At 42.3% G+C, this 243,793-nt stretch overlaps 5 protein-coding genes across 23 annotated transcripts in view; 4 read left to right on the top strand and 1 right to left on the bottom strand.

Moving 5' to 3' along the window:
- TACC1 (transforming acidic coiled-coil containing protein 1) overlaps positions 1-3,259 on the top strand; it is a 106,452-nt gene extending 103,193 nt beyond the window's left edge. For 15 of the 16 annotated variants that reach the window (XM_080660900.1, XM_080660905.1, XM_080660901.1 and 12 more), the window contains 2 exons: positions 721-841; positions 1,929-2,338. In XM_080660900.1, the coding sequence (XP_080517026.1) occupies positions 721-841; positions 1,929-1,997 (190 nt within the window). In that variant the 3' untranslated portion in view covers positions 1,998-2,338. Of the gene's footprint in view, positions 1-720; positions 842-1,928 lie in introns of all 16 variants that reach the window. The other variant, XM_080660896.1, reaches the window with a different exon arrangement.
- A 48,644-nt stretch (positions 3,260-51,903) lies between these two features.
- Positions 51,904-109,927, top strand: PLEKHA2 (pleckstrin homology domain containing A2). Of its 4 annotated transcripts, none has more exons than XM_080658619.1 (12): positions 51,904-52,041; positions 63,511-63,674; positions 76,498-76,554; positions 82,294-82,342; positions 83,984-84,081; positions 89,460-89,600; positions 90,120-90,266; positions 90,545-90,613; positions 91,022-91,092; positions 95,472-95,535; positions 105,725-105,802; positions 106,216-109,927. In XM_080658619.1, the coding sequence occupies exons 2-12, from the start codon at positions 63,534-63,536 to the stop codon at positions 106,576-106,578; spliced, it is 1,278 nt and encodes a 425-aa protein (XP_080514745.1). In that variant the 5' UTR covers positions 51,904-52,041; positions 63,511-63,533; the 3' UTR covers positions 106,579-109,927. The 4 variants fall into 4 exon arrangements, with proteins under 4 accessions (XP_080514745.1, XP_080514747.1, XP_080514746.1 ...); XM_080658620.1 differs by having other exon boundaries at positions 52,005-52,041; positions 63,490-63,674; XM_080658621.1 differs by lacking the exon at positions 105,725-105,802 and having other exon boundaries at positions 106,216-109,921.
- A 346-nt stretch (positions 109,928-110,273) lies between these two features.
- HTRA4 (HtrA serine peptidase 4) lies at positions 110,274-121,943 on the top strand (the record flags this gene model as incomplete). The annotated part of the gene is made up of 9 exons (XM_080661476.1): positions 110,274-110,754; positions 111,195-111,294; positions 112,194-112,398; positions 113,552-113,746; positions 114,194-114,226; positions 116,267-116,381; positions 116,763-116,820; positions 117,696-117,791; positions 121,014-121,943. 9 exons carry the CDS (start codon positions 110,274-110,276, stop codon positions 121,177-121,179), a joined length of 1,449 nt encoding a protein of 482 aa, XP_080517602.1. The 3' UTR covers positions 121,180-121,943.
- Positions 121,607-129,015, bottom strand: TM2D2 (TM2 domain containing 2). The gene is made up of 4 exons (XM_080661477.1): positions 128,680-129,015; positions 127,753-127,840; positions 126,073-126,188; positions 121,607-124,835 (listed from the first exon to the last, which is right to left on the bottom strand). Exons 1-4 carry the CDS (start codon positions 128,904-128,906, stop codon positions 124,622-124,624), a joined length of 645 nt encoding a protein of 214 aa, XP_080517603.1. The 5' UTR covers positions 128,907-129,015; the 3' UTR covers positions 121,607-124,621.
- Positions 129,016-129,244: 229 nt separating this feature from the next.
- Positions 129,245-243,529, top strand: ADAM9 (ADAM metallopeptidase domain 9). The gene is made up of 22 exons (XM_080660923.1): positions 129,245-129,604; positions 145,601-145,698; positions 147,927-147,985; positions 150,702-150,780; positions 159,240-159,316; positions 160,504-160,699; positions 162,637-162,702; positions 164,750-164,821; positions 174,402-174,571; positions 178,255-178,336; positions 179,053-179,186; positions 190,386-190,557; positions 197,251-197,343; positions 199,827-200,022; positions 201,413-201,518; positions 202,732-202,915; positions 224,635-224,715; positions 224,971-225,076; positions 232,257-232,398; positions 233,900-233,987; positions 239,779-239,846; positions 242,127-243,529. The coding sequence occupies exons 1-22, from the start codon at positions 129,508-129,510 to the stop codon at positions 242,218-242,220; spliced, it is 2,460 nt and encodes an 819-aa protein (XP_080517049.1). The 5' UTR covers positions 129,245-129,507; the 3' UTR covers positions 242,221-243,529.
- Positions 243,530-243,793: the final 264 nt, after the last annotated feature.

Here is a 243,793-nt window from a genome sequence, read left to right on the forward strand (position 1 = left end):
TTTTTTTTAAAATATATATTTTATTGCTTTTTTACAGAGAGGAAGGGAAAGGGATAGAGAGTTAGAAACATCGATGAGAGAGAAACATCAATCAGCTGCCTCCTGCACACCTCCTACTGGGGATGTGCCCACAACAAGGTACATGCCCTTGACCAGAATCGAACCTGGGACCTTTCAGTCTGCAAGCCGATGCTCTTATCCACTGAGCCAAACCGGTTAGAGCAGCCAAACCGGTTAGAGCCATTTATATTTTTTTAAAAGTTTCCTTTGCCCAGCAATAGTAAAGTCATTTTTAGGACTGTGTCGTAAATGAGATGGTTAGTATCCTGCCTCTTTAGCTGCGATGATCCCGAGGATGATCCTACCTGCTATTGTACTGGGTTAAAAACCCCACAAAACTAATTTGATTGCTGTAGAAACTGTCATGTGATTTCATTTTCCAGTGACATGAATTTTGAAGGACACCGTGGCCTTTGAGATTAACTCTACCATTGGTTTGCACCATGCAAATTTGCTTAGCAGCTGTGTGTAAATTGAGTGTTTATAAGTTAAAATTGAATTATTTAGGTCATCGATTCCTTTTGTTTTTCTCTTGTCATGAAGTCAGTTCATTTAGGTTGTTTCAGAGATGTCAGTGGTTACTGTCCTGACGCTTTTGCAGTGACTGATGACTAACCATGTGCTTTTTGTCCCTTTATTCTACAAACAAAACATAAACAGAGCCAATGAAGAGATTGCTCAGGTTCGAACAAAAGCGAAGGCTGAGAGTGCAGCTCTCCACGCAGGACTCCGGAAAGAGCAGATGAAGGTGGAGTCCCTGGAAAGGGCCCTTCAGCAGAAGGTACGAAGAGGGGTGTGACCACAGGGACCTAGGTTTCTGTCCTCTGCAGTGGCTGGCTTGCGGTGCATCTGGATGAAAGAGGCCTCGCCTTTTTGCCCAGACACTTCAATCCAGTTCCTTTTGAGCCAGTTCAGGGGGGAAACAAACAAGGCAAACCAGGAAATTTCCAGGCACATTGGTGGGAACTGTCCACAGGCAGGGTGCAGAGAGGAAGTGGCATTAACTGAACTTCAGGGTCCAAACGCTGTTTAGTTGGGGCTTAGGCTTCCTTTTTAAAAAAAGTTCTCTCTGTGTGTGTGGTCTTATTTTTTTTTAATGTAGTATAAAAGCTGTCTTCCCTTGATTATAATTTTACTGTGCAGGGCACATTTGGCAACACCTAGAGATATATTTGGTTGTTATGACTAGGAGAAGCTACCAGCATCTAGTGGGGAGAGGCCAGAAATGCAGCCAAACATCCTACAGTGCACAGAACAGCCCCACAAGGAAGACTGACCCAGCCCCAAATAACAGTGGAGGGTGGTGGAGCAGCTGCTGTAGGTGAATAGTGGTAACAGTGGTCCCTATTGCTCGCTGCTCGGCGATCCTCGGACTTGGGTTTTTGTCTGCCTCTAGTGTTTTCCTTCCTATGTCTCCAGTTGTGTACGCATGCCTGTGGCCTCCATTACGTTAGGACAGGGTTCTTACCATGGCTTCTGAAAAAAGATCAGACAGAGTTCCTGGGATACGAGGACTCAAGAATCCAGATCCCTGGAGATGCTAATGGATTGAGTGAGGCCCAGATACTTGTATTTTTAACAGGAACCCTGGGTAATTCCTATGATAGCAAGAAAATTTGAGAAGTAAGGGGTTCGTGGACAAGCTGCAGAGGGCCAGTAACTAACCTCACCCCCTACTCAGTTTAAGCATAACTTTTTGCACATGAGCATTTTCCGGGGGGAAGGTATAGTGCTCTCCTTTCTTTCAAGGAGAAAAGATGTGGAAAGAGCCACGGAGTTAGAGTAGAGCCAGTCTGGGAACTGTTGGTTATAATTTCCTTTATCTCAGTACACGGATGACCTGCATAGTCGTATCATTTGTCTTTCAGAACCAAGAAATCGAAGAACTGACGAAAATCTGCGACGAGCTGATTGCAAAGCTGGGAAAGACTGACTGAGTTTCCCCTGTTCGCTCAGTGGATCTGCATTTGGCTGCTTCTGTTGTGACCGCAGTTATCTTGCCTTATCCAGGAATTGTTGCCCCTTTGCAGAGAAAAAAAACTTTGAAAAAGCACATGCCCGCTGCTGCCTGTCCTGCTTTGCTGCCGGCGCACAGCCCTGGAAGAACCCTGGAGTGTTGCCCCGTCGCCGAAGGAGTGGCATCAGGCCGTCCTGGAGTCCTCACAGCGCCACCCATGGTCCAGTAGACAGGCTGCTAAGTTGGGTTTGTGATTTCTCTGTCTTAATTCATTTTTTTTTACAACTATGTACTTTATTAATATTTTTTCAACCACACCGTAACATGAACAGCATATTCTCCCATACTTCAAAGATTCCCATCGCCACATATAATTCACTTCAGAGGCATATAGGTTCTGAAAAATAATGTTCTCAGTAATTGCGAAGAGCAGCGTTTTAGGAACTCTTCCTGCTTTACCATTTAAAAGAGACTCATGGCTGAGGAAGCACCCACACCTTTTGCTCCCTGGAGAACTCTGAGCTAAACTTAATTCTTTCAGTTCTATGTCGCATACATATAAGCAGTTAGGAACTTTGCACATGAGCAGGAATCAGTCAGATGCAGAAGTGGAATTTCTAGGACCATTCATATATCGGGGCAGAAGCACCACTGGGATTCCCATGACGATGAATGTGTGCTTGGTGCCTTCTGTTGCACATGCCAAAGGTCGTACTGGAGAAAGCGGAGCATGCCATAAATGAGCTAGACAAGTCCCTTGGCCTCTTTGTACCTTAGTTTCCTTATAACTTGTGTAAAAGCTGCATTCCATGCCAGGCCTGAAATGTTCCAAAGCTCACTTTTGTTGTTAAATTGCAAATAAGATTTATATATTGCAAAAAAGGAGTGCTGCAAACGCATTCCTTTCAATAAATTCTATTTTATTGCAGGATAAATCTAAATACTGGAGGGAAAGCAGGCCTTCAAATAAACCCTCAAATAATTCTCTCAAATTATTTCCACTGAGATTTACCAGCATCATCTCCTCCACCCATCCCCCACAACCATTCAGGCGGGAGGGAGGCCTGCTGCAGCCCCTGGGTCCAACCCCACTCCCGCACCCCTTTTAAGTGCTCCACCTCCTTCCTCTTCGCCCTAACATGGCGCCACCACAGCCTGTCTTAATTCATTTTGAAGTCCACTTTGCTACATTTGTGATTTTATGGCTACTGTTTGGGATCATCTCCTGTTCACCATGTCTCTGATTTTTTGTGTGTGACATATTTATTTTATCTTTTAAATTTAATTTTCAGTATTGGTGGTTTTATTTGAGGAGGTAATTTGGCTTTTGTTACTTCTAATTTGTAAACAAGAAGGGGCTCTGAGTACCCATTTACATACATATACAAACACTGACATATATTTACATATGCTGCTGTTTTCCCCTGAGTATAGTCAAATAAGAACCTACAGAAGAGCCTATTTCCATAAATGTAAAAATTTATTTTGGAATAGAGTCCTGGCTCAGAATGCCAGCTTCAGGATTTTGGGGGATTGAACATGTGGAAACTCCTGACCCCTGTCATGACTCATGACCCTGTCTCAGGTTTCACGTCCAGGGAAGACTTCACCATAACATTTGTTGCCTGGTGCTGGATACTCCTCAGCCTTGGCGAGTGTGAGCGCGGCCCCTCTGGGTGGGTCTGCAGGCTGACGGTGGCTGCTTCCTGCAGGAACAGCAGAGTGGGGCTCCCTTGGAACTGGGTCTAGGAACTGGGTATGGCTAGGCCGTCCTAGAGCCACTTCTTTTCTGCTTCACTTGTTGCTGCAAAACCAACATTTCCTCTTGATTATTTGAAATATGCTGAGAAAATCTACTTGTAAAAGGTTTAGATGATCTTATAATTAAAAGGTAACCGTAACTCCATCAGCAAGTAAAGGGGAAGAAACAGTTGTTTTTTCACAAATGGGATGTCTTGTTCTCCAGATTTTTTCTTTTGAGGCAAAAAAAAGTTTTTTCAAACTTAAGACAGAATTTTTAACAAAATGGGCAGTAAAAATCATGTGAACCACTCTGAAAACCAGCGCATTTTGAGTGTTTTTAAACAGGCCATTTGACTAGTGGAGGAGGGGAGTGCAGGGATCAGGCCCGCACACACAGAACCCACTTCCTCAAGCTCTTCCTGGGCTTACTTCAGAGGGGAGAGGCCGTTAATCCCCAACAGGAAAATTCCTCAGCATTTGATAGGCAAAACCAAACCCTGCATGTGTTTTAAAGCACTCTTGTCTTAACCTTAACACCTGAAGATCTTCATGGTCACATGCACTATGTTCACTACCTGTAAGTTTTCGTGCTTTTCCTGTAAAACTATTGCATGATCCCCCTTCAGCAATGAATTGTGCCAGGTGGAGAGCCTCTGTAGATCTTCAAATATGAATTTCCCTTTAGAAGTGTACTATTCACAGGTGTGCAATCTTTAGCCCCAATGAGGTCAATAATGCCTTTTAAAGCCAGAGTCACATTTTATCAATATGCATTTACACAATTGGTGCTTAGGCTGTATTTTAAAGCCTATGGTCTTACCACTTTGTACAAAAAAGAACAACAGAAGTGATGTGTGGTTGGAGAGGTGATGGGACAATCATTTGGGCTTTGAAAACAGTCCCTGGATTCATGTGAGTGCTGTGCTGTTGTTCAGCTCAGTGGAGCAAGGTGTCTCCAGGTGGCATTGCTGATTTCCTCCTTTAGTCCTCTCCTGTCAAGAAAAGCAACTGTATTTGCAGAAAGAAACATTGCTAAACCGTTTTGCTGCTGTATTTTGGTGACATGTCCATGTTTACTTGCTTTCTGTTTTTTGGTCTGTTTTAAGCATGGAAGGCTTATGGATGGTCTCCATCGTAAATCCTAGTCCTCTTTTTAGGTTTCTTGTGTATATAAAAAAGGTAGCTATGTGTTAAAACAGGTGATGACAATCCTTCCCCAGCACACTGGTAAAAGAGATTCCTTAAAAACTAGACCCTAGAGCAGCCATGGGTAAACTACGGCCTGTGGGCCGGATCTGGCCCGTTCGGCTGTTCTATCCGGCCCACGGAGCCGAAAGAGCGGAAGGTTCTCTTGCTCTCCCCTCCGCTCCTTTACTTTGAATTTATATTAGTTCACACAAACACTCCATCCATGCTTTTGTTCTGGCCCTCCGGTCCAGTTTAAGAACCCATTGTGGCCCTCCAGTCAAAAAGTTTGCCCACCCCTGCCCTAGAGTGAAGTTGCTGCACAAGGAATATGAGAGGACCCCGGTTAAGTAGTATTTGCCTCTGGCCTCTCAGCCATGACTGTTACAAGAATATGTTCTTCCTTCTAATGTAATAGGTGGATATTCTCCAACGAGAATAAAAATGTAGCTTGTGCAGCTTGCAAATCAAGAGACTATTCTGGAGAGAATAAAGTATGTTTGTTTATTTTTCTTAAAAAATAAGCAACAACAACAAAAAACCCACAAAACAAACAAATCAACTCCAAACTTTTAGAACTCTGGAGTAAGAGGACAGACAGCCTAGAGTTGGCCCCTAGAGAGCCAGATTCCTTGTTAGGCCATAGCAGTGGTCGGCAAATGGCGGCTCGCCGCTCTGTTGACTAATGAGTTTGCCGACCACTGACCTAGACTCTTGATTCCAATAATTACAGGCTGTTGTTGTTCCTTGTGATAAAGCCTCTATCCTAGTGGTTGGCAAACTCATTAGTCAACAGAGCGGCAAACGGCGGCTCGCGAGCCGCAGTTTGCCAACCACTGGGCCATAGTAAACCCTGTTACAAAAGTGGAAAGACATGAATGCAAGTTGCTGGCCGAGATTGTAGTTGGAAGTATTCGGTGATCTTGTTGAGACTCTGGATCTGGATCCAGACTCTGGATCCAGAGACATTGCTTATGTTTTTTACTTTTCCATTGTGTAGCTAGGTAGATAGTCTTTATCTTAAAGTATTTTAGTTGGAGACTGAACAGTTTGATGCTTGGTTGGCCAGTTGGTTACAGTCAGACCTCCTGAGACAATCTATATTGGGAGAAGCTCCTGAAGGCCTGCCCATACCTTTTGTTCTGTAAAACTGTCCTAGAAATATTGAGAAGCCCGGTTTTCTCACGTGGTTTCTAGCTTCTTCAGACCCAGCCCAAATTAGGAAAGGCAGAAACACATCTGAGGATCTGGCTGCCTTCCAGTATGATATGGAATCTAAGGAAAGATTTATGTTTGGTTTTGAGGGATGGCTCAAGTTCAATTTTCTTTCCAGCCAGTTACCCTTTCCACTTGCCCTGTGCTTTGTGCAACTCTAACACCAATACCTAGATCTTTGTTGGACAGCCCTGAGTTAGTACTATTTGTGAACAGGAGGATAAACTGCCCCCAATGTTCCTGGGCTGTCTGTCTAAAATCAGCCAGTGGGAAGCGCTCACTTTAAATAAAAGTAACCGAGGGCTTGCTGGAGGCTTTGAAGCTCACAATGGAATTTTTAATGAACAAGCATCGGTAAACTTGTGTGCACTAGTTGGAAATGATCCAGCACATCCTTTTCTAGTGGTCTAAAAGCCCCAAAGCTCCCTCTTTATTTCCTTTCGGTTTTTCACTACAATTAGCAGTCGTCTTGCTGAACTGTCTTTTCATTGTGGTTTTGTGACCATGTGAGCTTGCTCTTGGACTTGGTTTCTTACTTTATCCTCTTATTGGAAATAGAGAAACTAGGTGTTGAAAGATGAAATGATTCAGGCAAAGGATTTTAAAGTAAAGATGTATATATTCCGAAGAATTTTAAAGATAGCAGATTATTATTTGCTTATTAAAGAACAAATATAGTCTGGGAATCCCAGAATGTCAGGCCAAAGGTCTAAGAAGTCATTTTCTTCAGAGATGTTAATAGAAATATTTTGAGGAGACTTCTGTCCAAAAAGGTTTGACTGGCCTCCAGATTCCAGTGATTTTTAGAAAGCAATTTATCACTCAAACCTTGAGTCTCCCATTTAGTAAAGCTAAAGAAATTGGATACTTCTCTCTAAGGATCTCCTCTGGAAGATAATATAAACAGCAGCATTTCTAGGGAAGACTCTCCCTGGTGCCAAGCTAGCATTCTGGAGACTAAAGATTGCACTTTTCGTAGTTCTTTGTCCAAATGCAATCCCATTTCTGTGCCTCTTAGCATGCAGTTAGATTTGGACAAACAAGATTCCTAAGGAATGACTTTATTAACTATAATATGGTTACAGCTATTACATATATATACATATGTGTATATATATATATATATATATATATATTCAGATTATAGTTCTAATATAAAGATGTTGTGTGCGATGCCGACAGTCTTAACTCATTTGGAGGAGGCCAGACGTGGAGCTGAGGTGTGGCTTGAACCTTCCCTGTATCGATTCTTTAGGACTATAAAGATGCCACTTTCTCCCCCTCTGCCTTTCAGTGGTGTCTGAAATACACTCCAAAACGTATTTCCAAGTCACATGGTTAACCGATATTCTATATTAATAATTTCCAAATGGACCTATGAAAATCTGAACTCGGAAACCACCCCCCGTCCAGATACAGGGCAGGTGTCACCATACCTGCAGCCTCAGTCCTGGTCCTTCCTACCCAATGGGACTTGGCCTAGGCATTTCTTTAAATCTCAGAGGTGGCAGTAAACTTTCCAGTGTCACTGTTAGCAAGTGTGTTTGCCAGTAGATACCCATGTGTACTAATGTGCCAACAAGTAAAAGTTAATTGCACATCTGCTTCCACTGTGTCCCCACGGGTGCCATTTAGTGTGTGAGAGCCTCATCTCGAGGAATGGACGCTGCATTGACTACTGCTATCAGGATTGTGCTGTGTGGAGTAATCATCTACATAAATTTTATATGCACAGTAATTTCCCTTTTATATGTCAGGTAAATATTTGTAAAAGTTATACTCACACAAATGAAATTATTATAATGATTACTAATATATTTTTTCCATGTTTCATTGCCTGAATAAAAACTGTTTACCACTGTTACATTTGGGTGTGTGTATGCCTTTTTTCCTGGTTATAGTGGTTTTTGTCCCCAAGTGAAAATTTACGACAGCCTCACTTTTATGAGCTCCATATTTCAGTTTAAAAATAGAAAAGATGACATTTTTCACTGCACTCATTTTGTGGGCTTTTATGCATTCGGTTGGGTCTGTAATTAAAAACAAAATGAACAAACTTTGGAATTCAGGCCTTACCACATATAAATTTCCACGCTTTTGCATCTGTGCAAACAAAGTAATTGGGTGCTTGTTGGTTTTGCTTCCAGACTGCTTGTCTGCCCTGGCATTTCTCAAGTCGTAAGAACCTAAGTCATCCCAAGAAGCAGCGCTGTGTAAACATTGCAGAATGGCCCACAGAAAATAGTTGACGTTTTATGTCTCTTCTAGGTTAATACCAGGAAAATCTTTTTCAGTACCAGTTAGGCCAACTCTCTGCTTAAAGGGCTGGGGGACTAGGCAGGGCATTGTATACGTTATATTGCAGGAAAAGAGAAGAGGCTCCATTTTACAACCTAGGTAGGGATCCACTGTCACTTGCTGACCATTGGCTGCACTGTAAGACCTTACAGCCTATAAAATTCCGAAAAATGTTTTTCACAAGTGTGCTCCTGAACCACCAGGAGGGGACTCCTTAAAGTGACTGGAGGAGGTGGCGCTGCCATTTACCAAATGCTAAAGACAGTAGAAATTGCATCATTTTCTAAGAATTTAGGGGAAGAATAAGATGAAAATTACCTTTCTGCCCTCTTACAGAACTTTATTGTTAGACTAGAGGCCCGGTGCACGAAATTCGTGCACTGGTGTGTGTGTGTGTGTGTGTGTGTGTGTGTGTGTGTGTGTGTGTGGGTCCCTCAGCCCAGCCTGCGCCCTCTCACAATCCAGGACCCCTTGGGGGATGTTCAGGATGCCTTGCTCCTTACCGCCCACATGCTCACTGCTCCTTGCCGCTCGGCTCACTGCTCCTTAGCGCTGCCACGGAGGCAAGAGAGGCTCCTGCCACCACTGCTGCACTTGCCAGCCATGAGCCCGGCTTCTGGCTAAGCGGCGCTCCCCCTGTGGGAGCACACTGACCACCAGGAGGCAGCTCCTGCATTGAGCATCTACCCCCTGGTGGTCAGTGTGCATCATAGCAATCAGTCGTTCTGGTCATTCCGCCATAATGGTAGCTTAGACTTATCTTATATAGACTAGAGGCCTGGTGCACGAAATTCGTGCACAGGGGAAGGGTGTCCCTCAGCCCAGCCTGCACCCTCTCCAATCTGGGACCCCTCGAGGGATGTCCGACTGCCCATTTAGGCCTGATCCAGGTGGGATTGGGCCTAAACGGGCAGTTGGACATCCCTCTCACAATCCAGGACCGCTGGCTCCCAACCACTCGCCTGCCTGCCTGCCTGATTGTCCCTAACTGCTTCTGCCTGCCAGCCTGATCACCCCTAACCACTCCCCTGCCAGTCTGATCGACACCTAAATGCTCCCCTGCTGGCCTGATTGCCCCTAACTGCCCTCCCCTGCCAGCCTGGTCACCCCCAACTGCCCTGCCATGCCGGTATGGTCACCCACAACTGGCCTCCCCTGCTGGTACGGTCTCCCACAACTGCCCTTCCCTGCAGGCCCAGTCGCCCCTAACTGCCCTCCACTGTCGCCCCTAACTGCTCTCCCCTGCAGGCCTGGTCCCCCCCAACTGCCCTCCGAAGACCTGGTCCCCCCACAACTGCCCTCCCCTGCAGGCCTAGTCACCCCCAACTGCTCTCCCCTGGAGGCCTGGTCCCCCGCAACTGCCCTCTGAAGACCTGGTCCCCCCCAACTGCCCTCCCCTGTAGGCCTGGTTCCCCCCAACTGCCCTCCCCTGCAGGCCTGATCGTCTCCAAACTGCTCTCCCCTGCAGGCCTGGTCCCCCCCAACTGCACTCCCCTGCAGGCCTGGTCCCCCCCAACTGCCCTCCCCTGCAGGCCTGGTTGCCCCCTTCACTCCTCTGTCGGCCTGGTCACCCTTAACTGCCCTCCCCTGCAGGTTTGATTGCCCCTAACTGCCCTCCCCTGCAGGTCTGATTGCCCCTAACTGCCGTCCCTTGCAGGACTGGTCCCTCCCAACTGCCCTCCCCTGCAGGCCTGATTGTCCCCAACTGCCTTCCCTTGCAGGCCTGGTCACCCCCAACTGCCCTCCCCTGCAGGCCTGGTCGCCCCCAACTTACCTCCTCTGCCGGCCCGGTCACCCCTAACTGGCCTCTCCTGCAGGCCTGATAGCCCCTAACTGCCCTCCCTTGCAGGCCTGGTCCCTCCCAACTGCCCTCCTCTGCTGGCCTGATTGCCCACAACTGCCATCCCCTGACGGCCATCTTGTGTCCACATGGGGGCAGCCATCTTTGACCACATGGGGACGGCCATCTTGTGTGTTGGAGTGATGGTCAATTTGCATATTGCTCTTTTATTAGATAGGATAATATGAAACCACTTAGTGTTTTTCACATTTTTACAAACAGGGACTCGTGGGATCATCTTAGTGCATGGCCATCCGTATTTTAATAAGAGAAAATATGATAGATATCAAAATGCATGGCACAAGTTAAGAATAAGTTACTGCTCCATGAAATTTGTTTCAGATATAAATATGTATGTACTAGGTCATGATGAACATTAATTTCCTGCTATGGCCAGTGGCCAAAGTATGAAAAAAACTTGATCTACTAACGTTATTCATTCTACAATTGAGAAGAAGGCTCAGAGAGAGAGAGGCTACAGAGCCAAGAATCTGTAGTTTGTATATAAGCGGACAGTATCACCCTCACTCAAAATGAGCAACAAAATTAATTGCCACTTAGCCTTTTTCACGGCCTTTAAATCCATTTCTCCCAGATTTATATAGTATTATATTTATATTATTTTTTAAGTTTGTAGGCATTTAAGGACCAAAGCCAAATATCTTTTTTTCCTACATTTATTCATTTACCAAATATTTAGTGCATTTGCAGAGTTTAAAAGTGGGCCATGGAAAGTTTCTGAAGCTAGTTAGCTAAAGAGAAATTGTTTTCAAGTTTGAAACATCATTGAAATATGAATGATATGTCAACTAATACTATTTTTCTTCCAGAAGAAAGCCCTCCCTATTCTAGGTTTCTTAACCCAGTTGTAGGATATCTATTTTATCTAAATTATGTACTTGAGGATTACCATTTAATTGAGATAAATCTAACCCCCAAACAGGACAAGATGGCATGGAATTGTTAAGTCATGTGACACAGACTACATGCTGAAGGAGTCTAGGAAGAGGGACAAGTATAATAGGGAAGTTACACACAAATGGGTAGAGCAGCAGGCCGCGTAGAATGACACACTCTGGGCTCAGCCAGGCTTCAGATCCCAGCCACAGCTATTTCACCTGCTTGGCTTCAGTTTTCCAGCCTGGTGATAACAGTTCCCACCTCCTGAGGTGGTCCTGAGGACTCACCAATAATGCAGAAATAGTGCCTCGCCCTTGGGGCCTTAATAAATGACAGCCATAATCATCTCCTAAAACCTCGTTTATGAAATTTTCAAGTTTTCTAGGACTCCCCCTTATAAACAAATTAGAAGCCCGGTGCATGAAATTCGTGCTCTGGAGGGGGAGGGTCCCTCAGCTCGGCCTGCACCCTCTTGCAGTTCGGGAGTCCTCGGGGGATGTCCGACTGACTCAGAGGTGGGAGAGGTTCCCGCCACGGCCGCTGCATTCGCCAGCCGTGAAGCCCGGCTTCTGGCTGAGCGGCGCTCCCCCTGTGGGAGCACACTGACCACCAGGGGGCAGCTCCTGCATTGAGCGTCTGCCCCCTGGTGGTCAGTACACATCATAGCAACCAGTCATTCCGCTGTTCGGTTGATTAGCATATTAGCTTTTTATTATATAGGATGATTTTGTTAGTTTTATTAGACATCTAATCATAACAAAGCTTTAGAAACAGGAGTTACCTAACTTTATTCTTTTATTTGAGATTGGTAGGAGGTGGAGTGGAGGATTAGCTGAAGATGGATCCCCATGTTGGGGTGATTGAGCTAGTAAGTAGGGAATGGAAGTCCGTGTGTTCCAGACAACTCTGAGACTCCCCAGACCTGTACCAGCCACAAAAGGTTTCTGTGATTTAGTTTTCCTTTGCCAAAATGTGTACCTCCTTCAAAGTTTGGTTCCCATGGTAATACATATGCAAGAACAGATTGAAGACATAACTCAGTTAACAGAAATTCATTATCTAGCCAATTTAAAGCAAAGGATAATTGACATTTGAGTTTCCTATGTTCCAGTTGCCTTTACAAATATGTGAAATTAGCAATTCCATGTAGATGGAATTGGTGTTTGTTTGTTTACCAGTGTGTGTGTGTGTGTGTGTGTGTGTGTGTGTGTGTGAGTGTGTGAGAGAGGGGGGGAAGGAATGAAGCTAAAAAAACACAAAACATCCATCCAGCTACAAAGGGGGAGCTGGCGTGTGAACCCAGGTCTCACTGGTCTCAAATCCAGTTCTCTTAAGGCCACTCCATGTTGGGCAAACTTTGGAATATACACTGAGTGGCCAGATTATTATGATCTCTGAATGCATAATAATCTGGCCACTCATTATATATCCTATACAATAAAAGGCTAATATGCAAATTGTCCCCTCAACCAGGAGTTTGACCAGCAGGCAGGCCGGCCAACCAACCCATGTCCCCTCCCCCTGGCCAGGCTGGCCGGACCCCACCCATGCACAAATTCATGCACCGGGCCACACACACACATTGAGTGGCCCGATTATTATGCGTTCAGAGATCATAATAATCTGGCCACTTAGTGTATTCTTCAACAGAGTAAGGAGGACTTAGTATTCACCAAATGAATTTTCTTGCTCCTTTTTTTTTTTTTTATCTCAAGTGGGAATATTTCAATGGATATCAGAGAAAACTCTGCAGAATCATGTCATCAAAGTTCAACAGTATGAGAACATGAAACCTAGGAAATATGCATAATTTTCTTACTATATTGGAAAGGCGCTGTTAAAGGAAAACAAAACTTCTATCCTCCTTCCTATTTAGCAGGAAGAGCTTTGGTCTGGAAAACTCAGATGGCTTCTAGTCTTAGTTTTTGTCAACCATGTTGGACAGGCCTTTAACGCCCTTATGTGGTATGAGAATGCTAGGAGGTCCCTTCCTGTGATTTTGTGATTTTAAGTCTTCCTAAAGTGCCAATTATAAGGCAAAAGGTTCCTCAGTTTCCCTGTCAAAATCATTCTGAAAATACATCTTGTGATTACAGCACTTAGAGGGGTGAACAGCCCACATCACACAGGACGGGAAAAGGCCTGGGCTCCTCTCAACAATAAAGATAAAAAAAGAATAAGATTGTACTTAGAACTACGTCTATTAAAATCCACCTTATTTACATTCTAATTCTGATTAATTGCTTTTATGCACTCATGGATAATACATTCAAGCTATTACTGACCAATCTTCTAATAACATTTTTACAACATAGTTGTTTTGGAAACGTTTTTTTTCCAAATGGAATAAATATCAACTCTATTTGTGAAAAAAAATAAAAGGAAGAAGAAGAAAAAGAAAGAAAAGGCCTAGTCTCAAGTCCCAAACCAACATCCAAGTCTGTGCTCTCATTTTCTCGGGCCAGCAGCTCCAATGTGGACCTCAGTTTTGTCCGCGGGATGAAGAAGTTGAGTTATATCCTCTATGGCCTCTCCCATGAGTGAGTGTCATTACAGCCACTGTACCCACACTCCTGTGACACAAGCTGGCACACACCAGTATGCTCGCAGATTCATTCAGTTCATGCCCAGCAAGGATGGCCCCTGTATCATCTGAATTTCTGAAAATGAATTAAATTGACAAAATGTGTTGAGTTCTTAAGATGTGCAAACTCGTAATCACAATGATTTAACGGTAAACTCAGAAAGGCATTTTTGTTGTAGACATCAAAAATGACAGACAGAACACTTAGCTAATTTGGTGCATTCAGGCATAATTACAATATTTCACTAAAATCTTAAGAGTCCAGACAGACCAGTCCAGACCTCAGGGTGATGTGCAATAATAAATGTGCCTTCTGTTTCACCAAAAGGCTGCCACTTACTGTAATTTGTCTCTTATAAGGTCCTGATTTTTCCAGACACATTTGTTTTCGTTCTCCCTTTCAGTTAATCTTTGTAACATCACCAATTTTTGGCAAAAATAAGATGTCTAAAATATGATTTTATTTTCTGCATCAGTTTCCAGTGCCAATGTGTGTGAATGGCCACTGGGGGGCTCCACTCCCAAAGACTTATAGTCTTGAGAACCATGTTTTTCAACCTGCCGGTCAAAACCCATTTTAGAGAATATGAATCAGAAGAATATAGGAAAGAAGAGGGTTTTCTGTAAGAATAAATAGTGAAGGTAAGTACTGTTTTGAGAAACTTCTATTTCACTTGCATGTTTATATACGTATTGGGTTGCAATTTGAAATGTTGGAAGCCTGAAAATTTGAAAAAAAAAAAAAAGTTTTGAAAGTTTGAAAGCCACTCACTTTAGTTATGGGGAATTGATAAATCAGTCAAGAGTTTTATGGGGATAAAAAATAATTTATGATTGCAACCCCCATTTTATAAAAGTAAGCTACAGAGTTAGAACACTTAGTGACCACCGCAGTTCATAGTGGCTTAAAGAAAATCAAAACTTTAGTACAGGAACATGAAGCTGCATTCAGAAAGTAGGATGTAAAAATTTCTTCCTAATGCTCATTTGAGAGGGAAGAAGAGAAGAAGAAGTCAGGAGGAGAGCATATAAAGAATAAAAGCCTGTGAAACTAAAACTGCTCTAAAAATAATCTATTAAAAAAAAGGAAGAAGAGAGTCATCAGAGGAGAAACCAAGATGGCGGCATAGGTAAACACCTAAACTCCTGCCTCGCACAACAATTTCAAAACTACAACTAAAAGACAAAACGGACATCATCCAGAACCACAGGAAGGCTGGCTGAGTGGAAATTCTACAACTAGAAGGGAAGAGAAAAGCACACTGAGACTCAGAGGAGCTGCAGAAGTAAAGGCAGAGGTATGGATGCGTGCGCCCGGAGAGGGCTGGCAAATGAGTACACGGCTGGCTTTCTCAATCGGGAGGGAAACAAAAGCTCCTGACTGTTCTGAACTCCAGTTCCAGGTGAGACTCTGGGAACCCAGACTCATTTGGGGAGAAAATGGACTGTCTGGCAGTGGGTGAAACTCGAGGGCGGCTTTCTCTCAGAGGTGCTTGCAGTGCTTACTGCGGGACACTGAGACACAGGGGCCTTTTAGGGCAGGGCTGACAGGAAGCCATCGATGTTTGCTCTGCCCTGAGACTCCGCCCCATCCAAGCTGAGCACAGAGGCTTTTGCAAGTCTTGTCTCATAAGGGTGTCTCCAGCACAGAAGTCCTCCCAGCATAGACACAGCTGATCCTCACAGCCAATTGGCATGGAGGTCAATTCCTCCCAGTGATACCAACAACAATCAAGGCTTAACTACAACAAGACTGTGCACACAGCCCACAAAGGGGTGCACCAAGAGTGTCCACCTCAGGTAACTGGGGAGGCTGAGCCACTGTGCCCTAGAGGACACCTAGCACACAAAGCCACTCTGCCAACTCAGGGAAGCAACCAAAATGCGGAGACAAAGAAACAGGTTACAAATGAAAGAAATGGAGGAAAGCAAATGACTGGATATAGAGTTCAAAACCACGGTTATAAGGTTTTTTAAGAACTTCTTAGAAAAGGCCGATAAATTTAGCGAGACCCTCGAGGATATGAAAAAGGACCAACTAGAAATTAAACATACACTGACTGAAATAAAAAATAATATACAGAGATCCAACAGCAGACTAGAGGACCGCAAGAATCAAGTCAAAGAATTGAAATACAAAGAAACAAAAAACACCCAACCGGAAAAGCAAAAAGAAAAAGGAATCCAAAAATTTGAAGATAGTGTAAGGAGCCTCTGGGACAACTTCAAGCATACCAATATCAGAATTATGGGGGTGCCAGAAGCAGAGAGAGAGCAAGATACTGAAAACCTATTTGAAGAAATAATGACTGAAAACTTCCCCCACCTGGTGAAAGAAATAGACTTACAAGTCCAGGAAGCGCACAGAACCCCAAACAAGAGGAATCCAAAGAGGACCACACCAAGACACATCATAATTAAAATGCCAAGAGCAAAAGACAAAGAGAGAATATTAAAAGCAGCAAGAGAAAAAACAGTTAGTTACCTACAAGGGAGCACCCATACGATTGTCAGCTGATTTCCCAACAGAAACTATGCAGGCCAGACGGGAGTGGCAAGAAATATTCAAAGTGATGAATAGCAAGAACCTACAACCAAGATTACCCAGCAAAGAATTGAAGGTCAGATAAAGAGCTTCACAGGTAAGAAAAAGCTAAAGGAGTTCATCACCACCAAACCAGTATTATATGAAATGCTGAAAGGTATTCTTTAAGAAGAGGAAGAAGAAGAAAAAGGTAAAGAGAAAAATTATGAACAACAAATACATATCTATCAACAAGTGAATCTAAAAATCAAGTGAATAAAAAATCTGATGAACAGAATAAACTGGTGAATATAATAGAATCAGGGGCATAGAAAGGGAGTGGACTGACAATTCTCGGGGGGAAAGAGATGTGGGGGGTGCAGGAAGAGACTGGACAAAAATCTTACACCTATGGATGAGGACAGTGGGGGGGAGGTAAGAGCAGAGGGTGGGGTGGGAACCAGTTGGAGGGGAGCTATGGGGAGAAAAAAGAGAAACAATTGTAATAATCTGAACAATAAAGATTTATTTTAAAAAATAAAAATAAAATAAAAATTTTTTAAAAAGGAAGAACCATGGCCTTTGTGTCTCAGTGGTTAGAGCGTCGGCCTGTGCACCAAATGGCCTCAGGCATGTACCCGGGCTGCAGGTTTGATGCTCAGCCCTGGTTGGGGTAGGTGCGGGAGGCAACCAATTGATGTTTCTCTCTCCCCCCTCTCCCTTCCACTCTCTAAAAATCATTGGAAAAAATATCCTCGGGTGAGGATTAACAAAAAAAGAATAAGAAAGCAAAATTCTCCTTTCCTTCCCCCAAACACTTTTTCTCCCTGTGGCAGCGGAGAGTGGTCTACTTAGGTTCGATGCCCCGTTTTTGTGTTGCCACCACAGCTAACAACTAACCTGACTCACGTTTGAAAAAATGAAACCTCTGCTAGAAGCAAGAATTCTCCTTGATGGTAGTTCAATTCTAAATTGTAAATGTTGGGATACGCAGTAAATGAGATCTCTTATTTAAATCTTATCTATAGATTTGGGTGATTTTCTGTTATCCCCAATGTCGGTCTTCCATTGAGTAGCCCCGAGCAATTAACACACGAGGGTTACGTGAGTAAGGGACTAAGTCAGGAGGCGTCCACTGTTTTTGAGAAGTGTGATAAAACTGGCAGTTGAATCCGAGGGGTTGGGTTAAGGAAAGAAACGTAAGGAGAAAACCAGGAGATTCCCACATGGCACACAAATAGAAACCAGAGAATTCCCGAGGTCTTGGTAAAATAATTGGTTACTTGGAATATTCCAATAGTTGAAATAACCACTAGCTTCTGCTCAACATTTTAAAGTTATTTTGGAACCATTTTAGACTTACAGGAAAGTTGCAAGGATTCTCTCAACTTTCTTCCTTAGTGGTTAGCTCTCTACTTCTGCCCTTCGCTGTATCTTATCCCACAGTGACGGTGCTCCAAGTGGCTTTGAGTGTTTATTGAGCATTTACCACGTGCTGGACCTGGGTAGGTGCTGATGGGAGAAAGCTACCTTTACCATATCTCTCCCCTGCGATCTCCCTATTCTTCCAAGTATTATCGTACTTCTGTAGTCTGTGCACAGGGACAGGGAGGGACTCAGCCCTTCACCTCCACCCTAAGCACCAGCATTATTGTGGTTACAGCTAAGTGGTGGTATCGTGGGCAATGTCTTTTCCAATGAAGAATATTACCTTGATATTTTTTAAAACTACAAGTTGATATGTGATAATTCACCTGTGTCTTCTAGGCTAAGAGCCTGAGTCAAGTTCAGAAGAGAACTGTCTTCGAGACCTCATCTACACAGGGGCTCTGGGAGACACTATGTTACTGGGAACCTCTTCCCTTACGCACAAAACACCAGAAGTTTGGACTCTAAGACCCCATGTTCTTTCTAAAACTACATGTGTTCAGGCATTCGAACATTTTACATAGAAAATGTAAATTTTCATTTTTACATAGAAAATGTGAGCTCTTTTTCAACTTCTGTTCAGATTTCCTTCTCATTCCAGATATGTTGCCCCTGACAGAGCTGTTTTCCTACTTCATTTGGTTATAATCCTGCACCGAGAAATGCCACTAGTTACAGAATTCCTGTTGGAAAGGCTGCCATCCAAACGCACCTTGGCCTGAGCCCCAAATGAAATCAAGATCACAGGCACACATAAAAGAAATTAGGAAGCCCTAAGCAAAAATATAGCCGTACCTGTGTGTGTGTAGCTTCTGTAACTTAGTTCAGCTGGGACATGTGACCTTCAGGGAGGGGAGGGTTCTCCTGGCTGAAGGCAAAGGCTTTTGTTCTGCCTGGGAGACAATTGGAGTGAGGGGGAGGGAGGCGTGGACACCGGGAGGCAAAGCAGGCAGCATCTGCCGATTCCAGCTGGGCCCAACTCAGTTCTGTAGGTGGATCCAATTCTGGGCCTCTCTGTGCTTTTGGACACTGATCTGCCTTTTTCCTAATTCTCAACATTCCCGATTCTGGTCTATGAAATTGACCAATACCAATATCGCATAGTCTGACGGTTTATCTTCTCTGGAGAGGGTATCTTGTAATGTGATCTGGTCACCATTTTTGATCAGCAGATATTATGTAGACTTATTTATAATTCCATTTGCTCTAAAATGATGTAAGGCCGCTTACAAGCAGGGTACAAGGCCATCAGTGTCGCTTCAGATTTCATTTAGGAGTGATTATGACAAAGGACATGGCTGATGCAGTTGGGTCCAGTCACAGCCACCCCACCCACATGATGGGGGAGGCCAAGCCAGCTGTCATCCTGTCATCACTACAAATTCAGTCTTTCTGAAACCGTTTAGCTAGTTTCTCTCCCTAAATCTCTCCCTTTTGCCTTTATTCATTTGTTACTTAATTCAACAAACATTATTTGAACATATATTACACGAGAAGAACTTCATTTTAATCTTCACCAAAGTAATAATACAGAGATCCTGGGGGTATAGAACTATTGCAGAACAAGTTAACGTCACAGCAATGCAATAACTTCCACTTGAATATTAGACATGCCTAGTAATAGCTAGTACTTTGTGAGTGCTTATGTGACAGGTACTACCTATCTCTATATATAAAAGGCTGATATGCAAAGTGTCCCCTTAGGAGTTCTATGGGGAGACCAGGAGTTCGATTGCTCACTATGATGTGCGCTGGCCACCAGGAGGTGGCACAGAACGAAGGAAGGCCCCGGCTGGTAGCCAGCAGCCCAGTAAGGGAGGCCCTGGCCGGCAGCCTGAAGGCCCCGATTGGCCCTGATCATCGGCCAGGCCTTGGGACCCTACCTGTGTATGAATTTCATGCACTGGGCCTCTAGTATATTTATATACACAGTAAACTTGTCTGAAAGACATATATGGGGCCCAAAGTTTTCATTCCCCCAAAATGCAGGATTTCATATTGTGAGGTTAATGAAGTGACTGGGTGAGCTTGTGCACCCTACTGGCCAGGCATTCCAGAGGCTCAGCTGTGCTATCTGATTCCATGCTATGGTTTGGCAGCATCCACCCTGCGGTGACTGGGCACTTGGGCTTAAATGTTGACAGGGTCAGTCTCCCTTCCTATGGTTAGTTGGACTGGCAGGACGGGAGCAGCAGTTTCAGGAACCTCCTAGGTAGATGGCGCCAGGGAGATGGGCTGGAAGAACACTGGGGGTGCCAGTGTTACCTCTCCCTCCACATTCTCTTCTCCTCCAGCCCAGCATGACACTGTGAATGTACTTGTATTATTCTGTATGCTACAGAAGTATACACTTAAAAATGATTAAAATAATAAATTTGATGTTATGTATATTTTACCACATTAAAAAAACAAAACCTTAGCACAGCACTGGTTGAGAATGGGAGTTGGATAGAGGGTGGAAGCCAGGCACCATTTCTCTTACATCTAATTGCTTTATTGCAAGGGGCATCAGGGCGGGTTTTTCAGACGTGAACCTGGATAACTCATTTCAGCCACAGTGCCCAGACCACGCTACCATTCCATTTCTTGGTTTGCTTATTTACAACAACCAACAAAAAAATGCATTCCATCCTCTATATTATGCAGAACAATTCAATAATTCCTCCACTAGATCTGTCTTTTCAGGCTCTGTCCCATCTTTTAAAACCTAAATGTGTCTTCATGGTATTTTCCAAAACAAATCAATCTCATCCTGCAGAGGGATTCCAGCAAAGAACTTAACAAAAAAATCTCAATATTGAAAGATGACCTTGAATTCACTAAGATTTATGTTTTCAAAACAATCGCTTCCAAACTTTAGTGCCCTCAATAGTACTAAGTTACTTGCAATATACTCCCCGGTGATTGAGAAGCACTGCTCTCGTTTTCTGATTTGGCACATGTGTTAGATTACAAATCAATTTCAAGGTTCAGGAGTAGTGTTTCCACACTTGTGTCCTCACAGCCGGAGCTCCTGACAAAGGCTGGCCGGATGCAGCCAATGAAAAAGAGACTTCTCCCCCCACCTCTTTCCTGGGATGTGATATGGCAGGACTGCTCTGGGATTGGTCAAGTAAGTGTTTCTCCACTGTCCTCCACGGCAAAGGGTATGACCTTTGCCAGAAAATGTTGGCCAAGTTGTGATTTGATAGGGAACAAGACCCAGGAGGAGCCGTGATTCAACCCCCACAGCTCAAAACTTAGAATGGAATGCTTTGTCTCCTACGCTTCCCAAGTTATCTGGTCAACCTTCTTGCCCTCCCCCCCCCCCCCCTTTATTTTAATTGTTTCTTTGCAAAAGTGAGACCCTGAAGGGGCACAGCTGCTGTGTGACCTCAAGTGACCACACAGTTAATTCCCCAAAGGAGTGCCTCTGTTTTTAATGGTGCACAAAAGACTCCAGTTCAGAAAAGCAAGGAAGGGGATTGGCACAGCGAGTCTGCATTCACTGGACTTCAAGATCCATAGTGTAGCCGTGAGCTGAAGTCAGAACCAGGCTGAGGCACTAAAAATGTGGGAGTGGCGATGGAAGAAAATGGCTAATCAAAAACTCCCCATCAGGTAGCTTATTGATCAAAGAAACGTCACTTTCTGCTGCTTACTAAACATGGTTGCCAGAGATGGTGGAGTCCCCACTCCTTATTTTACGGATGAGAGATGTGACAGCACGGTGACCTGTCCCAGGCCACATAGTAACTTTATGACTGTGGTAGGTCCTACGTGGGTATTCTTTCCACTCAACCATTTTACCCTTCTTAACCTGCAAAAGCAAAATAAAAGATGCCCTTAAATTCTAAAGAGGAGAAGTGGCTTGTTATTGGGATGATTATATTGTAGTCTATGTGAATGGTGATCCCTAGAATCGTGACCAGCCCATGTAAACTGATAAAGGGACATGTTTTGAAATGGAGAGATCATCTGTTTATAAGGAAGATTGCACCGGATTGGACCAAGCTTTCAATGGCAAAGTTAGAAGAAAAGGCACGAGGTAGTTACAAAGAGCTACTGAGTTCCTGGCTAAAGAAGAAGACGTAATTTGCCTGCCTCCCTGTTTGTGACCTCAGGCCTCCCGGGGGTGTCATAGTTAGAAAGCTGCCCCCCCCACCGCCCTTTGCCTGGCCTTGCTGGTCCTCGCCTCACACTGAGCCTATCTTGTCCCCTCCTCAATCCCCTCCTGAGGCAGCTCTGGCCTCCCACTGACCGTGCCTGCGTGGAGCAATGATGACTCACCCTTCTTGACCCCCACTGGCTTCATTCATCTTCGTGGGCCAAACACTGGCTGCAGCCCAGGGGCGATAACCTCCCCAAATTGGAAATCCCAGAAAGTTGGGGAAATATTTTAACCAACGATAGAATCAGTTTGAATTTGAGTTGTTGAGAAATGGGGAAGTTGGTGAGTGAGAGTCGAGTCAAGTTGGGGGTAGTGAAGGGAACACAGTAGGAATCAGTCTGACTGGTCATTTGAAATAAGTTTCCTTAAAAAATGTGAAAATAATTTGCAGAGGAATGTTTACACAAAAGCTAATCTAAAGAAAAAACAACTTACACACTGGAATCAAAATGTCACTCGATTCCCAGAGGGAATGAGCTCATGAGTTAAAAGGAGAGGGATCCTCTCCAACTATTAAACATGGTTTGTTGGAGGCTCCTTTGGGCTTAAATTGGTTCCAGGAAGAACACAGGCTCTTTTCCCCAGAGAGGTGTCTGTGCAGATGCTAATAGAAGGGCCCAGAAGCTCAGTGTTGGGAATGGGAGCGGTGGGTGCGGAGGGCAGGGGGGTCAGCCAGAAATGTTCTGTCAGTGGTGGTTTCGGCCGATAAATTCAGCCAGATTTTGAGATCAAACATTTGGAACTCGAGAAACTCCCTCTGGGGTTGCTTTTGTTTATCATACTTTCCCGGCCATTGGAGTTCACAGAGTCATATCACTGAGAGAACTGAGCGAGGCGGTCCAAGTTTTCTAAGGCGCAATCTTAGGAATGGAAAACAGCTATGCAGCCGGTTTGAAAGGCTCATAAATAAAGCTTAGTGGGCAGTCTTGGTAAGCACTGCCTGAGCAGGGAAGGAAGTTGGAACTACAGCTGCCCGACTGCAAGCAGCTAGCTGGTCGCTGGAGGAGAGGGGGGAACCAGGTTCCCGATTCCCCGTCTAGTTCTTTTGTTATAAACATTCTTCCAGAATGTAAGTCAACCTGGCAAGGATAAGAAGAGCTTCAAAGACGAAGTTGATTTATATACTAAGTGCAGAACGAGAAGCCTCATGTCCCCAGGTGCCAACAGAATCCAGACCAGGAAGCAACTTGTCACCATCAAATCAGAGGGGAATGAGAGAGATGCCGCCACCCCGGTGGGAGAAGGGAAGCTAGGGGAGCGTGGGGAGGTGTGAGCGAAGGGCCTGGCAGGGAGGTGCAGTAATTTCAGGAGGTTCCTACTTCCCCTTTTGCAAAGCCTCCGACTTCCTGCCCCCGTCATGGGCCAGCGCCTAAAGTTCTCCCGCTGCAGCTTCACTTGTTTGCTTCGGGACACACCTCTGTCATTGTGCAAAGGCCGGAGGAATTCATTTTACTGCAGGTGACTTACAGGGAATACTGGTCATTCTACCCACCTCTCATTTCATTCCCTCCCCTCATCTTTCCCTGCAAATCCTACCCCCTCCTTATTTTGTTGCGTGTTTTTTTTTTCTTAATCCATTATTTTGTGTCAAAAAGTCTCCAAAGTAATTCCTGACAGTATGTGATCTGCTACCGCTGAGTCTTCAGCAGTTTCCATTCCTTCAACGAACCTTCATCAAGCTCCTTCTGCAATCCAGGCTGTCTGCCAAGTATTAGGGATTCAAGAGGCCAGTCCTGGTCCCTCCATAGCCTGGTGGGCGAGTCAGAGAGTCAAGCACTACGGACAACAGCTCTGGTGGTGAGGGGGTGTCCAGGGGGCGGTGCCTATGCAGGAGGGGGGCCGGTGGGAGGCTTTGCTTGGTGATCTGGCACACGGGATAGCCCTGTGGGGAGGAGGCAGGTGACAGGGGACCAGAAAGGACACGCTAAGCCGAGGGAAAGGCTTGTGCAGAGGAATGGGATGGGAGAGACCATTTCCGGGAATCGTGGTGGCTGGGGAATGAAGGCCACCAACTTGAAGGGATGTAGGTGTTTGATTTCAGAGTTGCTTAGGTGGGTGAGGCCAATTATTGAAGCAGTTAACCAAACACTTAAAAATCTATTCACTGTATTATATGCATATTTAAGGGGGGGAATGCCTGCCTTGGCTACCTTACAGAGATCTTGGAAGATGGAGTGAGAATTTAAGCAAATGTGAAATGCCATGTAAATTTGAATTGTTGCCATTTGATAGGAAAAAACAAACATAGACTGGGCTATGTTCAGGCGTCTGGAAGCCGAGTGCAGGTCCCAGGATGTGAACCCAGGCTGCAGCCCAAGGATGGAGAGGACAGGACTGAGAGCCGCCCGCTTTGAGCCTCAGGCCAGGGCTACTGCTGGCCCACGCGCTGTCTTTGTGAGAATCAGAGAAACAAGCCACTTCCTAAGCAGGCCTTGTCACTTCCAGAGCCCGCCTCCAGCTTTCTTCAGAGGGCCTTCATTCTCAGTCCTTCCCCAAAGTCCTGTTTTTCTCTCTTTTTTCTTAATCCAGATGGTGGAAATTCCGTTCTACAAGACAAAGTCAGGTCCCCTTTCATCTTTGTTCTCTCTAATTCGAACAGCAATTTCCCAGCATGCTTTTCAAAGGCCCCCAAAAGATGGTCAGTCCTACCAGACCCCAAATTCAGCCAGAAAAAGTCAAAGTTTCCCCAAAATTTGATTTGCACCCCGCCTCCCACCCCCCGCCCCCCACCGCCCTGCTCCCCATCCACCCAGACCCTTGAGTCGAGTGTCCCCAGGCAGGAGCATCTGGCTGCAGCTCTGGGCTCTGAGGAAGTTGTAATGTTCAGTGGTCAACCCTCCCTAGGAAGTCAGGCCTCCTTGGATTTGTCCCATGAGCTGGGGGAAGCAGTCCTTTGGTGCCTGACTCCCAGAACCCTAGCCTTTACCTCTGGGGCCCTGGGCCTCCATCACCTATTTCCCAGGGGGAATTTTTGAGGATATGGCTACCGCTGCATTAACAGACAACCCTAGGAAGGAAAGGAAAAGGCCTGCTCTATAAATAGCCACTCCACTCCTGGATGATGCACTGCCGCCTCCCCACTCCCAGCCCAGGCACCCTTGTGACTCTCGGAGCAGAGCAGCCTCCAGCCAAGGGATTAGTGCAATCACAAGGTCACAATAGATACCCTGATCCATAAATACTCCTGGAGAGCTTTAGTCACTGAACAGGAGCCAGCAGGGGGAAGAAGGAAGAGGGAGGAGGGAGAGAGCACTGGGAGTCTGCTAGGGCTGGCTTGATGATCTACAGTAAAAAAAAAAAAAAAAAAAAAAAAAGACTGACTTTCCTTCAGAATGTGGAAAATCTATAGAGGAGTGGAGAAGGAAGGGGATGAGGGCAATTCCCACAAAAGCACTGTTGCTTTTAGGGTGGTTAGCCTGAACCTTGGAACACGGATCTGGCCCCTAAATGTAAAAAGAAATCTGGGAGCCGAAACCAGTTTGGCTCAGTGGATAGAGCATCGGCCTGCGGACTGAAAGGTCCCGGGTTCGATTCCGATCAAGGGCATGTACCTTGATTGCGGGCACATCCCCAGTGGGAGGTGTGCGGGAGGCAGCTGATCGATGTTTCTCTCTCATCGATGTTTCTAGCTCTCTATCCCTCTCCCTTCTTCTCTGTAAAAAATCAATAATATATATATATATATATATATACAAAGAAATCTGGGAGCTGGTACCACCAGAAGTTTCAGAATTTCTGTTATACTAGTCAGCATCAGAATTACTGAAAGTTCAAAGACAACATTTTGGCACCTATGTGGTGGAGAATGACCGAGAAGCAGGCAGAGAGAGCAGGGCTCCTGCTCCGATAAAGCTGTGAAATGGGTTAGTGTCTAGCCTCCTTGGACATGCAGACCACAGAGCAAGGAGATCACTCATTGAGGGGCCTGTTCTGTGGGTTCTGAGGACCCTGGGGGCCTTGGGGGCCTCACCCTCTTTTAGGGCACACACACTTCGGGTGCTGATGGAAACCATGAGGAATGTGATCAGGAGGTGAAAAGCTCCGTGTGGAAGCAAGTTGCCTCAGAGCATCGTCCCTAAATAAAGAAGCCACAGTGCACTGGCAACAGTGCCGCAGAGCTGATATTCTGCGTTTTCACCAGACAGAGCGGCGGGCAGAGGGTGGATCAGCTTCACTGTCACCAGCAGAAGAGACAACTTCCAGAGCAGCTTGGATGAGTCATCTTGTGCGCGCCCATGCGCGCGCGCGCGCACACACACACACACACACACCACACGTACAAACACACACACACGCACAAAAAATATTTAAATATGGAAGATGGGGATAGGGAGATGCCAACTCACAAAAACTGGATTTGGGGTACATAATTTTTGGACCTGGTGAGTTTAATTCTGTCTTCAATTATTGAATCTTTGGTTTCTTTTAATTGCAACCTTGAGTGACTTACCTGAAGGCTGCTATTAAGCTGATGTTAGAAGGCAAAGACCTAAGTTACTGAAGGTGATGTGGCCAATGTAAGCAGCTAATCGAAACAGAAATTCGCTAATTGGGACATGGTCACACATGTTAGTAACATCAAGTGCTATTAACATCTTTGTTTTACTTTCAAAGCCACCGTTTAGGTTCTTTGCTCCAGAGTGAGTTCACGTTTACAGCTGATATTCCAAGGAGAGTTTTGCAACACCACCTGCCTGCCCCTCCCATACCTCACCCAGAGCCTGTGCTGGAGATGGGGCATTGTGTTGGGCACACAACAGATTTGACAGTTGTACCAGTTCTTATCACAGAGAAGAGCTGTAGAATTAAATTCCTCCTTCGTCTTTGAGGACACGGGTTCAACTCTGCAGAAAACAGGACTGAAAAAGATTCTGAACAAGCAAATGGAACTATAAGAAACTCTCTGTCTTAAGAGGTTTAGAGGTCAAACACTAGCTAAAAATAGCTGCAAAGGACTTTCCGTGTGCAATTGGAGCTATGTGAATATGGACTCTGTATTGGGTGGTATTTAATCAATATGAAATGTCTTGCTGTGACCTAAAAAGCCAAAACTCAACATGTCAGTCCAGCAACAGATATTTTATTTAGTACAAGTTTATTATGTGCAGTGAACTGCATGGGCCCCTGCTTAGAGCATGTCATGTCCTATATAGCAAATTAGATTTAGTGAGCCAAGAAATAAATGCATGGAAAGCTGAAAAACACACAAACAAAAAGAGCGCCAACAGCAATTTTGTAACATTAAGTGAGGAGATACACTGCCTTAAACTTCACTGAGAAGCCCCATGTGCTTGCTGCTTGAGGCCCAATGAAATCACCACAATTAGGATTTATGGGAGGATACGCCATCATCATTTGTGGTTGGATTTAAAGTTTTCGAATCTTTCTTCAGAAATTGGTAACGATGACATCTCCTTGGAGCTCCAGCCAGCTGCCCTCCCCTCCGTGCTGCTCCGTGTGATGCCGGCCCAGGCAATGAGGTCTTCTTGGCGGAGCCTCTGGATGAACTGCTGCAGCTGCCAGCTGTTTGGGGAACAGGAAAATTTACTGCTGCTGGTCTTCTTCATGTGGAGCACATGTGCCCCGGGTGTCCCACTGACTTCTTCTCGGTGAGAACTCATCAAAAAGCAATCAGTGGCAACAGTCCTCCTGACCCAGACAGCAGAGCCCATGTCCCAGGGCTCAGCAATCTTTGCCACTTTCTCGCTAGTCCAGGTCAAGTTAGTCTGTTCTTTTTCTGAGATGCAGCTGTGGAGAAGGAAGGACCGGTGTAGCTTCCACGTGCATTTCTCAGTCAATGGCAAGCCCTTTGAATCAGCAGTAGAGAAACAACACACTTGGCAGAGTCACTGCCTGATTCTCTTCCAGGTCAACCTCACCTGTGGCCCAGCCCATGGAAGCAGACGCAAGCTGGTGGAAGCCACACGGTGACCTTCAACATCAAGGGGAAGAGACCAGGAAAAGTCTACAGCATTTACAGCCTGCAACACCCCAGCCACTTGATTTCATAGTCCTAGGTTAGTTCCCACTTATGTCCCGCGTATCATCGTGTGAATTGACAAACATCAATTAGTGTCTTGTGTGGACATAGTCATGATCGCCCTCACTCCAGACAGAAAATGAGCTATTTACTTCTGGATTCATCCCAGCCTCCACTCCACAGTGCTGAGCACTTCGCAGGAAACGATAAAGGGACGGGTTCCGTCTCCAGCAGGCCTGCATCAAGCAGCTGGTGTACCTCCTGTACATCTGTTCCTGAGCACTCCCTGCTGAGATGCTGGATGAGGGGGACAGTGCAGATGCTGGGAGGTGCTTGACAAGTCAATAGATTTCAAAACAACACACCCCACCTCCCCAGGGATACTTTTATCTGCTCAAACTCTTCCCCAATTCCATCCTTACCAACGGGGATCAACGAGCTGGGGCAGCGAATGGTGGGGATACTAATAGCTCAAAGACAGGTGGATCTGCTGTAAGTCTTACCTGACATTTTCATTATAATTCTTACTGAGTTTCAAGCATCTGGGCTCCTTTGGCAGAATGATCATGTGTAATCCAAATATGCGAAATGGAGGCAAACTCATTCACTTTATACAACAAAGCACCCCAAGATCTATGCTAAGGGAAAGGGAATACATGTGAGCCAGAAAGGGTCATGCGTGAACAGGGAAAGATGCATGTAAACTGGGAAGTGCCATGAGGTGTTAAAGGGCTTATGCCAGAAGTTCATCCACTACACACCGGGGCACAAAGCAGGGGATGGTCCGTTCTGCTTGGGAGCAGCGATTAGGCAAGATGACACAGATGAAGTGACATTTCATCTTTTTTTCTCGAAGGATGAGTCGATTTCTGTTCGACAATGGGGTAGGGAACATGGGGCTCAGAAGAGACAAATCCTGAGCAAGGACACAGCAGTGAAATAGAATCCATCAGGGGATCTGGAAGTCACTTGACTCGGCCAAAGCAAAGAGGATAAGGAGGCACAGGGAGAAATAGCAATGGAGAGAAATGTGGGGCAAGGTCACGAAGGGCCCTGTAGGCCAACCTAAGAAGTTTGGATGCTGTTCTGGGGGCAAATGGGAGCCATAGAAAAGTTTTTATTTTATTTATTTATTTTTTTATTTTTAAATATATATTTTATTGATATTTTACAGAGAGGAAGGGAGAAGGATAGAGAGTTAGAAACATCGATGAGAGAGAAACATCAATCAGCTGCTTCCTGCACTCCCCATACTGGGGATGTGCCCGCAACCAAGGCACGTGCCCTTGACTGGAATCGAACCTGGGACCCTTGAGTCCGCAGGCCGATGCTCTATCCACTGAGCCAAACCAGCTAGGGCTAGAAAAGTTTTTAAAACCACAAAGACACATAATCAGATTTTTGTTATAGAAAGATTAACCTGGAAGCAATATTGAAGAAGGATTGGAGGGGTAGACACAAGAAGACATTTCACTCTGCTGCTTAAAATCTTCCAAGAGATTAAAATAAAGTCCACACTTCTCTTCACTGCCCAGAAGGGCCCCTCCTGCTTCTCTGTGCCATCTTGTGCCACTGCCTTATCAGGGGAATACTCACAAAGCCACAGGGCCCTTTGCCAGCTTCGCAAACATGGCAAGTTTTTCTACCTCAGGACCTTTGCACCTGCTGTTTTTCTTGCTTAGCGTGCTTGTCCCTGGCTCTCCCTGTGACTCTTCCTTCCCAACGAGGAAGTCTCAGTTTTAATCTCACCTCCTTCAAAGGGACACCATGTCCCTCCTATCTCTTTAATGTATTGTAAACATGTGATTCTTTCGTTTGTTTCATTATTGTCATTTGTCCCCTCAAATATCCTTCTTGAGGGAAGAGGGCATCCTTGTCTTTTTCACCAACATGTCCCTAGATTCTAAATGAATGAATGAATGATACATCAAACAAGAGATGATAAGGGCCTGAACTAAAGCTGAGAATGAGGAGGAGGGAGTGGAATAAAGAGATATGTAGCAGCGAGACTCGATCTGGCTTGATGAGCAAATGGATGTGGGTGGTGAGAGAGAGGGAGGAGTAAAAGTGACATTTAGGTTTCTGGCTTGGGCAACCGAGTGGATGATTACCCTTTATAGAGACAGAGAAAGCGGGAGAGATTTGTGAGGCATAATCAATGAGGTCAGTTGCAGAGAGGTGGGAGACCAGGAAGCAATTAGCTATGGGAATCTAGAGTTAAGGAGAAAGGCCCAAGTCACAGACACATATTTAGGCGTTGTCAACACATGTGGTAGTTGAAATCAAAGGAAAGACATCAGTTAACTTAGGGAAGGAGAGGGTATGGGTGTGAATGGGAGAAACCAGAGTCGAGCATCAGTTCTGTCTAAGGACATGTCTCCCCGTGCATAGAAGGGATATCAGTCAGTACTGTGCAGGCTTTCCTAGAAGGCTTCATGGGATGGGTGTCCCCATTGCTGGCCACACAGGTGCCCATGGTGCCAGAACTCAAGAAAGGGTTTCCAGGGGCCACGTGGCAGATCCCTCCCCGTGCCTGGCCTCTCCGAGAAAAGAACCAAGGGTTTCAGTCATCCAGAAGGCCAACCACGGCATGAAGTTCAGCATGGCCTTCCACCTGCTGCTTTGAACATTTGGGCAGGAGTCTTATCAATGTAGTACGTGCACTTGAGACTAAGAACTACATCCTCAGTCTAACTCTGCTCAGTGGGAGTACATTCCGTCAGCGTGGGCAGACCTATTTCTATCATTCTCTCTCACCTGTTTATTTGAATAAGGTAAATTTCAAATAACAATCGCTTAAAATCATCAACAAAGAAAGGAGACTATAAATGATAATTTTCTAAAAAGAATACTACAATTGGCTTTTCGTCCTTCTAGGTTATTTTTCTCCATAGGCTTTTCTGTTTTTTTTTCCTGCCTGAGGGCTTCATTCTCTCAGAGCAACTTTCTCCACCAGCCATACATTGACTCACACCCAACTTTGATACCCACAAGAGGATCTGGGTTTATCTTCCCAGCTCTACTTTGAAATATCCCCAAAATAAGTTGACTAATTGGCCAGACATGGGTCACAGACTCATCCCTGGACCAACCCACTGAGTCAGGTGGGTGGGACACTGTGATGGGTTCAAATTAGAGCAAGTATCCACTGGGGACTAATTGACTGTACCAGGAAGGTAGAGTTTTAGGAAAAACGTGGCTACTTCCCTCTGGAACCGGAGTTGAGGAGGGAGAAAGAGTATTTCTCAGGAGGGTAGTGATGGGGGGAGGGAGCCTTCTCCAAAGACGAGGTGTGTACAAGTGTACTGGGCAGACTACATGCCAAAACCAGTCCTCCATAACCCGTAATTATACAACTGCTTTCCAGATTCCCCTTCCTCCCACCTCAACCCCTCCCAGCCCTCACACCAAATGCTCCCTGGCTTTTCCCCAGTGAAAAGCAGTGACTCTGAGGGAAATAACATCGTTACTATTTTCTGGAATTATTAAGCTTTGTGCAAACTGTGCAGGCAAATGGCACCTTCTTACCAAAGTCACCTGAAGTGAAATGGGCGGAGGCGCTCTTTTCTTCATGAATTATTCCACCTGCCCTTTACTCGTCCATTATTTTATTTCCCCTTTCACATCTGTTGCTGGCTTGGCCCTCTACCACCTGCTGCTCACTGTTATTCCTCCTCTCCTCCATAGTAACAACCCCATTACCATTGAGGCCACTCTCTTTCCTCAGGGCAGCATGGGGCCCCCAGCAGCCCTGCCAGTGTGTCCACTTGTTTGTGAACAGTCGTGACTCCTATAATCATAGCACCAGCAGGGCCTCGAGCAATCAGCTGGTCTAATCCTTTTATTTTAGGGGGAGGGGGGAAGAAAATAAGGCTCAACGCTCCTGCCTGAGTTTGTTTAGGTCCCCCCCCCCCGCCCCGCCCCCCAGTATGTGAATGGCAGAGTACAGCTAAAGTCTTGGTGTTTTCTGATTCCCAGCCCAGGGATGGCTCCAGGAACTGGACAGAGTAACTAACAAAAAAGAGAAACAGATGGTACAGAGAACCACTCAAGCAGTTCCTCAGGCCTCTGACAAAAATACCCACTGTCATCCTGTTCTAATTATTCTTTTAAAATAAATATGTCCCCTCAGGGACACATGCACGGCAGGATCTCACTGTGGGACAGGCCTCCCCTGCTTGCTCAGCTGATAGTTATCAAGCCACGACCAGCCTCGGTGGGGAATGCAAGAAAACAAAACAAACAAAACCAACCAACCAATGAACCAAACAACCAACCAAAACGCACATTCGTTATGGTCCCTACCCTCAGAAGAGTTTTAAACCAGTTTGGGGAGAAAGGCCAAGAATATTTGATCAGGGTTAGGGTACAAGGACTGTCAGAGAGCAGAGCATGATGTTAGAAAGCAAACAGGGGGTAGGTAGGTAGAGACCAAGCTTCCGCACCCTTAGCATCTTATCATCATCTTATATAAAAGAAAAACGTAAAAAAAAAAACACCAAAAAACTTCCCCAAGCTCCATAAAGATGCCCCCAAGTCTCCTTCAGTTTACTCTAGTCGTTGAGTAAATATTATAATTATTGTGGGAAAGGGAGAGACATCTAGTGCCAGGAGTTCTGAGAAGGAGAAGACTCTACCTACTGGGCTCTGACTAGCCTCCACCTCCGGAAAAGGGGAACTGGGCGTCACTGGCCCTTCACGTGACATGCAATGAACTGAGATCCTTTCCACGGGAAGGAACGAACTAGGACCAGAGCTCAGAATGTCTGTTTTGTTTATTTTCAAATAAGCAACGGATGCACACAGTTTAAAAAGGCAGTTAATACTATAAGGCTTGTAAGAAAAAATACAGCTCCATTTCTTTAATTGCTGCCCTCACCCCAGATACACTCACTTTAAACTCAGCTGTGTCTTATGCTTTTTATGCTGCTAGCTTTTGATTTTTCCTTCTACAGACATCTTATTATGGAATATGAGATTTTAGCTGTCTTCCTACTCTACCTTCCAGTTGCATAAACACTTTTTATAAAGTCAATGTTTAATGTTTACATCAGCATTTATGTAAACATTGTTCAGAGGAGAGTCATGTAGCCGGTCGTGATCCCTTTTTCTTTCCTACATAATTTTGTTTTTCCTGGAATTAATAACTGCCTCTTTATTGTTATTGTTTAATTGGTTTTCTATGTATCTGTCATTAATTCATCTTCCAACTTTATAAGTTATAAAATTATAGTTTAAGATGTATAAAACTCTTAATTTTATAATTAAGACTCTAATTTGATTAATAAGAATTAAGAATTACTCTAAAATTCTCCCAACGTTCACACACATCAGGTGATCTCCCAGTTTATTTTTTTCTTTGGAGAGCTCCAAGTTCCAGCAATCTTGAATTTCTCTGTCCTCCAGCTCTGATGAGACTGTCTTTTCCCTAGGTTGGATATACAACTATTATGTTGAAACTTCATCTTCATCCTGGGAATCCCTTCCACTTCCCTCCTGTATTAGGCCTACATTTTCCAGGGACCTTCTTAGTTTGTCTACTCCCTTGTTTTAGAGGAACACATCTTCCAGTAGCTTCTTGAGAATGGGTGAATTTTTTTAACTTTATTTTTATTGTTGACACTATTGTCTCCATTTCCCACCCCATCCCCACTTTGCCCACTTCCACCTAGCCCCCTTCCCTGCTGGAGAAGTGAATTTTTTGAGACAATGTGTGCCTGAAGAGTACCTTTATTCTTTCTTCGTGATTGATTTATGCTTTGGTTGGGTATATAAGGGTAGGCTATAAAACATTTTTCTTTTTTGAGGTTGTTTGAATGCCTTGCCCTCTTTGTCCTTTAATTCCAGTATTGATGTCTAGAAGGCTAATATTCTGGTTCCTTGACATCTCTGAATATGACCTGCTTTTCTCTCTGGAAGAAAACAAAAAGGTCTCTCTGAGACCTCTTCTTATCTCTGAAGTTCTGAAATTTTACAGTGATGTGTCTTGATGTGGGTCCGTTTTTCATTCATTGTGCTGGGCACTCATTGGCCCTTTTAATTTGGAAACTGATGTAGTTAAGTCCTAGGATTCTATCTTTAATTAGTTGCTCTGTTTTCTCTTTTTGCAACTTTTATTTAGCAGATATTGAGTCTCCTGGGTTTGTATCTAGTTGTTTTCCACTTTCCCACTTTCTAATTTTTTGTTTTTCAATTTCACTTTCTGGTAGATTCCACAACTTTGTATTTTCAACCCTCCTGTTGAAAAAAAAAATTTTTTTTTTTTTTTTTTGTCAACAGATTTGTAATCTACACGAGTTCGTTCTTCTCTTAATGTTTTCTCTCTCTTTAAAGAGCATCTTGGTTGGAGGTTTTTGGTTTGTTGTTTTAATGATGATTATTTAAAAAATGAACATAGTATCTTCTTTTACCTCAATATGAAAGTAATTTCTTTTTCTCTCCCTGGATTGTCTCTGTTTCTTCCCAGTTTCCCCATATTGCCATATTTGTTTTTCTTGACCTTTCCTTTATGTTGGAGGATTCCCCCAAATAGTTGGTGGCACTTGATGCATGGTTCCAGAACCTCGATCCAGGACCCAGGTTGAGAAAGGGCAAAGACTCCACTCTTGACCAGCAAGGGAGATGGGGCCAGGTTGAGGATGGGATTAGGTATTAATTAAATGATGAATTAATTAAAATTTATGTACTGAGTGTTCACTATGTTCCAGCCATTGTGGTAGGTAAAGGGGGTATAAAAATGAGTAAAATGTTCAGAATCCATCAAGGAAGAAAAACAGGAAAACAAATACAACATAATGTAATAAGCATACTTTACATTCAACAAACATTCATTTAATCTCTACTGTATGCCAGGAAGTAGGCACTTCCATTTCATTTATTCCTTACAATAACATTGTGTGTTAGGCATGATGATTCCTATTTTAATATAAGAAAACTGTCAAAACTAGAGTAATATACAGGTACTATTAAAACTGAGAGGTGAGACCGCTTTTTGGTGCCTCTTTGGCCAGGCACCTGGGGCACTGAATGCAGAGGCTCAGCCTGGCACTGAAATTCCTGGCTCTCATCCTTGGGCATCCCCCTTTTACCTTCTCCCTCCCAACTCCAGGTCTGAGGAAGCGGCCCAGGTAGGGTCAGAGGGGGGAAAGGAGTTCCACAGGTAATCCGCAGTGTTTGGGGGCACTGTCTTCAGCATGGAAAACGAGGGGAAGACAAGTCATGAAAACCTTGAACTAAAGGTGTCCCAACCACAGGAAACTCTCAGATGTGCAGTCCTTTGTCTTTCTCGTTTTTATTTTCCTTTCCTTTTTCTTGTCAGTAACAGAATTTTACCAGAGTATTGAGACAGTGGCTAGGGAATGTTCACGAGGGTGAAGGAACAGGGCTGGGGGATGAGGGGAGTAAATCTAGAGGTTTTTTTTAAAGGTAGACCAGCTGTCCCCCAGAGGGAGATCAAAGGATCACGTGGGTGAATTGGAGAGAGGGAAACACACATGCACACACCCTTTCTAAACGTAATCAGTTTTTAAAACTCTGTCTCTAAAACCGGAACTTGCCTTGGGTGTCCTGAACCGAAGAGCACAGAACTTGCCTTCCTCGTCTTCACAGTCATCTTGTCCTTTGAAGCAGGGAACCCTGTTCTTCCACAGCCAGGGCAAGGTAAGTGGAGGCTGCAGGCTCACAGGGGCACGCTGGGGGCGCCTTTCACTTTTGTTAACTACGGATTAGGTTGAGAAGGCTCTTGGGAAGGTGGTGGGAGCCCGAACTCCCCATGTATTAAGAAAAGGAGGTGGGGACAGGGTGCAGCCAGAGATTTTGCCAGATTACAGATGGAGCCAGCTAGATCCAGAACAATCCCCAGAGGAGGCCACAGGAAGGCCAAAAAAAGGCTTGAAATTCAAATTATTTTTGGTGCCTGGGAGATGGAGGGGAGCAAGTGAGGGCAGAGTTAGTACCCAGGACCGGAAGAGGGAAGAAAACACGAAAGGCTTGGCCAGTATCTTTCTTGAGGAGCAGCTCCGGAGAGCACCGAATATTATCCAGAATGTAGCTGGCCTTGAATAGTATTTTTTTATGATGTGTCCACAGGGTAGACTGAGAAAGAGAAAACTCCCAAATATTACGTCAGTTTGGTTCTGACCTGAAAGAAGCAGCTGCTGCCTCTCTCCCCGTCTATCCACCTCTGAGCCTGAGGTGACAGGACAGAGCGCTGTGCCCACATGTTCCTCTCACACCCGCTTCCCTGCCCTGCCCTGCTTTCCTCCCACAGCTGACCTTCTCCATGAATGTTGTCCACCCATTTCTTGAACGTTGTTTCTGCACACACATTTGCTTTTTGGGTAGGAAGGATGGGGAAAATGTAGGGGGAGAGATAGGATGGACAACACCAGGATGAGAGATGGGAAAGCAGAAAGTCCATCTGAGAATGAGGTAGAGGGAGAAGCAAAAGGCTCTGCTCCCTATTCAGGTACCTCAGCCTTCTTAGGTCTCATTTTCCTCATTTCTTAAAGTGAAGGATGTGGTACTGGGCACCAGGTAAAGTTGAATTTTAGGTAAACAGCAAATAAATTTACTCTGACATACAATTCTGTGTATTTAGGTAGTTTTTAAATCATCTCACTGCAGTGATGTTTATGGCTTTTTGTTGTTGTTATTGTTGTTATTGTTAATCCTCATCCAAGGATATTTTCCCATTGATTTTTGGAGAGAGGCAAAGACAGAAAGAAACATCGATGTGAGAGAAACACATCGATTGGTTGCCTCCTGCACGTGCCTGGACCAGGGCCCAGCCCAGGCTGGGGAGGAGCCTGCAACCAAAGTATGTGCCCTTGACCAGAATCAAACCCGGGACCCTTTGGTCCACAGGCCAATGCTCTATCCACTGAGCCAAACTGGCTGTGGCACTGCAGAGATGTTCAAATGGCAGGTACCCACAGGGTAGGGACCTGCCTGAGATGGAGTGAGAGGTCATCCCTGCTCCCACCTGGCCTTTCACAGAGTCCTCTCTCCCTTGTAAAAGAAGGGAAAAAAGGCATTGCCCTTGGCTTTAAAAAAACATCCAGGGCCAAGGCAAGGGACAATTAGAAATATTTGTGTTTGCGTGGAGAAAGCAAAAGCCTTTTTAAACAGATACATATCATTTCACCAGTGAGGTAATTTCCAATTCATGGCTTTCCATACAACTTGGAGAAAAGCCTAATTGAGTTACCACTGATGGATCAGCACAATAATTTTTATAAACAGACTTCATTATTTTTTTAAAGCAGTTTCAGGTTCACAGCAAAACTGAGCAGAAAGCACGGAGAGTTCCCATAAGCAACCTGCTCCCTCCCGTGCACAACCTTCCCATAGGATAGTTGTTGAAGGAAGAGCCAGCTCTAAGTGACATTGACCTATGGCTCAAAGGAGTTCAAAGAATGGAATGACATTGCCAAATTCAGCCCCGCTGAAAAACAAATTTAAAGTTTCCTGGCAAAGGTGACTGGCTAGAAATCTTCACATCGGGTTTGAATTCATAGGCAGTGAAGTCATTCCAGGCTCCCCTCTGAAGCCATACGTCCAGAAATATGTTCTAATTTTCCTCCTTTCTCATCAGCCCTGGACATTGTCATAACGAAACGCCTACAGCCCCATCTACTTAGCAATGTGAACAAGGTTTCTCAGCATCTACACTCATAAAAATGAGAAATAAGGATGATATTGATGGTAAATGTGCTCATTCTTGCAAAGAGTAATATTAATGGATGGATATTTAAACTATTACATGTATGTGTAAATATATAGAAAGACATTATATTTAAAAGTCCATCCTCATCCATCTCATTAAAAGAATGATTTCCAATAGTTTACTGTCTTATGTTTAATGATCAATAAAATATATGTTTATTTTGTTACTAATAGTTGTAATGATGAATTAGTTTCAAAGACTGTTTTAGCACTGGGAGGCTTATGGTCACAAGATGTTTTTTAAATTGTAAAATCGATTCACATATGCATTTTTGTTTCAGAACATATGACAGGGTATCAAAAGATTATTAAATAATAAAGATGTCATAAAAATATATGACATTTGGATACAATTTTTAGGGGAAGTGGAATATAAATATAGTTCAGGGAAAGGAATGATTTAATATTCCGACAAATAACTGCTTGTTTATTTTGAAAAAGGGATGATGGTGTCCAATGATGGTGGTACTTAGATCCTATTGGATACATTTAAAAAGAGTGATATAGCCGTTTTATTTTAAAACACTGCTTGCTAACAATCTGCAGAATACATTCTTTTCAACCACTCAAACTTATGATTGAAAGTTATAAAGGTCAACTTAAAAAAATGTGTAAAGGGTTAGCTTCTTTCGCAGCATTTCTTAAGGGGTGGAGTGAAGAAAAGTTTGGAGACCACTGGTTTATATCATCCTCTTACTGACATTTCTGCTCATAACACAGTACTTATATTTGTAGATCCTTTGCAACTTTGAACAGTTAAAATTGTAGGCATCATCCTACCTATCATGTCAGAGGCCTCCTCTTCCCAAGTTCTTTGTCCCTCACCCTGCTGCCCATCTACTCTAAACTGGGTGGTAGCTACAGAGTCACGGTACAAGGGCTTAAATTAAAGAAACTAGAAATAAATCAGCCCCTAGACCTCACAGTCGAACTATTTCAAGAATATGCAGTTACATTTCAGTGGCCGTGATTTGACTCATGGTGTAGTCAGTAACATATAATTACGAGACGCATTCCAACGGACTTCTACTGCAATGTTTGTTTGTCACCTTCTGACTACCCAGGAGGCACAGCAGGGTTTTACGTAACTAATTCGAATGATCTAACCAAGTCTGATGTGCACCCTGTCATAGGAAAGTGACTTTTTTGCATACCAGCTGAGGCGCAGGGGGAGTTTCTCCAAGTATTACACTTTCCTTTGTGTTTTTTTTTTAAATTTAATAAATCTTTATTGTTCAGATTATTACAATTGTTCCTCTTTTTTCCCCCCATAGCTCCCCTCCAACCGGTTCCCACCCCACCCTCTGCCCTTACCTCCCCCCCACTGTCCTCATCCATAGGTGTAAGATTTTTGTCCAGTCTCTTCCCACACCCCCAACACCCCTTTCCCCCTGAGAATTATCAGTCCACTCCCTTTCTATGCCCCTGATTCTGTTATATTCACCAGTTTATTCTGTTCATCAGATTTTTTATTCACTTGATTTTTAGATTCACTTGTTGATAGATATGTATTTGTTGTTCATAATTTTTATCTTTACCTTTTTCTTCTTCTTCCTCTTCTTAAAGAATACCTTTCAGCATTTCATATAATCCTGGTTTGGTGGTGATGAACTCCTTTAGCTTTTTCTTATCTGTGAAGCTCTTTATCTGACCTTCAATTCTGAATGATAGCTTTGCTGGGTAGAGTAATCTTGGTTGTAGGTTCTTGCTATTCATCACTTTGAATATTTCTTGCCACTCCCATCTGGCCTGCATAGTTTCTGTTGAGAAATCAGCTGACAATCGTATGGGTGCACCCTTGTAGGTAATTAACTGTTTTTCTCTTGCTGCTTTTAATATTCTCTCTTTGTCTTTTGCTCTTGGCATTTTAATTATGATGTGTCTTGGTGTGGTCCCCTTTGGACTCTTTTTGTTTGGGGTTCTGTGTGCTTCCTGGACTTGTAAGTCTATTTCTTTCACCAAGTGGGGGAAGTTTTCAGTCATTATTTCTTCTAATAGGTTTTCAGTATCTTGTTCTCTCTCTGTTTCTGGCACCCCCATAATTCTGATATTGGTATGCTTGAAGTTGTCCCAGAGGCTCCTTACACTATCTTCAAATTTTTGGATTCCTTTTTTTTTTTTGCTTTTCCGGTTGGGTGTTTTTTGTTTCTTTGTATTTCAAATCTTTGACTTGATTCTTGCGGTCCTCTAGTCTGCTGTTAGGTCTCTGTATAATATTTTTTATTTCAGTCAGTGTATGTTTAATTTCTAGTTGGTCCTTTTTCATATCCTGGAGCGTCTCACTAAATTTATCAGCCTTTTCTAAGAAATTCTTGAAAAACCTTATAACCATGGTTTTGAACTCTATATCCAGTCATTAGTTTTCCTTCATTTCTTTCATTTGTGATATGTTTCTTTGTCTCTGCATTTTCACTGCTTCCCTCAGTTGGTAGAGTAGCTTTGTGTGGTAGGTGTCCTCTAGGGCCCAGTGGCTCAGCCTCCCCAGTTACCTGAGGTGGACACTCTTGGAGCACCCCTTTCTGGACTGTGTGCATAGCCTTGTTGTAGTTAAGTCTTGATTGTTGTTGGTATCACTGGGAGGAATTGACCTTCAGGCCAATTGGCTGTGAGGATCAGCTGTGTCTACGCTGGGAGAACTTCTGTGCTGGAGACACCCTTATGAGACAAGACCTGCAAAATTGCAAAAGCCTCTGTGCTCAGCTTGGATGGGGCGGAGTCTCAGGGAGGAGCAGACAGCCTTGGCTTCCCATCAGCCCTGCCCTATGAGACCCCTGGGTCTCAGTGTCCCGTGGTAATCGCTGCAAGCACCTCTGAGAGAAAGCCGCCCTCAAGTTTTGCCCGCTGCCAGACAGTCCAGTTTCTCCCCAAATGAGTCTGGGTTCCCAGATTCTCGCCCGGAACTGGAGTTCAGCACAGTTGGGAGTTTCTGTCTCCCTCCCGCTTGAGAAAGCCAGTGGCACACTCAGCAGTCAGTCCTCTCCGCTCGCGCTCGCGCACATGCCTCTGGATCTCTGCCTTTCACAGCAGCTCTGAGCCTCCGTTTTTCTCTTTTCCTAACAGTCCAGATTTCCCCCGTATGAGTCTGGGTCCCCAGGGTCTTGCCTGGAACTGGGGTTCAGTGCAGTCGGGAGCTTCCGTCTCCCTCCCGCTTGAGAAAGCCAGCCAGGCCCTCAGCCGCCTGTCCTCTCCGAGCGTGTGTCTCCGTACCTCAGCCTTTTGCAGCTCCTCTGAGTCTCCGTGTGCTTTTCTCTTTCCTTCTAGTTGTAGAATTTCCACTCAGCCAGCCTTCCTGTGGTTCTGGATGATGTCCGTTTTGTCTTTTAGTTGTAGTTTTGAAATTGTTGTGCGAGGCAGCAGTTTAGGTGTTTACCTATGCCGCCATCTTGGTTTCTCTCTACGCTTTCCTTTTTAAGGAAGGCAGGAAAATGGATGGAAGCAACCCTATGCCCGAATGGCAGAGGAAATGGCCAAGGGGGAAACTGTGATATGGACTGTAGCAATTGAGGTAAGAGAGCAATAAAGCACTGCTCTTCATATCAGAACTAAAAACCGAATGTCAGTTCACCACAATTTCAATACAGCCTCAGGGTGTGAAACTGCTTTGCCAGTGTGTGGAGTTTGTAAGTGGCGATGCCTTGGTTCATCTAGGGTCGAGAGGGTTCTGTCTCACCACAGGTGATTTCTGAAACTAGATAACATCTATTTAAGCACGAAGCTCTGCCAGTGTTTGTTAGCTTTAACTTTTTTCTTTAATTAAGCCTTTTATTTTGAGATCATTGTAGATTCCCATGCAGTTGTAAGAAATAATCCGGAGAGATCTTGTGTATCCTTTACCCAGTTTCCCCCAAGGGTGACCTCTTGTAAGAGGTGACCTCTTGTAACCATAGTACAACATCACAATCAGGAAAGTGAGTCTTTTGCAGCCAAGAGACAACATTTCCATCAGCAGGAGGGTCCCTGTGTCACCCTTGTATAGCTACACACATGTCCCTCTTACCCCACACCCTTCTTAACTCTTGGCAATCACTCATCTGCTCTCTGTTGCTATAATTCTGTCATTTTAAGAATGTCATGTGAATGGAACCAATCATAAAATATGAAACCTTTTGGGGCTGTCCTTTTTCCACTTAGCATAATTCTCTAAATATCCATTCTGGCTCTTGTCTGTATCTCTAGTTTCTTCCTTTTTATTGCTGAATAGCATTCCATGGTATGGATTTACCGCAGTTTGTTTAACTGTTCACCAGTTGAAGGACATCTGGGTTGTATCCAGTTTTGGCTATACAAGCATTCATGTATAGTTTGTGTGTGTGTGTGTGTGTGTGTGTGTGTGTGTGTGTGTGTGAATTTAAGTTTTTATTTCTCTGGGATAAAAGCCCAGAAGTGTAATTGTTGGGTCTTAAGATAGTTGCATGTTTAGTGTTTTTAGATACTGCCAAGCTGTTTTTCAGAGAGGCTGTACTATATTACATTCCCACCAGCAATGAACCATCATCCATTTCTCTTCATCCTCATCTGCATATGACATGGTCACTATTTTTTATTTTAGCCATTCTGATAGGTATTTAGTGAAATCTCATTGTGGTACAATTTTTTTTTGGTATCTTTTGAATTTTCTCCACTTTTATTGTGATATAATTGACATAATATTGTATTCGTTTAAGGTGTACAACATAATGATTTGATATATGTATGTACTGCAAAATGATCACAACAATAAGTTCAGTTAACATCCATCACCTCATATAGTTACAAATGTTTTCTTTTCTGTAATGAGGACTTTTAAGATCTATTCTCTTAGTAACTTTCAAATATACAATACAGTATTGTTAACCATAGTCACCATACTGTTCATTATATTCCCAGAACTTATTTATATTATATTTGTTCCTTTTGACAACTTTCACTTATTTATCCACTCCCAGGTTCCTTCCATGTTGTCACAAATGGTAGGATTATCTTATTTTTCATGTCTGAATAATACTATATATTTAATGTTATTATATATCACATTTTCTCATCTATTTATCCATCAATGGACACTTAGGTTGTTTCCATGTCTTGCTTATTGTGAATAACGCTGTGATGAACATAGAGATACAGATATTCTCTTTGAGATAGTGATTTATTTCCTTTTGAAATATACCCAGAAGTGGAATTGCTGGATCATATGGTAGTTCTATTTTTAATTTTTTGAAGAACCTCTATACTGTTTTCCATAGTGGAAATGCATCAATTTACATTCCCACCAACAGTGCACAAAGGTTCCCTTTTCTCAGCCTCCTTGACAACACTTGTTATCCCTTGTCTTTTTTATAACAGTCATTCTAACAGGTGTGAGGTAATATTTCACTGTGGTTTTCATTTGTATTTCTCTGATGATTAGGGATGCTGAGCATCTTTTCATATACCTGTTGGCCACTCATATGTCTTCTTCAATTCCTCTGCCCATTTTTAAATCAGATTTTTTTTTGTTTTGTTATTGAGTTATATGAATTCCATATATATTTTGGATATTAACCTCCTCATCAGATATATTATTTGCAATTATTTTCTCCCATTCTGTAGGCTGACTTTTTATTTTTCTGTTTCCTCTGTGCAAAAACTTTTTTGTTTGATGTAGTCCCACTTGTTTATTTTTGCTCTTGTTGCTTTTGCTCTTGGTGTCAAATCCAAAAAATAAATAAATAAATAATTGCCAAGACCAATGTCAAGGAGCTTACCCACTACATTTACTTCTAAGAGTTTACTAATTTCAGGTCTTTAATATTTTTAATTTAAACAAGTTTCTTTTCACAGATTTTTTTTGTAAAGTCATTTAAAATAATTTAAAAAATTTAAATTATGAAGCATAAGATGCATAACACACAGTATTACATTTTAAAAGCATAAGAGAGTGTGAGTGAAACCTAAGTCTCCTCTTACCACCTCAGAGGTGAACTTCCCTCAGAGGTCACTGTTCCTACCAGCAAAACCACATGAAACTTTCCACCTAAAATAAAGGCCCTGATCACTGTTCAGCCACCTTTTCTTACCCCAGTGCCATCAACAGGAATGATGAAGGTTGGCTGGAGCACAAATGACCTCTGAGAATACAGTCAACTTTTCTTTCCTGTCCTTTGTTGTCAGCTAATCCATTTAGGAACATAGGAATGAATTGAAGAAGGTCATTTCCCCCTCTGTCTCTTCCCTTCTCCCATCTCCAATAGCTTTTCCATTCTGCTGTTGTTTCTAATCTGCTGAGGGCTAGGAAACCACATAATTGGACCTTTGGAAATTAGATATTCAATCAGAACTCCTAAGCAAGCCTAAGAAAAGCTCTTCTTATTAGTAATGCAGGGATTTTGTCTACTCAGAGGCCCTTCCCCACTCAGCTTCTAAATTCAGAGTTCTGTTCCAGAAATTGAAATTGCCAGAGGGCAACCTCTAGTCAAGGTTGTATTCCTGCGTATGTCTCTTCAGCACGCCAGGACTGTGACATCTGACATCAGATACTGGAGGGTGCATTTGGCTACTTATCCAATTAGAACATTCAGAGCATCATTAAGTTTTAGGTGTAAGGATACATTTAGCTTGTTATTGTTTAATTACTAAATGAAGGAGGTAAGCTGGACTGGGCTTAATTCTCCAGCCTTGTGTTACACTTAATTTTAATATAGTTTGATAGACATGTGGAGTCATTATACAAATTATGATGAAATTTGAAAGAAGATTACTGAGTAAAGTACCTGTCTCCAGTGGCTCACACTGAATTTCACTAGGACCCAGGATTTAAGCTATTAATCAGGTTTTATATATTTTTTCCAGTGGCAGGAGTTTTCATGTGAATGGCTATAAAATTGGCTAAAATTTTTTTGAAAAATGTGTCCACAGACTGACAAGTATTTTTAAGTTGAGAATAAAGTTAGTTCTGTGGTATTTTGTTTTTTAATCACAAAGCAGCTATGAGATCTCTGAGGTACTTTTAAATTAAAAACTATTTACTTGTAAAACTAACATTTTTTTCTCTGATCATAAAATAATACATGCTTACTGAAGAATACTTGGAAAATTCAGAAATAAAAACACTTCTAAAGCTCACCTATAAATCTAACAATCAGATAATTACATTTTAAGTTATATCCTTGCAAATTGAAAATTTTTATTATTAAACACACACATACACACAAATTGATTACCTCTGCGGAAGAAAACAGTGTTTGGAAGACATGAGTGGAAGAAATATTTGTGCGTTCTTACTATTTGTACCACTTGAACTCCGTACAGTGTGCATGTTCTTCCTATTAACAAAATAGTGGAAAGACATACATCTATCTGTCCAAATATCCCTTTTGCTTTTCTTTGTTTTGTAATAATCAGCTCGTATTGAGAACCACTGATGTAAAAGTCCACCCACTTAACAGACTGCCATAGGAATCTCTTGGAAAACTGGACCGAGTTTATTCTAGTTAACAACTTTGATTATATTCGTCCATAAGTATTTGCTAATAGTAGCCCACATGTAGGCTCAGCACTGAGGAAAAGGAATCATGTGAGTAGCTTAAGCAAAAATAAAGTTAAATATACTGCTAAAATGTGGTCATGGATTCAAAGCTAAGGTATTTATTCCTCCTCTCGCTCGGAATCCACAGGCCCAGTTCTCCCCACATAATCACAGGGCATTGCTGGGGATGCAGAATCCTAGCAGTGCACTGCGCTTATTCAAACTGACGGAAAAACAATGCCATCGGCACGATTGATAGGGACGGTGCATTTAGCAGGCAGCCTGTTATTTCTGGGGACAGGATGCACACTCAGTTTTGAGGTTTATGTTAGTGTCAGATTTAGCAGGATAGCAAGGTTTTCTAAACTTTGTTACTAGGACATAATGTTGGCACGTGCATGTAATGCATGTATATATGGATGTGTGTGTATGTGTATAAAAAATACTATAGAATGTGTGGCTTAAACAACAGAAATGTATTTTCTCACAGTTCTGGAGGCTGGAAGTCCAGATCTAGTTAGGTTTGGGGGAGACTTCCCTTTTTGCTGTGTGTTCACATGGCCTTTCCTTGGTGCCTTGGAGAGAGGGGAGATTTTTTTTCTTCTTCTTATACGGTCACCAGTTCTATTGGATTAGAACCCTCACCCTTACAACCTCATTTAACCTTAATGACCTCCTAAAAGCTCCTTCTTCAAAAGCAATCTCATTTCCAGTTAAGTCTTTAACTTATGATCTTGGAAGTGAGGGGCATAATTCAGCACATATATACTTATATTTTATAAGTTTTATTTTATACACAAATTACCAGGTGTTCCATCAAATTTTTATATTGTTTATTTTACTTTATTACTGTCCTGTACTGCTGTTTCCCTTATCCTATGAATGGAAATTGCTAAAGTTTCTTCCACTTTCCATTTTTCCCATTTTCAAGGCTCTGAGAATTTGAGCTAAGAGATATAAACCCTGATGTTGAACAGAGATCACTGAACTGGGATTCAGAACTCATGGATTCAACTCATAACTGGCTGTAATTCTGAGATTATACCACTCCTGAAAACCTACACGGTCCCATCTGTAAAATGAGATTAATAATCTACAATCCTGTGAAAGTGGAAAGAAAGGATAGTTAATAATTTATCACATAATGCTAGCTCTCTATAATAAGTTTCAAAATGAGATGCAAAGATTTTAGTCCAATGGTAGACTGATTTTTTAAAATGTAACAGAAATTCTCTATATTTACCATGTGTCCTAAAAACATTAACCCACTCAATCTCAACAACAATAGCTTGAGAGAAGTTATCTGTTATCACCACCTTTCCCCTTTTATAGAAACACAGAGAAAGAAGTAAAGTTACCGGTCCATGGCTATCCAGCTAATTAGTGACAGAGTCAGGCGTCAAACCCCGGCAGCTTGGCACTCGACTCCAGTTACTGTGCAATCACTGTGAAATTGCTTCTTCACTTCTAATTGTGTCACTTCCGTGCGCAAAGGCCTTCAGTGGCGCTTGATGTCTAAAGTAATAAGCACAACTTATTAGCTTAGCAATAAAGACCCTCCAGCCACCTTTCTTGTGTGTTTGGTTCCCCATGAAAATCCTTCATCAGTCCTTTCGTGCTCCAGCTGAACTGGACCAGTCACCCTTCCCTGAATGGGTCCCATGCATTCCTGCCTCTCTGCTTTGCCTTTGATAATCCCTTGGTCTGGAATCCACCTAGTCTCACCAACCCCTCTCCACCTTCTACATCTTATCTTTCCTTCAAGATCTTTCTACAATGCCCTTCATACATTTTCTCCTGCACCTTTCAACCCCAGCTGGTTCTGATTTCCCACAGAATTTTATCTCTTCCCTCCTCTCTGTATCAGTTTCAGGCTTTTACCATAGTTATTTCTGTACGTGTTATATTCCCTCCCTAATAAATGATGGGCTCCTTGAGGGCTGCAGTATGTTTTCTCATAGAGCATTTTAAATTTTTTATTAAAAATTTAAATCATTATCATTCTTTCCTCAGAACCAAATGCATGCATACTTATCGCAAAAAATTAAACATTACAGAAATCCATCTCCTAGAAAGTGAGATCCACCATTATAGCTCCTCGGTCTCTGCCCTAAGAAAACTGGGATTAACAGGTTGGAATGCAGTCTTCTAGATTTGTTTCATGTAATAGGCATGTATAATTTTTATTTACAGAAATGGGGTCATACTATAAAGACAGCTTTGTACTTTCTTTCCACTTAAAATATTTAGAATTTTTTTATATAGAGATGTAGCTCATTTTTTTAACAGCTGCATAGAATAAGATTGTATGAATGTACCAATGTTTACCTGTTAAATCCCTTGTTAACGATCATGAAAGTGATTTCCAGTGTTCACCATTATAAACAATGCTTCAGTGAGTATGTGTGTATATAGTCCATACACATATACTGTACACATTCCATATATACACATATATGGAATATGTACCACATATATCTTCAGATGCTTTTATTCCATATGTACCACATATATCTTCAGATGCTTTTCTGTAGGACATATCCTTGGGCATGAAATTGCTAGGTAAAATGGAATAGAGATTCTAAATAATAAGTACCAAGAAATGTGGAGGGGAAAGAGTTTTGGTTTATACCTTTCTGTATCCTTCATAAACTTAGCGGCTAAGAGGCAGGCTCTGGCACCAGGCTGCGCAGGTTTGTATCTAGGCTGGGTCTCTGTGCCTCAGTCGCCTCATATAAAATGGGGTAATAAGAATAACTTGCTCCCAGTGTTGTAAGACTTAAATGAGATAATACATGTAAAGCAATTAGCATTTAGTAAGTATTTGGCAAATAAGTAAATGCAAGCTATACGGGAGGAAACATGGTAAAAGGTTCAGATAATTGTTTGTTAAATGGATAGGACTGAATAGAACAATAGCAGGTTGAGTAATCTTTCTGGAAATGGATGGTGTTTTGCTACTGAAACCAGTAGTAACTATTGATAAAATGACCAGCTAGCAGTAGAGGTGCAATGTGTGGCCTTGGAGCAGTTTATCTTTGTGTAAAATTAACTGGCCTGAACCAGGATCAAACAATGTCTTTGACCTCTTCAGTCCCACACTTTCCCCAACAGAACTAACTGGCCCCAGCGGCAGCCTGGCACCTTATAAAATGGGTATCTCTGAGGACAGAGAACAATGCAGTTCCCTGAGGGTGACTTGGCTCACCACTGAAGGTTAGGTTATCCAGTCACCCAACCATTAACATGGAAAAGTAATAGAAATGCGTAAGTAAATGGCCAGAGTAGACTAAAAGGCTTCTGGTTAGATTCTTAGGTTCTGGGCCAGAAGTCTCCATCTTCTTGGAAAAGTTTCTATACCGGTACTAGAAGATTGTGAGGATAGTCAACCATGGCTTCTAGATCCAGCTCTGCCACTAACTAGCTGCAAAAATGTGAGCAAATTGTTGAACCTCATCCTGCATTGATACAGTCAGAGGACTTAAACCGCTGATGTGGAAGGCCCTTTTTTGGACACTCTTTTCCCCATAGGCAATCACATTTTCTGACATCAGTGCTATTTATTGTACTGAAAAAAATGAATGCATGAAATCAGGCAGTGGAAATACTTTCAAAATGTGTCAGTCATGAGTCGGAAAAGGGTGACAGCAAGGTGCAGAATCAATGGACACCTGCTCTGTGGTGCCCACTACAGGAGGAGGTGGGGGGTCCTCTGAGGAAACGCCAGGAAATCCAGGGGGAAGGGAATGGAATCAGGGCAGCCATTGTAGTCTAACAGGGGGCAGGTCCTGGCCAGGGTCAAATGCAGCAGAAAATGAGGCCCCCGTAAGAATGAGCATCACCCAAAGTGCCCTGATGACTCGCCCCCGCAACCTTACTTTACATGTTCTTGCCCCCCACCACTGGAGTCAAATTGTACTCCATCTTTTTCTTCTTCTTCTTAATCTTTATTGTTGAAAGTATTACATATGTCCCCCTTTTCCCCTATTGACCTCCCCCAGCCCGTCCCCACCCCCGCCCCAGGCCTTCACCACTGTATTGTCTGCGTCCATGTGTTATGCATATATACATATAAGTTCATTGGTTGATCGCTTCCCAGCCACCCTCCCGTCTTCCCTCTGAGGTTTGACAGTATGTTTGATGCTCTGGATCTATTTTTGTTCATCAGTTTATGTTGTTCATTGGATTCCACATATGAGTGAGATCATGTGATACTTATCTTTCTCTGACTGGCTTATTTCACTTAGCATAATGCTCTGCATGCTGTTGCAAATGGTAAGAGGTCCTTCTTTTTTACCGCAGCGTAGTATTCCATTGTGTAGATGTACCACAGTTTTCTAATCCACTAATCTGCTGATGGGCACTTAGGCTGTTCATACTCCATCTTCTTAAGCCCATTTCTTTTTTTTTTTTTAAATATATTTTATTGATATTTTACAGAGAGGGATAGAGAGTTAGAAACATCGATGAGAGAGAAACATCGATCAGCTGCCTCCTGCACACCTCCCACTGGGGATGTGCCTGCAACCCAGGTACATGCCCTTGACAGGAATCGAACCCGGGACCCTTCAGTCCGCAGGCCGACGCTCTATCCACTGAGCCAAACCGGTTTCGGCCTTAAGCCCATTTCAAAGCCCACCTCCTTCTTGAGAACCCAACTCCACTGCCCTTCCCCCCCCCCCCCCCCCCACACACACACACAGACATCTTTCTCCTCTATGGGCTGACAGTATTCACTCTCTGTGCCATTTTATTCCCAGGGCACTTCTGAGAGGGACACCTGCCTAGGAGGGGTTTTGGGAAGAAGAAATGGGGATAAAGCTGGAGCCCGTATTCCAGCTCAGCCCCCACCTTTCAGGATAGATACCCTTCTACTGACACTGTATCCTCTCCACAGCACCCAAGGCCTTGGGCTCCTCTAGGCCTCCCAGGCATCCAGAACAGTAGTGCTCGGGAAATATTTGTGGCTCTGTGATTGAGTGACTCAGGCAGGCCCAACGGGGAGTCGAGTTTTATGGGTTTTAATATGAACCATACCATGAAATCTGAGCTTTTACCTCATTGCTCACACTGGGAACCATCGGTTCCCGTCAGATTTGTTTGGGGCTGGGTGGAATTTTGTTTCTTTTCACTCTGAAAACCATAATCTAATTTTTAAATTAAAAAAAACACTTACACAGCATCTACTTCATTTTCGACAGGAATCTAAACACTACAAATGTTAACTCACTTACTCTCCATAACGACCCAGATGTAGAAACTGAGGCACCTGATGGTTAAGCCATTTGCCCAGGGATCAAAGCTAATAAGTGGCAGCGCTGGGATTCAAACCCAGGCCATCTGGTTCCAGGGAACATACTCTTCAACATGCTATGCTGCCTGAAATTGATGAGTGGCAAAAATCTCATGAGCAGCAACAGAAGAAACGGACGTTGATGTATTTATTTAAAAGGAAATGCGTTTTTTCTTTCTTTCTCTTTTGTGTTCCCCTTTCCTTCCTCATTCAGAGCAAAATGTTCTAAAGCGAACAGCCTTTTTTCACACCTGAGAGAGCCGGGTGGCTCATTTTTGCTTTGGCAATCAAAATGGAGGAGGAAGCGCGTGTGGTTTCATCACTGTGCTTTCGGGGTGTGTGCTGTGCCTCGTCCGGTCTCCCTCCTGGCTCACCTGGCTCGGCCCCTGGCCCCAGGCTTTGCTGCCTCAGGTCCCGGAGACTCTGGAAGTGCCTGCCTTTCCCCTGCAATCCTGGGATGTGGGCCAGCCTTCGTGACTCCCGCAGACCCAGCCCTGGCCCTGGAGCCTCAGGGATCTCCTTTTGCCCTCCTCTCCCGCAAAGCCAGGTAGGGCTCCGACTTGACTGACTACATTTGCATCGGAATTCCGAGAAACCGCATCTCCCGAGCCACCATCCTAGGGTGAATCCACGACATCTCTGTTTGGGACGTGGATCGCCTGACTTTGTGTGTCTTTAAAGGTCTGCTCCTCACGTGGGAGGCCGGCGTCGGAACCTGACGGACCTGCCATTGATTAGCTGTGGGACCCGGGGCGCATTACTTCACGCCGCCGAGTCTCGGTTTCCTCATCGTGATCGGGATGGCTACCCATCGGGCTGCTGTGTGTTTCAATGAGATAACGCAGAGGCTGCTGCGGCCCCCGGTGCTTCCAGGAGGCTCCCCTTGGCTCGTCTGTTTCCCGTGTCCCCCCAGCGCACCCTCCCGCTCCGAGGGCAGGAAGGGTGTCTTTGCGCCACACTCTGAACAGGTCCCTGCATCTCCCGTTAGGACGGCAGGCCCCACCGGGCAATTCGGGCAATTTCATGACAACCCGGGGGAACCTCCGCTTCGTCTTTCGATCCTAACCCTACACCTAACCCCGCGGCCCCAGAAAGGCAAGGGACACCGGGCTGAAGTCGCTGGGTGGGGCCTCGGGAATTAGAAATGGAGATAAAGGGGGAGCCCGCCTCCTTCCTTCGAGGATGCCCTCGCTCCAGGCCCCCTTTCCCGCTCCGGACACCTGCTGCCCGGGGCCGAGCGCGCGAGGCAGGGCCTCCCTCCGCGGCCTGGCCAACCTGCGCGGCCGCAGACGCCGGCGAGGTGGTCAGGCCGCCTCCAGGGCGCCCGCCCCGCCTCCTCCGCGCAGCCCGCCGCGCCCGGCCGCGCCCCCTCCCACCCCGCGGCGCCCCGGCACCCCTCTCCTCCCCCAGCGGGCTCGGCGGAGCATTGTACTCACATCCGGGGCTGGGTTTTGCTTTAATGCGAAACGTAATTAACCCGGAAAAAAGAGCCGAGAGACAAGAGAGAAGGAGGGGGCGGGGTGGGGGGACAAGAGCGAGAGGAGCGAGAGGCACCGGGAGTTTGGCCGCGAGATAAAGAAATCCTCCGAGAGCGCCGGCCCCGCGGGCCGGAGGGGCGCGTCGCACCCCGATGTAACCCACGCACCCTGCCCGAGCCCGGCCCCTGCGCGGCGGGGTAAGTTGGGTGCTCCGCGGGCCGGGCCGGGAGCGGAGAGGCGCAGAGGGGCGCGCGGGGGCGGCGCGGGCTGGGGGAGCGGGGTCGCGCCGGCCCTGTGGCCGTCGGCCAAGGGGGAGGTCGCCGCAGCCCCGGTCGCCTCTCCTAGCCCCGGGAGAGCCTGGAGGCAGCCCCTCCTCCAGTCCTCCGGAGCGTCCGGGGTGGCCGAGGTCGCCGCCGTCAGGGGTCGGGCTGCGGGGGTGGGGCCGCGAGGAGGGTGGGGGCGGGCGTTCTGCTGAGCTGCATTTTCTCACGTTTGCAGCGGCGGAACTTCGTTGCGGGTTCTGGCTCTGGGGCAGCGGACCCGCAACTACTGCCCGAGCTGCGGGTAGGGCAGGAGAGCAGAGACCGTCCAGGCAAGTCCCTTGGGCACGTATTGGGCCGTGGAGACTCGTCTCTCTCTTTCCCTATCACCTTATTACAGGACAGGCCTAGTGTGCTTCCGTGGGGAGATCCCTTCCTTTCCCCTGGGTCCAGCCCGGCTCCGGCCTTTTGGAACTCCAGGCTACGGGGTGACTTGAAGAAAAACTGTCCTCAAATGCAGATTCGGTGCCAGGTTGGGAAAGCGCTTTGAGGGGATCTCTCTCTCTCTCTCTCTCTCTCTCTCTCTCTCTCTCTCTCTCTCTCTCTCAACTTCTTCCTCACCTTACGCGCTTCCCTTTTCTGCTGCAGCTCTCCAGTTCTGAAGACTGTTATTTCATCAAATTGGAAAAAAAAAAAAAGAGGCCTTGTAGGAAGGAAAAGTGTCCAGGCATGTCCTCCACTTTAGTCTTACACTTCTCCTCCCCTAGGCCAGCCCAGCCCAGCCCCCCACCTCCCAGCCTTTGGGCTTAAAGTTTCCTCCCTTCTTGGTGAGTGTGGGTTCAAGCTGTGTCTTCCCCTTTTAATTCCTCCCGCCCCTCCTCCTTTCTTTCTTTCGGACTCCAAATGGGGCTTTCTGAGGAGGGTAAACGGCAGAGAAGAGGGTGGGGGAACGCATTCTACCAGGACGCCAGCTGTGGCTCTTGGAGGCACCTCAGCCCACTGAGTGGTGGTTGCACTTGGGCTGAAGTTCCAGAATTGTACTCGTGTTGTTCTTAATATATCTGACTAAGTCAGTCTCCTTTCTGAAGCTTCATCATTTTTCTTTGTTTGGTGGCAAAGCCTTCAGAAACAGTAAAGCCGAAGAGGTTGAAAGAATAGAAATGTTTGTTTTCTATTTTATTTGGATTCAGTTGACATATATTGGATAACAAGGACATGAAAGGCAGTGACGAACAAAAAGCAGCCTCTGGCTTTTAGGGAGCTTCCAGTCTAGGAAGCTAAACAGATTCCTAGAACACAAAGCTGTGTGCTCAAATAGAGATCCAGCATGCTTTGAGAAACCAGAGGAGGCTTTTAAAAAGCATTGTCATCATTTCAGAGATTAACCTCCTTCACTTGAAGGCAGGTGACTCCTGTCATAGTGAAAGTCTAGCTTGTAGTCTAGACTCTGTGGCCAGCACAGGGTATGACATCGACTAGGTACTGAGTAAATGTTTGTAGAATGAATGAACGAATGAATGAATGACTGCAAGCACATGGGTTATTTGCATCTGTCCAAATGGAAGGAAAAAGAGCAGTGTGGCGGTGTTTCCAGCCTGGGAAATTCAGTCCATCAAGCTGGTTTACTCTGGATGTTGCCTTTACACTTAAGTAGTCTTCTGCTCTCTTTGTAATCCCCACTTTTTATAAAGTGTGACACACCTCCTGGAGTTCTAGTTGGCTGATGATGGGAGCCTTGCTCACTTCAGAGACGGGTAATCACTTAGATATTGACTTGGAAACCACCTACTCTTTGGTGGAGAGTTTGCAAAACCTTCTTTTCCTTTGTTGGTGTTTTCTTCTGTCTTCTGTATAAGGAAGTAGGGCCTACAAATCCCATCATGTCATCATAGTAAGTTGAGCCATATTTAGCTCAGTATTTCACCAAGTTTAAAATAAATCCTGAAGACAGGCAGGTTTTGGTTGGTGCCTACCTCTGGAGACATTCTGCAAAAGTGGGAAGGGAGATGCGTCAGCCCTACTTGCCAGATCCTCCCGAGCAGCCCCCTGCAGGCTTGCAGGGTGTTGTTGAGGTGCTGGAGCTCTAGAAGATCCAAGCAGCAGGGGCAGGGTCTTTTTTGTGCACATCCAGTTGTCCCTTCATTGATTTCCTGTCTTCTTCCTGGGGCAGGTGGACCGTTGGGCGATGCCCCTGTTAAAAGGCTGGAGCGCCTCAAATTAGATCTTGCTGTGGGCCACAGTGCAGTAAATATTTTCTGACTCACTGAAACTACTGGAGCACTATTTATTCTGGCTGATCTAGTCCTAGAGCTTGGAAAAGAGGATCTGGGTGCTGGAACATAGGGTTGCTCTGTCTTTTCCCACCATGAGCGGTTTGGGTTGCCTTACTTTCAGTTTTCCATCTGTCTTAGTGAGCTGGAGGGGACTCCAGCAATCTAATCTGTTAGGCTTTGGAAGGGAAGGAAGCAGAGCAAATATTATGGTTTGACAGCCTATGGGGAGAGAAGAATCCTAACCCTGCCCAATATAAGCCCATCATTAAGCCTGGGAATTGGACAGGGAGGGGAGATAGGGCAGCTGAGAGGTGGGAGGGATGGGGTCCCTTCCTTCCTGTTCTGAGGGGGCCTGTGCTTAGTGTAGTGGGACTTGTAATTGACCTTTATTCCAAATCTCGTGCTACTCTGTTCTCCCCTCCTCTGGCCCCTGCTGTTTGTTAAGCACAGCCAAACTTTTGGGCTTTATAACTTACCTTCTTTCTGGAAGCCCCTTCTCTGCCCTGACCTCCAGCGATTAAAGTGACTTGCAGAGGATTAAAGACTGGATTGGGCTCTCTCACCATGGAGGTCCCAGCTCTGCTGGTGCAGGAGCTCCTGACACTGACATTTCAGCTTTGGGCCTGTGGTGTGCTTTTCTGCCCATAGAGGTTGGCCAGCTGAGATAAAGGGGGTGGGAAGCCAAGCCTGCTTGTCCATTAGCTCCTGGGAAACACTGCCGGTAAAGTGCAAAGGCTAGTACTTGCTGTGCTATCAGCGAGGACTCATATTTGGCCATCCACTTGCAAAGTGGCTGTCTGCTATTGTGATCCTCCCTTGGGCGGAGCAGGAGGCAGCTTCAGCACCCCTTCCCTGGAGCCCGATAGGCTCAGCTGGGTTCTGCTAACTTTCAGGGAAAGCTGGCCAAGATGGAGTCTTTGGCTCTCTTGGATTTTTTTTCTAACCTCTTGGAGAATTTTGGAGAGGTAAAATATGGTTCTTGGAGTAGAGGCCAGAGGAAGGAAAACGTATGCCTTTCTTTGTGAGGGATAGCAGTGTCATGGCCTTTCCGTTGATATTTGCCTATTGATATTCGAGGGGCAGAGGTGGCCCTGCAGCCCTGGCCCTGCATTGGGCAGCTTTGTGGGAGTCACGGTAATCATATACTACTTGTTAGGCACTCCTCAGACATCTTAACAACAACTTTTGCCCAGTGCTTACTCTTTACCAGACGTCCTGGTCAGCACTTTTCACACATTATTTATTTCATTTAATTCCCCACAAGCAACCTTTGAAGTAGGTACAGTGATGCTCTCCATCTTGCAAACGAGGAAATAGGCCCAGAAAGCTCATCAGAGTCTGACTCTGAAACGCAGCCTCTTTCACTTCACTCTACCACATCAATGGGCAACTGAAATCAGCACACCCTTTTTCACGGTCACCTTCTTGCAAGAGTTTCATCAAACCCACTCATGCTGATCCGTCACCTGCACATCCTCCTTGTCACACCCAGCCCCTCCCTAAATTCAGGGTTGTGAGCACATACATGACTTTAGACAGATGCACTTACAGTTTCCTCTGGCACTCTCCAAAGGCTGGTAGAGAGGAGAAACAACCATGTTTTCTTTTCTTTTTCCTACGGCCCACATTGTAGTGGCTCACACTGTCAAGCTTTAAGTGAAGATTGTAACTCTGGGACTCCTGTGTGGTTATATAAGGCTAGGAAGGCCTACCGTGAAACTGAATTCATTGAGTCTTCTAAGTGGGGGACTTGGACCATTTTGCAGATTGGAGATCTCAGTTTTTACAGGCTCTTTATTTTAAAAAATATTTTTATTGATTTCAGAGAGGAAAGGAGAGGGAGAAAGAGATAGAAATATCAATGATGAGAATCATTGGTAGGCTGCCTCCTGCACGCCCCCTACTGGGGATTGAGCTGGCAACCTGGCATGTACCTTGATCAGAATCATACCCGGGACCCTTCAGTCTGTATGCCGGCGCTCTAACCACTGAGCAAACCGGCTAGGGCTTTACAGGCTATTTAGAAAACCGATGTGGCTGGCAGCTCGCCTACATGGTGACCTCTGGTGGAGGTGCTCTCTGGAGCCTTGAGCCGTGGCAGGCCTTTGTTTCCTGCTGGCTCCAGCAACCACATTTTCTCTGATCATAGATGAGGTCGCTGTTAAGCGAGGTCACGAGTGTTTAAAATATTTTGTTGTTTTTAGCATCTTTCTTGCAGTGGCATCAGTGGTCAGTTACTCCTGCCATGTCCCCCACGGTTTTTCCCTTAAACGTTTCTTGAGTGTCTCTTGCCCTCCATTCGAAGTTCTTGGGTCGAGTGGGGATTGAGCTGCTGTCTGTGTCGGGGAGCTTCTTTGCTGAACTTCCCCATTCCTGTAGATGTTTGCATTCCTCACCCTGAACTTCCGCTGGGAACATGTTCCCAGTACATTCCCTTCTCTCTCACATTACTCTCCTGCCTTAGACTGTTTGGAGTTCGCTCCGATGACATTTTCAAAATGCAGCGAGATTGTAACAGTAGGAGATAGATGCTCCCACACTTCCCAAGTTATCATCTTTGGCCCATTCTCAGGGATGTGTTCTGAAATAGCTAAGCCTGTGTTTCGCTGTTGTTCTGTGGTTTTTACTGCGCCCTTGGCATTGTTGAGGTTCCACAATACACGCCCATGGGTGCTGCAGTTTAATATAGGTAAGCGCTCTGCTCACATGGCCCCGCATCTCCCAGCAGTAGCTGAGTGCCCGCTCTTAACCTCCACACCCCAGTTCCTGTCTGCTGCATTACAGTCCTCGCTGAGACCACTGATGTCATTTCCCGATAAACTTTCTCCTGTAGAAATTTAGCAATTTCCTGTTGGTATCCCTGTTGCTCACCGACGCTGGCGCTCCCACCCTCTTTCTCCCACCATCAGTGGGCAATACGACAGGGATGTGCTTACTGCATGGCAAAAACCGCCTTCCTGACTGTTTTCTGGACTAAAATTGCTGAAATTCCCTGTCCTGCCAACACCGAGGAACATGAAAGAAAAAAATCTCCAAATTTAAAAAACAAATAAATTTTTAAAAAATTTTGGAACTTTTTATAAACTGGAGGTTAGATTATATCATAATGGGGCAATGCCATTTAAGACTTTATCTCTGTTATCCCTTTCTTTTTTTAAATATATTTTATTAATTTTTTACAGAGAGGAAGGGAGAGGGATAGAGAGTTAGAAACATCGATCAGCTGCCTCCTGCACACTCCCCACTGGGGATGTGCCCGCAACCAAGGTACATGCTCTTGACCGGAATCGCACCTGGGACCCTTCAGTCCGCAGGCCGACGCTCTATCCACTGAGCCAAACCGGTTAGGGCTGTTATCCCTTTCTCATATTTTTATACACCCCAACAGTGTCAGAATGGTCAGGCAGAGCCCTCTCCCTCACTGTATTCTTTCCCTTATCTCCAAACTACATTACTGATCTTAAAAATCAAGATGTACAATACAGCAAACGATTGCTTGCATGACTTAGTAGCTCTATACTTTTTAAAAAAAAAAATCTGTTCACCATCTCTTTATCTAGCCATTTATTTAAAAAATGTCAACCCTCTCTCTCAAATCTCAAGAAGGAAAATTCCAATGGGGGTCCTTGTTCGGTTCCCTTTTCTTTGGCGGGAGTGCTGGGCTTGTGTGGCTCAAGTCCTGTAGCAACAGAGGTCTAGAGGCATCGACTTGGGCATGAATATAGCCGGCTCCAAGGACAGGGGCTCCTCTTAGGAAGACCAGAGAGTAGGAACCAAACCTGTTGGGAAAGAATGAGCCTCTCTGAGAGGATGTTGAAATAGGAAGTAAGACACGCAGCTAGAATGGAGGGTGCCAACGCTCTCTGAGTAGGTACCTGGCTCTTGGGCAGTTGTGATGGGTGGGATATTGCTTTTAAAAGTCCCAAGAGAGCTCTCATGGAGGCAAGGTTTTACTTGTTTATAACTCTGGAGACTGGAGAAATGTGTTGTCAGCTTCAAAACATCTATGCTGGGGAAGAGGGTTTGTGTGGAGTTAAATAGTGTTCCTTCCTACTAAATAAAATAACACACATTCCCTGTAGAAAATTGGGGAAATACGGAAAATACACAAAAGTAAATAAAATTCACCCATAAGCCATAGATACTAACTGCTGATATCTTGGTGTCTGTATGTCAGTCTTTTTCTATCCAAATATAGAAATACAAAAATAATATTTAGAGGGTTGAGATCATATTATAAATCACATTATATCTTCAAAAATCTTATCGGGATATGGCTCTCCCTAATTCATTAGAAATGACTTAAAAACAGTTTTTAAATGATTGTGTAACATTTCCTTATGTGGATGTCTCATAATTTATTTAATTTTTCCTTAATCATTGGAGACATTCAGAGCATTTCCAACTTTTTGTTATTACAAAATCTATTGCAGTTGCTATCTTTTTATTTTAATCTTTATTTGCATCTTTGTTCATTTCGTTGGATAGAATCCTAGAAGTAGATTTACTGGGTCAACAGCTGTGAACATTTTTAGCTCTCTTGTTATATATTGCCAAACTGCTTCCCAGAAAGGTTCCGACTCCTGTCCCCGGTGTATAAGGATCTTAGGGGAATTTTTCAAGTAGATAACGTTTGTTTCAAGCAGCAGCCTTCTCTTTACTCTTTCACTTCTCCTGTTGTCTCTCTCTTCCATCGGGGTATGTTCTATTTCTTAGGGTCTTGGTCCCAGATATCACTTACATATTATGAGCCTGATAAAGATGCCAATTGCCTCAATTCCTAGGAGACAATTTTATTCTTGGCTTGAATCTCCTCCAGTGATGAAACGGAGGCACTGAGATGGGCAATTGAGGGGATATTTTGAAAAGAGAAACCTCCCACTGCCCCTGATCTCTGTAAGGTAGGCAGCCATTGACTCTTTCTTCATGAGCTTTGTCGGCTCAGCTAGCACATGTTGGCCAGGAATCTTGGTTTAATTGACATTTAACCCATTTTCTGCTGCTGATCAATGGGTAACTTCATGCAAATTCATTTTTTTTTTCCTCCAAAGTTTCATTGTCACTATAAATTAAATATTTAATATATTTTCATTTGCAGTACATACCTAGGAACTTATATACTGGGAAAATCTGGATCATAGAAAACTTTCCTTTTTTCTAATTTACTTTTCTTTAAAATACATTATTTAGTTATCTGCATTATGCGAGGCCATGTTTTGGTTTGGTTTGGGGTACGTGTGTGAGAGAGAGACAGAGACAGAGACAGAAAGAGATTGATTGGTATTGATTGGGGGCACATAGCAATTTGATTCGCATTTCACAAAGTCCACGAAGGAAGATGAAGCAGGAAATGGTCTCAAGAATTGTAAAAAAAATCATAAGCTATGAATTAGTCATATTGTTGCTTGGAATTTATGTTGTTTCGTTGTAAAAGAAGAAACAAAGCATGAAAATATGAATTTCAGCATCATTTATTGAATGTAATCTAACTGTAATGTTGAATGTAATCGAACTGAAAAATTGAATGTAATCGGTGTAATCACAGAGAAATGGTTAAGTAAATTACAGTAAATACAGTCCAGTAATATTATGCAACCATTAAAAACAACGATTACAAAGACTATGTAGCAACATGGAACATGTTTATGATACAATTTAAATTTTTAAAAAGGCCGATTATGTAGACAGTGGCATGAAAAAGCATGCAGAAGTGAAAATGGCTGGCTAGAGTGATCTTTTGGAAATGACGACATTGTATTGTGGTCTTTGCACTAAGCACGGAAAACACTAGGGAGGTTTGGCATGCTTTGGAAAGATAGGGAGGGTGCTGAGTGGGGTGGACCAAGGTCCCTTCCTGCACAGATGTCTGTTCTCTTTGTCTTCCATGTATTGTGAAGGCTAAGAAGCTACTTGCTGGGTGGTTTCATTGTGGTGTTAGAGCTAAGGTGAAGAGGCTAGGCTGAGAGAGGGGTATCTGGTGCTTTACGCCAGCAAGGAGAACACTTTGCATATTGCCCCAGGAGATGGGGAGAAAGTCAGTGTCAGTATCTGGGGCCTAGGGCATGCTGGGATTGGGGCAACTCCTGGGTCCCACTACCCAATGTCACCCTCTACCCAATATTTTTCACACTGGGGAATTGAAGTTAAAAATGAAATTTAAGGTAACAAGTGATTTTAGAGTCAGAAAACAGGCTAAAACTATATAACTGGAGGAAAGTTCTGAGTTAGGAAGAACATTTCAAAGCCTTGTCTTGGTCTTGATAGGGGAATTTTGGGGTGACAGTATGTGTGTGTGCATACTATAGTACCAGTTGCTAGCTCTTTCCTTTCTCCCTTCACTGCCCAGTTGTTTGGGCCAAACCTGGAGTGGCAGAGTGAATTGTATTAGAGGGACCCCTCTGGGAAAAAGAGGAGCAACAGCAGAGACTTGGAAGATGATGGTGACAGCTCTGAGGCAGGGAGGGGGCAGCAGGCTCTCTGTACCAAATCTTAGCAGCTGTGGTGACAAGGACGGTACAAATGGGGTCTGAATGAGCTGGCAGAGGGTTGGGGGTAGGACCTCAGGTTTGTGTTCTGTGTCTGGCTTTGAGCATGTCACTTCTGTGTGGGCCGGCTGGTTGCAACCACGTGTCCCTGGGATGCTGGTTCTCCTGCCGCTGATCCTTCCCCCACCTCCCACACTCTCGACGCGCTCTGTGACTCAGCGGCTTCTCAGGACATCTGAGCAGCTTCTTTTTTTTTCTGGGGCTAGAACCACAGTCAGGAGATGTTGTCACCAGAACGCTTCCTTTCATTACCTTTCCTTTTGGTACATGCCGGTCTTCTCCCCTCCAGGGATCCACGCAGATGGGAAGCCCTCTGCACCACAGTGGGCTGTTGGAGGACTGTGGAAAGAGTGCCTCCTCTAGCCGCTGACTTGAGAAAAAGACGGGCACTGACTAATCCTGGTGGCTGAAAAGGGGGCATGTGAAAGCCAGCATGAAGTTGGGTGCTGTGCATGAAGTTAGGCCCAGAGGCAGCCGGCTTTGTTATCCCACTGCATTTTTATGCTTTCTCTTAGAAATGCCCCTGGAGTGGCAAGTCCTGAAACCCCTGGAAATGCTGTCTGTGGCTGCTTCAAGGGACTTGCCTCGTTTTCTTGAGGGATGGGTGTGCTCCCATCTCCTGTGCACTCTCAGTGGGAGCTGGCCCAGCCTTTCTGCAGGGGACTCCTGCTTTTCCCTATTCCTGGGGGGAAGCTGTATCCTCTCTCAGGGACATGCTCCCTCCCCAACCATCGCCAGGCCTCTCGCCTTCCCATCTTTGACCCAGTGTCTGCAAGAAGACTTCACGTTCCTCCCATGGCGTTTGTTCCTAACTCTTGGCTTGTCTCCATGTCTCTCCCTTTCCTGTGCTCACACTTGCTCAGCTGTGGAACGGGAGCTGGGAGGAAGCTTGGCTCGGGAAGGCACGGAGAAGCAGGGCCCCTGGCTGCAGGTATCTGTGCCAGACAGGATGCTCCTTAGTGCAGGGCTGTTTCTCCCCTCAACCCCACCCTGCCATTGCCCCACACTTCTTCCTTCTCCGCTGCCATCTTTTTAATCCTCCTCTTTCCACTTCTTATTCTTTCTCACCTCCTCTTTTATTACTCCTTTTATGTCCTTTGCCCTGTTTCCCTGCCTGCTTTATTCTTTTGTCCCCCTTCATTGACCCGGCAAGTAGCCGTGGGATCTCCTTTCTGACTGAGTCATCTGTCCCCATTGGGGTTCTGGCCCGATCTTACCTAGAATCAAGAGATTCACTGTTCGTTGGTATCCTTGTGTGTGGGGGGGCATATTTTTCCTTGAGGCAGCCTTTTGACACTGCCAGGCCCCTTGTGGGGGTGGGAGAGAACAGACTGTCTTACCAGTCACCACCCTTAGAATTCTCTGCTCTCCTAGGAATGGGTCTTCTTGCTAGTGGACCTGCTCCCTGGGTCTGGGAGACTATAGGTGTGGCGTCTCGGTAGCTTGCTTGCTGATCAATGTTGTAGTGCAGGGCATGGCCTTAGGTGGGCCTTCTTACGACTTTGCTTAGTTGTAGACTAAAAACCATGGTGGCCTTGGTTGTCAGTGCATTTTGTTTGTTGCAGCCAAGCAGGACCAGGGGTGAGCGGTGTCTGTCCCTGAAAGTCTAAATGGTGTTTTCTAATCCTTGTGGGACCCTGTGCATCAGGTTGGGTGCTTGTGGGAAGTTGTTCCCATTCCTTTGAAAGGAGAACAGAGCTCCTGGCCTTTCCGACGGCTCTTCAGAGAGACGGCAGGAAACCACAAGGAGAGGGGAGTCCGGCCTGAGGGTGTGGCATGTCCCACGACACTGAGACCTTCTTCTGGAGTCAGCCACAGTGTGCAGGGGTTGGGGCTCTCTTCCGACCCCTCCTTCTTTCAGTTACAAGTGGCCCCGGGGTCACAGCAAAGTGAAGTGAGTGTGGCAGGAACCCTCAGGTTAACTCTTTGGTATCTTCATGGATCCGGAGGGACTGCTGTTTATGATTGAACTCCTGGCAAAGTTTTATCCAGGCATTTGAACTGGAGCTTAAATCCTTTCTGAGGTAGTTTCCTTATGTATAAAACTGGGTTATAACCTACTTTCTAAGGCTTTTGTGAAGAGTAATAATACTCAGTGTTTATGAAGAACTTAATATGCACCAAGCAGTTAATTTTCACCAAAATTGAAATATGAGGTACAGGTACTGTTATTATCCCCATTTTATAGTTGCAGAAACTGAGGTGCACAAAGATTACATAGTTTGTGGTCACACAGTAAGTGGCCAGAACTGGAATTGGAACCCCAGCCTTTGACCCAAAATCTAGGCGTGTATCCTCTATGCATGTAAAGTTGCCTAACACTCTGCTCGCTTCATAAGAGAGCCTCAGGAAAGTTAGGTGATACATGTCAGTGGGTTTTGATGACTGCTTACGAATGGAATTGGTAAAAGGTTTCCAGGGTCTGGTTGGGGAAAACATTTGGTGCCCTGGGGAAAGAAGTCAATGCAAGAAATTGCCAGTCCAGCTTCTCACAGAGGTGAGTCAAGCCAGAGGGAGGTTCCCGCAGGCCCTGAGGCAGGGCCCACTTTACCCTCCTTCTCAACCAGCACCTCCCTCCTGCCATGCAGGGTGATGTGAGCAGAGCCCAGGAATGCCTTATGTGGATCGGCAGAACCGAATCTGTGGGTTTCTGGACATCGAGGAGAATGAGAACAGTGGCAAGTTTCTGCGGAGGTACTTCATTCTGGACACCCAGGCCAACTACCTTCTCTGGTACATGGACAACCCCCAGGTGAGAGACTACGGGGGAAGGAGAAGGGTGGCTGGCTGCCTATCACTGCCTGGGAGGAATGCACATGGGATTAGCCTCAGGGCTTCATCTTTCATGAGTAGCACCAACCTGCAGGTCAGTAAGGAGGGGAACCGCCCCCCCGCCCCTCACACACACACACACACATGCATGCACATACAGGAAATCATCCCCGATTTTAGCTCTAGAAAAAACGCATCTCTCCTGACCCAGGGGATCTGGTGTCTTTTCTCACACTCAGGAATGTAATACTTACAAAGTCAGGCAGGGGCCAGCCAGGCTGGATCCAGGCTCTGAAGCCTGGGTTGCTCCCTCTCACCTCTCTGGTTAGGGCTGTGGCCTTGTGGCCTCTCCTGCTCTTCCAGTCTGGGGCCCTCCCCAGCAGGGAATGTGACCTGGTTCCCGAGCTGGACAAAAGTCGGACTTCTCTGGTCTCCTGCATCGAGTCAGGAGACCCAATACTGGGTTGGAGGTGACCCTGGAAGTCACCTAGTTTTGCTTCCTTGCACTAGAGATGAAAAAAGCTGAGTCTCAGACATTGGAATCAGCAGGGGCCTCCTGAGTTTTATTGCCATGCCTGGGAGTCCCTGGAGTCGTCCCCGGTCTGGGAAGAAGTTGCTCTTGCCCTGATGTGGGATCTCAAGTCTTTTTTTCTGGTGCTGGGAGTGCTTTGGCTCTTTACTTCGCACTGCCCTAGAGCAGTTTGGTGCAATGAGGCTCCAAAGACTGGCGTGGCCCTTGAACGGCAAAATCATATGGCCATGTTGGAGTGGGGTGGGGTGTGGGCCTGAGATTTGGCTCCGGTTCAGAGACTTGGAAAGAGGAAAGTCTGAGTGTTGGGGGATGAATTCAGTCTTAAAGATGTGAAGTGGGAAAAGAGTCCTGTGAGTCCCTAGGTCATTATCCGGGGACTAGCCCTCTAGAGACCTTTGGCATTTGTCCTCTGAATTTGATGGCTGGGAGAAAACACTGTGGATAACAGAAAACATACTCAGAGACCAGCTGCTGTGAATCAGCCTCTCCAGGAAAGACTTTAATCCTAAATAGAACTGTGCCCCCTGTTTTACCCCACATTCCTGTTAAACCTTCTGTTGGTTACTCTTATTTAAAATGCTGAGCATGCAGGATAAAACGTACGTACGGACGCTTACGGCCTTGACTTAGCCTGGAATGCTTGCCTCTTACAATGTTTTGTTTTTGGGTTTGCCTTCAGGCTCTGCTGTATCATTTTCCCTGCTTTTGCTCTGTAGAGGTGCCCACAGCTAAGTCAACAGATCTACTGTGAAAGAAGTAGCATCTTAGGTGCCACTTCCCCACCGTTGGAGGAACTCAAAATCAAGTCTTGTGGCCAGTAGATGTGATTTCGGGCATGCCAGGGTTGAGCCCAGTGACTTATCGGAGTCTGATCATTTCTTTTCCCTTTTTCTTCCTTTGCATACCTTCTCCCATGTACCTGCCATGTTAGTTCAGGTAACTCAAATGTATTTCTATCCTGATTCAGCTGCTTAGTGCTATGCTTTCTACTAGGACTGTTCTTAATGCAAATTCACTTGCGTGGGGAATTCTGCCTAGCTGTTGCCAGCTACCTCCCCTGAGAGTTGGACCCTCCTTCATACTCTGGGCCACAGACTGAGTCCTTTATTTATTTACTTATGTAAAAGTATATTTTTATTGATTTCAGAGAGGAAGTGAGAGATAGAAACATCAACAATGAGAATCATTGATCTGCCTCCTGCACGCCCCCTACTGGGGATCAAGCCCGCAACCCAGGCATGTGCCCTTGACCGGAATCAAACCTGGGACCCTTCAGTCCGCAGGCCAGTGCTCTATCCACTGAGTCAAACTGGCTAGGGCACACAGACTGAGTCTTGCTGTCAGTGACATGTTACCCAAGACCACAGTGTCACCATTTCCAATCTCAAATGTTGCCAGTTGTCAAGATTTCTCTTGCTCTTTCCTGCCTTCTAGTATGACTGTTCCTTGGTTCCAGAACCTGCAGTAACCTTGGATGCTGGGCCTTGGGCTTCTTCCTGGGGTGTCTGGGGTCAGCCTCTGTGCAGGTCGCACCCTGCCCAGGGCAGCCTCCTGTGCTTCCCTGCCATTGGAGCTCTCAGGATGCTCTTTGTGCTAGAGCCTTCTTTGAGCTTGAGTTACCAAATAAAAGCCCCTGTTGGAGATTCTTTACATTTTCCCTGGAGGCAGAAATTTCAGCTGGCTTGGCACATGCCTAAAAAAGGAGAGTCTAGCTGTGACACAGCAATATTTCAGAACATTTTACTTCTTTAGTTGTTGGCTTAGCTCTTTGTTGTGTTAATGGCCAAACAGCCATTCTAGACTTGAGAGTGGATATTTTTGTAAGTTGAAGAATAGTGTTAGTGAATAGTTACTACTATGTGCCAAGCACTGTTCTAAAGACTTCATTGGGTTTTCATTTCATTCTGACAAGAGTCTAATTGGTAGGTATTACTGTCCCCATTCTTAAGGGGAGGTGGGTGAGGCAGAGAGGGGAAGAGATTTGCCCATGGTTACATAATAAGAAAGAGGCAGGGCCAGGATTCTAACCTGGCAGTCTGACTCCAGTTCCCCTGCTGTCAGTGCTGATAGTGAGGCAGTCATCTTATTCTTACCTGGGAGGAAGGAGAGCTTTCAGAAGTAGTCTCTGATTAAGAGATAGAAGCCAGAGAGGACTCTTGGGGCTGGGAGCTCCTAGATGGCAGGGGGCTCATCTGGCTTAGCTTTTGATCCATAGTGTCCAGCATTTGATGAATGTGTGCTCATTGAATGAATGGATGAATGAACTAAAGAGGGCCAGGTAAAGGGGGTCAGAGGGAGGCCTTTATGAAATGCAGAGTGCCCCACACCATTCTCCTGTGGTTGGGACATGGCCTACACCAAGTGGAAGTTCTGTAGAGTGTCGGGAGTCAGGAGAAGAGGGACTGGAGCTGGTCTCAAGAGCAAACTGGAGGGTTTTGTTCTGTCCCTGTGAAGAGAGACATTGGGAACTCCCTTCAGTCATTGACCATCTTACTTGTATAGGGAAAAGGAAACACCTGATATAATATCTTAGTTATTTAATAAACATTAATAAGTGGGCGGTTTTCCGAACCCAGGTCTCTGATCTTTGCCTGTTTAAGCCACGTGGTGTTTATGGAGCCAGTTTTTACTACCACTGTTCCTACTGTTATTACTCACTGAAGGTTATACTTACTGAGTCTTGGTTACATACGTTGCATGTATCATGTCATCAAGTCCTCACAATAATCCTGGGACTCAGGGACTATCAACACTCTGACAGTATTCTGCAAGGTGCAGAAAAGTCTGGCGACTGCTGAAAGTTGCACAGGTGGTAGGTGCAAAGTCAGGTCTGTCTGACTCGAGTGTCTGCACTCTTCACCCTTGTCTGCTTCCTTCCTCCTGCTGATGTTTGTGCTCAGCCTGGGCAAGGTCCTGTAGACGAGGTGGTTGGGAGCTCAGTGAGGTATTTGCCACAGAGAAGCTTCAGGTTCAGTTGGGGAGATGAAGACAATATACATAAAACTAAAGTGCGGAAAAGCTGAGTCCATTTTTATAATAGGACTAGAGGCCCAGTGCATGAAATTCGTGCACAGATAAGGTTCCTAGGCCTGGCTGGCGATCAGGGCCAATCAGGGCCTTCTGGCTGCCAGCCGGCCGGCTGGGGCCTTCCTTCCCCAGCTGCCAGCTGCCAGCCAGGGCCTTCCTTTGTTCCGCACCACCCCCTGGTGGTCAGCGCAGGTCATAGGGAGTGATCGAACTCCCAAGGGGATGCTTTGCGTATTAGCCTTTTATATATAGAGATAGCATATCATGAAGTTGAAGCACCCAGATGCCAGTATTTTGGTTGAAGGAGAAGGGGGTTGCAGTATTCCCTGCTGCCCATCTGGGCAAGAGGAGGACCTGGAGGTGGAGTCTTAGATGGACTGTTTTCAGGCCTGGGAGGTAAGAGATCAATGATCAAATCCTGGCTCAGCCACTAAGCTATTTTGTACTTACGCAAGTCATTTATCCTCCCTGGACCAAGGGCCCTCAATATGGTCCTTAACATGGCTTTTGGCCCTTTATGTCCTGGAGGGCTGAGAATAGAGTAAGATCCTTGAGTTCAGTAACACCATTTAGCACGTAGTTGCTACATGTTCCCTGTGTGCCAGACACCATCAAATGCTGAGGCCTCAGCAGGGAACAGGACAGAGTCTTCGCCTTCATGGATCTTACACTGTAGCTGGGGAGCTAGATGACTAAATGAAAATGTGGCAGGGAGAGAGCTGCAGGGCATCCCTGTATGGAAGGGTAGCACTAAATCCAAGTCTGAAAGTGATTGCTACAAGTGATTCACATTCGTAGAGCACTTTACAGGTTTTGGGGTATTTGCATTTACAATTTGGTGGTTATGCACCCGGAAGGGATGGGTAGAGGAGGATGTTCTCAGTTTGGGGCAGAGGCAGCACCAAGGAGGGAGGGTGAGCCCGCCTGGTTCGAGGGTGTTTAAAGTCTGGTTCCCTAGATGTGGGTTTGTGGCAGGTTCTTTATTAAGGAGACAGACTGAGACTGTCAAGTGTGCTGGGAGCAGGACACGGAAGGGGAGGAAGCCAGACGAAGGCGTGAGCTCAGGAGAAGTCCGCAGAGGGTGGGGGAGGCCTTAGCCTAGTGCTGCAGGAGGGCTGATAGTGAGGCCTAAGGGTTGTCCCAAGAGCACTGAGCTTCCGTATGCCCCGCTGGACCGTCGCTGGTTCTGGCTCTACAAATGTGGGCGAACGGCTCCCATGGCCCAACGGCAGCCTTCCGAAGTAGAGCTGCAGGTGCCGGCCATTGCAAGCACAGCAACACATGGAAACAGGAGACCAGCGACAGTGTCTGCTCCAGGGAGGAGTCATGCATGTTAGGGGGCAGCCTGTGTGGTCCATGTAGATCCTTGTACGCCGGCCAGAATTTAGTTTTGATGTAGTAAGGCAAGGAAGCGAGGTTTTTTAATACAGGCACTGATGACACCGGACTGATCTAGGATGAAACCCATTAGCTAAAAAGGAAAGTTTCCATTAGCTATAAATGGAAAGTTTCAATATTATTGATTAAGGCCACTGATTTGGCTAATGCATTTAAAAATCAATATGCTGACAATATCAGGCACGCAAATGATTCTTGAATAGAAACAAACAGCTGGATTTTCCTTAAAGCATTTCTATAATATGATGGCAACAGCACTTAATTTTAATTTAATGTTGGTCCCTATCATGCCAGAGGGGATGACATTCCTTAATAAGGCTTTTCTCCTTTATTACCATGACCTACAGAGTAACTAAGCATGTTTTAGTTGCACAGCAACGCTTACGTTCCAAAGTCTAATGCCCGCTTGGCTAAGTAATTGCACGACTAAATTATACAGCCCTGAACAAAGGAGAAACAGGAGCATGAAAACAGTATTGCACTAGATTGTTGTTCTTGTCAAATTTACTCTGTAAAATGTCTTTTCTCTCTTTGACCAAAAAATGCTCAGATGCTTTTACTTTTCAAAATACCTGTAATATCCAAAAAGATTGCATCTCTGAATTTCTCCTGGTATCTATAAGGCCTCAATAAAACCCTTTATTTTATTTTATTTTATTTATTTTATTTTATTTTATTTTATTTTATTTTATTTTATTTTATATAAGCTGAAAGCAGTTTTTCCATTGAAAGGGGCAAAGAGCTTTAGCTGTGAATATTTGGCTGCATTTTGGTAGAAAGCATATGGAGGAGCGGTAGGAAATTATCTTAATATGTAATGTATAATGGACAATAGTTTTTGTCTTAAAGTCTAGGCAAAAATAGTGTGTGTGCATTTTAAAAATTGCACAAGGTTTTCTATATCAGAAACCTTCTTGAGCAAAATTTGGCTGAAATCCAATAACATTTAAAAGATTTTTGTCTAATATGCTTCACCTGTCAAAATGCCAAGAACCAGTGAGATAACTTTTTTAAAAACTGGCCAATCGATGCACATGGCACCAAATCTGAAATGTGGCAACGCTGACACAGTGACGGCTTCCTTCCTCCCACTCCTGTTCCCCAGGTGCTAGTTCCTCTGGCCAGAGGCAGTATTACCACTTCCATGTGTGTCTGTCCACAGATACTCGCTGCATATATAAGCATTGTGCTAACTCTCAGATCTTCAACAAGTGTATGGGCAAAGTGTTTTTAATTCATGGATTTTGTGTAATTGGTATATTAGCTATCTATGTGACACATGATTTCAAGGGTTAAGTAGAATTTCTGGCATGCTTTTGTCTATTATTTTGTTAGAGTAAGAACACAGAATTCCTTGGGGAAAAAAAATAATCCCAAAAGAAGATTTCAAGCGACAGATCTGTACTTTGGCTAAAATGCAAATGAAAATAAATAAATTAAATAAATAAATAAATAAATGCAAATCTGCTCAGGGTGAATTATTATTAAATTAACATTTTAAGAATTAAAATTATGTGTGGACTTTTTGAGAGTTAACATAAAATACTGTACGTGTAATTTTGTTTTATGTGTTTTCTATGGTAATCTTATTTTTAAAACAATTCTTGTCATTTAAAATTTTTTTTGACTTTTAGAGAGAGAGGAAAGGAAAGGGAGAGAGAGAGAAACATCGATGTGAACATGAAAACAGCAAACACATCAATTGGCTGCTTTCTACTCACTCCCTATAGGGGATCCAGCTCATAACTTGAGCATGTGCCCTGACCAGGAATCAAACCAGCAACCTTTTGGTGCATGGGACGATGTCCAACCAACTGAGTCCCACTGGCCAGGGCAAAATAATTCTGTCTTTATAACAAGGTGTACTTTGCCTAAAGTAAAAAGAAGTACAAACTAAATTAAAAAGAAGTATAAACTAAAAAGCACTTTTGGGCAATCACGTTACTAGTTAGCACTACTTAGTATTGGAGTCCAAGCAGCTAAAGAGATAGACGCTATGAAAGTTAGCAGAGGTTTTATTAATGCAAAACAACAGTGATGACTATTATAAGTTTTCTTAAAATTCATCTATGGTTATTTGTTACATTTTGCTTTAGATTTTAACCTTCTGCATTTGTTTTTACTATATCTTTTTATACATCTATTTTAAAATATTTTAGGTATCTATTTATATACAAGAATGCCATGTCTTTAAGTCACTGTCACCAGGATTGGAAGAGGAAATAAAAGAGCTAGGAATATAGTGGCTGAGAGACTTTGCACATCATGAAGTCCATCCTGGCTAGAGCCGGTACTGGGTGCATGTCAACAAGAAAGAGACGTCCAGATGATAGAATGGGAGCATTACACCAACACAACAGTTTATGACAAAGAATTGACTTCCCTTGAAGAGAAATATTAAATACATCTTTTGAACTGGAGAATGGAGAGAGTAGCCATGGACATGTTGCCTTTCTTCCAATTAGTATCAGGAAATGGAGCTACAGGGTAGAGGGGAGATGTGTTTGATACCGGAGTGGCAGGTGAAGCCACTACACGGCCCACTTCATGCCTGGGGACAGCTCGCTTAGTTTCCTTTGGTGAGGACTGTGGATTGTGGGGCAGTGGGAATTGTGCCCTCCCCTCCATTCCCATCATGCTGCTCTTCTTAGGCAAGTCCTTTTCTGAGAGTCAGTGTCTGGCCTCATCTTTTGGTGGTTTGAGTTGTGGTTTCAGCCCATGGGCAGTCATGCTGGCTCATGCCTCAGCTGTGGGGTTTCCACATGTATTCTCTTCCCCCTTTTCCCACTAGTTGACTAACAAGCTAGTGTGACTGCCTGCTGTGTTCCTTGCTGTCTGCTAGGAACCCTGGAGGGACAGAAGAGAAGGTAAGAGGGCACAGGCAACTCTCCTCCCCCTTTCCACATTCTGAATTCCTAGTCTTCTAGAGTTTGGCACCTAAGAGCCAGTTTGACTAGTTCCTGCCCTGCCCAGCTTGGGCAACTCTACAGAGTCTCTTTTGGTGTAACCCTGCTGGTCCTGCTCTTGTATTTACCTTTCATTGATAATCAACTCTTAGATAATGAGCAGGTCCTTGTACATTTGAAGGATTGTCTCATGGGAGGTGGCGTGGTAAAAGGAAAGTGCATGGGATTTGAGAATCAGGAAGGGTTGAGTTCCATCACTGGCCTGACTACTCAGGACCTCTGTCACCTTGGGCAAGTTGCTTCACCTGCTCAATCCTTAGTTTCCTCATCTGTAAAATGGGATTGTTGGGGTTAAGTGACAACGTGCAAAAGTACGTACCAGCAGGCCTGGTGCATAATATACTCTAAATATAAATCTGTCCCTTTCCTCCTTTCTCAAGCTGTGCATTGTCAAAGCAGCAAGCAGATTGGTGTTGGGAGCAACGAGCTCTGTCTTCTCTCTGCTCCTTGAGGAAGTCTCACGTGGTGAATGATGAGGCATCAACAGAACCTTCTAGTGCTGACATTCTGTGAATTTATGAATGTATAGTTAGATCTAATGGTCATTTCTGTGCTTCTTGTTACTTTCACTAGAAGAAGGGACAATTTTTCTATTTCAACAAGAAATAATGTTGCGTCTAGAAAAAAGGCTTACCCTGGGAGGTATGTCATGGGAGGTGTGGGCCCTTCAGCTCCTTGCTCAGTGATGGAAAAGAAACAACCCTATGCTTTCCACTCATGGAGAGTTGGAGTTCCTCTGAGGTCCTTGGTGACAGAACATTTGAGCAAAAAGCAAGACAGCAGTGTCTTCATAAAGCCTTCATTTAACAGGAACCTGCCTTGTGCCCTACATTGTTCCAGAAAACTTACAAGTCCCAGAGGTGTATAGGTTGCTCCTGACACAGTTGCTGCCAGCTGTGCATACAGCTGGAATCCCTTTTCTCTTCCTGCTCACTGCCCTGCCTTGCTCTTCCATGTCCCTGTTTATTGCTGCTGCTGCAGCCAGAGCCACTCTGTGGGCTGTGGCTGGGCGTGGCCCTTCCTCTCACCTACTGCTGTGTCTCCAGTGCAGAGCCAGCAGGACCAACTGTTGTCTGCACCAGTGGTCCTCAAGCCTCGTGGCACAGAGGAATCCCCCGGGATTTAAAAACATACAGGTGCCCGGGCCCTACCCCAGACCAGTTAAAACCCTGGGGATGAAGCTTGAATGTTAGTTTGTTTAAAAATCTGCCCAAGTGACTCACATAACAGCCCTCCCTCCAGCCTCTGTCTCCACTCCTCATCTGCTCAGGTGCTCTCATCTTAGATGCTTCCTGCCCCTCTTCCTGGCCCATTCCTCGCCTCCTCTTCCTAAGTCCTTGACCCCTTTTTAGTTGGGACTCAGACCTTCATGTCTCCCTCTACTCAGTTCCTGTCCCACAAGAGACCTGCTCCAGGTCATGGGAACTGCAAAGTCACGTGATACCCAAGTTCTAAACATGAGCAAATCTTCCCAAAGAAACATTGTTTGCCCATGGCAGTAGAAGCAGCGTCGTCTTCCAGTCCTCCATGAGGGCAGCGGGCGTTTGTGGACTGGTTTGGGAACTAAACCACCACACAGATAGCGTTTTCATTTAAAAATCGACGAGTCAGCTGTGTAGAGGAATAAGATTGTACTTATGTTCTCACTTGCTTGAAATCTAATAAGAAGAGACAAACTCACAGAAAAATATCCTCCAATACAGAATTCAGGACTAGATTATGTTATGTGAGTGTCCCCCCCACGTCCCGTGTGGTTCAGGGTTCAGGTTCAGGGTTCGGGCTCTGGAGGAGGCCGCACACAAATGAAAGAGACTAGAAAATATTAATTTGGAAATATTGGGGGCCAGGCGGGAGCCCAGCTCAAGAGGAATGACTCCACCCAGCTTTGGCCTTGCTATCCCTTTTATTCAGATTGTGGGATACACCCATAGCCCTTAGGCAGGCAATTCCAATGATAGCCCATCAGCAAGGATTTACATAGAAGTAAAAGGTGGAAGTTGCTTTAGCTACCATTGCCTCAACTAGACAGTGGGTGCTTGGCTCTGACCTTTCAGAGCTTCAAGGTTGACCAGCCTTCCGGGTTCCTTGTCCACACCTCTCTGCTAGTGAAGGCAATGGGCGGCTTCCAACAATGTCATGTAGACTAGTTGTTCTCAAACTTGGGCCTATTAAGGGATCACTTGGGAGCATTAAAAAAAAATGTGCGTGTTCTGCCCACATTCTGCTTGCTTCTGATTCAGTGTTTTTTGGGTGAGGCTGGAGCCTGGGCCTTTTCAAATAAGCTCCCCCAGAGGTTCTGATGTGCAGCAAAGTTGGAGAAGGGTTGGTGTACGTGAACTCAGTGAGAGGTGAGGCCAGGGCAGGCTGTGGTCAGCGGAGCAGGCTTCAAGAAGATGCTGTTTCCCTAGAGCAGACGGGGCTGTAGCCGGGAGGGGCAGCTTGCTGGTCCCCGACACCCTGCCCTTCCCCAGGTGCTGTTTCCTGCTGGTCCTACCCTGACATCTGGCTGCTGAGGCCCTCACAACTTGGCATGTTGGCACAATCTTCCCTGAGCAAGAAGTGTCTGCCTGGGGCTGCCGCACTGGCAGCGCACTGTCACCATTGATCTCCTAGGTCCAGTAATTAGAGTGGACACTGAGCTGTCGCTCTGGATCAAGCCTGTGATCCTGGGGCTGTTTTCTCCTGTCACTCATTTCCCTCTGGGAGGCGAGGGCAGTGGGGGGAAACTGCTTTTGCAGACGTTTGTCATGTTTTCCTGGCTTCTCCTGGTGGAGAGGAGGTACACGTGAGCCTTCTGCAGACAGTAGGTGGGCTGTGGGTGAAGGGGGTGAGGACACCCCAGGGTAACTGGGCCTGGAGAACTGCTGTCTCTTTCTCTCTGGAGCACAGGACTGAGGGTGGAGCAACTGTGGAGGGTGGAGAGGATGAAGTAGTTGCAATCTGATCGGCTCCTATCTGTCATTACGCTTGGGTTAGTGTCCGAATGGTTCTCCCAAACCTACTTCATCACTCATAATTCAAGATAGGGCCCTGGAGGCCTTTGGGTTGTGGTGTGGAGCCAGAAGACTGAGTTGTGCAAGACCAGCCCTGAGACTTGGCATCTGCATCTTGTAATTAGCATGCGGGTCAGAGATAGGAACCACCATGGCTCAGCTCTCTATGTATTTTCACGTCACTCTCCCAACAAGCTATGCAGCCGGGCTTATTATTGCATACAGTCCCGTGCACTAATGTCCTAAAGCTAGGATTCCAACAGCTCAGGCTTTTTAAAATTATAGTGTTGCTTCTATAAGGGCATCGGGGTGAAGTCAGGAGACCTGCACTGTGGTTCAGGCTGTGCCACCAATTATGTTGCCTTGGACAAAGCCCTTCCCTCACGAGTCACTTTTCTCAGGAACAAGATGTGGGGCTGGGGGTGGAGGAGGTGCTCAGCGTCCAGCAGAGGCCTGTGGCTCCATGTGGCTCTGGAGGCCATGCAGACCTGGGCTTGCTTTTGGACACCTCACTCCCCAGGGAGCTGAGTGTCTGCCTGGAGTGGTTTATGTTCCCCTCTGGGGTAGTCAGCTGGGTGCTGGGGTTCCGTTTGGACTCTGATTTAGGGGCTGTAAGGCCTCTCTCTTTCCTAAAAAATAAAACAAAATGCAGTCACTGTATAATTGAAAATAATGAGTCAATCAGATCACCCATAGTTGAAATGCTATTTTGGTTACTGAAAGGCAGCTTTGAGACTTACGGTCTTATTTACAAAAGGGAGTGGGGGAAGAAATTCTTTTTAGATTTCTTACTCTAAAATCCTAAGGCTCTAAGGATCCTTTTAGCATGGTGTGATTCCCTCCATTTTCTCGTAATAGGATATTTCACATTACAATTGCTTCAAATGATGTTTGTTAATTTAGATAATTGGGCCTAGAAGGACTCTTCCCTCTTATCTAAGGGCCTATTTCTTAAGGGCCATCTCCCGGAATGACAGGTCATTTCACTGTTAACCCTTTAGGAAATTACTAAATTCCCATTATCCAAGAGCCACCTGTGTTTATTACTTTGCCATGACCCAGGTAATGGGGGCTTCAAGGTTATTCTTTGAGGTTTATGGAAACGGTTTAAGAGGTTATGGACAGGTTCTCAGGCTCATGGGGGAGGGCATTTTCCAAGTTACAGATTAGGAACTCCACAAGTGTGAAGTCTTAGCCGTCTCTTTGCTACACTGCCATCCCTGTATCATTGCTTCATTTCTGACAATGGAGAAATTAGAAAGCCAAAGCAATTGCCAAGTTAAATATTGCCACACAAGGTGCCTGTGAATTTCTTGCTGTTTGAATAGTCTGTTGACTTCGTGTTTTATAGTGTGTGGACATTAACGGCCCTGTGAAATAGACTGACCAGCTGTACTTTTTATTTCTGTATTGTGTGAATCTGTACCCGACTTATTACGAGAAGACTTTGAAGTGGCATAAAACAGGATCAAGCCAACAAGGGGATCAGATTAGTCAGGGCAGAAAAATATAGTAGCTATAGGCCAAGTGCTCTTAAGTTTACTTACTCAGTCTTACAACTGCCTTGTGAGGTAAGCACTGTTATCAGAAGGGAAAACTGAAGATTAGTGGAACTTCCTCGTGGTCAAATGGTGGAGCCCACACTTTTACCACCTCTCTGTAATACGTTAGCTCTGGGTAACATTAATGCACACATATAGTGGCAAGAATGACCACTGTTTTGCAGGGGAGGAAAGGGAGCCTCAGAATGGGTAAGTGACTTGCTCAAGGTTGCAAAGCCAGTAAGTGGCATAAACAGAACTGGAAGCGTGGTCTCCTGCCTCTTAGTGCTGTTTCCATGGCCGCACGTAGCATCCTTCTTAAAATGAAAAACATATTTTGTTTCAGAACCTGGCAATTGGGGCAGGAGCTGTTGGATCTTTGCAGCTGACCTACATCTCGAAGGTAATGTTGGCCTGGAGCTCTGGGAATTCATATTCTGTAAGTAGGTTTAGTATCTAAACAAGAGGCAGTGTCCTATCCTTCGGGTGTTAACATTTGGGGGTGTTGCATGGGCAGCTCCCCCTTCACCAGCACTGCCTGTGGAAGCCCTGCTGCTGACCGGGAGTGGGCGGAGTGTGGTCAGCAGCTTCTTGGAGGGGGGCCTTGCAGCCCCTTCCTCCTGGGACACATCAGTCCGCGCTGCACTCAGCTCCAGCAAAGGAGGTATCGGTGGTGGGGGTAGGAGTGGGACATGACCCTTTTTGTAATTGGGACAAGGAGGAACACAAAAACAACAACAAAACCCCCAGTGACTGTAAAGGATCCTCCCAGAGGGTGTAACTAAGCAGGAGCAGCTCAGAAAGAGTGGGGACTGCACTGGACTTTTATCAATCACCTGGACAGGATACCTCAGAGGGAAAGCTAAGATACCCGGAGAAGGAACTCAGGGGTACCGGGAAGCCATGTAGCCGCCAGGTAACTGCTGTAGAGTCTGGCAGGTGGGCTGACAGGCCACCCCTGGTCTAGTTTGTGCAGAGAGGGTGAAGCAGCCCCTCTTTGGTGCTGAGACACGTGGAAGGGCTTGGCGGAGGGAGCTGGTTGATGATGCCCATATGTAGCTGCTGAATTCAGCTTCTTTTAGCGGCCCCTCCCTGGAGAAGGCCCCAAGGCTGACCCATGAAGCAGCAGTGATAAAAAAGGTCAGGGATTTAGAGCCTCACCAGAAAGAGGAACTCTTTGTCCAGTGAGGAGAGCCAGGTGGCACCCAGCCAGTACTAAGGCCCCGGAAGTCCTGCTCTCCCCACGCACTCCTCACTTCAGGCCTCTGGGGACCTCTGCTTCCTTGTCCAGGTTCTCCCACCCTCAGGGGGTTGAGATGGGGTGAGGGGGCCATAATCTGAACGGCTCCTGGCTCCTTTTTGTCACAAGCTTTGGGAGCCCTTGGGTTCAGCCCTCCCTCTCAGCCTGTGGGGAGGTGAGTGGCGGCTGCCGGGGCTGCAGGAGAGTCTGGCAGAAACAGCTGGGGGCAGAGGCCGAGTCTGCATTGCAGAGTCTGAGCCTTGAGAGAGAGGAGATAATGACCTGGGGGCAGAGGGAAGGGCCTGTGAAAGCTCAGCTTTGTGCATGTCTGTGGTAAGAAATGCGGCTGCCTCTGGACAGGCAGGACAGCAGCTTGGGCCACCCCTCTCTTGTCCAGACTTGCTAGATGTTGCTCTAGGCGTTTCAGAGAAAGAGAGTTCAGTATTCATGAAACCCCAAAACCTGCCTGTTTGAGAGGGTTTGGGAAGATTTTTTATGGGAGAGGAGTGACTACAGTCTCTTGCTGAATCATAATTTATAAATGTGGCTCAGATGAGGGTTTTTAGAATTCTCAGCTTTGGAGGTGGCCTCATTTAGAAAGGATGGATCTGCCTTTTAGCCCTTCCTGGGAGAGACAGGGCTGCTTGGGCCTTTTACAAAACCCACAGCTGCCCTGGGTCAGGTTACACAGAGCTGAGGGCCTTTAACTCCTGCCTGATCCCGTGCCAGAATGCAGGAGTTTCCCCGAAAAACCTTAAGGCGAGGTACCAGCATCACATTCAGCCTTCCAGGTTATTTTGTATTAACCCCTAGGTATTCCCTCCCAGAGTGGAGGGTTTTTTGTTTTTGTTTTAATATATTTTTATTGATTTCAGAGAGTAAGGGAGAGGGCGAGAGAGATAGAAACATCAATGATGAGAGAGAATCATTGACGGCTGCTTCCTGCACACCCCCTACTGGGGATGGAGCCCACAACCCGGGCATGTGCCCTTGACTGGAATTGAACCTGGGACCTTCAGTCTGTAGGCTGACACTCTATCCACTGAGCCATACCAGCCAGGGCCAGAGTGGAGGGTTTATCCACAGTGTCAGCCTGCCTTGTGGTGTATGTGTAGCTGCTGTTCAGGGATGCTCTTCAGTATTTCTTTCTTGAGGGCCAGTGTTGGGAAAATGGGGTCCTTCAGAGAGGCCAACAGAGATGAAAGTTCTTGACTTGATGTCATTCAGGGCATCAGTGGCAGCAGAACCAGTTCTTGGGCAAACAAGAAAATAATTGATGCTGGCCTTTGGCCCTTCTACACAGCCAGCCCCACTGCCCTGGCCCCAGCTTGTGTCCTGTTTTGTCAGGGCCTTGCCCTCAGTAACTATAAGGAAGACCTTTCTAGAATAGTGGTTCCTGTCAACAAAAATTCCCCAAAAGAATATTAGAAAATGGAGAGACTTCATTCAGGTGAATGGTCTGCAAGCTGGGGAGATGCAGCTTCTGGCAGAAACTAAGTGTGCCATCTTGTATAGAGAAAGTTCCCCACCAGGTTCCCAATTAGATCTGTTTTATGTAAATGAGGCATCCAAATTGTATGTTTTTGATTGGTGCAAATCATGCGGTCTCAATTCATAGGCATTAGGTAGTATCCTGATTGGTTGTTACGGAGCAGTTATGATTGGTCATTTTAAATGCAAATGAGGGTATAATTGTATAGTTTGGATTGGATGGGGCAGGTCTCAGTCTGTTGGTCCAAAGACAAAACCAGGAACTCTCTTATAATATTTGCCTCAGATAGCTTAAGTAAGCAGGGCAAAGAGCAGGAAGCCAAGAGCTCAGTCTGGGGTTCTTCCCTGAATAAAGACTACTGTCAGCAGATGGCCGCTGGACTCTTATTATTTATAAAATTTGGGCCCTCATTGGACCATGGGGAATCCATTTCAGCATAGAGAAAGTTCATATTCCTTAACATCATATGAATCTTTCTTCATGGGGTCCTCATTCCTAACTTTTGGGTGGGTCGTGGATCCTTTGGAGAGTCTGATGTGAAAAGTGTGGACTCATTTTCCAGGTAAAGTATGTATGGGTGTACACACCAAAATTTTGCCTGTAATTTCAGGGCTCATTGAACCCCTGACTGGTTCAGAGATCCCATCTTAGAGCCCCTCCAATCATTCTGTGTAGGTGGCTGCTTCTTCCCTTCCCCTACTCCTGGAGCCACCTTGTAGGGCAGGGTTACCCTGGGCCCTGGGGCAGAGCTGCACCGGAGCTCCAAGACCTTGTTCTGCAGCTGCTGCTGTGCCTGAGGGGCCCCAGCTCCACTTCCGGCCAAGGACAGGCAGGGTGCGGCTGGCTAGCAGAGCGCTGCCGCCGATGAGCTGGCTGATCCTGTGGTCTGTGTTTAATCTGATAAGAACAAGTTCCCGAGAGTCTGTGTCACTGTGGAGCAGGCTCATCTGCGTCACTCTCCTGGTGACCTGTGCTCATGCCCCCCTCACATCCCTGACTCCTCTCACTGCTTGCATAACCCAGGATCCCACCAGTCAACCACAGTTGTGCAGGTACTCAATTGAGGCCATTTGGGCCATGCAGAAGGTTGCACTTGGCTGCCTTCTCTAGTCAGCCTGTCAACCACACTTCTTCAGGATCTTCGGCTCCTTCACCATGTCTGAGAGATGCTGCACAGCCCGGCCTGATCACCAACATCTGGGGGTGTGGGGAACGGAGATATATTCCCAGGGACCATGGATTCTGCTTCCACAGTCACCAGAATGTCAGGGGGAGGCCTGTCCATAGTAAATGAGACCCTCCCATCTTGGCCCTTCTCTCTGAGGGGCACAGTACAGGTAGATATAATTTCATTTTCCTCGTTTTGCCATCCTGTGACCATAAGAAGGGGACCACTAATTTCACTCTGGTTTTGCTAATCAGGAAGATGATCAGAGACATTGAGGTTCTTACCCTTGCTTAACAGCCCATCAGGCAGAACTAGAACTGATGACTTGTTAATGCAGCAAGGAGCTGCTTTACCAAATAACCCTGTGGTAAGCCATGAGGCATGACGCAAATTATAGATGTGCGTGCATACCCCTGACTGAACACTGGAGAACATACTAGTATAAAAACAAACAAATGAAAGCATCAGTTCCCATAATGAGCACATGGGTAGCACTTTCCCAGTATAGGTTGGCAATAAATTGTGGTCGAAGTGGACCATTTGTCATTCAGGCAGGGTGAAAAGTGTCCATTAGTGATGCTCTGTCTAGTCAATGACAAATGGCAGTTTCTGGGAGCAGGAGTCTCTGAATAAGCTGGAGACTCCTGCCATCACAAAGCCGAAAGTAGAAGGGATGCCGTGAGATGATGGGTTCTTCCAGTTGGGATAGCCAAGGCAGTTCTACGGGGGTCAGGGTTACACAGGAACCACGGGTAGGACACAAAGGCGCTTATGGGCACGAGGACCCTCAGGAGCACAGATGCTGAGGGACAGAGCAAGAAAATGAGTCACTGACAGATTTCTGTGTAGGTGGCTGCTTCTTCCTTCCCCTGCTCCTGGAGCCACTTTGTAGGGCAGGGTTACCCTGGGCCCTGGGGCAGAGCTGCACCGGAGCTCCACGACCTTGTTCTGCAGCTGAGATTTGAGCCGTGGTCCTCTGGCACCAGAGCTGAGGCTGTACTGCCTGTCTTTCCTTTGATAGGCTGCTACCTCACTTCCCATATTAAGTATTGGGGGCAGGGTTAATTTTGGTTGTTAAGGAATCTGGGCAGGTTTATAGAAAGAACTTAGAGCCAACAGAGAGAATCCAGACAGAGGGGTGGGTCAGTCATTATCTGACCCTTAGCAACTGTGAGACCTTAATTTTGACTTGAGATTTTTCCTTAGCTTCTGGCTTCATACCTTCTGTTAAAGCAAGAACCACTCCTGGAGCCCCTCTGTGCGAACAAATAGGAGAATGTCCTTGCTGGAAAGGGGATGAAGGAATGGTGTCCACAGGTGGATTATGACAACATGGGAATAGTTCCTGGGGGAAGGTGGCTGGCCCCTTGGAAAACGCAGGTACAGGATGGAGGCCTGCTTCAGGGAGGTCCATCCTCCATCAAGGGTAGTCACCTAATCTTTGTGGGCATTGGATGGAATATGAGCTGCTTTCCTTTATTCGTTCAGTGTATTTGAAGCTCAGTGAGGTGGGTTCATATAGACACAAACGCAGGAACATACATGCCAGGGGTAGGATTGCAAAAGCAAGATGAAATCAAACAACAAGAGGTATAGAAATATTTCTGCTTTCTTATGCCCTTTTCTTAAATACATAGTTATTCTCTTTGATTCCATTGGCCCCTCTTGGGACATGTAGAAGTGTGTGCTTTCATGGTTAAGCAGTTGGGGTAGATAGAGAGGAAATCTATTAGTGTGTCCAGATGCAGTGAGTGACCAGCTGCCTCATCTTTCTGGGAGCGCTAATTGAAATCCATGTGTTTGTGGCAATACCACCTTCAATTTGGAGAACTGTTTAGGCAGGGGGCATGGTGGTTGAGAGAGGAGTAGCATCTTGCTAGTGTGAGTGGGGCCAGTATAGGTTTTGTGGTCCAAAGAGAATTTTGTCAGGAGTCAATGGCTATTAAGAGTGTTTTTGCAAAAATAAAGATGAACACAGACATCAAGATAGTGGTTATCTCTGAGGGGTGGGAATGGAACTCTATCAGGGAGGGACACACAAAGGACTTCTGAGAAATGGGGCTGATAATGTCCTATTTCTTAATCTGGATAGTGAGTACAGGGTTTCCACGTATTTATTATTTTTAAAGTGTTCGCATATATATTTGGTTAAGAAATGTTTTAGCAGAAAATTGGGGGAAAATGCTTTATAAATATTGTTAGAAACATAGTTATGTTTCTTCTATTTTTTTATTTGATATAGGTGAGCATAGCCACCCCAAAGCAGAAACCAAAGACTCCATTTTGCTTTGGTAAGTACTGAGCCAGAAGATGGGTTTTTTGAACACTCCTACAGCAACTTCCTCTTTGGCATGGAGATGGTCTGGTGATCACCTTTGACTTACACCCTGTGTGTGTGAGTGACTTCAGTCACAGCGATGTTTCCTGGCTCTCAAGTGATACTGCTTTCCTGGGTCTCACCACCAAGTTATCAGTCACCTAAAACAGATGTTCAATGGCGTTGCAAGTTTTCCTGGCTCCACAGGGCGAGGTGCAAGGTATCTACTAGAAGTTTCTAGGAACCCTCAATTCAGAGCTCAGTAGTGGTGTGCTCAGGAAAGGTGGAGACTTTGGAATGCTGGGGGGATAATAGAAAAGGAGTATTCTGTTGGGGGTCTCACTTAGTATTGCCCAAAGAGTGACAGTGTTGGGGTGACACAGGAAGCAGAGCCAATCCATTGAGGCCTCAAGTCACTGAATCATCAGTATTTATTTGGCGCCCACTATGTTCTCAGTACTGTACTAAGTGCTACAAGCAAATGCTAACAGATAGTTTCTGAGCTAGCAGATATTCTGTCATATATCTAGCGTGATTCTGAATGTAAGCTCATGAAGGAGGGGTATTCCTCTGCTTTGTCATTGCTGAATCCTCAGCATGTAGAGTGGTTCTGGCACGTAGTAGGTGTTGAATGAATGAATGAGATAATGAATTCTGTGTCCCATGATTTTCACCCCTTAAATAGTTCAGGCTTTTTAATGCTAGGAGAATGAAGTGGTCCCTTGAGTTGTCCTCTCTCCCAACTTCAGGTTGGTTCAAGCGTCTTCGATGCTCTGATTCTTCCAGTAGTTTTCAATATCATGGCTAAGCTTGAAAATGACTCTCTCCGATGTTGTGGTCAACAGATCTATTTTAAAAAATTATGAACCCAGAAGTAAATTGTTGACCCTAATGGAGGGCTCAGAGGAAAGAACAGGTTGAAAATGAGGTCAAGGACACAGATTTGATGATTTGATTTCAGGCAAGCTTTATTCCCTTTTCCAACCACAGACAGTACTGCTAACCCAGGCAAGTTGTGCCAGTGGAAACAGGGGCCCTGTGGCCAAAATTATAAATGTGTCATCATGAATGTAAATCTGTTGGCACCTCTAAAAAGCAGTTTGAGCGTGTGTCTTGTTGATGGCAGACTAGCAACCTCATCACTGCATAAGAGCATGTTAAGGTTGTTGTTAATGTCAGGTGTCATTCTTGTGGCCAGTGGAGTAATCCACACTTAAAAAAATGTTTTCATTGATTTCAGAGAGAAGGAAGAGGTTGTGAGAGAGATGAGTGAGAACTATCAATCAGCTGCCTCCTGCACACCCCCTAGGGACTGAGCCTGCAACTCAGGCATGTGCCCTGACCGGGAAGGGAACGACGAACTCCTGGTTCATGGGTTGGTGCTCAACCACTGAGCCACACTGGCTGGGTGATAATCCACACTTTTAAAGAGAGCGCATTGCAGCCTGCTGTTTCCCAAATATTCATGCAGGTTTTTTCCCACATGGGGAAAGTCTTCCTCTGCTTTGTGGGGATCCTCCACCCTGCTACTTCAAGCACCCTAGTTTTGTGGAGTCTTGGTGTTGCATGTGTTCTGACCTGGATTTTTCTCCCTTCTTCCCCACGACTTCTGCAGTCATCAATGCCCTCTCTCAGAGGTATTTTCTTCAAGCCAATGACCAGAAAGATCTGAAGGACTGGGTTGAAGCTCTGAACCAAGCCAGCAAAATCACTGTACGTATGATTGCTTCTCCTTTCTGCAGGGGTCCGTGCCTCTTCCTGGCATGTGGCCTGTTTGGGTGGGGAACAATTCCAGTGGTAGCAGGGGCTTTCCCAGAAGTTCGTTCTAGACCCAGTTCCCCTACCTCTTCTTACACCTTGGTTGACCACAAGTTGCACAGAGTCTGGGTTTGAATCAAGTTCAAGGGGAAGTTTATGGAGCATCTGCTGTGTGCTTCCTGGAAGGGCTCCTGGTCAGTTGTGTTTTGGGTAATGCTGATTCAGAAGGTGGTGGGATTGGAAAATGCATTGCTGACAGTGAGAAATAGAGGGAAGGGGAAAGCATATGAGGAGGGAAGTCAGAACTTTGTCCTGACTTGAGGGAATGCACTTCTTACTTTAAGAGGTGACCTGGGGGAATCCCTTGAGGCCATCCACCAATCTGTCCTGCCTAAGCATTTAGTTTAAAAGCATCACTGAATTCATGCACTGACTGGCCAACCAGTACTTGACTTGATGAATAAAGAACTCCTTTCTTCTCCTTTAGAAAAAGAAAGGGAGCAGGGTTGGAAGGAGGAGATGGAAAACTATCTTTTGGAAAAAAAAAACAACTAGACCTTTAACCAATCTAGACAGACTTGTGGCATAATAAGCATGATTTGTATGCTGAAAAGTTTGATTTTCTGTATCCTACAGTTGGAAATGCTTGCATTCCAGTGACTCCCAATAATAACCATTATGTGCTGGGGCAGATCTTTCTCCAGATTCATCAGGGCTCCCGTGAATTAACAAGAGAAATCTGCACCTGTCCAGCACTTGTGATGTTGGACCTGCAGAGTACAGTTCAGTCATTGAAGCAGTTTTGCTTGTTAAGTTTGCTATTCTGAGGAACTTTGGTAAACCCGTGCAAAGAGAGCAAAAGGGAGGGGATTGCTGCTAACCCATGGGTCTGCTTACCCATAGGCTGTGTACGTGGCTCTTGAGTGCTGTTAGGTAAAGGTTTTCTTCATCCCTGTTGGGGTCTTCACCTTCCGCGTCTTCCACAGTTCGGTGTTTCTTTCACTGTCTAGTACTTTATCCTCGTTCAGTGTCCTCCTGGGTTTCCTCCTCTGTCCGTACCGGGTGAGCAGGGCTACCCAGTGCAAAGCAGCAGGGAACCTCTTCCCCTCTGTTTCATGCTTGGAGCACAGAGTGGCTCTAAGCAGCTTGGACCCCTGCTCTTTCCTGGTCTCATGGAGCAGGGGTTACAGGTTCCGGGAGTGGGAAGAGCAAAGTGGCACCCAGAGGCTGCAAGTCCATGTCAGTCTGTCCTCGGGGTTTCCACAGTCTCCGGGACCCCCCCCCCCCACTTTCCTTGTTATGTTAGTACATCTCTTCACGCCTCCTCCAAAGAGCATGTGGGAGAGAAGGAAGAGGACGGGTTCTCTACGTCCTCCTAATCTTTTCATGTTCTGGAAGTGTTGACTCCTTTCTCCACTTTGCATCATCTTCTATTGTGTGTCCTTCCTTAGCGAGGTTAGGATGAGGGGTAAATGTGGGGCTGGGGCACCTTATGGGTGACATGCATATTTATTTTAAGGCACCTTATGTGCAAAGTGAGGCATCAGGCACTTGGGGGGAATGCAGAGATGAAAGGGTATTGAGCTAAACCTTCACACGTGTCATATGTTCACCCCCCACATTACTCTTGTGAAAGGGGTGGTTTTATGTCATTTTTTTTCTATAAGGAAAATGGAAATCAAGGTCTTGCCCAAAGTCTAGAAGTTAGTAAGTGGTAAAGCTGGGATTCAAGCCCTAGGGCCCTCTGGCTCCCAGGACCTAGGAGTTTATAAAAATATTAAAAACGAGCAGCAGAGTTAAATAGGTTAGCTTACTCACCACTTTTACCTACATGGTTTCGTTCTTGCCTTGTAAAAACCTTAAGTAGGAAGGGCAAGTGTTATTATCCCCACTTATAAAGGAGGAAATGGAAATGCCTAGAGATCAAAGAGGGTTGCCTAAGGTTCTGGAGCCAGGATAGATCCAGGGTTTCTGCCCACAGATCATTGTTCATATTAGGCTAAGGTCATTAAGTCCTTATGATTGAAGAAAACAGTCAGCATGTGGTATTTAAAGAATTGGGTTCTCTCAGAGTATTAGCATTTCTGTATTTTTTTCTATGGCTACTGCAACAAACTGAGTGGCTTACAACAAGCAAAATGTATTCTCTCCCAGTTCTGGAGGCTGGAAGTTCAAAGTCAAGATGTTAGCAGGGCTCTGCTCCCTCTGAAGGCTCTAGGGGAGAGTCCTTGCCTCTTCCAGCATCTGGTGGCTCCCGGCAGCCCTTGGTGTTGTCCCCTGCCTTGTAGCTGCGTCATTCCATTTCTGCCTCCATCACTGTATGGCTGTGTGTCTGTGTGACCGCCCCTGTTCTTATGAGAACATCAGTCATAGAACTTAGGGCCCACCCTAAACCATATGACCTCATCTTAATGTAATTCCACGTGCAGAGACCCTATTTTCAAATAAGGTCACGTTATGGGGGGACATTATTGAACTCGCTACATTTCTATAAAGGGTTGAAAAGTGAGTTGTGCAAGTCAGGCAGTCCTTGGGCAAATTACTTCATTTTAATGAGCTTTTGTTTACCTCATCTATACAAAGTGAAGCACAGTCCCCGACCCCCACACCCCTGTGGGGTTGTCCCTCGCAGCAGTCTAGCTGAGCCTGGTGAGAAGAAAGATGAGTCCTTGCAAGTCTCATTACACAGTGCGCATGAGATCCATGTGGATCTGCAGCCTCAGAGAACACACCGCAGGTGGATGGCAGAGGGCACACCTTTAAATTGGCTGCTGGGCCATGGACAGACCAAAAGGATGACCTTGTTTTCAAGCTCGGAGCATAGTTTTCGTTGAGTTTGTCCTTCACAGACTGAGTCAGAACCTTCAGGAGAGTAACGGTTTTGGAAAGGCTGGTCGGAAGCAGCACAGGCTGCAGGGGCAGCGCACTGACTACCAGCCTTTCTCTGGGTGGATGACAAGGTTCTGAGAGGCAACACAATGGCCGAGCTTCTCTGAGGCTTTTCCCGGCCACTGCGAGCTCAAAGCCTGTGTCGCTATTCCTTTGCTGAGTTTCAGGAATTCCTATGGGTCATTTGGGGAGAATTTCTGCTGTTCTATGGTGATTTTATCTCACAATAGCAGAACTCGGAGAAAATTAGAAAGGGTGGTAGGTAGGTAAATAGGTAGGTGTATTTAACACTGGAGAATCAGGCAGTCCTCGAGCAAATTACTTCATTTTAATGAGCTTTTGTTTACCTCATCTATACAACGGAGGAAATAATGACCCTAATGCCTACTTGATAGGATTGCTCAAGATTAGGGAGAATGCAGAAAGAGTTTAGCTCATGGCTTGGCATTGAATGGAGACTGTTCTCTCTCGACGGCCAGAGGAAACGACAGGGTGGGTTTGTGGGTGGGCAGAGGTCACCCTTGCCTCAGTAAGCGGAGTTTGCAGGCAAGAAAGAGGGCTCTCATCTTTCTGGGTCCCCCGTGTAATCACAGCGGTCTTCCTCCTATGAATGGACACCAGATGGAGTGGCCCTTGGTCCCCCTGAACTGAGAGCTCTTGAAGGGTCTGGGTCTTTCTGACTCCCTAGGCTGTGGAGAAGAGGAAGAGGATGTTAGGTTTTCTCACTCGGCCTGCAGTTCCTTTCCTGGCAGAGCCACGCATGGCGCTGAGTTCTCGTGAATGAGAGGCTCTGTGATGCTGTGGACACCACACCAGCTGGGAGTCAGGGTCTGCTCTCTGGTTAGTTATTAGTCATGGCTTTGGCCAAATGACTTGAGTATTCTGGGCCTCTCTTTGTCTCTTACAAATGAAATATTTTTTCAGAGTTTGCAAACTCTTGTATAAGTGACAGGGAGGAAGTGGACAGGGAGGACGAAAAACAACCTAAGTGAGGATAGTGCCATGAGGCTCCGGTGTGGGGGTGGTAGGATAAGGCAAACTGACGAATGTACTCCCCCTCTAAAGAGTGAGCTGCGATGGGGCTGGAAATCTGGATTTTTATGTGCAGTGCCCAAGTTTTTTTTTCCTTCTTGTTTTTTAAATGAGAATTTCTGTGTGTTTTTTTATGATTTAAATATATTTTTATTGATTTCAGAGAGGAAGGGAGAGGGAGAGAGAGAGGAACATCAATGATGAGAGAGAATCATTGATCGGCTGCCTCCTGCACACCCCACACTGGGGATCGAGCCCACAACCAGGGCATGTGCCCTGACCAGGAATCAAACCGTGACCTCCTGGTTCATAGGTCGATGCTCAACCACTGACTGAGCTATGCTGGCCGGGCAGTATCCCAAGTTTTAAGTGTAGATTGAAACATGTACTGTGTAGGGCAAACAAAAAACACAGTTTGGGCAACGTCTGCCTTTGGGCCAGTTTGTAATACGGGGCCTGTGGTCTCAAACTAACCATGAACATGCCGTGATTGCTGGATCGGCGTGGCCAGGGACAGACATGGCTCACACTTCAGAAAGGGCCGAGTTTGTACTGTTAGCTCCATTTGTGAAATGTTCATTAAAATGATTTATAATACTTTTGTGCTGTTATTTGTGTTTCTAAAGTTTTTAACTGTATATTTGATAACCACAGCTGTCATTTGATAACCACAGCAACTCTACGACATAAATGTGATTTTGCTTCCCATTTCACACAGGGGACCGTGTAGGTCCAGAGGGATTCGGTGACTTGCCAAAGGTCACTGGGTCAGTCAGTGACAGATCAGGGCTTATACCTGGCCTGTGGGCTGCAAAGCTCATGCTCCTTAATTCTGTATCATATACCACATGTACGTTACCTGTCCCCTGGCATGCTTTCTTCTGTCTTCATATTTCTGGTTCCTTCTCCCCCTCCAGGTTACTGTTTGCACATCCTTCCTCTGGAGACCCCCACTGACCCCTCCATTTCTAGCAATTCTTCTGCTGCTGTCTAGCACAGCTCCTATGTATATTTTTCATGGCACTTGCCAACATTTGTAGTTATTCTGATTGTTTTGCTCTGCAGTTGTTGTCCGTCTCCCCTACTAGCACATACGTGCCATGAGGGCAGGACTTGTGTGTAAATTTGCTGTTTTATCTTTAGTCTTTCGCCAGGGAAGGGTTGACTCACAGTAGGTGCTCAGTACATTTGTTGTGTGTGTGTGTGTGTGTGTGTGTGTGTGTGTGTGTGTGAAGTTGCTGGCAGAGTTCTTCATATTCAGCTCTGGATCAGTGGAAGGCCTGGGGGTGAGAGGGGTGTCTTGCTATAATTTAGCACATTAGCTCTTCTCACCCTTTTCCATCCTGCTTTTGACTCCCCGCTTTTCCTAAGCTTCTGTTCCCTGGTGACCGCAATGCCATCGTTCTTCCCAGGTACCCAAAGTTGGGAACCTGCCTCTGACGACGGAAGTTCTCAAAAGCCTAGCAGTTCCTCCGGCCCTCGAGAAGAAGCCGCAGGTGGCCTACAAGACAGAGATCATCGGAGGGGTGGTGGTCCACACACCCATCAACCAGGTGCTGGGCCTGGGGCCGCGAGGGGTGGTGGGGATGTGTATTGCCCCTGGTGTGCAGGTGCACAGCGGACTGTACTGAGGGCAGGGTGGATGGGGCGAGGTGGAGCCACATTGGAGTGGCAAGAAAATGCCGGGCCCCGGGTGGATGTGAGTAATGGCAGTGCAGAAACTGAGGCCACTGAAGCTTGAAGCTGTGTGGCTGGCACAGTTTGGGACGAGTACGTGTAAACCCTCTGAGGCGAGGGGCTGAGGAAGGCCCGGGAGGCTTCTTTGCTCCTCTGATTTGCTTTATCTGTCCTTCCCTCTCTCCTGGGCCTGCCTACCCTCCCTAAGCGATATTCCATGAAAGCACTTGGTACAGTGCCTGATGGGAGCAAAGGAAATCTTTATTTTCTTGTTTAGTTCATTGACCCTCATCGTGGGCAAAGAGGCAAGATACTTGGCCAGAGGGGGCTGGGGTGGTGGTAAGCTGAATAAGGATGGAGGGGCAGGTGCTAACCCGGACACTGTTTCCTTGTAGAATGGTGGGGACGGGCAGGAAGGGAGTGAGCCAGGGTCCCACGCCATCCTCCGACGGTCTCAGAGTTACATTCCCACGACGGGCTGCCGTGTGCCCACTGGCCACCCCTTCATTAAGAGCGGCTACTGTGTGAAGCAGGGGAATGTGGTGAGTGTCAGCGCTGGGGCTGGAGCGGGTTCTGGTGACTCCTTGAGTTGGTGGGTGTGGGTGTAGACGGGGAGAGTCATCTGGAGGGAGGAGCTGCAGTCCTCTGTGCCTCTGCCCAAATCCTGAGGGGCTTGGGACCAAACATTCACCCACAGGTCAGAGGCATTGCCTTGATGGGAGCCGGGCTTCCAGGGCTGCGTCCTGGGAGCTTAGAATTAGAACCCCCTGCAGAACGCTGGGACCCCTTCCTAATGTCTGCTCTCTACTTTGCATTTCAGCGGAAGAGCTGGAAACGTCGCTTCTTTGCGCTTGATGACTTCAGCATCTGCTACTTCAAGTGTGAGCAGGTTTGTAGTTGCTCTGGGCCTCTGAAGAGCAACATGGTAAACCCGTGTGTGTGTGTGTGTGTGTGTGTGTGTGTGTGTGTGTGTGTTTGTGCGCGCGTGCGCGCAGAGATGTGGCCACACACACAGACTCCTGAAATGCCTCTGTCTTGTCTCCATCTGTCCTGTGTGCTCATTATTACAGTGGCCCAAACTTCCTCCCTCCTTCTATGCAGCGAGCTGTCCTGTGGTCACAGCCACAGAGCATCTTTGTAGATTTTTTTCACTCTTGATTCATTTGAGACCTTGCCTTACTTGTAACCTGTTTTTAGCCAACCATCTCCAATGAGAGAGGCCTATCAGTTAGCTGGTCTGGGCTGTGGCGTTATGGGGACGGCCTCGTTTACCTATCTCTCCATGTCTCCCCCCTAGGACCGAGAACCACTGCGCACTATATTTCTCAAGGATGTCCTCAAGACCCATGAGTGTCTGGTCAAATCTGGGTAATTGTCTCCGCTTATTTTTTTCCTGATCAGAACCCCCACTTGCCCTCTGGAACCTCCGCTTACTGCCCCCTTCTGCGGCTCTGTTCACGTCTTCTTCCAAGACAAGGACCCAGGCCTCAGGTCTCGTGGTGGGAGTCACCACATCCTAGCTGACATGGGTGTGAGGTCACACTGGGCTGGCTTACCCTCTGCCCATTGCTTTACTCTTGCTCCTGAGAAGATGAGCCTGTGTGATAATTTTCTGATGGAGAAAAAGAAAACGTGTAGGAACAAAGAAGAGAATGGTGCTGAGATGCTTCTTGGAGGGAGTTAGATGTTCATCCGCAGGAGGACTGGGGCTCAGAGGGGCCTGTGCCCATCCTCACTCACTTTGCAGCACTTCTGGGCAGCTCACTCTTATGCCGGTGCCTCCTTCCTGAATTTCTTAGGCCTTCCTCCCCTCCCCCACCCCTTTGACAAGCCCCTGATACTCCTTCACACAAGAGTGATATAGCAACTCTGTCACCCCCACTGGGCAGGAAGAGGAGGCATTTTTAATGTGTTCCTCTTTCTGCTAGGAAATGGTTACCTTCCAAGTGTCATGGTGCATAGGATGATTTGTGGACCTGGGGCCCCTGGGTGAGGGCTCTCCCATATGCAACACCAAATACAGATGCTCCTGGAACTAGAGACACAAGGGCATCTGGACATCTAGAAACCCTCATGTTGGCCCTGAATCTGCAGTCTTTAGGGACTGCATGGTGGCCCGTCCATCCCGTGAACGGGACGTGCCGAGACGGCATCACCAGGGAAGCTGTGAGCAGCAGGCAGCCTGCTTCGGAGGGAAGGCGAAGCAGGGTCAGCGTGAACACAGTGCTGTGTGACCCAGGGAAGCAGGACTGAAGGCCCGCACTGCCCCGCACATGGAGCTGAGAGCACAGGTCAGGGAAGTCCCAGTGGCGATTTATCATTCGTGAAAGTAGCTGGAGACGGGAGTTCCCGAAGTGTGGCTCCAGAAGAGTGGGGGGAGGAAAGACCGGGCATGACCGGAGCCTCGGAGGTGTCCCTGACCCTAGAGGGCCTGTACAGATTGGACATGCGACCGTGTGAGCATGTTGGGGCACCTCAGAGAACCCAGATAAGGCTCAGTCCGAAGAGTGCTTTGTACTTTGCTTAAATCTCTGACTGTCAGAGGCAGACGGAACCCTGAGTAAAAGAATGAAGGGGTTGGAGATACTGTGGGAAGAAGTCCCCAAGCCTCTGCAGGTCCCAGGCCTGTGAGACGTGTCCTCTCCCCGCCCCAGTCAAGGGGCTTTCGGGCATCTGGGTCCTGAACCAACATTTGCTGAATTTCATGGAAAGGCAACGTGTAGCCTGAGAAGCAGATTCCTCCCTCCCTGCTTTGCGTTTACTTCCTCGGTAGTTGATGCCATTCTGTTTGCAAGAACAGTTTCAAAGGTTAAAGCGTTTTAGCGAGAGCGCAGAGCCATCTCTACTCAGACACTCCAGAAGTGAAGCTAATAATGGTGAAATGTATTTCAGGTGCCCACTCTATGATGCTCACGGTACCAGATGCCTTCTGTAATTGATCTTTGTGGTGACCAGCCTGACAAAGGAGGTCTTCTCATCTCTGTTGCACAGTTAGGGTACAAAGGCTCAGCAAGTTTTAAAAATATTCCTAAAATACCTTTTCCCAAAGTGGAGTCAGCATTTGGCCTCAGGTCCGCCTCACCCCTGGCTTGCTTCCCCTTCCCTGTGGGTCTTTATTTTTTTTATTTTATTTTTTTAAAATATATATTTTATTGATTTTTTATAGAGAGGAAGTGAGAAGGATAGAGAGTTAGAAACATTGATGAGAGAGAAACATCGATCAGCTGCCTCCTGCACACCCCCTATTGGGGATGTGCCCACAACCAAGGTACATGCCCTTGACCAGAATCGAACCTGGGACCCTTCAGTCCACAGGCCGAGGCTCTATCCACTGAGCCAAACCGGTTAGGGCTTCCCTGTGGGTCTTTAGTGTCACGCTCCTCTGCCCGGGGCCCATGGCACTGGCCCAGCACCTGCCATTTCCTTTCATGTCTTCATTCACGAAGCCAGCTCCGCCTCTGATCCGTCCTTTCTTGGAATTATTCTAACTCTGGTGTTCAGCACACAGTCTCTCACCAGATTATGTAGTTTTGCTTTTTTGGTGTTTTTTTTATTGAGAGGGAATTAGGCCTTTCACTGCTTATATACCCCCACTGTGACTGGATACACACACATTTAACATTGTAAATCATTTCACCTGGTTTGAGGTTTGTCACCGAGTGAGTATCAGTTACTTCTTGCCTTCTTTATAGAAGTCCGGATCCCTCTTCCCAAACTTGCACCCAATTTGAAGCATCTTAAAAGTTGTCTACTCTCTCCTTCCTTTTCTCCTGTTTAGTGTCCAAGCCCCTCAGCCCAGTGGAATGAGGCACAGAGCAGGAATTTAATGAAGCTGATGGAAGAGGGGTTTGGAAATGAGAGATTTGGTACCCTTAGGAGAGGCAAACAGTGGAGTAATTAAAGCATAGACTCTGGAGTCAGACCTGTGTTCAAATCCTGACTCTGCCATTTACTAACTCTGGTACCATGGTCAAGTCATGTGACCTCTCTGAGCCTGGGTTTCCCCGAAGAACAGATTGATGGTTGTCAGAGGTGGGGGTGGGGAGTCGGGCAGGTGAAATGAGTGAAGGGGGTCCAAAGGTACAAACATCCAGTTATAAAACAAATAAATCCTGGGATGTAATGGACAGTGTAGTTTTGTATATTTTTTAATACAGTATTGTATATTTGAAAGTTGCTAAGAAAGTAGATCTTAAAAGTTTTCATCACAAGAAAAATAATTTGTAACTGTGTAGTGATGGATGTTAACTAAACCTATTGTGATCATTTTACAATATATAAAAATATCCAATCATTATGTTGTACACCTGAAACCAATATGTTATATGTCAATTCTCTATATATAGGGTGTCCCCCCAAAATGTATGCAGTCAAACCTCGGTTCTCGAACATCTCCCATCTTGAACATTCGGTTCTTCATCAAATTGTTCACAGAAAAAATGTCTTGGTTGTTGACCAAAACTTCAATTTTCAACCTGACAACCCTTTCATGCTGACACCTCAGCATGATAAAAAGCGTCTCTCAGGCAACAAACAAAGGAGAGAATGCTTTTGTTGCTGGAGAAATCCACAATTAGCACAATTTTAAAACATAAAGAGGCCATCAAGAGTGCTAATGTTGCTAAGGGTGTGAAAGTGCTCACAAACCAACACTCACAGGCGATTGAATAGGCAGAAAAACTGTTGTTGTTTAGATAAATGAAAAGGAGTTAACCAGTGACAGCGATTCTGAGGCAGTGATATATGAAAAATTCGTTTCAGGCTAATGGAGGGTGTGGTTTGATAAATTTAAGAAAATAAGTGTTTATAAATTAAACAGTATATTAGACTTGTATATAAGAAAGGTTAAAATGGAATTATTTGAGGGTCTGGAAGAGATTAATTCAATTTACATTATTTCTAATGGAGAAAAAATGATTTGGTTTTCAAATAAATCATTTCTCGAACAGCCTTCCGGAACAAATTAAGTTCGAGATATAAAGTTTCACTATAGACACTACCAGCTGATAATTCACTTAGTTTTGAAAGTGAAATGTATGTTAATAAACACCAACTTTATAATCATTCAAATTGTTATACATATTTGGGGGATAGCCTGTATATATCTATATATCTATTTTGAGATAGATATATGTATAGATCTATTTATGTACCTATCTATATAAAATAAAATTTTTATCTACTTGACTCTAAAATAAAAAACACCCTAAATAGCACTTTGCACAGAGCACATCGTACATCTTAGCCATTAAAGCAAACCAGCCAACCCACAACTGTAGGTGGTGTGGGGTGTGGTAGGTATTAGCAGTAGGTTTATCTGGTGAGACCTGGTGGTAGTGGTGATGGGCATGTGTGTGGTGGGGAGGCCACCTATGGGGATGTGGAAACCTCCTGAGACCCTCTAAGGCAGGGGTGGGGAACCTTTTTTCTGCTTAGGGCCATCTGGATATTTGTAACATCATTCGAGTATCATACAGAATTATCAACTTAAAGAGTAGCTTGCTATATTTGTTTAAACTTTTAATTAATTCACCCCTAATGCGTTGGCAGGGTCAGACCAAATGATTTCGTGGGTCTTATATGATCCTCAGGCCGAATGTTCCCCACCCCTGCTCTAAGGAGTGAGGCAGGGGCGGAGGGAGGAATGGCCCTTTTATGGTAGAGGGTACTGGTGCCTTGACTTAGGACAAAACAAGTCCTGGATGTGTGTGCCGGCCTGCCTGGTAACTTTCTTCTTCTCTGTCTAGTGATCTCTTAATGAGGGACAACCTGTTTGAAATCATCACAAGCTCCAGGACCTTCTACGTACAGGTAAAAAGCCCGCTCCAAGAAGACTGTTATGTTTCATTTCTGGGAATGGTGTACTCAGACACCTCACCGTTTCCTGTGCTTTCTCTTTTATTTTGCTTGAAGTTTCTAGTTGGTAAATTTAGCCCCTGAAAGTCAGTGTGAGTCCCATTTTATTCTAAACAGGATGTTTGCCAAAAGCTTCCCAACCATGAAATAATAAGAGCAGGTTGAGCCACTGTACTGGGGAACGTGAGCGAGGATCAGCTGCTCCCAGCTGCTGGGAGCCAGCTAAGCAGAGAAAAGGAGAACCGGTCAGTGGTTTCACTTCTCCTTTGGAGGGTATTTATAAGCTCCGCCGTGTGGTCATCCCAGTGTGAGGAAGGACAACAGCGCAGAGGCCCCTGTGCAGGCGCCAGGTGCACAGCCCAGCTGCACAGAGAAAGCCATTGTTTGGGCTCTGGCCGTTCAAGCTATCAGAGCTTCTCCCCTCCACCCACAGCTGGAGTTCTCCCAGCTCCTAAAATCATAGGCGCTGGGAAGGCAGATTTCCAAACAAGCCCTTAGCCCAGCCCGTGCTGTGACTCATGCAGCATTGTGATAATGCATTTCCAGCGCTAAGACTGCCATGTCGCATGTCGGTTTAAATGGTGGTGGGGGTGGGAGGAGGACTCAACCAACGCTTTCAAGGCTTCCCTGCCCTTTCCTCTATGCTTCAAGTGTCACTCCCTTCCACAGGGGTCACCCCTCCCCCATGTGTTGGGTAGCAGCTCCAGTCGTCCCCTTGCTGAGCTGGCAGCCGTCTGTGGGTTCCATCCATTTAAGTATTCTATATAATAAAAGGGTAATATCCAAATCGACTGAACAGCAGAATGACTGGTCGCTATGACGTGCACTGACCACCAGGGGGAAGATGCTCAACGCAGGAGCTGGCCCCTGGTGTCAGTGCACTCCCATGGGGAGCGCTGCTCAGCCAGAAGCCGGGCTCACGACTGGCAAGCGCAGAGGCAGTGGAGGGAGCCTCTCCCGCCTCTGCAGCAGTGGAAAGATGTCCAACTACTGGGCCTATGCTGTCAGTCGGACATCCCCTAAGGGCTCCTGGACTGCGAGAGGGTGCAGGCCAGGCTGAGGCCCACCCCCCCCGAGTGCACGAATTTCATGCACTGGGCCTCTAGTGTGTGTGTGTGTGTGTGTGTGTGTGTGTGTGTGTGTGTGTAATATATATATATATATATTTGATTTTAGAGAAGAAGCGAGAGAGAAACATCAATGATGAGAAAGAATCATTGATTGGCTGCTTCCAGCACACCCCCCACTGGGGATCGAGCTGCAACCTGGGCATGTGCCCTTGACCAGAATTAAACCTGGGACCCTTGAGTCCACAGTCCCGACGCTCTATCCACTGAGCTAAACCGGTTAGGGCCATTCATTCAGACAAGCACTCGTCACCCCGGGAGAGACGACACAGGGAAGCTGTGGAAAGTGGTGCTGGGGGTATTAGAGCTGGCTCCATTGCTGCTCAGGGACAAAGTTTTAAACGGTAGGTGCAACAAAGGCATTTCCATGTCTGGCTTTTAACAGTTATTTGTCTTCAGAATGCCAGGCATTTTGTCTCATGCTGGGGACACTGTTTTGCATGGAACAGATTCTGAACCAGAGAGAGTCAAGTACACAAGCAATTAACAGTGTGATGGGTGCGGGAGGGTGTTCGATGGATGAACACAAGGGAGTTTTTAGGGCAGCGAAACTATTCTGTATGATACTGCTTTAGAGGCATGAAATAGAACTTTACAGCACAATTTAAAAAAAGCATTTAGGAGGTCAGGTGATCCCAGCATGGAATGCAGAATATGCCAAAAAAAGCTAAATGTATCGCTAGTGTGAAACTCCCTCACTGGTGGGGATAGGAGAATGTAAACAAAACAAAACAGTGTGCTGAGTGCTACCATTAGACTGAGTAGTGGTTGCCATGGGAACTCATAAAAAGGGCCTGTCCTCCAGCTTCAGGGAGTCAGGGGAGGTTTCCTGAGGGAAGACATATCTAAATCTGAGTCTGCTGAGGGAGGAATGGCCCAGGCAGAGGGAACAACGTGTGTAGAAAACAGCAACCTGGAGATAAAAGGAGCACAGAGCATACAGGAGGCTGGAAGGCAGATGCACAGGGCCCCTGACCTTGCACGTTGTTAAAGAGTTTCTCTTCTGTGCTAAGGGTTAGGCCCCTCGATGTTGAACTAGGGGAGTGACCCAGTCAGATCTACCTTCTAAAAATATTCCTTGGGCAGGTGCTGTCACTTTCAGAGCCTTGTTTTCTCATCTGTAAAGTAGAGATGATAGCCCCACCCTAACCCCTAGAACAGCAGGCTGGGTGTGTAGAACAGTGTAGAGGACTGATGAGGAAAGGGGGGAGATTGGAGGCAGGCCAGTTTGAAGGCTATTGTAATGGAGGTGCGGGATAAAAGGAAGCCCAAACTTGGGTGGAAGGACAAATGTGGAACATGTAAATGCTGTGAAAGGGTCTTTTCTAGGACTTGATTGTTGGTTGGGTGTGGGGTGGAGGGAGAAAGGAGCAGCAAGGGCAGCTGATGGCAGCAATCACTGTGAAACAGGCAAGCCTGGCAGAGGTGGTTTACCTTGTCTCTGGGACATCCAAGGCGACATGCTGTGAAGGCCCTTAGACAGACAATGCCTGACACATTGGTGCTACTAAATAAGTATTTGTCAAGTAAATGATTTTGCTTTGTAAGAGTTAGGACAGAGCTTTGGGAAACATGAACCCCCCTTCTCCCCCCCCACCCCACACACCCCAACAAAAAAACATTCAAAAGGTTTCCCATCATCTGCATGAGTGTGTGCATGTTTACCAGCGTCTTCTCATCCCTTCTGTCCTCCTTTGCCTTCTGCTCCCATGTTTCTGGGGCAAAAGAACGCTAGCATCACCCTGAATAAATAAATGCGTGAATGGACACATCTATTTATCATAACTAACTCAAAGAGGAATCTGAAGTTAGATAAGAGTAGAGATTAAAAATCATTAAAGATATGTATTAATTTATTTTAAAATAGCAACTATTAAACTGATTTGTGTTAAGACAAGTAACATTTTATGAAAAGGAACTATATTTCTGAAACAAAAAAGGCAACAAGAGTAGCATTGTTTTTTGTTTTTGCAAATCTCATTAATGGCTGGCTTGATAGAAGACAGCAGGATTCTCATATCTGCCTCTGCATTCTATCTGGGGCCATATGTTGTTTTGATGGAAGACTATGAAGAAAATCTGGCCCTGCACAGATATGTATTTGGAAAAAAGGCAATATTTTAATAGCTTTTCCAAGTAATTGTGGATATTCTTCTTTGATTCTATACCAAAACTTGGCAAATGGTAGTTTCTTCATGTTTAGATGCAATGTGGAATCAGAAGCCAATAATAATTAACTTTTATACTCTTACATTAAAATCCTTTAGTTAGTTTTTCAATTTGAATGAATCTTTTTTACCAATGCATGATTTTGCAACTGTGTGCATAAGACATTTGGAAAATCATGGTCTTGCTGAGCTATGCAGATCTTCCAAATGTGGACACATTTTATTATACTAGTATAGCTAGTGTCCCGGTGCATGGATTCGTGCACATTGAAAGGAAATTAATTAGAAGAAATATTTTAATATTGCTATTCACATCTTGCTAATGAAAAGAAAATGGGATTCTGCTGAGTCTCCTATCTATCTACTCCAGGACTTCTGTGAGGATCAAATGAGATGAGGCACAGGAAAACGCTTCACAGACATTTGGTTAAACTGTAAAATGTTTGCACTTGGCTATAAAGCAAGTCGAGTTCTTGGGCTGAAGAAACTCCAAGGATGTTAGTCGCTAGGGAGAGGAAGCCGGGTGTTGCTATGTGATGTCATTACCTGATGCCCACAGCAACTGTTTCTGGGCTGGGCTGGGCTGGGCTGTGGGCCGCATTTTGGGCCATGGAGTCTTGGCAGCATTGGCTGCAGTTTGGTGGGGTGTCACTCCGGAGTGGTGGTGGGGCCTATGCCCCACTTGGGGGAAGCCGAGTGTTGGTTTTTCGGCACCAGGTCTGTGGTGCCGTTTATTTTTAAATGGCCAGTGCATGTCATAGCAGCTCCTGCGTTGAGCGTCTGACCCCTGGTGGTCAGTGCACATCATAGCTACCAGTCAGACAGACAGACACTGAGCATTTTATCTATATATATAAAGAGGTAATATGCAAATTAGCTGGGACGCCGTAACAGTCACGACCGCTCAGGTGGAGGCTGCGTGTGCAGGTGGGCAGGAGGGGACTGCTGCGCAGTGAGGCAAGCCACGGATGGCGCAGGCCTGCAGAGAGCAGGGAGCAGGGAGCAGGGCCTGCCTGCCAGCCATGGTGGTGAGCAGGCCCGCAGAGAACAGGGCCTGCCAGCCGGGGCACGCCAGCAGTCCTGCCTCTGCATGTGAGCTGCAGAGGAAACACCTTTTCTGACCGCTCGTTGGCTAAGCTCCCGGTACACCACTCACAGTGTTCTTGGTAACTTGTGTAATAAGAATCCAAGAAGGTGATCTAGGGTTTTTCCACCTCACTCCTGGAGGGAAAAACAAAGGTCTGCTGCTGGAGGGGCTAAGTAGTGTCATCTCCTGCCCTAGCCGGTTTGGCTCAGTGGATAGAGCCTCGGCCTGCTGACCGCAGGGTCCAGGTTCGATTCTAGTCAAAGGCATGTACCTAGGTTGCAGCCTCCTCCCTGGCTGGGGTCCAGGTCAGGGCTCATGCAGGAGGCAACCGATTGAAGTATCCCTCTCACATTGATGTTTCTCTCTGTCTTTCCCTCTCTCTTCCACGCTCTCTAAAAATCAATGGAAAAATATCCTCAGGTGAGGATAAAAAGAAAGGAAGGAAGAAAGGGAGGGAGGGAGGAATAAAGGAAGGAAGGTAGGTCATATCCTATGATAGAGACATCTTGAAAATGTGTAAAGAAAGTTGTCATTTTTTCGTGGTGAAGGAACTGGAGTCTGTGTTGATGAAAACACCTTGGTGGCTGCGGCAGCTGGCAGTGGCAGCAGTAGCGGGGTGATGGGGGCAGTGCCTTCCCATGATCAGCTGGGTCGCCTCCTGCAGAGGGAGGCCAGACTGCAGCTTAGACCCGCTCCCCATGGGGAGCAGGCCTAAGCCATCAGTAAGACATCCCCTGAAGGCTCCCGGATTGGAAAGGGTGCAGGTTGGGCTGAGGGACCATCCCCCTGTGCATGAATTTTGTGCACCGGGCCTTTAGTATATATATATTAAAAATCACATTTGTTGCCGAAACCGGTTTGGCTCGGTGGATAGAGCGTCAGCCTGCGGACTGAGAGGTCCCAGGTTCGATTCCGGTCAAGGGCATGTACCTTGGTTGCGGGCACGTCCCCAGTGGGGGGTGTGCAGGAGGCAGCTGGTCGATGTTTCTCTCTCATCGATGTTTCTAACTCTCTATCCCTCTCCCTTCCTCTCTGTAAAAAATCAATAAAATATATTTTAAAAAATTAAAAAAAATCACATTTGTTAATATCAGCATCAGCATCATCAACAAGTCTTTAAATATGGAAAGCTGTCAAGCTCATGGAGGTAGATATAAGTCTTCTGAAATTCTAATTTTTGCTTTGAAAGCTCAGAATTCATCATTTGCAAGAAAATACTTTCATGATTTTCCTGACATCATAGGCTCATTTCTTTCAGTTTTGAGAAAGAGTTCATCATATACCTAAATCTGAATAAGTTTGACTGACAGCTAGTTTGTCTGTCGGTCATTTGTTCCAAATAAAAATCGTGTTTCATGAAAAAAGGGAAAGAATATAGTGACTACTCATACAGTTTGGTTCTGATCTGCTTCCCAAGGTGTTATGCTCAGTAAACCTGCTTCAAAGAACCATATGTCCTCAGTATCTAGATGGCTAGACCATAGAGCAGGGGAGATCCATGCAGAGAAAATAAATCCCTTAGACAGAAGAGAGAGACTTGGGCAACAGAATGGGGCTGGATTCTAACCACTTAGGTGCTGATCATTTACCTTCTATATCAGGTTTACCTTCTATGTCACATGTGTGATCTCTCACACTGTAGTATCTCTTTTGTGTTAATAAAAAGCTAGACCGCTTATTGGCCACTTCGCCATCCTAGGCACAATGCTAAGCAATTTACGGCAGCATATTACTTAATTCTCTGCAGTGTCGGAGTTCATCTTCACTTTGAGATCATAAACCTGGTGAATTATGGGACTGATTCGGGGGCAGCCAGACCTACTCATTTGTGTTTCCAAACTGCCTGGTGCAGAACCCAAGATGCAGAGGGTAGTCTGGCTCTGAATTGGGGAAGACCAGCTTGGGGGAACTGGGTGTCTTGGCAGATGGATCATGGTGACATAGATCCAGAATCTGGCAGTAATCAGGTATCTAAGCTTGTGATGCCAGCAAGGTAATCAGTAGGTAGACGGTTCTCACTTTTGACCAAAAGCTCAAAATGAGGTTTTAGTCTTTGGAATACAAGTCAAGCGAGGTTCCCCATTTCCCAGTCATAGAAAGTCAAGGATATAAGGTAGCCAAGAGGATTAGTTATTTGAAATGACTAATGTAATGCAGACTGGCTTTGATGACTTGGCATAAGCCCAGTTGTCAGCACTAGAAGGCTGTGTCAGGACAGAAGTTGTACCGAGAGGGCTCACACGTGGATTGCAGAGTGTTGGGCTGGAACTCTTTGGATACTTACGGTTTTAATGTAGACTACAAGGTACATGACATTACTCAGAACTACGTAGTATATATGACCTGGGTTGTCCTGTGGCAGGGGTGTCTAAAGATGGGCTGGCTCTTGGGCAGAGGGCAGGGGTGATTAGCTGTTGGGAAGAGAGGACAGAGATTGGGAATAGAATGAAGAAGGAGCTGTCTAAAAATTTTAGACAGCTGCTGTGGAAGTGCCAGAAGTAGATATTGGAGGCCTTTTATTGATGACCTCTAAAATCCCATGCTTCAAACTATTGCATCTGTTGTAATGCTGGGCTCCTAGTAGATATTCATGAAAAGATCACTGGACTGCAATAAATCGCAGACTGCACTGGTTCATTTTATGCCCTTTGCTCCCCCCACCTCAAAAACTGCCCTCAAGAACAGAAGCACTACTTTTTTTTGGAACCAAGCACCAGAAACAAATGCACATGTTTAAGCACACCAGGAGAGGATGCAGGCATGAGTTTGGCACTTCTCCTCGTGTTCTCCATTTCAGCTTTTTTTATTCTTGGTGATTCACATGGCATGGGTAGTCTTCAGAGCTGGTTTTTACCTCTAGTTCATGAAGCTACCTTTGTGATACGGTTTTAAGGTATTTTGAATTCTTGATTAATGCTAAGCACAGGCTTTTCATAAAAGATAGATATACACATACACCATCATTTTTGCAAACAACCTTTGAGGTTTCAATGAATGTTTGTTGCCAGTGAATCCCATTCATAAAATAATTAATAGAGACTGTAATTGTGATATCAATAAAGTAATATTCTATTTCTTCTCATGTGGGATCAGTTACAGTATCTGCTTTTCTATTTGAATAATATTTTAAAATAACAGTTTATTAGTTAAACATTAAAATAATGCTTACCAATGTTTATTATTATTAACATTAACATGGCTGGGTTAACTAGCTAGATTATCTGACAAAAAAATGTCCTTAAGCAGAACTAGAGAATTAGAGAAAAATGTAATTAGCAAACAGTTTCCATCTCTATTAATTATTAAATGTTTTAAGAAAAAAATTGCATTATTTTGCCCATAATATTAGCAAAGATTTTTAAAAATTATAATATATAGTTCTAGCAAGGGTATATATAGAAAAGTAATATATTGTTGGCAAATGAAATTTTCATGTAGTTGACCAGAAACATTTCTGGCCAAATGTAAGAGCCTGAAAGGAATGCATACTGTTTATCTAGTGATTTCTCTGGGAGTTGAAGAATCTTACATATGAAAAAGCTTTATGCATAAAGATGTGAGTGACAGCATTACTTATATTAGAGGAGAGTTGGAAGTGATCGGAAGGCATTTTAGAGGATTTTGATTCTTGTGCTTGAATCCCCAGATGTTAAGTCAGGTGATTCCTAGATTTCTGTGATTCGGTGACTCCTTGTTAAGCGGAGGCTGGGGTGAAGAGGCCTCGGCTAGTTGTATGAGAGTTTGTTGGTGAGGTCTCAAAGGGCAATCACATAGGTGGCCTGTGGCATGTGGAGTAACATTTGACATTGGGGGAATTTGCTAGGATGATGGAAGGAGTCAGAGGAGCTTAACAGTCCTGGGCATGGATTATTGGAGTGTCAGCATGGGGCCCTTGCAGTTTGCTTAATGAGAATCCCAGATCCTTATGTGATGTCAGAGACCTCCCTCAGCTCCCATCTCTGTCTTCCCCTTTGTCTTCTAACATCCCCCCCCCCTGCCCCCTGCATCAAATCACCTTCTGCTTCCCTCGAAGGAAAATCTCTAAGAAATGCTTTTCTACTATTGGACAATTTGCCTCCATCTCATTCCAATGAGAAATAACCCTTCTTTCCTCCCAAATATGGTATCTCATTTGATCCTTTAGGTAGGAATTGTCTGCAGAATAAGGAGTGGGGGAAGTCTCGGAAAGGGCGGTGAATATATTTATAATGTTGGAATTTAAGGCTTCATGTGTAATAGTAATAATAAAATAACGAATGCTTACAATGCCCTTTCTGTGCGTTAGACACTGTTCAAACTGCTTTACCTGCAAGAGTTTATTTAAGTCTCCCAATAGTTCTACTTGTGGACAGGCTAGCTCTGATATTAGTAAAATACCTTCCAGAAGAATCTTGAAGATCTTGCCCTGATTATTTTTTTGGACTAGGGATGGATTTGTCTGTTTCCTGGGGAACCATCAGCTTGTCAAATAACTGGAAAAAGTCCAGAGAGAGAGGGTGCAGGTAAAGCTGCAGCTCTATCACATGAGAGAACTGTTCCCCTTGGGCACTTGTTGCTACACACTTTTGACCCATTGTGCAGGGCGTGACACCATTTCCCTTGCAAGTTGCTCCTGTACACGTCTAAACAAGGAAGCTTGGTTTGGGTGACAGAAAAGAGGTAGGGATGGAAGTTTGAGGGTTTTAAAAGAACTTATGTATTACTTTGATATAATGCAAAGAGAAAGAATCATTTTGGGGATGGGGGAAGTGAGGGTAGTATGTGGAGAATTTTGCAGTCTGGGGTGTGGTGTGATTTTTTCCCCACACTTGTGATTTGGGGTGGAACCATTTGGGGAAGGCACAGGGGGAGAGAGAGAGGTTATCAAATATACATTTCTGGAGGTCAAGGCTTCAGTCTTGGTCCCATCTTATGCCCAGCACCTGATGCCATGTGTAATACTGAATAAGGCCCTAGTAAACTTTTGCTGAGTTTGCTTGAATTCAGCCTCTATAAGGCTGGAAAACACAGAACTCCACTTGCAGTGAGTGGCTTTGCCTCTAGATTTTCTTCCTTCATAGAGTCGCTGCTGCCCTCTTCTGGGATTAGTAGGTATCTCTTAGGGAAATACTTTTCCTTTTTTTTTTTTGTTTTACTGGTCAGCAGTGTCCTACATGTTTTTAAGCTTAGCACTCCAAGTCTAGCAACTCTGAGGCCTGGATGGGGAGTCAGAGCAGACTCAGGTAGCTTGTGTTTCGAGAGAAGCCCTGCTTGGAGATGATACACATCTGGGAGGCTTTGCAGAGGATTTGGCTTGAATGGGACTGGAGTTGAAAATAAGCTTATTCTGTTCAGATATCTGTAATGGAAAGATGACTGCATTGAAGACCGGAGAACTGGAATGTAGACTAGCCATAAATCCTGAGCTCTGACTTCCTGGGCCTCATTTTCATTTTCTATAAAGCTGGACCAGGCCGATTGTGTTCCAGAAGGGGGTCTGGGACTTCAACAGGGGAGGGAGCCTCTAAGCTCTCCCCTCCCTCATGACCTCTGCCCCACTGCTGATCTGCTCCACTTGGAGCTGGTTTATTTATGAAGTGTCAAATCCGAGTTTGCAGGGGAAAAAATGTCCTCAAAAGTCTGAAGCCACTGGACGAGATGATCTCTGAGCTTCTTCCAGTTCTAATGGTGTGATTTTTATGAACTTAGCACTGAGTCAGAGACTTGAGAGCTGAAATCATAGTGCCCAGAATGTCTGTGTAAATGCTGTGGGTGTTTTGCAGGCGGACAGCCCAGAAGACATGCACAGCTGGATTAAGGAGATCAGGGCAGCTGTCCAGGCCCTCAAGTGCCACCCCAGAGTAAGTCACTTCCTTTCTGTTGCATAGTCACTGTCAAGTTGGAGATGCGTGTCCTTGAGTGGGCAGGTTTTATTTGGTGCTGTAGGCAGGCAGCCTGGTCCCAGCTGAAGTCCTGGGCTGCCTTGTTTGTTTTTCTCTCTCGACTGACTTGGGTACACACATTTATTTTTTAGTTTTGGTTCTTGGAGGAGGTGAGGTAGGGTCAGATAGATGTGTCCTACACAGCTCCCTGTCAGGCAGACTTTGACAAGTCTGGAGTGAGTCCCTTTGGACTTATTTGATTTCTGTTGACAAATGTCTCTGGACTGTGAGACGGTGATCGTGGGTGGGTACTCAATGTGGGGCTTTGGGATAAACATTGTCAGGAAGGCCCTTACTTTCCTTTGTTTTTTTCTTCCCTTTTATTTTTGTAGGAAATGTCCTTTTCTAGATCCATTTCTTTGACTCGCTCTGGAAGCTCCAGCCTGTCGGGTGGGCCCAACTCTGTCTTCTGCAGAGGACGGCCACCTGTGGAAGAGAAGAAAGCCCTCTGCAAAGCCCCCTCCGTGGCCTCCTCCTGGCAACCCTGGACACCTGTCCCCCAGGCCGGAGAAAAGCTACATCCACCTGAAGAGACTCTTGAGGACTCTTTGTTCACATCTCGACTTGGGGAGAGCAATACTTCTGGGGCATTGCCCAGCTCCCGGATAAGGCACCGATCGGAGCCCCAGCACCCCAAGGAGAAGCCATTTATGTTCAACCTTGATGATGAGAACATACGGACTTCTGATGTGTGATGAGGCATAGCGCCCAGGGAAGGAGGGACGGGGAAGACTCAAGAAAAGGAGGCCATGACTCAGTTTTTCTATCTGTGGGAGGATAGTCAGAGGCCTTTATGCCGCTCATATTCCTTTGGATGCTCTGTGGGAGGGGCCTATCCAGCTGGCTTTTTAAAAAGAAATATCAGTGCAGGGTATTTAATTTGGGATAATCACTAGGTTAGACCTGTAGGCATGCTCAGTGGAAAGCAGGTTGCCTCTTGTTCAACTATTGCAAGGTCGTCCTGATGAGAGAAGGTTTCGCCCCTAACCAAGTTTTATTTCCTTAGCCTAGTTTTAGTTCCTTCCCTTTGTTTTCAGGACAGACACAGAAGCTTAGGCCAGTCATCTGGTTTTATCCTATTCCTCTGTAGTAGCTGAAGTTTGACTGTGAAGTAGAAGGGTGGTAACTAACCCCCTAAACAGAGAGAGGAAAGGTGGAGACCCAGGCTCCGCTTCACTGGGATCCATTCTAAGGGGAGGTGTTAGAATCTGGGGGCTAATCTATCAGGGCAGATCCCCATAGAGAAAGAAATAGGGACCTCTTGTAAAGAATGGGGAATGATTCATTCAATACATCAATTTTGGGAATGACTCTGTTCTCATGTAGATGTTCTTTGACCCCAAATACTGTCAGTGTGCGTGACAGACCTGCCCACCTGGTTTCTGGGTCCAGCCCCAAGGATGGGTTTATCAGTGTTAAATGTTATGACTGTTGAGAACAGAACAGACATTTCCCTTGATACGGTGTTAGTTGGAATGTGTGGAGGGTTGACACTTGTATGATAATTCACTTGTGTGATAGATCAGATCTCTCTTTTAGAGTCTTAGATTTGCTGTGAAGCAGGTGCTGGAAAGAGATGGATTAGAGTTCATCCAGCTAAGTTTTCTTGATCCATGTTTTCCAAACAGAAGGAAAGGTCTGTTTTATCATAGGCAGATTATCTTGAATCCTTGCCTCACAGCTCGTTTTTAATGGGCCAACAGTAGTCTAAGTTTAAGAGCTGTAATATTGTGTACCCTGGCAGATTTGCTTTCTTTTTATTGTTTATGTTGTTCTTTGAATGAAGCCTTATGTTCTTGCATGATCCGACCTTGTAATCTGATGAGGTATTCCATGTACTTAAGAGCAGAGAGATAGAAAGATAATCTTGATAGATATTTATATTTTTAATAAAATAGAAACTGCATAGAAACACTGATTTAGAGGCTATGCATTGCTGACTAGAGATGTCCCAGGAAGAAGAGCAGAGATTGCATTACCCACCCAAATTTCAGGGTGTACCTTCTTCCATTTGGAAAAATAAAAGACTATTTCTGGGGTCCCTGGGAGGATTTATCTATCCAACTCATATAGTGAACTGCTATCAGGAACTTATCAGGGTTCCCTAAAGGGACAGACAAGGTAACTCATTTCTGTCTTTAACTTTTACCAGCTAGGTCAGTTAATTATATCTTTAAATTATAAAATCAGTGACTTGTGAAAGAGACTAAGAGAAGCATTTTTACCTAAGTAAATCCCTTTCCCTGCTTATGTCCACATCTAATGCAGAGGTGAAAAGATGTGATCAGAAAATCCTTAGGGACTTGAGGGAAATCTTACGTTTTCCGTGAGGTGCACGTCATGTTGAGAACCATTCTTGACTGCACTGTGTTGGAGTTATCCTTCACTTAAATTGTTTGGCATAGTGGTCCTGGCATAAAAAGGAAATCTACTACTGGGTCTCAATCTCTCTCTCTCCAGACTCTGGTACACTTTTGTACTCAGAAATGAAAATTATTTGCTTACGTCAAAGAAAGTGCACAGTAAGTCATACTGAATTAATGAAAATAATTTAGAGACTTTTTAGGTCTCTTTAAACATTCCCTAACTCACGGAAAGTTGCCACCTTTTGGTATGTAAATTGTAAAAAATTTATCCATTTCTCTCTCTCTTTAAAATTAAACTCTGTTAGATTACTACTGCTACATTAATTGACCATTATAACAAGCTGATATGTTTCTTATTCATTAGTCTTTTTTTGAGAATGTGTTAAATTGAACATGTTTACAAATCCAAATTGTGTTATCATGATGGGGAAAAACAGGGACTCTAGTTGGCAGTTTCTTGGAAATTCCAAGTTAGAACATGTTAATGTAGTTCCACCCCCAGGTAAATATAATTATTTTCAATGAAGCCTGAAAGCATTCTCATTCCCAAACCTTATTTCAGAATTCCTTTTGTGTCCATATTTCTTACTTTCTGGCCAATTTCACAGCACAGCCTTTTAATGTCACTACACATGTGAGCCAAAGATGGTGTATGTACAACAAAAGCATTTAGTTTTAAATGTATAAAATGGAAGCAAAGCAAAAAAATAGGGTGGGGATGCACTATAGGTTAGTAGTTAAATGCATAGGCTCTGGAATAAATCTGAGTTTAAAAAAATAAAATAAAAGGAACTAAAAAAAGTACTGCATTTTCTTCGCAGAATAAAAACCTCTGAGTTGTGCTGTTTTTACAAGACATTTGATGGGGTCTTGATTCACTCTATATGTAACTACTTCAGGTGGTCTTCCCTAGAGCTGAACTATTCACCATCCACTGCTTTTGAAAGCTTATGGATTTGCTCTCTTATGTCAGTTGATGGTAAACAGAATTGGGCTTTTTGCATACTGTGAGACAACATAAACATACATTAAGCAGAGTGACCTCCGGTCAAAATGTTGGAATTACACATCTGTTTCTGGGTAGAATGCTGGAAGATTCCCATGAGAAAGTAGATTTAAGGTCCAGTTTTGTGGTTCACTTACAAGTCTTTTTCCCCCACTTCCTTTGAGTATAACTGCTCTGACATAGGCTAAAAGGACCCAGTAAATAAATAGCAGGCTTGGGAGTGGAGCAGTGGGATTCGATGTCTATTTGCACTGAGAATTAAATAAAAAGGCATATGGAGGTAACAGTATTTTGGAAATGGAGTTTCCCAAATCAGCCTCATTTATAAACTTTGAACATGTCAGAAATGGTTCCGTTTATTAAATCCTTTCTACGTATTCCCTTTTCTCTGCGTTGTTGCCTGCGGCAGTCAATTACCATCACTCATCTACAATAGGTAGGGTTTGAACTGTTTGATCCCTTCCCCACTGCTTAGGAAGGTGTGGCATGATTCTGTGTTTTGAACCAGTATGTTTCAGCTGTGAAATGCACTTGCTGTAACTGCTGAGCTGAGTGCATGGAAACTGTTGTGCTTCTCATGTTATGTGCTCTCTGAATTGGTATGTAGCAAAAAAATTAATTTTCTAAAACTGTTTTGTGGCTTGTTTTGTAATAAAAACACGAGGATACTGCAATGTAGTGTGTTTTCCTAATGCCCACCGTGGGTGGATGATCGCTCTTGTCATCCTGCCCCTATTGGTTTTATGGATTTCACAATGCGGTCCCTGCTCAGGGTAGGGCTACACACCTCTCATCACTGCCTGGGGGGGGGGGGGGGGGGGTGTGTGTGTGGATGTGGATGTGGCCCTCAGGGTGGGAATATGTATGGGTGTGTATATGGAGAGGTCTGCCAGGCTCTGCCCCTTAAAGTCTGGGACTGCTGGAGGCGGCACCCTGGCCGGGAGAGTGTTGCTCATTTAAAAGTGGTTGCGGGTCCAGAGTCAAGTCATTGGAAAAGTGGGAGGAAGAAGGGAGCAGCATGGTTAGACCTTTGCTTCAACCAGCTGGGCTGGGACAATTCCTCCTGCTGTGGCTGCTGCTGCCCCCGGTGCCCGATCCCAGGGTGGAAGCTCAGAGGACCTGGCCCTCTCCGTTCTGCCCCGCGGTCTGCGAGCCAATGCGCTGCCCCCCGCTGCCCACCTGCTCCTCGGGGGCCACGCCGGTGCAGGACCGCTGCCGCTGCTGCCGCGTGTGCCCCGCGGCCGAGGGCGAGGTCTGCGGCGGGGCGCTCGGCCGGCCCTGTGCCGCTGGGCTGCAGTGCAGCGGGTCGTTCCGCCCCCGGCGTCTGGGTGGCACCCGGCTGGGCACCTGCGGCTGCCCGGCGACGGGGGCGGCCGTGTGCGGCAGCGATGGGCGAACCTACCCCAGCCTGTGCGCGCTCCGTGCCGAGAACCGCGCCGCGCGCCGCCGTGGTGCGCTCCCGGCGCTGCCGGTGCTGAAGGGGGACTGCAGGGATCGAGGTGGGTGCCAGGCCCTGTGCTCTCTTGAAACTTTCTTAAGGAGCGTATTTGAATCGCGTAGCTCTCCACGGGTTCTCCCCTGCTCCATTGGCCTTGGGGATTCCACTTCTTGCTCCCGATTTTCTTCCCTCCTGGGGTGTCTCTTTACGGGTCCCCATGTGCCCCCCCCCCCCCCAGTTTCCTCCCCACACCTGTTAAATGTCCTCTTCCCTTCTCATTTTTTTTCTCCCTTACCGGGGTGACGGGCCTAGTTCCCTCCAGGCTCATCCTTATGGGAGTGGGACCACAGGATACAGGACGGGGGAGACTGAAGAGAGGAAGGGGAGGGAGGAAAGGTGGAGAGAGACGCAGGGGAGAGACTGAGAGATTTAGATCGGACCCCATAGAGGACCAGGAGGCGAGGGTCCCATCGCCCCCAATAATGGAGCATTTCTTCACAGGGACCAGAAGCGCAGGCTGGCTCAGGAGCAACTACAACTTCATCGCAGAGGTGGTTGAGAAGGTGGCGCCATCTGTGGTTCACTTGCAGCTATTTCGGAGGTAAAGGAGGCTGGAGGGGGCCGCCCACTCCCCGCTGACTTTCCGCTCCTCTTCCGCGCTACTGAGAGGCTCAAAGCGTCCAGTAACCTGGTGAAGGTCCTGAAGGGATACGGTTCTGACTCCCAAATCTGGGTACTCCTGCGCACTTAGGTGGCCAGGGTTTCTCTCTCCCTCATCTGCCAGACAAAATTGAAGGTCAGGTGCAAGAGGTAGAAAGCATCTGAATGATCTTGCTCAGCCCCCTCCTTGTTGTGGAGGGAAATCCTCTGTCCAAGGCCAGTTAATGGTGGAACCTAAACAGGAACCAGCCTTCCTGGGCTCCCTCCCTGCCTGGGCCCTGATGATCTGGCACTAGGTCCACTCTTGACCACAGTATTGTGATTAGCTTAGACCAGTGGTCGGCAAACTCATTACTCAACAGAGCCAAATATCAACAGTACAACGATTGAAATTTCTTTTGAGAGCCAAATTTTTTAAACTTAAACTTCTTCTAACGCCACTTCTTCAAAATAGGCTCGCCCAGGCCGTGGTATTTTATGGAAGAGCCACACTCAAGGGGCCAAAGAGCTGCATGTGGCTCGCGAGCTGCAGTTTGCCGACCATGGGGTTAGACCTATTTGAAGCAGAGGGTTGTTGCTCTGATCAGCTCTGAAGAGGGAGTGTCCCTGGAAAAGGAGAGTTGGAATCAGCTCTCAGTGGGATTCACATCAGATGACCAGGCCACTGAACATGCAGACTCCAATTCCACCTGGAGAAAATGAAAACACAGGGAAAAGGAAAGTGTCTGGGGAAACTGTGCTGGAGGTATGCTGATAAATGTGAGGTTCCTGTGTTTCCAGACTGTGGTGCATCCCCTGACTCTCCTGCCCTCTCCTTGTGCTGTTGTCTTACCGAGACAGGTCACCGCTCAGCGGCAAGGATATTCCTGTATCCAGTGGCTCTGGGTTCATAGTGTCTGAGGATGGGCTCATCGTTACCAATGCCCATGTCCTCACCAACCGGCAGCGAATCCAGGCGGAGCTCCAGAGTGGGGTCCAGTATGAAGCCACTGTCAAGGACATTGACCATAAACTGGATCTTGCACTGATTAAGATTGAGCCAAAGGTGAGTATGTGAGGTCTAAATCAGAGTCTGCGTAGTTGGGAGTTTTTATTAATTTGCTCATGTTTTCTTCTCCACCCCCCTTCCACCTACAACACATTTTTTCACCTAGTATATGCTATTTTCTAATTTCCTTTTTTTTAGTCCCTCTTCTATTCTCTCTTTTTTTAAAAAAATATATTTTATTGATATTTTACAGAGAGGAAGGGAGAGAGATAGAGAGCTAGAAACATCGATGAGAGAGAAACATCAATCAGCTGCCTCCTGCACACCTCCCACTGAGGATGTGCCCGCAACCAAGGTACATGCCCCTGACCGGAATCAAACCCGGGACCTTTCAGTCCGCAGGCCGACGCTCTATCTACTGAGCCAAACTGGTTTTGGCTATTCTCTCTCTTTTTTAATTTTTAAAAATCTTTATTGATGAAAATATTACATATGTCCCCCTTTTCCTCCCATTGACCCCTTCTAGCCCTCCTGTTTATTTTCTTCCATGCCAGTCTGTATATCCCTAACAATTTTGATTAATTATCCAGCAGTCTTTTTTTTTCTTCTTCTCCTTCACTGCCTCTTCAACAGATGCTACTTCTGGGAAACGTACTTCTCTTAGAGTAGTCTTAGAGTAGCATGAATGATCACAGTGAATTCAGAGCTGCTAAAGAATACTTTGAGTTTCCGTTACACCAAGTGTAGTCTGCACTCCAGCAGTATTGACACCATCTAAGAATTTTTTGGAAATGCAGAATCTCAGACCACAGCCAGGCCTACTGAATTAGAATCTGCATTTTCTTAAGATCCCCAGGTGATTCGTGTGCATATTAAAATTTGAGAGGAACTGCTCTGGGTGCTCAGCTTGGTTTGTGGCCAGTTAATTTTGACTGTCAACTTTTGAGCTGGACCTGGGCTAAGTAAATTGCTAATGTCAGTTTATGTACATCAGTTACTTCACTTCTGGCTCATTTATAGTAACTTATACAAAGCAATACTTTTAGGTTTTAGAGATGACCCCAATCATCTTAACACGTGAGAGTTTGGGTGGGTGATTCTTGGATTATAAATGCCAAATGACAAAGACTGTGTCCTGTATGTGCTGTACACAAACACCGGTTGATTCTATTCTTGATTGTCTTCCCCATCCCTTCTTGCCCATGTGCAGACTGACCTTCCTGTACTGCTGCTGGGAAAGTCATCTGACCTGCGGGCCGGAGAGTTTGTGGTGGCCTTGGGCAGCCCATTTTCTCTGCAGAACACAGTGACTGCAGGAATTGTCAGCACTACACAGCGAGGGGGCAAAGAACTGGGGCTGGAGGATTCAGACATGGACTATATCCAGACTGATGCCATAATAAATGTAAGTCACTTGGGAGGGCCATTGTGAGCCCATGGGCTACGTACTGGAGGTGCAGTGGGGAGAACACTTCAGAGTGCCTCCTTTCCCTTCGGCCTTTCAGGGGTGTCCCGAGTTCAGTTAGATCCTTATGAGAGGGATGGAATGCCATATTGTTAGACTTCAGCCTGTTTGATACGATAACTGGCATCCATGATATTGGGTGGCCTGTAGGGTCTGTCCCAGAGGTGGCCTGTTAGGGTCTTCCCACTGCCGTAGGAAGTGGGGATCCTCTTGCTGTTGTTCTTTATCTGCATGACTCCAGTATTGATGATGTTGGGGGGACAACTTTGCCTGCCTTGGGGGAACAGGAGCTCACTAGAGTGGGCTGTTTTGGGTAAATCTGTTTAGGAACTATGAATAGTTGACAAGGAGAAAAGTACTGACGGTTTTTTCAAATTCTGTCTCCAGCACGGAAATTCTGGGGGGCCTCTGGTGAACTTGGTAAGTGGCCACTTTCCTTGCTGCTTCATGCTCTTCCTTGTAAAGGCTTGACAGATGGCATGGTGCAGACTAATCCTAGCGTAGAGATCTGTGGTTTGATGCTTTTCTATGACTGCATCTTAAGCAAATGGTCAGGACAACTTAAGATCTACAATGGATTTGTCATCTTGGTGTGTGATCTCACCCAACCAGGAGAGCCAGGGTTTGCTTACACATTATATCTCTTCAACACGCTTTCTGTTTTCATTGGACAGTTAACAAAAGTCCTGGGTGCTAAACCCAGATTTATGTCAAATGACCAATTGTACTATGTAATGTATATCCCTGAAGACTCCCTGCTGCCGCATATGAAGAACTGTCTCTCATCCCAAAATGCTAATTTCAGGATGTGGTCTGTCCAGGTTTAGTCTTGACCCACTTATAGATGACAGAAAAGCCACACCATGAATCCATTGTTCTGTCATGTAGTTAATTATTAAAATCATTCAGTCTCTCTAGTGGAAATGCCAGCGTTTCTAGTCGCTCAAATACCTGTGAGAACAGAGTGCAGTGCTCATTGGCGCAGCCTGTGACCACGCTCTCTGAGTTTTTGAGCGGATTCATTTTGGTTCACCTTTACATATTACAATGACTTGTAGGAGGATGAATTGTGTGTGACATTATTGAGCGGTTTTTTACTCATAACACTGCATACAATTTTTTGTGCCTTCTTTCTCCAGTGGACAATGAGTTTACTAGAATTTCAGACCACACTCCAGACCTACTGAATTATAATCTGTCTCTTAATAGTATTAAATATTAAATTAAATAATATGACGTTTTATCCTTTCCATTACCTAACAAAGGCTAGAGGATGATGAAGTGCACAAAGAGGAAAGTATTTCTCACTTCATAGCCTTGGTTTAGTAGAGCTTTGTTCCTAAAGTCAATTTACTGATTGTTATGGATTGTTTCATTGAAGTGTTGCTGAAAATCTAACAGCTTTTTGCCTTTGCCATGTTTATTTTTAGTTTCATTTAAGGAATGAAAAGGCAAATACTCCTTGTTCTCTTCTTTGGGTCAAATAACAAACTGTGGTTCACCCTTAAAATCAATGTAATTCAGCCCGGCTGGTGTAGCTCAGTGGTTGATCATCAACCCATGAACCGAGTGGTCACTGGTTGGATTCCTAGTCAGGGCACATGCTCGGGTTGTGGACTTGACCCCCAATAGGAAGCATGCAGGAGGCAACTGATCAATGTTTCTTTCTTTTTTTTTTTTAATATATTTTATTGATTTTTTACAGAGAGGAAGAGAGGAAGGGAGAAGGATAGAGAGTTAGAAACATCGATGAGAGAGAAACATCGATCAGCTGCCTCTTGCACGCCCCCTACTGGGGATGTGCCCGCAACCAAGGTACATGCCCTTGACAGGAATCGAACCTGGGACCCTTGAGTCCGCAGGCCGATGCTCTATCCACTGAGCCAAACCGGTTTTGGCTGATCAATGTTTCTCTCTACCCCTCTCCCTTCTTCTCTCTAAAATCAATTAAGACATGTTAAAAATATAAATAAAATCAGAGTAATTTGGCGAAGGAAAAATGAGCTCAAGATTTTTAAAAAAATACATTTTATCGATTTTTACAGAGAGGAAGGGAGAGGGATAGAGAGTTAGAAACATCGATGAGAGAGAAACATGGATCAGCTGCCTCCTGCACACCCCCTACTGGGGATGTGCCCCCAACCAAGGTACATGCCCTTGACCGGAATCGAACCTGGGACCCTTCAGTCCACAGGCCGAGGCTCTATCCACTGAGCCAAACCGGTTAGGGCTGAGATTAAAAAAACAAACAAAAAAACTCCTCCACAGGAATTTGCACATGTAGGTCCCCTCTACTATCCTACTACAGGTCACCCTCTAAGGTACCATCTGTTGATCTGGACTGAAGAAGCCCACTTTTCTGCTAGCCCCTCTGTACCCTGGCCCTAAGTGACTCACTCCACTCCCTCTTTGTTCAGTTTGCACAACTTGGTGACTGAATGACATCTCCTCCCCTGCCAGGATGGTGATGTGATTGGCATAAATACACTGAAGGTGACCGCGGGAATCTCCTTTGCAATCCCCTCCGATCGAATTCGAGAGTTCTTGGCGGAATTCCATGAGCGCCAGTTGAAAGGTAAGGGGAGCGAGGACTTTTTCTTCCCCTTGTTGTTTTTGGGAGCACTCAGTCTACTGTGGAGATGGTTCTGTTGAATACTGTCACTGGTACCCAGTTTCTCTAATGGCGGTTCGGGCAGTAATATAAGGACTAGGCACAAAACCAGGCATAGGTTGTACCCAGAAACATTTGGATTGAACTATTGTGGAAAGGAAACCTGAGGGGCAGAGGTGGGGAGGTGGGTGGGAGGACGCTCTGTACTAATGACGAAGGTTCTCTGAGGCACCGCCTGAGAGGGCAGCTATGATGGAAGGATATTCTGTGACTCTGGTGTCTTTTAAGATCACTGAAAGGAGAGAAGTTTTGTTATTGGTAACACATCATAATTTTCCTTTCCAGGAAAGGCTTTTTCACAAAGGAAATATCTGGGTCTGCGAATGCTGCCCCTCACTATGAAGTAAGTGTGGGTTTGAATACGTCTGGGTCATTTTCAGAAGCAAGAGCCATAGCTGGACAGTCTTGCCAGGGAAACTAAAGTGTTAGGATTACAGCTGGGTACTCTTGTGGTCATAGGCTCTACTGATGCACCAGCACTCACTGTACCTTTCAGTTTCTTTCACGTGCCTATATTTTATAACGTCCAAAGGTTCTAGGCTTTGTCATAGAGAATCAGAGCACACCTGGGGAAGAATAAGTGTGACCTGCTGCCGGGGGTCTTGTTCAGCATCTAGAAGGGTTCAGGAATCTGGAGAAGGGCTGTGGTAAATTAATCAAGAGTCCAGAGACGAAACATAATTTTGGGGAGCCAGATGAGACTTAGCTAAAGAAACCAAGTCCTCCTGTCTCTCTGGATCCCTTGCTTTTTATTAACACAAATTGTCCTAAAGCAAGGTAGATACATATCAAAGGCAAGGTTTAGTACACAGAATCCATTGTCAGATTGGAGGACAGCTGTTCAGGTGTTTGGCCAGCAGGAGGCAATAACATGTAGATTAAAATGCCCTCAGCTGTCTGGCAGCAAGCAATCATTTATGCATCCTTTTCAAGTTTGGGCAAATGCCCTTAGCCACTTCCAGCAGGCAATAATATGTATTTTCCAGCCCTTGCTGAAGGCTCAAGGTCCACCAACCTTTTGATGAACTTCTTGCATTTATGACCTGCTGGAATTAGTTTCCGGCAACCTGCTTGATGGAATCCTCTCTGGCCACTCTGAGCCTTGAGAGAGCAGGTAGAATATTTACTGAGATTCATTCAGAGGCTTTGCCTGGGGCTCCAGAGATCAATTCGCTATGCTTCTTAAACTTATGGGAAATATCTTCTCACTTTCCTTAGCCTTCTTCGAGAAATGAAAAGGCAAGATCCAGATTTCCCTGTTGTGAGTTCTGGGGTTTTTGTATATGAGGTGATTCAGGGAACAGCTGCTGAAAGGTAAGAGAAACCCAGGCCTTTGCCCAGCCTCCTTTGTTCTCGCTAGATGTGTGCTGTGGCAAATGTGTAGGATTTAGATTTAGGCTGTCCAGCACAGTGGCCCCTGCCCACACGTGGCTATTGAAAACTTGAAATGTGGCTGGTATGACCAATGGACTGAATTTTAAATTTTATTTAATTTTAATTTATTTAAATAAATAAACTAGAAGCATGTAAAATATTTTTCCATGAAACACACCATTTTTTTTTGGGGGGGGGGAGAGGGGAAAAACTGCCTTGTACTGTAATCATTGCATTTATAAGATATTATAGTTGAGCATTATTTCTAGTGGATTTCAAAGACTTAAAACAGAGTGTAAAATCCATATTAATAATTAAAATATTACATGTTAAAATGATAGTTTAGATATATTGAGTTAAATAAGATATATTACTAAAATTGGTTTCATCTGTTTAAAATTTTTTGAAAAAAAAAAAATGTGGTTACCAGAAAATTTAAAACTACATATGACATGTAGATAGTCATGCTGATTTAGACTTGTGTACTCTAAGGGCTTTTTTTTTTGGAAGGTGATGGTTCTCTTTAAGCCAAGAATGCATGATATGAGTTAATAGCCTAAGTCTAAATTAATTTTGCTAGGATCCCCAAGTCTGCCCTTTCAATACCTTAGTTATTAAGAATCAGAAGAATCCAAAGGATCAAAAGTTTAGGAACATACTTTAGGTAATTTAAAATACTTTTGTCTTTGAACTCTGGATGACAGTATCAGATGGCAGCACTAAGTAAATAAACAAATAAGCAAACAAAGAAATAAATCAAGCAAAGGTTAGAGTAGCTTTCCAGACTGTTGTGTAGAACATTAACACTAACTACTAAGAGCAGAGGTGGCTTGTGCAACAATTACTCTCCTGGGTCTCCCTCTTAAGCTTCTTCAGTATCTCTCTCTCACTGTATTTGTTTTTCAAGAGCTCAATAATCTGTTTAGATTACGGCAATGCTTTTAGTAGGGGGCAAGAAACCCTCGGGTACTACCTGTTCTGAATAGCTAAGTGTTAGGTCTCATGTTACTAAACTTGGCTTGTCACAGGCTTTTCTAGACTTTCTTAGTTCCTGCCTCCCCTGCCCCGCCTCATCCCAATCCTTATTTTTAACTTCTGGTTCAAGGCCAGAGCTATTTCTTTCAGCTCTCCAAGGCCTTGCTACTCAGGATGTGGTCTGTAGTCCAGCTGCATTAGCATCAGCTGGGGCTTTTGGGAAATGCAGAATGACAGGCCTACCACTGAATCAGAAACTGCCATGTTAAACAGGATCTCCTTGATTTGGATGCACATTAAAATGTGGGAATTACTGCTTGCTTAATGTCACTGCTGAACCAGAAATCTGTTGACTCCATCCACTTATATCTAATCTATACTAATAAAAGGGTAATATGCTAATTAAACCGGACATCTTCCGGATATCTTTCGGATGTTCTTCCAGACAAAGCCACAGTGGCAGAGGCTGAGGCAGAGGCATTTAGGGGTGATTAGGCCAGCAGGGGGGAGCAGTAAGGGGACGATCAGGCCTGCAGGGGAGGGCAGTTAAGGGGTGATCAGGCCGGCAGAGGAGGGCACTTGGGTGCAATCAGGCCAGCAAGGGAGGGCAGTTAGGGGTGATCAGGCTGGCAGGCAGAGGAGGTTATGGGGTGATCAGGCAGGCAGGCAGGTGAGTGATTAGGAGCAGTGGTCCCGGATTGCAAGAGGGATGTCCCCCGAGGGGTCCTGGATTGGAGAGGATGCAGGCCAGGCTGAGGGACCCCCCCCACCCCATGTACAAATTTCGTGCACTGGGCCTCTAGTAATAATAATAATTATGATAACAGCTGGCATTTATTAACCACTTAATATATGTCAGGCATCATTTAATATTTTTTACATGCTTGGTTTGAGCCCGCAGTAGTCTTATGATATAGGTATTATTTTACAGAGGACACAGCTGTGGCAGAGAGAGTTCAAGGTGAGAGTTACACAGTAAGTCAGACAGCAGGGATGTGGAACCCAAGTTAACCTCTATATTATCCTGCTTTTGTGGCTTCTCTTCTTGCTTCTGAGAGGCAGACTAATCAAGTGGCAAGAAGATGGGTTTTCAAGTCTGAAGACCAGGGATCAAATCCTAGCCTTTTACAAGCGGTGGGACATTTATCCTGTCTGGGCCTCAAATTATGGCTCAGCCATAATTTGCAGGTTTCTTTTTTCCACTCACAGAACTACCATGAATTGAGTTCTTCCTTTGTGCACTGTACCAGTCACCTTCCAAAGTAACCTTGTCCTAAAGGCTTTCCATGCTTGTAGCTCTACCTTCAAACTTCTCCTCACATCCTCTTGCTTTAAATTTCTCCTATTTTTTTCATAAATTCCACATATCTTGGTAATCCTATTACTCCTGCTTCTCCTGAAGTCATTTAATTTTATGTCCCTCTTCCAGCTTCTTTTTGGCTTTAAGACAACAGCATAGCTATGTATTTATTGCATGTTGGAGGTGGTTTGTTTCTAAGATATACATTTTATGTGAAACAACTATGTAGGAGACTGCATACAATCACAACTTTGGGGAAAAGGAGTCTAGAATCAGAGCCTTACATATTTAGACTTGGAAGGGTGATTAGTTTTTGACTATGGTGACATAGTTTGATTAATTTTCAAACTATGGTTGAAAATGGGTAAGTGGGCTGTCAAAATCAAACTCATCTGTAGCTGTCTGGGGAAAAAACACACAGACTGGGCTTTTCATGTTTGCTCATAAGAATGTGAGTATGCTTCAGGTTAACAGAGGTCAGAGATTTATAGAAATGAAAAGCTAAACTCCTATTCCAAACCAAATCCAACATATGGGAGGAGTAAACCTCTTACACATGATTGATTGTGGTAGAATATTAATTTTATGAAGGTAAATAGGATTGTTGTCTTCAAGATGATTTCACAGCATATCCAAAATATGGGAGGAGTAAACCTCTTACACATGATTGATTGTGGTAGAATATTAATTTTATGAAGGTAAATAGGATTGTTGTCTTCAAGATGATTTCACAGCAATCCTTAGAAAGGATTGAGGCTATTTCTGGTTTCCCGGTTGGTATGTTTACTACCAGCAAAATAGTAGTACCTTAAGAGATAGACATTAAATTCTAGCTGGGATAAGTAAAACTCTTAGAGTTTCATGCTCCTTTTTTTCTCCCCTCCAAGCTCTGGGTTGAGAGACCACGATGTAATTGTCAGCATAAATGGGCAACCCGTTACTACCACAACCGATGTTATTGAAGCGGTTAAGGACAATGATTCCCTCTCCATGATGGTTCGTCGGGGAAGTCAAACTTTGATCCTGACAATCACACCTGAAATAATTGATTAAGTACCTTGATTTAAAGATAAATTATCCAACAAAACCCAAGTTATATTACCTGGTTTGTATTGAAGATGTGCCAAAGATGGCTAGGGGTTTTAGGATCTTTCTTATAAAGGAAAATGAATGCTTAAGTCCGCATATGCACACACGCACGCACACACTTGGGAACTATTAGATTGGGGGTGTACCGCTAAGAAGCTTTACTAAGCAAGTGGAAGAAGGATGTGGTGCCAGGAAGTCTGGGAAGCTGAGAAAATTTTATTTAAAGATAGGAACAACTGAAAAAAAGGCAGTTTCTAATTTAACCTTGACAGAAGGACACTTTAGTATTGTTAAACTTCCCTATAGCCACAAACTGACACACACACACACACACACACACACACACACACACACAGATCTATCTTCCAAATATTAAGAAACAACCTGAATACAAAGAAAATCAAATTTTTAATACTCTTCCCTTACACAATCAGTTTTTCGGGTTGCATCACATTTGGCCAGCGTTTATGGATACAGCGGATGGATATCAGTTATAAGTCAAAACGAAACTGGCAATTATGGATTGTCACAGAAGCTTATTAAAGACTTTCAAGTTATCACTCTAGCAGTGGAAACAACTTTGGTCTCCAATAGCTTTTCTGACAAGAGGACTTCTACAAAATAGATACTTCAATAAATTAAAAACTTTACCTTTTTACCCAAGCTCTTCCTCCTGGCAACACTAATGATTTGAGTCTGAAAACTGCCAAAATGTATTTTTTTTTTTTTAATAAAAGAAAATAGCTTTCGATGGGGTTTGTGACTTAACTTTAATAAAATTAAAAAAAAAGTTGTGAGATGAGGCAGAATTTGTGGCCCAAGGTAGTATATTATTTTGGGTAAGATTTAAATTTCAGTTTGTTTTCAGAACTTCTCTTACAAGTGAGTTTAGAAAAAAATGTTACATCAATAGACCCCCTTAAAACCTATGTAAAATTTTATGTGTTTGTGTATTTTTCTGGGTCTAGTTTCTTCATGACCACAATTTAAAACACACTGCCTTAGAGTACAGAGATTATGAATAAAAATCTACCAATTATTACTGTTGTAAACAAGGTTGGGGTCAGTGTGGTCCAGAACTTTTAAGACAGAATAATCTGTTTTAATCCTATCCTAGCTAATAAAAGAGTAATATGCAGATTGACCATCACTCCAACACACAAGATGGCTGCCCACATGTGGTCAAAGATCCTGCCCCCATGTGGACACAAGATGGCCACCACAAGATGGCCAGCAGGGGAGGGCAGTTGGGAGGGACCAGGCCTGAAGGGGAGGGCAGTTGGGGGCGATCAAGCCTGCTGGGGAGGCAGTTAGGGGTGACCAGGCCAGCAGAGGAGGGAAGTTGGGGGGGGACCAGGCCTGCAGGGGAGGGCAGTTAGGGGAAAACAGGCTGGCAGGGGAGCATTTAGGCATCAATCAGGCTGGCAGGGGAGTGGTTAGGGGGTGATCAGGCTGGCAGGCAGAAGCGGTTAGGGGCAATCAGGAAGGCAGGCAGGTGAGCAGTTGGGAGCCAGCAGTCCTGGATTGTGAGAGGGATGTCCGACTGCCCGTTTAGGGGTCTCATGGGGTCTCATATTGGAGAGGGTGCAGGCTGGGCTGAGGGACACCCTCCCCTCTTTCCCCGTGCATGAATTTCATGCACCGGGCCTCTAGTATTTACATAATTGCCATCATTTAATAATATCAGCACAGTTGGTGATCATATTAATCAGAAGTAGTAAAGCTGAAATTTTTAGGAAAGCCATTTCATAATGATAGAGCATATCCAGAGTTATTTTAATTGTGATTCTTTTTTTTTTTTTTAAATATGTTCTTTTATTATGCCCTGACCGGGAATTGAACCATGACCTTCTGGTTCATAGATTGACGCTCAACCACCGAGCCACACCAGCCAGTTAACTGTGATTCTTGGTCTTTAAGTCAATTATTATGAAACTAAACTTTGAGCAGTTCTACCTTGATTGTTTCTAGAATTTATAACTTATTCCAAATAACAGGATCTTAATTTGACTTATCCATAAAATTCCCCCTTTACTTTGTTCTTAACAGTTCTTTGCAACTTAGATTGAAAAGGACTGGAACTAAATTTTTAAAACCACTTATTATTCAAAGCATTTCCTCTATTCCCAGTGATCTGGGAATGCGAAAGCTTGGTTGTGGCTCTTTCTCTATGGCTGACTCCTGTTACCCACAGTGAGAACTTCTGGTCCCAACTTATTGCACTGTTTCTCTTTCTCCCCACAAATCACATCCTAAATCCACCCAGTACTCAGTAATAATATCCTTTAAGAGTCTGTTTGCCTTTCCAAGAGCACAATGCTCCTCACCTTATCTTACGTAATTGTGAAGACCAGCTTTATAGTCATTTGAAATCTTTTTTACCAGCCTACAACATGGGCTCTCTAAATTGGTAAATACTACTTTTTATTTTATTTTTTATTGATTTCAGAGAGGAAGGGAGAGGGAGAGATAGAAACATCAATGATGATAAAGAATCATCAATCAGCTATCTTCGGCACGCCCCATACTGGGGATCAAGCCCGCAACCTGGGCATGTACCCTGACCAGGAATCAAACCGTGACCTCTTGGTTCATGGGTCGATGCTCACACTGAGCCACATTTGTTAGGCTAAATACTACTTTTTCAACAGGAAAATTCTGCTGAGAGAATAGACTAACCCAGACAGATCTTATACTGTTGGCTTTCAAACCATAATTGGAATGAAAAAAATATTTTCATGTATATATATATTTTTCCATGTATATATTGCCCCTTAAGCATAATAATTGTGAAACAATAGGGTTTATTAATAGGGTAGTTTACTTCAATCACCTAGTTTTTAGTGAAACAAATGTAATTTTGAGTTTCACTCTACCTACTGAGAATATCCAAACAGTGTTCCAGGTTGGCAAAATTTATTCTGCAGTTTAAATTCAGAATTTCAGTGTGTATTAAAATTCATGGCCATTTCTACTTTTCCTGAAGCTTTCCACTGGTTCTGCTTCAGTTCTCCTGTGCATGAGACGCAGGGTCACAAAAGGCACAAAGCTAACAATACTCACTTCCTCATCCTGTTGGGTCCACTTGCTCCAAAGGATTGAAGATATAGCCATGTACAGAAGAATATAGAAACCCTTCTGCAGCTTATAAATTAGTTGCTAGCTTTTATATTTTGTACATGAGAAAAGGTATAAACTTAATTCCCACAACAGTGTTTGCTTGCCATTTCTAGTCAGCAAGGTAACATTTAGGTTGCAAATCCACAGTCCAGAGAAATCTTCCTAACCAATCCCATTCCCTCCAAAGAGAGCAAGTAATGGTCAGGTCTGATATCAAGGAAGAGTTTTGAGCCTGTAGAGATGAATTCCAAAGACTTGCCTCTCTGTGCCATAAAAGCAGCTCTTTTTAGTAAACAGTGCACCAATTGCTGCCATCACTTGGCATCAGCCCTCCAGTAATAAGTAATATAAGGTCAACAAACCACCAAATCCCAAGTCCTCCAAGTGTCAATAGTTTCCCTACTGCTGTGCCAGTGTGTCCCAGACAGAAACGATCCACTCCAAAACATCCCAGGAAGAAAGAGTAGAGTAAAGTGGTTATGAAGTAGTGTCCGGTATACCTAGACAAAAGGAATTAAAAGGAAGATGTTTACCACATGAAAATTAAAACACTTAATGTAAAGTGAAAAGATGATGCAGCCAGTCCCTCTGTGGCCTCTTACTTCCTTGCCCCACCCCCACCCCTCCATAAGAAGATCTCTTGTAGGTCTAGACCAGCAATTTTCAACCTTTTTCATCTCATGGCACACATAGACTGCTTACTAAAATTCTGCAGCACAACAATCTAACGATTTGACAAAAAGATAAATATAATTTCAATTCATTCAAATTGGATGTCTATTGTTGTGTTGGCTGCTGTCATGTTTTTATTTGACAAAATCTAAGGGAAAAGAGGTCAGTGCTCTTGACTAAATAATCAGGTATTGCATGTTTTAAAAATTCTTGTGGCACACCAGGGTGCTGTGGCACATGGTTGAAAATCACCGTTCTAGAGTCTCAAAAGTGAAATTGCTAAGATATGGAGGACCTATAAGAACAAATGTTGAGTTGGACTGGACAGGAAATTATCAAGCATGTTAGCACACAGGCATCCTGGTGGGAGTGGAGTCCGGGCCCCCCTCATCCCCACACAGGCTCCTTTCCTGAGGCTGTAGCTCTGCATGTAGTTCTTTAATGAAGTGTCTTCCTTCCTTAAATGAAATACTGATCTCCATGTACCTTCTTTTGCTGTCTTGTGACAACTAAAAACAGGGACATCTTCATAAAGACTTCTGTTTTACATACTGTGATGACATGCAATTGCAGTTACTCTAATATTATCACTAAACACAGTCATAGGCTCTTCACTAGCAAAAGGTAGAAGTAAATTCTGTGCCTTCAAGCAGAACTTACAGAAACAAGACTAATTCTTTTTAAGATAAACTGATTTTCAGTGAGAGAAGCCCATACCTTTCATGATAAAACCATTATTCCTGAAATACTAAGGCTATTTTCACAGGATTTCTGCCTATCATGGGAATTCTGGAGCTAGATGCTCTGTCCAACTCCTTCATTTTGCGATGAGAGGATAGAGACTCTGGGTGCCCAAAGGTACGTAGGTAGTTGGTGAAAGAGACGTTTAGAACTTATGTCCTCTCTATTATAACTATATTGCCCCTATCCATGGATTATGCACAGTAGTAAGCCTGGTGCCCATTTAACACTTAAGGTAAAAGAAACAGTCCCATCAAGAGATGACAAAAAAAATAACTCTACCTCCATCCAACTACCAATTACCCCATTCAAAGTAACACTTACTTTATACAAGGTTTATTCTCTCGTAGGAAGGTCCTAGGACTGGCACACTCAATTCCATCCAGGGCCCTGCACTGGACTGACGTGTGTTCCACATCACTGTAGGCCTGACCACCAAACTGGAATAACAACCAAAACGAAAGAAACCAAAAAACTCACCAAAGCAAGTAACACAAAATACATCTTTATATTAGTTAATAAACGCTGACTCAGGATGATAACTATTCTAATGAAGTTAGGGTAAAGCTGTGTCAAAGAACAAGGAATTTAGTGACATACTTCAAGTGACTGTAAATTAGTCCATCCTAAATGTACACTGCTTTAAATAAACTCGTTTTTTTTCTTCCTTCTTTTTTTGACTGGCTTCTTTAATAATAAAGTTTAAAAACGTATAATCAGTTTCATTAAATGCCATTTAGAACAGATGGACACAATGCTTCAATTAATCTTTATTTACAGAAAAAAAGAGCATATTACTGAGCATTTGGGAATGGGTATTTAAAAAGTTGACCTTGTATTAGAGGTGTGTTTTATATATATTATAAATGAATATAACTAGGAAAGAACTCAGAATATGAACTGACTCAGGACTTTATTTAGGTCATGATGGTGTGATTAACAGATATTTGTAGTTTATCTATAGTATGTTTAAATTCCAGCAAAAAATTTCAGAACAGGACCTCTGACCCTTTGTGTAACTGAATTCTAGAAAAGTAAGCACAGCTGTACATTTTCTACTGGCACCTTATTAAGTGCGTCACTACTATTTTTGTTGGAGCATTTCTCCAAGGGAAGAGAGTAGGAAAAACGATGCTTATTCCATGTACTCTCCCAGGGAGTCAGGTACCTGAGCACTGCCAGTCCTCTAGGACTTCTGGGGTAAGTGAAAGTTTGAGTGCCTTGACAGGATCAATTCAGTTTTTAATTAAAATATATAAAATTACCTGATCTCTAAACAATGCTAACTCAAACTTTTATCCATAAATATCAGTAGGACAAAAATCTCACTGTATTGAGAGTATTTATTTATACTTTATTATAATATAAGCTGTCTTTTTAGTTTTAGCACTTTCAGGTTTATTCCTCTGTGTCTGATTTAGTACAAAGGATATTTTCCCGGAGGGGGGGTGAGGGCATCTGCTGGGGGGTGGGAGCAGCCAGGGAGAGGTCAATGGGGAAAAAGGAGACTTACGTAATAATTTAAACAATAAGGAATTTTAAAAAAAGTAAAAAAAAATTTCCCCATAATTTTGTTACACCTGACTGTATCTTGACTTGCATTATACAGCAAATATAATGGCGCATCCATAATGGGGAGAACGTACATGAATTTCACTAGTTTTTGGGAGTCTGACTAGGCAATGTGCACCTAGCTTTAGAGATATTTTTAATGGAACCAAATAGCTTCTCTTCATTCAAAGAGGCCATTGTTACTAAAGGCTTCTCCTTGAATCCTACAATCTCCTACAAAGACATCCTATATAAGAAAAGCCTAATATGCAAATCAACCGAACAGCAGAAGGACCGGTGGGAAGACTAGTGGCTATGATGTGCACTGACCACCAGGGGGCAGACACTCAACCCAGGAGCTGCCCCCAGCCCCAGGCCAGCCACGGCGGGTGCCAGGGGTAAGACCTGTACATTTCTGGATGAGTTTGCTTATAAAACAAAACAAAAACCCACCTTGAGACAACCATAACCAAGTTCCTGGGATGCAGTTGTATTTCCAACATGATCCACTGGGTCTTCACATTCTATGAATTCATCAGGTCTATAAAGCACCAGTAAGATCATGATCATCACATGGTCTTTGCAATTGGTTGTTTACATGTACATAATCAAAACAGGCAAGAGACATTTCTTCAAGTTTTCTGGGGTTTAATTTCGCTCTGACTCTTCCCCAAAAGATGGTGTCAATTAGACTGAAACAGGGCAGATCAGACAGACAGCCATCCATCCAAATGACCCTTTTATTGGGGGCAGGGGTTGTTTCTGGTCCTGTTTCTGCAGGGATTCTATTTCTGCCATAGCTTCAACTCTTCTCTAGGAAAATATCCCCAAGGCTCTGGGGGCAAGATTAAGACCAAAGGACTCCCAGTTCTCCTTGCATTTCCCAAACGCCTTTTCTTATTTGACTAAAAAGAGATGTCAAAAAATGACTTGGTTTTGTAAAGGTAAGGATATTTCTTTCCTCCCCGCCCTCCCCAAGTACCTTGTAGGCAGGGGCAAGTAATTTACTTCATCTGTGGCTCACACAGTACCAGCCCCTACGAAGGAATCTCTTTCGGGTAAAACGGAGGACAGAGAAGGCACAACCTCCTACCCTACCCTTCTTCCGGAGGCTGTATGATGTCACTCCTCCCTAGTTCTCCTCTTTCGGGATTCCAAAGGACCTGTCACCCACACCCAAGGTTTCCCCCTGCACCGGGTAGAGGACTGAGAAACCTGTCATGGTATTTACCTCCCGCGTGTTGACTATCGGGTCCTCAGGTGGAGAGGGTCCGGAAAAAACCCCAAAGCATCCTTCCTCTCCTCCTCCCCCAACACAACACCCCATCTATTCCTTGCCCTATCGCCATCTCCACCTGTCTCCACGACTGGGTAGCTTACAGGAAAGAGCAAAGGATGACTGGAGAGGTGGGGTCGCCATATTCCCAGCTCGGAGCGCCGGCGGAGACCTCCGGTTGGGCGGCGCCTGCGGACGTGAGCTGGGGCTCCGCGGTAGCGTTGAACGAGTGGCTCCGAGAGACACAATGCAGCAGAAGCAGATTCCCCAGCAGCAAGGCCGCCTGACCGCAGAGAAGTAAGTAACTCACCGGGCAACCACCCAGCACCATCTTCCCGGGCCCAGTGGCAGATACCGGGCCTCCGCAACCACAGGCCCCGGCGGGCAGCGGGATCCGAGCCCGGCTAGGTCAGGCCTCTTCCGTAGCCCCGCTCTTCGCTGCCAAGCAGCCAATGGGCGCGCAGCCCGGCGCTCCGCCCAAACCCCTGACAACCAATCAGAAGAGGCTGCGCAGGGGGCGGGGCTGCGCTTTGCTTCTGCTCCTCAATTCCTCTTCGGAGTCTCACGCTCCTCCTTCTTTTGCGCTGATCGCTTCCTCCAATCGGTTCCTCCGACCCCCGCAGTAGGCGGGCCTGGGAGTAGAAACTGGCGCGGACAGTGGGTGGGCGGGGCAGACGAGTGCGGCTTTTAGCGTCCAGATAGCAATTCCATTTTCTCGCCGGGGACTCGATTTTTCCCTACGTCAGCGGTAGCGAGCGCGATGTCGGGAGCGAGCTCGGACAAGGGCTGAGTTGCGTCAGTGGCGAGCGCGTGTTCGTCCCCGGGCGCGCGCGTCCCTGCCAGCTCTGGGGCCCCGGCGGGGTTGGGGAATGATGGAGCGGACCGAGGCAGAAGCGACCGAATGCTGAGTAGAACCTGCGGAATCGGCCGAGATGGGATCCCGCGCGGGCTCGCCCTTTGGGACACTCCGCTTCCAGTGGCTGCTGTTGTTTGGCTTGGTGGGCCCAGTCCTTGGCGGGGCTCGGCCAGGTGGGTGTCCGCCCCTAGGGACCTTTGGGGTTGCCGTTTCCTAGGGCGGGGACGCTCGGAGTCACCCCGAGGTGCCTGGGAGTGGAGGGGCCTGGCCTGGCAACTGGACTCGGGGTCGGGAGGCGGAGCCGCTCCAGCTGTGTGTGGACAGTGCTCAGACCCGAGGGTTGGGGGTCTGGCTCCCCAAACCCTTCTGGGCACGGGTCTCCCGTCTGATCCCTCTTACTCTGTCTCCTGTTTGACAGAGCCGTTTGCGGTGCTCCCACCCCCATGTCGCGCCAAGCTGGGTCCCCCAGATTCTCTCCAGACTACTCTGGATCCGGCTCTGACCTCGGGGAGTCTGCTGGGTGCGCGCCGAGGGTGTGTTCATATTTAAACTGTTCTGAGAAATGGAGCTTGGACTTGCTTGTGAAGTTAATGACACTTGGAAAGAGACCGGGAGATGATGGAACTTTTGGTCCAGGTTATCAGAATTTGAAAATTTGACGTTCATTTGATCAGCGGAGTCACCAGTAGGTACACAGAGCTAAATTTAGTGATGGAATAAAGGTGTGTGTGTGGGTGTGTGGGTGTGTGCGTGTGTGTGTGCGCGCGCGCTCATTTTTCTTGGGCCATTTTGTTGTAGAAATACTACTTCTTTTTGGAAACGAAGTGCTACATTTCTTGGCCAGTCTTCTATCTGCGTTTTTACTGGGTTTGTAATGTCTTAAATCCTGACAAATAATCCCTGCTCTGCTGAAGTTACAGGATTTATGTAAACTTGCTTTTGAATTGTAAAGCTTCCCTTGGATATATAAGGTGTTAATATTGGAGGCGCCCAAACATTGTGGAAGCAAATCGCCAACACTCTAGCTTCTTTCTGGATACAACTTTATTTTGGCTGTTGTGTTAAATTATTGTTTGCATGTCTATATTTTCCTTATCAGTTATAGAGTATGATGGAGAATGGTGGTGTTTTTTTTTGTTGTTGTTGTTGGTTTGTTTTTGTTTTTTTACACTAAATCATTGCCTTGAGAATTGTTCAAAGGTGATGACAGAAAATTTCAATGCAGGCTGGCTGACCTTCAGGAAACTAATAACATTTTTTCCTTATCTTTAGTTTGTTCTTTTTCAATTAAATGAATTTGTCCCATTGCAGGGATTTTGAAGCTCTAAATAGTGAAACTTTATTGAATGGGAAGCTACTAAGTTTTTTTCTGGTTAAGATTATTTTTGCCGTGACATTCTAGATGGTTAACATTTATCCATATTTAAGGTGAAGTAGTTTATACATCTGGAGTTTTAGTAATCTATGATTCAATGTGATTGCAAATATAACCAAGGCTATATATCAATCTATATATCTATATCTGTCTATCTATATATATATTTTACATGAAAACAAACTCTTTGTTTCATTTATTTACTTTTCCCTTTTTACTCAGTTTTTGGGGTGACATTGGTTAACAAAATTATACAGGTTTCAGGTTCACAATTCCACAGTATATCATCTGTTCACTGTATTGTATGTTCACCGCACCAAGTCTCCTTTCATCACCATTTATTCCCCCCTATACTCTCCTCCACCTCCCCCGCTCCCTGCAATCCCTACATTCTTGTCCATGTGCATGATTTTTTAGTTTTTTCTCTTTTTTCTTAATCACTCCACCCCCTCCAAGAGCCCTGAGCCTGCTACCTAAGGCCATACATACATACATATATATATAAATATTTATTATTGTAAGTATTACATATGTCCCCCCTTTTCCTCCATTGACCTCCTCCAGCCCTCCCCTGCCCCTCCACACCCCCACCTCAGGTCTTCAGCACCCTATTATGTGTGTCCATGGATTATTAATATATGTATACAAGGTGTAAGACTATATTTTTAATGTTAATATATGTATTGTGAGTACACGAAACAGAGTTTATTCTTGTATTTATTAGTTTTTATTTTCCATAAGGACAACTGTAAATCTGCTTTTGCCCATCCTGTCTATAGTTGTATGGACTATCCTTGTGGTTTTTAACTGTGGCTTTTAACAGTTTATGGCCAGTCCCTCCCTTAAATAAGCAAGTGTATGCTTTCAAAATTCAGTCAGTGTTTATCAAACTCCTATAAACATCATGCTCAATTTTTGTAGAGGGGCAAAGGGTGACTAAATGTGCTAAGTCTAGGTGAGGAATGTAGGGGAAGGTTTCACTGTGGAAGTGATATTTGAACTGATCTGTATTGGCCAATGTTCAAGTAAAGTGATAGGAATACATTCTAAGCAGAAGAATTTTTGTAGAGTGTGGAGGGGTGAAAGAACATGACTTGATGGCAAAGATGAGAATGTCTCCAGGCAGATGCCTGTATATGAAAGAGAGGCAAGGAAGAACTAAGGTAGGTTTGTACCAGTTGGGAAGAGTCTTTCTTATATGCCGTGCTAAGGGGTTTGGACTTTAGCCTGTAGGTAAAGTTCTTTGGGTAAAATTTGGGATTAAGAGAACTGGCAACAAAATGGAGGACAGAATATAGGAGGGAGAGGCTGGAGGCTGGGAGAGACCCGTTAGGAGGCTTTTGTAATGGTGTGTGGTGAGTCAACTCCTGTCTCCCTACTGGAATGTTCCTCCAAAATCAGCTGACTAAACTTTTGCAATACAGGAAGGATGTTTAAATCATGCGCTGAAATCTTTTCTGCTAATGGGAAAGGAATTTGAAGACCTAATAAGTACCATATACATATTGGTTAAATAGGCTCTGGAAGAATTTTTACTGCCATTGTGTCAATGAGGAAGTGCAGTATAAATTCCAAACAGATGGCACTCACAGGAAAACTTTTCTTTTTAAACCGAGACTAACAAAGGTACCTGTGAGTCACTGTGAAAAATAACAAAGGGAACCAGGTATGATACCTCTTCTGATGTTCTCTTTTAAGGTAGTAATTACGATGCACAGATCTAGAATTAAAAAGAACATTAAAAAAGACTAGCAGTCTAGGAAAAATGAGTTTTAAAGTGTAATTACTCATGGTGACTCACTGTAAAACGAACTATGTAGTAAGAACTTAGGTCCACACTAATTTTGTTTTTTGATGCCAGCAAATTACTTGAATTTGATGTTTGTGTTTGTACTGTACAGGAGAGTGTAGTCTTTTACATTTAAAGATAATTTGGTTTTCATACTTTTAAGTAAAAAGTAAAATGTTTATAATTGAAATATGTATAGAACAAATTGTTGGGTTCCAACACAGTTTTCAAATAAATTTTACCTTATCAAAGTGTAAGATACCTTTATATTTGTGTTTTATTAAAAAAAATCTTGGTTTATTATGAATCCTCGCCAAAGAAGCAAGTTCTGAGTAACTGGAGGCTTTTTCTTAGAATAGCCACAAGCACAAATATATGACATAGCCTCATGATATATACAGGGTGCCCCCAAAAATATATAGGCACATTTTAACAACTGATAGTTTAGTTTTGAAAGTGAAATGTATTTTAATAAACACTGCCTTTATTTTTTTTCTTTTTACGAAATATATTTTTATTGATTTCAGAGAGGAAGGGAGGAGAGATAGAAATATCAATGATGAGAGAGAAATTGGCTGCCTCATGTACGCCCCCTATTTGGGATCTAGCCTATAACCCAGGGTGTGTGCCCTGACTGGGAACTGAACCGTGACCTCCTGGTTTATAGGTCGATGCTCAACTACTGAGCCACACTGGCCAGGTAACACTGCCTTTATAATTATTCAAAGTGTGTGTACATTTTTTGGTACACCCTATATATTGTTGAAAAAAATATTTATCTATTTCCCCCCTAGTATATAGCAGAGTTTTTGAGTTATGCCATCCTTTGAGTCCATGTTATGGGACTGACTGCCTCATAAGTAAATCTGATGCTCTTAGTATCTCAGTAACTAACCCCCCAGTACCTTTAAAAGTTGGATTGCACTTTGAATTGCATAATATTGTTCTTATATTGAGAGATTATTTTTCATTTTGTGTCAGTTTTATTTTAGTAAACTTGTTTTTCCAACATGATCAGGTATAGGATACTTCTTGAAAGACATATTTTAAGAATAAATTAAGGAACCTGGGTTCACTTAATTTGGTCAGTTTTAAAATATGCAGTTGTTTGTGTATTTGTTTATATTTAGCTTAACATATGACTTAGAGTATTTCAACTTAGATAGGCAAAATGATGCTACTGCCAAACATTTGTCATACTGTAGGATAAGACCCATTCCTATATGTAAGAAATGCCTTTTCCCCTTTGACACATTTTCTTTCAGTGAGATGTTTCATGGTTGAACTCATATTAGGAGGACCCCCTTAGAACCCTCATGCAGTAGACCCCTAGAGATTAGCTTTATTGACACATCAAAATCCTGCTGTGAATAGCTGCTGTGATCCCAGCTGCTTTAGAGGAGTAGTTAAGTATTCTATACAGGGGTGGGCAAACTTTTTGACTCGAGGGCCACAATGGGTTCTTAAACTGGACCGGAGGGCCGGAACAAAAGCATGGATGGAGTGTTTGTGTGAACTAATATAAATTCAAAGTAAAGGAGCGGAGGGGAGAGCAAGAGAACCGGATAGAACAGCTGGATCCGGCCCGCGGGCCGTAGTTTGCCCACGGCTGGAATGAAAGATAGCATTGCAATTAAAATGTCAAATGTGTGGGCCATGCAGATCTTTGGAAGATTGCTTTAAAAGATGCCAATCATAAAAAAATAAAACTTACTGTGGGTTGTTCATGATCATGACAGTTAATGAGATCTGTGTGTATATAGCAGTAAGGATAAGAAGAGGTTGTTTACTCAACACACATTATTAAATACTTACTGTACAGTGCGGGAAGCACATAGTGAGTATGATACTATCCTTTGTCTCAAGAACTTAAATTCCTTGCTAGAGGACCTTAAATTCTTTAGAGCATTAAATGCTATAAATGGCTGGCATTTTTCCAAAAGGGGCACTTACAAACAACAGCAAATGCCCTGTTTCTTTTTAAATGTAGAGACGTGTAAATGTAAAAAAAAAAATTGTAACACTCAAGAAATGTAAGCATAGCTGTGGAAATTCTAATTATGTTTGAAGATAGTTATTGATACCATATGTTGTATATTTATATTTCCATCCCATTCACCTTGTATGAAAATATGTGGCTACAACAGTGCTTTATGTATCTAATTACAACAACTTCTTTTCAAGAACTAATTTGGACAGCAGAATTACCTTTTCATCCTGTATGGGAACCCCGGTTTATTTTCTACAGTAATAAAAGTACTTAAAGGTGGCTATTTGTTTACATAATAGGAAGGAAAGGATAAAAGCCCATGACTGAAAGTTCGCATTAGTTTCCTTTGCAATTAGGTGGAATTCTTTTAACTAATCTCCCTCTACTACAGCTACTATTATGGAATACATACTTGGACATCCTCCAAAACACAGTACATAAAAAAGAAATCTGCAGAGATAGAGCAATGATTTTTAATTGGTGTGCCATGGCACACTGGTGTACTGCAAGACTTTTTAAAAAATGCAATACCTGACTAGCCAGGGCCACTGACTTCTTTTCCCTTACATTCTCAAATTTTAAAAAATGGCAACAGCCAATACAATAGTTGTCTGGTGTGAATGAATTAAAATTATACCTATTTTTTTTTTTGTCAGATTGGCCAAAAATATATTTTTTGTTTTGCAGAATATTAGTAGTTTATGTGTGCCATGAGATGAAAAAGGTTGAAAATCTCTGAGTTAGAGGAAGAAAGGAGTGAAATTAATACATTTCCCTTTCTTTTGCTAAATTTGAGACACTTTAATTTTCATGTTTCAGCTCTTATTTTTATCTTCAGTCCATGTTTTCTAGCAGTGTAATTTTAGACACTATGTTTATTCTGTCAGATTCTAAAACAACAGTTTATATTCTCTGTGGAGTTGACTGTATTAATATTTTTATTTCATTGTGAACTATATCTCCCAGAAGGCCTCTGGGAGATATCTTTAGTTGTCATACCAGTGGTGCTTCTGGTTTTAGTGGGTAGAGGCCAGGGGTGCTACTTAACATACTACATTGCACAGGACAGGCTGCTCTCCCCTCAAAGAAGTTTCTGGCCCCAAATGTTAATAGTGTTGAGGTTGAGGCTTTATATAAATAATGTTAATGCACTTCCTTTGTAGTAACATGTGAAACATGTTATTTTTGTTCCCATGAGAAGGTGCTACTATTTGGAGTTTAAAAAATAAAAAGGGAATTGAAAAATACATGCAAGATATGAACAGGAAAAAAAAGAAGAGAAAAAAAGGAAACAGACCTAGAAATAAGAAAGAAGTTTTGAAAAATATAGGAAGGAGGATTTTCATACAATTAATGTATATTACTTTTGAATGCTATAACCCAGTGGTCGGCAAACTCATTAGTCAACAGAGCCAAATATCAACAGTACAACGATTGAAATTTCTTTTGAGAGCCAAATTTTTTATTTTTTTTATTTTTTATTATTTATTTATTTATTATTTTTATAAATAAATCTTTATTCAGATTAGTACAATTGTTTCTCCTTTTTCCTCCCATAGCTCCCCTCCACCCGGTTCCCACTCCACCTTCTGCCCTTACCTCCCCGCCACTGTCCTCATCCATAGGTATACGATTTTTGTCTAGTCTCTTCCTGAACCCCCCCATACCCCTTTCCCCCTGAGAATTATCAGTCCACTCCCTTTCTATGCCCCTGATTCTATTATATTCACCAGATTATTCTTTTCCTCAGGTTTTTAATTCACTTGATTTTTAGGTTCACTTGTTGATAGATATGTATTTGTTGTTTATAATTTTTATCTTTACTTTTTTCTTCTTCCTCTTCTTTAATAATACCTTTCAGCATTTCATATAATACTGGTTTGGTGGTGATGAACTCCTTTAGCTTTTTCTTATCTGTGAAGCTCTTTATCTGCCCTTCAATTCTGAATGATAGCTTTGCTGGGTAGAGTAATCTTGGTTGTAGGTTCTTGCTATTCATCACTTTGAAAATTTCTTGCCATTCCCTTCTTGCCTGCATAGTTTCTGTTGAGAAATCAGCTGACAATCGTATGGGTGCTCCCTTGTAGGTAACTAACTGTTTTTCTTTTGCTGCTTTTAATATTCTCTCTTTGTCTTTTGCTCTTGGCATTTTAATTATGATGTGTCTTGGTGTGGTCCTCTTTGGATTCCTTTTGTTTGGGGTTCTGTGTGCTTCCTGGACTTGTAAGTCTATTTCTTTCACCAGGTGGGGGAAGTTTTCAGTCATTATTTCTTCAAATAGGTTTTCAGTATCTTGCTCTCTCTCTTCTTCTGGCACCCCCATAATTCTGATGTTGGTACGCTTGAAGTTGTCCCAGAGTCTTCTTACACTATCTTCAACTTTTTGGATTTTTTTTTCTTTTTGCTTTTTCGGTTGAGTGTTTTTTGCTTCTTTGTATTTCAATTCTTTGACTTGATTCTTGTGTTCCTTTAGTCTGTTTTTGGGTCTCTGTATAATATTTTTTATTTCAGTCAGTGTATGTTTAATTTCTAGTTGGTCCTTTTTCATATCTTCGAGGGTCTCGTTATATTTATCGGCCTTTTCTAGGATATTTTTGAAAAGCCTTATAACCGTGGTTTTGAATTCTATATCCAGTCGTTTGTTTTCCTCCATTTCTTTCGTTTGTGATCTGTTTCTTTGACGCCGCATTTTCACTGCTTCCCTGAGTTGGTAGGGTAGATTTGTGTGCTAGGTTTCCTATATGGCCCAGTGGGTCGGCCTCCCCAGTTAACCTGAGGTGGACACTCTTGGTGCACCCCTTTGTGGACTGTGTGTACAGCCTTGTTGTAGTTAAGTCTTGATTGTTGTTGGTATCACTGGGAGGAATTGACCTCCAGGCCAGTTTGCTGTAAGGATCAGCTGTGTCTACGCTGGGAGAAGTTAGGTGTTGGAGACAGTCTTATAGGATTAGACTTGCCAAATTGCAATAGCCTCTGTGCTCAGCTTGGATGGGGTGGAGTGAGAGCCAAATTTTTTAAACTTAAACTTCTTCTAATGCCACTTCTTCAAAATAGACTCGCCCAGGCCATGGTATTTTGTGGAAGAGCCACACTCAAGGGGCCAAAGAGCCACATGTGGCTCGCGAGCTGCGGTTTGCCAACCACTGCTATAACCCAAGCATGTACATTTCTTACATTTTGGAACTCCTTTTGGCACTCATAAAGTGGATCCTTGGATTTTAAAACCAAGAAGTCGATATCGTAGTAATAGCTATTACATACAGAAGTTATTTTTGGGTACTATACTTTTTTAAAATTTTATTTTTATTGATTATAGAGAGGAAGGGAGAGGGAAAGATAGAATCATCAATGATGGGAGAGAATCATTGATCCACTGCCTCATGCACACCCCCCACTGGGGATCGGCCCACACCGAGGCATGTACCCTAACTGGAATTGAACTGTGAACTCCTGGTTCATTGGTCGATGCTCAACCACTGAGCTACATTGGCTGGGCTAGCTCTCTTCTTTCTTGTCTCCCATAGTCATAGGCTACCACAGCCTGATCCTCCAACACCCCAACAGGGCCTTCAACTCTCTCCTCATGTTCTTCTTCCCAGGGGGTGCCAACCCGGGGGTCTTCAGCATAGTAACAGCTCTCCTGCACTGTGACCTCTACACTGCGATCTCCAAGATGCTCCTCTGAGGTCTTTTGGACAGCGAGCCTTAGGTGCTATACTTTTGAAAGCCTTTTAAAATAAATGATTAATTGTGTTCCCCCTCCCTCCCCATGTTTTATTCTTTGCTAGCAATCTGTATAGAAGAGCTAGTTTCAGCTCTGGCCCAAAATAATTATAGAGTCACAGGAGGTTGCAAATGTACAGGATGATTTATTTTTTATCACACAAAGCTTCTAACCCACAGAAAACATTTTATTCATGCCACTGCTCACTTCTAGAGTGACTGTCTTAGTAGTTGGATAGATTACCATGATCCAGAATGAAATCATTAAGGATATTAAAATTTGTGATTTTAGGAATTTGAAAAACTGAGGTCATTGAAAGGTCTATTCTAGGTGAAGGAATAGTCCTGTACCTCAGTTAATTTAGGATTAAGGATATTTCTATCTAGTGCATCTTTTAAGGCTATAGATTTCTTTTGACATGGTTCCTAATTGACAACTCCAAACATCTGAATATTTTATCATAACCTGATTATTACAAGGCATTAATATGCCTTGGATTAGCCCATGGTTGTTTTTGTGAGCATTTTATTTTCACCTATTTCTGGTGTTTTTATTTAATGACTTGCAGCCACATTTAATTAGTATAATATACTATCCTATCTAATAAGGAGGGAATATGCAAATTGACCATCACACCATGACAAAGATGGCGCCCAGTCCCCTCAGCCATTCCAGAGTCCCCCAGTCCTTCAGCCCTGCTGGGGGGCGGGGCAGGCAGCAGGCGCACGGTGCTGCCAAACCTGCCCTAGGCCCCCAGCTGCTCAGGGCTGACGCCCAAGGTGCAGGCAAGCCTCGGATGTCAGCTGCCCAGCCGACGCCCAAGGTGCAGGCAAGCCTTGGATGGCAGCTGCCCCACCGCCCAGGGTGAGCCCGAGGTGCAGGCAAGCCTCGGATGGAGGCTGTCCAGCCTCCTAGGGTCGGCCTGAGGCGCAGGCAAGCCTCGGATGGTGGCTGTCCAGCTGCCTAGGACCGGCCCGAGGTGCAGGCAAGCCTTGGATGTCAGCTGCCCAGCCCATGCCCGAGGTGCAGGCAAGCCTCAGATGGCGGCTTCCCAGCCATCCAGGGCCTCCCGAGGCTCAGGTACCCAGGGCCAGCCGAGGCTTGCGCTGCCGGCAGTGGCAGCAGCAGAGGTGTGATGGGGATGTTGCCTTCCCCTGATCGCTGGGTCGCCTCCCGCCCCTGAGGGCTCCTGGACTGTGAGAGGGAGCAGGCTGGGCTGAGGGACCCCCCCACCTCCAGGCATGAATTTTTATGCACCAGCCTCTAGTCTAGCCTTGGGCAAACTACGGCCCGCGGGCCGGATCCGGCTGTTCTATCCAGTTCTCTTGCTCTCCCCTCCGCTCCTTTACTTTGAATTTATATTAGTTCACACAAACACTCCATCCATGCTTTTGTTCCGGCCCTCCGGTCCAGTTTAAGAACCCATTGTGGCCCTCGAGTCAAAAAGTTTGCCCACCCCTGCTCTAGTCTATATATATAAAAGGCTAAGTGACTGGCCGACCAGCCAGTAGGTATGATGCTCATTGACCAGCAGGGGGCAGGCCCTCAACACAGGAGCTGCCCAGCAACAGCAACTTTGTAGAGTGCCTTCTTACACTCCGGGACCCCTCAGGGGATGTTGGACTGCCTGTTTCGGCCCAATCTCTGCAGGCCAGGCCAAGAGATCCCACCTGCCAGAGGGACCCCGCTCCCTCCGCAGATGCTCTTTGAGCCCTGGCGCCACCCCAGGTGCAGCCAGCTGGGGAGGGACTCTTGGAGGTTGGCTCCAGGGTGTGTCTGGCCTGTCTTGCCCAATCCTGCCCCACCAGCCACCTTCTGATTAATTTCCTTTCAATGTGCATGAATCCATGCACCAGGCCTCTAGTATTATAAAGACACTAGAGGCCCGGTGCACGGATTCGTGCACTGGTGTGGTCCCTTGGCCTGGCCTGCGGGGATCAGGCTGAAAACAGCTTTCAGACATCCCCCAAAGGGGTCCTGGATTCCGAGAGGGTGCAAGTCAGGCCGGGGGCCCTACCAGTGCATGATTAGGGCCAGGGAGGGATCATGGGAGGGCTCCAGGGTGTGTCTGGCCCGTCTTTCTCAGTCCTGATTGGGGCCAATCGGGGCTGTCTTGCCTAGTCTCAATTGGGGCCAATCGGGGCCAGCCGGCTGGGGAGCGACTGTGGGAGGGCTCCAGGGCATGTCCAGTCTGTCTCCCCAGTCCTGATTGCCTGGACCCCGAGCTAACCTACCGGTCAGAGCGACTGCCCCCGACCAGTGTGTGTCATAGTGACTGGTCGAACGGTCGGACAGAAGGTCAGACGCTTAGCATATTAGGCTTTTATTATATAGGACTAGAGGCCTGGGGCATAAAATTCATGCATGGGGGGGGAGGGGAATCCCCTCAGCCCAGCCTGAACCCTCTCCAATCCGTTACCCCTTGGGGGATGTCCGATTGTGTTTTCCTATTTATACTGTATCTTTTAAACTGGGAGTTGGACATCCCTCTCATAATCTGGGACCACTGGCTACTAACTGCTCACCTGCCTGTTGGCCTGATTGCCACTAACTTCCCTCCCCCCCATGCTGCCTGGTCGCCCCTTACTGCCCCCCTGCCTGCATGGTCACCCCCAACTGCCCCCCCTCTGCCGACCTGGTTGCCCCCAACTGCCCCCCACTGCTGGCCTGGTTGCCTCTCACTGCCCCCCTCTGCTGGCCTGGTCACCCCTCATTGCCCCCCCCCCCACCGGCCTGGTCGCCCCTCACTGCCCTCCTCTGATGGCCTGGTTGCCCCTCACTGCCCTCCTTTGCCAGCCTGGTTGCTGCCAACTGCTCCTGCTGCCGGCCTAGTCGCCCCACACAGCCTGCTGTTCATTTGTTTGGTCGTCCCTCAATAACCCCCCTGCCGACCTGGTCGCCCCTCACTGCCCCCCCCCCCCACTGGCCTGGTTGCCCCCAACTGCCCCCCCGCTGGCCTGGTTGCCCCCAACTCCCTCCCCCCCACCCCGCTGGCCTGGTCACCCCTCACTGACCCCTGCCAGCCTGGTCACCCCCAACTCCCCCCCCCCAATGGCTTGATCACCCCTCACTGCCCTCCTCTGCTGGCCTGGTCGCCCCTCTCTACCCTCCCCTGCCAGCCTGGTTGCTGCCAACTGCCCCCCCCCTGGCCTGGTCACCCCTCACTGACCCCTGCCAGCCTGGTCACCCCCAACTTCCCCCCCCCCCAATGGCTTGATCACCCCTCACTGCCCTCCTCTGCTGGCCTGGTCGCCCCTCACTACCCTCCCCTGCCAGCCTGGTTGCTGCCAACTGCCCCCCCTGCTGGCCTGGTCGCCCCACACAGCCTGCTGTTCAGTTGTTTGGTCGTCCCTCACTACCCCCCCTGCTGGCCTGGTCACCCATGCAGCCTTTTGTTCAGTTGTTACTGTGAGGGCATCTGACCAATTTGCATATTACCCTTTTATTAGTATAGATAAGGGAATGATGGGTAAAGAGTTTGAAAACTGTCAGTATGACATGATTGTGTTGCATATAATTTGTGTTTTTCTATTTATACTGTATCTTTTAAAATCCCAAGCTAGACAAGGTTATAGATATTTATACACACACACACACACACACACACACACACACACACACACACACACACACACAGTGTTACCTTGGGGAAAGTTAGTTGTAAATATTTTATTTTAATCTGTATTTTCAGAAATCTGAGGGGCATAAGACAATTAATGAGTGAATGGACGTGTAGATTGGATCCAAAGGAGGAGAGTGAGAGAAGGGAGACCAGAGAAGTAGGTATAGCAGTCTAGATGTGGAGTTATAAGGCTGATGGAAAGGAAGGAGCTGTTGAGAGATGATAGATAGTCAGTACTTTAATACTTTATGTTTCTTATTAAGGAAATACTCTTTTTTCCCAAAGTTAATTTTAAAAGTAAAAATACATGCTGATTTGAAAATACAAGCTGATTATAAAAGCCAATTCAAACACTACAGACATGTGGGAGTGCCGGAAATAAAGCCCAAGACTTATCTCATTACTTTCTGGTTCTATTCCATTGTGGTAACTACTTCAAACAAGTTTGGTACATTTACTTATGATATTTACATGTTTACTAATGACACATTTTATAGTCTCATATATATAACATGTGATATAATACTTCGTAAACACTATAACACAGAGTTTTATAAAGTGAAAAGTAAAAGTCTCTTTCTCATCCCACTCTCTATAGGTAACTACTTAAAAATGATTATTTTACTATAGAAAATATGAAACATACAAAATAGTAGAGAAAAGAGTAATGAACTCCTGTGTACCTATTATCCAGTTTTAATACAATTTCATACGTATCTTCTTCCTGACACACACTGGATTATTTTGATGCAAATCCTAAGCATCATATAATTTTGCCCTTGAATGTTCAAAATGACTTTCTAAGACATAAGGACTTTTAAAAGAAAAACTTACACACAATATGCTTATTACACTTAAAAAATTAACGGGACTTTCTCAAGATCATTAAATATCCGTTCAGTGTTAAAGGTTTCCCTGATTGTCTCAGAATTGGTTTATTTTTCCATTAGTTTATTTGAATTTATAAAAGCTCCCTCTTCTTTCTTTTCATGGCATTTATTTCTTAAATAAATTCCACTTAGTAAATTTATTTTCTAAATCGATGTGCTGCGTGGAAAATATGACTCTGTTCTTCCCTCAGTCTTTCTGTTGTGTATGCCAGACTTAAGTCTCCTAATACTGAACGTGTTTTTTTTTTTTTTTTTAAGTTTATGACATATGTTTTTATTTCATTTTATTTTTTTCAGGTGTATAACATAATGATTTTATATTTGCATAGCAAATACTCAGCCCAATAAGTCTACTTAACATCCATCACCACTCATATTTACAAAATTATTTTTCTTGTGAAATCTTTTGAAATCTACTCTCTTAGCAACTTCTGAATGTAGTTTTGATATCTAGAGTTACATAGAGTTTTCAGCGATGGCCCTTAGCTGGTGACCATCTACTTCATCAAGTTCACCAAAAAAATTGACATATGTCATTGCAATGATGCTGTATTGAAATACTGTGCCTCAGTTTCCAACATGGGGTATCTTCCGAAGGGATTTGTGTTGCTCAGGTGATGACTTTAGAACTTGAGCCCCACTTAGATATGATTTCACTTGTGGTAAACCGAATAGGATTGGAACTGTGAGTAAATCCTCATTATTGTTTTTCCTTTATTGTTAATACGTTTTCTCTAAAGTTTATTATTTATTTATTTTAAAATATATTTTATTGATTTTTTTACAGAGAGGAAAGGAGAAAGATAGAGAGTTAGAAACATCAATGAGAGAGAAACATCGATCAGCTGCCTCCTGCACACCTCCTACTAGGGATGTGCCTGCAACCAAGGTACAAGCCCTTGACCAGAATTGAACCTGGGACCTTTCAGTCCACAGGCCGACGCTCTATCCACTGAGCCAAACTGGTTAGGGCAAGTTTATTTTTTAGAATAGATTAAATGGCATTAATTTAATTTGATACTAGAGGCGCAGTGCATGAAAATTCCTCAGCCTGGCCTGTGCCCTCTTGCACTCTGGGAGTCCTCAGGGGATGTCTGACTGATTGACAGCTTAGGCCCGCTTCCCATAGAGCAGGCCTAAGCTGCAGTCTGGCCTCCCTCTGTGGGAGGCGACCAGCGGCTGATCAGGGGAGGCACCTGCGGTGAGTGGCCGCCCCCGCCCCCCATTGCCCTGCTGCCGCCACCAGTGGCCTCCCTCTGTGTGAGGCAACCGGGTGCTGATCAGGAGACGGTGCTGGTGAGCGGCTGGCCCCCCCCACCCCCAATTTCCCCTCTGCCACCGCTGGTCGCCGCTGCCTTCCGATCGCTGTCCCCTCCCTCTGCCCGCTGGCACCCGCCTTGGCTGGCCTGGTGCTGCCTGCCCGCCAGCTCTGCCCCCCACCTACCGGTCATTCTGCTGTTTGGTCAATTTGCATATTATGCTTTTATTATATAGGATAATTGCTACATTGTTGAGTGTGTATTTATTAAGAGTTAATCCACCAGGCATTAGAAGTAACTTTTCCCTTTTATTATCCTTGTCCATTTCATAAGTACTCTAATGCCCTCTCAGGGGATGTCATTCATGTTGGATGAGGGTGAGATATGGGAGGTGAGTGAATGCTGCTAGGCTCCAGATGTCTCTCCCACATCCATTTCCCTATCAAAGAAGTTCGTGTGTGTGTGTGTGTTTGTGTGTTTATATCTTAAGATTTCTTTTAAGAAAAAGGGTTAGGGTTTATACTTAAAACTTGTTTGAAAATGCTTGCTGTGCATATACTGTTTGTATAAAGACTGACATCCTGTTTTAGGAAATTTATTTTTCCCCTTTACGCATCCTATCCTATTTAATAAAGCCTAATATGCTAAGTGTCTGGTTGTCCAGTCATCTGTTCAACCAATCAAAGAGTAATATGTTAATGATATACTAAGGATGTTCAACCATTTGCTATGTCATGCACTGACTACCAAGGGCAGACAGTCGACTGGTCAACCAGTCACTATGATGTGCACTGACCACCAGGGGACAGACGCTCTGATTGGTAGGTTAGCTTGCTGCTGGGGTCTGGCCAATCAGTACTGAGCGAGATGGGCTGGACATGCCCTGGAGCCCTCCTGCAGCCCCTCCCTGGCTGGCCAACCTCCCGCATCCCTCCCCAGCTCCAGTTCTGCACTGGTGGGGTCCCTTGGCCTGGCCTGCTCCCTCTCGCAATCCAGGACCCCTTGGAGGATGTTGGAGAGCCGTTTTCAGCCCGATCCCGCAGGCTAGGCCGAGGGACCCAACTGGTGCATGAATTCGTGCACCGGGCCTCTAATATGTAATATATTGCTATTTTCATGTACAACTAACTATATTTATGAAAGCCTAAGCGACCGTTATGACTGAACCACCAGAATGACCGGTCAACCAGTCACTATGACGTGCACTGACCACCAGGGGGCAGGTACTCAATGTAGGAGCTGCTCCCTGGTGGTCAGTGCACTCCCACAGCCAACCTCCCGTGGCCCCTCCCCAAGGCCGGTCAACTTACCGTGGCCCCTCCCCCCAGCCAGCTGGTCCCTCGATAGGCCTCCATTGCTGGTCAGGCCAAGGGACCCCACCCAGTTTGTGCACTGGGCCTTTAGTATGTATATATTTTAATATGGTAATGTCAAATTAGTTTTCTGATTTGAACATTTAGCGTTTGAATTCTATTATATTTTAGTACCATGTAATTCACTTGTTACTTCCTATTCTGTAGGCTTTCAACAGACCTCACATCTCTCTTCTTATGAAATTATAACTCCTTGGAGATTAACTAGAGAACGAAGAGAAGCCCGTAGGCCCTACTCAAAACAGGTAAATTATCTCTTGAGAAATATGTATGTATTTACATTGTTGTTGAATTTTAAAACAAAGGTGTTATTTTCAGCAGTGATTGGTTCAGTGAATAAATATTGGCCAAGGATTAATACAGAACCATACATACGGCACTGATGTTTACTGGATGTTATGCTAGTAAAAAGGACATATTGATCCTTGGTAATTTCTTTTAAAGACAAAATGGTCAACTTGAAACACAACAGAATGAAATAGTTAAATAAATTTTTGAACCAGGGTAGGAAGCTGATTACATAGATTTCTAACCCTTAACTGACTGATGATGGTTACAGTGATCTTGTTGAAATAATAATAAGTAACCTCTCTCTTAGTTTGTGAGAGGTAAAATATTTCATACTGTGTTTTCATGGGCACCAGAGAATAGTTGTGTGTTACATGCATATATTTCATATTGGGAATGTTTACTCAAAAGTAAGTTTTATCTTTATATTAGTACTGCACAGGTAGCTTGTGATCATAATAAATATAATTTATGTGCCCCAATAAATATTTGGAGACATGGAAGCATTGTTTAAGCATTGGGGATATGACAGAGAACAAAACAGACAAAAGTCAAATCCCTTATGGAGCTTCCATTTAAGGGGGGACAATAAACAAATAATAGAAGTTAATAATACAGATTACTGAAAATGGTAATAAGTGCACTGGAGAAAATTCAAAGCAGGAAAGGGAATGAGGAGTGTAGAAACAGGGATAAGGGTGGGGTGGGAGCGTTTGTATTTTTAGTAGTACAGCTTGGGGAAGCCTTATGGCAGTGGTTGGCAAACTCATTAGTCAACAGAGCCAAATACCAACAGTACAATGATTGAAATTTCTTTTGAGAGCCAAATTTTTTAAACTTAAACTTCTTCTAACGCCACTTCTTCAAAATAGACTCGCCCAGGCCGTGGTATTTTGTGGAAGAGCCACACTCAAGGGGCCAAAGAGCCGCATGTGGTTTGCGAGCTGCAGTTTGCCGACCACTGCCTTATGGAGAAGATGACCCATGAGTCAAGACACGATGGGAGGGGACAACCAGCTATTTGGGGAGAGAAACAATTCTGATTCTCAGAATTCTTCTCAGAGGAGATGACAGGGACGTTTTTATGTCAGATGACTGGGCAAGAGCAGAAAGGATAGAAAGGCATACCCCAAAACTGTGGTGATGGAAGGAGCTTGGTATTTTTGATTCTCAGTGGAGATCCAGGTAGATCACAGAGACTTCTCAGGTTTCCACTCAGGATGTGGAAGTAGAATGCCAGGATCTGGAATTTGGTCTGGGTCTGGAAGTCAGACTTTGATGTGCCCTAGGAGGAGGAATCATACCATTTCTTGGCAAGATGTTAACTTAGAGTCCAGACAGTAGGGAACATAAGAGGACACTTCTGATAATATATTTGTTGAGTTCTTCCCTGGTTTTCTATTTTGTTAAAGAGTTGAGGCAAAGTTGAATCTCCTGGTTCTGGCAATCACACTAAACACTTCTGGCTAATGAACTGATGAGTTGCCAGGGGAAGTTGTTTCAGGGTTGTTTGAGGTTGTGGAGAAGAGGATCCCATGAGCTTGAGGATGTGTAAGTGCAGGTTACCTTATCTCCGCTCATTGTCTCTGAGATGCCACCATGGTAAGGCCCTCTCTCATTTAATGTACCACTAATTAAGAAAGAAACAGAGTGCTACCAGTCAGACTTCTGTACCTTTGTATGATGCATCCTGACTTCAGAGATGTTGATATGCGAGGGAAAATGTGTTTTAAAATAGATGAAATGTGGTGAATCGTATGAAGATATAGAATTGTAAGAGTTCAGTATTTCTTTTCAACTTTCAGATAACTAGAACTAGGGATAGTCTCTTGAAACTAAGAAATTTATGTCATTTAAACAAAAGGAAGAACCACTTTATACTGTAGATAATACATGGATGTATTTAACAGAAATAATTCCTGAAGTTATAGCTCAATTCTAAATGAATTTAAGAAGAGTTTAGATAAACATGCAGGTAATTTTCCACAGTAAGTTATTAAAGGAAGGCAGGGATGGTCAGATTATTTTTTATTATTTGAGCAGACATAAGGGTTTTCTGTAAAACAATTTCAGTCAATTATTTTCATTGAGAATGAAGTTTCCAGTGTCTTATAAATACCTGTTGTTGAAAAGTAATTTATAAGATGGTGTTTTATTGTTCTTTTTTTCATCTTTGTGCCTTTAGGTATCTTATGTCATTCAAGCTGAAGGAAAAGAGCATATTATTCAATTGGAAAGGAACAAGTAAGAAATTTATTTGTTTTGGCTTTTCAGTAATTTTTTTTCAATAGTGTATAGGTTTCTTTTCTGTTAGATGTTGTTTAGTGGATTGATAAAAACTGAGAATAATAAAAGTAGAAGTTTGAAAAAAATCATACTATTTTATATTTCCATTGACATTAGAATAAGGGAAAATAAAGTTTAAAGTAAGAGAAAGTTGTATTTAAGAAGAGAACTTTTTAATTGTTATCAAACCAAGGAACAACTGAGCAAGGGTAAAGAAGTCTTTAGTAGTTGTATCAGTCTGCTAGAGCTGCCATAACAAAATACCACAGACTTAACAACAGACATTTATCTGCCACAATTCTGGAGACTGGAAGTCCAAGATCAAGGTGCCAGCAGGGTTGGTGGTTGGCGAGGGCCCTCAATGAAGGTTGCATATGGACATCTTCTCTCTGTGTGCTCCATGGCCTCTCCTTAGTGTGTGTGTATGTGGGGTTGGGGGTATGGGGAGGAGCAGGCTCTCTGGTATTTCTTCTTATAAGGACACTAATCGTGTTGGCTTAGAGCTTCATACTTACGACCTCATTTTACTATATTACCTCCTAGTGGCCCCATCTCCAAACACAGCCACACTGGGAGTTAGAGCTTCAACATATGAATTTTGGGAAGTAGGAGCACAAACATTCAGTCCATAACAGTATTCTCTCACCTCCCCATTTTAACCTTTTCTCCTTATTTTGGCATGTTTTTACCTGGTCCCACTTTGATAATCTGTCTTCTTCAGCTGCCTTTTGAAATGCCAGCTTTCTCACTGTGCTGAGCCGTCCACTTTCCTGTGGCCTGTCTTGTCCCCTTTCCTTTTCTTATTTGGCAAAACTTCCAATATCTTTAGTGAGGGATCAGGAAAAGCCACCTGATACACACATTTGTACTAACATGTGAGTGATTGGATGTGAAGTGTTTCTGTCTAAGGAAGTGCTGCTCCGAGTGTTGTCTTCGAACCAGCAGCAGCCCCGAGAGTGTGTTAGAAATGCAAATTCTCAGATCCAATATTAGAAGGAATCAGAATTTTGGAGGTGCCACTGCAATCTGTTTTAAGCAGTTTTCCAGATGATTTATATGCATCTGCAAGTTTGAGTAACACTTTTTGTCTTAGAAGAGGAGGCTGAGTCAAAGGGTCAGAGTCTCCCTGACAGAATTTTAGGTAGTGACAGATATTTTCAGACAGAGAAGCGTTCTGAAGCCTTCTACTGTAGTTGATAGACGTTAACATTTATTGGACATTTACTATGTCCAGGTACTTTTAAGTGTATTATTTATTTAATTCTCACGAAATAGGGGTCAAGTAGGATCTTTCATATTACTCTGGTCACATAGCTCAAGTCAGGCTTTATGGTGAAACCATCTCTAAACAACACAGATAAGCGGGCCCTGGATGCCTCCAGGGGAGTTTAGAATGGTGCACTATAAACCACTAGCTAGCACTTTGCATTCCTGACTAGCCCCTAAGTGGTGGAGATAAGAAGGGGTTGATAACAGGGCTGCTCCAATTCTGTTGCAAATGACAGTCTTTGACCAAACTTTAGTCAGGCTCCTGAACTTTCTCAGAGGCCCTTTCTTGTGAAATCCAGTTTTAGCAAGACCCCCATCTCCCCTTCTTATCTGATCACTCTGAATGTCTGAACAGGTTCCTCATCCTCCACCACCTCACATGATACATGATCAACCTGCTCAGTCTACAGTAAGAATCTGTTAGGCTAGGTTAGCCAGAGCCTTCCTCACCCTTTGATATTTTCTCTTAGTAATTTTCTTTTTACTGACCCCCCACTCAGCTCCTTAGCCATAAATTCCTGCTTGCCCACTGTAATGTCCGTCAGTGATCCCTATACCTATCACGGTAATCCCAAATACAAGTCTGCCTTATCATCTTTATTTTAAAAAATATATTTTATTGATTTTTTTTTACAGAGAGGAAGGGAGAGGGATAGAGAGTTAGAAACATCGATGAGAGAGAAACATCGATCAGCTGCCTCTTGCACACCCTCTACTGGGGATGTGCTCCCAACCAAGGTACATGCCCTTGACCGGATTCGAACCTGGGTGGGACCTGTCAGTCTGCAGGCCGACACTCTATCCACTGAGCCAAAACTGTTAGGGCTGCCTTATCATCTTTATCAGGCATCTCTGAATATTTTTCTTTGGCAAAGAGAACCCTCTCTTTCCACATGTGGTTTACACTGCTGAGCTCCCTTAATATGCAGGGAAGCTTCAGGAATCATAAATACTTGTTTCTTTCAACAACGGACACATTTTACTTCTTTACTTAGGAGGTGAAGACAATGAGTATTTATAAAGGACTTTTAGAAAAGAGTAAAAGCACTTATTTTTCTTCTAGAAATATGATGTACTATATAACCTAATTTATGCTTTTCCTGTGAGATGTATCAGAAAAAATTAAGGACATTTGTGTTATTATTATTACTTTGTAACCAGCATTTTATGACCATTAGAACAAACTTGCAGCTTAATATTCTCTATGAGGAAGTGATGCACATGGTTTCAGATGCAAGTCCATTTGTAAGCTCTTAGTTTTATGGTAGCTCCTTCTTTAAATAAAAATAATAATCAGGTGGAAGTTTTTATTCCTGATCATCTCTTCTAGAAATAATGTTGGATGAGTTGTGTTCTTAGTTGCAAATACATAAAATGATTTTAAATGGTTTTATTCCTTTTCCAGGGACCTTTTGCCCAAAGATTTTGTAGTTTACACCTATAACAAGGAAGGGGCTCTGATCTCTGACCATCCTGATACACAGGTAATATATTTTATTCTTGATCCTCTAGCAGAATTTCAAACAATTATAATTTTAAAAGGACTTCTGTTTAGATGTCAGGACTATTACGTCTCATAACTTCAAGGGTCACCTTTGACACGATAATACATACTGTCCTGGAAGTGGTGGGGTAGTGGGTGCATTTCTATAGAGTAAATTGGACCTTACTGCTCTCCAGGTACTCATAGTCAAGTGTTTGTTTGTTTTTAAAGATCAGAAGAATAACCTATTAATGATAATTCTTACTGATTATGAAAGGGGAAAGTTTGATATAGTTTGAAAGAAGCTTTTTTTTTTTTTTTTGCTGAAATTTACCACCTCCAAGCACATCTTACTCTTTTATTAAACCAGTTGATTTGCCATTAGTATTAAGAACAAACACTGGTTTGCTGTTGTTATGTGTTCTAGTTTTTCACTGAAACAATTCTTTCCTAAAGAGGTGTGATCCCTTTTGCATCAGAGAACAGAGTATTTCTAAGGACAGAACCGGCCAGGAATACTTGAAAAAACTGGCAGATGTTGATTTGGCTTTATGTGTTACTTAAGTAGAGCATAAACATTTCTAGTTTTATTTGGGGAGTGTGTTTTACAATGCTTTTTGGCAGTTAGGTATTGTATATTTTTTTCTTTTGCAGTAGTTTTCACAAGAAGTCTTTGTTCTCATTAAACATGTATTATTTTCCCCCTGAGCTTTGTAACATTTTGCTAGCTTGAATTGTTTTTGTTAGTTATGCATTTTTGCAGCACTCTTCAGATAAATAGAAGGCAAATACTTTATTTTGAGGAATTAGTCTTTAATTAATTAAATTAAATTATTTTTAATTAATTAGTGCTTTTTAAAAAATTAAGGAGATGCTGACTTAGTGCTATCCTTTTCTGATTTTTTTTTATCTTAGTGTTCTGTTTATCATTGTTCAGTAGCAAATTAGTAGAGGAGCTTAAATTTACATGATAGCATAAACCAGATTAGAAATCATCTGTCCATCCATTTATGTATCCAATCATCCATCCAAAGATTGCTATGGCATGAGGCCAAAGACCACATAATTGATGCCATTGGACAAAAGTAGTGATCTCAAAAGGCTTTTTTTTTGGAGAGATTTCTTTGGATTTGAATGTTGGCTCTATCATTTATTAGCTGATCAAGTTACTTGGACATTTTTGTGCCTCAGTATCCTCAACTTAAAATGGGAATAATAATTACAACTTCATAGAGTTATTTGGAGGCTTAACTGAGTTAATATTTGTGAGATTCTTAGAACAAGTCATTTTTGACAATTTTTATCTCAATAAATATTACTCTTTGTTATTATTGAAAATATATATGCTTAAAACTGCTAAAAATAGATTTCAGTTAGAAATTTATGTAACATTGTTACCTTAAAGTGCTTTCCTGGGTGTTTGAAAAATACAAACTAAAACAGATGGAGTTTTTCATTTAATTCTTGATAATTGAATACTAGAGGCCAGGCAGTGGGCATTCTTTTGGAATCTTTGGGACTCTTTGACCCAGCTGCAGTTTGTTTTAGGCGAAAGGACAGGCCATTCATATGCAAAAGCCGATGTGCACAGCTTGGGTGGGGCTGTAAATTGGGTGGGGCGGGGTCTCTAGGAATCACCAGGGCGGAGCAAACAGCAATGGCTGCCCTGAACCGGAGAAGTCCCAGGTTCTCTGCGTCCCACGCTCCCGTGTAGGAACAATGATTGCTGCGAGAACCTCTAAGAGTAAGCCACCCTTGCATTCCTGTACTGATGCCAGACAGTCCAGTTTCACCCTGTATGTGCCTGGGTCCCCCAGAGTCTCGCTTGGAACTGGAGTTCAGAGCAAGCAGGAGCTTGTATCTCCTTCCTGATTAAAAGAGCAGTGAAAAAAACCAAGATGGTGGCATAGGTAAACACCTAAACTGTTGCCTCGCACAACAATTTCAAAACTACAACTAAAAGAAAAAACGTCTATCACCCAGAACCACGGGAAAGCTGGCTGAGTGGAAGTTCCACAACTAGAAGTAAAGAGAAAAAAGCATTGAGACATGCACAAGCGCTGAAAAGCTGAGGTATGAAGGTGCACGAATCAGGCCGGCGGCGGGCGACTGGGTGCGCTGCTTTTTTCAACCCAAAGGGAGACAAGCTCCCGATTACTCTGAACTCCAGTTTCTGGGGAGACGCTGGGGACCCAAACTCCTACGGGGAGAAGCTGGACTGTCTGCCATCTGGTTGGAAAGTGAGGGTGGCTTTCTTGCAGAGGTGCGCGCAGCCATCATTGTTTACTGTGCTGGGCATGGGACGTGGGGACTTGGAAACGCGGAGACGCAGAGACAGTTAACTGGCAGCCATCGCTGTTTGCCACGCCCTAGCCTAGTGACTCCCTGAGACCCCACCCCGCACAATGTACAAACCCACCCAAGCTCCATGCAGCGGCTTTTCCATATAAATGGTCTGCCCTATCGCAGCTTAACCTAACAAACTGCAGCTCTGGTCAGATAGCTCCAAAACCTCCAAACCCCAAGCAAAGAGGAGAAAACTGTAATTCTCACTGTAGCTCCTGCTGGGTGGCCCCACACAGTAGCTGACCTGCACCCCATTGGAGATCCAAAAGCTAGTGTATGTAGTAGTCAGTGTGAGACGACACCAGATTTCAACTACTCACATCCATAAGTGACACATTCAAGAGGCAGACTCAGTGAGCACCAAAGCCCCACTGAAGCAAGTCCTGCCCCATAAGCGTGTCTCCAGCACAGCGGTTCTTCCATTATAGACACAGTGGGTTCTCACAGCCAATTGGCCTGGAGGTCAATTCCTCCCACTGTACCAACAGCAATCAAGGCTTAACTACACCAAGACTTTGCACTCAGCCCACAAAGGGGTGCACCAAGAGTGTCCACCTCAGATGATAGGCTGAACCACTGGTCACCTACCACAGAAAACCACTCCATCAACATAGGGAAGCAACAAAATGCGGAGACAAAGAAACATGTCATGAATGAAAGAAATGGAGGAAAGCAAACTACTGGACATAGAGTTCAAAACCACATTTATAAGGTTACTCAAGAATCTTCTAAAAACTGCCGAGAAACTTGATGAGACCTCCGAGGAGCTTAGTGAGACCTTCAAGGACCTTAATGAGAATGCCAAAAAAAATGGAAAAGGACCAGTCAGAAATTAAGCATACACTGTCTGAAATAAAGAATATACAGAAATTCAACTGTAGATCAAAGGACCCCAAGAATCAAACCAAAGATCTGAACTATGAGGAAACAAAAAACACCCAACCAGAAAAACAAAGAGAAAAAAGAATCCAAAAATATGAAGATACTGTAAGGAGCCTCTGGGACAACTTTAAGCATACCAACATCTGAATTATTGGGGTGCCAGAAGAAGAGAGAGAGCAAAATATTGAAAGCCTATTAGAAGAAATAATGACAGAAAACTTTCCCTACCTGGTGAAAGAAATAGACTTACAAGTCCAGGAAGTGCAGAGAACCCCAAACAAGAGGAATCCAAAGAGGACCACACCAAGACACATCATAATTAAAATGCCAAGGGCAAAAGACAAAGAGAGAATCTTGAAAGCAGCAAGAGAAAAACAGTTAGTTACCTCCAAGGGAGTAACCATACGACTGTCAGCTGATTTCTCAACAGAAACTATGCAGGCCAGATGGGAGTAGCAAGAAATATTCAAAGTGAGGAACAGCAAGAACCTATAACCAAGATTACTCTATCCAGCAAAGCTATCATTCAGAATTGAAGGTCAGATAAAGAGCTTCATAGACAAGAAAAAGCTAAAGGAGTTCATCACCACCAAACCAGGATTATATGAAATGCTGAAGGGTATTCTTTAAGAAGAGGGAGAGGAAGAAAAAGGTAAAGATAAAAATTATGAACAACAAAATGACAACAAATACATACCTACCAACAAGTGAATCTAAAAATCAAGTGAATAAAAAAATCTGATGAACAGAATGGACTGATGTAAATTTTTAAATGGTGTAAAGTACTAATGATCGATGAGACAAAGGGACAATGAATGCAGGGACATAGAAAGGGAGTGGACTGACAATTCTCAGGGGGAAGGAGGTGTTAGGGGTGCGGGAAGAGATTGGACAAAAATCTTACACCTATGGATGAAGACAGTGGCTGGGGGTAAGGGCATGCGGTGGGGTGGGGAATCAGGTGGAGGGGAGCTATGGGGGAAAAACAAAAGAGGAACACCTGTAATAATCTGAACAATAAAGACTTATAAAAAAAAAAAAAGAGCACATCCAGGTGCCAGTACTTTCCACGCCTCCATACCTCTTACCAGTCTCACTGTGCTTTCTTCACCTCTCCAGTTGTGGAGTTCCACTCAGCCAGCTTTCCCGTGGTTCTGGGTGGTAGTTGTTCTGCCGTTTGGTTGTGGTTTTGATGTGGTTGTGAGAGGCAGCAAGTATAGGTGATTACCTATGCCGCCATCTTGGTTCTGTCCTCTAGGAGGAAAGCCTTTTAATTAATTCCCCCAACTAATTGATGCTTTTTGTGTCCTCTAAAGATATATTGGCTGCCCAAGGCTTACTGAATTTTTGTGGCTAGTAGGCTGTTCTCTAATAGTTCTAGTAGTTGAGTTTTTTGCTTAGAGTTTCCAAATCTGTTTATGCTAAATGTACCTTTACTCTCGCCATGCAATTTAATTAGATGTTTTCTACACTTACAAAATATGGTTTGTTGTTTTTGTTAAAAAGTAAATTGGGCGCTTTGTAAAGATTTAATAAAAGCAAGTCATTAAAAAAATACCATTAAGTTGGTAGATTTAATGACCAAGTGCTGGATATCAAATAAGAGAGCTTCTATTATTGTAGTTGAAACTAGAAACATTTAATTTCCGAGTGCTATCAGTTACTGTATTACTATCTCATAAGTGTTACCTCATCTGTAATAAAAAAAGCTATTTTCTTCCTCTAGTGAGAAGGAGGCAATATCACAGCCATAACTACAGAACACTAGAAAGAAAAACATTAGTGGTTGTAAATTGCCCCACACAAGAACAAGTTGTACAATGCTGTTTAGTGTGTAACTGTTTAAAATTTTGTTTCTCAGTTTCAGGCTTACAGGAGAATTTGCCTGAGTAATATAAAACATTCACGCATACCTTCACCAGAATTCTTGAAATGTTAACTTTTTACATTTGTTTGATAATTTCTTTCTTCTTTATTTTATTCTAAACATTTAAAAAATATTTTTATTGATTTCAGAGAGAGGAAGAGGGAGCGATAGAAACATCAAAGATGATAATCATTAATTGGCTGCCTCCTGCACACCCCCTATTGGGTGGGGATCTAGACTGCAACCTGGGCATGTGCCCTGACAGGGAATCAAATCATAACTTCCCGGTTAATGGGTCATCACTCAACCACTGAGCCACACCAGACAGGCTTTCCTGAACTTTTTAAGATAGATTGCAGACATAGTGTACCTTTATCCTTAAATTCCCTAAAATTTCCTCCGTGTAAATTTCCTAAAAGCAAGGAATTTTTTTGGTAACCATAGTACAATTTTCAACGTTAGGAAGTTAACATTGAAGCAATCTAATATTTATTTCTTTTTTCTTTTTTTTTTGGTCTACTATCCCAATAATGTCTTTTATAGCTGTCTGATGGTGGAGTGAAGGTATAGTGGCCACCAAAACAAGAAAATATCTGGAGACCGAAAAATGAGGCAGGCAACTCCATAATATAACTTAAATTATTCTAGGGTAAGTTACTTACAGGGATAGGGTAGAAAGGAAGGTAAGCCCACAGTCTGTGCAGCTAGTGTCCCTTACCAGACAGTTGTTACAGTAAATTTTTAAATGGTATAGTTAAAGTACTAATGATCGATGAGACAAAGGGACAATGAATGCAGTATGTGCCAGAAACCATACTTCTTGATGGGCTTATGATGGATGCTTGCTTACAATTGATGCCAGCACCTAGTTTGATATTTATCTTTGTTGCCATGCCATTCTGGCCCAAGAGTTTCTATGGTTATATAGTAAAGTTTTAAAGAACACAAATAATCATTAACTATAAGGCTTTGGTATACTGGCTGAAACTAGAGAGGTTAGTCAGAGTTCACAGCATGAAAAACTTAAACAAGAAATCAAGGTCACAAAGATAGTCAGTCTTGTTCATATCAACAGCTACACAATAATGAAAGAAAATACAAGTTCATGTGCTGCATTCAGTAGTCATGTTTCTTTAGTTTCCTTTAATCTGGAAATACTTATCTCTCCTTGTCCAACATTTGTAGTCTGACTTTTTGTAGAATGTCCTGCCATTTGAGTTTGTTTGATGTTAACTCATGATCAGATTCAGGTTATGTACTTCTGGCAGGAATACCACTGAATAGATACTGAGTGGTTTTCAGTGTATCAAATCGGTAAGCATATGCTGCTAGTAGCCCAATTATTGACAATGTTAACATTTATCATTTGGTTAAGGAGTTGTCTGCCATGTTTCTCCTCTGTAAAGTTACTGTTTGTACCTCTTTAATTAATATTAGGGTTCATACTTTGAGACTATACAGATATCCTGTTACTTCTCAAAATTTTACCCACTAGTTTTAGTGTTTAATATTTGCCTGAATCAGTTGTTATTATAATAGTTGTTAAAGTTGTGATTTCCTAATTTCATCAGTGCTTCTATATTCATCAATGCTTTCTACTGTAAGGAAGAGTTTTCCCTTATATCAGCACAGACTCATGAGTTCTTTATCATTAGTGAGATTGAAAATACTTTCATATATGTAAGGGCATTTTTATATCCTCCTTTACCAATTATCTGTTCATGTCTTTGGTCCATTTTTTATTTTTTAATTTAAATTCTTTATTGTTGAAAGTATTACATATGTCTCCTTTTCCCCTATTGACCTCTCCCTGGCTGCCCCCTTTTATTGGGTTTTTAATCTTTCCCCTTCATTGTTTAAGAGTACTTTATAATATTAACTCTTTATCTCTGATATATTTTCTCCTAGTCTGTGAATTATCTTTTGACCTTGTTTTTTGATGTTTATTTCCATGTAGAATATTAAAAAACTTTTTTATATCATAAAAATTATCAGTCTTTTATTGCATACTAGAGGCCCAATGCACGAAGATTTGTGCAAGAATGGGCCTTCCTTCCCCTGGCTGTTGGTACCGCCTTCGCTCTGGCCGGAGCCGCCTTTCCACCTTCCCACACTTCCCAGAGGCCAGAGCAGCTGGGGTGGTGCAGAAAGCCTGCGTCATCACCATGGCAATGACGCAAGCATCCCGCCCTGCCCCCAGCTGCTCGGTGCCTGCATATGCAAATTAACCTGCCATCTTTGTTGGGTTAATTTGCATACTCCTGATTGGCTGGTGGGCATTGTGAAGGTACGGTCAATTAGCATGTTACTCTTTTATTAGGTAGATAGGTTTCGAGTGATAGTTGGAAACCCTTTCTCTATACCCAGGTTAAAGAGGAATTCACCTATGCTTTCGTTTAATTCTTGTATGGTTTCATTTTTTATGTTTGGATTCTTCATCTGTTTGGAGTTTACTCTTATGTATGGTGTGAGGCATGGATCTAATTTTATCATTTTTAAAGGTCTAACCAGTGGACCAAGCACCATTTATTAAAAGTACATCTTTGCCACAGTGAGGTGCCACTTTTATCATAAAAGTTGTATATGTACTTTGGACTATTTTGAGATTTTGTATTCTGTTCTACTGGTTGGTCTCTCAATGCACCACCAGTAGCATGCTGTTTTAATTATTAAGGCCTTGTGATATGTCTCAATGTCTGGTAGGGCTAGGTCTCCCTTGCCCACACCTTTGGCTTTTTTTTTTTTTTTTTAATGCTTTGTGATTGTTTTATGCTGTGTACTAAAAATCTAATATCAATAAGTAATATGCTTATATTTTCACTGGTCAATTTCTTGCTCAAAATTAAGGATAAAGAGTCTTTAGTTTTTAAAGATGGCTGAATGTATAACTAATAAAATATAATATATCTACAGGAAGAAAAAAATAATTTGATCAAAATCTCTTCTTTTTGCTACATACTGAGCTTTTTTTTTTCCTCCATTGACATCATTAGCCTGTCACAAGGTCCTCTTCTGTATTAGATGTCAATTGGCTGCTATTGCTTCTTGGATTGACTGTGATTTAAAATGTTAAGATGTTAAAAATGACATACTATCTTTTTCTGCTTCTAGGCTTAAAGGTTATTAGGGTAGAGCTATTTATATTTAGTTTCTCTAGAATTCTGTGTAAACATATGTATACATGTAGGGTGGTAATAGATAATCTGAAATAGTCTAAAGAATGCCATGTGATATTATGAGATGTTAATAATATAAATACAATTTTTAGTTTACTGACCTTAAATAATTTTGTTAGCTCTGTAATTTTTATGATGATTTTCTACAAAGTAACAGTATTTGAAGATAATATAGTGTTTATCATTTAGGACCATTGTCATTATCGGGGCTATGTGGAAGGCGTTTATGATTCATCCATTGCTCTTAGTGACTGTTTTGGACTCAGGTAAGGAATTTTATTTATTAATTCTTTTTCCTCTCTATTTCTTACCCTGTACACCTATCTCTGTTTTCATATTTTGGGGGACTTAACAAAATTAGGTTTTATTTTAAGGTTGTCAAAGGTCTTTAGGGCTACGTTTCAGATATCATTCTTGGCATGTTTATTTAGGAAAATATTACAATTGATGGATTTTGATATTTAAAGAGGAATATCTCATTTTTGAGACTGCTAAATATTTTTGCCACTTAAAATAAAATATACTTAAATTTCTGTAGCACTTTATGTTTATAAAATTTTCACTTACATTTTTTTGCTTAAGTCTGATAATGACTATGAAAAGGGGCTCCTTATCTCCATGTTTAGGTGAGCAAACTGAGGTTTGGAGAAATTGTATCACATGTCAAATGAAATGATAATAACATTAAAATTACATTTATTGAGGGCCATGTTTAGGTGAGCAAACTGAGGTTTGGAGAAATTGTATCACATGTCAAATGAAATGATAATAACATTAAAATTACATTTATTGAGGGCCATGTTTAGGTGAGCAAACTGAGGTTTGGAGAAATTGTATCACATGTCAAATGAAATGATAATAACATTAAAATTACATTTATTGAGGGCCTGGCAGTATGATACCACTGGTTGGTTGGTTGCATGATTGAACTAATAAATACTACTTTTACTTTTCAAACCAACTATATAAGATGGCTATGATTATTGCCATTTAAGTAATAACGCTTGTAGAAGTTACTATGTGCCAGGCAATGTTCTCAGTATTTTGCACTTATTAAATAATTTAGTTTTCAGGACAACTCTTTGTAGAATGTAAAGAAAGGAGGAGGTTAAATAACTTGCAGGAGTCCCACAGCTAGCAGGAAACATTTGGCATTCAAACTCTGGTTTTCTGGCTCCAGACCGCACACTTTTAGCCACTGTCCTTTATTGCCTTCCATTATACAGTAATCATGCTGTATAATGTAACTTTTGGGAAGTGATGCTAGTAAGTCACAGCCTTTAGCTTTAAATGTAGGTCAGCCTGACTCTAAAGACTTATAGTTCTCTCTATACCATGCTACTCTTTCTGACACATGTTAAGAACTAGGACTTGAATTCAGGTTTTCTGATTTTTTTTCCCATGTATTTTTTTCATTCTTAAAAATTGTGTGTGTGTGTAACACAACACTTAGAGGATTGCTGCATATAGAGAATGTGAGTTATGGGATTGAACCCCTGCAAAACAGCTCTCATTTTGAGCACATCTTTTATCGAATGGATGATATCCGCAAAGAGCCTCTGAAATGTGGAGTTTCCAATAAAGATATAGAAGCAGAAACAACCCAGGATGAAGAGGAAGAACCTCCCAGCATCACTCAGCTACTTCGAGTAAGGAAATAATATATTTATTTATGGCTCAGACTCAAGTTTATTTTTTGGTTTTGTTTTGCAGCTTAATACAAAAAGTTATTTTTATTGTATAAAAAATGAAGCATAATTGCTTTGAAAAAAATTTTTTTTAAGTTTTTAAAAATTTTCAATTATAGTTGACATATAATATTATATTAGTTTCAGGTGTTCAGCAACGTGATTAGACATTTTTATACCTTACAAAGTGATCACCCTGATTAAGCCTAATCCCCATCTAACACCATACATAGTTATTATAATATTATTCATATATTCTCTATGCTGTATTTTTTATAACTGGCAATTTGTACTTATTTTAAAAAAATATATTTTAATTGATTTCAGAGAGGAAGGGAGAGGGAAAGAGAGAGAGATAGAAACATCAATGATGAAGAGAGAATCATTGATCGGGTGCCTCCTGCACACCTCTACTGAGGATTGAACCCGAAACCCTGGCAATATGCCCTGATGGGGAATCAAACTGTGACCTCCTGATTCATAGGTCAGTGCTCAACCACTGAACACGCCAGGCCCGGCAATTTGTACTTCTTAATCCCTTTGACCTTTTTCACCTGTCCTCCCCCCTACCCCCGCATCTGGCAACCATCAATTTATTCTCTGTGTCTATGAGTTTGTTTCCATATTGTTTGTTCATATATTTTGTTTTTCAGATTCCACATCTAAGTGAAATCATATAGTGTTTGTCTTTGACTTATTTTATTTAGCATAATGCCTTCTAGGTCCATCCATGTTGTAGCAAATGTCAAGATTTCATTCTTTTTATGGCCGAGTAATATTCCATTGTATGTATATACCATATCTTTATCCATTTGGCTATTGATGGACACAGACTAAAGTTTTAAAACATCACGTATTTATGCATTAAACAAATACTATTGCTGGATTTTGCCAACTATGTGCCAGACATTATGACAGTGACTAGGGTATAACAATATGAGCAAAATGCAGTTCTGTCTCCAAATTGAATAAAGTAGAGCTCCTGTAAGTTTTAGGAACTTGGACTTAAATCTTAAACAGTAATTGTATTCCTTTTTATCATTGCTGCATGGTAATCGATTACACTGTCTTTCAGAGAGCAGTGGAATTTTTTGTTTGGATACCTTTGACACAAACTAGAATGGTGATTCTTGAGCTCTAGGTTGGAGAAACAGAGAGGTTGGGCTTTAGAACCTTAATTATTTCAGATGACTTCAGGGGCACTTGTATCCCTGTTTTGAGTCTTCATTAGGATACCCTGGCTTCCTCTTGACAAGGCTTTCTTAGGTTGAAATGTTTTTAGGAATAGGTCAACCTTTACCTATGAAATGATGCTGCTGTGTTGGAAGAGGCATGTGCTTCTTCTAGTATATTTTCATTAACTCATACTAATTTATGGCATTATTTTCATCACCTCTGACTACTGTACTATTCTTTTTAACTTTAATCATTGGAAAATAAAATTTCAGCTTATTTTATTCTTTACATGCATTTATGCAAATTTATAAAAAGTCATTTTTAAAAAAAGTGGCAACTTTTAAAAGGCTACGCACTTCTGCACTGGGTTATTAGTGGATTATTTATTTTCAACATAGTAATGGGATTTCTCATTAAAGTGTGTGTGTGTGTAGTTTTGGTGTTAGAAAATCAATAGTTCTTCTTTGTAAACGTGGGTAACTTACATTATCTTTAAATAGAATTGTTCTTAGATCCAGTAAAGGTAGCAGATGTCATTAAAAAAAAACCCCACACATGTTATTTGCTCTTTTTTTTAAGGATGTGTTATGTAAAATAATTATATGATGTTTTGAGCAGACATGAAATAATTGACTAGAGACTAGGGCAGGATCAATACCTATGAAATCATCAAGCTTTATAACTTATTTTTTTACCTTTACAATGTTTTGTGTTTTTGACAGAGAAGAAGAGCTGTGCTGCCACAAACGCGCTATGTGGAGCTGTTCATTGTTGTAGACAAGGAAAGGGTAGGATTGGTGACAGTTTTTCTTCTTTTTCAGGAAAAGCAGATGAGAAGTGAGCATCACATGAAAGAAATATACAGTATAATATATTTGTATTGATTTTTCTGAAATGTAATAAAAATGGCTTTTCCCCTTTAAGATACTGAATATTCATAATACTACCAGAAGCTGAATATAGCAAATAGGACTACCTCTGACTTCATTTTCTACTAGTGATTTTTTCCCCTGTAATTTGGGTGATTTGCTCATACTGAATTTCTTAAATAAAACTGTACTGCTTGTCAGAGTCTTTAGACCTTCTCAGATGACCTGCAGCGGTTGCCAACCTTTCGGACCTCACGGACCAGTGGTCCATGGACCACCGGTTGGCGACTGCTGCAAAGGACTGTAAGCAGTTAATCAGTTATTGCTTTGTTGCCTAATAAATTTGTTTTGCTGTGTAGAATTTCAGCTATCCTATACCTTATATTAAGAGATAGAAACTTCCAGTCCCTGGCATGTGTTAGAAAGGAATAGAGGAGCGTGATTCATCTAAGCTTTAATTATTTACTTTACTGTTCAGGATAATACCAGGGATTTTCCATATTCATACAAAGAAAGAATTGTGCTTAACTAAGAAAACTACTGGATCTGTTCCAGCATTTATAGGATTTTCATATTTAGATATAGCTGCCATATAATTTAACATAGGTTATTTGAAATATTTTGTCTGACTTTTGCTGCCAGCTTTGTTATTTGTGTGGAAAAGATGTTTGTAGAAACTTTATATGATTGGCAATTTCTTTTTTGTAAGCTGCAGAGATAGTTTCAAGAATTGCATGGCTTTAAAAATCCATTATTGTGTATAGTTTGGGAGAGCAGCCATATTTATTAAGAGACAGACACATATTCAGATTTGCTCATTATAAGTTCATTACCCTCAAGTGGTAGAAGGAAAGAGGATAGGGATTATGAACAAGCATGAACGTTGTCCCAACTAATGGGTAAAATGTTTCTCTAGAATGTTTGGATCAGTGACCAAAGTAAAGATTTGAGATGATTTTCTTTATTACTTTCTCTAAATATATTTGTTATATACTGGTAGATAATGGTTCATAATAAAAATGATTCAATTTTAATCGAACTTTGTCAAATGTATTCAAATTTATTTTCCTTATTTTAGGAGAATCATGATAAAGTATCTAACTGTTAAGATCTGATATATTCTGATATTAATACCTTTATCATACAGCAAAAACATACATTCTTAATATTTCTCCCCATTATTTATTAAGTTGGTTGTATGAAAATAATGGTAAAATAGTTATTTAGATTTATTTATTTATTTAAAATGATGTTTTTATTGATTTCAGAGAGGGGAAGGGAGAGGGAGAGATAGAAACATCAGTGATGAGAAAGAATCATTGATTGGCTGCCTCCTTCATGTCCCTCACTGGGGACTGAGTCTGCAATCCTGGCATATGCCCAGAATGGGAATTGAACCATGATCTCCTGGTTTATGGGTCAGTGCTCAACCACTGAGCCACACTGGCTGGGCGATACTATTGTATTTTATTTACAAATAATGTTTCAACTAGTGAACATTGGTTAACCGCTCATTAATTTAGCCCTGAGTTTAGAGATGGTTTATTGGTAATGTCTTTAGCTTAAGGAGTCAGGAAATCCTTTAGAATGTTTTTATTTCTTTATCTATTTATTTTGATTATTTTCAAATTCTACTTTTGTGAAGTGCTTGAAAATATTTTTTCATTAAAATGACTAAAAATATTGAGAAGAAAATTCATTTTAAAGTAGTACTAATTTAGAGAAAATGAAGACTTCATTGTTTTCATTATTCATTTTACATTGTACCTGTTTCCTCTTATTCCTATTTATCACTGAAACGTATCTTTTAGATTTATTAAATTGAAATGCTGGTGAATGTTTAACTACTTTAGTTTTTGGTTCAGAGGAAATATTTGGATTTTTATCTCCATTGTAAAGATTATAGAAATTTTTTCTGAAATGATTTTCAGAAAAATGATAATGATTTTCCTCTCTTGCTTTTCAGTATGACATGATGGGGAGAAATCAGACTGCAGTGAGAGAAGAGATGATTCGTTTAGCAAACTACTTGGATAGTGTAAGTTGTATTTTCGATCAATTGGAATTATGCTATCATAATCATTTTACAGTCCCAGAACAGAATTGAAAAATTGTGTCATTTTGAGCTCTGATTATCCTAGGGCCTAAATGACTCAATCTTTCAGGGGTCTGGTATTAGTTTGTTTTGTAACTATTTTTACGTTTAAAAGGAAAGTATAATTGTGGGAAGACTTTGAGATAAGTATGTTTCTTATTAGCATCTACTTTATCTTTAGAGTACATAGGCTAAGATACTTTGGCATTATGAAAAGATTTCTGAATTTTTACTGAGAGAACCTTATTTTGAATAAGGCTTCCTGCCTTCTCTGAAAGCATATGACAATATCAGTGTGTGTGTGTGTGTGTGAGAGAGAGAGAAAGAATGAGGAAGAGAAGGTGGAAGAGGGGGAGGAAGAAGGGGGAGGAAGAAGGGGGAGAGAGAGAAATGTGTTTTGAGATTTTTGGAGTTTATTCATTTAATGGGAGATATTGAAATATTAGATACATGTTATTATAAGATAATTTTACTTATAAGATGTTTTCCTGATGAATACCAAGCATAATAATAATGGTGATAATGATGATGATAGCATTCTATTGAGCATTTATAATGTTCTTGAAGCTGAGTTGAGTGCTTTACATTTATGAACTTATTTATTCTTCACAGTATTTCTATGAAATAGATAGTTCTGTAATCATTTATCTGAAACCTTTGGGATATGTGTAATTCAAATTTTACATAAGAGTTTAGAAAGGTGCCAACTCAACACTGTGTGTGTGTGTGTGTGTGTGTGTGTGTGTGTATGGTGTCTATGTTTGTGAGGTGCAGTGAAGACGGAAACTTGATTCAGTGCAGATAGCTCAATTGTGATACAGCACAGCTGTGAGATCAGCATGACTGTGGAACAGCTAAATATTATTACAGCTCGATTATGAAACAGCATGGCTATGTGGTGGCTGTGGGATGAGGCCCCTCCACAGCTAGACAGCTCTGCTTTGCTCCACTTTGCACTGCTCTGCTCCAGTGTGATGTTCTGGGTGTTTCAGCTCTAGTGAGGAAACATAATCCTCAGTTTCGGTGGAAAGGGAAAGTGTGCTCTCTGAACAAGAGGGGAGCTGACTTATATAAACAGATGTGCCATCCTTGGTCTCTGATTGGTCCATCCTCATGCAAATGGGGACTCTAAATTTTTGCTGTTTGATTGGTGCAAAAAGCATTGTCCTGATTGGTCAGAATGGAGTTGCTCTGATTGGTCTGTGAAGATGCTGATGGGAATACAGCTGCTTAGCTCTGATTTGATGGGGAAAGCCTCAGTCCTATGGGTTGACATGCAATTCTAGGAACTCCTTTATAAAGGCAGGAGCACAGTGCAGGCATGTAATTAGTGCAGGTTTCTCCATGAAGTGAGGTTTGCATGAGAAGCCCCTGTTTAGAAACAGCTTCTAGGCTCTGCTTTTCTAGGTTCTTGTTCATCAGTCTATGCCGTTCATTATATTCCACAAATGAGTGGGAACATGTGATATTTATCTTTTTCTGCCTGGCTTATTTCACTTAACATAATACTCTCCATCTCCATCCATGTTGTTACAAGTGGTAGAAACTCCTTCTTTTTTACCAGAGCGTAGTATTCCATTGTGTAGATATACCACAGTTTTTTAATCCTCTCATCTGCTGATGGGCATTTAGGCTGTTTCCAAATCTTAGCTATGTTGAATTGTGCTGCTATGAACATAGGGGTGCATATATCCTTTCTGATTGGTGTTTCTAGTTTTTTGGGATATATTCCTAGAAGTGGGATCACTGGGTCAAATGGGAGTTCCATTTTTAGTTTTTTGAGGAAACTCCATACTGTTCTCCACAGGGGCTGCACCAGTCTGCATTCCCACCAGCAGTGCAAAAGAGTTCCTTTTTCTCCGAATCCTCACCAACACTTGTCGTTTGTTGATTTGTTGATGATAGCCATTCTGACAAGTGTAAGATGGTATCGCATTGTTGTTTTGATTTGCATCTCTCTGATGATTAGTGAGTTTGAGCAGGTTTTCATATGTCTCTTGGCCTTCATTCTGTCCTCTTTCGAAAAGTGTCTATTTAGGTCTGTTGCCCATTTTTTTTGATTGGGTTGTTTATCTTCTTTTTGTTAAGTTGTATGAGTTCTCTGTAAATGTTGGAGATTAAAACCTTATCAGAGATAACATTGGCAAATATGTTCTCCCATGCAGTGGGCTTTCTTGTTGTTTTATTGATGGTTTCCTTTGCTGTGCAAAAGCTTTTTATTTTGATGTAGTCCTATTTGTTTATTTTCTCTTTAGTTTCCATTGCCCTAGGGGCAGTATTAGTGAAGAAGTTCCTTCGGCATATGTCTGAGATTTTTCTGCCTGTGGATTCCTCTAGTATTTTTTTCCCATCTTATGTTTAAGTCCTTTATCCATTTTGAGTTTATTTTTGTGTATGGTGAAAGTTGTTCGTCTAGTTTCATTTTTTTGCATGTATCTGTCCAATTTTCCCAACACCATTTGTTGAAGAGACTGTCTTGACTCCATTGTATGCTCTTGCCTCCTTTGTCAAATATTAATTGGGCATAGTGTTTTGGGTCCATTTCTGGGTTCTCTATTCTATTCCATTGATCTATATGTCTGTTCTTGTGCCAGTACCAGGCTGTTTTAAGAACCGTGGCTTTGTAATACAGCTTGATATCTGATATTGAGATCCCACCTAGTTTGTTCTTCTTTCTCAGGATTGCTGCAGCTATTCGGGGTCTCTTTTTATTCCAGATGAATTTTTTGAAGGTTCGTTCTAGGTCTGTGAAATATGCCGTTGGTATTTTAATGGGAATTGCATTGAATTTATAGATTGCCTTGGATAGTATGGACATTTTGATGATGTTGATTCTACCAATCCATGTACATGGTATGTTCTTCCATCTGTTTACGTCTTCCTTTATCTCTTTTTTTAGTGTCGTGTAGTTTTCCACGTCTAAGTCTTTTACCTCCTTAGTTAAGTTTATTCCTAGGTATCTTAATTTTTTTGGTGCGATGGTAAATGGGATTGCTTTTTTAGTCTCTCTTTCTGTACATTCACTATTGGTGTATAGAAATGCCATAGATTTCTTGGCGTTAATTTTGTATCCTGCTACATTGCCGAATTCATTTATTAAGTCTGTTAGCTTTTTGATGGAGTCTTTCAGGTTTTTTATGTACAATATCATGTCATCTGAAAATAAAGACAGCTTTACTTCTTCTTTTTCAATTTGGATGCCTTTTATTTCTTCTTCTTGTCTAATTGCAATGGCTAATACTTCCAGTACTATATCCAACAGAAGTGGTGAGTGGGCATCCCTGTCTTGTTCCTGTTCTTAGGGGAAATGGTTTTAGTTTTTGCCCATTGAGTATGATGTTGGCTGTGGGTTTATCATATATGGCTTTTATTATGTTGGGTATGATCCTTCTATTCCCACCTTGTTGAGAGTTTTTATCAAGAAAGGGTGTTGGATTTTGTCAAATGCTTTTTCTGTATCAATTGATATGACTGTGTGATTTTTATCTCTCAATTTGTTTATGTGATGTATCACGTTTATTGATTTGCGGATATTGTACCATCCTTGCATTCCTGGGATAAATCCTACTTGGTCATGGTGTATGATCTTTCTGATGTAGTGCTGGATCCGATTTGCTAGAATTTTGTTGAGGATTTTGGCATCTATGTTCATGAGGGATATTGGCCTGTAATTCTCTTTCATTGTGTTGTCTTTATCTGGTTTTGGTATTAGGGTGATGCTGGCTTCATAGAATGAGCTTGGAAGTGTTCCTTCCCCTTGAATTTTTTGGAATAGTCCAGCCGTGGGCAAACTACGGCCTGCGGGCCGGATCCAGCCCGTTCGGCTGTTCTATCCGGCCCGCGGAGCTGAAAGAGCGGAGGGTTCTCTTGCTCTCCCCTCCGCTCCTTTACTTTGAATTTATATTAGTTCACACAAACACTCCATCCATGCTTTTGTTCCGGCCCTCCCGTCCAGTTTAAGAACCCATTGTGGCCCTCGAGTCAAAAAGTTTGCCCACCCCTGGAATAGTCTGAGGAGGATAGGTTTCAGTTCTTCCTTGAATGTTTGGTAAAACTCTTCTGTGAAGCCATCTGGCCCCGGAAGATTTTGTTTGCTGGAAGATTTTTGATGACTGCTTCAATTTCTTCCATAGTTATTGGCCTATTGAGATGTTTAGATTCTTCCTGATTGAGTTTTGGATTATATTTTTCTAGGAATGTGTCCATTTCCTCCAGGTTGTCCAGTTAGTTGGAATAGAGTTGTTCATAGTATTTTTTAATAATCCTTTGTATTTCGGTGGGGTCTGTTGTTATTTCACCTCTTTCATTTCTGATTTGGGTCCTCTCTCTTTGCTTCTTGGTGAGCCTGGCTAGAGGTTCATCAATCTTGTTTATCCTTTCAAAGAACCAGCTCTTGGTTTTATTGATCTTTTGTATTGTTTTTTTGATTTCAATGTCGTTTATCTCCACTCTGATCTTTATTATTTCCTTCCTTCTGCTTACACAAGGCTTTTCTTGTTGCTCTCTTTCTAACTCTTTGAGTTGTAGGGTTAGGTAATTTATTTCCATTGTTTCTTGTTTTTTCCAGTAGGCTTGTAGAGCTATGAACTTCCCTCTCAAGACTGCTTTCGCAGTGTCCCATAGATTTTGGATTGTTGTGTTTTCATTGTCATTTGTTGCCATGATATTTTTTATTTCTTCCTTGATCTCTCTGGTAACCCAGTCATTGTTTAATAGCATGCTGTTTAGTCTCCATGTGTTTGATTTTTTTGGGTTGTTTTTATTGTAGTTGATTTCCAGTTTTATGCCACTGTGATCTGAGAAGATGCTTGATATGATTTCTATCTTCTTGAATTTGAAGAGACTTTGCTTATGACCCAACATATGGTCTATCTTTGAAAATGACCCATGTGCACTTGAGAAGAATGTATATTCTGTGGCTTTGTGGTAAAATGTTCTGAAGATGTCAATTCCATCTGTTCTAGTGAGTCATTTAGGATTGATGTTTCTTTGCTGATTTTTTGTTTAGAGAATTTGTCCAATGGTGATAGTGGGGTATTAAAGTCTCCTACTATGATTGTATTGCTGTCAGTTTCTCCTTTGATATCCTCCAGGAGTTTTTTTTTGTATTTGGGTGCTCCTGTATTGGGTGCATATATGTTTACCAGAGTTATTTCTTCTTGTTGGATTGCTCCCTTTAGTATTATGAAGTGGCCTTCCTTATCTGTTGTTATGTCCTTCACTTTGAGATCTAATTTGTCAGATATAAATATTGCTACCCCAGCTTTTTTTTTCATTTCCATTCGCCTGAAAAACCTTTTTCCATCCCTTCACCCTCCATCTGTGTGCATCTTTTTTTCTGAGGTGGGTTTCTTGTAGACAGCAGATATTTGGGTCTTGTTTTCTTATCCAATCCGTTACCCTATGTCTTTTGATTGGGGCATTTAATCCATTTACATTTAAAGTTATTATTGATAGGTACTTACTTGTCGCCATTTTTATTCTTTACCCCTGTGTTCCTTCTTCGCTTCCTATTTCTTTTTTTTACAGCGGACCTTTTAGCATTTCTCGCATCGCTGGTTTGGTGGTAATAAATTCCCTTAGTCCTTTTTTGTCTGTGAAGCTCCTGATTTCACCTTCAATTTTGATTGATAGCCTTGCTGGGTACAGTATTCTTGGATTCAGACCCTTCCTTTGCATGACTTTGTATATTTCATTCCATTCCCTTCTGGCCTGATGAGTTTCTGTTGAGAAATCAGTTGCTAGTCTGAGGTGGTTTCCTTTCTAGGTAACTGTCTGTCTCTCTCTGGACACTTGTAAGATTCTTACTTTGTCGTTGGTGTTTGCCAGTTTAATTATAATGTGCCTTGGCGTCAGTCTTTTGGGGTTCATTTTGCTTGGGACTCTGTGAGCTTCTTGGATTTGTGTGGGTTTTTTCTTCCCTATATCAGGGAAGTTTTCTGTCATTATTTCTTCAAACAAGTTTTCTATTCCTTGCTCCATTTCCTCTCTTTCTGGAACCCCTATTATGTGGATGTTGTTTTGTTTCGTGTTGTCCCAAAGTTCCCTTAGGCTCTCCTCCTGCTTTTTAATTTTTTTTTTCTAGAAGCTGCCCTACTTGGTTATTTTTTCCTACCTTGTCTTCTAGCTCACTGATGCGGTCCTATGCTTCTTCTAGTCTACTCTTGATGCTTTCTATTGAGTTCTTTACAGCAGCGATGTCATTTTTCATTTCTTCTTGGTTCTTACTCATATTGTCGAATTTGTCTTCCATTCTTTTTAGCCACCTTATGACCATTTCTCTGAATTCTTTCTCTGGCAGGTTGCTTGCCTCCATTTCGTTTACTTCCTTTTCTGGTGATGCCTGCTTTTCTTTCATATGCGGGCTGTTTCTTTGTCTCCCCATGGTCTCTGCTTCTCTGGGTGTCTGGTTATGTAGTTCTCTCTCTCCTGTATTGATTTAAAGGCACAAAATACAGCACAACCAAGTACCACACACAAGGCACTGAACAGAAATGTATTAACGATATTATAACCCCAAATAAAGGTGACCACCAGAGAAAGGCAAGTTAGGGGATAGTAGAGAAAGAAGAAGAGAGGGAAAAAAAAGAAAGGAGTGCTAAAATGAAATTGGGAAAAGGAAAAAAAAAAGAGAGAAAAGAAAGAGAATAAGAAGAAAAGGGGAACAAACTGTATATATGGGGGAAAAACTGCAATAGGACAGCCACTAATCCCAGCAAATGCCAGCAACAAGTACCTGGAGATGAATACAAAGTACAGACAACAATTAATATCAAGAGAGGCGAGGAAAAACAGATGTAAAAAACAAAGCAAACAAGAAAACAAAACAAAAAAGAATAAGCAAAAGAATCTCACAAATAAGCATAAAAAACGATATAATCAACATTCGAGCAAACAACAACAAAAGGACAGAGAGAAAAACAATTTTTGGATAGTGAAGACAGACAAGAGAGAGGTGTGTATGAACTCAGAGCAGGGGATTGGAAATTAGATATATAAGTAGGGTGAAATTTTAACAGGGGGTAAAAAGAAAGAATAGGGAAAATCTAAGGCAGGAAAAGGGTAAGAGAAACAGGACAACAAAAGGCCAAAAGTTAGGAAGAGAGTGATGGCATAAAGATAGACTTGAGATAGAGTAGAATGATGCTAAAGGAAAGATGAAAATAGAATGTAGAACACTAATCTCAAAGTCAAATAAAGAGAAAATAAAATACCTTTTTTAAAAATGGTAAAATAGTAGTAGTAATAACACTGATTGAAAATAAAAATGTAATAATTAAAAAGGTAAAGTCAAGTGAGGAAAAAAGAAAAAAATTAGTTTCTTAAGTAAAAGATGAAAAAGAAAAAAAATAACAAAAAATAAAAATAAAATGTGCAGTAGTGAAGGTCATTCACTTCCTCTATCGTTCTGTTTTGCACACCTGTTTCCCAGTCAGGACAGTATTGCAGTTCCCTGCGTTCCACTGCTCCTCAGTGTTGTAAGCCAGTCCTGATTTTTAAGCAGGTGGTGTGTCTTACTTTCTTGTATTCATTAATTTGTGATTACACAGGAGTCAATTTGTGATTCAGCCCCTGGGTGGCAGTGTTTCTGGGTTGACTTCCGGTTCTATGGGTCCTTTCTAGCCACTGCTTTAGATCCTGCTTTCCCTATGGCACTAAATACTGGTTTGTGGGAGTGGGCTGCCCCAGAGCTGGTTCTCTGACGGTCACTCCCTGCTCTGATCCCCAGGTTCCAGAAACACAACTTTCCCCTGCAGTCTCCTAGGGTGTCCCCAACTGGGTGATCCTATGTATTGGGCTCAGTAATCAGAAACAAGGATTCAAAGAGGAGAAAGCGCGAGTGTGTGAACTCCGGGTTTGCTCTTAACTCTGCGCAATCCCCCTTTCCCCCTTGTGTCCAAACAGCTGGCACACTCCCAGAGTTTTTAGGCTGTCCTTCTGCGTCAGATCAAATGGGTTGCTTTTTAGAGATCCCCTCTGTTAGCAGCTCTGAGGACCCCCTTCCACATTCACGGATCACGCCAGCCCCAACAGCCATGGATTTTTCTAGGCTCAGACTTCCCCCGGTCCTCCAGCTTCTACAGTGCGCGCGTTTCTCTGTCCCACCGGAACCAGAGACCTCACCTTATCCTAGGCAAAATCTGACCTTTCCGTGGTGGAGTGTAGAGCTCCTCTGAATCCGCGTGTTTGCGCCAATTGGGGACTGGTGTTCTAGGGTTCGCAGCTGTTCGGTGGGTGCCGCAGTTGTAGATTTTCAGGTTTCCAATCACATCCACTTTCCCCTTCAAGGTGGCGCGGTCTCCACATCCGAGCTGGTGGCTCCGGGAGGGAACCTAGCAGCAGTGGGGGCTGCCCCGTCAGGGGAATCCCGTTCAGCAGTCCCCCACCTTCTCCTGGAGTATAGCTGTCCTTTAACTCTCCAGTAGACACTCCTCGTGCGACCCTCAGCTTTCTATCTGCTCCGAGACAAGTCTTTCTATTCCACTGCCATTTTGGTTCTCGGCCCTGCTTTTAAATTTGATCCCAGTTAGCCACTAGGAGCTCTTCTTAGTAGGTATTTCCTTTCTCACGGGCCACAAAGCTAATATGGTTCAATGTCTTTATATTTATATATAAAAGCCTAAGCAACTGTTATGACAGAACAACCAGAATGACTGGTCGCTATGATATGCACTGACCACCAGGGGGCAGACGCTGAACGCAGGAGCTGCCCCAAGCCCACAGGCCCCGATCGCTGATGGGGCCTGCTGGACAACCTCCCAGTCCCTCCCTTGGCCAACAGGTCCAAATTGCCCAGGCTGGGACGAGGAACTGGGGGTGGGTGGCAGTGAATGTGGGTGGCAAGGGAAGGAGGAGGGGGGGGAGACAGAGAACCTGATTGGCCCTGATTGCCAGGCAGGCCTAGCAACCCCACCCGTGCATGAATTTCGTGCACCAGGCCTCTAGTGTATTATATAACACTTCTCACAGGATCTTGGGATAGCATAATGTAATCAAATGCATTGGTATTTCTATAGTGAAATGTATGAATGTTCCCGTTAATTGAGATAAATGCAGACTATAAATAGGCTTGCATTAGTTTAGGGCAAGTTTTGGAATTAATTTACCCAAAACTTAAAATTTTCAGAGTATGAAGGATTTTGGAATGGAAAATAAAAAGGATTTTGAACTTGTATTATTTTTATTTTATGGACAAGAAAACTGAGACCCTTGAGAGGGTAGAATCTCATTATATTGAAGGGAATATTTTTTTGGAAGGGAAAAACATTTATGTGAGAGAGAAATATCGCTCGGTTGCCTCCTGTATGTGCCCCAACAGGGATCAAACCTGAAACCTAGGTATGTTCCCTTCCTGGTAATTGAACTCACCATTTCTGGTGCATGGAGCGATGCTCCAACCAACTGAGCCACCTGGCCAGGGTGAGGAGTCCTGTTTTTAATTTAAGTAGTTATGTTACTTCATTGTAAGCTAAAAGATATTATTTAATATATTTTTATACTTTTATTTCTGTTTTCTTCCTAGATGTATATTATGTTAAATATTCGAGTTGTGCTAGTTGGACTGGAGATTTGGACAAATGGAAACCTGATCAGCACAATTGGTGGTGCTGGTGATGTGTTGGGGAACTTTGTACAATGGCGGGAAAAGTTTCTTATAACACGTCGGAGACATGACAGTGCACAGCTAATTCTGTAAGTGATTTTTTTCTTATTAAATCCTCATCTGAGGAAATGCTCATTGATTTTAGAGGGAAAAGGGGAAGAGAGGGAGGGAGGGGTGGAAGGAGAGAGAGAGAGGGAGGGAGAGAGAGGGAGAGAGAAAGAAACATCAATGTGAGAGAAAACATTGGTTGGTTGCCTTACATATGTGCCCCGAACTGGAACTGAACCTGCAACCTTTTGGTTTAGGAGATCCAGGGCTAGTTCTGTAAGTGATTTTTAAAAAGTTCTATTAATGAGATGGTCAGAATAATAATTTTTGTTTGTTTTCTTTTATTAAGGTTATATTTTCTTAAGGTTTTTGATCATTTATTTAAATATGGAAAACCTAATTTCATATAATAGGACCAAATGAGAGTATAATAATATCTCTCTTCTGTGTTTAATTTTCTGTCACCGTAATCCCATGACCTTCCTCTTTCTTGGGTTTAGTTTACTCTCTCCTTTTGGTAATGGCATGTATTCTAGTTTTGCCGGGGCTGACCAGCAGCCCCTGAATGACGGATGAACAGATTACTCAAGCACAGTTTGACTGTGCAAGAGAGGGCTAAGGGGACCCTGGCTTTAGTAGCCAGAGCAGTCTCTATTGCCTGCCTCCTTAGGCTTTTATTGGAATTTTTATCTTTAGATACAATCAATAGGGTGGGTAATCTTGGGAGGACACATATTTACATTGTCCTCTAGGCAAGGGCATCCAGGGATTAAGCATAAGGATTCCAGTAAAGTCCCGGGGGTCTGCATATACACAGGCTTGTTTGGAAAGGTCAAGGAATAATTAGGGGCACCACCTTCAACACTCCCCTAAGTTAGAATTTCCATAAACAAGGCCGACAGCATTCCACACACTTCCCTTTTATCAGAATGTCCTCCTTACAACTTTCCAACCAAGTCACTTGTGCTCCCCAACATAGTTTCACCTTACATCTGAGAAAATGTATTAATAGTCTCAGAACAGATTTTTTAAAAATTATCTCGCCCCAGCCATTTTGGCTCAGCAGACAGAGTATTGGACTGCGGACTGAAGGGTCCCGGGTTCGATTCTGGTCAAGGGCATATGCCCGGGTTGCGGGCTCGATCCCCAGTAGGGGACCTGTAGGAGGCAGCTGATAATGATTCTCCTCATTGATGTTTCTATCTCTCCCTCTCCTTTCCTCTCTGAAATCAATAAAAATATTTTTTTAAAATTATCTCATTTTGACCTTTGATTATTCTGGGGTCTGAGTAACTCATTCTTTCAGAGGTGTACTTTGTAGTTTGTTTAATAACTTTTTGATTATTTGGATGGGTATAAAATTCGAACCATGATATCTTTTTCCTTCAGAATGAATCGAATCTTTTATCTTTTGACTTCCAATATGACTGTTGAGAACCATTAAATCATTCTGATTTCTGATCCTCTATATATGGCTTTTTAAAATTTCTTTTTTTCTGGAAACTTATAGCATCTTCTCTTAATTCCCAGGTGTCTTAATTTTCTTGATGATAGGCTTTTGTGTAGGCCTGTTATCACTGATGTGCTGTGTACTTAGTGGGTAATTTCAGTTTTGAAACTGATGTCCTGTAGTTTCAGGAATTAACTTTTGTTTCCTTTCTTCTCTTTGTCTTTTTGTTCTTTTTGGGATATTGTCTTAAATTTAACTTTTAAGCTTTTTATTGAGTTTTTAATTTCTGGCTATCTTATTTTTAATGTTTACTAGATATTTTTTGTTCCCCTGAATATTTTTTACATAATCAGTTTTTTATTTCCTGTATATAATAGTTTTTCTACTCTCTTTGAAATATTACTGATCTATTTTAAAAATTTTTCTTCTTTTCTACAGCAATTTCATGGTACCTTAATAAAACTTAAACTTATATAAATCACTTAATACAAGTACATTCCAAAAACTTACAGCAAAACCTTCACTGAAAATATTTAAAACATCTTATCCTCCTTAAAAGTTTTCTGGCGTGATAGGCTGGCTTTTTGCAAAAAGAAAAAATTCTATTTTATATAATACTTTTTGCCTCCCTCAATGTTGATGGTACCTAAAAATAAATTTTTTTCAGAGGAGAAACTTCTCCTGATTTTATTTTGTTTTCTTTTGTTATGTGAGTTAATTTAAAGCAAGGCACTGAAAATGCCAAAATGGATTTTTATGGCCCTGTAATCACAAAGATTGGTCCTGACTTTTTAATTAATTTTTAGTAAAATTGCACCTACAAGTATTCTCATCACAGTGAGTATGCCATCCAGTTCACACAAGACCAAAAGGAACAGGCATCAAGCATACTCCCTGTGCCTTGCCCAAGTACGCCTACCACACTGTCTTTCCCCCTCTTTTTGGTCTCCATCTGTTGTGTTAAAGGTATTTCCCAATGTCTCATGATCTCTGGTGTTTTGTTTGTGGTTAAAATGAGGTACTGAAAGCCTTTTGGAAGCATTGAGTACATGAATGGGGGCTTGGGGACTTTGGAGTTCAGTATATGGTGATCTGGCTGAAAATTTTTCTCGGAAATCCCCTTATGTCAATATCTCAAGTCCTTTTCCCCTGGCTGGTCAGATACCTCAAAGAAGGATTTAGTCATTCATTTAAAAGACATTCATTAGGTGTATACCATAGGCACTGGGGCAGAGCAGTAAATATAACAGACAAAACTTCTTGCTCTCATGGAGTCCATATTCTGGTGGAGGTGATTTGCCATAAATGAGATAAATAAGTATATATAATATCTATATCTATATCTATAAAAGGCTAAGCGACTGTCAGACTGCCCCACTGGTAGCTACAATGCACAATGACCACCAGGGGCAGATGCTCAATGCAGGAGCTGCTGAGCTGAGGTGACTTGGCAGCAGTGGTTCTCGGGTGATGTACCCCAGAACCGCCCTCTTGCAATCCGGGACCCCTCAGGGGATGTCCGAGAGCCAGTTTCAGCCTGATTCCCACAGGCTAGGCCGAGGGACCCCACCTGCTGGAGGGACCCCACTCACTCTGCAGGTGCCCTTCAAGCTGTGGTGCTGCCCTAGGTGTGGCCTGCTGGGGAGGGACCCCGGGGGGTTGGCTTCAAGGCATGTCCGGCCTGTCAAGCTAGCCCAGTCCTGCCCTGCTGGCCATCTTCTAATTAATTTCCTTTCAATGTGCACGAATCTGTGTATTGGGGCAGTAGATAAATAAAGATAAATGGTAAGGTGGAAAATAAAAATATTGGAGGAGTAAAGTTGAAATTTAGGTAACATGGCAAAATAAGTTCTCAGTGAGAAGATAATTTTGAGTAAAGAAATGAAGGAGGTGAGGGAGTGAGTTAGGGGTAAAAATGGGTGGGGAGAGTTCCAGGCAGAGGGAACAGGTCCCGGGGATACAAGTGATGAACCATGTGGAGGCCACTGTGACCTTACTGTTCCCTGTGCTTCCTGCCTTGCAGCCTCCTGTGTGCATATGTTCATTGAGTTTGTTCCCTGTCTCTCACTAGAATTTTTGCATAAATAAATCTAATGCATTTTAGGGTGGTTTTTCATTAGAAGGTAGAAAAAATTTGATTTGGTATCTTAATTTTTCTAAAAAACAAATTTGTAATATTAATCTCATTCTCCGATAATAAAAGAGAGAAGGCTTTATTGTATTCTGACTTTAAAATGTTGCTTGTTATAACTTTCACCTTTTCTTTTTCTTTAGGAAGAAAGGTTTTGGTGGAACTGCAGGAATGGCATTTGTGGGAACAGTGTGTTCAAGGAGCCACGCAGGCGGGATTAATGTGGTACATTTTTGTTCTTGATATTCACCTTTGGCCATCAGCATTAGGAGAGTGTCAAGTATTTTTTGACTCTATACTTCCTTCCCTCATCCTTAAAACTATATTTTGGGTATTATGAGGGACAATGTAGAAGTGATAGATGAGTTGTTTCTCTAGAGCAGCCTTGGGCAAACTACGGCCCGCGGGCCGGATCTGGCTGTTCTATCCGGTTCTCTTGCTCTCCCCTCCGCTCCTTTACTTTGAATTTATATTAGTTCACACAAACACTCCATCCATGCTTTTGTTCCGGCCCTCCGGTCCAATTTAAGAACCCATTGTGGCCCTCGAGTCAAAAAGTTTGCCCACCCCTGCTCTAGAGCCTGGATTAAGTATCCTAATATTTATTAGCTCCTCACTTTTTGTGGATGAGGAAATAGAGACTTCACTTAAGAAAATTAAATTAGAACCATTAACTTGTTTTCCCATAGACCACCATGAATAATCTATTGGTGCTAAAGTATTTGATCTTATTGCTTAAAGGGTCTATCTTCATCAGTGTGTTGAGTCACACGAGTTTCTTACTAGGCTGAAATGTATAAGGACTGATGTTAGATGCTTGATTTATCATATAGATTATTAACATTATTGTGATAAATTTCCTTTTGTGAAAAAATAATTTCAGAAACAAAACATATCCTTTTGCTCAGAAACCTAGGTAATACCTTCTTATGTTTGGACAGTTTGGACAAATCACAGTGGAGACATTTGCATCCATTGTTGCTCATGAGTTGGGTCATAACCTTGGAATGAATCATGATGATGGGAGAAATTGTGTTTGTGGAGCAAAGAGCTGCATTATGAATTCAGGAGCATCGTAAGTAATTGAGTTATTTCTTCTTATTCTTTATAAGGTGGTATTGTAGATCAGTATTTCTTAAACTCTGGGATATACTCATGTCTATGTTGAAAAATAGGAAAAATTATCTCTGGCTCCCCTGAAATTAATTACATGATATACCATTGATAAGTCTGTTTTTTAACTAAATAAATAATTCCACAGAGCTTTTAGCAAGAAATATTTATTTAGGCACAGGTATGTAGCTACACTCTTCTTTAAACCAATTGACAGACCAAAAGATATAAGAACATGGAAAAATTTACATCTGAATTACAAATTAGGGAAGGGATTCTGCTCGATTCAGTGCAGGTTAGAATATAGATTGAAGGACTATATGAAACATTTACTCACAAACCTCATGAGCAAACACTGCGTTGTCACTGTAAGTAGAAGAAATCTTGACGTAGTCCTAACATTTCCAGTTTCATACATAATAGGTGAGAGGCAAGACAAAGAGAAGGAGAAAGAAGTGTTAACATTTATTGAACTCTTTTTCTGTATCAGGCACTGTTCTAGGCACTTAAAAGGTATTAATCAGTTAATGTGCAACAACCTAATGAGATGTAGGTACTTTGTTATCTCTAATGGATGAGGAACAGGTCACACATTTAAGGAAGTGGTGAAGCTGGGATTTGAAGTAAAAAATCTGGGTCAAGAGCCTGTGATCTTAGAACCCCTTCCTTTGCCAGGGTTAAAAAATAGTTACAATTGAGGGTCTAAGGGTGAACAAGAACCATTGAGTTGTTGGGCTTCTTTTTGATGCAGAGTTCTCATAAGGCAACAAGGTTCCATCCTCCTTTAGTAGGACATGACCATAGTGCATGTGTGGATTATAAGTTGAGTCAGAGAAAAAATGAGATATGAAAGATGTTCATCTTTAACAAACACAGATGAAGATTTCATATGGGGAATATCCATGGCCCTAAGGATTCACTCCCTTTTCTATTTTCCTCAAGCTCCTAGGGCATTGAAAAAATAATAAAACTTTATTAGCCAGCACTTTAGATGTGAGAATATAATTGTAATCACATCCTGGTATAAAGGGGAAGCACTCAGGATTTACTGCAGACTTTATTGGTTTTTGAGCAAATACTAGGCTGAAAAATAGATATGGAAGAATTAGAATAGCACTTATGAAAAAACTATCCTTCATAAAAGTGTAATTATATTCACAAGAAAAGTCATGTTTGTAAAATATTTTCTGTTGGACAGGGAAGTAAGTTTAGTGTTTGCTCTGGCTGGCAGTGAGGTTGAGGAAGACATAGATTCAGGAGAAAAGAAATAATCAACATTGAGGTAAAATAAGAGACTAATGGAAAAAGGAACAGTAAGAGGAAGGAATGTCATGAAACAGTGCTGTAGTGGAATTTAAAATGGTATGACACATACTTCAGTCACTCATCAAATATTTACTGAGCACTGTGTGCTAGACTTTGTTTTAGGCACTTAGACTGTTTCAGTGAGTTAGATAAAGACTTGCCCTTTACAGAATTTACATTTTAATGGGGGGAGACAACATATTAACCTAATAAATACATCAGTAATAGGCCACAAACCATTATAATTATATTCAGGAAACATACCTGTAGCAAAGAGACTCAAAATAAGACAAAAATTATCACTTTTCATTTATGAGATATGTAATCATTAATGAACATTTGTCATAGTTTTTTAATTTTACATTATTAAGATATATAATGTAAAAAGCACCTAAGGGAAAATGTTCCCATATATTAGAGAAAATTTTAAAATCCCTTTCTTAATCATTGATAGATTATGTAAAAACACACACATATAAAATGTAAACAGAAGTCTGGAAGAAACTTTCTGAAAAATTGAAAGAGAGTTTATTCAGATAATGATTTGCAAACCAGGAAATGTAGCCCTCAGTATGAACCAAAGAGATGTTCCAAAATGGATTGGATAAGGCAAGGTTTATAAAGCAAAAATTGTAAGGAGCTGACAAAAGAGATGGGTTGCTAGGGGAAAAGAGACCGTGAACTTACATGGTTTGTTTTCTGATTGGTGGGGACAACTGTACTTTTAACAGTTGGCTGACTCAGTGGCCAAGCATGTGGGGTTTGAGATGAGAACAATAGGTAATATATGATTAAGCATTTGTCAACATCCTAGTTTCATCCCAGGCTGTAGAATAAAAGGCTCTTTTCTTATCACACAATTATAGTACAGGAAGTATTATTTAACAGTGATGCAAGGAGTATGATTAACAAACAGTACAGCTGCTTACTCTGTGGGTGGGTTCTGAACCCAAAAGGGCAAGTTATGCTTTGTAAGCAGCTTCAGAGATCAAGCTGCAAAAATCCAAATATTGGGCCATAAATTACGATATTAAAATTCTGATAAGTCCTTAAGATTATAGAGGTTTAAATAAATATTTTAATATGGTTAATTTTATAAGTAAAACTGCAGGTGTCCAATTGACCATATATTTTACCAAAAGAAGACTTATGTAATTTCCAAAAAGCAGAAACAGGGCTAGTCTTATTCTTTGGCCACAAAGTGATAAAACTAGATAGATATTAATAACAAAACCCCCTAAATGAATTGATAACTTTAAAACACTCTCCTAAGTAAATCTGTGTCAAAGAAGAGACCTGAAGTCTAAAGTTATTATGAAGTATTTTGAAGGTAATGTTATTGTGAATATTATGTTTAAAATTTACTACATATGCCCTACTGGTATGGCTCAGCGGTTAAGCATTGACCCAGGAATGAAAAGGTCATGGGTTCGATTCTGTCAGGGCACATGCCTGGTTGTGGGATTGGATCCCCAGTAGGGGATGTGCAGGAGGCAGCCAATCCATGATGTTCTGCTCTCTCAGCAATGTTTCTATCTCTCTATCTCTCTCCCTTCCTCTCTCTAAAAATCAATAAAAACATATTTAAAAAATAAAATTTACTACATATTAAAACATGTATATAAGATGATGTCAAATATTAGGCAATCTACCATTTTCCCCGTGAGAAGAGTTGCAAATAAATTTTTTTTTTTTGGCTAACTTAAAAATATAACCTTATAGGGATGTAAAAGACATAAAGGGAGGGAATGTAATTGGCTCTTGGAGAGGGAAATAATAGCTATAGGAGGGAATGGCCCTACAGAAGTTGAAATAGTGGGAAACTGCCAACATAAGGTGACCTGATGGAGAGGGATCCAGAGGAATTAATCCACCTTATTCTACTGCCTTCTTGTCTCTGCCAGTGCCTCTTATTTGGCTGTGTTTTATTGGATACAGTCCATATAGGTCATTCTCTACCAAGCGTAGAGCACAGTAGAAAAGGATGGGGAGAAGATTTGTCAGTTCCATTACTTTATCTTGTTTTGCATCAGAATAAGGAAAATATTTAGGAATAATTATTTGAAAAGGGGAAAGCTCAGATGATATGATTGTCTAGTTTTGAACAGCAAGGGAATCAATTAAATAGTATTAGAAATATAGTTAAAACTGTATAAAATAAATAGATTCCCAATAAACCAGTTGTAACCATTTTGAAAAAATGTCAGGGAAAAACCCATTTTTGTCTAAAGTTCAAGATATCTCAGAATCAAGATGAATATAACCCAGGCTGGATTTATTATTAAATATTCATTATTGTGACTTCCCATTTTTCTTCTGATTTTAAAAGAAACTAAGCTTTCAACATTTTTGTGGGCCACTGAAAGTATGAGGGGTCCTAGGCACCTGCCTATTGCGCCTAGGTTGGTGCAGACTCCTGAGGTACCTCCTTAGAAGCTCCAGGGCACTGAAGAGTGTGGTTTGTGAATCACTAGTGGTTGATAATATGTTGGTTTAAAAATATATTTATCCATGCGAAAAAGGAATATATGAAATATCGTAGTGGGAATTATAACTATCTTTAAAAATATGAACATGTGAAAAAAGATCGTGAGGATGTATGCCAAAAGTTTAACTTGTTGTGTCTTTTGGTGGTAATCTTTCAGGTCATTTTTTGATTTTTCTTCTGGTTTTTCTGTATTTTTTTTAATCATTTTGTTCTGAGAAATTATTTTTATTTTTTATTTTATTTATTTATTTTTTAAATAAATCTTTATTGTTCAGATTATTAGAGTTGTTCCTCTTTCCCCCCCCCCCCCCACCATAGTTCTCCTCCGCCCAGATCCCACCCCACCCTCTGCCCTTACTCCTCCCCCAAACTGTCCTCATCCATAGGTGTATGGTTTTTGTCCAGTCTCTTCCTGAGCCCCCCATACCCCCTTCCCCCCAAGAATTGTCAGTCCACTCCCTTTCTATGCCCCTGATTCTATTATATTCACCAGTTTATTCTGTTCATCAGATTTTTTATTCATTTGATTTTTTAGATTCATTTGTTGATAAATATGTATTGGTTGTTCATAGTTTTTATCTTTACCTTTTTCTTCTTCTTTCTCTTCTTAAAGAATACCTTTCAGCATTTCATATAATACTGATTTGGTGGTGATGAACTCCTTTAGCTTTTTCTTGTCTGTGAAGCTCTTTATCTGACCTTCAATTCTGAATGATAGCTTTGCTGGGTAGAGTAATCTTGGTTATAGGTTCTTACTATTCATCACTTTGAATATTTCTTGCCACTCCATCTGGCCTGCATAGTTTCTGTTGAGAAATCAGCTGACAATCGTATGGGTGCTCCCTTGTAGGTAACTAACTGTTTTTCTCTTGCTGCTTTTAATATTCTCTCTTTGTCTTTTGCTCTTGGCATTTTAATTATGATGTATCTTGGTGTGGTCCTCTTTGGATTCCTTTTGTTTGGGGTTCTCTGTGCTTCCTGGACCTGTAAGTCTATTTCTTCCACCAGGTGAGGGAAGTTTTCGGTCATTATTTCTTCAAATATGTTTTCAATATCTTGCTCTCTCCTTTCTTCTGGCACCCCCATAATTCTGATGTTGGTACGCTTGAAGTTGCCCCAGATGCTCCTTACACTATCTTCATATTTTTGGATTCTTTTTTCTTTTCCGGTTGGGTGTTTTTTGCTTCTTCGTATTTCAAATCTTTGACTTGATTCTTGGGATCCTCTAGTCTGCTGTTGGATCTCTTTATATTATTCTTTATTTCAGTCAGTGTATGCTTAATTTCTAGTTGGTCCTTTTTCATATCCTCCAGGGTCTCACTAAATTTATCGGCGGTTTTTAGAAAGTTCTTGAAAAACCTTTTAACCGTGGTTTTGAACTCTATATCCAGTAGTTTGCTTTCCTCCATTTCTGTCATTTGTGACCTGTTTCTTTGTCTCCGCATTTTGGCTGCTTCCCTGTGTTGATAGAGTGCCTTTGTGTGCTAGGTGTCCTATAGGGCCCAGTGGCTCAGGCTCCCCAGTTACCTGAGGTGGACACTCTTTTTTTTAAAAAATATTTTATTGATTTTTTACTGAGAGGAAGGGAGAGGGATAGAGAGTTAGAAACATCGATGAGAGAGAAACATCGATCAGCTGCCTCCTGCACACCTCCTACTGGGGATGTGCCTGCAACCAAGGTACATGCCCTTGACCGGAATCGAACCTGGGACCTTTCAGTCCGCAGGCCGACGCTCTATCCACTGAGCCAAACCGGTTAGGGCCCTGAGGTGGACACTTGGTGCATCCCTTTGTGGGCTGTGTGCACAGTCTTGTTGTAGTTAAGCCTTGATTGTTGTTGGTATCCCTGGGAGGAATTGACCTCCAGGCCAATTGGCTCTGAGGATCAGTTGTGTCTGCAATGGGAGAACTTCTGTGCTGGAGACACGCTTATGGGGCAGGACTTGCTTCAGTGGGGCTTTGGTGCTCACTGAGTCTGCCCCCAGAGTGTGTCCCTTATGGATCTGTGGAGTTGTAATCTGGATGGTCCCACTCTGACCACTGGGTACACTGGCTCTTGGATCTCCAAGGTGGTGCAGGTCAGCTACTGTCTGAGGCCACCCAGCAGGAGCTACAGCAAGATCTGCAGATTTCTCCTCTTTGCTTGGGGTTTGGAAGTTTTGGAGCTGACCCAGCTGCAGTTTGTTAGGTTAAACTGTGATAGGGCAGGCCATTCATATGCAAAAGCTGTTTCGTACAGTTTGGGTGGGTTTGTAAATTGGCGGGGCGGGGTCTCAGGGAATCACTAGGGCGTGGCAAACAGTGATGGCTGCCAGTCAGCCCTCTCTGCGTCTCTGCGCCCCGCGCCCCTGTACAGTAAACAATGATTTCTGCGCGCACATCTGCAGGAGAGCCACCCTCACTTTCTGACCGGATGGCAGACAGTCCTGCTTCTCCCCATAGGAGTCTGGGTCCCCAGAGTCTCGCCGGAAACTGGAGTTCAGAGCAGTCAGGAGCTTGTGTCTCCCTTCATATTGAAAAAAACAGCGTACCCAGTCACCAGCCCGATTTGCACACCTTCGTACCTCCGCTTTTCCACGCCTGTGCACGTCCTACACGGTCTCAATGCTCTTTTCTCTTTCCTTATAGTTGTACAACTTCTACTCAGCCAGCTCTCCCATGGTTCTGGGTGATAGACGTTTTGTCTTTTAGCTGTAGTTTTGGTGTGGTTGTGAGAGGCAGCACGTACAGGTGTATACCTTATGCCGCCATCTTGGTTTCTCCTCAAAACTTTCAATTGTCATTCTCTCCCTTCTCCCTCTTTTCAATCTCCTCCTTTCTCTCATAGTAAAAACTCAATTTCTTACAATGGCCTATCCCTACCTTTGCTGATGGTATCTCACATTACCCATTCCTTCACTACTCACTCCCACTCCAACCTTTCTGGCTTCTTTATTTTTTCTTGAGCATGCCAGGCGGGCTTCTATCTTAGGGTTTTTGTACTTGTTCCTTCTCCTTATAATGTTTCCTTGCCCCAGATAGCCAGTTTTGATTCAATTGTCACAATGTTTGAAATGCCTGTCCTGACTGCTCTTTTATTTTATTTTTTATTTTTTTTAACAAGAGGAGTTATAATCCTTTTATTTTTTATTTTTATTTATTTTTTAAATAAATCTTTATTCAGATTATTACAATTATTTCTCCATTTTCCCCCCATAGCTCCCCTCCACCCGGTTCCCACCCCACCTTCTGCCCTTACCTCACCCCCACTGTCCTCATCCATAGGTGTATGATTTTTGTCCAGTCTCTTCCTGAACCCCCCCATACCCCTTTCCCCCTGAGAATTATCAGTCCACTCCCTTTCTGTGTCCCTGATTCTATTATATTCACCAGATTATTCTTTTCCTCAGGTTTTTAATTCACTTGATTTTTAGGTTCACTTGTTGATAGATATGTATTAGTTGTTCATAATTTTTATCTTTACTTTTTCCTTCTTCCTCTTCTTTAAGAATACCTTTCAGCATTTCATATAATACTGGTTTGGTGGTGATGAACTCCTTTAGCTTTTTCTTATCTGTGAAGCTCTTTATCTGCCCTTCAATTCTGAATGATAGCTTTGCTGGGTAGAGTAATCTTGGTTGTAGGTTCTTGCTATTCATCACTTTGAAAATTTCTTGCCACTCCCATCTGGCCTGCATAGTTTCTGTTGAGAAATCAGCTGACAATCATATGGGTGCTCCCTTGTAGGTAACTAACTGTTTTTCTCTTGCTGCTTTTAATATTCTCTCTTTGTCTTTTGCTCTTGGCATTTTAATTATGATGGGTCTTGGTGTGGTCCTCTTTTTTTTTTTTTTTTTTTTTAAATATATTTTATTGATTTTTACAGAGAGGAAGGGAGAGGGATAGAGAGCTAGAAACATCGATGAGAGAGAAACATCGATCAGCTGCCTCCTCCACACCTCCCACTGGGGATGTGCCCGCAACCAAGGTACATGCCCTTGACCGGAATCGAACCCGGGACCTTTCAGTCCGCAGGCCGACGCTCTATCCACTGAGCCAAACCGGTTTCGGCATGGTGTGGTCCTCTTTGGATTCCTTTTGTTTGGGGTTCTCCGCGCTTCCTGGACTTGAAGTCTATTTCTTTCACCAGGTGGGGGAAGTTTTCAGTCATTATTTCTTCAAATAGGTTTTCAGTATCTTGCTCTCTCTCTTCTTCTGGCACCCCCATTATTCTGATGTTGGTACGCTTGAAGTTGTCCCAGAGGCTTCTTACACTGTCTTCAACTTTTTGGATTCTTTTTGCTTTTTGCTTTTTTGGTTGAGTGTTTTTTGCTTCTTTGTATTTCAATTCTTTGACTTGATTCTTGTGTTCCTTTAGTCTGTTGTTGGGTCTCTGTATAATGTTTTTTATTTCAGTCAGTGTATGTTTAATTTCTAGTTGGTCCTTTTTCATATCTTCGAGGGTCTCGTTATATTTATCGGCCTTTTCTAGGATATTTTTGAAAAGCCTTATATCCGTGGTTTTGAATTCTATATCCAGTCGTTTGTTTTCCTCCATTTCTTTCGTCTGTGATCTGTTTCTTTGACGCCACATTTTCATTGCTTCCCTGAGTTGGTAGGGTAGATTTGTGTGCTAGGTTTCCTATATGGCCCAGTGGGTCAGCCTTCCCAGTTAACCTGAGGTGGACACTCTTGGTGCACCCCTTTGTGGACTGTGTGTACAGCCTTGTTGTAGTTAAGTCTTGATTGTTGTTGGTATCACTGGGAGGAATTGACCTCCAGGCTAGTTGGCTGTAAGGATCAGCTGTGTCTACGCTGGGAGAAGTTCGGTGTTGGAGACAGCCTTATAGGATTAGACTTGCCAAATTGCAAAGGCCTCTGTGCTCAGTTTGGATGGGGTGGAGTCTCAGGCGGAACAGACAGTCTTGGCTTCCAGTCAGCCTTGCCCTTGTGTGTGCGCGCATGTGCACGCCTTCAGACCTCTGCCTTCCCCGGCTCCCGACTCTCCGCCCGAGAGTCCAGATTCCCCCCCACAGGAGTGTGGGTCCCAGGAGCTCGCCTGGAACTGGGGTTCAGTGCAGTCAGAACTGGGGCTCAGTGCAGTCAGGAGCTTCTGACTCCCTTCCACTAGGGAAAGCCTGTGGCAACCTCCGCAGCCTTTGTGTGCACTGGCACGCGCGCGCCTTCAGACCTCTGCCTTCCCCGGCTCCCGAGTCTCCGCCCGAGAGTCCCGATCCCCCCCAGTAAGAGCGTGGGTCTCCAGGGGCTCGCCTGGAACTGGGGTTCATTGCAGTCAGAACTGGGGTTCAGTGCAGTCAGGTGCTTCTGACTCCCTTCTGCTAGGGAAAGCCTGTAGCAACCTCCGCAGCCTTTGTGCACACTGGCGCGGGCATCTCCAGACCCCTGCCCACCGGGGCTCCCCCGGGTCTCCCTCGGGTCTCCGAGTCTCCGGGTGCCTTTCTCTCTACCTGAGAGTCCAGTCGCCCCCTGTATGAGGCTGGGTCCACGGGGTTTCACCCGGGACTGGGGTTCAGTGCAGTCAGAACTGGGGTTCAGTGCGTTCGGGGGCTTCCTTCCCCCTTCTGCCAGAGAAAGTCAGCCAGGCTCTCAGCCACCCTTCCTCTCTGTGCGCACAAAGACCCTTTGCCATACCTCCAATTCTCTGTGAGCTTTTCTCTTTCCTTCTAGTTGTAGAATTTTCACTCAGCCAGCTTTCCTGTGGTTCTGGATGGTGTCCGTTCTGTCTTTTAGTTGTAGTTTTGAAATTGTTGTGCAAGGCAGCAGTTTAGGTGCTTACCTATGCCGCCATCTTGGTTCCTCCTGACTGCTCCTTTAAAAATTGCAATCGCTTCTTTGCCTACACAGGTCATCCCCTTCACCTCTTCACCTTTTTTCTCAATTGCACTTATCAACTAATACACTATTGAATTTAGTTACGTATCTTTTTAATATATTTTTATTGATTTCAGAGAGGAAGGGAGAGGGAGAGAGAGAGAAACATCAATGATAGGAGAGAATCATTTATTGGCTGCCTACTGCACGCCCCCTACTGGGGATCAAGCCCACAACCTGGGCATGTGCCCTTGACCAGAATCGAACCTGGGACCCTTCAGTTCGCAGGCCGATGCTCTATCCACTGAGCCAAATTGGCTAGTGTTTGAATTTACTTATTAAGTTTACAGTCTCAGTCACTAGAATATCACCTTTACAGGGTTGGGGATTTTTGTCTGCTTTGTTTACTGTTTCATCCCTTAACAGAGAAGATCGCCTTGAATATAAGAAATGATTTAACAAATATTTGTTGAATGAATGATATCGTAAAAAAAGACTCCTCACAATATTCTTAAACAGAGAGTAGCAAGAAAAAGAAGAATATGTAAAACAAGTGTTGTTATTGTCAAAAAGCTTGTGCCCTGCCTTTACTTTCTGTGTGAGTCAAAATAGTGTCTTTACTCATTCTTTTGTAATAGGCAATTGATTGTTCATGTTCCTTCTCTGCCAATCTGTTAAAACCCTTCAGCATCTCACATTCAAATACCTTTTTGTCGAATAGTAGTTAACAGTACCAAAATGTTCTAGACAGACTGCCTTCCATTCCCAAGAGCCTAGAGCCAGGACTGTCTCCTTCCCTGGAGATTTTGGGTCAGTTAGCAAAGAAGCGTGTAAACTGAATACCCAGGGGACAAAATTTCACAGGAAGGAACTGTTCCTTAGATTCCTGGGATTTACAGAGACTCAACATAGAGAGGCATGCTTCCTCAAACACTATAATGCAACCGTTTTTATTCCCACTGCTACTTGGGCAACATTGCTCAATCTGATGAAGAAGAGATTCTTTCAGGGCACAAAATTCCCCTGATAAAATTTTAATGTGACTTGGATTTCTAAAAGATTCTTGTTGTATATATGGGTGTGTTTCCCACTAGTCTTCAAAAGTAAAAATAGTGGGATTATGTGAAGATATTTTATAGTGATTTAGTAAAACAATAAGTGAAAAGAAGATTGGGTAAACGTATAGCTAGCTCCAAATACTTGAAGACCTTGTACTATGGAAGATAAATAAAACTTAATTCTGGATAGGACTAGATAATTTTTAAACTGTCTTCTGACAAGATTTTTGATTTTGTATTTCAATGAAAGTGATTGTTTGAAAGATTTTTTTCATAGAGGTATAATATATTGTAACCCAAATAGTAATTATTATATAGTAACTGAAATAATGTTTTATATTTTTTAGAAATAGATATTAATTCTCATTTCTCTCTATTTTGGTTAGGTTATTAACTGCTGTTTTAAATATTCATTTCTAGTTGGTTGAAGACATGACTTAAATTTTTTGAAAAAAGTAATTGCTGTGACATGAGCTCTTTTTCTTGATGTTTATTATAGAGGTTCCAGGAACTTCAGCAGTTGCAGTGCAGAAGACTTTGAGAAGTTAACTTTAAATAAAGGCGGAAACTGCCTTCTTAATATTCCCAAGCCTGACGAAGCCTATAGTGCTCCTTTCTGTGGTAATAAGTTGGTGGACCCCGGGGAAGAGTGTGACTGTGGTTCTCCAAAGGTCAGTTGAATGTTTGCTTTTTGCTTTGTCACATTACTTCAGGGTTTGCAAAAAATTAAATAGCTTGCTGTGGGCAACTCTGGCATAGGAGCTAAAGTAAAACTTAGTGGCAGAAAGAGGATTGGCATTTTCCTTGTGGGGACCTGTTCCTGGGATTGGTCATCCTCCTCCTTCCCAGAACATAACTAATGGTGTCATCTGTTTTGATGTCAAGGAAAGCGCCATGCCGATTCTTTCTTTCTTTATTTTTTTTGCCAGCTTCTACCATTTCTGTTACGGTTATTGGGTCATTTATTTACTTTAAAGAATGACTTGGTTTCTCACTTGGCTCTACTGGTAAACTCTCACGTTCTGTCTGGCACTGCCATTGCAGAAATATTTATTTGGTTGAACTTACTTTAATAATAACTTGAAGCTGGCTCATTTTCCAGAGCCCTTCATTAACAAAGTTCTCAGTACTGAAATTAACATCCTCCCTTAATTAACCTCCAGTTTACCTACTGATCTGTGGTTTTATCACACCTGATGCTCATACTTATTTCCATAAGCCTATGCTCATCTTTATTATTATTGTTCTGTATCTGAGCCATTCTCCTCTCCAAATGGCCTCCTCCTAGGCCTAGCATTAAATTTTAAAGAAATTTGTTCATTTTTGTGTAAGCTTCACTCTATTCTCAATCTTTCCCACAAGTTCTTCTTCTTTACCCGACCACACCTGGTTTTGCCAGAAGACTTCCCATTCTAGAAAGGCAATATGTATTATATGATGAAATTGTAATTAGCCTTCATCGAATTACTGCTGCGTGTCAGGACTTCTGCTCAATGTTTTACATGGTGTAATTCTCTCACAGTAACCCAAACAGATTGACATTTTTTATATTCTCATTTTCAAATGAGGAAAATAAGGCCTAATAAAGCATGTTTAATTTCTATATTAACATTATGCTATTAGGATGACCAAATTCTTTGCCTTTCCAGGCATTCTCAGTTCTTTATCCTTACATATTTTATGTTTTTAAAAATAATTTATTCTTACAAAACATACGTTTATTGTTGATAGTATGACAGATGTCCCTCATTCCCACCCTTCTACCCATTGGAGATGCAAGTCTGGCAAATCAATAAATGTGATACATCACATAAACAAAATGAAGGACAAAAATCACATGATCATATGTGCGCACTCTGGCCTACATGCCAAGATAGAGGTATTTATAGAAGGGAAAAGGAAGTTAGAACCATAGCACTTTATTATTAACATAGAGTTCTTCCTATAGGATTTTGTTGAGTGTGAGAACCTCCATAAGCTCTAGCTCTCCCATGTACCCTCTCAACAGGTTATGTTTGCTTCAAGTTTCATTTAGTTTTTATCACTTTTCATATGCTTTTAGACCATATGCATACTTTTCTCTTATGAGTTATTATTTTATATCCTGCATAAGTTTATATGTTATGCTGTTGATTTTTTAAAATCTACTTCTAGCAACTTGTATTATGGCCAAAGTCCTTTGTGAATATGTTCTAATAATTCCTCTCTGTCTGTTGCTTATCATTAAGCTTAAAAAAATAAGTCAACATTATTTCTTAGAGCAGTTTTAGGGTCAAAGCAAATTTGAGTGGAAAGTACCGAGAGTTCCATATATTGCCTGTCCCTCACATAAGCACTTCTCCATTGTCCACATCCTGCAGCACAGTGGTACATTTGTTACAATTGATGGCTCTACATTGACACATCATTATCACCCAAAGTCTACAGTTTACACTAGGGTTTACTCTCGTTATTTAGCTTTTTATCGCATGTATTTTTATTATATTGAAATTTAAATGAAGGCAAATTTATCAATTATTTTTCTTAAGACTTTTTGAATTTTGTATTGGACTAGTAGTACTCCTTTTTCAAGATTACCATCATAGCTTCTTTATACTTTTTAATAGTGTTTTTTAAATTAAAAAATTTTAGATTACTCTTTAATTGAGGAGATCATGCAGACTGAGGTAGAAAATTAATTTCTGTCCACTAATGGTTAGTTATTACAAAACCATTTAAAATGATACTTTTATCATAATCAGAATACATGTATACACTGTTCCTAATTCTCTCTTTTTTTATGAAGCCATCTTACACTGTTTTTCAAAAAAAGTTAACAGCTTTATTGAAGTATAATTGAATACAATGTCAAAGAACTAAATTAAGACTTAGATAAGGAAAGGCTATTGTAATAGCGAGACCACTCTGATCTCTGAAATCTGGAAGTATCTCAGAATCAAAGAGAAAAAGGTTTTTCTTTAATAGGGTGAAGGTGGGGGCAAAGCAGAGATAAGCAGAATCTTTTAAGGAGAAGCTGAGAAGCAAGGGGAATAACAAGTGAGGATTGACAGGAAAGTGTTCTGCTGTGGTCAGCTGATTTCCAGGGGAAGCTAGCTGATGAGGGGGACAAGCAGAGTCTGCATAAAAGAAAGAAGCCTTATTAAAATTTGGTCAAGACAAAGCAGAGGGTAAGAAATAGGCAATTGAAGACTTGGTCAATAATAAACTGCCCATGTTTAAAGCATACAAGTTGATATATTTTGACACATTATATATGTACTAGAGGCCCGGTGCACAAATTTGTGCATGGGTGGGGTCCGGCCGCCCCGCCCCGATTGGGGCCAATCAGGGCCGAGCTGGCCAGGGGCGGGGGGCTGCAGGAGGTCAGCCGCCCCCCCCCCCACTGCCACCCCCACCCTGATTGAGGGCGGGGCCGGGTGGGGGAAGGGCCGCAGGTGGTTGGCTGGCTGGCCCCACCCCCATTCAAGGTGGGGGGCGGATCGGGGTCGCAGTATGCATCATAGTGACCGCTTGTTCCGTTTGTTCTGGCATTCTGGTTGCTTGGCTTTTATATATATAGATGTGAAACTGTCGCTACTATCAAGATAATAAACATCATCCAAAAAGTTCTTTGCAACCCTTGGTAATCCCTTCTTTCCACCCCTTCTTTTCCCCCATTCTCCTCAGACAATCACTGATCTGTTTTTTGACATTACACATTAGTGTGCATTTCCTAGAGTTTCATGTAAGTGAAATACTCTTTTTTTTGTCTAGCTTCATTCACTCAGCATAATTCTTTTGAGATTATCCACATTGCTACAGTGTCAGTAATTCATTTGTTTGTATTGTTGTTTACCATTGAATAGTATGGATAAACTACAGTTTGTCAATTCATCTCTTGATGTATATTTGGGGTGTTTCTGGTGTATTGCTATTAACACAAAAAGCTGCTTGAACACTCACCTACAAGTCTTTACATGAACTTATGTTTTCATTTCTCTTGGGTAAATACCCTAAGTGAAATTCCTGTGTCATATGGTAAGTGTATATTTAACTTTTTAAGAAACTTTCAAACTGTTTTCTAAAGTGGTTGTACCATTTTACATTCCTACCATCTGTGTATGAGAGTTATAGTTCTTTCACATCCTTGCCACTACTTCATACAGTCAGTCTTTTCAGTGTTAGCTGTGCTATTAGGTGTGAAGTGGTACCTCATTGAGATTTTAATTTGCAATCCCTAATGACTTGTGATTTTGAGCATGTTTTAAGCTTGTCATCTGTCTTTTTTGGTGACATGTCAGTTAAGCTCTTTCCCATTTAAAAAATTAAGTTGTTTTCTTATAACTGAATTTGGACAGTACTTATATTCTGGATACAAGTCCTTTGTCAGATATATGACTTGCAAATATATTCTCCCAGTCTGTAGCTTATTTTTTAATTGCCTTAACAGTATGTTTTGAAAAATAGAAGTTTTATATTTTGATGAATCCAATTTTATTAATTTATGCTTTTATGGGTGTCATATTTAAGAAATCTTTTGATCCAAGGTTGCAAATGTTTTCTCCTAGAAGCTTTATAGTTTTAACTTTTACATTTAGGTATGTGATCCATTTGACTTAAAATTTTTGTATGGTGTAAGGCAGTGGTTGGCAAACTGCGGCTCGCGAGCCACATGCGGCTCTTTGGCCCCTTGAGTGTGGCTCTTCCACAAAATACCATGGCCTGGGCGAGTCTATTTTGAAGAAGTGGTGTTAGAAGAAATTTAAGTTTAAAAAATTTGACTCTCAAAAGAAATTTCAATCGTTGTACTGTTGATATTTGGCTCTGTTGACTAATGAGTTTGCCAACCACTGGTGTAAGGTATAGATTATAGTTCATTTATTATTAATTTTTTCTTTATTTATTTTCCCCATCACCATTTATCCCTTTATGTCCTCCTCCACCTCCACTCCCTCTTCCCCCCACCCCCGCAATCACCACTGTGCTGTCAGAAGTTGCAAAACTAGTGCAAAGAGTTCCATGTATTTTTTTTAACCCAGTTTCCCTCAAAGTTGACATCTTATTTTAATAAGAAATAAGAAAGCTAGTTTTCCTTCCTTTCTCACCTTTTCTTCCTTTCCCCTGTCTTCTTCTCTCTTCCATTTTTCCTTCCTTTCCTGAACAATTCAGAGCTGAAGACATTAGTTGTAACATAGGAGAGTAGGTGTCTCGGTGGGTGGGAGCTTGTAGGGTAGGAGAGAAATGGTGGCCCATAGTAGGGTGAAGAAGCCAAGAAAGATAAAAAGCCACTGTTCTCAAAACTACCTGGTACTGGAACAAGAACAAACATATAGACCAATGGAATAGAACAGAGAACCCAGAAATTGACCCAAGCCATTATGTTCAATTAATATTTGACAAAGGAGTCAAGAGAATACAATGGAGTCAAGACAGTCTTTTCAATAAATGGTGTTGGGAAAATTGGACAGATACATGCAAAAAAATGAAACTAGACCATCAACTTATACCATACACAAAAATAAACTCAAAATGGCTAAAGGACTTAAATGTAAGATGGGAAACCATAAAAATCTTAGAAGAAGCCATAGGCCCAAAATAGCAGACACGTGTCGCAGCAATATCTTTACCACTACAACTCCTAGGGCAATGGAAACTAAAGAGAAAATAAACAAATGGGACTACATCAAAATAAAAAGCTTCTGCACAGCAAAAGGAACCATCAACAAAACAACAAGAAAGCTTACTGCATGGGAGAACATATTTGCCAATGTTATCTCTGATAAGGGTTTAATCTCCAACATTTACAGAGAACTCATACAACTTAACAAAAGGAAGATAAACAATCCAATCAAAAATGGGCCAAAGACCTCAATAGACACTTTGCGAAAGACGACATACAGAAGGCCAAGAGACATATGAAAACATGCTCAAAGTCACTAATCATCCAAGAGATGCAAAGCAAAACAATGAGGTACCATCTCACACCTGTCAAAATACCTATCATCAACAAATCAACAAACAACAAGTGCTGGAGAGGATGTGGAGAAAAAGGAACCGTCTTGCACTGCTGGTGGGAATGCAGACTGGTGCAGCCACTGTGGAGAACAGTATGGCGTTTCCTCAAAAAACTAAAAATGGAACTCCCATTTGAGCCAGTGATCCCAGTTTTAGGAATATATCCCAAGAAAACAGAAATACCAATTCCAAAGGATATATGCACCCCTATGTTCATAGCAGCACAATTTGCAATATCTAAAGATTTGGAAACAGCCTAAATGCCCATTAGCAGACTAGTGGATTAGAAAACTGTGGTACATCTGCACAAAGGAATTCTATGCTGCTGTAAAAAAGAAGGAATTCTTACCATTTGCCAACAGCATAGATGGAACTAGAGAGCATTGTGCTAAGCAAAATAAGCCAGTTAGAAAAAGATAAATATCACATGATCTCACTCATTTGTGGAATATAATGAACAAAATAAACAGATGAATAACAATAGAATCAGAGACATAGAAGCATTGAACAGACTGTATAACCTATGAGGGAAGGCAGGTAATAGATCAACCAAAGGACTTGTATGCATGCATATGAGCAAAACCAATGGACACAGACAGTAGGAGGGTGAGGGCTTGTGCTTGGGGTTAGGGGTGGCTGGGGGAGAGGTCAATGGGGGAAAGAAGAGACTCATGTAATACTTTAAACAATAAAGAATTTAAATTAAAAAACAAGGAATGTCCATATAGGGTGAAGACCCACTCAAAAAGAAGTCAGACCCTGAGCATGAAGAGAAATGCATTCTTGGATGCTTAATTTCCTGTGATGATTAAATACACTGTTGTGGACTAAATGTGTCACCCCTAAATTAACATGGGATAGATCTTAGGGAAAGATCTCTGATCTGATAGGACTGGTGTCCTTATAAGAAGAGATTCTAGAAAGTTCACTTGCTCTCTTTCTCTGAACACACACATACACTGAAGAAAGGCCTTTTAAGAATACAGCAAGAAGGCAGCTGTCTGCAAGCCAGGAAGAGAGTCCTCACCAGAAACTGAATTGGCTGGAACTTTGATCATAGATGTCTAGCCTCCAGAGCTGTGACATAATAAATTTCTTTTGCTTAAGCCATCATCTATGATATCTTGTTCTGGTAGTACCAGCAGACGAAGACACATACTCTTGATGATTTCAGTCCTTTGATGTATGTTGAGACCCGGTAGTTGCAACTAAAGAATCATGGACAAATCCAGCATAGTGACTATTTCCAGAGATTAATTGCTATTGCCAGATTAGAAAGAAATAGATTTGAGGTCTAAGATAAGAATTTTATTAATGAATATTGATGACAATAACTCATTTCTTTATTGCCAGTCATTTTATTTTCACAGGAATGTGAATTGGACCCTTGTTGTGAAGGAAGTACTTGTAAGCTTAAATCATCTGCTGAATGTGCATATGGTGACTGTTGCAAAGACTGTTTGGTAAGAAATTCCTCCCTATTTTGAAAAAAAAAAATAGAAAAAGGAACAGTATTATATATCAAAATTTGTTTTCTCTGATCTGTAAGAGAGCATTATGTTTATTAAATGATTACATGAAACATTTTATGGCAGTTGTTTGCAGTTTTTCATCACATTCTCTTTACTACAGTCTAAAGAGATTTTTTTCCTAAGTAGAAACATTTTTAAATTTTAAGAGTAATCTATGTTTTTTATTAAAAACTAGAGGCCCGGTGCATGAAATTTGTGCACGGGGGGGGGGGGTGTGCTGTCCCTCAGCCCAGCCTGCACCCTCTCCAATCTGGGACCCCTCGAGGGATGTCCCCTACTGGGATCGGGCCTAAACGGGCAGTCGGACATCCCTCTCATAATCCAGGACTGCTGGCTCCCAACTGGTCGCCTTCCTGCCTTCCTGATTCCCCCTAACCACTTCTGCCTGCCAGCCTGATCACCCCCTAACCACTCCCTTGCTAGCCTGATTAATGCCTAACTGCTCCCCTACCAGCCTGTTTGACCCTAACTGCCCTCCCCTGCAGGCCTGGTCACCCCTAACTGCTCTCCCCTGCTGGCCTGGTCTCCCCCAACTGCTCTCCCCTGCAGGCCTGGGTCTCCCCCAACTGCCCTTCCCTGCTGGCCCGGTCGCCTCCAACTTCCCTCCTCTGCCGGCCTGGTCACCCCTAACTGCCCTCTCCAGCAGGCCTGATCGCCCCCAACTGCCCTCCCTTGCAGGCCTGGTCACTCCCAACTGCCCTTCCCTGCTGGCCTGATCGCCCACAACTGCCCTCCCTTGCAGGCCTGGTTCCTCCCAACTGCCCTCCCCTGCTGGCCATCTTGTGGTGGTCATCTTGTGTCCATATGGGGGCAACCATCTTTGACCACATGGGGGCAGCCACCTTGTGTGTTGGAGTGATGGTCAATCTGCATATTACTCTTTTATTAGATAGGATAGAGGCCTGGTGCACAGGTGGGGGCCAGCTGGTTTGCCCTGAAGGGTGTCCTGGATCAGGGTGGGGGTTCCCTTGGGGCATGGGGTGGCCTGGGCGAGGGGCCTGTGGTGGTTTGCAGGCCGGCCATGCCCCTGGCGACCCAAGCGGAGGCCCTGGTATCTGGGATTTATTTATCTTCTATAATTGAAACTTTGTAGCCTGGAGTGGAGCCAAGCCTCATGCTTGCTCCGTGGCCACAGGCATTTTTATTGGGATTTATTTATCTTCTATAATTGAAATTTTGTAGCCTTGAGTGGAGTCTGGGGCCATCCAGGGTGTGTGGAAAGCTTGGCTTCCTCCATTGCCGGGGAAACCCAAGCCTCCTGCTTGCTCCGTGGCCACAGCCATCTTGGTTGGGTTAATTTGCATACTCGCTCCTGATTGGCTGGTGGGTGTGGCTTGTGGGTGTAGCGGAGTGATGGTTAATTTGCATATTGCTCTTTTATTAGATAGGATTCCACAATACCAAAGTATAGAAAACAGACAGTGGAAGACTATCATTTTAACCTTCCTGACAGCCATTTTTGAAAATATGTTATTAATTTAGTTATTTTTTCTGTATAAATGTGATTTTGAATGTGTGTGTGTGTGAATGTGTGTGTATGTGTGTGTATGTGTGCGTGTGTGTGTCTGAATGTGTGTGTGCACCTGCACGCATGGAGGGGGGTTAAGTTGCTAAACATAGATACATATATTTTTCCTATGGTATTTTCAATAAGATACAATGTGTTTTCTTCCATTCATGTAGTTCTACATGGTTGTATAGTTAGTACTTCTTTGTATGGTTATACCATAATTTCTTTACCTAGTCAATTGATGGGCATTGGGATTGCTTCCAATTTTTGTTTATAAGTAGTATTGTTGGGGCAGTGTTTGAATATTAACATTTTTGGCACACATTTTACATACTTCCCACCCATTCTATACCCACCAGTCTAGTCACATGCTTGTTTCCTTATATTAACATTGGTTTCTAGCAAGTGTTATAATCCTGGTTAGTTTGATAGTTTTAATATCCTTTTATATCTTTGTTTAATTTGCATTTCTTTCTTTTAAAAATATTTTTATTGATTTTAGAGAGGAAGGGAGGAGAGAGAGAAACATCAATGATGAAAGAATATAATTTTTTGGCTGCCTCCTGCATGCCCCACACTGGGGATTGAGCCCACAACCCGGATATGTGCCATGACTATAATTGACCATGCCCTCCTGGTTCACAGGTCGCCGCTCAACCACTGAGCCATGCCAGCAGGGCAAATCTGCATTTCTTTTGATTATCAATGAGGTTATATTTTTTCCTCTGTATTTCATGACTTCTATGAATTGCCTATTATTGGCCTCTGTTCATTTTTCCATTGGGTTATTTAATCTTTTGTTGTTATTAGAACTTTCATACATATAAATACCATAGTTTCAAATTGAATTAATTTGTGGGAATTGTCCTGATAATCCTGTTTCATTTGAATCTTATTACCCTAGTTTCTTCCAGGAGGTACTTTATGTAGAGGAAAAACCAATGAATGTGATGTTCCAGAATATTGCAATGGTACTTCTCAGTTCTGTCAGCCAGATGTTTTTATTCAGAATGGATATCCTTGCCAGAATAACAAAGCCTATTGTTACAATGGCATGTGCCAATATTATGATGCTCAGTGTCAAGTCATCTTTGGTTCAAGTAAGATATTTTATTTATAATTGATTGCTTTTATTTTATTTTTTGCTTTAGTTTTGGTTAAAAGTGGAAATAAAAATTACAGTATATATACACATATACATAATATCAAATTTTAGTTTTAATAAATTCATATAAATAGTATGGGGATATGAATTGGGTCTGCTATTTTCATTGCTCACTCAAAATATTTTTGAGATCCATCTATATTGAGATTTACATTTAGATCATAATGCAATAGAGTATTCTATTACATAAATGTAATCTATTCTATTACTGATAGATAGGATGTTTAAAAATTCTTCTGATTCTCTTGTTAAAGTTTTCATTTTTATTAAACTTATATTTACACATAAAGATCCAAATTATTTAAAGATTTTATGAAAAATTAAAGTGTACTTGCAAGTAATATCTCCATTCATTGAGGAAACCACTTTTACCTTTTCTAGCTGATTATTTTTCTACTTGTTCCAGGTCTTTAGATAACCTGTTGGTAATGCTACATTTTGATTTTTCCCATGGTAGGCATTCACTATTATTTTGAGGATTTGGCTCACACCATCACAGAGAATGGTAGATCCCTTGCAGGGTATGTCAGCAAGCTGTAGAGTCAGAAGAGCCAATGGTGTAGTTACAGTCCCCAGGCTGGCAGGCCTGAGACCCAGGAAGACTGGATGATTCTGTTTGAGTTTCTCAGGCAGTGCACACCTAATCCCCCTAGATGGAGGTGGAGAGGCTGCTTCCCTGGCAAAGAAGACTCATCAGATTTAGGGGGTCAGTGTCCCCAGCTTCATCAAGGTCTTCCCACATATCTCCATTTCAGCTTTCAGGATCTCATTCTTTCACAATCACTGTTCTCAGTGTAACAATAGACAACACTGAGCCACACCGACCAGGCTGTAATGCTACTTTATCAGTTGTCATGGCTGTCAGTCTATCTAATTACTAGGAATACCTAAATTAAGCTTCCACATATGGTAAATAAAAAAACAAATAATAGCTGGCAATATTTTCATCAACCTTTCCCCACCTGATTTAACCAGGAGTGCAATAGATAAGTGTTTGAGAGCAGTGGGAATGACTATGCTGAAAATGCTACCCATACTGTGTGTGGGTTTTAATTTATTTATAGTTTAATCTTGTTTATTTATAGTTGCACCTCTTTTAGGCCTTGAGTGTTTGAGTTTAGGATAACTTTTAAGTATAACCTAAGCTTTATTTTTACAGTTGGTTGTTAAGTATAAAGTGTGGAACAAAAAATTTTTTTCCCCGTAAGGCTAGAAACTTTTTCAAAGGTATTGAGGCAGTTCATTCAGTTGTATGGACTATCATAGGGAATACTTTTATTTCTGAAATAAATTGCCAGAACTTAAAATTTTTTTTAACATTACAGAAGCCAAGGCTGCCCCAAGAGATTGTTTCATTGATGTGAATTCTAAAGGTGATAGATTTGGCAATTGTGGCTTCTCTGGTAATGAATACAAGAAGTGTGCCACTGGGTAAGTGATGGGAGGTTATAAAGGAGAATGCATGATTACAAGACCAGTCATGTTTTATAACTCCTTGTGACTCCCGACTTTCTCCCCCTTAAATACCAAACTTTTCAAACTTATAATTTTGCAACACAAGGTTTCAGGGAGACTGAATAGAACTGGTAAAATAAGTCACCCCTTTTGACATTACCTGTCTGAAATCAAATGGTTTTTAGAATCTTACTTTGTTTATCTATGTTCTACACTAAGAATCACAAATAAACACTCTTCCTCCTCTTTCTTCCTTTCATTAAAAGGTTGTGTTGCTAAGTCCATAGAAGCACAGAATTAATTTTGTATTTTATTATGTTGTTCTTGCTCTATAATTTAAAAGTGATAAATTAAATAGGAAATTTCAATACAGCATCATAAGAGTTGATGTTAGGGGTACTTAGTGTGTTATGAAAGGATTTGGGAAAGGCATTTAACTCACACAGCCTTGGTGTATTGATGAGTTATGGATTGAGTCTTCAAGTAAGTAACTCAGAGCCAAGCCAAGAAGGGTGGAGTCCTTTCTTAGTTATTTTACATTACAGAATCTAATTTTCTTCCTACCATACTTCTTTAAAGAAGACACAGTTGAAATTTTTTAAAAAATATATTTTTATTGATTTCAGAGAGGAAGCGGGGGGGAGAGAGAGACAGACAGACAGACACAGAGAGAAACATCAATGATAAGAGAGAATCATTGATTGGCTGCCTCCTGCATGCCCCACATTGGGGATCAAGCCCGCAACCCAGGCATGTGTCCTGACTGGGAATTGAAATGTGACCTTCTGGTTCATAGATTGATGCTCAACCACTGAGCCATGCCGGCTGGGCACAATTGTATTTTGATATAGTTCTATTATTTTCTATTTATAAAGTTATATCATATTTATAAGAAACTTTATTAGACTTTTTTGAGCCCTAGATAGATACTGAGGAGGGATTGGGTGTGCAAAAAGGAGCATCAGCACTGCCTGGCACCCTACTAATTTGCACCTCAGCATCCATTTACCTCTGCTCTTCTCTGCTGTATTTAAAGAGAGCTGATTTGATCTCTGTTGCTCTCACACTCTCTTTCTGTTGAGATTCCTTTCAGCTAAATAGCGGTACACTCTCTGTTTATGTGCATATATGTAATTTTTCTATTGTTTCTACACCGATGCATTTTACATTTATTTTTCTATCTTTATAGAAATGCTTTGTGTGGAAAACTTCAATGTGAGAATGTCCAAGACATGCCTGTATTTGGAATTGTGCCTGCTATTATTCTGACCCCCAGTGGAGGCACCAAATGTTGGGGTGTGGATTTTCAGCTAGGATCAGATGTTCCAGATCCTGGGATGGTGAATGAAGGCACAAGATGTGATGTTGGAAAGGTAATTAAAATGTTTTCTATTTATAAATTAAAATTTTAAAAATTGTTATGCAAAGTGATTGTTTTTTTTCTGATTATAAAAGAAATTATGTTTAGTATAGAGATTTGGGAAAATATGAAGCCATCAAGAACAAAATGAGAATAGTTATGATTTTACTATCCAGATTTCTTTCTTATGTAATCACCTGTGGTTTCCATGTTGCCATATGCTGTGCATTTTTCCCTCCCCTATCAATGAGCTATAATTTATTAGTCAGTTTCACCAAGGTGATTTCCAGGGCATGTGTGTGTGTGTGTGTGTGTGTGTGTGTGTGTGAGAGAGAGAGAGAGAGAGAGAGAGAGAGAGAGAGAGAGAGAGAGCGTGCATGCACAGGTGCATCCATGTGTGTCTCTGCACTAGAAATCTCAGAGTGTTTGTCCTTCCCATGCTCCCTGCTATCCTGACCAGAGCTGTTTGGATCAGATAGGAGCTAAGAGTTAGCCAGCCTCTGACTTAATGCCAGTGATGCCATATGAGAAGATGAACTTGTTTGGAATGAGTAATTAAAGAACAGTAATTAAGAGTAGGACAGAAACTGTAAGAATTCTTTGAGAGATGCCATGAAGCAGGAGCAGGGCTAGAAGGCTTATGGCAAAACTTAAGCCATTTACACAAGATATAAGGATGCGGGATTATTGAACAAGGTGAAGACACCAACTCAGAGGAGAAGAGAGGAGGAGGAGAGAACACAATTGACTTGATTATGTGGCAGGTGAAAAGACAAGGTGGACCCTCAAGTTACTTTAATTTCTACCAAGTTTTCAGTTCCAGTTCAGTTTCCCGCTTATAAAAAGAGCCTTATATTTTTGTTCCTGTCCTTCCCTCTACATATACTCGACTGCTTCAGTAATGATAAACAATGCAGAGGTAAATGGCTTTATAAATAAAAATTTCAGAATACCTTGTCTTCTGAGACAATGGTGTGCATACTTTTAAAGTTTTAGATATATTTTTGCCAAATTTCTCTTTATAAAAGTTTTTACTAGTTTACTTTCCAACCAGTTTTAAATAAGTGTTTTAATTCTCCATATGATAGTCAAGATTAGCTTCTATTGTTTTAAAGCTTTTTATTTTACTCTTGATTATTAGTGATGTTCAATTTTTTGGTGTCTATATATTTATTCCTTCTTTTGTGATTTTCTTATTGATGTCTTTGTCCATTTAAAAACTGGTGTGTTTTTCTTATTGATTTTATAATTTGACTGGGAATACAGCTAGCCTTCGAAGGTTATATATGATTTTAGCTATTACGTTGGTTAGATAATATTTTTTATTTAATGGAATATCCTTTTAACCCTAATTAATAAGAATTTTAAAAGAATAGATTTTAAATTTCATTAATTTAAAAAAATCAGCTATTGAAATAATACTTTTTTTGTTTTGGCCTATTGATGTGCTGGGTCATATCAATAAAATCCCTAACATTAATTATCCTTATATTCCTGGAGCAAATACTGGTAACATTGAATTTTTCTGTAGATATATTCCTGGATTCTATGTGCTACTGAGCATACTTTTGTATTTCTGAAGCTGTATACATATGACTATTTTGAATTTATGAAATTTTACTCTACGAATTATTGTCAGTACTCTTAAGTCTCACAAAAACTCAGCTAAGTCTGAATTAAAGCATAACAGGAAATTCATTTATTAAAAACAAAATCAGTTAAAGAGATTTGGAACCCAGAATCCCAGATAATGTTCTGCAGTTCTTTCCTATATCTTTCATTTTTGCTTCTCCCTTGTTGGCCTCCCTCTGCCCCCCACCCCCAGCATTATCTATAATAATAAAAGCATAATATGCAAATCAGCCAAACAGCCAAACAGCAGAACGACCGGACGACCACGCTATGACATGCACTGGTGCCAGGCCAGCCAAGGCAGGTGCAATGCGATTGGTCGGGGGGCCCACCATCACCCCATGATTGCCCCATGATCGCCCCACAGAGGGAGGGCCAGGTCACTGACCGGTGGGCTACGGCGGGTAGGCAGGGCCTCCCTCTGCGGGACGACTGATCACAGAACCCTGGCTCTGCAGAGGGAGGCCCAGGCTACTTGGCTGGTGGCGCTGCAGTGAGTGGATGGGGCCTCCCTCTGTGGGGCGATTGATCACAGGGCTCCCGGACTGCAAGAGGGCGCAGGCCAGGCTGAGGGACCCCCTTCCTCCCGAGTGCACGAATTTCATGCACCGGACCTCTAGTTGAGATATAATTGACATATAACATTGTATAAACTTAAGATGTACAATGTGATGATTTGATGCACATATATATTGTGAAATGATTACCACAATATGGTTTGTTAACTTATCCATCATCTCACATAAATAAATTTTTCTTGTGTGTGGAGACAGAAACTTACCCTCTTAGCAATTTTCAAGTGTATAATACAGTGTTGTTAACTGTAATCACCATGCTAAATATTAGTTGCCCAGAACTTACTCATCTTATTATAACTGGAAGTTTGTACTCTTTGAAAAGAAAGTGGATGACTGCAGCACAATAGCCCCATTCTGGAACATTCCTGAAGGACAATGGTAAAGGAAAATCCTCCCAGTGGACAGAATTTCAAGCAATACAACAGGTTGTTCTCTTGTAGGTTTGCTTGGAAGGAGAAATGGCCAGACATGCTTTACACACCAATTCATTTCTGAAGGGGACCCATCTCCTCCTTCATTTAAACGGTTCTGGTTCTGTAATATGGCTCAAATCTGGGAATTGATTGAGAGCTCATTACTCAGTTTATTTTTAATTTAAATTCTTTATTGTTTAAAATAAACAATAAAATTACATGAGTCTCCTTTTTCCCCCATTGACCTCTACCCAGCCACCCTCACCCCCCCAGCACATGCCCTCACCCCACTACTATCTGTGTCCATTGGTTTTGCTCATATGCATGCATACACATCCTTTGGTTGATCTCTTCCCCTCTCACCCCCACGTTCCCTCATAGGTTGCACAGTCTGTTCGATACTTCTATGTCTCTGGTTCTATTTTTGTTCATCGGTTTATGTTGTTCATTATATTCCACAAGTGGATGAGATCATGTGATATTTATCTTTCTCTGCCTGGCTTATTTTGCCTAGCATAATGCTCTCTAGTTCCATCCATGCTGTTGCAAATGGCTAGAATTCCTTCTTTTTTACAGCAGCGTAGTATTCCATTGTGTAGATGTAGCCCAGTTTTGTAATCCACTTATCTGCTGATGGGCTCTTAGGCTGTTTCCAAATCTTAGCTATTGTAAATTGTGCTGCTGTGAGCATAGGGGTGCATATATCCTTTCTGAATGGTGTTTCTGTTTTCTTGGGATACATTCCTAGAAGTGGAATTACTGGGTCAAATGGGAGTTCCATTTTTAGTTTTTTTGAGGAAACGCCATACTGTTCTCCACAGTGGCTGCACCAGTCTGCATTCCCACCAGCAGTGCAAGAGGGTTCCTTTTTCTCCACATCCTCTCCAGCACTTGTTGTTTGTTGATTTGTTGATGATAGGTATTTTGACAGGTGTGAGATGGTACCTCATTGTTTTGCTTTGCATCTCTTGGATGATTAGTGACTTTGAGCATGTTTTCATATGTCTCTTGGCCTTCTGTATGTCGTCTTTCGCAAAGTGTCTATTGAGGTCTTTGGCCCATTTTTTGATTGGATTGTTTATCTTCCTTTTGTTAAGTTGTATGAGTTCTCTGTAAATGTTGGAGATTAAACCCTTATCAGAGATAACATTGGCAAATATGTTCTCCCATGCAGTAAGCTTTCTTGTTGTTTTGTTGATGGTTCCTTTTGCTGTGCAGAAGCTTTTTATTTTGATGTAGTCCCATTTGTTTATTTTCTCTTTAGTTTCCATTGCCCTAGGAGTTGTAGTGGTAAAGATATTGCTGCGACACGTGTCTGCTATTTTGCTGCCTATGGCTTCTTCTAAGATTTTTATGTTTCCCATCTTACATTTAAGTCCTTTAGCCATTTTGAGTTTATGTTTGTGTATGATGTAAGTTGATGGTCTAGTTTCATTTTTTTGCATGTATCTGTCCAATTTTCCCAACAACATTTATTGAAGAGACTGTCTTGACTCCATTGTATTCTCTTGACTCCTTTGTCAAATATTAATTGAACATAATGGCTTGGGTCAATTTCTGGGTTCTCTGTTCCATTGGTCTATATGTCTGTTCTTGTGCCAGTACCAGGCAGTTTGAGAACCATGGCTTGGTAATATAGCTTGATATCTGGTATTGTGATCTTTCCAACATTGTTCTTCTTTCTCAAGATTGCTGCAGCTATTCAGGGTTCTTTATATTCCAGATGAATTTTTGGAGAGTTTGTTTTAAGTCTTTGAAATATGCCGTTGGTATTTTAATGGGAATTACATTGAATCTATAGATTGCTTTGGGTAGTATGGACATTTTAATGATGTTGATTCTACCAATCCATGAACACGGTATGTTCTTCCATCTGTTTATGTCTTCCTCTATCTCCTTTTTTCAGCGTCTTGTAATTTTCTGAGTACGGGCCCTTTACCTCCTTTGTTAAGTTTATTCCTAGGTATCTTAATTTTTTTTGTTGCGATGTAAATGGGATTGCTTTTTTAGTTTCTCTTTCTGTGAGTTCATTATTGGTGTATAAAAAAGCCATAGATTTCTGGGTGTTATTTTGTATCCTGCTACATTGCCGAATTCATTTATTAAGTCTAGTAGTTTTTTGAGGGAGTCTTTAGGGTTTTCTAAGTATAGTATCATGCCATCTGCGAATAATGACAATTTTACTTCTTCTTTTCCAATTTGGATGTCTTTTATTTTGTGACTCAGTTTTTTTGATCCAGGTTAGATTTTTGTTCACTTGACCTGGTACTTTTCTGCTTCTACAGATCTAGTACGAATGTATTCTTAGGCTTTCTGTCACGTTCACTTTTGGGAGCTCCGTGATCAAATATCCAACATTACAGGCAGTGTATGAGAGTCAGACTATTCTAATTGTTGCTTTCACTCTGCTCTCCTTGGTTGTGACATGCCCATATTGGGTTTGGCAGTTGGGGGCTGCTACTTGGCCCCTGTTACCCAGGATCCAAATACTCTCATTGTGTTTCATTTTTCTCATTCATTGACCACAGTTCTCACTGTAAGGTCTGTTCTACAGAGAACAGTGATCACAGAGCTCTTCAAATGTGCTAGGGACCCCTTTTCAAGCTTATTTTTTACAGTTATGGTGAAAGGTAGGTCTTCTGGATCATCTGAGTAAGGTCTTAAATGGCAAATCCACTCTAACATCCTAGTCTCTTTAAGTCTTTGAATTGTTTCTTTTACCTGAAACGAAGGCAGATTCAGCATTTTCAACTCACGTCATGGGCTTTTGTTCCATTTAAAAATACATAGTTTCATTGATTTTTAGAGAGAGAAAGGGAGAGCGAGAGAGAAGGAGAGAGAGAAAGACAGACTGGCTTGCCTCCTGCATGCTCCCTACCAAGTATCAAGCCTGCAACCAAGTATATGCCCTGGTTGGGAGTTGAACCAGCAACCTTTTGGTGCACAGGATGATGCCTAACCGTCTGAGTCACACAGGCCAGGGCTCTTTTAGTACATTTTTCAGGCAATTAACCAACAAGCTCTTACACAGCTCTTTCTAAATCCCTGACCTGCAACATTAAATGCAGAATCTGTACTTAGTAAACCCATATCAATAAATGTGGCCTGATTTAACTTTATGTTCTTTCTGCCATTATCCCACATACTTAATATCCATTCCCATATATGCTGCCTGGATTTCTGTCTGTATACTACTAAATTATAAAACTCAAGTAGTTCTTTTGGTACGTAGCATACTTCTTAGGTTACACTTTGTACCTCATCTTTAGGGACCTGCTCCTACTTGAGTCTAGTCATAGATTTGGAAACAAAGGTGGTGGGATGAGTCCTGAGGAGAATCAACATTGTCTTGCTAGGCAACTTCCTCAAAGGAGGCTATTACAATCTCCTCAGGCAATGCAGCACTAATCCCGTATCTTGGGAGTGGAAAGGACTCCCTTGAGGGTAGGGAGACCACTCCCACTGGCAGAGAAGACTCATCAGAATTTAGGGACACAATGTCCCCTGCTTCACCAGGGTCTTCCTACACATCTCCATTCCGGCTGTCAGGATCTCCTTCTTTCCCAATCACTGCCCTCTCTTTAACAGTAGATATCCTGTGAGGTTGGAGTTCGACTTGTGCTGTAATCTCTCTAGTTGCAGGATGGGGTTCTGGGTTTGATTTTTCATAGATTTCAGCCCTCCTGTCACAGGGAATGAGGGGCTCCTTCAGTGCACTCAGAAGTTTCCAGGTCATTCATGCCTTACTTGAGCTGTGAATTCAGATTTGTGAACTCATTCTTTTCTTTCCCCACTTTGTCCAGCGATATTTGGAGAAACCAATCTCCTGTTTGTAAAATGTTCATAAGAATCATATACACAGTTACTCAGAATCTTGATTCTTATAAGTGGTTGATTAGTAATAACCAGTGGGATATTTTGTGAGTATCTATTGCCATGTCACACTATGGACTATGCTCTTTTTACTATTGAAAATAGAGTTATTAATGTCTTTAAATGTAATCAGGTAAGAGAGCCAATTTAATAAGCCCAGGAACCAGTTCAGAAAACTTATCCTTACAATCTGTTTCTCTAGAACCACTCTAGGTATCAGTATCTGCATTAGTCAGGGTTCTCCAGAGAAATATAACCAATAGGAAGGATATACATGTATGATTTATTATAAGTAATTGACTCACACAATGATTATGGAGACTAACAAGGCTCAAGGTTTGCAGTTGGCAAGCTGGAGATCCAGGAGAGATGATGGTGGAGTTCCAGGCCTGAGTCCAAGGTCTGTGAACCAGGAGAGCTGATAGTAATTCTAGTCTGGAAGCCAGCAGGCCCAAGACCCAGGAAAAGCTGATGTTTTAGTTCAGGAGGCCGGAAAACCACAGTCCCAAATTGAAAACAGGCAGGCAGGTGTAATTCCCTGTTATTCAGGGCGGGGTTAGATTTTTTGTTCTATTCCAGCCATAGCTGATTGGATAAGGGAAGCAGTTTGCTTTATTTAGTCTATTGATTTAAATGTTCAACTCACCAAAAATCACCCTCATAGAAACACTCAGAATAACGTTTTATCACATATCTGGCACCCTGTGTCATACATGTGGACACATAAAAGTAATTATCACAATCAGTTCTTACAAACCAATTAAGTGCAGAGTAAAAATAGGAATTGGTAAACACATCTGAAAAAGATGGTGGATTGTAATATTCATTTATTTTCTCTGTCCACTAAATCTTCTCAGAATATAAAGGAATAAATAGGGAATAAATCCCAAAGTGGGAAATATATGAAATTTCATCTGTAGACAAAGATTTCCAAAAATTTTGAAAACAGAAAGTAGGTTGACAGAGTAGTAGAACCTACAACTTACAGTGCAAACTGATAGGATGTGAATAAGAAGACTGTCTTAGGTTTGCAGAAACCTAAACAAATTGTGATTTGTAAGTAAAGGTTATAGCTGAGAGTGGGTTAAAGCATGAGATTGAAATGGAATAACTTTTAGTCTACTAAAGGAGAGGCTAGGGCAGGGGTGGGCAAACTTTTTGACTCGAGGGCCACAATGGGTTCTTAAACTGGACCGGAGGGCCGGAACAAAAGCATGGATGGAGTGTTTGTGTGAACTAATATAAATTCAAAGTAAAGGAGCGGAGGGGAGAGCAAGAGAACTGGATAGAACAGCCGGATCCGGGCGGACCGTAGTTTGCTCATGGCTGGGCTAGCCCCTTCTCTTGTTTCTTTTATTTATTTTGTCAACAAAGCATCAGCAACCATTTGCCTAGTCCTCTAGGTTGGAGATGAGAAGATAAAATTTTTGATATATTTGGTCATCCTGTTATGAAATGCCTGTATCCCTATCCTAATTCTAGTACACTGTTTCCTTCATGCATACATAACTGAACTATAGATGTGTTTGCAGCGGTGGGAATGGCAGCAACCTTGGTACTTACGTTTTGGCTAGGAAAGAATTCAGAGCCAAGACTCAAAATATAAGAGAATATTTATTTAGAAAATCACAGAGGTAGGAGAAGTAATTTGTAGAAGAAATGTGTGCCACGCCAGCACAGCCAAGGGTTCGGTGAGCCTGAGGGAGGGCTGGTGAAGGATGAAGAAAAGACAAACAAAGAGAATAAGCTGGGTCTAGGTGGATCTTCTGTGCCTGGCTGAGGCCACAGAACAGATCCAGTCTGTAAGCTGATGGTTTATTTTATAGTCAGGGGTAAACAAGGTAATTTACAGTGTTCTTGTAAGTTTCACTCTCCCACAGCCCATTAGCTACCCAGGAAAGATCTAGGGAGCAGTCACAAGATCAAGCTTAATTATGCTTAGAGGGCTGTGCCCTCCAAGCTGGGACTTGTTTGCGACTTTGCCAGCAGGTCAGTCCGAGGCTTAACCCTATAACTGCTCCCTACAGAAATGGGCTTAGGAAACAAGTTATAGAGGCAAAGGAAGGGCCTTAGAAGTAAGGAAAGTAAAGGTGACATGTGTGGGTGTGTTCCCAGGAGGGAGAGGGTGCTGGGTCCTCCTGCCTAAGGGTTTTAAGGTGGAGATTTTAGGGGAGGTCTCAGTGCGGGTCTCAGTGGAATATTCAGCAGCTTTCTAGGTGTTAGGGTGGTTGAAGGAGGTATGCGTGAGCTGAAAGCGGTAAAGAATTATGAATTTAGTAGGTCATTTGGAAACCAGATGGGGTGAGCACCCCAGAGATAGGGGGGAATAAGAGATTTTAAAGGATTCTAGATGGGCTTTTTTGGCAGGGAATTCTCTGGGCGGGTCAGAATGCTGGATAAGTAGGGAGGGGAAAGTTACTGGTCTTAGCAAATGGAATGTTGTCTAAGCAAAAGGTAATGTCAGTTGGGAAATGATCTAAAGGTCAGTTTCCCAGGGGAGGAAATTCGATTATTTGATCAGACCTAACACCAGAAATGTCCTTTCAGGGTCTAGGTCTCCACTGATTGATTGGCCAGTGCCAGGCAGGGGGTCATTATCTAATGCAGCTGCTCCTGGGGTCAGCCTAGGTGTCACTTGTCTGGTTTTGCTGCTTTTCTGGGACTGGAGCTATGTGGCCTAGATGTTATCTCTAGGGACGGGGGTCCAAACCGCATGACCAGCAATATGCTAGGGCAGTGGTCGGCAAACTGCGGCTCGCGAGCAGCGGTTTGCCACTCTGTTGACTAATGAGTTTGCCGACCACTATGCTAGGGAAGGAAAGGTCACCCTGGGAATGAGGTCCCACTCTACAATTGTCCATTACCAGGCACCTGTGGCTTTCTACCCGGGTGACCTTCTGTACCTAGGCCATTGTTCTTGCTTCTGCTCATGTCTACCACGGATGGATTATTACATAAAGTTAAACAATTCTCTGAGGAAACTCCACAAAAAGACTGAGATAGAAATAAGAGAGAAAAAAAATAAAAGCCTGTGTGGATCAAATAAAGATTTTTAAATTCAAATAATTAAAATTACTACTTTAGAGAAAGAAAACAAGGAAAGTGGGCAATTATGAAATTCCAGAGTACTTGTGAAGAAAAATCTCAATAGCTTCCAGAGACAAAACAAAACAAATAAACATACAAACAAAGACCTCCCAAAATGGGTCACATGTAAAAGAATAAAATTGAGAACTGAATTTTGGAAGACAAGGGAGCAATGCTTTCATGTTTCTGAAAGATTCTCAACCTAGACTTATGCATACATAATCAAGTGAGAGGGCACAATAAAAACATTTCAGAGATTTACAGGATATGAAGTTATCTTTTTAAAAATCCTTTCTTAGGAAATCATCTAACTGTAGTGATCCAGCAAATGAGGAAGTAAATAAAAAAGAGAAAGAATTGTCATCTAAGGTAGCGGTTTCCAACCAGTGGTCCGTGGCGTCCGAAAGGTTGATCTATTCTAGACAGTGGTTGGCAAACTCATTAGTCAACAGAGCCGCAGTTTGCCGACCACTGATCTAGAACATAGAAGTATGTCAAAGGGAAATTCCAATATAACAGCAGTGTATCAGGCCAGGAGAATAATGAATATAGATTGGGGCAAGGGAGGCCCCAAATTTTTAGAGAAATAGGGAACTTGAAAGAGGAAATGACACAAAAGGCCAGTTGTGTAAGAAGAAAGGCATGTGTTACCTGTAGGAAAAAAAAAAAAAGCTCTATAAGAAAGAAAATGTAGTCCTAATATTTGGCTTTGAAATCAATAGTGTTTTGTCTTAATTCTTGGTAAGGGATACTTATTCCCCATTTTCTTGTTTCCTTATGGATGAATTTCCATTAAAATAACACTTCTGGGTTTTTGAGTGACATTCGCAACATGGCTGAATAAGAGGTCCCTCATTTGTGTCTGCTCAACAATAACAATTTGGCATCCATGAATGGACAGAAGTGCCTTAATGAGAGCTGTGGAATCCCGCAGCATTCATCAGGAGACCTGGGAGGAGTCTTGCCCAGCTTGTGTCAGGTAATAGGCATACAGAGACCTCCTCCTGGATGTGGACTCTGCAGTGACTTTGCGTGGCTTTAGCCCTTCCAGTCACAGTTTGGAAGCCCCTGGAAAACAACATCTTATTCACTCACAGATAAGAGAGTCTTTGCAGAAATCCAGGTTTCTAGTGGAGAAATTCCAGCAGTGTTGGAGCAAAAAAATATGAGTTGAACATATTGGAGAGGGTAAGAGAAACAGTTTGATTCTGTTGTAAGTGGCGGGAATTGCACTAGTTGTGTGACTGGTTCAGCAACTTCTGACTAGGAAAGAATTCATAGCAAGACCCAAACTGTAAGATAACGTTTTGGGTAAATTATAGAGGTAGTAAAAGTAATTCCTAGAAGAAATGGGCTCAGGAAACAAGTTATAGAGGTAAAGGAAGGGCCCTTGGAGCTTGGGAGTGGGGAAGCTAAAGGTAACGTGCCTGGGGGGAGAGAGAGAAGAAAGAGGGAAAGGCACGGATGTGCTCCTGGGAGGGAGAACACACTGGGGCCTCCAGCCTAAGGGTTTTAAGGGCAGATTTTAGGGGAGGTCCCAGGGAAAGATCTTAATAGAATATTCAGCAGTTTTCCAGATGTGTTCTTTCAGAGTTGTGGTCTCCATTGATTGATTGGCTGGTACCAGGGCAGGGGTCATTATTCAATGCAGCTGGTCCTGAGGCTGGTTTTGTTGCTTATCTGGGCCTGGAGCTGATAAACAACTGAGGCCTAGATGTTATCTCTAGGGAGGAAAGATCAGGGGGTCCAAACCGCATGACCAGTGATATGCTAGGGGAGGAAAAATCACCCTGGGGGTGAGGTCCCACAGTACAATTGATTGTCCATTGCTAGGCACCTGGGGCTTTCTATCCTGGTGACCTTCTATACCTGGCCCATTGTCCTTGCTCTGCTCATGTCTGTCTAACTGCCTAAAGCAATTGTACTCATATCATTCCTTACCCAAGGTGGCACAGCTTAGGACCAGGAGAGATCTTTTTAGCTCATGATTTCTCCCAGGGGGGAAATGAGAGCCGGTCAGTGAGCACCTGGCTTCCCCAGCTGTGCACTGCATATTCTTTCTTACCCTACCCAACGTACTGAGGTGTGAATTGCATGACTGAGGGGTGAGAAGAGGCTGGGAGAGGGGCGTAGGACTTGTGGAGGACATTGAAATAAAGCAGATCCTATTAACTATTTAGCAGACTCCACAAAAAGCCCATGCACAAGTGCCTGGGGATGCCTTGCCTGTGCATCTCTCCAAGTGGTACATGGGCACCCCATATGCCCTCCTGACAGTGGTGGCAAGAGTGAGCCTTTGCAGACAGCTGGTAAGCAAAAAACAAAACAAAACAAAAACAAAGAAAAAGGTTGTCATCACTTGGCTTGGTGTTTTTCAAGATCTAGAGAAGGCAAGACAGCCTAAGAATTCTGCCACAGAGGGAGCAAGAAGTATGGAGCAGGCATATTTGTAGAAGGCTGAGAAAGCCTCAGGATGCCTAGCTGGGCTGAAGAAAGGTATTTCTCTCATGAAGGCACTTAATAAAAATTGGAGGAGTTGACTGCTACTTCAGATGAGAGGACAGTAATCCAAAACTTCAAATCCACCAAAGGATCACAATAATTTTTCAGTAACTGTTCCCAAATACATGATGATATGTGATTTACTAATGAAGAACTCAAGTAGTTATTTTTAAGGAAGTTCAGTGAGTTATAAGAAAACATAGACAATTTAGCAAGATCAGGAAAACAATTTTCTATAACAATAAAAGAGTAATATGCTAATTAGACCATACAGCCAAATGACCTTCTAGACAACCTCTAGGACGTTCTTCCAGACCTTCCGGATGAAGCCGGGGCTGTGAGGGCTGAGCCCCTTGAGCGAATTTTGTGCATTGGGCCTCTAGAACATGAATAAAATGAAAAGTTTTAACAAAGATAGAAATCATGAAGACTATGAAAAATTATATACTAACAAATTGGATAACCTAGAATAAATGAATACATTTCTAGAAACTTATAATCTACCAAGACTAAATCATGATGAAATAGAAAATCTGTACAGACCAATAACAAGTAAGGAGATTGACTTAGTAATCAACAACCTCCCAACAAAGAAAAGCCTAATACGAATTCTTTTAACTGGTGAAGTCTACCAAGGATTTAAAGAAGGATTAATGCCAATTCTTAAACTCTTAAAAAAAAAAAAAATCGAAGAGGAGAGCACATTCTCAAATTTGTTTTATATGGTCAGCATTATCCTGATACCAAAGCCAGATAAGAACACTCAAGAAAAGAAAATTACAGTTCAATATCCTTGAGGAATATACATGCATAAATTCTCAACAAAATATTAGCAAACTAAATTGAACAGCACATTAGAAAGATAATACATCAGGATCACATTGTATTTATCTCTAGAAAGTAAGGATGGTTCAATATAAGCAAATCTGTAAATGTGATGCATCATATTAATAGAATGTAAGATAAAAATCATATAATTCTCGCAATTAATGCAGAAAAGGCATTTGACAAAATATGACATCTGTTCATGTTAAAAACCTTTCAACAAACTGGGAAGAGAAGGAATGTACCTTTACACCATAAAGGCCATACTGACAAGCCCACAGCTTATATCATACTCAGTGGGAAAAGGTTGAAGTTTTCTCTGTAAGATAAGAAATGAGGCAAGGGTACTCAGTCTCACTATTCTTACTTAGCATAGCACTGGAAGTTGTAGCCAGAGCATTCAGGTTGGAAAAGAAATGAAAGGCTTCTAAACTATAATTGAAAATTAACATTGTCTTTGTTTGCAAATCACATGATCTTTTATATAGGAAATTCTGTAGAGTCCACCAAAAAACGTTACCAAAAATCAATGAATTTGGTAAAGCTGCAGGATACAAGATCAACATAAAGAAATTAGTTGCATGTGTTTACATTACAATGAGCTATCTGAATGATAAAGAAAACCATACCATTCACAATAGCATCAAAAAATGAAATACTTATGAATAAATTTAACCAAGGAAGTGAAAAATCTGACCACTACACATTCCAAGACTTTAATGAAAGAAATTTAAGAAGATACAAATAGAGGCATACCTCATTTTATTGTACTTCATTTTATTGTACTTTGTAGATATTGGTGTGGGTTTTTTGTTTTGTGTTTGTTTTTTACAAATCGAAGGTTTGTGGCAACCCTACCCTGCATAGAACAAGTCTAGAAGCGCCGTTTTTTCAACAGGCTTAGAGGATGGTTAACATCTTTTAGCAATAAAGTATTTTTAAATTAAGGTTTGTCTATTTATTAGACATAATACTATTGCACACGTAATAGACTATAGTATAGTGTAAATATAACTTTTATGTGCACTGGGAAACCAAAAATTCATGTGACTTGTTTTATTGTGATAATCATTATATTGCAGTGGTTTGTAATTAAACATGCACAACTCAAGTTATGCCTGTAAATGGAAAGATATCTCATGTTCATGGATTGGAAGAATTGCTATTGTTAAAATTTTTATACTATCTAAAGTCATCTGTACGTATAATACAATAAAAATTTCATTAGCATTTTTAACATAAATAGAATAAATAATCCTAAAATTTGTATGGGATCATGAGGCTCATAAATAGCTAAAGCAATCCTAAGAGAGAAGACCAAGCTGGAGGCATCACAATTTCTGGTCACTATATTACAAAGCTACAGTAGTCAAACAGTATGCTATTGGCATAAAAATAGACACCTAGATAACAGAACAGAATAGAGAGCCTCAAACAAATTCCCACATATATGGTCAACTAATATTTAACAACTAATTTTTACTCAATGGGGAAAGGGTCATCTTTTTAATGGGTAGTTTTGAAAAAACTGGATATTTACATGCTATTAAATATTTTAATGACTCCTATCTTTTACCACTTACAAAAATTAAAATGAATTAATGACTTAAACATAATACCTGAAACTATATCTTTTAGAAGAAAGCATTGGGAGAAAGCTCCTTAACATTGGGCTTGGCAATTACATTTTTTGATGTGACATCAAAAGCACAACCATAAAAAGCAAAAATAATGAAGTGGGGCTATATCAAATGAAAAAGCCTCTGTATAAGAAAAGAAATATTGAACAAAATGAAAGGGCAACTTATGGAATGTGATAAAATATTTTAAAATCATATATTCAATAAGGGGTTAATATCCCAAATATGTAAGACACTTATACAACTCAATAGCCAAAAACCAAACAGTCTTATTAAAAATGGGCAGAGGATCTCTGAATGACATTTTTCCAAAGGAGATAACAAATGACCAACAAGTACATGAAAAAAATGTTCAGCATCACTAATCATCTGGGAAGTGCACATCAAAACCACAATGAGATAATCACCACATCTCTATTAAACTAGTATAAGCTAACATTAAAAACAAGAGATAAGTGTTCATGAAGATGTAGAAAAAACAAAACCCTATGCATTGTTGGTGGTAATGTAAATTGATACAGTCACTGTGGAAAATAGCACAGAATTTCCTCAAAAAATTCAAAATAGATCTATCATTTGATCCAGCAAATCCACTTCTGGGTATATATCCAAAATAAATGAAAATAGGATCTTGAGTTATCTTCATTCCTATGTGCATTGCAGCATTACTTACAGTAGCCAAAATGTTAAAATAATCTGTATAGTGGATTATTATTTATTTATGAGAAAGAAGGAAATCTTGCCATTTGAAACAACATTTATGGACCTTGAGGACATTATGCTAAGTGAAATAAGTCAGATAGAGAAAGACAAATAGTGCATGATCTTACCTCTATGTGGAATTTAAAATGACAAAAGCACAAAAACAGAGAGTAGAGTGGTGGTTCCCAGGGGCTGAGCGTTGGGGTGGTGGAAATAGGGAGATGTTGGTCAAAGGGTACAAACTTCCAGATATAAGATTATTAAGTTCTGGGATCTAATATTCAGCATGGTGGTTATGGTTAATAATACTATATACCTGAAAGTACCAACAGAGTAGATTTTAAATGTTCTCACTACAAAAAAGAAATGATAATTATGTGGGTGATAGAGGTGTTAACTAAGCCTACTGTGGTAATCATTTCACAAAATGTAAGTTTACCAAATCAACATGAATACCTTAAACTCACATATTGTTAGATGTCAATTATAACTCAATAAAGCTGGAGAAAAATGAGTAACACTCCCTGCCTCACTGTTTCTCCTTTACTTCACTCTGAGAGATGCAGAGTGACTGCTACAGTTGATGCGTTTGTGAGAAGACACTGGGCAGGGGTGGCTCAGTCTCTTCTGTCTTCTCTTTTCAGATCTCCCTGTCTGCAGAGAGGGTGCATTCTGGTCTGCTCTCTCAACCATGCAGTACATTTAGCAAGGCAGGCTCTGCTTCTGTGGGGGGAGGCCTGTGGTTGTCCAGAGCAGCCTGTGACTAGGCAGGTAAGTTTGATTTTGGGGTGCAGAATTAGGAAGCCCAGTTCATTATTAACTTAAGTCAGGTTAGCTGCTCTATCCTATCTAATAAAAGAGTAATATGCAAATTAACCATCACCCCGCTACACCCACAAGCCATGCCCACAAGCCACACCCACCAGCCAATCAGGAGTGAATATGCAAATAAACCCAACCAAGATGGCTACGGCCACAAAGAGCAGGAGGGAGGCTTGGGTTTCCCCAGCAATGGAGGAAGCCAAGCTTTCCGCCTGCCCTTGCCGGCCCAGGCCTCCACTCAAGGCTACAAAGTTTCAATGATAGAAGATACATAAACCCAAACAGAAATGGCAGCAGCCACAGAGCTGAAAAGAGCAGGAGGCTAGGGTTGCCACCAACGATGGAGGAAGCCAAGCTTCTGCAGCCCTCGCAGGCCCAGGCCTCCGCTTAAGGCTACAAAGTTTCAATTATAGAAGATACATAAATTCCAACAAAAATGGCTGCCACCTCGGAGCAAACAGAAGGCTTGGCTCCACTCCAGGCTACAAAGTTTCAATTTTAGAAGATAAATAAACCCCAGATACCAGGGCCTCTGCTTGGCTCACCAGGGGGCATGGCCGGCCTGCAAACCACCACAGACCCCTTGCCCAGGCCACCCCAGGCCCCAAAGGAACCCCCATCCTGATCTGGGACATCCTTCAGGGCAAACCAGCTGGCCCCCACCCGTGCACCAGGCCTCTATCCTATCTAATAAAAGAGTAATATGCAGATTGACCATCACTCCAACACACAAGATGGCTGCCCCCATGTGGTCAAAGATCCTGCCCCCATGTGGACACAAGATGGCCACCACAAGATGGCCAGCAAAGGAGGGCAGATGGGAGGGACCAGGCCTGCAAGGGAGGGCAGTTGTGGGCGATCAGGCCTGCAGGGGAGGGCAGTTAGGGGTGACCAAGCCGGCAGAGGAGAGCAGTTGGTGGGGACCCAGGCCTACAGGGGAGAGCAGTTTGGGGGGGGGGGGGGACCAGACCTGCAGGGGAGGGCAGTTAGGGGTGACCAGGCCTGCAGGGGAGAGCAGTTGGTGGGGACCCAGGCCTGCAGGGGAGAGCAGTTTGGGGGGGACCAGACCTGCAGGGGAGGGCAGTTAGGGGTGACCAGGCCTGCAGGGTAGAGCAGTTGGTGGGGACCCAGGCCTGCAGGGGAGAGCAGTTTGGGGGGGACCAGGCCTGCAGGGGAGGGCAGTTAGGGGCAAACAGGCTGGCAGGGGAGCAGTTAGGCATCAATCAAGCTGGCAGGGGAGTGGTTAGGGGGTGATCAGGCTGGCATGCAGAAGCGGCTAGGGGCAATCAGGAAGGCAGGCAGGTGAGCAGTTGGGAGCCAGCAGTCCTGGATTGTGATAGGGATGTCCGACTGCCTGTTTAGGCCCGATCCCTGGGATCGGGCCTAAACAGGCAGTGGGACATCCCTTGAGGGGTCCCAGATTGGAGAGGGTTCAGGCTGGGCTGAGAGACCCCCCCCCCCCCCCCGTGCACGAATTTTGTGCACCAGGCCTCTAGTTGATAATAAAGATAATACTTTGACCTCCGATTATCAGCTTCACCTAGTTATGAACTTGCTCAGGTAATAGTGACATGTAATGTATTGAGTGGATAATATCACAATATTATGGTATACATATTAAGCAATATTTAGTTTGAGAAGGTGAAGGAGGTGCATTTGGGTTGGTGTTAGAAACCAAAATTCTTATCTATTATAAGGATATCAATTGATGATATTTAAAATAGAGAAATCAAATAATAGGATACTAATTTAAAATAGGGAGAGAATTATCCCTAAGGAAGGGTGGTTGTCTCCAGACTGCCAGGATGGCAGACTGGATGGAAATGGGTCATAGAGTTATTTCATCAGAAGCACTTTTATCACTACTATTATTTTATTTTTTAACCATGTGCATGTATTGAATTATTTTAAAAACTTACATGATAAAAATGAAGGACAGCTGGTAGCCTGTACTTTAGAAGTGATTTTGGGAGTATTCTGTCAGCTTGACTAAGATCAGAACATCGATGACATTCAGTGACTTTTGTTGAGATTCACAGGCTGAGGGAATCTCTTGTGGGAAGAATTCATGACAGTACTGATACAGTTTACTGGAATGCTTGATTACTTCAAAAGCTACATTACCAAAATTGTGAGATTTTTCTCTGAAGCTCTTGCTATAACAGGGAGAAAAAAGTGCTGATTGGCTGGTTTGAGAATTATAACCAACAAAATATGCCTTTTTCTAAAATTAAATGTATTGGGATAACGTCTATAACAATAACAGGGTAATATGCTAATTAGACCAGACATCTTCCAGACGTCATTGTCGACGTCCTTCCTGATCAAGCTGGGGCCAGAGGGAAGCCAGCCAGGTCCCAGGGGCCTGCGGGGAACCCCGGGGGAAGCCAGCTCTGGTCCTGGGTGCCTGCGGGTGGCTGGAGGAGGGAAGCCAGCCAGGGTCCCAGGTGCCAGAGGGAAGCCAGTGCCAGCAGCTGGGGGAAGGAAGGCCTACTCTTGTACAAATTTTTATGCATTGGGCCTCTAGTTGGTTCATATAAGGTTTCAAGTGTGCATTTCTATGATACATGACCTGTATATTGCGTATTGTGTCTACCACCCAAAGTCAAATCATCTTCTGTCACCATATATTTGACGCCTTTTAGCTTTTATCAACCCACCCTTCCCTCTGGTAACCACCATACTCTTGTCTGTTTTTATGAATTTTTAAAAAATTTATTCATTTGTTGCTTTCAGTTTTATATACCATATATGAATGAAATCATATGTTTCTTAACTTTTTATGACTTATTTTGCTTATATTCTCAAGGTCCATTTATGTTGTTGCAATTGGCAATATTTCATCTTTTCTTAAGGCTGAGTAGTATTCCATTGTATATATGCACCACATCTTACGCCGTTTTCTTTTGTGATGTAAGAGAAGGCAAAAAAGATTTACTGACTATGAACATGACTGTTTGCTTTGGAAATTGGGCATGTTTCAGGTTTGGTGCTAGGTTTAATATTTTTGCTCATTTTTGGGGATGAAATATCCAGGTTTAATGAGTTGACCCTGTATGTTCATTTTTGATAAATGTGCATTTGAAGATAATATGTATATTCTTGCTTATAACATATAGGGTTTGATAATTACATATTCAGATCTTTCACATTCTTGTTTTGTCGTCTAGTTTATTATTTAGTAGCATCGAACACTCATCTACATTTACTCTCACCTACTTTTGTGAGTACTTCTGTAGGATAGATTTCTAGTCGATATTTTATGTAAATTAAGATATATGCATTTAAAATCTTATAGGCACTGCCAATTTACCTTTCAGTAAGGTGGTAACTTCCATTCCACTAGTTGTATATAAGGGTGTCTTATTTTTTTCTCACACTCTTGCTAACATTGTGTGTTTCTAATCTCTTTAATTTTTGACATCCTGACTAGGTGACAAAAAGCCTGTCAGAGCACAGCCAGAGCCCTGCACAGCTCTGCTGGTCTGAGTTGTTCTGGGTGACTTTCAGTCCATGTATTCTTCTAAATTCTCCCATTCGACTACGCCAGGGCTGGTTCCTGCTTGGACCCCGCCCACTATACAACTTTTGGGAACTTAGTCCAAGTTCCTCCTTTACCAAGTGTCAGAGACACAGGTCAATTCTTGGCGGCAGGGCAGACGGAGAAGCCATGATCGGTTGTGGGTATATAAGAATGAGTCTTTATTGCAGAAGCCAGTGGCCACATAGCCATCAGATAAGAACAGTCCTCACAGCAAACTACAGGCAGGCAGCCGGTCACCGGCTGGTATACCAGAAGCAGTATCTGAGCTCCCCAGCCTCTCCTGCACACATAGGAGCTACTTCTCTGTGCCTGTCGCCTCTGCTTCTCTGAGCTCTCTTCTTCTGCTCTGCTGCTCTCTCTCACAGACTTCTCACTCCATCCGACCAGCTGGTCAGTAACATACTTTTACACAAAGAAGGCTTCGTGCCAATAGTTACATCAATCATATTGGCTACAGAAGGGCAGAGTGTACCGTTTGTCCTTGCACCTGCTCATGTATCTTGGCTTGATTAGGATTCCCAGGCTCAGAGTCCTTGGACATCTTGATTAGGCTCATGCCAGAGTGGCATTTGGCCATTCTAGTGTATTGATAACAAGGCCTCTCTGCTCCCATTGGCTTTGACTATCTGGGGACCTGGTATGGTTCCCACAGCCTCATTATTTTATTTTGCATTTTTCTTCTTGAGCATCTTTTTACATTTTTATTAGCTCTATGTATTCTTTTTGTGTTAAGTCCATATTCACATCTTTTTTCTTTATTTGTTGGGTTGTAATTTTTTATTGTTTTTAAGGGTTCCTCATATATAAAGAATGTTAATTGTCATTTATGTCGCAAATATTTTTTACAGTTTCTCATTTGTCTCTGCCATAAAGAAACTTTAAACTATCAGTTTTGTCTTGGTTTCATGTCATGCTTAGAAAAGTTTTTTTTTAATATAATATAATATAAATATTCTGTTTTCATTTTGTATTTTTATAATTTGGTTGGGCTTTGGCTTTTATTGGCACAGTTGAATTTGTTAAATTTTCATACTATTTATGTGATCTTACTTAATGCTGTTTTAAAATGTTTTAAAAATTTCCTGCCTTATCTTACTCTCTTCCTGGATTGCAAAAATTGTGTGTTTGTAGTGTGTGTGTGTGTGTGTGTATGAGTTCATTGTGGCAGTTACTTATCTTTTTTCCCCATTAAAGTACTTGTGGTTTTTTTATTGCAAGAAAAACACATTAATATATTTCCCCCACCAACATCAAGAATAAAAATAGTATCTACTGATTTCTCCCATGTAAGATATAACATCGTTGCTTTCAAACCCCTACATGCTTTTTTGTTGTTGTTGTTGGAAAAATATTGATTTAAACTCCAGGTTAGTACTACCATGTATAGATATATCATTAGGCCCTTTAACTTTGCATTTTGTTGTATTATCATAATATGTTAACAACATTTATGTACAAGAAGGATAGGAAATGCTTGGTATGTGTACCTATGCTGACACACTGATAGAACCAAGCACCAAACATTGTGTCCAGCAGTAAAATAGGATGGGTTGGATCCTACCCTCTCTGGCCTCTGCTAAACGCTAGATTCTGGCACTGTGAGCAGCAGGCTTTCAGTTTGGTGTTACTTCAGACATATATTCTTGATATATTTACTCAACATTTTTATTTAGGGGATAGGCTAAAGGTTAAGAGTGGAAAAAAAAAGTGGAAGAGGAGAACTCTTAAGCTTTTTTTTTGTGGTCCCAGGTAGTTCATCTTTGGGTCCAAGCTTAATGTCCTGAAATAAAAAATGAGAAATTCGGTAGTTTTCTTTATCTGAATATTTGACTTAGGATTTTCACATCTATTTTAATATGGAAGGATATATTATAGTTTTATCATTGTTTTTGGCCTTTGTATCATCTTTGCCCTTTTTGTTCAATTAGTTATATGTCAGTTAATTAACTTTACTTACTTTTCTCCATTTGCAAATATGTAATTTAGGAATAACTATTCCTTAAAAGTTTGAAAGAGTTCCTAAACAATGAAATTATCTATGCCCAGGTCTTTTTTTCCTGGCTAGTTTTATTAATGTGTTCAATTTTTCTTATTATTTCATTTTCCCCTCCCAGATCTGTAGAAATTTCCAATGTGTAAATGCTTCTGTTCTGAATTATGACTGTGACATTCAGAAGAAGTGTCATGGACATGGGGTGAGTCATGTTCTCTTTTGACTTGTTCATGGAAGTAATGCTGTTTAATGAGGAATCCCAGTAAGGGTTATGTGAGACTTCCCAAGACTTTAAATTTTTAGACTGGGGAATTTATATACCTGATACATTTTTTATTTTTAAAGAGTGTCGATGAATTTGCATGAATTTAGTTTTTTTCTCTTGGTTTCCGTTCTAGAGTTCATGATTTAGAACAGCATTCACAATTAACAAAGTAGTGTTTTGTTTGTTTTGAAGGTATGTAATAGCAATAAGAATTGTCACTGTGAAAATGGCTGGGCTCCCCCACATTGTGAGACTAAAGGATACGGAGGAAGTGTGGACAGTGGACCTACATACAATGGCAAGTAACATAGAAGAAAATTAGTGTCATCTCCCAGTGGCCCATGTCAGATATTGGGCATCCTTATACCTCTCCCACACTTCTCACATCACTTATACGTTATGTTGGTTCTGCCTCCTAAATTTTTCACAGATGTTTCCATTTCTTTCATCCCCATTAATTACCTTCAATTTCTTGCCTGGTCTTACATAATGGCCTCTTAACTAGGCTCCCTCTTTCCTATCTTGCTTCCTAATCCACATTCCACACTACAGAGTTTCAGTGTTTTCCTTTAAGAGTTCAGTTTTGATTATGCCAGTGTCTTGCTTGAAATTCAGTGCTTCTGCATTGCTGTTAGAATGAAGTACAAAAATCCTTAACATGGATTAAATGCCCTGCATGATTTTTCCTAGCTTCACTTTTCCAACCTCATTTCACTATGTTTAAGACATTGAAACTTGTTTTATTTCCTCTAATAAGCTATTACTCTCTTTTACCTCTGGGCTTTCATACCATATTATATTCACACTAGAGGCCCAGTGCATGAGATTCATGCACTCAGGGCGGGGTGGGAGGGGGAGGGGGGCCCCTCAGCCTGGCCTGCACCCTCTTGCAGTCCAGGAGCCCTTAGGGAGTGGGCCTAAGCTGTTGGAGACATCCTTAGTGCTGCTGCAGAGGTGGGAGACACTCCCACCACAGCAGATGTGCTTGCCAGCTGTGAGCCCGGCTTCTGGCTCAGCAGCGCTCCCCCTGTGGGAGTGCACTGACCACCAGGGGGCAACTCCTGCATTGAGCATCTGCCCCCTGGTGGTCAGTGTGTGTCATAGGAACTGGTTGTTCTGCCGTTTGGTTGATTTGCATATTAGCCTTTTATTATGTAGGATTGTTGGAACTTGGCTAATTGCTACTCAGATTTCAGTTTATACCTTATTTCCCCTAAGAAGTTTTCCCTGACTGCCTAAATCTGAATTAACATGCCCTTCCTATTCTCCTGTTACTATAAGCACTATCACATACTATGGTAATTACTTATATACTACTTATTTTTATTCCCTTATAGACTATGAATGAGCTCCTTGACACCAATATCTTCCTACTGAGAAGATATGCTTTCTTTCTCCTGGGTAAATACTAGGTGGAATGGATGGCTCATAGAGTAGGTTTATATTTAGCATTTTTAGAAACTGCCAAACTGTTTCCCAAAGTGGCTGTACCAATGTACACTCTCTCTAGCTGTACATGAGGGTTTTAATTTCTCCACATCCTCTCCAACACCTGGTGTGATCAGTTTTGTAATTTTAGCAATACTGGTAGGAATGTAGTGGTATTTCACTATGATTTTAATTTGTATTTCTCTAATTACTAATGATGTTGATCATCATCTCATGTGCTTATTTGCCATCCACATGTCATCTTTGGTGACGTGTCTATTCAAATTGTCTCGTTAGTTAGGTTGTTTGTCTTCCTGAGTTTTGAGAGTTCTTTATTCTGCATACAAGTCCTTTATGAAAAATGCTTTGTAAGTATTTTCTCCTGTTCTGTTTACTTTGGCTTTCTTTTTTTCCTAGTTTCTTAGAAGATCAATCAGGTAATTGATTTGAGACCTTTTTTTCCTTTTCTTAGTGTAAGCATTGTAGTGCTATCAGTTTTCCTTTAAGAACTGCTTTTTTGTTCCCTACAAATTTTGATATGTTGTGCTTTTATTTTCATTCAGCTCAAAATAACTTCTGATATACTTTTTATTTATTTGACTCATGAATAATTTAGAAGTGTGTTACTTTGTTCTATAGTATCTGTGGGATTTTCCAGAAATTTTAGTGTTATTGATCTCTCATTTATTCCACTATCTTCTGAGAGCATACTTTGTTTGATTTGAATTCTTTTATATTTTTTGACACTTTGTTTTATGGCCCAGAAAGTGGTTTACCTTAGTAATTAAGTTTTGTATACACTTGAAAATAATTTGTATTCTGCTATAATTATGTGGAGTGTTTTATAAGTAATTAGTTCCTGTTAATTGACAGCTGTTTAAGTCTTTTATATACTTACTGATTTCTGTATACTTGTTCTGTCAATTATTGAGAAAGGAATATTGAAGTTCTTGGCTATAACAGCAAATCTGTCTATTTTTTCTGGCAGTTCTATTAGTTTTTGCTTTATGCATTGTGAAGCTCTGTTATTAGGTATATAAGCATTTAGGATTATTCTGTCCATTTTACATGTTGGCCCCTATATTATTAAGAAATAGCCCTCTATACCTGGTAATATTCTGTTATGAAATTAAATATTAATATAGTTACTCCAGATTTATTTTGATTAGTCAGCATGGGAAATCTTTTCTCATCCTTTTGCTTTTAATCTATAGGGTGTCCCCCAAAATGTATGTATACATACCATAACAGCTGATAGCTCGATTTTGAAAATGAAATGTATTTTAATAAACACTGTCTTTATAATTATGCAAAGTGTGTGTATACATTTTTTGGGGGACACCCTATATTTGTGTCTTTATATTTAAAGCAGATTTCTTATAAGCTTCATAGGGTTGGATCTTGCTTTTTTTCTAGTTTGCCAATCTCTGCCTTTTGAGTGAGTTCATCTGAATATATTTAATTAGATTATGATATCTTTGGGTTTAGATCTACCATTGATATTTATCTATCAAAGTTTCTTTTCATGTGATATTGTACCACTTTAGTATATTTCCATTTATCTTCCTCTGCCTTTTGTGGTGTTGATGATATACTTCTGTATACGCTATGAATCCTACAATACACTGTTACTATTTTTGCTTTAAATAGTTGATTTATCTTTTGAAGATATTTAATAGAAAAAGTCTTTATATTTTCTCACATAATTACCATTTCTGTACTCTTCATTTTTTTGTGTGTGTAAAGTCACATTTCTATCTGCTATCATTTAATTTCTGCTTGTGGTACTTCTTTTCACATTTCTTATAATACAGGCCTACCAGTGACAAATATTTTAGCTCTTGTATATCTGAAAAAGTATTTTGCCTTGAATAACAACTGGGTAAAATATTCTCCTTTTAAGTTTTATCACCATTTTACTTCTTCAAGGATGTTCCTACATTGTCTTCCAGCTTACATTGTTTTTCCCCATCATCTTTTTTTGTGTCTTCTTTTTGTAATGTGTGTTTTTACCCTCTAAGATTTTCTCTTCATCTCTGATTTTTAGTATTTGATTATAATGTGCCTTGGCATGCTTGGAATTTGTTAAACTTGTTTGATTTGTGCCTTCATAGGTTTTTTCAAATTTTGGCCATTTTGTCTTAAAAATTTTTTTTAATAATAACTAGGTGCTTTATTGAATTATATGCACAGATTTGTCATATGTAGTACATTTAGACATTAATTGACCTTCAGTAAAGAAGTTTTTCTGGCCTGACCCTTCTAAATCCCAGAATCTTTTTATTTTTTTCAATTACAACTTACAGTCAGTATTATCCTGTATTAGTTTCAGATGTACAGCATAGTGGCTAGAAAATCGTGTACTTGACAGGGTGGTCCCCTTGATGTTTCAAGTATGTGTGTGTATGATATCATTGACTATATTCCCTATGCTGTAATGTACATTTCTCTGACTATTCTGTAACTATCAATTTTTACTTCTTAATCCCTTCACGTTTTTCACCTAGTTCCAACCCCACTTCCCCTCTGACAACTGTCAGTTTGTTCACTGTATCTATGAGTCTATTTCTATTTTGTTCTTTAGATTCCACATATAAGTGAAATCATATGGTATTTGTCTTTCTCTGACTTATTTCACTTAGCATAATACCCTCTGGGTTCATCCATGTTGTCATAAAAGATAAGACTTCATTCTTTTTAATGGCCAAGTAATATTCCACTGTGTATATGTGCAACAGCTTTCTTATCCATTCATTTATTGATGGGCACTTGGGTTGCTTCTGTATCTTGGCTATTATAAATAATGTTGCAGTGAACATGGGGTGCATATATTCTGTTGAATTAGTGTTTCAGGTTTCTTTGGATGTATTTCCAGAAGTGGATCATAAGGCAATTCCATTTATTGTTTTTCAGAAACCTCCACAGTGTTTTCCATAGTGGTTGCACCAATATGCATTCTCACAAACAGTGCACAAGGGTTCTCTTTTCTCCACATCTTAGCAACAATTGTTTGTTGATTTATTGATGATAGCCATCCTGATAGGTGTGAGGTGGTACTTCATTGCAGTATTGATTTGTATATCTCTGATGATGAATGATGTTGAGCAACTTCTTTTCTATTTTCCTATTTCCTCTTCTTCAGGGACTCTAAGTACATGTATATTTGATAACATGTATATTTGATCTTTCACATCTCATGTTTTTTGCCTTGATTATTTTATTGCTAATTCTTTCTTTAATTATGAATAGTTTGTATTATTATTTTTCAAGTTCACTCTTCTTCTGTGGTATCTGCTCTGCCATTAATTACATGCAGTGTAATTTTTATCTTAGACATTGTATTTTTTTTCATCTCTGTAAGTTTTACCTGTTCCTTTTTTTTTTTTTGTCTTTTTTAAGTCTTTACAAAGATTATGTTCATTCTTTACTCTAGCTTCTTAAACATATGGAATATAGTCCTAACTTCTAGTGTTCTTTTAAATTTAAGGGGTATAATCTTTTTTATAGTTTAAATTAATTATATCATCTGTAGTTGATTAGTTTTGATGGGTTTTTCCCTCATTTTGGATCATATTTTCCTGCTTTTTTGCATGCCTTGCCATTTTTTTACTGGATGCCAGATATTGTGAATTTTGCCTTTTTTGGATACTAGATATTTTTGGATTTATATTGATGAACTTTATTCTAGTGTGCTTATGTTACTTGAACATAATTTATAGCTTGATCCTTTTTGGTTTTGCTTTTAAGCTCTTTAGGGAGGGCCAGAGTAGCTAATTTGCCCTATTACTGAGACCAAACCTCTTTTGTCTATTCTACTCAATGCCATAGTAATTATGGAGTTCCCCACCGGAAATGGTAGGAACAGGCACTTTTCCCAGTCCTGTGTGAGTTGTGGGATATGTTCTCACTAATTCTTACAGGTCATTTTTTCTCTGGCTTCAGGTGGTTTCCTTCTATGCATACTGATGTTAGAGGAACCCTTTGCAGAGCTCTCAAGTTCTGTCTGTGCAGCTCCCTCCTTCTGGTTCTTTGCCAAATGAACTATAGCTGCTTTGGGGACAACCAGCTCCATCTCCTCAACTCAAGGAGACCACTGAGCTTTACATGGGTTTCCTCACTCCTCATCATGATCTGTTAACTTTCAGTAGGCAGCAAACTGGGACAATTTTGTAAAGCTCACCTTATTCATTTTCTATCTCAGGTATCATTGTTCTTCATTGCCTGATGTTCAGTGTCTTGAAGTGTTTGCTTTATATATTTTGCCTGGTTTTGTGGTTGTTATAGCTGGCAGGATAAATCTGGTCCCTGTTACTCCACCTTGACTAGAAGTAGAAGTCAGAACTAATGGCTCTGTATCATTCCATCGAATGGATGTGCCATAACTTGACTTAGCTGTTTTATAATTATTAAACATTTAGGTTACTTCTAAGTTTTTTAAAATTTAAATTCTGCCATATTTATTTATTTTTAAATTAATTTATTGGGGTGACATTGGTTAATAAAATTGTTTCTAAGTTTTTAATATGCACTGATAACAGTGTAGTGTATATCTTAATACTTATGCATATTTTCCAGTGGGAGGATAAATTGCTAGAAATGAGATTACTAGGTTTAAGGGTATAATTTTTTTATAGTTCTTGATAAAAATTCCAAATGAATTTATATAATGCTACTAACAGTATGAAGGTACCAATTTCAACATAACCTTACCAATGTTGGATGCTTTAATCAAAATTTTGTCTACTGATTAGTAGGTATGAAATGATATAATCAAGCTTGCGTTAATCTTTCTATATTTTTAATTGGGTTGAATGTTGTTTCATGTAATGTCATACAACTTATAACAGAAATTTCTGGTACTTTTAAAAACTTACAATTGTGAGGAAAAATTTTACAGCGTATCATTCCTGTTCATATTTACTATAGCCTTTCTCTCAAGACCATGGAACAGATAAAGTTAATGTTAGTGAATTTTTAAAAGTATAATAAGATAAAATCCAGAAGCCATAAAAATAAGGTTGATAAATTCAGCTACCCAAGAATAATAAACTTAAGCTTGGAGAGAAGCATTGTATCATAAGACTAATGGCAAATTGGGGAGAATGCTTCCAGCTCATACACAGGCAAAGCTAATATCCCTAATACATAAAGAGCTTTTAGAAATTGAGAAGGAAAAAACCCATTGTCCAGTAGAATAGTCAAAGGACTGAGCAGAAAAAAATTACATTTCCTTAAGAATAAAAAGTTACTCAACTCATATGTAAAAAAAAAAAGAAATGCAAATTAAAACGATATAAGGTATAATTTTTCACCTACCAGGTTGGCTAACATGCACAAGTTTGACCCTGTGGGTGAGGCTGTGATGAATTCTTATATATTGCTGGCTGGTGTGGTAAATTGTAACCACCATTATGGTGGTCAATTTGACAGTGCCTTAAAAAAAATGAATGCATTTACCCTCTGATATGTAGTTCTGCTTTTGGGAAATTATTCTATAGAGATGCCAGCACCCATTGTTATTACTCATTATAATAATAGCATTATTTTAGGGTTATTCATTATAGCATTTTTAAATAACAAAAGATTAGAAAAATGAAAGTATCAGTTGGATACTGGTTCATTAAACTATAGGACATCCTTGCAATGTAATTTTGTAGAGCTGTACAGAAGATGAGGTGGTCCTCAATATATGGTTTGGAAAGATATATAGATGAGTGAAAAAAATAATGTGCTAAGTAGTGTTTATGGTATGCTACCTTTTATGTAAAAAAAGGTCGACAACAATAACATACTTTATTCTTGCTTATATTTGCATGAAGAAATAATGTGAGATAATATAAGAAATTAATAAATGGTTCTTCTGGGGAAGGCAAAAAGAAGTGGGCAGGGATGAAGTATGAGCAGACTTCTCCATGTATATAATTTATATCAGTTTAACTTTTGACCAATCTGAAAATTAATGTAAAACATTTATAATCACCTACTATGTTCTAGTTAATATGAGTTAACGTCTAATTTAATGATCATTAATATAAAATTCTTCTCTCTAGAAAAGAATACTGCACTGAGGGATGGACTTCTAGTATTCTTCTTCTTAATTGTTCCCCTTATTGTGTTTGCTGCTTTTGTCTTCTTCAAGAGAAATCAACTACGGCAAAGCTGCTTCAGAAAGAAGAGATCACAAACATATGAGTACTTAGATTTTTTCCTTTTAAATTCATATAATATAATTTAAGTAATTATAATGATGCTAGTCATATCATAGAGGCTGGTTTAAAAATAGGGTTCTAAATGATCTCTCTATTCTTTGGACATGATTAGCAGGGGTAGAAGGATAGTGATGGTTCAGCTACCTCTTAAAATGATGAGGGAAAGTATTATGGTAACCAGCTTGTATAGTACTGAAAATGTCCCTTAAGAATTCATTTTGCTTGAGATTGATGTCTGATAGTGGGATAAATAGGATTTGGGGCTACAGTTTCTGATTTGAACTTCTTAATTAGGATTAAAATATGCAATAAAGATTTAAAAGTGTAAATGTTGAAATTTTCCTTCCATGCCTGTTTTAAGGATCAGTTCTCATAGAGGAAGAGCTTTTCAAATCACAGTTTGGGGAAGAGGATTTGTAAATTATAAGCTTTTAAGAAATAAGTTTTGTGGAAGAAAGCATTGTCATAATTCAGACAACTAACATATCTAATCTGTATGTTTAACACTTGTACTACTATCTCTCAACTATCATTTATATTTTGGCAATAGAATGTAGCATAGATAAGCATGGACCTTGTAATCAGCTCTAAATTTAAGTTCCAGTTTGTCATTTGTTAGAATCATGAACTGGAATAATAAAACTCTTTGAATAGTAAAACTCTTATTTTACTTCTTCTAAAATAACAACAATAATAATAATACCTATCTCTTAAAGTTGATGTGAAGATTAAATGAGAAAGTATTAACAAGTAAAACCCATAGCACATTAACTGGCACTGTGTAATTACTTAGTAATTAAGTTTTATGATGTTAATGATTTCAAAATATACATATCCTCCTTGATTGCTTACCTTTACTTCATTGCTCTAATTTTCTCACACAGAGTATTTTCTTAGAGTATCCTGATGTGAGCTTTAATTTTTAACAGTCTACAACAGATTTATCTTTCTATCCATTCTTTCTCTTTCTTACACACTTCAGACTGACCAAATCATGTAATTCCCCAGTCTGCAGCTCCGAAATTTTAGCTATCTCCCATACATCTCTTTCTAGCTGACTTGCTTTTGCCTCAGCATGTCTGAAACTCAACTGATATATTTTTCAGCTTATTATTTGCTCTTCCTGAACTTCCTAGTTCTTTGAGTGACTACTTTAAATTTTGTAGCTTACGGGTATGCTTTTACTCTTCTGATTTGAGGAAGAATTGAGGAGAAAAGTCAAAGTTTAGTCTCATTGACCAAAACTTTATAATTTCTTAGAATTTCATTTCATTTGAAACAGGTTAATAAAACTTTCTAGTACTGTAAGGATTAAAAATGTGTAAAAGCTGTTAAAGATGGGACAAATTTATCTGTCATCATGATCATCATAATCACCTCTACAACATCATTATTCTGTTTTGGGGAATATGCAAGGTATGTGTAATATGTCATGTAGAAATATTTTAATCTTCATTTAACTCAAAAGTAATTCCGTCTTTCAGATCAGATGGCAAAAATCAAGGAAAAGTTTCTAGACAACCAGTGAGTGTTCCTCGACATGTTTCTCCAGTGACTTCCCCCAGAGGAGCTGTAAGTTCAAAATGAAAAGTTGTATTTCTTTACTATTATTATGGTTTCACATTTATTTAAAAAATATGTTTTTATTGATTTCAGAGAGAGAAAGGGAGAGGGAGATAGAAACAGAACATCAATGATGAGAGAAAATCACCCACTGGCTGCCTCCTACACCCTCCCCCGCTCTGGGGATGGAACCCGCAACCGGAAATGTGCCCTGACCTGTAATCGAACCGTTACCTCCTGATTCATGGGTCGGCCCTTAATCACTGAGCCACACCAGCTGGGCTGGTTTCACGTTTTTAAAGGTTAAAAAAAATTGTCACATAGGTTTAGAAATAATTCTTAAGAATTTAAGAATGTGATCTATAGGTGGTCTCTGGGTTAGTTAAAGAAATACCAGTAGGGTCCCTGGCTCAGAGGAGAGGGAAGACATCTAGATCATAAGAATGCCTTGCTTTGAAACCAAGATTGGAAAATGACATGGGTCCCATGCTATCCCTATTTATTTCTATGTCTGCTCTCTTTCTGTTTTCAATGCCTGGCTTCTGTAGGCATGTTACCAAAGACCTGGTATTGAACTGGAATATACTTAATTGTCTCAGCAATGGGACCAGTAATCACTCCTCCTCTGAATGTATTAGGAAGTATTGGGATAATGACATATGTTTTCTCATTAGCATATATTCCTTAGACATCCTATATAATAAAAGGCTAATATGCAAATTGTCTCCTCGACTGGGAGTTCAACCAGGAGTTCAGCCAGGGGCGGGGCCAGTTGGCCAACTGCCCTTGGCCCCTCCCCCAGGCTGGCCTGGCCTGATCGGCTCTGATCAGGCGGGCCAGCCAGACCCTACCCATGCATGAATTCGTGCACCGGGCCTCTAGTATGTAATATTACTTTGTAATTCTTTTCTCTATTTTAAAATTTATTTTAAAATTACATTAATTGAGGGGAACATTGGTTAATAAAATTACATAGGTTTCAAGTGTACAGTTCTGATACATCATCTGTATATTGACATTGTATGACCACCATTCAAATCAAATCTTTTTCCATCACCATATATTTTGATCACCTTTACCCTTTTTTACCCTCCTACCCCCTTCTGTCTGGTAACCACCATACTGTTGTCTGTGTCTATGAGTTTTTGTTTATTTTTCTTATTTGCTCATTTGTTGCTATCAGTTTTATATCCCACATAGGAGAATATGATTTTACTTTATATATTTTTGTTGCTATCAGTTTTATATCCCACATAGGAGAATATGATTTTACTTTATATATTTTAAAACTTTGTATAATGTTTTGTTTGATGTTTTACACATTTATCTACAATTTACTTTTCCCTTTAGCATTGGTTTTTGATTTATCCCTATCAATATATGTAGCCCCTGTTCATTCATTTTCAATGTTTATATTACATTTTGTAAGTACCACACAATTTTAAAATTAATTTTCCTGTTATCACACAATTTTAAAATCCATTTTCCAATTACCAAATTAGTAGGTAATAATTTCCAATTACCAGATTATGGCTGAGATGATCATCCTATTTAATAAAAGAGTAATATGCAAATTGACCATACCTCTGCTATACCCACAAGCCACACCTACCAGCCAATCAGGAGCAAGTATGCAAATTAACCCAACCAAGATGGCTGCGGCCATGGAGCGAGCAGGAGGCTTGGGTTTCCCCGGCAATGGAGGAAACCAGACTTTCCGCACACCCTGGCCTGCCTTGGCCTCCGCTTAAGGCTACAAAGTTTCAATTATAGAAGATAAATAAATCCCAACAGAAAAGGCTGCAGCCATGGAGCAAGCAGGAGTCTTGGCTCCATTCAAGGCTACAAAGTTTCAATTATAGAAGATAAATAAATCCCAGATACCAGGGCCTCTGCTTGGGTTGCTGGGGGGAGTGGCCAGCCTGCAAACCACCCCAGGCCCTTCACCCAGGCCACCCCACACCCCAAGGGAATTCCCACCCTGATCAGGGACATCCTTCAGGGCAAACCAGCTGGCCCCCTGCCTGTGCACCAGACCTCTATCCTATCTAATCCTATCTAATAAAAGAATAATATGCAAATTGACCATCACTCCAACACACAAGGTGGCTGCCCCCATGTGGTCAAAGATGGCTGCCCCCATGTGGACACAAGATGGCCACCACAAGATGGCCAGCAGGGGAGGGCAGTTGGGAGGAACTAGGTCTGCAAGGGAGGGCAGTTTTGGGCGATCAGGCCAGCAGGGGAGGGCAGTTGGGGGTGACCGGGCCTGCAGGGAAGGGCAGTTGGGGGGGACCCAGGCCTGCAGGGGAGAGCAGTTGGAGGTGACCAGGCCTGCAGGGGAGGGCAGTTAGGGGCAAACAGGCTGGCAGGGGAGCAGTTAGGCATCAATCAGGCTAGCAAGGGAGTGGTTAGGGGGTGATCAGGCTGGCAGGCAGAAGCGGTTAGGGGCAATCAGGAAGACTGACAGGCAAGCAGCTGGGAGCCAGCAGTCCTGGATTGTGAGAGGGATTTCTGACTGCCTGTTTAGGCCCGATCCTACCTGGACATCCCTCGAGGGGTCCCAGATTGGAGAGGGTGCAGGCTGGGCTGAGGGACACCCCCCATGCACGAATTTCGTGCACTGGGCCTCTAGTTCTATATATATGTCTTCTCATGTATGTATGTGCGTTCTGAGACTGCACTGTCTAATAGTACTGGCTATTTAAATTTTATTTTAAATGAAATAAAATTAAGAATTTCATTCCTCATTCACATTTTAAATGTTCGATAGATCACATGTGACCACTGACTACTGTATTGGACAGCACAGATAGAGCACATTTCATCATTGCAGAAAATTCTGTTAGAGAGCACTGATCTAGGGTCATATAAGAATTAAATTGCTGGGTTGAAAGATATGTGAATATTTACTGGAAATTGCTAAATTGCTTTCCAAGTAGGTTATACCATGGGATGATTGAATTGTCAGTGGTGTATGAGCATTCCTGCCAACCTACATCTTTGTCAACACTTGGTATTGTCAGACTTTTAAAGTATTTCCAATTTATGTGGAATGAATTGATTAGATATTGCTGGTGTATAGAAACAAAATTGATTTTTGCATGTTTATTATATATTTTGCATCACTGCTGAATTCATTTATTAGCTCTAGTAGCTTTCTTGTGGTTTCTTTGAAATATTCTACTTATATATAGGATCATATTATGAAGTAGTTGGAAATAGAAGTAGTTGTCTTCTTTTTTCCTATTTGAATACCATTTATTTATTTATTTATTTATTTATTTATTTATTTATTTATTTATTTATTATTTTGTCCAATTGTTATGGCTAGAACTTCCAGCAATATGTTGCATAGCAGCGGTAAAATCAGCATCCTTATATTATTCCTGATCTTAGCGGGGGAAGCTCTCAGTTTTTCTGGCATATTTAAAAATTTCTCCATGTTCTTCCTGTGAAATCTTTCTTGTTGATATTTAGAAGTCCTTAAAGCAATCCCTGATAGCTATTTTTACATTTTCAGCTGTTGGTAGAGACCTTATGTATGAGATTAAGAAAGACAATCATCTCTCACCTATTTTTTAAAAATAGTAATATTAGCTTTTATTTTAATATATTGACCTATCTTTTCATGTCTCAGCTCAAGAATTTTTGTTGTTGTTAGCATGAGGTTTGTATAAAATGTCTCATAGATAAAATAGTCCTTTTTTCTGATAGTTGCTTATCTTCATTTGCCTATACAAGTTGGGCCCCTTTTCTCCTTCCCTTTTAGGTTTTTGTGTCGCAGAATTTTTTTTTTATGAGCATGTTTGCTACCAACTTGAATTAGCTACATTTATTTTAAGTGCTCCCCCCTTTAACTTTATGCTACTATAAATAAATGTTTAATACCCTGCTTACAAATAGAGTTGCCATTTTCTGATTCTATTTGTCATCTTTAAGCTTTGTGTGCTTTTATATTTTATTTCAGGTAAAAGAGTTGCTTTCGACATTTCTTGTAATGCAGTTCTTGTGGTGGTGAACTCTCTTAGCTTTTGTTTGTCTGGGAAAGCCTTTGATTCTGCTTCATCGCTGAATGTTAACCTGGTTGGATAATAGAGTACTCTTCACTGATATTTTTTGTCTTTCATTATTTTGAATATATTATTTCCTCTCTCCTGGCCTGTTTCCGCTGAGAAATCTGATGATAGCCTGATGGGGGTTCCTTTGTAGGTTACTATCTTTTTCCTCCCTTGCTGTCTTTATAATTCTTCCTTTATCATTGGCATTTGACTCTTTGAATATAATGTGTCTTAGAGAAGGTGTTTTTTGTTTGTTTGTTTGCATTGAGATAATTAAGTTTTCTGTTAGTTTCTTGTACTTTTATGTTCAGTTCATTCCCCAACTTTAGGAAGTTCTCATCTATTATTTCTTTAAATAGACTCTCTCTTCTCCTTCTGGGATACCCATTAACTTATGTTGCCCTTCCTAATAGAGTCCGATAATTCTCACAGAATATTTTCATTTTAAAAAGATCTTAGTCCTCTCTGCTTTTCCATCTGAATTATTTCCATTGCTTTCTAATGCATTCCTCATCTCATTAATTGAGTTCTTTAGCTCTAGATTTCTGTTTGGTTCTTTTTTAGAGTTTAAATCTCTTTGGTAAAGCACTTCTTTTGTTCATTAATTTTATTCCTGAGCTCATTGAACTGCCTTTCTGAATTTTTTGATATCTCATTGAGTTGCTTCATAACAGGTATTTAGAATTCTCTGTCATTTAGATACCAGTCTTTCATCACTTTTGAGTTTGGTTTCTGGAGAATTGTTATTTGATTTTTGTGATACTATGTTACTGTGATTGTTCATGGTGCTTGTTGGGTTGTCCCATTGTTTGTGAGTAATGAGTATGTACCCCATTCTTTTTAGTGTCATAGCATTCCATCTTATGGATTTACCATACATTTAAAAACAGGTTGTTTCAAATATTTTTACCATAAAAAGATTTTTTATGTACATTGATTTTTACATACATATAAAAGTATATGTAAATTCCAAGAAGTAGACTTTAACTATCCCTTTAAAATGCTGTACCTAGGCTTGATGGATGAGGATGGAGACAATTTGTTTTTGCATTCCTTCTCTATTTTCATAGTATAAACAAATCACTCCATGGGCAAAAAAATAGCAGAACATCTGTTCCATAGCAGGAGCCATAGAATGTTTAAGCTCCTCTTCATCACTGTGTTGATGAAGAAGCCACTAATAGAGCTTTAGTAGATAATGGAGACTATCTTAGTAAAGAACACTTCACAGTGGTTTAGCAATTTCATCCAATCTTCCCTGACTTTTTCTAATGTAATGTGATATGTGAAAAATTTTCTTACTTTACTCTCTGTGTTATAGAGTCTCACTTTGTTGTAAAACTTTCTTTCAACCACCTTGTCAAGGAAGAATATAAGGAATTCCAAAAGCAGATTAATGGTATTTATAGTACTATTTAGGTACTGTATAGATTTGGCAATATATTTTTGGAAGATTTTATTTAAAATATATTGACATAGGAAATGTGTTATGTTTTAAATAATGTAGTTGATTATAATACTTTAGTAATATTGAACTTAAAAATATATAGCCTTAAAATAATTAAGTATTCCATATTCATTGGTAAAGATGTTGAATAAGTAAAATATTTTTAAATGTCAACATTATAAATAAGTTGTCTATTCATTGATTTTAAATATATTGGTTACTTTTATATGGAAAATAACTGAATAAAAAATACATTTGAGTGCATTGTGGTAATAACTTTTTTCTCTTGTAGAATGTATATGAAAACAGGTTTCCTGTACCAACATATGCAGCGAAGCAGCCTCAGCAGTTCCCATCAAGGTTTGAAATGATTTGTTTAGATTACTTGACCAGAATGAAATTCAGAAATAATGTCTAATATTTTTCCTTCTATTTTAATTTGATATAGGACAGGTATTTATTGCCGACAGTATAGATAGTTCATTAATTTAAGAATTGTATGTAAGTGTTGTCATATTAGTGCAGTGTCAAATGAAATTTTAAAGAAGCTTCAGCAAGACAGTAAACTGCTGCTGCAGCCTTTGGTGAATATACGGTTCAGAAAGAAGGACCTTTGGGAATGGGAAACCAGGTGGGTTGGATTAGGCACCAGAGAACTTCCAAGGAGAAGAGGAATTGTGGGGCTAAGGTCCAGGAGAGGAACACAGTCTGGTGATGATCCCAGCTTTGGGGGCCATTTTTCTGTTGTAGATGTGTGTGTCTATAAAGTGAGAACTAAGGTTAGGAAGCTGAGGAAGGCTTTCAACAAATGCAGAGAGCTGAGGGGGACAGAAATTGGAGCCCTGCCAAGGATGAGATACCCCGGCAAATATCCCAGGCTTTGTATTACCACGCAGGGGTAATAGTGAACTAGATTTTCAACTTATTCCTACAGGTTTTTTTTTTTTTAATATTTGCCTCTCCTTCCCCAAGAAAAAGCGAGACATATAAGAAAAGGAAAATGTGACTAAAACCAAGAAAAGCAATCAACCTTAGAATAAGATTTGGAGGGTATCCAGTTAATAGTTATCAGACATGGATTTTAAAATAATTGTGATGATTATGTCATGGAATTAATAGTCAAAATTGAGAATTTAAGCACAGAACTAGAAACTTAAAAAAAAATCAAATTAAAGACTCAATAGATTGGCTTAAAATCAGCAAAAAGGAGAAAATTTATTAACTACTAGAGGCCCAGTGCATGAAAATTCATGCACTGGAGGGGGCATCCCTCAGCCCAGCCTTCCCCCTCTCACACTCCAGGAGCCCTCAGGGGCAGGAGGCAACCTGGTGATCAGGGGAAGGCGATGCCCCCGTCACACCTCTGCTGCTGCCACTGCCAGCAGCGCAAGCTTGGGCAGGCCCTGGTTACCTGAGCCTCGGGCTGCCCTGGGCGGCTGGGTAGCTGCCCATCCGAGGCTTGCCTGTGCCTCGGGCCGGCCCTGGGCGGCTGGACAGCTGCCATCCAAGGCTTGCCTGCGCCTCAGGCTGGCCCTGGTGGCTGGGGGGTTTAGGGGACTGGGGGACTCTGGAGGCAGGCCTTGCCACATGCCTACTGCCCTAGCGGTGCTGAGGAGAATGGGCGCTGCCACCTGTGGCTGTGGGTGCTGCCATCTTTGAGGGCATGGCAGTCAATTAGCATATTCCCTCCTCATTAGCTGTGGGTGCCGCCATCTTTGCGACAGCATGAGGGTCAGTTAGCATATTCCCTTTTTATTAGGTAGGATATTTTGCATCACATAAAATGCACCCCACCTCTCACACCCCCAAAGTCCTTCAAATTAGAGTTGAATTGCAACACAGGCAATTCAATACAATACGAATGTGTTGAAATCCAATTGAGCATCAAGGGAAGAATATATAAACCTTGTGAGACAGATATTCACCAGGTAATGTTGTTATTGGATTAGTGGTATACTGCAGTTGATCAAAGTGGTTAAGGAAAAGGTATCCACAGGTTAAAGTACGAGGATTGAGAAGGACAGGTATAGAAGTTATAGCCAGTTTAATTCTTAGAGTGGATATTATGTTTGAGAGAACTGGAATTTCAGTAATGTGCATATATGTAAGATTTATATTTACATAATTTCCTGCCCTTAAATCCTAATAGCACAAGGGATGCTTGCTTAATCACATAGTTTCCTCACTTGCTTTTCACTATTTGTCTTTTGAATTTCATGTGCTTTTCTTTTTATTTATTTCTTTTTATTTATTTCTTTTTATTGATCCCCACTGGGGATCGAGCCTGCAATCTGGGCATATGCCCTGACTGGGAATCAAACCAGCAACCCTTTGGTGCATGGGACGATACCCAACCAATTAATCCCTTCAGGCCAGGGCTGCACTACTCTTTTTCAAACATAAACCAGAACCTCCACACAACATTGTTGATTATAGAATAGCATTAATTTAATGTAAGCATCAATTTTAGATTATGTTTGAAGACCTTTACTTATGGTATATCAGATTAATAATAATCTCAGAATAAAACGTATCCTTAAGAATGGTTAATAATGTTAAGGATGGTGTTATGTTGGGTTTGAAATGAATTATCATTTTATTCCATCTAAACACATGATTAACTTTTTTTTCTTCTCACAGGCCACCTCCACCCCAACCGAAAGTATCATCTCAGGGAAATTTAATTCCTGTTCGTCCTGCTCCTGCACCTCCCTTATATAGTTCCCTCACTTGATTGTTTTACCTTTTCTTTTGCTGATATCTTCAGGGACGCTAATAGGTTTTTTTTTCCTGATATTTTCTTGAAAATCCTTTCCTCCTGCTGCAACTATGAATGAAAATAAAACACCGCAAAAAAAAAACTTTGTTAACACAGAAAAACAGAAATTGAATAATGGGAATTGAGAAATATAAGTTCAATAAAGTCAGGGAATTTAGAATAACATTTTCATTTCTATCACTGAATAAGTTGTATTCAGTCATCTGTGAAGTTAATGTGTCTAACATGGGTTGTTATTTTGAACATGTTACTGTAATAATCCTCAAATTAACTGTATTGGTTAAGTTTTGTCATTATATGCTTAAATGTAATTACGAATTTTGATCTTAGTTATCATTAATGTAGTTTCAGGTTGAACACGTGATAATCTAATACCTGTGAAAACTGATTAATTTACTGCCAATAATATATAATATTTTTCATATGGCACAGACTAATAATCATCATATGCTAGATTCTTGAATAAAAGTTTATTCTGTCTTCGAAAGAATGCACAAATCCCATAATATTTTTAAGTACAAAATATACTAAAGGTATATATGTGTGTATTCACACACAGTCATCTTCCATTTTTATGATCATTCTATAGATAAGTGAATCTATGGATTCTGTGGATAATAGAGTCTATGGATCTATCTATGGATAATGAATATTAGAAAAATTAATTTAATAGAATTCTATTGTGAATCATGTTAAAACATGACATCCTTTTACAATAGCATTATTTTAATAAAGTATAAACCTTAAGGTACGAAGTATTTAATAGAACTAATCAGATAAATGCTGTTGATTCATGGCTGTATAAAGCAGGAACAATTGTATGTTTAATCAATTGAGCTGTTATAAAACCACTTGATAATTTCATGAGCACTTTAAGTGTAAAATCTGAAACTTCAAAGCTTGCTTTTAATATAATTTAGAATGTTTACATTTACTAAAGTGTGCTGGAACATGTCTCTCTTGACACTAATATTTTCAAAGGAATTAGGCTAGAGAAAGGAAGAAAGGTTTTCTTAGATAAGTGCAAAAATGTTACGTGGTGTCTATGAGTTATCACAACTGTTAAAAATGAATTTTTACTATGGAAGAAATGTTATGGATAGTAAAATTTTAAGCACTTAAAAATTTTGCATAATCTTTCATAATAAAGTTTAATAATAGGTTTATTAACTGAATTTCATTAGTTTTTAAAAGAAAATTTGGTTTGTGTATATATACATATGCAAATATAACATTTACAATAAATAAATTACTTGAAATTCTGTTTGTGTTGCCTAGTAACTTCCTACTCAGCTGTTTATAACCTCACTAGAGGCCCGGTGCACAAAATTCGTGCATGGGGGAGGGTGGTGTCCCTCAGCCCAGCCTGCACCCTCTAAAATCTGGGACCCCTCGAGGGATGTCCGACTGCCCGTTTAAGCCCGATCGGCAGTTGGACATCCCTCTCACAATCCAGGACTGCTGGCTCCCAACTGCTCGCCTGCCTGCCTTCCTGATTGCCCCTAACCGCTTCTGCCTGCCAGCCTGA

Source organism: Plecotus auritus (genome assembly GCF_963455305.1).
Source record: "Plecotus auritus genome assembly, chromosome: 3".
Classification (NCBI taxonomy): domain Eukaryota; kingdom Metazoa; phylum Chordata; class Mammalia; order Chiroptera; family Vespertilionidae; genus Plecotus; species Plecotus auritus.

What these genes read in the sequence shown, in the direction of transcription:
- PLEKHA2 (XM_080658619.1), top strand. Translation starts at nt 63,534, where the DNA reads ATGCCTTATGTGGATCGGCAGAACCGAATCTGTGGGTTTCTGGACATC. An exon ending in AAAGACTCCATTTTGCTTTG is followed by an intron (nt 82,343 to 83,983) that starts GTAAGTACTGAG and finishes CGACTTCTGCAG; the next exon opens with TCATCAATGCCCTCTCTCAG. An exon ending in GCTACTTCAAGTGTGAGCAG is followed by an intron (nt 90,614 to 91,021) that starts GTTTGTAGTTGC and finishes TCTCCCCCCTAG; the next exon opens with GACCGAGAACCACTGCGCAC.
- TM2D2 (XM_080661477.1), bottom strand. Translation starts at nt 128,906, where the DNA reads ATGGTGCTGGGTGGTTGCCCGGTGAGTTACTTACTTCTCTGCGGTCAG. An exon ending in GTCATCCTTTGCTCTTTCCT is followed by an intron (nt 127,841 to 128,679) that starts GTAAGCTACCCA and finishes GGTGCTTTATAG; the next exon opens with ACCTGATGAATTCATAGAAT. An exon ending in TTGGTTATGGTTGTCTCAAG is followed by an intron (nt 126,189 to 127,752) that starts GTGGGTTTTTGT and finishes TTGTTATTCCAG; the next exon opens with TTTGGTGGTCAGGCCTACAG.
- ADAM9 (XM_080660923.1), top strand. Translation starts at nt 129,508, where the DNA reads ATGGGATCCCGCGCGGGCTCGCCCTTTGGGACACTCCGCTTCCAGTGG. An exon ending in GACAGTGCACAGCTAATTCT is followed by an intron (nt 174,572 to 178,254) that starts GTAAGTGATTTT and finishes CTTTTTCTTTAG; the next exon opens with GAAGAAAGGTTTTGGTGGAA. An exon ending in CAGTGGACCTACATACAATG is followed by an intron (nt 225,077 to 232,256) that starts GCAAGTAACATA and finishes TCTTCTCTCTAG; the next exon opens with AAAAGAATACTGCACTGAGG.